The sequence below is a fragment of the Mesoplodon mirus genome (assembly GCF_964341445.2).
Source record: "Mesoplodon mirus genome assembly, chromosome: X".
Lineage (NCBI taxonomy): Eukaryota > Metazoa > Chordata > Mammalia > Artiodactyla > Ziphiidae > Mesoplodon > Mesoplodon mirus.
This window is the reverse complement of record NC_138981.1, coordinates 8,465,892-8,754,249: the sequence shown is the minus strand read 5'-3', so window position 1 is coordinate 8,754,249 and position 288,358 is coordinate 8,465,892. Positions and strand designations below refer to the sequence as shown.

At 40.9% G+C, this 288,358-nt stretch overlaps 3 protein-coding genes across 5 annotated transcripts; 2 read left to right on the top strand and 1 right to left on the bottom strand.

Moving 5' to 3' along the window:
- Window positions 1-61,025: 61,025 nt before the first annotated feature.
- AMELX (amelogenin X-linked) lies at window positions 61,026-137,083 on the bottom strand (the record flags this gene model as incomplete). The annotated part of the gene is made up of 5 exons (XM_082610377.1): window positions 61,026-61,550; window positions 132,007-132,369; window positions 133,094-133,138; window positions 134,515-134,562; window positions 137,030-137,083. The coding sequence occupies 5 exons, from the start codon at window positions 137,081-137,083 to the stop codon at window positions 61,026-61,028; spliced, it is 1,035 nt and encodes a 344-aa protein (XP_082466503.1).
- Window positions 111,268-276,315, top strand: ARHGAP6 (Rho GTPase activating protein 6). Of its 3 annotated transcripts, XM_082609415.1 has the most exons (14): window positions 175,029-175,116; window positions 175,226-175,301; window positions 188,594-188,753; window positions 218,738-218,809; window positions 225,445-225,701; window positions 227,952-228,147; window positions 233,915-233,970; window positions 236,739-236,889; window positions 237,909-238,057; window positions 244,968-245,147; window positions 259,490-259,587; window positions 269,413-269,681; window positions 271,498-271,578; window positions 274,321-276,315. In XM_082609415.1, exons 3-14 carry the CDS (start codon window positions 188,615-188,617, stop codon window positions 275,004-275,006), a joined length of 2,334 nt encoding a protein of 777 aa, XP_082465541.1. In that variant the 5' UTR covers window positions 175,029-175,116; window positions 175,226-175,301; window positions 188,594-188,614; the 3' UTR covers window positions 275,007-276,315. The 3 variants fall into 3 exon arrangements, with proteins under 3 accessions (XP_082465542.1, XP_082465541.1, XP_082465540.1); XM_082609416.1 differs by lacking the exons at window positions 175,029-175,116; window positions 175,226-175,301 and adding an exon at window positions 111,268-111,332; XM_082609414.1 differs by having other exon boundaries at window positions 175,029-175,301.
- On the top strand, window positions 184,588-186,069 carry LOC309796779 (zinc finger CCHC domain-containing protein 17-like). Its single transcript, XM_082610126.1, has 2 exons — window positions 184,588-185,006; window positions 185,235-186,069. Exons 1-2 carry the CDS (start codon window positions 184,669-184,671, stop codon window positions 185,554-185,556), a joined length of 660 nt encoding a protein of 219 aa, XP_082466252.1. The 5' UTR covers window positions 184,588-184,668; the 3' UTR covers window positions 185,557-186,069.
- Window positions 276,316-288,358: the final 12,043 nt, after the last annotated feature.

Sequence of the window (288,358 nt, the reverse complement as noted above, 5' to 3'; positions counted from 1 at the left end):
GAGAATGTAAATTGGTGCAGCCATTATAGAAAGCATTATGGAGGTTCCTCAAAAATTTAGAATTAAAAATAGAACTACCACATGATCCAGCAATCTCATGTCTTGGTATGTATCCAAAAGAGCTGAAATCAGGATCCCCAAGAGACGTCTGCATTCCCATGTTCAGTGCAGCATTATTCACAATAGCCAAGATATGGAAACAACCTAAGTGTCCATCTATGGATGAATGGATAAAGAAGATGTGGTGTATATATGTACAGTGGAACGTTATTCAGCCATAAATACTCCTACCATTTGAGACAACATTAATAGACCTTGAAGGAATTATGCTACGTGAAATAAGTCAGACAGAGAAAGACAAATACTGTATGATCTCACTTACTTGTGGAATCTAAAGAAGCTGAACCCAGAAATAGAGAATAGATTGGTAGTTACCAGGGCCTGGCAGTGGGGTAATGAGATGTTTGTCAAAGGGTAAAAACTTCCAGTTATGAAATAAACAAATTCCGAGAGGTCTCATGTGCAGCATGGTGAGTATAGTTAACATTACAGTATTGTACACTTGATAGTTGCTAAGAGGGTAGATCTTAAATGTTCTCATCACACGCACAAAAATGTTCACTATGTGAAGTGGTGGAGGTATTAACTAATCTTATTACAATACTCATTTCACAATATGTATGTGTATCAAATTATCACACTGTACACCTTAAACTTTTACAATGCTGTATGTCAATTATAGCTCAGTAAAGCTGGGGGCGCGGGGAGAAGAATGATCTGTCCCCAAGTATAAGTAGTGCTGAGATGGAGAAACCCTGTTATAAAAGGGAAGCAAATAAGTGAAGTCTATAAAGACAGGGCAGTGTCTGCCCCTGGGTTGGGGTCGCGGGGGAGGGTGTTATAATGCAGCTGAGGCACACTAGCAATACTCTAGTCCTTGACCTTGGTGATGGTTAGATGGGTGTATGGGTGTATGTTTTGCAGTAATTCATTTAGCTGCACATTGTATGTTATCAAATTTCCTGTTTCAAAAATTTAAAAATACTCTTGGAGGTGGGTTGACAAGGTAATAGGATGGAAGAGTATAGGAGGTGGGTTTGGGGGAAGAGGTTCCCCATCCAAGAGGGTCCCATAGCCACTCTGTCAACAGTGACAGGGCTGGGTGTGCAAGAAGGGCCTCGTGTTCTGATCTCATTGCGTTTTAGTTCTCACATGGGCCTTCAGCTCCTGCTACACCCTGAAGTTGAATTTGCTTCCATGGATTTAGGTAAAGTTTTCCTTAAAAAAAGTCATCACCCTTGGGTTGTCACGAAATGTGGAAAATATTAACTCAGCGTATAGGCAGGCAGAGTAAATACAAACAGGGATTTTAATTTAAACGCCCTGGCAGCAAGGGCAGCCTTCAGTACTGGAATTGCTGTAATATTTGGGGACAGGAAGTCATGGAAATGCCACTGTTAGCGTGACACATTTTCTCTTAAAAGTGATGCTAGTAGAGGAACTCCTAGAGATTATTTTTGAATCCTCTCTGGGGGAAATTATAAACATCAGAGAAATTTATTTTTTAAAAAATGACCAAAAGAGAACATTAGCCAAGCAGGCTCTTAACCTAACCAGTAAATGATGTGAACTTCAACCTTTTCTGAAGTGAGGTTTTATGTGCTCTCTTTATCTCCCTCCATCACCCCAAAAGATCACACCTGAATTGCAAAACCACCTGCCATTTAATGCATAGTTTAAATGACCTAGAACAATACCTGCAAACTGTATGCACTTAAAAATATTTATTGAATAAGTAACCTAGTGAATAGTTAACATGGGAAGGATACTTGGAAGCAGAGATGTACAAAAAAGAAACTGTTATTAGAGTGGTGTTTAAAATATACAATATACTGGGGGCTTCCCTGGTGGTGCAGTGGTTGAGAGTCTGCCTGCCGATGCAGGGGACACGGGTTCATGCCCCGGTCCGGGAAGATCCCACATGCCACGGAGCGGTTGGGCCCGTGAGCCATGGCCGCTGAGCCTGTGCGTCCAGAGCCTGTGCTCCGCAACGGGAGAGGCCACAGCAGTGAGAGGCCCACGTACCGCAAAAAAAAAAATAAATTAAAATAAATAAATAAATAAATAAATAAATAAATAAAATATACCCTGAAATAGATTCAGATAAAAATAATGTGCGGAATTTAAATTGTTTAAGATTTTTTTATTGAAGTATAGTTGATTTACAATGTTTCAGGGGTAAGCAAAGTGATTCAGTTATACACACACACATATATATATATATACACATACGTATTCTTTTTCAGATTCTTTTATATTATAGGTTATTACAAGATACTAAATATAGTTCCCTGTGCTATACAGTAGGACCTTGTTGTTTATCTCTTTTCTATTTAGTAGCGTGTATCTGTCAATCCCCAATTCCTCATTTACACCCCCTTTCTCCTTTGGTAACCATAAGTTTGTCTTCTATGTCTGTGACTCTATTTCTATTTTGTAAATAAGTTCATTTGTATCATTATTTTAAGACTCCACATACAAGCGCTATCATATGACTAAATTGTTTAAGATGTAACAGACCTGTTAGAGTTCTGCACAATCTTCTAGATCCCTTATCAAGTCTTGAACAAATGGACTGAGAACTGAAGAGGTGTGTGACTCACTCGGAGGTGAGCTGAAGAGTCTTGCAGCATGAACTGATGACTTCTTCTCTTAAATGCTTTGTCCTATCTCCTCAAACCTTTCAAACACAGAAAAACGCAACCCTATCGCCCTGGAAAATTTAACTCCAACTTAGCAATGACAATTTAGCAAGAAATCTGCTAGCAGGCAGTAGTCATTCCCAAAGTATAAGTACACAGTTTGGGAGTGATGGATTATTTTTGACTTACAATACTGCCATTTAGTGACTTCATAAAATTTTCAAAGGCAGAATACAAACAAACCAAAATCTAAGATGACCCAATTTTAACATGGAGGTGACATACTCAAGGGTAATGATCAAAGGATTATATATAAGGTTTTTTTAAAATCCACGGACCCGCCTTGTATTGTGTATATGTATTAATAATGAAATAGTTTTTGTAGGAAAAGGGATTTTTAGCTTTGAGGGCTTAATGGCAGGTGTGACAGAGGAACTCTCCTAAGGCTGGAGACTTCCTCTTTCTAAATAGAGCAGCAGGAAGCAGAGGTCCCCAAATGGGGGCATTTGTGTGTGCATGCCCTCCTCTGGCTGCTCCAGCTGCATTCTCTTAAGGATGCTGTGTGGCGAAGCTTGTGCTGGTTCTGTGCCTCATTCTGAGGGTCTTTGAGGACATAGCTCTAAAGGTTGCTTTCGGCAGCAGAGCAGAGTGAAAGTGAAGAGCGGACTTTAGTGTGTTGTTTTTCCAGCTCTGCCTGGACGTGTCGGGGAGCAGGGAGGGCCTCCGAGGTGAAGGGGTTCGCTCCCACTTCGCAGAGGAAAAGGTGATCTGCGCAAGGCAGGCTGCAGGGAGGAGACTTGGGCAAATGGTGAAATTGACTTTCTCTTAAGACAGGTAGCACTCTGGCTGGAAGTTCCTGGTTTTGGCAGAGGGTTGAGTTTAAATTTATTTTTATGTTATTGCAGCGTAAAATACACATAGTGAAGGGTGTAAATTACACAAATCTGAACTGTACCACTCAGTGAACTTTTTACATATGGGTGTACTTGGGTAGCTGTCATACAGATCAGGATTCAGAACATTTCCAGAACCCTAAAAGGTTCCCTTGTATCCCCTTCCCAGTCAGCACCACCTCCCCATCTTGGTAATCATGATTCTGGCTTCTATCACCATAGCTCACACTTGCCTATTTCAGTTCAACATGTGAATTTCAACTCCATAATAAATAAATGGAATCTTACAGTACGTCCTCTTTTGAGTCTGATTTCTTTCTCTGGACACAGCATTTGTGAGAATACTCTATGTTTTTTTGTCTATCAGTAGCATTTTCCTTTCACCACTAAGCAGTATGTATTCCCTTCACGCACCAGTTGATGGACATTTGGATTGTTTCCATTTTGGCCATTCTGCTTAAAGATATTTTGAACATTCTTGTACATGAGAAGGCCATTGGCACCCATTTCTCTATATATCTAGGAGTGGAATTGCTGGGTCAGAGGGTAGGCGTATGATCAGCTTTAGTAGATACAATATTACAGTTTTCCAGGCAGATGAACTGTCATGATATCTAGTAGTAGATTCTTTAGGATACCTGCACTCCTGGCTTCACATTCTCACTGCTGTTTGCAACTATGCTGCCAACTGTTTTAAAGTCTTCTATGCCAGTGGGTGGTTCGCCCAACCAACTTGTAAGGACTCAAACACAGGGGCTGCAGCCTATTTTCCTAGCCCTCCCCCCAGCAGGTGGAGGGCCACCCAGGGAGTCCAGTATAGTGGGACCCTGAAGAATTGACACAAGCCACCCACAAATCCATCTTCCACTTGCTCGCCACCCCTCTTGGGCTTGGATTGATTGATTTCACAGGGTCTGGAGTCTCTACTTCCGGCCCCAGACCCTACCTTTGTCTGGATGCAGCTTGTGAGAGGCTGCAGGTAAATCACAGAATATCAGGTCTGGGGAGGGACCTTGGCACTCTTCACGATGTTTTAAAGTGTAGGCTTCCACGAGGGGATTGTGGAGCAGAGGCCAGTTTTCGGTGGTGTTGTGAATCTCCAGCGTGTGCTAGAATGATTTGGTTTATCTGGCAGAATTTGCAAATAGTGGACGTTTCTTCTATTTCCAAAACTTTGCTGTGTTGTTTCCCGATTTGCTAAGACATAGAAAGGAGGGCTCTGAGCACCCTGCCCCCCACTCAGGTCCAGCCTGGCACCCCTAGTCCTCAGTTCCAGCAGAGTTCGGGCAGATTTTCCAGGGCTCCCCCTTCCAGCCCGGCTCCCTAGACACGCCCAGGTCCTGCAAGCCCTCTGAGACTCAGTTTGCCCAAAGTGGCCCGGCCCCGCAAGCCTCCAGCCCTGCCGCCCCTCCTCAGCAGTTCCCTCGAGCAGCATTACTTGGTCCCTCTCCGCTTGCCCCCTCCTACGGTTCCCGCCCCTGAGACTCTCCCAGAGCAAGGCTTTCCGAAGACCAAAGACTGAAACTGCATCCTCGCCGGGCTGGTTCCGAATCGTCTTTCGGCATCAGACCCACACCTCCTTCAAAGTTAGTCAAAGTCTCTCTTTCTTGGAAACCCAAGCTCGCCCTCTCGCTGGTGTTGAAGGCTTTAGCAGCCCCAGCCCTGGCATCCCGGGCCCCACGGACCTGGGCAGGGGCGGGGTGGCAGGAGTTAGGAGCGCCGGCCGCCCTGACACCTGTCGTGGGCGCGCTCGGTCCCTGTAGCCCCCAACAGCTGGCGGCGGCGGGCGCGACTGGGGCCAGCCAGGAGCGGAAGGAATTAAATGCCCGCCCATCGAATCTGACTCGGCCTCCCCCTCCTCCCCCTCCTCCCCCTCCTCCTCCTTCCCCTTCGCAGTCGCCTCCTGCCTGTCCCCGCCGGCTCCGCGGCGCGACGCTGGTGCCCGGGACGCTTTGCACCGCGCTCCGGGCACAGGCAGCAGGGCTCGAGTCCGGGGGCTGCCCCAGGATGGCGGTAAAATAAGGGGACCCCGGAGAGGCGCCACGACCCCAGGCTGCGCCCGGGAGCCCGCCACTCCTCCCCGGTGGCGACATGGGGGACCCGGTGTACCGCGAGAAACCGCAGCTGCACTACGCGGTGAGTGTCCCGGCGCGCTCAGAGGCGACAGGGGGCGCCACTTGGCCGGCCTGGGAGGTGACAGCGCGGGGTTGAAAGGATCCGTGGCTCCCCAGAGGTCCTCGGTGTGTATGGCGGGTGGGTGGGTGAAGAGTGCCGCGTGCGTCACCCCGAGTGTCATCTGCTCAGAAACTCAGGTGCCTCTTAGAAGGGGAGCCCCCATCCCCGGAGCCCGTGGTCCGTTGCCCCGCACAGTGGTCACTGCGTTTGGGGCCGGGGGCCGTACCCTGCCGCCGCCTCGCTGGCCAGGGCTAAGAAATGGAGCTCCCAGGGCTGGGCCCAGGTTTGCCCACTCAACCTTTGGTCACATACCCTGCAAGAACCGACACAGAACTGGACGGGAGGCAGGGGCCGCTTGGTGATGGCAGCGTGTGGCCAGTGGACCCTCCGGAGAAATGCTGCAGGGCGGGTCGGGATGCCGCGGGTTTGCTCCTTGGAAAGGGAGCAAACTCGCAGGGAGTTTGTAGCGGGACACAGTGTTGCACATTTTCTGATTAATATAAGAAGGTGGCAGGGGGTCTTGTGTCGGTGGCCTCTCTTCTCCCTGTTGACTCAAATATTCCACATTTATTGGGGGCCTACTGTATGCCAGGCACTACGAGCCGCTGGGGACCACAGGACACACCGGACAAAAAGCTCGTGGGATTTGCCTCCTTTAAAGGAGGAGTCAAGATTTCAAGGTTAACGACCGACTGACCAAATCCAGATTTGAGATGGAGTCTATTTTTGAGAAAGAGAAAAGACTTAAGAAAAAAAAGTAGAATGAAAATAAAGATGTTTCTGAGGAATGAGTACTACTTCTGAAGATTCTGAGCGCTGCCTCCAGGAAGCCGCCAGGCGTCCTTGTTAGTTTACTCCAGTCTTTGAACATTTCTAAGATGTGTCGTTTTGACGCGGAGCCTTGTAGTTGTTCTGGCATCTGCTACTTTACTGAGTTTTCCTTGACATGATTTTCACTATTGAGATTGGACATGCTGGGTGCCAACTTTCAAAACTGGGAAGCAGGCAGAAACTTGAGACAAGAATTATGAACATTGATAATATGAATGTTCAATTATGAACATTGATAATAAGGCAGAGACAGTTATCTGTCTGGAATTCGTGTCCTCCAAAATGCACTCGCCACATTAAAAAAAGGAAAGTTTACACGGAAGGAGTCGAGGTGGACAGGGGTGGTAGGTGCAGAGGTCCCCGATCTGCCCCAACTGGTTCCCGGGGCGCAGAGTGAGGTCCGGGATCAGCCGGGGGTGGGCCGTTGTGCTTGCTGCGAACTTCTGCGGTTTCACTTTGCCGCGCTGGAAAAAAAAGAGGGCCTGAGTTAGAAAATCGTTAAGGTTCCTTCTCAGGCACACGTTCTAGGAACGTATGATGGCTCGTTCTCTAGTTTCACCAGGGTTACTTGCCTTGAAACGCCCAGTGAGACACTAGTAAGTTACTAATACTTGTATGTGGGGTTTTTTTTTTTCTTTTTTTTTTTTTTTGAGACACAAATGGCTCAGCGATTTGCCTTTTAAAGCGGTATTCAGGACAACCCGTTTTCGGCAGAGGTCTCTTTGCACTGAAGGATCTAGAGTCTGTGCTCATTATGTCTAATCAGCATTTCACTGCACTACCTTTTTCAGATTTTGAACTGTGTGCTGGTGCCCTTTAATTTGCAATCTGAGGTGTCAATGTCATTTACAAGGTGAGGGAGGAAAGGTGAGACGTGGCTCCTTAAAAAAAAAAGTCTATTCATTCTATGAATGATTATTGCCTCAATTATGCAAATACATCCAATGCATCACAAAACAATTTAAAAATTATTTTCAGTCAGCTGCCTTATTCTCCTAAAAGCATAAACTTAGAGTCAAACTGATGTTAATGTCTCCTCTTGCACTCTGAAGATATGCTGATGAAATAGCCCTTTATCCTAGCACAGATCACCACATACATATTTTCTGATTTAAGACTCTTAAAAGGAAGATTCCAGAGGGAATATGTTGGTTCTCAAGTTGGAAGAAGTCACCTGTGTCCTCTGAAGTTTCCTATGCATACTTTAGAATGATAAAGCAGCAGCATTCAGCAGCATGGTATCAGTCACAAGTCAAAAGAATGTTCTTTATTGTGACCCATTGTTTTTCATATTAACATAACTCTCTGTGGCTTAAGATCTATTCTAACGCTGCACTCTTCTTCAGCTTCCCCTACAGTGGTTTAGGTAATTCCAAGAGCTTGTTTTGCCTTTTAGCATAAATATTTCACTTACTTCGCTCATCTTGGTCTTGCCCCACTGTGTATCGTCCTGGAGTCCTGCGGGCTTTTTGTGTCTGTATCTTCCTCGAAAAGAATTATCCTCCATGTGCCCTCAGTACCTCTTGCCTCCTCTGAAGTATAATCCAGGGGCAAGTATATAATAATACTCTTCCTTCAGTGCTTTTTTCATTTGTCCAAGGTGAGATTGCATAGAAGAAATCAATGGCTCACATTTTATTCGTTCACCAAACATCTGTGGAGTGCCTATTTTGTACCAGCTATTTGGTCACTTTTCCAAAGACGATTAAATAGTGAAAATGTTAAGAGTTGTTATGAACTCTTCACTCATCTTTTTAAATGGTCCTAATGGTCACAAAGAGAGAAATAAAACACTTAAGTAGATAAGAGCATCCTGCATTTATAAAATCACTTAACACTTTCCCAAAGTATAGCACAACTGTCTTGTTTTATCATCATAACAAAAATGCAGCTAATGTTTTCCTCCCAACCTTTCCTCCCCCGGTTTTCCCACGTGGAGTTTATGGTGACTCCGTCCTCCCAGCTGGGTGTCGCCCTTGACGCCTTTTGGTGACTTGGTCAGATTTGTATTTTGAAAATCCTGCGATTTGTATTTTGAAAATCCTGCTCTGGTCCCTGGAAGAAGTCGAGGGTGGGGAGAAGGTAGAGTGCATCCTGGCACTTGGGCCAGGGAGAGATGAGAGGAGGTGACCTACACTCGAGCTCGTCTGGAGGTTGAGAGCAGTCAGCATAGTTGAGAGATGTTTAGGACGCTGAACCAGCCAGCCTGCATTTGGATGGGCTGCAGAGGTGCTAGAGGATGAGGGTCAAGGGTGACATGCACAGATCAATGATTGCCTGGCAGCACTTCTAGAGAAACTGCAGTTTCTCATTATTATTGTCTTCTACAAGTTGCAAAGTGTTCGGACACAGTCCGTGTCATTTTCAGCCTCAAATCCGGCTGGTGGCTTAGACAGGTTTTCTATTTTGTGGCTAAAGAAATCCAAGCTTAGAGCAGTGGAGTTCAAGGTGGCACAGGTGCAGTTGGTGACAGAACGGGGAATTTTATCCAGGTGCCGTGATCCCACAGACCTCATCTGACTCATTTAGAGAACTGAGATAGATGAGGCACATTATCCTCGCCCCTTCCTCTTTTGTCACCATAATAAACCAACAATCAAATATCGTACCTTCAGTGACTTAACGTAACCATCCATGTTGTTGAATTACACGACCAGCTAGCTCTTTAATTGGACTGGTATAGACAAAATGCAAAATTTAAATATCCATTAAGTTCAATGCCATAACTTTGTCTTTCTCAGGGTTTCTCAGCCTCAGCAAAATGCACATTTTGAGCGGGATAGTTCTTTGTTGTGTGGCTGTCCTGTGCACCGTAGGATGTTGAGCAGCATCCTTGATCTCTGCCTACTAGATGCCAGTACCATAGCCCCACGCCACCCCCAGTTATGATAACCAAATGTATCTCCAGACAGTGCCGTATGGCCCTTGGGGGGCAAAGTTGCTCCCGCCTGAGACCCCCTGGTCTATCTGATTTTCATGTATGTTTCTAAGAAGATGTGACATTTACTGTGTAATAAGATCGAGAAAGAGAAGACACAGTAAATGTTCTGAGTATTATATATATATATATATATATATGCTATACAATGAACATGCAAAACCTTAGAAAGAGACCAACACAGAGGTTCAGAGAGAGTCTCAAACACAGCGCAAGTGCTGGGCGTAGAATAATGAGTCACCCCAGTTTCAATGATCACGGCTTTAACAATGTTCTCCCACTTTTGTTGACCCCCAAATGTCAGGTCACTTGGCCTGGGTTAAAGATTACCGTAGCCTACCTTTCCCAGCAGTCCTCGTATACCTTCTTCCATTAACCACAAACAAAATATTACAAACCTTGATTGTCTACCAAGATCAGGTGACAAAAGTCTAATTTCATGACAAGCCGTGCAATTAAGTATGGCGACTTCTTCAGGTGAATTACTGCGCTGAGTATTAGTTTTAATTTAAAAATATTTTTTTATGTTTTGGCCACGCCACATGGCATGTGGTATCTTAGTTCCCCAACCAGGGATTGAACCCACGCCCCCTGCATTGGAAGCACAGAGTCTTAACCGCCGGACCACCAGAGAAGTCCCAAATGAGTGTTAGTTTTAGAACAAATTATCGGGCATCTTTTTTTATCTTTTATTTTATTTTAATTTATTCATTTTTTAATTTTTAATTTTCTTAACATCTTTACTGGAATATAATTGCTTTACAATGGTGTGTTAGTTTCTGCTGTATCACAGAGTGAATCAGCTATACGTATACCTATATCCTCATATCCCCTCCCTCTTGCATCTCCCTCCCACCCTCCCTATCCCACCCCTCTAGGTGGTCACAGAGCACCCAGCTGATCTCCCTGTGCTATGCGGCTGCTTCCCACTAGCTATCTATTTTATATTTGTAGTGTATATATGTCCATGCCACTCTCTCACTTCGTCCCAGCTTACCCTTCCCCCTCCCCGTGTCCTCAAGTCCATTCTCTATATTTGCGTCTTTATTCCTGTCCTGGCTCTAGGTTCTTCTGAACCTTTTTTTTTTTTTTTTTTTTAGATTCCATATATATGTGTTAGCGTATGGTATTTGTTTTTCTCTTCAGAGGCATTTTGGAACAGTTTATGAACACTATTATCCCCAGCATCTCCCTGGAGGCACACACTTATTTTCACCCCCTTTTTTGAAAGGGAAACAAGAAGATTTCCTGTTGCCGCTGGCTAAGATAAATCTATGGATGGTGATGTGTTCTGTGCATGGAGGTGTGACAAAAAGCAGGGGGCCTAGACTCTGACTTGGGATATCTCCCCGTGGAGTCTGGATGTCAGGATGCAGCCATTTTCGTCCCTTGGACCGGTCTACTTCTGAGCTTCTCTGTTGCTGACATCACTTCCTGTTTGGTGCAGTTGCCCCACTATCTGTGCTCTTGACCACAGCCTCATCATTAAATGCTAACTGTTTCCTTGCTCTGCTTAAGTTTCCTCCTCCCTAAGGAACCCACTGGAAGGGCTAAGCTGCTTACCCTGCCAGGGAGCCTTTCTTCACCCAGGTCAGTTGAGACCTTAATATGATAGTTTCTAAGTTTGCTTTCTATGAACATTCGATTTTGAAAGACTTTATAAAGTCATTAAGTCCACTTAATAATTCAGTGGTGTTGATTACAGGATATTCTTTGGTAATTCTGAAGACACCCAGAACTGGGCACTGTTGCAGGGCTGAGATGATACGAATCCATTATCATCCATCAGCTCTGCCAGTGTAGACATCTTAGGAAGTTCAGCGGAACTTGTACTGACCTGCTGCCTAGCTCAGAATTCACTTTTATAACACTGTTTGCTAGTCATTTGTCTCCTCACGAAAGCCAAAATTTTGCAAGTTACAGATAAGTGGGAGATTATTGAATCACCTTAATCAGCACCTCTGCTAATCATGGGTACCTTTCCCACCACCTGCCCCCACCTTCCAATGTGCATTCTTTTCTGCTGCACTCAGTTTTTTCTGTATGTGGCCTCTTTGGTCTGGAACTCTCACCACCTTAGGAAGCTACCTATCCCATCCTTCCAAGCACTTCTTAAGCACCACTGCTAGTTGATAATCGGATTCCTCTTGGATGGTGCATGGAAGAGATATCTATCAATAATAAGAAAACAAATGCTACCCTTTGCCTGGTCCTTTCTGATCATAAACTTCTATTATTTCCTTTTCCTTTTCCCCGCATTGTGATAACCCTGGACCAAATACACCTGAGTCCCAACTTGACTGTGATATTATTGTCCAGTCATATGCACTCTTCACTGGGTTTTTGATTCCGCACTTGTCCCTCACCTGTATCACTCTTGGTCTTTTCCATCACAGTAAATGGTTGGCGACTTGGCGAGCTGCCCGAGCCAGACACGTAGGGGTCATCCTGGAGTCCTCCCTTTCCTGCACCCCCTGACATTGAATCTCTGAGCCAGCCCTGCCAGGTCTGTTGCACAGCACTCCCCAAATTCATCCTCTTCCTTCCGTCTGCACTGCTGTTACCTAAATCCAAACCCGCAGCATCCATTGTCCTCACTAAGACAACATGGTAACCCTGTGCTCCAGTCCTGGGACCAGTTGAGACCTTTTAAAAAGAAAATGAAGTTGTGACATTTCAGTGCTTAAAGCTCTCTGGTTGGTTTCCATTACACTTAGACTAATACCTTCATCCCTGACCTTGGCCTTCCAAGTCATCCTACATAGTTCTCCCTGCTTCCTAACACCCTCCCTCAGCTTACCACTGCCCAGCCACATTAGTGTACTTTCTGTTCCTCAAATGTGACCAGCTCTTTCCTGCCCCAGACCTTTGTTCCTACTGTTTCTTCCGCCTCAGATGTTCTTTGCGTGGCTGTTTTTTATATCCTACAAGTTGCAGGAAAGAAAGTCACCTTCCCCGACCGCTCTCTCCAAAGTGCTTCTGACCCCATCAGTTACCATGGATCATATCACACTAGATGCTGCCTTCATTGTTTGCTCCACTACTTGGTACATTATACATTGTTTGACTCTCCCTACTGGTGTGTAAGCTTATTCAGGGCAGGGACCTAATCATTCTTTTCCCACGATATCCCCACTGCCTAGAATGGGTCCTGGTACAGGATAGGCACAAAATAAATATCTATGAGGAAATGAATCTGGCTGCCTCGGTGTTTTTACCTATAACAGATTATACCAGTGGGTTCAGAACTTCACTCATCATCATCTGATGATTGCAAAACATATTGGCTTCAGGGTTTCACCCAATTTCCATTCAATGAGAATCTCCAAGGCCTAGACTTGGAATCAATGATTCTGATATCAGCCACGTTTGGAAACCACCAATTAATTTACATGGTGGACCACTTACTGTTCAAGAAGCCTCTACAAAGCCTGGGATTTGGCGGCAAAGTGATCCAGAGAGTTCAATCCAGTGCTTCATCTGAGGTGACCCTGAGGTAATGGAGTACAAGTTTTCCGAGAGGTCTTTTGTTTTGTAACCTAGTATTCATTTCAGCTGAACCCACTAAGGATACAAGAGGCATAGGCACAATGCTTCCTTTACATAGCATGGTCTGGCAATACGTCCCTCAGCATCCATTTTCTAGGTAATCTAAGCCAGTGATTCTCAGCCAGGGGACACTGGGAAATGTCTGGAGGCATTGTTGGTTGTCACAACTGGCCAGGGGTGCTACTGGCATCTAGTAGGTAGAGACCAGAGATGCTGCTCAATACCCTAATCAATGCACAGCACAACCTAACAAAGAATCGTCCAGCCCAAATGTCAATAGTGCTGAGATTAAGAAACCTTGCCTTAGCTAGATCTCTGTAGACATCAAAATCTTTACTCTTTTTGAGATTCATTTTGTATAGTGCTCTCTAAAATGAATTATACATATTTTCCTGCTATTTAAGAGTTGGACAAAATGTGAGTTACCTGTTCCAGATGTGAGTCATGGTTATGAACATGATGTTTCACACTGCGGGGGAGAGGGAGATTACTCTGAGAAGGGTGGTGGTGGCCCTTCCAGAAGCCTCATTGCCTTGGACTTTTTACTTCTTCACTCCTCAACTCTGATACCCTTTGTAATCTTGGATCTTGTTTTTTAAACGCTTCCTATCTTCTCTCTTGTGTCAGACTTTAGCTGACTTCTTGATTTATTAATGTCTAATGGTCTTATCTCAATTCACTGCCTCTATTCTGATGTAGCTGGAATACCAGTTTCTTAAATCTGATAGTCCTGGCTCTAATATCAGGAATCATAATCTCCCAGCTAGGATGTGAGGGATTCTCAGAAAGCCCACGTGCTTGGATGTTGGACCTGTGGCTGTATGTGAGTAAGGAGCTAGGGCCCGCTTCTGTCCAGCAGTCAGTCCTTGATGATGTGATGTGGACTGACCTGCTCTGGGGAAATGCAAAAGCACTGAAAGAAAAACAAAAGGAAGGAGGAGGAAGTTAGCTTCTCCCAGCTCTTCTCTCTCAATTCCATCCTGGTTAAAGATCTCCCAGTCAAGACACACCTTATTGGTCCAATGTGGGCCCCTCGCCCACCCAGGAGGACAGAGGGATAAGATCAGTCAGGTTTGAGTCATTGCCCACTGCTATTGCTAAGGAGGCAAACTGGATTCGAAGGCATTGGATTTAAAAGAATAAGTGCTTCATTCGCTTTCAAATTTTAAAGATTAGAGAAATTTGCTATGATCTTCATCGTCTTATCATTTGTACTCAGACTTAAATGGTTTCTAACTATCCTTGCATCTCTGTATTACTTCTTAGAGTGGCAAAGTCTTATATGGGAGCATCTGATTGGCTGGAACAGGTCACATGATTTCATGTTAGTTTTAACGGGGAGAGGGAAGATCTCCCATTAGGGAGTTCATAGTGGGAGACGTGAACTATGGGCCAATAATTCTATATAATGATATATTGCCTTGAAACAGGAGTGGGGTTTGCACGATGAAGGGTAAATAAATGAACAAATGTCAATTGCAAAAAAAAAAAAAAAAAAAAAAAACGAAAACAACTTCCCGATCAGCCCAGGGTGGCAGTTGTGTTAGTGGCCTATCTGCCACTGACAAGGATTGTGGAGCCCTTTCTCAAGTCCTGGCCACATCAGTGAATGTTCATTAGCACGGCCTGTTTTAGGTTGTAAGCTCCAAAATGATGGGGAGTAAATAGATTTAAAGGTCTTAGTTGCTTGCAAAATTTTGGACTAAGATCACCAACATTTACAAACGAATACAGTTAATTTAGTATAATGTACCTTCTCAGATTTTCTGGTTCTAACCTTATTTTCAAAAGATCAACTATTCTGATATATTTTATTCTTAAATACTTTCTGAATACTTAAAAACTTAACGATCGATCACATGAAACAATAAGGACTGCCACCCATCTTTATATGGTACTGCTTTCTCTGTCTTTATGGTGACTGCTTGGCTGTGGCTATGAGATACATCTCTGTTTGGATAAGTTATACACAACGTATAAGACTACTTTATTCACTCAGATATGATCAGTGTTACTAAAGGCTCTTTCCTTGAAAGATGTCATGACCCTTTGAAATGAAAACCAGTCAGGATTTTCTCCCCATTTCTTTGGTTGCTTGACACATTCTTAGAACTCTTCTAAGTTAAATTTTTATAGTAAAATTTGAGTGTTAGGAGTGCCAAATCCATTAGATTTCTGAGATGAAGTTTTCAGAAGAATTTGGAGTTATGGCTTTGGGGAAAAGTTGCCATGGAAACAGCAAAAGATGTTCAGATGAATCAACTTTAAAAATATTTTTTGAATGACCCCTTTCTGTAGCTGACTGAAATCTCTGGTAAAGAAAGGTGTCCATCCAAGTGAAATGAAGAGACTAGAAGCATGTCACCGGTGTGTGGAGTGCCTCAGCTGTGTATTTGCTGAGCTCCCCTGTGCCAGGTGGGTGCCGCCCATCGTGGACAGGTCTCTCGGACATCGTTCTGGATTCTGTACTTGGTGGTGCCATTTTAACTCGATCCACAGAGTAATAATCGTTTAGCAAGAAAATGGAATGTCAGGTTTGCTGGGGGAATTTGAAAATGGTCACACATAGTATTATTTTTGTAAGTCTTTATGCACATGACCTGTAACAGTGCCATTATGATGTCATTTTGATTGTCTAAGCAAAATGTAAAACACAGTCTTAACTTAGGTCTCAAAAGATGAGGTATTCTCCCACCTTAGCTGCTGACTCACAGGCAAGGGCATTGTATCCATCAGGATGTGGCAGGAAACAGATGGGACACTCAAAAGGGCCTAACTTAAGGAACAGACGATTATGGATGTGTCAACAGGTTTACAAGAATCAATAAGGGGTGGTGAGGCACACAGCAATTAGCAGCGGGGACGCTGTTACCACGTGGGCACAGAGAGGGCCCAGTGTTACCAGAACCTGATGACTGCCAACCTCGCTAGAAGGGACCCTGGAAATGTACCCAGCGAGGATTGCAGCAAGGGCAAAATATAAAGAAGCAGGGATGGCGTGGGATGATAGGTAAATACCCTGACCTCTTGGTCTTCCAGCTCATTCATCTCCTTCTAGTACCAAACCCAGCAAATCCACTGAGGTCAGTCTCAGAGGGCACAGACCAACACAGAGAAGGGCAGGAATTTTTGTCTTGTTTTGGCAGAAGTGGGGGAGAGTTGGCAAACAGAAAACTCATCATATGCACGTTCAGTCTTGTTTGGGATTTAATTACTTTACGAAAGACCCTAAATTCCTGAGAATATAGAGGACTCCCAAACTGCTTAGAATGTCTCTTTCCTCTCCCCTGTGGGTTATCTTAATTACCACATTTAAACTAGTAATGTGTCAGACCAACTCCATCTACATATGATGTGCATGTCTTTAAGAATATTCACATCACAAGCCTATTAAAGTACTTACTCTTCACGTATTATACAGTATATATTTACATAGATATTGTAATTAATTTAATATCGAGAAGTTCCATGCTTAATTCAGAAATGGTTTGGTCTAAATGTATTAATGTAAATTCAAACTGTAATACATTTTCCCCCCCTAAGCCCCATAGGATCGTCTAATGTAATTTATTTTCCAAACAATGATAAAGGAAGAATCAGTTTACCTCTTTTTCTGGTTGGTGGGTAAAGAGTTTTGACGCTGAAAGTTATACATCAGCGCCGATGGGTTAACCTGTGCTTTATTCTCATTTATATCTGTTGGTAAAGGAGTTGCAGCTGAGGACTGCAGTTGACCCACCCTGTACTCCAGTGAGCTTAGCAGAGAGAAAAACTCCCTTTTCAACCTTGACTGCAGAAAGTGACTCTCATTCTTAAGTTAGTTCCTCCTCGAGGCCCCTGTGCATCCACTTTCATAACATCCATCTTGCATGTAATTGCACCTCTAAAGACCATATTCATTACAGAACTGAAAAATCCAAAGGGGCGGAGGCCAGAACCAGGGCCCATGTCTAGACGCCATATCCCTGGTCACATGGAGCATGTGCCTGACAGCATGTGCTTGAATGTCAGCAAAATTAATAACTTAGAGCTCTTAGAAATATTTAGGCTGACCTGCAGTCTTAATAATAATAATAGCCAATATTTATTGAATGCTTTCCATGGGCCCTGGACATATTACATATATTATCTCATTTAATCCTTACAAGAACCCTGTGAGCTAGGTCCTACTATCATCCCCATTTACAAGATGAGGAAACCAAGGCACTGAGTTTAGTTAGATCTGTTTCAAGGTCACACAGCTAGTAAGTAGTAGAATTGGGATTCAAATCCTTGTCGGTTTGACTGCCAGGTCTCAGTGCTTGAACCACTGCACAGTGGCTGACTGTTAAAATGGCATTGGCTTGAGATGTTACCTTTGAGATGACACTCTTAAAAGCTTTTCATTTTGTAAATATTCTAGACTCACAGGAAGTTGCCAAAGTAGAACCAAGAGATTCCACGTACCCTTTATCCAGCCTCCTTCAATGATAGCATCTCACATAATTACAGAACAATATCAAGACCAGGAAATTGACATCGGTATAATACTGTTAACTTGAGTACACACCTTGTTCATGTTTCACCGGTTTTTTACATGCATTCCTTTGTGTATGTGTGAGCGAGGGAGGGAAGGACCGAGAGATGGAGAGAGAGAGACAGACACAGAGAGAGATCCAGGCAATTTTATCATGTGTCTAGATTGGCATATCTGCCACCACGTTCAAGATACAGGAGTGTTCCATCACTACCAAAAAGCTCCCTCAGGCTACCACTTTGTAGTCACACCCACACTACATCCTACCTCTGGCGCCTACTCTAATCCGGGCAACCACTGACCTGTTCTGCGTAAAATGACACCTTTTAAATTGCTTCCTCTGTCCTTCCGGCACAATGGGAACATTCCTGTCTCCATTGATCATTTATGTCAAAAACGTCCAGAGACCTAACAGGAGAAAATTAAGGTGAATCGACAATGAGATCAGAGAGGATTTTGGTGTTCTTGTCGTTAGTAACATACACAACCACAAATAAAGACGTCCTGTTTGGTAGTTTTTAGCTGAGCGTTGTGGTAGTTTTGTAATTCCAACTCTTGTGTTTTCTCTAGCAAAGTGCTTTTAGTTGAAACAGCACAGAATTTAGCTCCTGCATGAATGCTCCATGCTCCCTCTTTGCATGGCTGTTCTAATGGAACATCCATTTCAGGAATGACGGCCACATGGTTGAACTTGTAGCCGCCTGGAAAAGGTACATGAGAGCTGGCACTCTGCCGTCCAAAAGTATTTATGAACAAGGATAAACACAAGTCCCACATGTATTTGCGGTAGCCACGACCCAGTCGTGCTCTGGGCAGCGCAAGGGTTATGTAAACCCTGGCGTTGATGGTACACATGCATTTTTATTCATTCATTTTGAAGGGAGTGGCAGTTCATAGACCTCTCTTGGGGAAATGTTTGAACCTTATCAAGATTAGCTGGTTCAAAAAACCCGTAATAGCTGTTTTTATTCAGGATGGCTGCGGAGTGAAACCTTATCATCGGGACACAGTTATAAAGACTTCCTGCATTTATTTGGTTCCCACTGTTTAAAAAAAGGTGTAAAAAGAGCTGATGCTGTCTGATGCTGCAAACATAGGCACACACTTATTGGATACTTAAATTAGTACTCAGTTTTACTATATGATTTGCCTTGATCTTTATTAGAAAGGGAGGATGTTTTTTAACACCTAGACATTCTTAGACCACCTATTGCTTTTAATTAGGTAGGCAAGGAATACCATCATTACCATGTAGGTACTTCATATCACCCATTGTAGGCTGTCTAGGGAGAACCCGGGTGTAAAGAACCATGGGGCCTTCCATGAGAATTCTGCCCTGGGGGACACTTTTAAATTTTGGATATCATTAAAAAGAATGAAATATAGAACACTTGGCATGTGTACACATGTGCACACAGACACACAAAATGGTGCTTTATAGCTGTGTTGTCTAAAATGTAGAATGGTGTTTCTGTCAGTTAGCTGTTGCCACACGAATGCCGCATAAAAAACTACTTTGAAATTCAGTGGCTTAAAACGACCATCATTTATTCTCGTGGATCTGTGGGTCAGCTGGGGTTGGCTTATCGGGCAGAGCTCAGCTGTTTGACCCGAGGTCAAGCTGCCAGTCCTACGGGGCTTGGCTCCTTGGTCATTTCCATCCTACATGTGTTTATTCTAGGGCCTAGGTTGGTGGGGCAGCATTTATCTGGAGAAGTGCAGAGGCACGATATGACAAGTGGAATCGACTACGAATACTTAATGCATAGGCTGGACTCTGGCACACTCTCATCTCCACCTACCTGCCATTGGCCAAGGTAAGTCACGTCCAAGCCTAATGTCATTGGGTAGGGAAGTACACTTCCTCCATGATGGGGCCATGGCAAGGGTGTGAGTGCAGTAAGGGGTGAAGAAATAGGGCAAATCGTTCACTTTACCACAGTATGTGAGCAAATTCGGAAAATACTGACATTTTAAAGAAGGCACAAACCTATCTCAATTTTTTCCCTATTTGGTCAGTGAGTTCTTCCTGTCATGGATATCAATACATATTTCCTTATGACCTAATTAAACAACAAAGGCAGGATGATGGGGCCATCCCGCTGATACCAGTACCCACAAATCCTCATTGATTGGATATAACTGAATAGATATCAAGGAAATATTATAGAAATAGACTGAATATATTAACAGTTAAACAGAATCATCACAGTCTTCTCCTGTTTCCTTGGGCTTAGCAGCTCTGGTTCCTCAATATATCAAGAGGAAAACATTCAAAATCACCTCCCAGGACATTTTTTAATTAGCTTTAATTTACTAGTGCTACTTTAGAAAGATTTATAAATTTAGCTCCTGTTTTAAAACCATCTTCTGAAATTGTGGATGAGGTCATTTATAATCAGAAGAAAAAAAATATATATATATATATTTTTTTTTTTTTCTTGCGGTATGCGGGCCTCTCACTGTTGTGGCCTATCCCGACATGGAGCACAGGCTCTGGACGCGCAGGCTCAGCGGCCATGGCTCACGGGCCCAGCCGCTCCGCGGCATGTGGGATCTTCCCAGACCAGGGCACGAACCCGTGTCCCCTGCATCGGCAGGCGGACTCTCAACCACTGCACCACCAGGGAAGCCCATATAGCATTCTTTTTTTTTTTTGGTACGCGGGCCTCTCACTGTTGTGGCCTCTCCCATTGCGGAGCGCAGGCTCCCGACGCGCAGGCCCAGCGCCCAGCGGCCATGGCTCACAGGTCCAGCAGCTCCACAGCATGTGGGATCTTCCCAGACCGGGGCACGAACCCATGTCCCCTGCATCGACAGGCGGACTCTCAACCACTGCGCCACCAGGGAAGCCCCAGAAAAATATATTAATCCTTTAGTTCAAACAAATCAGAGCCAACATTTGGAAATTAGCTGATGAGTTTGATCAATTTTGACATGTAAATGGATAAGCTAAATTAAAAATAATGCACACATGCAAAAATCTCCTCTCTGAAGTTTGAAACCTTTGCCCTGTCTTCCTCTATCGAATCAACCGATTGGACAGTTGCCAAATCCGGTTTTGTTTTTCAGTTTGTTCTGTAGGTGCTCATTCCTAATAGAGCACCTACCATATCGCAGTCACTCAATTGTCTATATCAGGGGTCAGCAAACTATGGCCCATGGACCAAATCTGGACCACTGCCTGCTTCTTTTTTTTACAGCCTGCAAGCTAAGAATAGATAAATATTACATTGTTAAACAGTGGAAAAAGTCAAAAGAAGACTGGTTCACAACATGTGAACATTATATGCAATAGAGATTTTAGTGTCCATGGAAATAGCTGTGTCCATTCATTTACATATCAATTATGGCTGCTTTCATGTTACAACATCAGAGTTGAGTAGTTGTGACAGACTATATGGCATGCAAACTCTAAAATATTTACTAGCTGGCTCTTTACCCAAAAGGTTTGTGGATTTCTGGTCTAAAGCTATGTCCAGATGACCACAGATGCTGTAGATAGATCTACTGTTATATAAGAATGAGGGCAAAAGAAAGGGGACACACATGGTTAGCATGGAGAAGAAAGTTGAGTATGTTCAGATAAGGGCAAAATATCATTGAACATTCATTTATTCACCAGTATGTGTGGAGAACTGGGTGTGTGTCCAGTGCTAAAGGAAAATTTCAAAAAAGAATAATATCTAGTTTCTACTCTCAGGCTTCCTCTTGAATAAAAAGTAAGATGCATCCACATATGGCTTAGAGTGTCTGAAACCTATCCTCCTTGTCTCCTTCTCTAAGTCACCAGAAAACAAATCCTTGGCAATTTTTAAGTTAAAATTTGTATTTTTTTCAGAGCTTATTTTGTAAATATTCTAGGCGGAATAATTTTCGTGAGCATTGCTATTCTTACCAGTTCAAAGTGGAGAGTTGAACTCTGAAAAACATCATTTACTCATTGGTTTAAAGTGCTGGTTCTTGTTTTGCATTTGAGATTTTTACATTAGTTGTCCAGAACTCCCTCAGAGGAAAGAATGTAAAGGGCCTCCAAGGGCTGACCCTAAAAACATCACTGCCCTTTTCTTTAAACTCTCTATAGCTTGCTGAGCGCTCAGCCACAAGAGCTGGGCCGTGAGAGAGCCGTTGGTCCTGGCAGTGCAGCCCGTGTTTTGCCAAGGGACGTGGCCCCATCTTACACTCTGTGATGTTTCCTTTGGCTGACTCTTCCGCATTCTTGTGACCCTTTGAATGGAGATGTCTTTACAGCTTTAGCCCTACAACCTGGCCTCCCGCTATCATTTCCTGCAGGTCTTGTCTTAGATCTCAGCAACTTCCTGAGTAAATATCACCTTGGTGTCTCCTAAGAGGAGCTTGGGAGGTTCACAAGACCTGGTTCCCACCGTATGTGAAGCGTAATGTCCGTGAGTCTTCTTCTCACTGGACTCTGCAGGAGGTGAGCCTGGAATTCCCTTCAGTTCCAGAGCAAGGGGCAACGCGAGGCGCTGAACAGAGAACCAGGCAAATGCCCCTGAGGGTGGGGATCGCATCACCCCAGAGGAGGAAATTCCAATTGAAAATAGAAACCGGGCCAGCACCCTTGTGCGAGGCAGCGTACTAGACTCAGAAACCGGCAACCTGGAGCCTGTGAGGGCTGCTATCAGAAGTCCGTGAATTGGCCTGAACAAGGGTGTTGTGTTTTAGTGCAGTAAATTGGGTGGTACCAACCCAAATGAAACATGATTTATCTACTTTCACAGTCGTGCTGGGCTGGAGGGTTATGCGGAAATGACTCAATTTCATACATTTGTCATGTTGACCAATGGTCAATTCTTTAATAGAGAAAGGCAATTTGGGAAGAATATTTTCTTGAGAACTATGGTATATGTATATATGGCGGAGGCAACTTCTAACTTACCATGATAAGAATTTTTTCCATTGGTTGTTAAGGAGCAAAGGGTTACTTTGTAGAAGCTATATAATATCCCCTTGTTAATTAAATTAAGAGACCTCAATTAATGATTGTTCCTTAAAATAACAGATCTATAATTAACTGGGGAGCGCTCACAGTATTACTGGGTTGCTAAGGAAGTTAGTGGCTTTTTGACAAGTCTGATGAATTTCCAGAATATCTTTAAAGAGTGTCTAGAAACTTTATCATAACCCTTAAAAAGCTATGGAACAGGATGTCATTTGGGGAAGTTTCATTTGCTTGCTTCAGCTCGTGATCCAAATTTGGAGGAGACTAAACCTCTCCAGGGTTTTGTCTGAAAATAAAGTTGAGAATATGTGCTATAACTCTTTTAACCTGTTAAGAGTTTGATTTGGGGGGCGGGTAGGGGTAGTACTGGAAGAGAGTAAAATGGACACTTTTGACTTTAATGAGGAAAATACTGCACGATGGAAAAATGCTGTCTGTTGGTTGGTTGTCATAAGCTTTAAAATAGTATTTTACAGTGGAAAAAATGTTGTTTGTAGGACTGTTTTTCAGAGGTTTCTTTGCAACATTTAATTTATTTGTTCCTTAAAATTATTAAACATCACAGACACCAAAATCTTGCTGTAGAAGTAGGATTTTGTTAAAGGAGAGATGTATTTTTGATTTATATTTCATATGTATGTGTGAAGATATAATGACTTCCACAGATCTCTAGAGACAGAAAGTCGATTAGTGGTTGCCTGGGGCTGGGAGTGGGAAAGGGGAATGACTGCTAATGGGCACCAGGGATGTTATTAGGGTGATTGAAATGTGCTAAAACTGGATTGTGGTGATGGTTGCACAGTTTGGTAAATTTCTAGGTGAATTTTATGATATGCAAAGCGTATCTCAATAAAGTCGTTTTAAAGAGTAGGCCTTAATAAGAGAATCCAAAAGTATTTATTTGCAAATGAAGGATTGAAATCAATCTTACACAACCAAACTTGAAATACATTAGTAAAATTATCGTATATTTCTTTTCCTTCTCGACCACCCACCTGGAAAAATCAAAATGTAATAAATGAGACAAAACACGATTTTTTACTACTTATTCAGGGTTCACAGAAATCTGACCAAGTGTTCATTTGTGGTTAGCACAGAAACATCCCACCAAACTAGACACCAGACTTCTAAGAAATTCAACTTTCTAAGTAAAGCGCCATCTCAGTTTTGCTATAATTTCGGTTTTAAAGAAAGGCACATTAGAAGGTGATTATTTGCCTTACAACACTATTTTCTGTAGTGCTCTTTTTAAACTCACAAAATCACCTATGTATTTAAAACAGTATCCTTTAGACCTACTGTATAGCACAGGGAACTTGGCTCAATATTCTGTAATAACCTAAATGGGAAAAGAATTTGAAAAAGAGGATACTTGTATGGGGTATAACTGAATCACTTTGCTGTACACCTGTAACAAACACATCATTGTTAATCAACTCTACTCCAATATAAAAGAAAAAAGAAAAACAAACAAACAAAAAACCCCCAAACCAAAAAACCACAGTATCGTTTAAAAAAGAACTCCGCTGCAGTCTGCACATTCCAGCAGTATCCATTACAAAAAGCACAGTGCGCACCAAAGGGTCCCTCCTCCTCTCCTTGCCTAGGACTGTGTGTCTCTGTGAGTATGCAGGCCCAGCGCTACCTTTGCAGTCCTCCTGGGGGGATGTGGCAGGGGTCCTCCAGCTCAACAGCTCTCAGCCCTGCCACTTGACAGTAACACTCTGAGAAGTCCAGAGGGTGTGTGGCTACACGTCCCCGCGTGTGCTCCTGGGTGAACACTTGACATAGATATCCAATGAATCATGGGGTGCAATTCAGAGACACCCCCCCTTCCCCTTTCCTGAGGGCTGTGGAATCAGATCTACCAGGCTGTGGCACTCGTTGCATCTTTTATGCCTACAGAACTAATGTTTATGGCAAGGTACCCAGGTTGAAGAGGCATTAGGTTGGTGAAGAGAGGGAGAAAGCGCTCCAGAAAGAAGGAATAGTTTGTGCAAAGTCCCTGGGGAACAAAGAACAGCAGGTTCGGGCTTCCCTGGTGGCGCAGTGGTTGGGAGTCCGCCTGCCGATGCAGGGGACATGGGTTCGTGCCCCGGTCCAGGAAGATCCCACATGCCGCGGAGCGGCTGGGCCCGTGAGCCATGGCCGCTGAGCCTGCGCGTCTGGAGCCTATGCTCCGCAACGGGAGAGGCCACAACAGTGAGAGGCCTGCATACCGCAAAAAAAAAAAAAAAAAAGAACAGCAGGTTCCAATAACCTAATGAAGAAAGTTCAGAGTGAGTGAGGGGGAGAGGGCATAAGAAACATTTGGAGAAATGGGTGGGGTGGGCAGAAGAATGACAGGGTCTTGAAAGCCACACAGCAAGTATATTGGATTGTAACCTAGGAGCAAGAAGAAGCTATTGAAAAATTTTAAACAGTGTGATGGGGCGTGTCTGTGTGTGTGTTGTGATCAATTTCCTCATCCATAAAAAAAGACATGATGAAATTGTGTTACAGCCTTTTGGTTACTCAAGATAAGAGGTCCTTTATTGCCAGGATACCCATAGGGTCTCCAGCCCTGGATATCTTGTCAACCCTCATAGGAAGAATTCATGGATGACTGCGGTGGGATTCTACTACTTTAAAATCTACTTCTGACTGTTCCTGGCTCCTCTGCTCCAGCACCCACTGAACAGCAATTACTACATCTCTCAGCTAACTAGCAACAGAGAGAATCCCATTAGTTCAGTTTGGGTAGTGGCATCCATGCTGGGAGAACTATCTCAGCATGCCTCCTCATAGGCCCCTACTGATTGGGTGACTGTCGGATCAGTCACCAGCCCTGGGCCAATCAGCTACGGGTAAGGGTGGGTTTATAGTACCTGGATGGAATTTTATGCTCATGGAGTGGCTGTTAACCTCAGCAAGAGGTGAATGTGGGCATGGAAAGAATTTTGTTGCCCTTCTCAGTAGCAAATAAGCAAACCACTGCCAAGAGCAACAACAACAACAAAATCTTGCAGAGTTGTGTCGAGGATAACAGATATTGTAGGTGAAACTTATACAATGCTTGCCTCACTGTTAACAGCAGTGCTTGTCAGATAGTGTGCATTGAGAAGTTGGTTGCTAGTTTTGCTATTAATCATCCCATTCCTCCCACACCCACACACGTACACACATCACTTAAGTAGACTCTGCTTGACAGGTTACCGGTTTGGGGTCTTAATCTTTGACACAAGAACCAGTGATAATACCTTTGACCAATGGATGGATGACTTATAGCTCTATTTTCATAGTTTTTTAAAGTTCTGTTATTGAAGTCATTTGTTTTCTTTAGTTATTAATCTTACTGCTTCCTCTAGCGTTTTGTTGAAAAGCATTTCATCATGTTTTGGTTAAGTGATTTATGGTTAGCTCACAAATTCCAGTCTCAAGATTAAAGTTACTCACAAATTCCTTAGGACATTCATTGTGTTAGCAGAAATTAAAAGAAAAGAACTGTGGGATTCCTTCACAATTCTGTTGAATTCCATCATATACTTCCACCACATTTACCTCCAAATGGCCAATAAACATATGTAACATACATACAGTTGGCCAATAAGGACATGACAACATGTTCTAAATCATTAGCCATCAGAGAAATGCAAATCAAAACCACAGGGATGTACCACCTTACACCGTCTTGGATGGTAATAGTCAAAATGACAGATAGTAACAAGTGTTGGTAAGAAGATGGGAAAATTGGAACCCTCATACACTGCTGGTGGGAATGTAAAATGGTGCAGCCACTTTGGAAAAGAGTCTGGTAGTTCCTCAAAAAGTTAAATATAGAATTATCATATGACTCAGCAATTCCACTTCTAGATATATATGCAAGAGAAATGAAATGTGTGTCCACATACAAATTGTATATGAATGTTCATAGCAACATTATTCATAATGGCCAAAAAGTAGAAACAACCCAAATGTCCATTAACCAATGTATGAGTAAATAAAAGGTGGTATACCCATATAATGGAATATTAGTCAGCAATAAAAAGAGTGAAATACTGATACATGCTATAGCATGGATGAACCTTGAAAACATTATGCTAAGTGAAAGAAGCCAGACACAAAAAGTCACATGTTGTATGATTCCATTTATTTTGAAATGTCCAGAGTAGGCAAATCCATAGAGACAGAAGGTAGATTGGTGGCTCCCTAGGACTGTGTAGAGGACAGTGGGGAGTGGCTGCTAATAGTTATGAGGTTTCTTTTCAAGGTGATAAAAATGTTCTAAAATTGGTTGTAGTGATGGTTACAAAACTCCATGAATATACTAAGAACTATTGAATTAAACATTTTAAATGCGTGAATTATATAGTATGTGAATTTTATCTTAATAAGGTAGTTATAAAAAAATAAAGTCAACCAATGCTAGACTTGAGTGGTGTATTCCACTGTAAGGTAATTGTCTAAGCACATTGACTTATGAAACAAAAGCTCCTCGGTTATCTATTTATGAGTTGGTTTGCCATATATGTACTTAAGAAACTTCTCAGTTTACTTACAATATATATGTGACAGCTAGTTTATTTTATGTCATGGGAAACAGAAACAGAATGAGCAAGGACTGTTTACGTGAGCATAGTCTGGCCTTTCACTGAAGACTCGGGTGTATTTTAATGCCCCAAACCCACATATCCCACACATTAATCAGGGCCAGCATGCTGGGAGCAATCACGACTGCCAACCACAGGAAAGTAAGATGTATTTTATGTGGACATTTGTAGGCAAATGTAGCATAATCTGTTTAACTGGTGTGGTAGTTGTGGTGATGGGGTGTGTGTGTGTGGGGGGGGTTTTGTGTGTGTTTACATTGTGTGTGTGTGTTTACAGTAAGCTCAGTCAGAATGCCCTAAGGCCAAACAGTGCCGTGAACCTCTAAAAAGGAAGGAAGATCAATATCTTGGAAAACGCATTCTTGCTTGCTCTCAATTGTTCAAGGATTGCTCTCCCCTGCTGAGGCCCGGTTTAGTCTCCTGTTGCCAGAAGATCAAAATGGGAAAAAGATGTTTCCCCGCAATACTTACTCTGTATCAAACATTTTACTCTATGCCTTATATGTGTACTTTCTAATCCTAAGAACAACTCTCTAGTGGGGCTTATTTATCCTATTTTATAGATGAGGAAATTGAGGTTTGCAGAGGCTAAGTAACTTTCCCAAAGTCACAAAGGTATTAAATGGTGGAGCTAGGTTTTGAACTTATGTTAACTGATTCCAAAGTTCATATTCAGACTCCTTCATCTTAAGCTGTTTTTCATCTTTCCAAGGGGAAATGATACCCTTTACTCTTTTGCTATTGACTTAATTATAACCATTAATAAAACTGAAGCAGAAATTGATTATTTGACTAGAAATTGATTTTATAGCAATTCGGTATTTAGTGTAGCAACCAAGGATTTCCAATATCTTTGCCAGACCATATCCATTCAAATTCTAAAATTAGTTGGGTTTTTTCCCTGTGATTATACAAAATTGTACAGTAAGCCCTTAGTTTTTAGGATACCAGCCTGCAAAAATGACTAATGGTAAAGAATGAAAGAAAGAAAGAGAGAGAGAAAAAGAAAGAAGGAAAGAGAGAGAGAGAAAGGGAGAAGAGGAAAAGAAGTTCTCCTCAGAAGTAGAGTTAGGATCCAGAGAGCACGTGCTTTTACCCAGTGGTGTCATCCTTCCTGGATTGTGTCTTATAGAAGGAAAGAGACATGCTAACCCATTAGTAATAGGTGCATGAGAAGCTCGTCTTGAGAGCTCTTAAGTGTGAAAAAGCAATTTTAGACAAAGAAGGGGAAGCAAAGAGGAGAAGGGTGGTAGAGATTGCGTGGTGGCAACATTCTGGTCACCTGGGACTCTGGGGTGAGCCTCCATGCCTCTTGGTGGTACAGGTGAATATCAACAGTGGGATAGGAATTTTCCCATACTGCTGACAGTGGAAAAGAGAGAAGGCAATGAAAAGGTAGAACCAAGAACCACTCTAACGTTCACAGGAGAGGCAGCCAGCAGCCCCTCCCACCTGGCCTAAGGACATTGATCACCACATTGAAAAGACATCAGTCACAGTAATTGTCACTGTGGATGGCTGGAGACACGTTCACTTTGTGTGGTTATCCTGTGACAGACTCATTCAGCTCTGTACTTGATCTGCATTTTCACCTATAATTATGCCTATAAGACTAACTGGTTCAATGGTTTAAAAAGATAAGGAAATGACTCCATTAGAAAAATAAAAGCTCTTACAATAAGATGGTTAGAGCATAAACTGTGGGCTATCCAGGATGTATGCTTATCTAGAATGACTCATTCCCAGATGATCCAGGGTCGCTGAGGATTTGCTATACTGAGCCTTCAGAGCTGCGACCTTCTCTTTTTTAAAAATATTTTTGGAGCCATTTTTCCTTCCTGAGGTTACCCACAGCAGTATCCTTTGACCAGATTTTCTTTGAGCTCTAGATTAGAAAAAACCTATAACCACCCACAAATACAAAATTTCTTAAGAAGAGGCTTTCAGGGGCATAAAACTCATGAACTGAAAATTCAGTTCCTGTTGGCAGGCACTGTTACTTTCATTGAGTTCTAACTACATGGAATAGTTTTTAGACAAATTGAACAAATGCAAAGGAAAAGGATTATTTTTATATTTTACTTTATATGTTGCATTAAAAGGACTGAAGATTGACTTGAATAGATTGGAAGTCTTGACTCTTAAGGAGTCTAACATTCATCTTTGGACTCTTCCTCGGGTGGGTTATGTGGAGTTAAATTTTAAGGCTTTGATGCAAGGCTGACCTTGTTTCCAACCTGAATTCCCCTTGTGACTATGGCAGGTTCTGGAGCCAAATGTTAGGATGGTTTCCGTCGGTGGGGTTCAAGACAGCTGAGCAGTGGGAGATGCATAGAGTGGAGAGGCTCATCAGAGAGATGAAGAAGGTGGCTTTGCCTCTGACCCCGTGAATCAGCCAGGTGGTGGTGGTGAAAATGGAGAGGAGATGCTGAAAAGCAAGTAGTACCTGGAGAGCACAGAGTAGTGGGACTCAGATCTCTGTAACATATTTGCATTTATATATTCAACATTTTCTTCTCTCCTGCCTTGTGCAGGTCTGGCCTTTTTCCATCTATGTGTCTTTTTGAAACATTGCAGGATATTCAGCATTAGCACCTAATTATGGGTCTGCTTCGATGTTAGAGCCTGTTTCATCTCTGCTTTAACATGGTTTAAGTATGTCTGTAAAGGAAGAAAATTTACTTACATTGTTAACCATCGCCTTCATGTCTCAAAACAGCAGATTTGTTTATCCAACAGATTTTGCCAAGAAGGCAGTGAATGAAATTTTAGTTTTCAAGGATGTTTGAAGTTAACATTTTGCAATAGATAGACAAGCTCAGTCAAGCAACACTTGCCTACATAAGCGTCTCTGAGCTCAATATAAATCATGCCTCAAAGTAACATTCAGCTTTTGGACCAGCACTGTCAAATAGAAATGTAATTCAAACCACATAGGTAGTTTAAAATTTTCATGTTTAAATAAGTTTTCTAAAAAAGGTAGAAAGAAACAGTAATATATTCTGTTTTACCTAATACATCTGAAATATTACCATTTTGATATGCAGTCAATAAAAAAATTATTGGAGATATGTGTATATATATATATATATATTTCATTTCAAGTCTTTGGAATGTGGCACATATTTTGCACATACACCACATTTTAATTCCAACTGGCCACATTTCAAACACTCAATAGCCACAAAGGCTACTGTGTTTGACACAAGGCTTTCGAGGACTGAATTCGAAGCCAAAAGACAACAGATTCGATTCAGTTCTCTGCTGCGCAAGTTTTCATATCAATTAGTGAGATTCTTCACTCTCCGCCATGCCTGTAGCTCAGCTCTGGGCACCCCAGGACTGCATTTCTGTTCTCCCCCTGAAGTAGTCAGGATCTAGCATCTCGATAGGTAGGATGGGGGCGGAGCCATGTTTTCTTGCTGCGTGGTAAAATCCAGCTGCTCTTCTCTGCTGGTGTTTCACTTGGCTTTGAATTTCAGCCCCCCCCCCCCGCTTTCCCACACTGAGCAGCCCACGCAAACTATTGTTTGCAATGATACCTGTTCCTTTCTAAGAAGATGAAGGAGGTAAATCAGATTTGCACTTAGTACACGGTGTTCAAGTGAAATTACCTACTTGTTTTGGCAGTCCCCCTCCCAAATTGCTGGGGTGTATCTTCATCAGGGATTATATAAATAGGAATTGCCCACCTCCTAAGTAGAGTATGTAATACTGGAGGTAACCTAGGCATCCTCCCACACGCTGCCACCATTGACGCCCAATTATTCCCCAGAACACCTAAACCTTTATGTAATAGGGTCCTGGGAAGAAGGGAAGTGGCAGGCAAAAGTGGGATAGTTCAAACATCGCTCACATGTGAAACATTTAGATCCAGCGTTTAGATGCAAGACTCTTTTTGCTTCCAGTTTCAGGGTTTGTTACATTGCGAGTGTGGCTTGGTTGCCAGGGCAGCATCTTGGAGCTGATGCTCACAGAGAGAGCCAGTGCTTGTTAGACCTCTTGATACAAGCAAAATCATAGACAATGTCATTCTAAAAGAGAGGCGACTCCTGTGTGATAAAGCCCAAGTTGTATGATGCGTTTCCTCATGTAAAATGGAGGGAGAACTCTTCTGTTTTGTTAATTCATCTGCTATATAAAGCTTTGCTTAAATTAGACATGGGCTCGAAGCATGACTCACAGTCTTTAATGTTTGGAAAACATTCAGAGAAGTTGGAATCAAAATGGATGGTAATCTTTTACCATAAAGTTTTAAGAGAAACTGTTTATGGAGTTTCTCAAGAACTGATTGAAAAATTTTTTGAAATTTTGAAATAGACAGGGTTGCCTGTTTATTGTTATCTTATTCGTAATGACTACCCATAGTGTCAACGTTCATGTGTACGGATGACACAAAACCCATGATAATTCCACCACGTGCAGGTAAATGTTGATTACTTTGCCTTTTTGCAGCCAGGGCAGTTTTCTTATAGAAACAGTTGCTGGTTGTGGTCTGAGAGGGCATCAGCATTGCATAGTATGCCAGCTTATAGAGAAATACCCTGAAAAACCACTTAAAAAATGTAGAGTGTCAGAATAATTTGTTGAGTATTAATAATACATGCCTAATCTGCTCCCCCCATGTCATTTACACCCTAGACCACTGGTTCTCACCCGAGCAGTCTTGCCCCCCAGGGGACACTTGGAAATGTCTGGAAACATTTTTGGTTTTCAGTGGTGCAGTTGGGGTGGTGTGCTGCTGGTATGCAGTGGATCAAGACCAGTGATGCTGCTAAATACCTACAATGCGCAGGACAGCTTCCACCACAAAGAATTATCCAGCCCTCAATGGCAGTAGTGTGAGACTGAAGAACCTACTCTAAGCGTTATGTATTTTCCTAGAGTTTATATAGTCTCTCTTCACTCAAGGTTTTGGCTAGGCTATTAGGATCATCTAGGTAAAAACTGTCCAGTCATGAGCTAGCTGGACATAAAACTGTGAGTGTTAAGGTCAAGGTGATACCTCCCTATAAGGGTTGTCAGAGGGAATTTGTGTAATGGGTGGGAGGCTGGATTAGCTTCCCTTAGATGTCCTTCTGATCCCAAGAATCCGATGCTTTCTCTCTTTTGCCCCCACCGAGCTGTGTTTCAGGAAGAATCCCCCGCAAAGTTTGTGGTCATCATGACCAGCCCATTCTCAGATCCTGCCATCAGAGCCAAGCGGAGTATTTTTGGAATGTTGATGAATGTGCTGAGAATGTTATTTTAAAATAGCATTCTGCTATGCAACACCATGATACAGTCTCCTGAATGGAGCTAATCCCAAGTGGAGGCATGACCTCTAATGTCGAATAGTAAACTATTGAAAACTTATCAAAACAAACAGTGCAAGGGGTTTCCAAATCCACTCAGTTGACTAGGAGCTGCCATTGCTGTCCCCCTAGATACATAGACATCCCCCTTCTTGAAGTTCAGACCCTCAGATATTGGGAAAGAAATAGAATACTGCACAGTCATAGGACAAGTATCATTATACAGTGAAAGGTCAAGCTAGGCTAGTGTTAAACATTGAGTCTAATGTAGAAATCTAAAAGTTAGTGTCTTAAAGGGAAAATAGTAAGCCACAGGAGTGAAAATAGAGGCTTATATGGTTTGCATTTTGGCCGCCTGTTCTTTAGCTGTGAATTTCACCTGAAGCAGAGGCAGATATACTTTTTAGCAGGGGAAAGCACAAGCTCACTGACAATCCTATTGCAACATATGTTGGCCTTTCTTTTCATGGTTGGAACAATGACTAGCCTCACTTTGTCTTCTTCCTTTCATCCAAAATGCCTTCCCTCCTCCCACCTAAATCCAATGCATTCCTGAAGATCTAGCTCAGCTCTCACGTTCTCCTGGAAGTCTCTGAAGGTCTTCTAAACGTTATTAGTATTTCTCTCTCTGCTGAATTCCTGTACCCATGTCTCTTTGGCATCTTTAAAAAAAATAGAGATAGAATTCACACACCATTAAATTCACCATCTTAAAGTGTACAATTCAGCGGGTTTTAGTACACTCACAGAGTTGTACATCTATCACCACGTGTTTGAGAACATTTTCTCATCACCTCAGAAAGAACTGCTGCATCCATTTGCGGTCAACTCCCTGCCATTTCCCTTCAACACTCCCACCCCCACCCCTGACAACCACTAACCCACTTTCTGCCTCTATAGATTTGCCTTTTCTAGATATTTCATGTAAATGGCAACCTATAACATGTTTACCTTTTTTTCTCTTAGCGTAATGTTTTCAAGGTTTATCCACGTTGTATCATGTACCAGAACTTCATTTCTATTTATGGCTGAATAACCTTCCGTTGTATGGATAGACCACATTTTGTTTATCCATTGGTCAGTTGATGGACATTTGGGTTTTTCCACTCTTTGGCTATTATGTATAATGCTGCTACAAGCATTTGTGTGCAAGGTTTTGTATAGACCTATGTTTTCAATTCTCTTGAGATGGAATATACCTAGGAGTGGAATTGCTGGGTCATACAGTAACTCTATGCTTCTCCCTTTAAGAAACTGCCAGACTGTTTTCCAAAGTGGTTGTACCATTTTACATTGCCACCAGCAGCATATAAGGGTTCTGATTTCTCCACATCCGCTTTGACATTTTGAGCTGCACAAGTCTGTTGATATCATTATTTGTCTTCAGGATGAATTACGTCACATGTTAGTTAGTCTCACTTCCCAAATTCGACTACAAGCTTCTTAAGACAGTGACCCATTTGTTCAGTCTTTATCCTAGCAAATGTTTCTTAATTTCCTACTGTGTGCCAGGAACTACTAAGTGCCAAGGCTATGAATATGAAAAAGCTCTGTTTAGTGGAGGAGGCACATACAATCACAGTAGCACATTTCTTTCTTTTATTTTTTTATTTTTTTACATCTTTATTGGAGTATACTTGCTTTACACTGTTGTGTTAGTTTCTGCCGTATGACAAACTGAATCAGTTATACGTATACATACATCCCCATATCCCCTCCCTCTTGCGTCTCCCTCCCACCCTCCCTATCCCACCCCTCTAGGGGGGGGTCACAGACAACAGCCCATTTCTGAGTGACAGGTGCGGCAATGACCACCTATTCAAGAAACAGCCATTGCTTTTCAGAATTCATACTGATTGTCTCCCTCCCACAATGTCATACTTACAAACACCACTCAAGCCTACTCTTTAATCCATCATAGTTTCGAGAAAGAACAGATCTCTGTGTGTGTCCTCCTTTTGTCCAAATGTAGAAGGTCTGATTTTTCTCTTGGGCTTTTGTGTTTCAGTACCACTTAGCAAATATGCTTAAGAAAATAAATGCCAGCAATATTTCAAGCAGTAACTTTGGAAGTACAATGTGTGTTATTTTGAAACAGTGAATCATCGAGAACGTTAATCTGTTGACTTGCAAGTATAAAAGCTGATTGAGACTCTAGGCTAAAGAGAGAAAAGGAACCTTCTAAAAGTTTAATTCCTATGGACTCAAAACTAAATTGTCCATATGTTGCTTTCCCCAGCAGTCAGTCTGGTTTCATGTTTGTCTTTCTTCAACTACCGGTCAGTGGTCAAGTGAAATTAAGATATTTGGAATCTCTAAACCAAGTCAAGAAAAATGAAAAGAATCAAACGACGGACTGTTGAAGTGAAAGACTTGTTATGCCATATGAAAGTACAATTATCCAAATTAAGAATATGATCATTAAACTACATCTTATAGTGTGCCTTTTAGTGATTTAACAGTAGTATCGAACTGTTTTCGTTTGATTTCTTAATTACGTAACATAAAAATGTCAACATCAGCAATGACAAAACAGGTACATAAGGAACTTGCTTGCATTTGGGAAGAAGATATTGATCACCTGATGCATTCAAGGCAAGAGAATGGCACTTTTATTCCAGTTTGTAAATCACGTCAATTTTAAAAGTGACTTAATTCTTCTGTAATTTGTTTGGACTCTGAAAAGAGGTTTTTTTATGCTAAAGAAAAACTAAGAAACTAAGAGCAACTTGTGTGTTCATATTAGACATAAATGAGTGAAATTCCTATTGACTCTGTGAACACATGAGAAAAATAAGATTCTCCCATGGGTTAGAGATTTTGTAAGCACTTACAAAGCACTTACTATTTACCAAGCACTGGTTTAGGGTTTTCACAAATACTAACCTCTTTAATCTTGATAAAACCCTAGAGAACACAGTTACCGTCCCCATTTTATAGATGAGAAAACTGAGAGTTTCAGTAACTTGCCTGATGTCACCCAAATAAGTAGTGTAATTCTGTGCAGTTTGTCACTAGAATGCTTACTCTAGTCTGTCTCTCAAAGAACACGATCATTGGGTTGAATAAAGGTGGGGATTCATTTGGGCCTGACATTATTCCAGGTTTCAGAAGGCAACTGGCTGCAGGTTTTTTCATACAGCCTAGGACAGCAATGAAATTAAGTATGTGAGAGAAAATATATTACACATTGTAACGTATTACATTATAGATCTCATATGTTACCTTTTTCTTATTACATTTATTAATATTGTGTGTTATACACATATGCATGTATATGTATATATTCTACACACACATACATGCTTAACCCCTTGCAGACTATCCTTTCCCATGTGCCTCCATGGCCTAGATAATGATGTGGGCTCTCCATCCCTGTCCCTCCCTTCTCAAACTTTCAGTAACTGCAATGTTACTAGTATTCTTGGAAGTTATTATTCTTTCTTCTCGGTGAGGAGTGTGTTGAAAGATCAACAATGTCCATCTTTCTCCAGACACCAAGGTTGGATCATGGAAGAGAGGTCCAAAGACCTCGGACATGTCTACAGTTGGGCAACCTGACACTAACTTTTCTGCTCCGGAGGCAGCTTTTCTTGTCATGCTTCTTACATGCAGGGGACATCTCATGACAGTGGCTTGTAATATCAGCTACTCCCAAGAATGACAAACCTGTACTTATCTACTGGGCAGTGGCTTCCCAAAGATGGGCCCCATTTATGGGCAGCTCTTACTGGCAGTAGCTCCCCCTCATCTAATCATTTAGGGTGTGTGTGTGTGTGTGTGTGTGTGTGTGTGTGTGTGTGTGTGTGTGTGTTAGTGGGCCCAAATAATGAGTATTATCAAATCTTCCATGCCTAAAGGATGTCAAATTAAGTAGGACATCACATGTGCTCATAACAGTAAGTTATAAAGGCAGAGAAGACACTGGATTAAAACTAATAATTTCCATACAGGCTCTCAGATTTTTTTTTTAAATAGAGCTTATGTTAAATAGATATAATGAGTATAATCATAGTTGTATAGGCTTCTTTAATATGTCACTGTTCCTCATCTTGGCATTCATTCCAGAACTTATTTTTAAACAGGCTGCTAGGTACACAGTATATTAACTTGTCTTCCAAGAACTGTCTCTGAATTTGGACCAGTACCTACCAAGAATGACAAAATTATGAGTCCCAGAACAGTGCCCAGTTATAATAAGCACTCAATATATGCTTTTGAAAAAATAAGTGGACTGGCTACAGTTTTATCAGATAACTTAAACCCCTGCTCACTTTGAAGAAGGGAGCAGCTACTATAAGAGGGGCAATCACCCCAGATCTCTCCTTGATGCCTCTAAGTAAAAGAAGGCCAACTGAGAAGGGGTTGGAGAAATGAGGGGCATGCTGGGTGAGCAAGACGGCTGCCACCTTAGATACCATCTGGGAAGTGTCTTGTGTGATGTCATGCCCATAGCCAGAATTTGGTTGGTTCCTTGACTTTTAAGAGGTTCTAAAGTTCTCCTAAGGTGGAAGCAGTAGTGTGGGTTAGTGATTCTCAACATAGCCTATTGTGATTTGAAATGTTTACATTTCAACATCCCATTTACCCTCTTTTCTATTGGAAGCTAAAATTAAACTAACACTAAAACTGATAGTGAAGTCTTATGCTTTTGCTATAAAGAGTAGGAGTTCCATGTCTCTGGTATGATAATACTCCTACAAGGTGATTCATAGGTTAAACCATTAGAATAGAAAAGAGGAAGTATTTTTACTTGGCTATGCCCTATTTTTTAAAAACAAATATTACTATTTTTTTAAAAAAACCATATCACTGCCATAGTTTTCAGCTCTTTTCACAGTTGATTGTCTTTAAGCATACAATCTTTAACTGAAAACATTCAGAGACAATTATTTTGGGAAGAAAAATGACAAAGAAATAATTATGTAGTCAATTTTTGATTATCCATGATGATTTTGCCACTGGAATTAAAGTCCCATTTTAGCGAATAGCAACAGTTACCTTCTGTCTTTGCTAACCCTTAGAGCAAAATGTTTTATTAGAAAACAGAGCTGAATTTTATTTCCCCTCCTGAGCCTTGGTCCTGTCTTATAGTTTCACTTTCTGTAGCACCTGATGTTTCCCCCATTTCAGCAGTGTGCTGCAGGTGGCTTGCACTGGATGGAAAACCAGTTGTGTGCACCTCTTTCCAGCTCCATTTTCTGTTTCCCCACCTTAGTACCTTGAAGTCTGCCACAATGGGAGTATTTACACCGTGGAAGTTGACGAAGGCTGCAAATCAGGGCTTCCCCCCGCCCCCGGAGTCAATTATTAAGCGTTTCACCAGCACACTACTGCCCCATTCAGTCCTCACTTTTTTTTGGATAAATATTCTCTAAAATGTATTATATGTCAACCTTTTTACAAACAGAGGGTGTGATGGAAAAAGTTACTCTTTCTTGGTCTCATTATAATAATTCATATACCTGCGTCTGCTTTTTAGTGTTGCTTTCTTCGTGTTTCCCATCGGAAGGAGACTTCTTCCTTCAGAAAGCCTTCACTCCTCGTTTGTTGACTCTGTTTGCCCACAGCCCATGACTTAGAGAACCAAGTCCACTAGGTATGTATATAGAAGAAAAACAGTGAGAGTTTGTGGAGTTCTATAACAGAATAAAGTTCTTGAATAAAGTGCATAGCCTTGACCCAGAGCTTTTATGACAACTAGTTTGGTTGCCAGGAGTGGCTTTATGGGCATCAGATCTGTGTAGTCACTCAGGGACCCATGCTCAGAAGGGCCTCATGCATGGTTAAATGCTCTGCAGTCACCATCTTGAAATTCTGAATACTTTTTGAGCAAGAGATCCTGCATTTTCATTTTGCTCAGGGCTCCATAAATTATGTAGGCAGTCCTGATAGTTGTGCAGATGTCTCTTCTGCTTCTGATTTTAGAAAGTTGAATTTCTTAGAAGTCTGGTGTCTAGATCAGTGGGATGTTTCTATATTAACCACAGATGAGTGCTTGGTCAGATCACTGTGAATCCTGAGTAAGTAGTAAAAAAAATGGTGGTGTTCTCATTTATTACATTTTGATTTTTCTAAGAAAAGATACAATGTTAAATAATTTAAGTTTGAGTGTATAAGATTGATTTCACTTCCTCCTTTGCAAGTAAGTACTTTTTGATTCTCTTAAAGCATACTTTAAAATAATTTTATTGACATATTAGTTACATATCACAAAATTCACCCAGTTTAAGCATACAATTCACTGACTTTTAACAAATTTACACAGTTGTGCAGATATCCCTGCAATCTGCTTCAAAACATTTCCATCACCCCAACGTGATTGTTCCTGACCATTTGCATTCACTCCCTCTTCCCACCCCCAGCCCCTGGCAACCACTAACCTACTTTCTATCTCAATAGATTTGCCTTTTATGGACATTTCAAATAAATGGACTCATACAATATGTGACCTTTTGTGACTCACTTCATTCACTCAGTTTCATGTTTTTGAGGCTCATCCATGACATGGCACGTAAATGTACACTTGTAGGCAAAGATTCATAAGATGTGTGAGGTTTGTGCAGGAGAAATAATACTCACCTACTATACTTACTTATCTGTGAGTACACATTCATTTTACCTCAAATTTCCATTTAGAATGGAAAGGTAACCCCAATTGCATTGTAAAGGATCCCCATTTTCAGCATCTACCCACATACCATTTGGCACCTCCAGATCCACCATTCACTCCACCTCCTAAGAAAGTTTATACACTATTTCTGAAGGTCTACATGAGCTTGATATTTGAGTTCAATTATTACCAAGTACACTTTCTGGAATTATCACTCAATTGTAAAGTTCTGGCAGTTATAAGGAAGCTTTTTTGAGTTAATGTTCATCAACGTTAAAAATACATTTTTCTTAGCTCAAAGACAAAGTAAAAATACCATGAATTAGAATTCAGACTCCAGACTCCGACAGCCCTCAGCTGAAGTCCTACTTCTGCTACTCAGAGCTGTGACCTTAAATAAGCTACTCAATCTCTCCAGGATTCAATTTTCTAAACTAGACCATGAAATAATATTAGACCCTACCTCATAGAATTGTTGTCAGAACACTTACTAAATGTTGGCTGCCATGATGATGAGGGTGATGATTCTATCTGTCATCTACCACCATTTGGTAGGGTATCACAACAAAATAGAATAGGTCATATAATATGATCAAAGTTTTATAAATAAGCTATAATGTATATGCATATGTTTTAGTATATACATTGAAAATAAAAAAGAATCAGTAACACATTATGTGACCTATATTATACACTCAATAAATATTAGCTGTATTATTTTTTACATGTGTTTTTATTTTTTTCCAGCTTTATTGAGGTATATTTGACATATAATATTGTGTAAGTTTAAGGTGTGCAACATGATGATTTGATGCACATATATATTGTGAAATGATCACCACAACAGGGTTTAAGAGTTGCTCTCTTGGCAACTTTCAGGGATACAATACAGTATTGTTAACTGTAATCACCATGTTGTACATTAGGGCCTCGTAATTTATTTATCTTATAAAGCTATATCATTATTTATATCATTATTATTTACAATGACTTTCTTTAGGGGGTGGAACTATAGTTGATTTCCTCTTTCCACAGTAAATTTCTGGTGTTTTTTGGTTTTTGCTTTTCTTTGCTGCTTTATTTTTTAAAAGAAACATTATTATTTTTTAAGTAGGAAAAAGTCAAGATTTCAAAAACATAAATTGTTCTCTGATAAATTTGTAATCATTATATGATCTCTTAGATTGCTGTTACTCAACTTCTATAAACTTTGGAATAAAAAAATTAAAAATTCCATTTCCTTTAAATAAAAAGATCAGTGGTTGCTTTATAAATCATGGATAATACAAGGGAACTGAATAGTTCCTGAATTTGTCAGTGTCTTCTTCAGAAAATTCTTAGTGCTTTCCGCTCAGGCAATGGGAAAGGCCCCCATCAGCAATCACAGGGGGAAAGTAAGGTGAAGGGTTGAGATGAACACACCAGTGAGACTGGGCTTTTGGCCCTTACTTTCCCATTCTAGATGGTAGTGGGCTCAATTTACTCTCTGAATATTGATTTCAAATGTATGTATAGTCTTAGGATTGCATCCTTGGTTCTTAAGACCATGTTGAAAAAATAAAGAAGGCATCTAGGTGAAGCTGAGGGACCTTACCCTTGGACCTGTCTTTATTCCTATCTCTGTTACTTTTGTGTTCCGTGGCATCTCAAAAACTTAGTTTTCCCACCTTGAGAATAGGAGTAATCCCCACCCTACTTCCTAAGTTTTTCTTAAGCATTGAATGAGATAATTGATGAAAGATTATTATATAAATGTAAAGACTCGCCCCAAATATGAGCCAGTATGATTTCTAAAATCATTTATTACTTTTTATCCCTTTAGGATTTCTCTCCCCAAACACTCCTCTACTGATGAATAGTCAGGATGCCTTCATGTTTCAGCAGGGCTTGGAATGGCTGTGGGTTTCTTTGAGCTCACTAATCACTTATTGTTGTTGATTAGTTAATCAATAATCAATACCTGAAGAAAAAAACCAGGATAAGGAAATGAGAGTGATGGGGGTGGTGTTGAGAGTAATACCTTGGGAGAAGACGTGAATGATGAGAAGGAGCCTGCCAGGCAGACCTCTGCTGAAATCAGAGCATTCCAAAAGGGGGAACAGCAAGTGCTAAGTCTGTGGAAGAATTAAGATCAGCGTGGAATGGGCTGCCCTTCCAAAGGAGTAACCAGGATTGTTTTGGTCCACACTGGAAGCTAAGATAAAGATATGTGGCTTGCATGACAGTGAGAGCTCTGATTTAGGATACAATAATTCCTTATTTGAGGAATGCTGCTTTTTACTTTCTATTTCATTTCTATGCCCACATAGCACCCAACCCAAAGCTAGGAGCTCAGCCATCGATGGTTCTCAATGCTGGCTACAAATTAGCATCATCCAGGAAGCTTTTGGCACTTCCCTCTCCGAAGTGTGGCCCTTAGACCAGCACTGTTGGTATCAAGAAATGCAAAACCCCAGGCACATCCAGACTCACTCAATCAGAATCTACATTTTAGTAAGATCCTTAGATAATCTACATACACACTGAAGTTTGGGATGTACTGTACAATACCATACCAAAGGCCAGGAGAATCTCCACTCCTGGAGATTCTGATTCATTTGGTCTAAGGAGGAGCCTGGGCATCATTAAAAAAAAAAGCACCCCCAATCTTCAATTGATCAGAGTAGACCGTACAGCCAAGTTTGACAACCAATGGCTCGGTCTTTCCCACTCATAGGCCCTTAATAACCGATAACTATCAAGTACTTGGTTTCATCAATTATTTAAATTGCCTGTTTTAGAACTCCCAGTCATGTTTCAATGTTTTCTCACATATTACAAATAATCTTAATAATTTATAAATCTTCCTCTAAAATAGTCTTCTAGTTTGCATTTTAAAATTACTGTTATCACAGATCAGGGACTGGACACGACTGATTACTTTTCGTTGCCTTTAAGCCAGGTAAGACTCTTTCTCCAGCTCTAATACACCCACTTTCCATGTTTGGAGTCATATTATTTCTCACTGTCTACTTGCTTTGCAGTCCTGAAAATCATCTTACCGTCTCACATTTGTTTTGATTTCTATAAAGTGAGTAAATTGGGCTTCCCTGGTGGCGCAGTGGTTGAGAGTCCGCCTGCCGATGCAGGGGACACGGGTTCGTGCCCCAGTTCGGGAAGATCCCACATTTCGTGGAGCGGCTGGGCCCGTGAGCCATATCTGCTGAGCCCGCGCGTCCGGAGCCTGCGCGTCCGGAGCCTGTGCTCCGCAAGGGGAGAGGCCACACCAGTGAGAGGCCCGCGTACCGCAAAACAAACAAACAAACAAACAAAAAACTTTATTTTTTCTACAGATATATGATGTGGGGAGTTTAAGATGTAATATTCAACATGGATATATTATTTCAGGCACCATTTGTTAAATATTGATGATAAAGCGTGCTCTTTAGATGTCTTCATTTAAAGGACTTTCAGTTTGTCTGAACGTAAACTCAACTCCAAAAATCAAATTCAGTTTGAAACCCAGTTTTCATTTCGGCATACTGATTCTCCAGTCTTCCATCTCTCCTTGTGGTAAACCCACAAAATAATGTTATTAGTGTTTTACTTTTCTGTGGGAGGCTTTTTTATTTTTCTTTAAGTTGGCATATAATTTGTGCATGTTGAAACTTGTTTTATTTGTGTTGACATTGGAAGGCAGCGAATATTAGTTATTATTTGTGTTGACATTGGAAGGCAGCGAATATTAGTTATTATTTGTGGAAACATTAACTTTATTGTTTAGAGCAGGGTTTCTCAGCCTTGGCACCATTGATGTTTTGGGCCAGATCGTTCTTTGTTGCTGTTGGCGCTCTCCTGTGCATTTTAGGCTGTTTAGCAGCATCCCTGGACTCTACTCACTAGACGCCAGTAGCATGTCCCCAGTTATAAAAATAAAAAAATGTCTGACACATTGCCAAATGTCCCCTGAGGGGACAAAATTGCCCCTAGTTGAGAACCACTGATGTAGGGCACAGATGAAAGAAAAAGAATCTAAGTTTCTTAAAAAACTAAAAATAGAGTTGCCATATGATCCAGAAATCCTGCTCCTGGGCATATATCCAGAGAAAACCCTAATTCGAAAAGATACATGCCCCCCAGCATTCATTGCAGCACTATTTACAATAGCCAAGACATGGAAGCAACCTAAATGTCTGGCGACAGAGGAATGGATAAAGAAGATGTGGTACATATGGAATATTACTCAGAGGAATGGAATATTACTCAGCCATGAAAAAGAATGAAATAATGCCATTTACAGCAATGTGGATGGACCTAGGGATTATCACACTAAGTGAAGTAGGTCAGAAAGAGAAAGACAGATACCACATGATGTCACTTATATGTGGAATGTAAAATGTGACACAAATGAACTTATTTATGAAACACACTCAGACATAGAAAACAAACTTATGGTTACCAAAGGGGATAGACAGGGGCGAGGGATAAATTGGGAGTTTGGGATTAGCAGATACCCACTACTGTATATAAAATAGCTAAACAACAAGGTCCTATTGTATAGTACAGGGAACTGTATTCAACATTATGTAATAAACTGTAATGGAAAAGAATATGTACATATATGTAAAACTGAATCACTTTGCTGTATACCAGAAGCTAACACAACATTGTAAATCAACTATACTTCATTTAAAAAAAAAGAATCTATAGATATTTTATGATCTAAATAAGACACTTTATTTCTCAGTGTTGCTAGTTTCTATTTTGTGGCTGGGTGAATTGTTAGCAGTGTGAAGAGCATTGGTACATTGGATTTCTATTTAGAGATGGTTACAAATACTTACAATAATTAGGTGAGAAAACTTTCCTCTTTCTGAATTTTAAAGCTCTTTAAGTCAAGTGGAAAATCAAGTCATTTATCTGCCAATTTCAAATAAGGAAATGACTTTGGCCACAATTATTGGAGTGCTTCAGGTGCAAGTGGCTGTTTTGTCATGCTAATCTCAAGACAGAGGACCTCAGGCTTTCACTCTGGATGTGCAAAGCAGTGGGTCTCCACCCTGGCTGCTCACTGGAGTCACAAGGGAGCTGTAGAAATGTCATGCTTGGGCCCCAGCCCCCCGAGATGCCAACTCACTTGTCAAGCGTGGGGCATAGGTGTTTTTTCAAGCTGCCCCGGTGATTCCAGAGCGCAGCCAGGTTTGACACCCGCTGATGTAAGAAGATACAGCTTTGCTGCCTTTAGCCTTCATCCATCACTTCCCCATATTTACCTGTGGCCTGTTTTCTTCCTATCTGCAAAGTGCTGGCCAAACTCTTTTGCCTATCCTTTCTTCTTATTTTTTTAACCAAATGATTTTTTCCCCGGTGTTTTTCCTTTGCTCAGACCTGGACTTGCAAGGAAACTGCTGGCTCAATCTGGTCCACTTAATCCATGACCTTCTTCTGACTGCTGCCTTCGTTTCAACTGTTAACCTCATTCCACCTGAAAAATCTTTATTGTTTTAAAACGGGTATTTCTTCTCTGGCCAGCAGATCATTATCCCTAATTCCCATTTATGTTTCCCATTATTACTTGCCTCTAGTTTTTCTACTTACAGCTTAATTTTCTTTCTTTTCTTTGTGTTCCCTCTTATTCATGTTTCCATCCTTAAAACGACATGCTCACATTTTGGCAATTCTTTAGTGTGTTTCGAGACGCTGGGAGAGTATGTTTCACTTGACGCTGATCCCTTTGCATTTTGCATCCTCACCTGCCTGTTATTTTTAACTTGAGACCCGTGTGTTTTGTTTGTGCATTAGTTATTTAAAATGTATGCTCTTATGTCCCTGTTTACCCCACCTGAGCATTTAAATGTGACACCTCATGTCTGCAGGGCTCCCAGGTTCCTATTATGGCTGGTGGCTCTGGGCCAGAGAAACGAACCCAGGCCTCAGGCATCTCGTCACGTCTGGATTCACCTCTCCCCTTCCCGCAAGACAAGTTCACCTGCCTTATAACCCAGGAGCCAGCCTCTGCCTATCCCTGGTTGTCTCTATAGCACTTTTAAATAAAATCTAAACAGTCTTTATCCTTGACTTGCTTGAAAGCATTTCTGCCAAACCCCACCAGCAGCTTTCATCTTGTTTCTTCAGATAGTTCTTCCAAAATAATTCATAAATTGCCTCGTTGCTAAAACTTATGCCAAATGCTCTTAATTCTAGTATCTGAATCACAGCAAAAAAGGCCCCTTGGATTCATCCCAGTGATTTTGCAGTGGAGGCTCCCACAACACAATAAATGTATGGGCCCCCTTTGCCCTTTTCATTCACTTAAGGATGGATTCATTGTGCCTGCTCTGTCCTTTTCCCTCTTCTGATTTCTAAATCTCTCCAAGTGATTGTCACACATAGCCAGGGTTGAGAACCACTGTTCTGCAGTCTCTACCCAGTTGGAAACACCTTGTGCAACATCTCACTGCTCACTTTGACCTAATGGAATTCAGCAAATCTTGAATTTGATAAGCATGTGTGTGGGTTCATCAATGTATAGCATTTCCAGTAAATATTCCAGGAGGAAATAATGTACAGCTTTCTTGAGCATATCATGTTATTTGTTGTTTTTGAGTATTCATGTGTTCTCATGGCTTTTCACAAAATTATTATTTTTTTGTTTTGATACTTAAACTGTCATACCTTCGTCAGTAAGAACTCCTTTAAGCTGCCTCATTTGCCCATTTAGCACCATCCTTGAAAGCATTCATGTTTCCCAGTGACAGCAAAGTATAGGAGATCCATCCTGATTTTTTCCTGCTTCATGCCATGGATTCAGTTCCTCTCCGAGGATCCCTGGTTCTTTGGAGTGGGAAGAGTTTTCAAGACAAAATCTTGGCTATAGGAGTGCACATCAGGTTGTTTTACGGAAGTACTGATAGCAGCTAGATCTTGGACTCATGACCATCTCTGCGATTGAAATCCTTAGTTCTCTCATGGTTTTTGCGTATCTCATTGGCCATCTTATAATTTTTTTTATCTTTATCTTTTTTTCCTACAAACTGATGTTACAACATTCCTTGCACTTTTTTCAAGCATTAAAATTCCTTTGCTCCTTTATTTACTATCTTTCCAAATTTCATCTCTGTTTGAATCAGAAAAATATGTGAGTAGGCTTCGTGTATTTTCTAATTTATGCTCAGAGGCAAGGGGAAACACCCTGTTCTCTTTTCCAGGCCCAAACTCTATTTCCTTTTATAGTTTGATAATGTCTCTCTTCTCCAGTCCTCATATTTTCTCAAGTTTTGTCCCTCCTCAGCCTATTTCTTCATAAGCCATAGCCAACTGAATTTTATACACAAAGTGGAAAGTGGACCTTCCTCTGAAATGAGAGGAAGTAACTATTTTGTTACCATTTTAAGAGAGGTGGAGTTGAATGAGCAGAACTACCCTTTCAGTCATCATACTGGCTGATCATTTGTGTCTGAAGTTACAGATTCAGGATATGGCTCAGAAACTTGGGATCAGAACAGCACAGCCACTAATGCAAGGACCACAAACAAGAATCAATAGTAGAACCGCATAAACGTTATTTTCAGTGAGTTTCATACTCACCCTGGATTGTTTTGTAGAGATGGTGCAGGAAGAAAGAGGTAATATCCAGGAAAGCCCTTTTGCAGTCTTCTTAACTTGATCTTAGAATAAGTCTTTTTTTTAAATTGAAGTATAGTTGATTTGTAATCTTGTGTTAGTTTCAGGTGTACAGCAAAGTGATTCACTTGTACATATATATATGTATATATATATATTCTTTTTTTGGTTCTTTTCCATTATAGTTTATTATAAGATATTGAACATAATTCCCTGTGCTATACAGTAAATCTAGAATAAGTCTTGATTTTAGAATTCACTCTGAGAAGACAGTAGGCAAACCATCACTATCCAAAGGATTTCCCTCATTTGAGATCCTGAGTTTTGTCAAGTCACTTCAGATCAGCAATAAAATCCCCTTGAGAGTTTCCAGATTTTTCTCCACAAGGAACCATGAAGTAGGCTGTTTACTTGTGGAACTCCCAGTCCTGGTTTTTTAGAACTCCTTCCTTTGCTGACCTAAAGATAGCCTGCAAAAAAAGCCTCTTAAAAATACATGCTTTATTGATTTTGGAATGTTCTGGTAAATGCTAATCTGACTCATGTCTTTTACTTAGGGGTGGCTTTGGCTCAAGCCCCAAAGTGATTTTAGCCAAGAGGAAATAGAAAATCTAATAAATAATGTAGAGTTTACATATCCAGACACAAAATAATAATTACTGTTGCTAATAATATGACTACACATGCCACACCCACCTCTTCATTTAGGTAAATTCCTAACAGATAGATCCAAGTGAAATTTGATATAAGTATAAGCTTCTTTGGACTTACTATTTTTGACTTTTATTACAGGTGTGTTTTCATTAGTATTTTTGGTTAGTTTCATTTGTACTTTGATTTGTTTTGGTAAAAACTCGGTGACTCTTTAGTGACTTAGGAAACAGTTTAATAACTATGCACATCCATGTTTCAGATTCATAAACACAAGTGATTATTCTGAGAATATCCTTGGAAGCTACATCTTTTGTTTGTTCTAAGATGACAAAGCTGTGTTGGCTTTGGTTGTACATATAACACATGCTCATTGTAAAAATGTCACAACGGTAGAAAAAATTAAAAAGACTGCATTGTAGTAAGAAAAAATTCTGTGCAGGATCCATATGATATGTGTATTCCTGCCTTATTGTATATGGACATCAGTGAAAATGCACCAGTAACTCACCAGTGAAGAGCCAGCCTTCACAAGTACAGCTCTATGGAATTTTGTCTGAACATAAAAGCATTCTCTATATAATAATCATTAATTTAGTATTTAGTTAACAAAAACCTTTATATCTATCTGTTTGCTTATTTATCTTTGTGTTTGGGGGCACTGAAAGGTTTTTGAGGATGATCTGCATGTCCCAGCTTTAAAACAAGTAAATGAAGACAGCTCCGTTCTTTCCTCCTCCGGTTGGGAGAAGTTTTAATTAGCTACTGATGTTAATTGCTTAGCCCATTATCTTTCCTCTGGTGGTAGGCTTTCATGAAATGTAGCTAAAATCTCCATCACCTTCACCACCATCATCATCTTCTTCATTATTACCACCGTCGCTACCACAACCAACACGATCACCACCATCGTCATCACCATCATAAGTCTTACTATTTTACCTTCTGCAGGCAGAGACATTCAAAGCCATTTCAAATGATTCTATGAACATAGGGATTATCTGAAAACCTTTGTGGTTCCTCTGCTTAAACGTTTGTTGTTCTGTCTTGGAGAACTTCAATATTCATTGAAAAGCCATACCAATGATTATAACAGGATGGTAAATCACACTATAAAAATAAAAGCCTTAAGAAATTTTGCTCACAGCATTACCAAGATACTGATAACATGTGTCCACTACTTGCTGGTGGAATAGATAAAAATGGAAAGAACTGGGTAGGGATGTGAATGGCGTCGTCTTAATACTTGGTTCAGGGATGCTAAAGGGAGCCATGTGGCCATTTCTGTCTACATTCTTTCAGTGCACCTCTTTCTACCCTCTTCCCCATAATAAGTTATTGGCCACTGGCCATACACTTAATCTCTAAATTGCAGAACTTTCTCTTATGTAACATTATTTTTTACTTGTCTTATTCCTAATTCTTCATCTTAAAGATAAAGAAATAAAGAGCACCAGGAGACAGTTAACTTTGTCATCTCTTGCCTCCCAGGATTAAAAATAACTGTTGCTGCAGAGTTTGGAATAGAAAAGCTTAAAAGAACCTTATATACAGAAGTGGTTCGTACAGCCTTCTCTGCTGAATTCATGCCAGGAGATATTTTTATCCTGTTAGGAAGTAACTAAAAGCATTATTCAACTCCACCAGCCTCTGTAATGCATATCTGACAAATGCTTGTGATTGTGTGAGAAAGTTCTGTACTCCTCCTGGTGGCAAAAGAGAAAAACTAACAATAGAGTTCCTTGTAGGAGAGTGTTGATAGGTTATGAGATACATAAATGTTGCCTTACCCTTTTAGCCAGTTTCTCGTGAAATTTTTGTCTCAACCCCTCAGGTTGTGTTTGCTCTTCGGACAACAAGTGAGTTGTATTTTCTAAGGTCATTGGGATGAAAGAGATTTGACAAACGGGCATAACATTTTGCTTTAGAGACAACTTGAGAAGCACAAGTATGTCTTAAGTCAAGATGATTTCAGGATCACAGCAATATGTTCAGCATATTAGTCACAGAACTAGATTTTAAGCCTCGTGACTATAGAAATAGATGTTGGGCTTATTTTGTTGTTATTGCCTCTGAACACTAATTTCTCTAACTCAGTAGACAGATGTTTACCCTTCTGTGATAAACAGAGTTTGGAGGCTGTTGGCTCATACAAAGACCGTCTTTTTAAAAAGCGTGCTCACTACCCCTTATCGAACCCAGCTTGGGAGCCAGGCCCCATGCTACACGATCACATACATCCTGGTTCAATCAGTCCTTACAACAGCTCTGTGGGGGAAGGACAGTCCCACTCTTGATTTAACAATTTGGTCACTGCTACCGTGAATCACATGGGTAGTAAAATGGTTCAGCCAACTTCAGATTTTTTTTTTAAATTGAAGTATCGTTGATTTATACTGTTGTGTTAATTTCTGCTGTACAGCAAAGTGATTCAGTTATACATATATATGCTCTTTTTCATATTCTTTTCCATTATGGTTTATCACGGGATACTGAATATAGTTCTGTGTGCTCTGCAGTAGGACCTTGTTTATCCATTCCATATATAATAGTTTACACCTGCTAACCCCCAAATCCCACTCCATCCCTCCCCCACCCCCAACTCAGATCTTTTTTTATTCAGGACGCATCCTCTAAGCCATTGGTTCTCAATGGTGGTTCTCAATGGAGAGAGTTTGGCCCCCTGAGGCCACGGGGCAGTGTCTGGAGACAATTTTGGTTGTCACACCTGGGGAGCAGCTACTGGCATCTGGTGGATAGAGACCAGGGATGCTGCTAAGCATCTTACAGGGCACACAACGGCCTGGCAACACAGCGTTATCTGGCTTCAAAAGTCGATAGTGCTGAGGCAGAGGAAACTTGCCTTAAACTAGTGCTACTGAAAGTGTGGTCCATGGACCAGCACCATCTGCATCACTTTGAAGCTTGTTAGAAATGCAGAATCACGGGCCCCATCCCAGAACTAGTGAACAGGAAACTCTGGAGGTAGGGCCCAGGAATATGTGTTTTAAGAAGGCTTCTAGATCCTTCTGGCACACTCAAGTGGGACAAGCTGTGCTCTAAAACACCAGGCCATTCTGTGTCGCGTTGAGCTGGACACAATGGTATGGTTTCCTCATCACTTTCCAGTGTTCCATTGTCAAATAGAAGTTTCTCTTCAGGCATCCAAAAGGGGAAAGCCTGGCATTTACTAGGAACAAGTGTGACTCATGGGGAAATCAGCACAGTTACAAACCCAGGAACCATGCCCAGCTGAAAGTCTAGGGGGCTCTTTTTTTCCTGTTTTCTCAGCCTAAGGAGGGAAGTCTTGGAGACTCAGTCCAGGTTAAAAAAAAATGTCAGCCTAGGCACTAGTTTGGTTTGGGGTTTGATTATCTAAAATTAGACTTATAATTGAATTTAGTAAAACCCTTCTGAAGAGGATAAGAGCCACAAAGTGTTAAATTGCAAATTACTTTGAGTTACTGATTTACTGACAGCCCCCAAACAGATCTTCTACTCTTGTATGTGCGTTTTTTGAATCATGAATTGTTTTTCTGAGAGCCAGTGGAATAATTATTTTGATCTGGGTGTCTCTTCAAACAATTGCTCATTACTTGGTATTTTATGTGATTTTTGTTGAGAATACATTACAGGCAAGAATGTATTGTAAAGAATGAAAATGTCAGAGAAAACGTACATGTTCAGGTAGTTTGTGCCGCACCATTCTCTGCCTCATTCCTTAAACAGCACTGCTGTAACCTAAAAAAATAACATTTACTTAAAATTTGAAAAAAACAATATCCCTTGAGTCATTATATTGATTGACTCCTTTGATCTCAGAAGGTTAAAATGTTTGTAAAATCTAGAGAAGATTTTCTAACTTGTCTATTTTTTTCTTCGCCATCTATATTACGGTTAGAAAAAAATGAGTATTCTCCTAAAGTATTTTGTAAAGGTTGGCTGCATTGAAATCATCCAGGGTGGTAGATGAATTCCCTGATCCTCTTCTACTGGGATCTAGATTGAGTATCTGGGATGCTCAGAAACCACATATTTTTTTTAACATCTTTATTGCAGTATAATTGCTTTACACTGTTATGTTAGTTTCTGCTGCATAACAAAGTGAATCAAAAGTATAAATCATTGAACCCACAGGCTAACATATATGTAGAAGTTCAATAAAGATAAATCCTTATTGAATAAAGGATTTAACAAGTGAATAAAGGATAAAACAATTAATTCACTAAGTCACTTGTATCATCTCTGTGCAAGGTCGCTGTGATTTGCTAAGTGGGGAAAAAAAAAAAAAAAAGGCCAGACCATGTCGCAGCCTGAGGATTTGGGGATAGCAGCATCACTGATGAATTTAATCTAGAATGATTGTTGATCAGGCACTGCTAAGGAAGGCTGGGAAATAGATGCAAAAGTTTTCCAGATAAATGAAGTTTTACCCTGTACGTATTGACTTCCGTTTTCCTCAAAATTGTTAGTGTAGAAACCTAAAAGTGTGTGAAGTGTCGTTTTGAGAAGTAGCACTGCGCATCTACCCTCCAGCCAGAGCTGGGCAGAGCCATGACTAAGCCACCCACGACCGGCCTTCGAGAGGCCCGTGTTCGGGGCATGAGAGTGCTGTGTGAGCCCCTCGTCACAGAGTAGCAGACTGAGGGGTAGAGTTTGCTCTGCCGTTCTGAACACGGAGGCCTCTGAAGATGTGTCTCTATTCCCTAGGCATCTGCTTCTCCACTGTGGCTGTACTGAGCAAATTCTGCTGTAATTGGGAGGTCTTCAGAGAGTCTCGAGGTGTGTAGGAATGTCTGCAGAGTCCCAGATGGCTCTGGACAGTCCAGTTACTCTAACCGGTTTTCCTCTTTGCCCTCATCCCTCGCGGTCCTCCAGCCCATCTCACAGACTCCTCTGCTTCGCTCTGAGGGCAGAGTTAAGGCTGCCACAGGAAACCAGAGAACCGTGCTCGTTAAGTAACCTTAGTTAGAAACACGCTAGGAAGCTCGTCACCTCTGGCCAGAGGGAGTCTCAGAGCTTCCCTATCTTGAGAGGAAAGTTCATTGGAAAGCTCTGGGTTTACTTCTGGAGTTGAGATTCTCTTCTGGATAGTTCAAGCTCCTACATGACAGACAAACAAATACGTGGAGACATTTCAGTCATAGTTTTTTCAAGCGCCCGAAGGAATAAATATTGCTATTTGTTGTTAAAGGATTTTATTTGTTAAGTCGCATGGCACATATTTTTATTTTTGGTGAGAATTCACAGAATTGTGAATTCTTCAAGAACCTAATTTGTTTGCAGATTCCTCCTTGTCATTTTTGAAGAATTCTTGTAGACTCCAGAGTCTGGGATACTTTATCTTTTCCTATGCCATACTTAGCAGTGACTAGGAGACAATGCTGGGGAACCCAAGTGACAGAGTAAGAAAAACAAGGAATATTCTTAAGAGCTCTTGTCTGTTTAGGTCATCACTCCAGTGTAAAAACAGTGCATTGGGTCAGGGGTATCATGGCAATGAAACGGGACTTCCCCACGAGCTTTTCAGTATCTTATGCATTCAAAGGCTCTACAACACATGACATGGAACTTATCATGAACCCTGGGTCAGAGGCCACTTGTACGCAGGTGGGACATGTTTTAAGAGAGTTAATCCGTGGAAAATTTATGAGAAAGATAGATGGATGTTTTGTTGTTTTACTAAAAGGAGTCACTCACTTTTTTTCAAGGACACATTTTCCCCTCAATCCTCAAGTAAGTCACTAGAGTTCAGCAGCTCATCTGTGTAGAGTTTGGAAGGCAGGAAAAAGGAATGCTAAAATGTTCTTCATGCTTATCGATCTATAGTAAAGGTACAGTGTCTCTGAATATTATAATTTAAGGCAAAAGGACAGTGAATGAATGATCTAGAACCAATGACTAGCAGCTAATTTTACTTTTGTACAGGGCTGTAGAGTCAGTCGTAGAAACTATTCCTGCCTTGTGGGGTGAGGAGAGCAAGCAAGCATTATTAGCATCCGTTTACAGAAGAGAGAGATTCAAGGATTTACCAAGATCACCCCATCTAGTAAGTGACAAAACTGAGGTAAGAAGGAAGGCCTTTGATTCCTTTTAATGCTCACTTTCAGGAAATTAAAAACAAAAGGCATGCTTCAACATACTTTTAATTCTCTGATCACCTCTCTGTGTCTTTTTTTTTCTTAAGATTTCTGATATTTGTAATACTTATTTCCTTCTTTTCACTCGTAAATGAAGACGGTCATAATGTGATTTTAGCGCTGGGGGTTGGAGCCTCATATGAAGCAAGGATCAAGGTTGAAGGCAAGGCAGGGAGTGGGAGAAGATAATGTGAATTGGGGATTCACAGTCAGCAAAGTAGCAATGTTGCATCTCTTTGTGCCTTCCTTCCATCGATTCTGGCTTTTAAAGACCCTTTTGGGATTAGATTAGGGCCACCTGGATAATCCAGGGTAATGTCTCCATCTCAAAGTCTGTACACTTAATCACACCTGTGAAGTCCCTTCTACCAGGTTCCAGGGGTTACTGTGTGGACCTCTTTGGAGGGCTGTTACTGTGCCTACTACATCATATTAGTCAACAGATGAGTTTCTGGTACTGCCCTCCCACTACCCTCCACCAGGTTTGTGAGTATGTGCACAGGACCATCTCTTTATTTTCTTCCTTCTATATTTATATATATATACTTTTGTTCTCTCTTTTCATGACATATCACTATTTATCCCTTTTTTATGTTCTCTTTTCCCTTTGCTGTGTATTTTTTTCCTTTATTATTATAATTCTTTTCCCCTTCTCTTTAACATTTTGTTTGTATTTCTTATCCATTTGGCTATTTTGAACTTGTTTTATCTTCCTGTTCTTTTCTCTGTAATTTAATTTTCTTATCACTTTCCTTTAAGCCCTTTTGGTCTCTATTTTTGTACATCATTGACCCAATCTTTTTCTATCCTTCTTCAACTTCCTCTCCTAACCCTTGCTCTCATCCAGAATTCTTATCTCCATGCACACACATTGTTTCACTTTTGTGGCTCCTTCAGCCCTGACTGTGCAGTTTATACTTAGCAGACAGGATAGGTGGGGAAGCAGACATAACACGGAGAAGCCATTGGTGCTGAGAATTACAACCTAGGCTTGTATAGGTCTGCCTTAGAAGGCCCCAAGTTATGCGTCCAAACTTGACCCTCTGGAGCTCCTGCTGAAATCTCTTAGGGAGACCTTGACAGACAAAAAGTACATAGTTATTGATTATACATATGTAAATATATCCACGTGTTCGATAAGAAGGGTCAGAATAGAATTTGGAGTGATCTGAATTATTTAGTATGGATTAAATTATTTTTGGTGTAGATTTTACTATTTTTACGACAACAATGACAAGCTTTTAAAATATAAACAGTCTACATCATTGTTTTCTCAATTTATGTTTGTTTATTTTGTATAATTCTAGTAAAGTGAGCATTCGATCAGCTGCAGAACTTTCATTTATGGATATTGCCGATAATAATGTTACTGATAATGAAATGGCATTATACATGTATAACTGAGGTTCTTAGTCTTTTTAGACCACAGACCTAATCCATACAGAATAATATCTAAGTTATACATTTTCTCTCCATAGAAATGCTCATGCACAAAATTCTATATCCATTTTCAGGAGATTGCATTCATAAATTCATTCTACAAGTATTTACTGAGCATATACAAAATGAACAAAACAGAAGTACTGTTCTAGACATGATGGATACATCAGTGAATAAAATAGTTCAATACGTCCTTTTTAGAGATTACACAGAACGGGGAGATTGACAACAAATCAGTAAATGTGTAATGTGCCAGACGGTAATAAGTAAGAGGACAGAATGATGGAGCGGAGTTGGTAGGATGGTAGGGGAAGCTTCCTCAGAGGTGATATTTCATCAGAGATATGACATAATGGAGGAGCTGATATTTAAAGGATGAGTCAAGCATTGTAACATCTGGCTATCACTTAGATTCCTGTGTGGCAAGTCAGTTTAGACAGTTAGACAAAGCCCTTTTTGTCTGTTAATGTGAAGAGCAGGTTTTAATTTAATTTCTTACACATAGCCACGAGTAACTAGAAATTAGCACATTCGGGGAAGACATACTCTTTCTAAGTTCTTTGGTTTTCCAATTTGACTAAGCAAACATATGATTAGCCATTGAAACCGTAGCTCCAAAGATGGTATTAGATTGCCCAGTTCTGGGGAATCGACAGAAGAAGTCATTGCAGATAAAGTTTGAAAAGGAAGTTTTACAGATCTGACACCTTAAGTTTTTTACAGCATCTAGATACACGGCTTGTCCAGTAGCAATGTTTGTGATGCTGGAAGTGTTTTATGTTTTCTCTGTCCCGCTGAATACTCTTCCTTAGAGGTTTTCCTTTATAGCCACCAAGCCCCTATTGTTTGAAACCCCCCAAGGGCCGGAAACACCGAATCTTTACCCTAGAGACGGACTTTCTTAAGATCTAAATGGTGGCTCCCAAGATCCTGGCCAAGTAAGCTGCAGTCCTCCTGGATCCAGTTTTGGATTTTACAGCTGCTCTGTCTTGGGCTCACTCCATGCCTGGTACCACGAAGGGGGTGACTCTGTGAAGAAGGGCTTCTCTTGAAACCCCAGTCCTTTGCTTCAGCAGGCCAAGCCGTAGAGATGTCTCCTCAGGCTTGTGTTTGTATCTTTGGATAATTTCCATGGGTTATTGGCCTTGATTCTGGTACTTTATGTTATATAGCTGAAAGGCAGATAATTGCTTGGTCTCAATTAATAACAAGAAATTGCTTGGTCATTGGAACATTAATCAGAAGGGCGGGTGCTGCTATTTCTGTCGAATGCCGGTCAACTTAATCCTGGTTGCCCTTCCTAGAGAAAAGAAAAGTTTGGTTACAAACACTGTGTTTTATTTGTCATCATTCAGAGTCCCACTGCAAAGGAAATAAATCACAAATCAGATTTGCCTCACCAACATCCTCAAAGTATGCCCTTCAGAATGTCACTTTTTTTTTTTTTTGGTAGGTAGCTTTTCATTGTAAAAGCACAATTCCTTTATGTTATTTATATGCTTGAAATATAGGCTTTCTGTTTTCCAAATCCAGAGACAAGGATTTAATTTTCAAAATTAAAGTTCTCTGGTCAAATGCTAACCCTTGTGTTTTAGAAATCTGGGTAAACGTTGCCACCATTTTCTTTTCTTTCTCGCTTTATTCTTTCCTTTTCTTTCTTTTTTTTTCAACACTGTCTTTATTATAAACTCAAGAGAGGGCTACTGATGTGGGGTTTTTCCCCCCCAAAGTGGAGAAAACATGATCTCTTGTTTTACATTTTACTTTTTATTTTACTTATCAAGCAGGAATTTGTTGGGCTGGTTTCTCACCTACTAACATTCTAGTATCCTGGGATTGAGGATTGGCTACCACAGCTCTTTAAAAGGTCAATACTGATGGGCAGAGATTTAGCATTCTAATTATAAAAAATAAATGGAAGTAAAAAAATTAGAAAACATTCATATAAAAATTCAGAACATCAGAACCTTTAGTTTCACGTTTAGGAATTTGTATGAATAGTTTTTTTCAGTATCTCCACATGGTAAGCATTTCTTGAGTAATTTTTTTGCACCTGATAAGGAAGAAAGGAATAAAGCAACATGAGCTGTCTTGGCTTTTGAATTTCCAAAGTCTTTCCTTAGCTTTTCAGTACAATTAGAATTGTAAATCATTGCTCTAATTAAGTTATTAATAATTTCCTAACTATTATTTAAGATGCACATGAAATGAGGTATATGAGATTAATACTCTAAACATGGAGATTTTAAAAAATGAAATTCTTTATCACTACCCACTTATATAGTTATATGTAGTGTATAGTTAATCACTGATTCATTAATCAGAAAGTATTTGTAGTAAGAAAAATAATGTCTAGTTGTACATATTGGAAAGAGGTAGTAAAAGTGGTAATAAATACAGATATTAAAATACTTTCTGATTTATGTACTTCATTTACCCAGAAAAATATACTTTTGTTGAATTTCCCATCTGATTTTAATGACGCATCTAGATGTTGAAAATAAAGCTATAGCAGATACTTGAGAGCCTTTGGAAGGAGAGAGAAGCGACATTTCAAAAGTAGCTTGGACGTAAGTTGCAAATTACTTATGGCAGATGGTCTTGTTTCCCTTTTTGTTTTATCAGATGTAAGTATTCATGTCTTAAAATTAAAAGCAGGACACAAAGATAACTCTTTTCTCCATTTAAATACAATTTTTCCTTATTGGCTCTAGGTCCTCAAGTAATTATACGTTTGCATTGTTTAAAAATATATAATGAGGTACATTAAATCTAAATTAAGATGATACAGGGGCATTTCCTATGTTACAGAGGAGTCTTCTGGATGAATTCATCTATTCCAAATTATTATGTAGATACTTAGGATATGAGCATAACCTCAAGTCCTAGTATTTACTTTATGATATACTTGCAGAAATCAAAGATATTGAATATCTATGTTACTACCTGTCTTTTCCCACTTGAATTCCAATATGTAAAACTAGGCATTGTCTTTTTCATAAATAATATTTGATTCATTTGTTAGTGATTAACTATATACCAAAGGGATATCAGTAGAGAAAATTTTAGCAAAAACTTCTTTGTACTAGCTTTTAATGCCTCTATTAAGGATTATAATTATTTTAAATTATTAAAGTCATTTATGAATTCTTCAAATTAAATCAGTTATTTGTCAGGGCAAGTTTAATTTTTTTTTTGTAAAGTACATAATATTTTAATTAGTTAGGGCCAAATAGTAAATATTTTAGGTTTTTCTGGGCTTATGGCCTCTGTTACAACTCTGCCATTTTAGCACAAAAACAGCCCTAGAAAATACATAAATGAATGTGTATGTCTGGTTCCAATAAAACTTTATTTACAATAACAAGCAATGAATGGGCTGGATTTGGTTGATGGGTCCTGGTTTGCCAGCTGCTGGTTTAGAGGATAAACAGCCGTGTGCCTGTAGAACGACTTTGTTGAGAGGAACACCTGAGTGAACACAGAAAGTTTGGTGCTGCCCATGTCCCTGCTGCCCATTCTTTAGGAAACAGCCATCCCTCCAATAAGGTAATGGAAATGTGCTGGAGATTTCTCTCTGTCTACATGGAGACCTTCTTAAGGAATTTTTGAGATTTATGCACCAAATAAGATCTGTCAGTGCCAAGTGAAACCCTGGTGGAAAAAATATGTTAACTCTACTTATCTTAATAAATATGCCCCCTTTTTCAGTCATTCTGATAGTTGGGCCAATCTTTATTACGAGCATATTTTCTATTGTAGATTTCCTTTGAAAATGACCTGTCCTCAAGGTGCCAAGGTGCTCCTCTATCTCAGGATGGAGCATGATTAGCCTGTAGATAATAGTGATGGGCCTCAGGAAACATGCCCAGGTAGTTCTGTGAGCGCTCAGTGGGAGAGCCCTTTTCTTATGTTCTTCATGCCATAGGTACTGTGCTCGTCAGGTGTTAAATAAGTCAATGAATGAATCGATAGAAAAGTATAGTCTACAGTGAGCTTTGAATTGCAGGAGGTAAAAATACAGCACATTGTGACTTCAAACTCAACATCCAGTTTTACAATGACCAAATAGTCAGAGATAAATTTTCTAGTGAGAGAATTATCCAAGTTTCTGATCTCACTTTTCCCCTTCCATTGTTGACTTTACCCAAAGAGAGAACATTGGTCCTACATTAGGACTGACATCAGAGGAAAGGGAAATGTTTATAGCTGGAGACGACCTTAAAGATGAGGAAGAGGATAATGATTTTGATGAGTACAACAATGATTGTGACCCCCATCGATTTAAATAGCAAGTTATTGTTTACAAAATGCTATTTCAATCCTATCACTTTATAATAGTTAAAACAAAGATTCCGGTTCTGTGACTTTTGAAAGGCTAAAGGAAAGAAAGTGAAACTGAAATACTTGGAATTTTGCCTCCTGATACACAATTAGGAAAAAGAGGAGACAAAGTTTAAACCAAGACCTAGTTTGAAGAGTCTGTTTGTTCAACCTCCCTATTTTTCTAATATTCACTGTTTCTTCTGCTGGTAATACTGGGTTTTAGAATAGTATTACAGTCAGATTGCTCATGGCTGCCACTGTTGACACATGCAAACTAGGGGAATCTACCCAGTGCCAACTGAACACCCATGAACTGGAGTTTATCACCAATTTTCAGCTAAATGTTTGCTCCTGCTTTCCTGTGGATCTGTCCAAACTCTGATTGTAACTCCTGCGTGTACTGACAACTTGATAATTTAGCATACCCAAAGGTCCATTTTTAAGGAACCATTCACAGTATGACTGTACTCATTATCCTCTGATGTTTATCTTAACGAGTACCTTCTATTGTTAAGCTTTGAATAAAATGGAGGAAATGGCAGGGAAGTGCTGGATAGAGTGGAAAGGGGAAGAAGTCGAACCGCACTGTGATGATTATGATGACAACAGTTTCAACTACCACCATTTTTTAACATTTACAATGGGTGAGGACAGGATTGTTTTACATTTATTATCTCATTTCATCCTCACACCATTCCCCTGAGATAGATATTATTCTTTCTATCTTACATATAAGAAAATTGAGGCTTAGAGAGATCAAGATCACACAGGTAGTAAGTGACAGAGGCAGGATTTGACTCCAGTGCTGTGGCTTCCAAAGTGCATGCTCATAAGCACGAAGTGACATTGTATCATAATGGCTGGTCTCTACGTTGTGGTTAATTAGGAATACTTGCAGACCCTCGCCACTCAATGTGTGGCCAATCAGACCAACAGTATCAGTTATCACCTGGGAGCCAGTTAAAAATGCAAAATTTCTGTTCCCATCCCAGACTTGCTGAATAGAATCCAAATTTTCAGAACAGCCCCGGGGGATACATTGCACTTTAAAATTTGAAAAGTGCTGGCTTAGACTTTCCTAGACAGTCCCTACTGAATAGTCTGAAGACACATAGAAACACTTTATCATCAGGAAGGGGACTGAGAAAGAAAACAAACGGAAACAACTGCAATGTACACGAAAGGTTTCACCTGCTCCTGAAATCCACATGTAGAATATTACAGAGTGGCTCAAGGGAGCCCAGGGGAATAGTGGATACAGTTTCATTCAAACCAGGACACTTAGGAAAGGGAAAGGGTCACTAGCAATAATGACCCTGGGATATTGGACATAAACTGGAACAGCCCTAAGCAAACTGGGACATATGGTCACCTCAATTATAGCACCTAAGTCTTTATGGTAAGAATCCATGAAAATATTAGGATTCTCTATTCTGTAAAAAAGTGAAAGTAGAGAGATGGGAAGTTTCAAGGCTACAGATTTTAAAAGGGTGACAATTACTTGTTTAGTAAATTATTTTATTCCACAAATATGTATTAAACCCTTTCCTCCTTTGTCATTTTTTTTTTTTAAACGTAGTCAATGTTATTCTCCTTAAACCACAAAACAGAGCCTTCGGTTGTACAAACATCACTAGTTACAGTCTCGCCAGGAGGTCCCGGCTGGGGAGGGGGCAGTTAGCGGCCAGAACTCCTGAGGGGACCTCTTTAAAATGCTAATGGCCGGGTTAAAGGACTCGAGGCAAGGGTGGTGTTGGAGGTGGCAGGGCTCCCACCCCAAGTCGGGGGAGGCAGCCCGACCCTCTAGGAGGGCCCAGGGGCCAGGCCCCTGCGCCCCGGCCGCCCGGCGCGGCGGCTGCTGCGCAGGGCCAACTCCTCGGGGCCCACGGCGCCCGGACAAGGCCTGCCCAGAAGCACCATGGCCACCTCTCCATGCTCCTCTGGCAGACCAGGGCTCGGAGATGGTTCCAAGGACCTCGGCTCCTCAGCTAAATCTGGGGACAAGCGTCCCGGGGAGGTGCGGGTCTGGAGGCCGAGGTCTTCCAGGGGGCTGGGTGACGGGGTGGGCGCGGGCGAGGGCGCCGCGGGCAGGCGCTCCAGGGGCCCCGCTGGCTTCGGCCCTCCTGAGACTCGCCGAGGACCATGTGCGCGCGGAGGGCGTCCCGCTCCGGGGACTCCATCCCGGCCGCCGTCCACGGCGCGCGCCGCTCCGCCGGGGACACGGGCCGCTCGGGCGCGGGCAGCTCGGGCTCTGCACGCGCAGCCGCTCCCGGTGGCGCTGCTCGGCCCTGGCCGTCTCCGTGCGGCGGCGGCGGCGGGGACGCGGGGCTAAGCCCGGCGGCGGGGCCCGGCCGGGCCCGGGCGGCTCCTCCTCGGGCTCCTGTCAGGTACTTTTACAGCCTATGGGGCTCCGGAGGTGGACATGATAACATAGAACTTAACAGAATAGGTAATACTGTACCCTTTCAGCTTGACGACAGCAGTATCAGGAAACATGATGTTAGAATAAGAGCTAACCTTATGGGGGTCATAAATTGAAAGCGTCTTTGTTCTTTTTCAATCCTGTATCTTAAGAAGTGATATAGTCTAACATTTTTTTAACTTAGGAATTTTAAAACAATTTTAAACAAATTAATGGAAGGTGAGTCCAAATGTGATAATTAGGGCAAGTCCGGAAGTTAGTGTTGGAGGAGGGGTAAGAATGCTGTTTTAGATGGTAAGAAAATGAACTTGCCCTCTCTAACGTATCACCTGGATCTTCTGGCACATATGGAACCGTGGGCCAAATGGGCCATGCTGACAATTTGTACACATGTAAGCTTTGGAATTCATTATCTTTTGTGGGTTTCAGAATGGAGTATTTATCCTAAGAGTTTGTCTACCCTGACCTGTACCTCATAAATGAAAAGTACAACGTGTGCATCTTTCGTGCTGAAAAATAAACAGCAACCTCATCTTTTGTAAACAGTAATGTAATATGCTTAGTGAGATTTACAGATGCATCCGTTTAGATAAACCATAAGAATCCTTTTTTTTCTTCTCCAGAAGCACCACTTTTTTTCTACTTATTTTTTTTGAAGTCTGGCTAATTTACAATGTCATGTTAGTTTCAAGTGTACAGCAAAGTGATTAAGATCTATCTATCTATCTATCTATCTCCTTTTTCAGGCTTTTCCATTATAGGTTATTGCAGGATATTGAGTATAGTTCCCTGTGCTATACGAGAATCCTTATTAATAATCAGTCCTTATGCAAGACCCATGGACATGTATACTGCATAGGAAATTTGTTTTATGACCACCATGCTTTTCCAGCACCTAGAACTAATTCCAGCACATAGTAGGAAGTCAGTTAAAATTTGCGGGATGAGTAAATGAATCAAATGGCATTTCAGAGATGCTGAAAGAGGAAAGCAGTATTCATCGTTCCTATTTTAGTTTTTCTCTCAGAGTGCAGAATTGCTCCAAGGCAGCTCACATAGATAGTCCCAGATCAGTACAGGAAACCAGGAAGGAGAGGGCAAAGATTGACCTTGTGGCTTTGCCAACTGTCTCTTCTATTCTTGTTTTGTTTCCTTCATTTGGAGAAGCAGATGTGCCTGCCTGATAGGATGGAAGCCTGAAAGCTTCAAGATCTGGAGGTAACAACATCCTGGTCTCTCAAACTTCCTGGGTGAATCATTGGCCAGCCACAACTATAAGATTTATCACTTCCAGAAACCCAGCCCCATCAGTGCTCTTACGAAATGGGCTTATGATCCAGAACAAGTAACAATAATTGGCAAATTATAGACAGCCATATTGTTTATACATAATACTTCATACGCTTAAAACAAGCTAATTTAAAGCTTGAAATATCCCTTTGTTACAGATAGTTCCATTTGAAAGTACTGGGTCAAATTGTCCTGTGGTAAAAGATCTATCACAAACGAGATTCGAATAAGCAGCACAGGCCCCATTTCAGAGGTAAAGATATATGTCTTCCTATCCAAATCCCATGCAATCATGCTTCCTCAGGGTCCACTCCAAATAGTGCCATCTCACTCTCCTCTAGCTTCAGCTTCTCCTCTACACACTTAATTATCTGCTCATATCAAAACCTTTCCTTGATGAAACCTCTCCTGAAAGCCACCTCTTCTGTTTTTTATAGCTAAACCTTGCAAAAAGGTAGTTTATACTCAAAGCTACCTCACATACTCATCTCTATTCACTCCTCAACCCTCTGCCAGCTGGCTTTCACCCCATCACTCTCCTGAATCTCCTTTTTCCAAGGTTACAGACGACCTCATTACCAATTCAGGAAGATGAGTCCTAATTGCGTTTAAGCTCTGTGGCTCTGTTTGAATCCAGCTCTGTTTCTCCCTGACAGCCTCTTTTCCTCCGTTTTCTGCAACTCCTTTATTTCTCCTCCTACCTCCCGGGGCAGTACGTCTTGATCTCCTTTGCAGGCATCTTTTCCTCAATCTGTTCTTAAACACCTTTCCATCTCAGCCCTCTTCACTTATCACTGTACACACATTCCCTTCACCCTGTTTTTTTTAAATTAATTTTTACTGGGGTATAGTTGATTTAAAGTGTTCTGTTAGTTTCAGGTGTACAGCAAAGTGAATCAGTTATACATATACTTATATCCACTCATTTTTAGATTCTATTCCCATATAGGTCGTTACAGAGCATTGAGTAGAGTTCCCTGTGCTATACAGTACACGCTGTTGTTAATTCCATGGATTCTGCTACCATTTACATTGTTTCAGGATCTCTTCTGTTGCAGAGAACAGATGCATGCTTGGTTATTTCAGATAGCAAAAATTCATTGTAAAGTTACAAGAGAAGGAATGTAAGAGTAGAAAAACATCTTAGCCCTTGGGAGAACTGGAACACCACCCCAGGCAGGACACAGAAGGAACTCATCACTGTGCAAAATTTGAGCCTTTAGTGATGGTGGACATTTACCAGGCTGTAGACTCAACTTCACCCACTCACTCACTATTTCCATCTCTCTCTTTCTCTCCCTCCCTTCGTCCCTCCCTCCCTCAATCCTCTCTCTCTTTTTTTATCCATTTCTTCTCTCTAGGCTCTAATATCTTGACTCTTCTCTTTCCCTCATGGTTTCTGCTCATTTGTGTCATCTGCTGCCTCCTGCTTTCTGCTCTTGACTACTCATAGTTCCTTGGTATATACACATTATTCTATAAATTAAAACATTGCTGTAATTTTTATATTTGCCTTCTGGCTGCTTTCAGTGCCTTCTGGAACTAGGTGGAATATATATGTATGTACATGTGTATAAATGAATGAAAGAAGGAAAGAAGGGAGGAATGCAACTTTGAACCAGATGTACTCATTTTATCTTTGTGTCCTCAGTGGCTGCCGTGATATATAATAGTTGCCAGTTATTGAGCACCTACTGTATATCTGACATTATGTCATTTATGTATATGTCTGACCTTCACGTGCTCCTAAAAAGAGATGATATTTTCTCCTTTATAAAAAACATATAAGGAAACTGGGACTCTCAGAGACTAAATCACTGGCTCTGGATCACCGTGCCAGAAATGGTGAAGCCAAGATTTCAAAACTGTTACTTTTTTTAGGAAACATTTGAATACCTGAGTAAATGAATGCAATATGGTTTTCTGCATTCATTTTTAAATAAAACTAGCAGTAACCAAAGTGTATTTTGGAAATGGTGATTGAAACAATCACTGTTACTTTGGCCTTTTATTTTATATTGGTTGGTCTTTTATATGTCTAGAATTTTTAGCTTGTGAAAATATAGACCAAGAGGGAGAAATAACTATCTTCAAATTTGGAAAGCCTATTGGACAGGTTGTATGAATTAGAAGGGATTCAGCTGCAAGTAACAGAATGCTCCCTCTCCAACAGAATGAAACAGCCATGAAATTGCAACCTAACATGATAAGAAATCCAGAGTGGCGTGGGATCCTTGTATAGAGCATTAGAGTGGTAGGTCTTTCTCCCTGCAGGCTCTGTCCTGCTTTGTGTGTTAGCTTTACTCTTAGGCTAGTAGCAAGATTGCTGCATCAGTTCCTAACATCATATTTAGATACAACAGTGAACCGCAGGAAGAAGTACAGGCCCCCTCTTCCTTGTCTCCTTCTTAGCAGGAGACTTTCCTAGAAGCTTCTGCATATCTCATTGGCTGAAATTGGGTCACATGCTGTGGCAATGACTGCCAGTTGCTGCCCCTTCTCTCTAGTTGTGACCATGTGACTAAGTCCCCGCCAATGAGGGCTTCCTGTTGGCTGAAGTACAGATGTCCTGTCCAGAGCCCAAGCAGCCATGTGGGACCTGAGGTAGCACAGCGAAAAGACAGTCAGGTGAGCTCATGGGAGCCTCGGCCCTGATGCCGTTGCAGGGCCCCAGGCTACCTAACACCTGACTTCTCTTCCCCCAGAGGGAATTATACTTGCGTCTTATTTAAAGCCACTGTTATATTTATTTCTTGCTCTTTTTCTAATTGTTATGCAATGGAACTTAATCTGATATCCATTTCCCTTCTTAAAACAGTCCTGGCAAATGGAATAGTATAACCGCAACTGACTAAAAATATGTAATGAGGATCTGTCATTGGAACCAGGGATAGGTCATCTACCCTTTGTCACAAGGGGGAGGGTCGAATAGCCAAACAACATCAGACCCCTGTTAGGAAGCAGGAGGGAGGGAGGGGGAAATGACTGTTGGGTCGGCAACTAACAGAGGCTGCTAACCAAGTTAAGTAACTTTCCCAAGGTCATGGCTAGTTATTGGTAGAAGAAAAATTCCAACTCGGGTTGTCTAAAAGCAAGTTCAGTGGACTTATCTTTAGCAGCTGAGTTAAGTTCACAATTTGTCACTGATATTATGAAGGAGATTCATACATATCTGGAATTTGTATGTCACTGATATTATAAAGGAAGTTCATACAACATCTATTACTTTATTAATTCCTCTTACTAAGATACAGATGGTTAACAGTTACCTCTGCATTGGTGCAAATTATATACATGTATGTAAATGTTACATGCACATGGAAAAATGGCAGGCAGAGCGGACCACCTCAGAGTTCTGTACTTGGCAAAGCAGTAATGTGAGAAAAATTTGCCTTGCTAATGTTGTTTGCCTGAGGTGAATATTGAAGTAGCATGTATTCCAAGCACGGGAACTGAGCAGAGTGAGGAGGGGGCGAACTGGGATTGTTTTGAGTGGTGGAAGGAAGGCAACCCTAACGTGTGTTTGTGAGCTTTTCAAAGTTTGGAGCCAGTTTGAAAAATAACCCACATTGCACCATGCATGTGGCTTTCCTTGTCAACACCATCCTGCTGCTGACGCTAGAAGTTTCACTTCCCTTAACATACTTAACAGCCACGTGGGGATAAGGCGTAGCACTTGGGTTGTAAGGGCGATAGCCTCGTAAGCAATTTGGGGAACTCAGTCGCCATCTCAAAACATCAAAGCCAGGAGGAATGACACTGCTCGAAAATCTTGTACCTCAACTTTATTTTATATGGTTTTTTCCTCTTGCTTTAAGAGGGCCTTCAAAGTGAAGTATCAGAGGCAATGTATTTGTATATTTCTCTTAGTCAACTAAAAAGGTGGAAAAAACATTTTGTGTTTGTGGATGGTATTTGTGTAAGATTCAAAGGCAAATTTTGTCTGTGTGACTGATTGATAAACTGCTAATGCTCTTCGATCCCATTTTACAAAATGATTTCACCGATGCTGAAGGAGGCAGGAGAAAGAAGGCAAATCTGAAGTCTATAATATCCTTGGAGAGCATCTTCTTAGAAGACAGGGGAAGGAATATTGTTTTAAAGTGTGAAGCAATACAGGGCACACTTACAGTGTTTAATACTGCTTATGCTAAGGCGGTTAGGAATTTTGAATGCACTGAAATATGGTGATAGGAGGTTTGGTACTGATACACATTTTGAACAAGCCTTTTATTAATAAAGGTTAAATGAGATTTGGAGGTTATATTGACAATACTTATGAGCAAGACCGTTTGGTTACCTTTAACCTTCCTTTAAGAGACATTTACAGAATTAATTTGTTAATTATGAAAAGTCCCTCTTACTTTCTACTTGTTTCTTCTTCTTTTATTCTGAGTGATTATGTGTTCCTGAATATTTTAAAGCAAGGTTGCATATAAAAAGTTTTTTCTCACATCACTAATTCAGATTGGTCCATTTGTATTGTTAATCAATGGAGAATTTACCCATTCTGTTATATACAGAATTTTTCTAAATTAAGATGAATTTATTTTTAGGAAGATAAATACCTAGGATTTAATTTTGACTTTCTGCAGGACTTTGCATTAAACTGTTGCTAGACATGAATGGGTGACCTTTATGATGATAAAATAGAATGAAATATCCAAAACTGATTTTTCTCTTATAAAAAGGCAATAGAGTTACTAAATTGTAGGAGAATTTACAGAAGAATTGAGATCATTCATGGCTATCTGAGGAAAACAATTAAGATATAGTTAAGAATAGAGTTATCAAATGACCTAGGAATTCCACTCCTGGATGTCTTCCTAAGAGAAATAAAAACCTATATCCATACAGAAACACGTATATGAATGTTCATAGCAGCATTATTTATAATAGCCAAAAAGAGGAAAGAATCCAAATGTCCATCAACTGATGAATGGATAAGCGAATGTGATATATGCATATAATAGAATATTATTCAGCCACAGAAAGGAATGATAAATGCTAAAACATGGATGAAACTTGAAAACATTATGCTAAGCATAGAACCCAGACACAAAAGCCCCGTACTGTATGATTGCATTTATATGAAATACCTAGAATAGGCAAATCCATAGAGAAAGAAAGCAAATTCATGGTTGCCAGGGACTGGGGGAGATTGGAATGGGGAGTAAGTGTTACTGGGTATGGGTTTCTTTTTGGGGTGATGAAAATATTCTAAACTTGATTGTGGTGATGGTTGCACAAGTCTGCAAATATACTAAAACCCATTAGATTGCACACTTCGGTGAATTTTATGGTATGTGAACTATCTCAATTTTTCAAAAAGTCATAGTAAAGACCCAAGTTTGAGAAAAAGCAGACCTGGTTGGTATTTCTAGCTGTTCTGTCCACATAGCAGATATTTATTAAGAAAATCACTGTGTCCCCTAGGTCACTGCTGGTCATGACTTGTAGGATGCCCAGTGTAATCCCTGGGCTTTAAGTGACTTCTTAGCACAGTGGAGAGATGCTGTGTGTCATTCAGGCAGTCCTGTGCAGCTAGCCAGAGAGACCCCACACCTGAAAATGCTACAACTTTAGGGGAAGAAAGGAGAAAAAATACTACAGCTATTTGAATGCAATGGATAGAATTAGAAGTCTGATCAACTAACCAAAAGACACATCAGATTTGGAAACCATAAAGACATGAGCCAAATCCTGAGAGTGTAGGGTGCAGATTTCTTTAACTCTATCCCTCATCTAACTTGAAAAGAGAATTTCCCACCGACGGAATGGGAGAAAAGCCAGGAATCCTGTGAATCAGAGCCCCTTGGATTTCATCCATCCCCAGTGCTCTGGGAGTGATTACGTCCAATGGTGAACTAATGTCTGTAAAGAATGATGCATTGTGTATGTATTTGTCATTTTGATATTAATTATAAAAGGCGACTAAAAGAAAATGACTTCCCAATTCAGTGCAGTCTGGGGGTGGGTCATAAGCACAACACCATTGAAGTTAAAATCCACAGTGAAATACTCAGAGACAGAAGGAGGGCAAGTGGTGACATTCTCAGTTGACCTGAACTATCATCTACTGGCGGGTAATATAGCTGTGATGAAATTCCCCAGCAAAAAAAGGTGAAAACGAATTCATTAGAGGCACGGTCTCAGTACTAAGTGCATTACCAACATAGCAACAAAGATGCACTGGGGATACTTGAAGATATACTCCCTTGCAATAATGCTTTAAACTTGTTTAATGCTGTAGCATCATTTTCCTCATTTCTGGGTCAAGGCAACGTGAATATTTTATGTTATTTAATTATGTGATAAATTCTCAATTTGTTTTGGTATAATTTAACTATATAGTGATTAGATGGATGTAAATCTTCTGGAAAGTTTTATTAGATATTAAAATGTGCACATATTAAAATATATATGCTATATATCAGAATATTATATCAAATAATTATATTAAATCATTACAGTATTGAAACACAGTCTAGCAAAATTCATTAATGTCCCACCAGACATAGAAAAGTATAACAATGTTTTTCAAAAGACAAAAAACTCATCAGTGATGAAAGTATTTAAGAAAAAAACCCCATATTGACCCTGTGTTATTTTGCCACAAAACAGCCAAAACCATTTTTATCATTCTGACGTCAAAATACTTCCAATCAGGTTAGAGCCATGTACCCTAGTGAAAGCAGTCAAGCAAACAGCTGCTTTGCCAAACTAGAGTTTCCACTGTTAGCTAATTATTCCTCATTCTTTAACCTTAATCCCTTGGAGAAAAAGTGGAAAGTTAACCAAGCGGCAAGTGGTTGGTGAGCACCTGCCATGTACCTAGTACCTAAAGTGTTGTAGGGAACGTGAAAAAACATAAGGGATCGTTCTATTCTTCAGAGGGCATGGATTAGCCCATAGGGTGCTGGCAAAACTGCCTTCCACTCAGTTGTCTTCAGCATAGGACCAGCCTTAAACAAAATTCTAAAGTTTGGTTCAGGCCTTTATTAATTAACATGAATCCATTTATCATGGAGACTACACCACCCTGCTACACACCTCAGCCACCCAAAGCCATCAATAAACCTCTCTCTCATTTCTAAGCCTCCCCTTATCCCTTAATGAACCCCTGCTTCTTCTTCATATATTTCACTGAAACAATGTAGGAGAATTGAATCACAGTGGTGGGACCTCAGAGGTCATGTATTTGGTCTCTCACCCAAAGCAGGAGTCCTTTTTCTCCCTATTGGGAATGGATGACCAAATGGTTATCTGCATGAACCTCTGAGTGTTAATGAGTCCTCTTCCCCCTAAGTCACTTATCCTTGGGTAAATGTTTTCTTTAGAAAGAGTCTCCTTGGGAAAGGCCCAGGCCTACTCCCTGGAATTCCCATTCAGTCATTTCAAATCTGCTCTGTTGAAAGATAGGCCAGATCTACTACCGAATCCACCTGGTGGCCGCTCAGATATTTTAAGTCAGCATTTCTCATACCCCACAGTCTCTGCCACTCCAGACTAAACAGCCTCGATTCCTCTTGTGGACTTCAAAGGTTTATTAAATGATGGATATCCAGAACCTTCCCTTCCCCATCCACACTGCTCCCTTCAGGGCTTGCTGGATGGGTCAATATCTTTCAAAGGTGTGGCCTCCAGAACAGAGTTTGATACTCCAGGGGTGCTTTGACCTGGGTGGAGTCCACTGCTTTATCATTTTTATCAAGTTGGATTCTAAAGTTCTTTTCATGCCGCCCAAGTTTCCATTACCTCGTTTAGCACTTTGGTCAGACTTCATTGGAGCTTAGTGGACAGTCTAAGAGCTCTACCTCTTCCTCACGTTGCTTCTCTATCTCACATTAATTTTGTTACAATTTAAAAGCAAACCTCTCTAATTTTTTGAATCTTTTTATTTAGTCTCATTCTAAACTTTTGATCTAATTAAATTATTATATGTGTTTAAACTATATTTTAAAACTCTAATTCTCTCTCCTATTGTCTATTCTTCCTAGCTTAGTGTCACTCTCAAGTTTGATAAGCATGACTTATACCTTTATGTAAGTTTTTGATGAAGATGTTGAGACAGGTGGGACCAGGTGCCTGCCATTGTAGCTTTGCCCTCTTTGTTAATTAGTACCTGATATTCATAGTTCTTAAGTCTATGTGAATGTATAACCATTTCTGCTACATTTTATATCTGGTAAGTTTCCAGAAAAATTTGTCCATTACTTCACTGAAATTGGTCATTTACCTAAACCTTTTGGGGTCAGGCTCCATGGTAATGGGAGAAAAGTGTGTTGATGGTCTGTGGGGAAAACATATTGAGGCTGATACAGTACTGGGGCATCCCTGTATATAAAAGGACTATATATTACTGTGTTTACCTTTGAGTTTACTCTACCATAGAGCACATTCCTTTCTTAACTAAAATTCTGTAATTAATAGTCATCATTTCACAAGAAACGATGATGATGGTGGTGGTGGTGGAGGTCATGATGATAGTGATGGTAGTGGTGGTGGTGATAATGATGGTGATGATGGTTATAATGATAGTGATGATGATGATAATGCTGATGGTGATGGTGGAGGTAGTGGTGGCTCTTTCTAGATGCCAGGCTCTATCTTAAACACTTTACAGTTATTATCTTATTTAATCATCACAACAATCTTGTGGGCTAGGTGTTGTACACTGACCCTAACCAGTATGGACATTTCACCACTATTAGATTCTCTTTGGTAGATAACGGAAACCACTAAAGAAGTGTGAGATGGTAAAGGTTACCTACCGCTCCAGCATTATCACTATCAGCTTTTATGAAAGACCAAATTCTCCCATACATATAACCATGTATTAGCCGGTTGGCACCACAGATCCAATGTGTTTTGTTACCTTGACAACAACAATAAAAATGGTAGGTGCTCTGTCCTTTCAGGTATTCTGAGCATCTCTTTGCATGAAAAGTTTACCTGATGCAGCCACAAAAGATGATTGTCTCATTAGAAATCCTAGGCACTTCATTGGAGAGGGTGTGCCGCTTTATGGGCACACCCTCCTCGATGATGAGGTCAAGGAGGGTGACCAGAAAGTGCTGAAAGGAAGTGGAACAATTAGGGAAGAGGGGATGGAAATGTGGGGTGAGGGGGCCACTTGCCACATATTCAAACTCATCCTACACTGGGTATGATCAACTATCAAGAAATAGGTGTGGCCCCTGGGACAACTTAGCCCAGGTTGACATATCTGCCATCCATTTTTTTTTTTTTTTTTAGTATAGTGTAAGCATTACTGTTGCCTGAGACAGATTGCTTCTGGTCAAACGAGGACACCCCAGCAAATACATCAGCACTAAAGACTTCTAAGCACTGGTCAAGATGGGTAAATTCCCTGAAAAGAAGGAGTTTAGTTCTCAGAGTGACTTGAAATTAGAACTTTTTTCCCCATTGTTTTTATTTTAAAATACTTTTGCCTGGGAGAAAGCACTGTGTGGAATTAATACCTTTTTCTGTCTCCACTACACCGTGCAGGTTAACCTAACTTGGATGGGGAAATTCTTTCTTGACGTCTTTCCAAGTGCCTTAAGAGAACGCTTTTTTGGGGGGGCTTACCTCTGTGTATTGATCAGACTGAATAGCCCAAGGAGCTGTGGCTACCCTGGAGGGCATATTTTTGTTGAAATCTGTGCAGTGGTGCAAAGGATCATGCTTTTCACAACCAAAGCAGATGTGCATACTTGTAACTTACCTTCAGTTTGGAAACATGTTAGTGAGGCAGTAATTTCTATCAATAATTAGCTACCCACAGGTGGATGTGGAACTGAGTATGCTTGAACTCATTAATACACTTTGAAGGCATTTTTCAAGTGGGTTAAGATCCACATTGTATGAAAAAAAATAGTCTGTATACATATACATATACACAGTATATATACATCAATCTGGGTAAACATAGTATGTATACGTAGTATGAAGTATACATGTGTATTTTTAAAATGAACTTATTTATTTATTTATGGCTGCGTTAGGTCTTTGTTGCTGTGTGTGGGCTTTCTCTAGTTGTGGGGCACGGGCTTAGTTGCTCTGTGGCATGTGGGATCTTCCCGGACCAGGGATCGAACCTGTGTCCCCTGCATTGGCAGGCAGATTCTTAACCACTGCACCACCAGGGAAGTCCCTACATATGTATTGATATGTTGATATTTTATATGCCAACTTGAAATTTTATATGCCAATTCTCAGGCATTTATTTTAAGAAATAAACCTAAATCTGCTTTTACTTCGTTTCAGATTCTCCATGGGTGCTAGAATATTTTATCCTTTGGATGGTTAAGTAAGAAAGATATAACGCCAAAGCTGAAGTGTCATTTATGGCTCTCTACTGGAGAATTAAGGGAGCTTATTCAGGTGTGCTGAAATCTCTCTTGTGGTCCCCTCCCTGGAAGACAAGTCACTATAGTGAGCTTGGTCCTTGTCTGCCCTTGCCCTTTAATTAACGACTCTGATCAAGTGACTTAAGAAGATATCAGATTTGCAAGACCCTCTGCTCTTTCATATACTACTCTGGTCTCCAGTGGTTCCTGTGCCGTCTTTAAGTAAATAATAAAGGCCTTGGCTTCCTTTGCTCCATAAACTGAGGGTATACAGGATGTACCTGCTTCAGCATAACCATTGCTTCATTTGGACTGGTTAACCGTGCGTGTTTCTAAGGCATGTAGGCTGTGAATATCCTTCATTTCCTAGCAGATTACAATACAGTCTGCTAGTGTAATCATCCAACATCTCATCTGTTGTCTTGTTAGCTCAGTGTGTGTGGGGGGAACTATTTGAAATTGTAATTCATCAACTTGTACCAAATTCTCTTTGCCATTGGTGAGAGCAGTATCCTTTGCACGAGTAAGTTTCACTCATTTAAGAGGACTACTGTGCAATAGTGAGTTTCTCAGTTGATTTGAGCATGATATTACTTAGGTCCCAGGTCTAATCTTGATTACGATTCTTTCACTTCCTGTCCCATGGCTGAGCATCTCCATACTTTGACTGTTTGTCCCACAGTTATCTTTTGGGCCTGGGTGAGCCGGTTGAGAATATGGATGAACAAGTACAAATCGATCCCCAGAGCAAAAGAACAACATTTAGAGTACAGAGCTCAAGCCTTGATTATGGTTCATCTTTTCCCCAAGAAAAGACAAAGACATTTCTGTCTAGATGAAAACATATTTGTATGGAGCATTGTATGGTGGAGTGTGTGTATGTGTGCATGTATGTAATGTGTCTATATGGACGTATATGTGTGTGTGTGTGTGTGTGTGTGTGTGTGTGTGTGTGTGTGAGGGAAGGGGTAGATCTGTTGTCATATGAATGATGACAGCAAAAATACCCATTAGTTACCGTGGAGCAGGTCATGTGCTGAGTGTTGGACCTGCCACATGTTTATACGTGCAGGGGTTTACTATAGTGATCACCCAAGCATTTCCAGAAGGAGAAGGTGAGGAGTGATTTGTCAGTGCCTAAGGGTCTCCCAACGTGTGGTCTACAACTGTGTTTGTCAGTGAGTTGTTTGGGCCTCGGCAGGAATTTTCCCACAGAAAGGATGTTCTAACTGGCAGGCTCCCAGGACCGCCTACAAATCCATTTAACCATAACGGAGCTGACGAGCACTGTCAGAGCCGGAGTTGGTTTCCAAATGGGAAGTCAGCCTAGTATTAATAGCACAGCTCCAGCTGCACTTTGGGTCCAGCGGACTTCTGATGGACCGGCCTGGGAACCGAGGCACTCTTTGTAACATTTATAGGAAATGGATTCCTTGGTGAGCACGGTGGGAAGGGAGTACTGTGGTGGCATGAGAATCACGGCTACCCATTTCCCCCTTCTTTGATCACCACCACCGTCGGTGTCCAGCAGGAAGAGACTAAGGTGAATCCGAAGGGAATTCTTCTCCCACCTTCAAGCTGGGGAGAGCCTGCCCTGGTCCTGGTCCGCTCGCTTGGCTTGGCTGTTCCCATGTACAGGATATTTGTAAGTTGGGCGTTTCTAGGTCACCTGTATTTAATTGTGTGATACAGATGTTTATTTGAACATAGTAGCTGTTTATCCAGGTAAAATTACATTAGAATTTAAGGTTTATTTTTACTTTAAAAACTTTGTATTCATTTTGACTAATTTCAGTCCTGATTATGTTCTTGTGCTTCTTTAATGGGTTAAAGGCATTATTTTTATGCAAATGGAAAGGGTGTGTATGGTTGCGGTAAAACGTTCCGTTTTCTGGTTGTTATTAGGAGGAAATGACAGAAGTGGGTGGGGCAGTGTGGCGTGTGGCGTGTGTGTGTGTGTGTGTGTGTGTGTGTGTGTGTGTGATTTGAATTTGACCAAAGTTATGTAATTTGAATATGACCCAGAGGTGTGTTGTTCAAACCAATATATACTTTAAGATATCCAAAATTGTGTTTGTACTCAAGAGAGTTCTTTTTCACTAGTGTATTTGGAAATATTTCAGGCCATTTTTTAAAGCAGAAGTTATAGACCTAAAAGATTTTTCTCCCCTGGGAGCTCTTTGAATATATAAAAAGTTTTTACGGATTTTTAAAGGCTAGATGGCAGCAAGTAAATTATTTTCTGCTCATCCTAAGTAAATATCTCTGTGATGTAGGTGCTTCATCAAAGTTATCTTATGAGGTGCATATGACCCAAAGGGAAAGTAATTTGTTTAGTAACTTGATTTTCTTCCTTTTTTATGATTCACAGGTTGTCAGATTCATCCTGTTTGGGACATTATAAATGTGGGAACTTGCAAATGAGTAACAAATTTACGGTGTAAATCAACTGAAATGTGTATGAAATCCTGCTGGATTCTTAGGAGGTCTCTTGGTGTTTCTGAACCACACTTCTCTTTTCTAGGATTCTGTTTCAAGACACAGTCATAAATGCAAAAGGAAGATTTCAGCACCCAAGTACATTTTTATAATTTTGGGCCCCTTCAGCCCCTCCCAAACATTGGAAAACTATCTGGAGTTGGAATTGCTGAGACAAGGAAAACTTTTCTTCCAGAGGGTTTTTTAAGGAAAAATTATACTTTAAGGTTATGAGTATAGCATTACAACACAGACAACTCATAATACTTAATAAGCCTCTCTAGATCGATCTAGATTATCTCTAAAATGTCTATTTCACCCAGCCCCATAATTACATACTTGGGGAAGTAAAATTGAGTGTACAGAGTTTTCAGAGTGGCAGATCTATTTGGAATCATTCTAACCCAATTGTTCATTTTGTAGGAAAGGGAACTGGAGACCAGAGGGATTTAGGGACTTGAATAAGGCTGCTGCTAGTGAGGGCAGAGCTAGGAGTGTGATGGCAAGCAACAGTGAGAGTGTCTGTCACCTGTTAAAGGCCCTCCATTTCCTGGGTTTACTTACATCTTTTCATTTCACCCTCACAACAATTTTGCAAGACATGGATCATATTCCAGTTTTTAAAATGACAAAACTGAAACGTGGGAGGTTCTCTAACTGCGCAAAGTCAATAGGCATTAGCAGGCAGAGCAAGAATTCAAATGCACCCCCTCTGATTCTGAAGGTCTGGCGTCTCCTGTCTTGAGCTGTTTTCCACTGTACCAGGTTGGCTCCCAGGCCTCAGTATAGCCTAAAATCCAAGCAGCATTCCTTTGTGATACATGTTTACAGGCATAACTCATCTTATTGTGCTTCATTTTAGCACACTTCACAGATAATGCATTTTTTACAAACTGAAGTTGTGGCAACCCTGCGTCAAGCAAGTCTGTCTGCACCATTTTTCCAAAACCATTGGCTCACTTTGTGTCTCTGTGTCACATTTCAGTAATTCTCGCAATATTTCAGATGTTTTCATTATTATTATATTTGTGATGGTGGTCTGTGATCGGTGATCTTTGATGTTAACTACTATGACCTGCTGAAGGCTCAAGTGATGGTTAGCACTTTTTAGCAATATTTTAATAAAGATAGGTACATTTTTAGACATAATGCTATTGCTCACTTAATAGACTGCATTATATAGTGTAAATATAACATTTATATGTACTGGGAAACCAAAAAATTCGTGTGACTCACTTTATTGCAATATTTGTTTCATTGCGGTGGTCTGGAACCACATCCACCATGTCTCTGAGGTATCCCTGTATAGGTGTTATGTCAAGAGCATCTTTATCTAAGCAACCACTCTGGTTGCTGAATTTAATGGGTAGTAGTCTGGGGTACTGGGTCTCCTTATCTTAGTTTTTCTGGCAAAAATGATTATTCCTCTCCTACTAGATTCAATAATATTCCAAAATTTGTCTTCAATTAATACCTCCCTTTCTTCTTTGGAAAATACTTACTTTGAAATGTCTAACTCCTTTATTTAGATTTAAAGAAGAGTACAGTCCTTTCTCATTCAGTGATTCATCCATTTATTCCTTTGTTCATTCAATAACTACGTAGTGAATGTCTACTACGAGCAGACACTATTCTAGGTTTTGGAGATAATGCTCTGAGCAAAACAGATGCATCCCTGCCCTGCTGTTACTTTCATCCTACTGTGTCAGGAGACAGCCAATAAATAGCAGAAAATAAAGTAAGTGAGATGGTGATAAATGTCCTAGAAACAAAAAATAAAGAAATAAAGAAAAAAATCAAGGAAAGGAGACACCCAAAAGATGGGTGGGAGTTATTCAAAAAGGACTTTGCTGCGAGGGTGTATTTGGGGAGTGTTTGTTATTGCATTATTGGTTCAGTAAAAAATGCTGGTAGGTGTCTATTTTTTCAGCAGTTTCCTTTCCAAAACCATGATACTCTAAGCTCCACCTGTGGTAAAATGCTTATCCTAACTCTGTCTCCATCCTTGTGATACATCTTCCCATCTGCCCCTTGTGGAAACCATTGTTATCCCTATAGTACCCCCCCAACACACAAAAAAAACAGGGTTAAAATGAGTTGCCCATGAATCTTAGGGGGATATGAATAGAGAACAAGACAAGCATAGTCCCTGGGCTACCCTTCCCAAACATCTAATTTATAGGGAAGGAAACCAAATCTCAGAAATGCTGAAATGACTAGCCCAGAATCACATGGCAAGGTGCTCATTATTTCATTTATCCAACAAGTTATGGATGGAGTTTTTCTGGTGGGTCAGGCTACTGAGATGGATCCAGGAGAATCCGCAGTACTCACCGGACACGGTTTCTGACCTAGAGGCACATACCGGGACCTCTGTCCCCAACCCAGTGTTCATTCCTGTGTACCATGATGGACAATCTTCTCTCTTTTCCAGGGTCTGAGAAGAATGGTGTTCCCATTTATATTAATATTTCCCACTCTGCATTTCTAGTGTGTTATGGGTTAAATGAGACCATATCAGCTGACCTGGGAACCAAAACAACTACATATATCGTTGTTTCCATGGGAAAATGCATTTAGACTTTAAACATCCAGCCATCTTTACAAACTTTCAGACTGGGGAGTGTCTGAGTTGGAAAATATGAGCAGAGATTGTTTAGGGTCCATCGAGGCAACCTCTGGCTGCCCAACCTCCCAGATATTGACCATCTCCTTGGATAAACAACATCCTCTTCAGTCCTAAAGACAGCATCAAATGAGATACAATGAGTAGTAATAGCTTCCTCAAAATTGTATGGAAAAGATTTTCTTCTCTTCACTATGAAGGCAAACTGATGGTCATAAATATTCACCTTTAGGGAAAAGCTCTTCAAATCGTAATCTGTGGATTGTGCATACCAGCCATTCTGTAGTTTGTCATAGCTCTCTAAGGCTATGGGGATCTACAAGGGGATTGTAGCTCATTTAATCTGTGTTTATTCCATTATCTACGTATGGGACTCACATTTCCATACATGGCAGTAGCTAGCATAGTACCACAAGTGTGTGTTGAATGGAAAGAAATGTTCTCTTGGCCATTGCATAGGCTAGCAAGTGCAGTTTTCCCATCTTTCTTCCATAATGTGAATGCCATGGGCGTTTCAGTTCCTGTTCTACATCCCTGTCATCACCTGCTTGATTAGAATGATACTGCTGTAGATAATAATGACTTTGAATTTATATAAGCTTCCTAAGGAAACACGATCTTATATTGAACTACAGTGGATGCTTCACTAAAGTTCAAAGGAAGTACGATTATGGTTGCCTTGACAACCATAGTTCTGCACTCTGTTTTATTACTTACCATTTTCCTATTTTGAGGTCATTTTGAGGATATCATTAAGGTTTCATTTTCAGTTTATGAGGCTTCTGGGAATGATACACTTTTATGTAAGTACAAAAGTATCCCCTTTTCTTAAAATTTCCCCAAACATTGGAAAGTCCAGGCATGTGAAATAAACTAAAAATAGGCTATTACTTATGTTGACACATAAATGTCATCTTTACTCACCATTAAGGTAATTATTTTTTAAAGGACTGAAAGAAATTGTTACTTTATATTTCTCTTTAGCATACAAATATGACTTTTTTGTTTCTTTCAAAAGGGAAAATTCTTGGTCAATAAATTTCCATAAGTGTTTTTACCAATAATGCAGTTATTAAGCTGAAAATAGCTATATAAGAAAAATAATTTACTCTGGGAAAGGGCCAGTTTGAGAGATGGTCAAACAGTGATATTTTAACAACACGTTAATAATTAATAATCATGGGCCTCCCTGGTGGCGCAGTGGTTGAGAGTCCGCCTGCCGATGCAGGGGATACGGGTTCGTGCCCCGGTCTGGGAGGATCCCATATGCCGCGGAGCGGCTGGGCCCGTGAGCCATGGCCGCTGGGCCTGCGCGTCCGGAGCCTGTGCTCCGCAACGGGAGAGGCCACAACAGTGAGAGGCCCGCATACCGCAAAAAGAAAAAAAAAAAAAAAAATAATAATAATAATTAATAATCAATACATCCTCTGTTAAGTTTTTTGGTAGACCACATCAGTTTTTTGAAAGAGAAAACTTGGTAATTAATACTTTAATCTTTATAATTGGTTTATTGGTATTAAAAGAAAAATATAGTATAAATATACATTATCACATGACTACAATATAAAAAATCATTGTAAAACATTTTATTTTGTCCAATAACTTATTTTTTAACCATTAAAAGTTATCTTTTATTTTTTTAAATTTAATTTTATTTATTTCTTTATACAGCAGGTTCTTATTAGTTATCCATTTTATACATATTAGTGTATATATGTCAATCTCAATCGCCCAATGCATCACAGCACCACCACCCCCCTCCACCTGTTTTCCCCCTTGGTGCCCATGCATTTGTTCTCTACATCTGTGTCTCAGTTTCTGCCCTGCAAACCGGTTCATCTGTACCATTTTTCTAGGTTCCACAATGTGCGTTAATATACGATATTTGTTTTCCTCTTTCTGACTTACTTCACTCTGTATGACAGTCTCTAGATTCATCCACGTCTCTACAAATGACCCAATTTCATTCCTTTCTATGACTGAGTAATATTCCATTGTATATATGTACCACATCTTTATCCGTTCGCCTATCGATGGGCATTTAGGGTGCTTCCAGGACCTGACTATTGTAAAGAGTACTGCAATGAACATTGGGGTACATGTGTCTTTTTGAATTATGGTTTTCTCTGGGTATATGCCCAGTAGTGGGATTGCTGGGTCATATGGTAATTCTATTTTTAGTTGTTTAAGGAACCTCCATACTGTTCTCCATAGTGGCTGTATCAATTTACATTCCCACCAACAGTGCAAGAGGGTTCCCTTTTCTCCACACCCTCTCCAGCATGTGTTGTTTGTAGATTTTCTGATGATGCCCATTCTAACTGGTGTGAGGTGATACCTCTTTGTAGTTTTTTTTTTTTTTTTTTGCGGTACGCTGGCCTCTCACTGTAGTGGCCTTTCCTGTTGCGGAGCACAGGCTCCGGATGCGCAGGCTCAGCGGCCATGGCTCATGGGCCTAGCCGCTCCGCGGCATGTGGGATCTTCCCGGACCGGGGCACGAACCCGTGTCCCCTGCATCGGCAGGCGGACTCTCAACCACTGCACCACCAGGGAAGCCCCTCATTGTAGTTTTGATTTGCATTTCTCTAATAATTAGTGATGTTGGGCACCTTTTCATGTGCCACTTGGCCATCTGTATGTCTTCTTTGGAGAAATGTCTATTTAGGTCTTCTGCCCATTTTTGGATTGGGTTGTTTGTTTCTTTAATATTGAGCTGCATGAGCTGTTTATATATTTTGGAGATTAATCCTTTTTCCGTTGATTCATTTGCAAATATTTTCTCCCATTCTAGGGTTGTCTTTTCGTCTTGTTTGTAGTTTGCTTTGCAAAAGCATTTAAGTTTCAGTAGGTCCCATTTGTTTGTTGTTGTTTTTATTTCCATTACTCTAGGAGGTGGATCAAAAAAGATCTTGCTGTGATTTATGTCAAAGAGTGTTCTTCCTATGTTTTCCTCTAAGAGTTTTATAGTGTCCAGTCTTACATTTAGGTCTCTAATCCATTTTGAGTTTATTTTTGTGTATGGTGTTAGGGAGTGTTCTAATTTCATTCTTTTACATGTCGCTGTCCAGTTTTCCCAGCACCACTTATTGAAGAGACTGTCTTTTCTCAATTGTATATCGTTACCTCCTTTGTCATACATTAGTTAACCGTAGGTGCATGGGTTTATCTCTGGGCTTTCTATCCTGTTCCATTGATCTATATCTCTGTTTTTGTGCCAATACCGTATTGTCTTGATTACTGTAGCTTTGTAGTATAGTCTGAAGTCAGGGAGTCTGATTCCTCCAGCTCCGTTTTCTTCCCTCAAGACTGCTTTGGCTATTCGGGGTCTTTTGTGTCTCCATACATATTTTAAGATTTTTTCTTCTAGTTCTGTAAAAAATGCCATTGGTAATTTGATAGGGATTGCATTGAATCTGTCGATTGCTTTGGGTAGTATAGTCATTTTCACAATATTGATTCTTCCAACCCAAGAACATGGTATATCTCTCCATCTGTTGGTATCATCTTTAATTTCTTTCAGCAGTGTCTTATAGTTTTCTGCATACAGGTCTTTTGTCTCCCTGGGTAGGTTTATTCCTAGGTATTTTATTCTTTTTGTTGCAAGTGGTAAATGGGAGTGTTTCCTTAATTTCTCTTTCAAATTTTTCATCATTAGTGTATAGGAATGCAGGAGATTTCTGTGCATTAATTTTGTGTCCTGCAACTTTACCAAATTCATTGATTAGCTCTAGTAGTTTTCTGGTGGCATCTTTAGGATTCTCTATATATAGTATCATGTCATCTGCATACAGTGACAGTTTTACTTCTTCTTTTCCAATTTGGATTCCTTTTATTTCTTTTTCTTCTCTGATTGCCGTGGCTAGGACTTCCAAAACTATGTTGAATAATAGTGATGAGAGTGGCCATCCTTGTCTTGTTCCTGATCTTAGAGGAAGTGCTTTCACTTTTTCACCATTGAGAATGATGTTTGCTGTGGGTTTTTTGTATATGGCCTTTATTATGTTGAGGTAGTTTCCCTCTGTGCCCACTTTCTGGATAGCTTTTATCATAAATCGGTGTTGAATTTTGTCAAAAGCTTTTTGTGCATCTATTGAGATGATCATATGGTTTTCATTCTTTAATTTGTTAATATGGTGTATCACATTGATTGATTTGCATATATTGAAGAATCCTTGCATCCCTGGGATAAATCCCACTTGATCATGGTGTATGTTCCTTTTAATGTGTTGTTGGATTCTGTTTGCTAGTATTTTGTTGAGGATTTTTGCATCTATATTCATCATTGATATTGGTCTGTAATTTTCTTTTTTTGTAGTATCTTTGTCTGGTTTTGGTATCAGGGTGATGGCGGCCTCATAGAATGAGTTTGGGAGTATTCCTTCCTCCGCAATTTTTTGGAAGAGTTTGAGAAGGATGGGGGTTAGCTCTTCTCTAAATGTTTGAGAGAATTCACCTGTGAAGCCAATTGGTCCTGGACTTCTGTTTGTTGGAAGATTTTAAATCACAGTTTCAATTTCATTACTTGTGATTGGTCTGTTCATATTTTCTGTTTCTTCCTGGTTCAGTCTTGGAAGCTTATACCTTTCTAAGAATGTGTCCATTTCTTCCAGGTTGTCCATTTTATTGGCATAGAGTTGCTTGTAGTAGTCTCTTAGGATGCTTTGTATTTCTGCGGTGTCTGTTGTAACTTCTCCTTTTTCATTTCTAAATTTATTGATTTGAGTCCTCTCCCTCTTTTTCTTGATATGTCTGGCTAATGGTTTATCAATTTTGTTTATCTTCTCAAAGAACCAGCTTTTAGTTTTATTGATCTTTGCTATTGTTTTCTTTGTTTCTATTTCATTTATTTCTGCTCTGATCTTTATGATTTCTTTCCTTCTACTAACTTTGGGTTTTGTTTGTTTTTCTTTCTCTAGTTTCTTTAGGTGTAAGGTTAGATTGCGTATTTGAGATTTTTCTTATTTCATGACGTAGGACTGTATTGCTATAAACTTCCCTCTTAGAACTGCGTTTTCTGCATCCCATAGGTTTTGGACTGTCGTGTTTTCATTGTCATTTGTCTCTAGGTATTTTCTGATTTCCTCTTTGAGTTCTTCAGTGATCTCTTGGTTATTTAGTAATGTATTGTTTAGCCTCCATGTGTTTGTATTTTTTTCCCTGTAATTGATTTCTAATCTCATAGCATTGTGGTCAGGAAAGATGCTTGATATGATTTCAATTTTCTTAAATTTACTGAGGCTTGATTTGTGACCCAAGATGCGATCTATCCTGGAGAATGTTCCATGCGCACTTGAGAAGAAAGTGTAATCTGCTGTTTTTGGTTGGAGTGTCCTATAAATATCAATTAAATCTATCTGGTCTGTTGTGTCATTTAAAGCTTGTGTTTCTTTAGTAACTTTCTGTTTGGATGATCTGTCCATTGGTGTAAGTGGGGTGTTAAAGTCCCCTACTGTGATTGTGTTACTGTCGATTTCCCCTTTTATGGCTGTTAACATTTGCCTTATGTATTGAGGTGCTCCTATGTTGGGTGCATATATATTTATAATTGTTATATCTTCTTCTTGGATTGATCCATTGATCATTATGTAGTGTCCTTCTTTGTCTCTGGTATAGTCTTTATTTTAAAGTCCATTTTGTCTGATATGAGAATTGCTACTCCAGCTTTCTTTTGATTTCCATTTGCATGGAATATCTTTTTCCATCCCCTCACTTTCAGTCTGTATGTGTCCCTAGGTCTGAAGTGGGTCTCTTGTAGACAGCATATATATGGGTCTTGTTTTTGTATCCATTCATCGAGCCTGTGTCTTTTGGTTGGAGCATTAATTCCATTCATTTTTAAGATAATTATCGATATGTATGTTCCTGTTACCATTTTCTTAATTGTTTGGGGTTTGTTTTTGTAGGTCCTTTTCTTCTCTTGTGTTTCCCACTTAGAGAAGTTCCTTTAGCAGTTGTTGTAGAGCTGGTTTGGTGGTGCTGAATTCTCTTAGCTTTTGCTTGTCTGTAAAGCTTTTGATTTCTCCATCAAATCTGAAAGAGATCCTTGCCAGGTAGAGTAATCTTGGTTGTAGGTTCTTTCCTTTCATCACCTTAAATATGTCATGCCACTCCCTTCTGTCTTGTAGAGTTTCTGCTGAGAAATTAGCTGTTAACCTTATGGGAGTTCCCTGTATGTTATTTGTCGGTTTTCCCTTGCTGCTTTCAATAATTTTTCTTTGTCTTTAATTTTTGCCAGTTTGATTACTGTGTGTCTCTGCGTATTTCTCCTTGGGTTTATCCTGTATGGGACTCTCTGTGCTTCCTGGACTTGGGTGGCTACTTCCTTTCCCATGTTAGGGAAGTTTTCAACTATAATCTCTTTGAATATTTTCTCGGGTCCTTTCTCTCTCTCTTCTCCTTCTGGGAGCCCTAGAATGTGAATGTTGTTATATTTAATGTTGTTCCAGAGGTCTCTTAGGCTGTCTTCATTGCTTTTCATTCTTTTTTCTTTATTCTGTTCCGCAGCAGTGAATTCCACCATTCTATCTTCCGGGTCACTTATCTGTTCTTCTGCCTCAGTTATTCTGCTATTGATTCCTTCTAGTGTAGTTTTCATTTCAGTTATTGTATTGTTCATCTCTGTTTGTTTGTTCTTTAATTCTTCTAGGTCTTTGTTAAACATTTCTTGCATCTTCTCCATCTTTGCCTCCATTGTTTTTCCGAGGTCCTGGATCATCATCACTCTCATTATTCTGAATTCTTTTTCTGGAAGGTTGCCTATCTCCACTTCATTTAGTTGTTTTTCTGGGATTTTATCTTCTTCCTTCATCTGGTACATAGGCCTCTGCCTTTTCATCTTGTCTGTCTTTCTGTGAATGTGGTTTTTTTCCACAGGCTGCAGGATTGTAGTTCTTCTTGCTTGTGCTGTCTGCCCTCTCCAATTACTTATTTTTACCTCTAGGAAAATTTTATATGTTTACACTCTAAGACAGGAGGTATGAAAGTTTTTTGCAAAGGGTCAGATGGTAAATACGTTAGACTTTGAGGCCACACAGGTTTTGTTGCAACTACTCAACTCTGAAATTATAACTGAAAGCATCTAGAGACTATATGTAAAGGAACAGACCAGGCTGTTCCAAATTAATACCGTATTTATAGAAACAGATAGCAAACTGGATTTGGACCCGGGCTGCAGTTTCCCAATTCCTACTCCAGGAGAAAAATTGTTTTACTTACTTATCTGATCAAGCCCACACATGTGTACAGTAGGACTTCAAATGAATTGGGGTTTTTTTGTTTTTGTTTTTGTTTTTTTGTTTTGTTTTGGCCATGCCACGCGGCTTGTGGGATCTTAGTTCCCTGACCAGGGATGGAGCCCATGCCCCCTGCAGTGGAAGTGTGGAGTCCTAAGCACTGGACAGCCAGGGAGGTCCCATGAATTGGTTCTTTTAAAAGATGCGCCTAAAAGGCTGTCCTTTCACTGTCTTATGTAAGATGTCACAGTTGCTGCCATACTGGTTTCTAGAAATATAAGAAAGGAGTACAGGAGGGTAGTAGCAGATATTTCATAATAGGTTGCTTAGCTTAAACCCTGGTAGAACATTTGACAAAAGTAAACTAATAAGATTTCCTTACATGTTGGGCAAGTTCAAAACTGATCTTGAATGTCAAAGGCCTGACGTCTCCTACCTACATATGCCAGCAATGTAAACGGAGCCAGGCACTGTGAGATGGAGCCCCTTTGCCTATAGCTGGTTTCACCATCCTTGTGGGGTCTTCTTCGTCCCCTTACAGCAACTAAAACATGTTTTCTCCTTTATTTTCCTTCAGAGTATTCTCTAGTGCTTTGTTCAAACTGATTTTAGCATCCTCTTTTAGTTTTAATCAAATATTTCAAACATTAAGAAAAGTACAGAAAAAAATTAAACAAAAATCTGTCACTCACATTTAATAACTGTTAACATTTGGTATTGTTTGTTTTAGATATTTTAATCTTTCTTTTTAAAAGAAATAATACATATGGACAAAGTTGACTCCTATACCAGACTTTTAATGTGTATGATTTTTCTACATTCTCACAGTTTTTAAAGAGGCAATTTATTTTCAGAGGGATCTGTATTTTTCCTACTTATTAAAATGAGTTCTTGAGAGCCAAGAGGATGGAAAGATTAGTGATTTGATCTTAGATGTGCACATTATCATCGGTACACAGTGTGACCAGTTTGATCTGATATGATACAGTTTTCTGTCCATCCAGGACTAAAGAATGCTACGAGTTTACTTCCAAGAGAGACTTTGTGAATTCCCCATATCTCTTCCCTATTGTAAATGAGATGTGTGTCTAAGAGACAGTGAATATAAATCATCCTAATTCATAACCAAGGGCTGAATACAGCTTTTAATTTCCATAGCAACTTTTTCAAATGCATTATTTTTCTCTGCTGCCCTTAACACAGTTCACGCTTTGTGGAACAAGTGCTTTCACAAGCGTTCTCTCATTCAATCTTTGGAACGTCCTGTGTGGTGGTTAGAACAAATAGTATTGCACTCATCTCCTAGGTAAGGAAATTAAGGCACAGTGATGTCAGTGCAGTGCTTCTAGGTCTTGGCTGCCCCTTAACACCACTGGGTGAGCTTTGAAAAAGTACCTGTGGATCCCTGAGCCTACCCACAGAGATCTGATACAAGCAGGCTGGGATGGACCAAAGGCATTAGTATTTTTATTGATTCTTCTGTGCAGCCAAGGTTGAGAATTTCTGCTGGACTAGTGGAACTGGTCCAAATTATTTAACCCTGTGGTTCTCAAATGGGAGCTATTTATCCCCTCCCCCACCTTGGGGGGACATTTGACAATGAGACATTTTCGATTGACACAACTTGGTTGAAGATGCTACTGGCTTCTAGTGAGTAGAGAGACCAGGGGTGCTGCCAGAACATCCTACAGGCCCGCCTCCCAACATAAAACTCTCCGGCCCCAAGCTGAGGTTGATAAAGCCCTGCTTAACCTGGAAGCGTTAGGCTAAAGTTCCTCGGACTCTAAGCCATTGTTCTTTCTTAAGTCCCAAGCTGCTAGGTTATTCAAATTCGTCATCCTCTTATTTTTGCTCTAATAATGCATTTTTTAAGTAGATTGCTTTTTGAAGCTGAAATGTTTACAATGACTTTTAATTTTTTCAGCAGGTAGGTGGTCTTATGTCATAACCGCAGTAGGATAGGCAGGAATCCTACTTTTCTCAGAATACCAAAAGTAACACAAAACAAGCAAATGGACAAAAAAAGACACAACATCAAAAAGAAGAACAGGGCTATTTCTCAACTTAAGTATATATATGATCCCCCTGAAAAATACGAATTATATAAAGCAGTGGTCCTCAAAATTGAGTATGCGTTGAAATCCAATGGAGGGCTTGTTAAAACACAGCCTGCTGGGCCCCACCCTCAGAGGGTCTGATTTCGTAAGCCTGGGGTTCAAGCACTTGCATTTCTAAATTTCTAACAAGTTTCCAGCTGAGACAGAAGCTTCTGGCCCTGGGAACACACTGAGAATTATGGATGTAAAGTGTGTTTCTGTAATAGCTTTTCAAATGCATATTAACCTCAGGACTATCTATTAAAGCAACAAGTTACTATTCCTAAAAATGCAAACACTATTTATCATAGTATACACATAACTTAAAAGTATAATCCATCAATAAGTACAAGGACCTTCCAGTTCTGTGATTACAATCAGGACAGACTTATGGAATTAAACCTTTTGCGCCCACTTCTAAGAGCAACAGGAGCTAGCTACAGTAAGCTTGGTTCAAGAACAAGTCTAATGTTATGAAGGTACAGATCTCCACCTGATCAGAAATGAAAAGATGAAAATTCCCTGAGACATTTTAAAAAGCATCTGGGCAAAGAGAACGTTGATATTTTCTAAGGTACGTGATGCACATCCTTCAAATGATAAGTAGATGCTTAAATCAAAACTGATGAACAAAAGTTTACTAGTTTTGGACACATTAACATATGATTGTAGAAGGGTGGATGGATATCTAAAATTTCAGTGAAATTTATTGCCTATCCATAAAATAACACATATTAATTCCTTAACGAACTGGAATATTGGCATAGGCGGCTAAATAATCTTAGAGTTAAATATGGAATCTGAAACCTATTTCAAGTGTTTCAGGAACAAGTCAATTATTCTTCCGGTTCATCAGCCAATGACACTTTATTTATTTATTTATTTATTAACATCTTTATTAGAGTATAATTGCTTTACAGTGGTGTGTCATTTTCTGCTTTATAACAAAGTGAATCAGTTATACATATACATATGTCCCCATATCTCTTCCCTCTTGCATCTCCCTCCCACCCTCCCTATCCCACCCCTCTAGGTGGTCATAAAGCACCGAGCTAATCTCCCTGTGCTATGCGGCTGCTTCCCACTAGCTATCTATTTTACATTTGGTAGTGTATATATGTCCATGCCACTCTCTCACTTTGTCCCAGCTCACCCTTCCTCCTCCCTGTATCCTCAAGTCCATTCTCTAGTAGGTCTGCATCTTTATTCCTGTCTTGCCCCTAGGTTCTTCATGACCTTTTTTTTTTCTTAGATTCCATATACATGTGTTAGCATACGGTATTTGTTTTTCTCTTTCTGACTTACTTCACTCTGTATGACAGTCTCTAGGTCCATCCACCTCACTACAGATAACTCAGTTTCGTTCCTTTTTATGGCTGAGTAATATTCCATTGTACATATGTGCCACATCTGCTTTATCCATTCATCTGTTGATGGACACTTAGGTTGCTTCCATGTCCTGGCTATCGTAAGTAGAGCTGCAATGAACATTTTGGTACATATCTCTTTTTGAATTATGGTTTTCTCAGGGTATATGCCCAGTAGTGGGATAGCTGGGTCATATCGTAGTTCTATTTTTAGTTTTTTAAGGAACCTCCATGCTGTTCTCCATAGTGGCTGTATCAATTTACATTCCCACCAACAGTGCAAGAGTGTTCCCTTTTCTCCACACCCTCTCCAGCATTTATTGTTTGTAGATTTTTTGATGATGGCCATTCTGACTGGTGTGAGATGGTATCTCATTGTAGTTTTGATTTGCATTTCTCTAATGATTAATGATGTTGAGCATTCTTTCATGTGTTTGTTGGCAATCTGTAGATCTTCTTTGGAGAAATGTCTATTTAGGTCTTCTGTCCATTTTTGGATTGGGTTGTTTGTTTTTTTTGATATTGAGCTGCATGAGCTGCTTGTATGTTTTGGAGATTAATCCTTTGTCAGTTGCTTCATTTGCAAATATTTTCTCCCATTCTGAGGGTTGTCTTTTTGTCTTGTTTATGGTTTCCTTTGCTTTGCAAAAGCTTTGAAGTTTCATTAGGTCCCATTTGTTTATTTTTGTTTTTATTTCCATTTCTCTAGGAGGTGGGTCAAAAAGGATCTTGCTGTGATTTATGTCATAGAGTGTTTTGCCTATGTTTTCCTCTAAGAGTTTGATGGTATCTGGCCTTACATTTAGGTCTTTAATCCATTTTGAGTTTATATTTGTGTATGGTGTTAGGGAGGGTTCTAATTTCATTCTTTTACATGTAGCTGTCCAGTTTTCCCAGCACCACTCATTGAAGAGGCTGTCTTTTCTCCACTGTATATTCTTGTCTCCTTTATCAAAGATAAGTTGACCATATGTGCGTGGGTTTATCTTTGGGCTTTCTATCCTGTTCTGTTGATCTCTATTTCTGTTTTTGTGCCAGTACCATACTGTCTTGATTACTGTTGCTTTGTAGTATAGTCTGAAGTCAGGGAGCCTGATTCCTCCAGCTCCGTTTTTCTTTCTCAAGATTACTTTAGCTACTCAGGGTCTTTTGTGTCTCCATCCAAATTGTGAAATTTTTTGTTCTAGTTCTGTGAAAAATGCCAGTGGTAGTTTGATAGGGATTGCATTGAATCTGTAGATTGCTTTGGGTAGTATAGTCATTTTCACAATGTTGATTCTTCCAATCCGAGAACATGGTATATCTCTCCATCTATTTGTATCATCTTTCATTTCTTTCATCAGTGTCTTATAATTTTCTGCATACAGGTCTTTTGTCTCCTTAGGTAGGTTTATTGCTAGGTATTTTATTCTTTGTGTTGCAGTGGTAAATGGGAGTGTTTTCTTAATTTCACTTTCAGATTTTTCATCATTCCTGTACACTAATGATGAAAAATCTGGAAGTGAAACCAATGACACTTTAAAGAGAGCAGCAGTTTAGGTGATGTGGCTTGTGATTTTCTTAAACTAGCCTTAAGTTAGATATTACAGCATATTTTGTAGGTGAAAAACCTAAACCCCAAAGTAGCAGAGTACACGTCCCTTATTTTCTACAGCAAGAGCTCATAGAAACTAGAATATGCTCTTATCTCCGCCTCTTAGATGTTTCCTGAATCCCTTGATAGTGAAGATTTTGTTATCTCTTTCTAGAACCTGGCACACTTCCTAGTACATACCAAGGGATAATTAGGCTTTCACTGAATTTACTTAAATGGGTTTGTGAGAAGTTCATGCATTTCTGTATTTCATGAATTTCATGTCATATATTTCAGTCTCATTTAAATTCAGGATCCTCACAAAGAAGATCCTAAGGAGGATCCAGTCTATACTGTCCAAAGTACAAACTTTTAATTATGAACTAGAGATTGAGAAAAATAAAGGGAAACTATGGGAGAATTTTCCAAGAAGTAAGCATTTCTTGTTGTATTGGTATTGATGAGATATATGGCACTCAACAATGACCAATAAAGATGTAAAAAAAAAAAAAAAAAGATAAAACTTCCAAAGGATAACTAAATAACCCTGTACTGTAAAATATAAAAATTAAACTTCTAAGAGAACAAATAAAATCTAAGAATTGAAAAATGTACCCAATAGCATTGTTCTGCTGCAGTGTTTAAGAGCAAACCAAGAAGTTGCTATGACATTGACTTATGCGTGCGTAGCAACAGAGCGAGCTCAGTGATTCAGCTTGATAAAAGAGGAAATTAGCTCACCATTTCCCTTTCCCTAAATCAGTCAGATATCCAAATATTTCATGTTGAAATGGTATATCTATCAACATGTTCTAATGGATAAGAGTCAATAGTGGGGGTGGGGTGGGGGAAGGTCACAAGATGAAATTTGTATGTCATGTGCTTACTTTAGAGAATGCAACTCATGTCTAAAGAATCTATTAATATCTCTGTATCCTGCTTTCCCCCCATTGAATGGGGTTTGTCGGTGGCTTATATTGGGTGAATATACAATGACGAGTAATAATTTGGCAAAAGACAGCAACGTATCAGCCCACATAACTTTGTTCTAATGAAAGTTGACCATGGTATATTTTGCGAAAGAAACATTGTTGGGCTGTGAAACTAATTCCCTGTGTGTAACAGCCCTCCAGGGAAGGGATAGATTATGCCAGCATAATATGTGAAGTTTAGTCATTATCCCTTGCACAAAGCAGAGGTCAGCCGTGGGTGTATACACAGGAGGCACCACTGGAGTGAGCCAGTACAAACAGAGCCAAATGTCACAAATAAATGCTGACATTTTATCACGTGATTATTCTTAATATTATTTTACCACAGTGTCTTTTCTTGTATTGTTTATCCTCCACATCTTTATTTTGTTCCGGGTTTCCTTTCTTTAAACTGGTAAATGAGAATTGGGGAAGTATGGTTTGAGTCACTACTTGACCATGAACACGGGCAGTTAATGGACCCCACAGAAGAGCCCCGAACCTGTGAAGCTTGGATTCTTAGATTTATTCTGGCTTGACTTAGGTTTCAGAAACATACAATTTGATTAATTCATTTTTAATTTATTCAGTACATACAGTAAAATTCATCTTTTGGGGGTACAATTCTGAGTTTTGACAAACACATGAAGTTGTCTAACCGCCACAATAGGGACCCGGAAGAGTTCTGTCACCTCCCCCACCCCACAGATTCCCTCATGCTGTGCCTTCGTAGTCAACCCCTCCCTGTACCCCCAGGACCTGTCATCCACAAATCTGTTGGAGCTGTTCTGTTTTGGCTGTTTTTTTCTTCTCCATTCGTTCATTACAACAACCATTTACTGAGAGTCTACCATGTGCCAGGCTCTGTTTGAGGTGCTGGAAGAGGAAATGGTGAATAAGACTAACATGGAGCTTTCCATGCAGAAACAAGATAAGGAACCAAAGTAAATCAGTAATTCCAAATTGTGGGAAATGCTGTGTAGAAAACAGATTCCTATGATAACAAGTATCAGAAGATGGAACCTAATTGTAGGTAGAGTATTAGAGAAGGTCGCTCTGAGAAGCTGGCATTAAATCTGAGCACTGAAGGCTAAGAAGGAGCCAGCTATGTGAAATGAGCAAGGGGTGGGGACACACGGGCAGTCATTCCAGACAGAAGGAACATTATACGCAAAACGGAGGGTCGGGAGTCGAGTGAGAGAAGGAAGCAATGGCATCAGGTGCTGTGGACAGACAGGCAGGGCCCAGCTAAGGTGTGTCTACTTCATTCCCTTGCAGCAGGACACCATTGGGATAAGTCTGTATCTCGGGATGATTTGATTGACGTTTTTAGTTCTGTGTAGAAAGTTGGTTGTTGCAGAGCGAGAATGCACACGGGGCGGTTACCGGGCCATGGCAGCCATCCAGTTGACCGTTGATGGAGGGTTAGGCTTGGGCAGCAGCTGCGGAGATGAAGAAGGGTTGGATTTGAAATATATTTTAGAGGTAGAAGAAACGGGACTAGGTGTTTCATTGGATATGGCATAAGGGGCTGGTGAAAGAAAAGGAGGAATTAAATTCAGCTTCCAAGTTCTTTCTTGAGCAACTGGGCAGATGATGCCATTTACTGACATGAAGAAAATATTGAGAGAGGAACAAGGTTGTGGGGAGAAAAATAAAACCTTTGGGTTTGGGACAGTTTGAGATAGAGAAACCCATTAGACATCCACATGGAGATGTGAAGCCCCTAGAAGGATACACACACACACACACACACACACACACACACACACACATATATTTAGAATTCAGAGAGCTTGGAGGTGGAGAGAGAAATTTGTGTCATCACTTAAATATTAATTATTTATTATATTGTTAATATATAAGTTAAACATATTTATGTATTTATTATTAATATGATTTTATATGTTAACATTAGTATTATATTAATCCATATAACAAATATGAATTTATTCACTGATATATATTGAGGGCCCACTGTGGGTGAGACTCAGATGAGGAAAAGGGGATATGATGGTAAAGAGGAACCTACATGACTGAGGTAGGCTGGCAGGAGAGACAGGACTTCATTAAGCAGTCTCACATGTACATGTAAAATTAGAGTGACAATAAGTTCCGCAGAGGAGAGGGTCCTGTGAGAGGGCATAATAGGGAGATTTGACTTAGTCTGAGTAGAGATGGGGTTCAGGAAAGGCTTCCCAGAGCACTGGAGAATGAGGAGTGGGGAGAGGGTACTGGGTAGAAGAAAGAGCATGGATGAAAGGTCATGTGACAGAAGACCAGCGATTTAGATTTGGGTTCTCAGATGTCAGATACACTGTGATTTCAATTTAGGAGTCCAAGAGTACATCCCAGGAGCATGCATTTCCACAAGCCCTTCAGGCAATCCATTTCTTCAACAAATATTCATTGAGCACCAAGGTATGCCTGGGACTCTTCCAGGTGCTAGGAATTCAGTAATTAATGTGAAAAGTTTCCTTCCTTTGTGGCGCTTGTTTCTGGTGAATCTGATTCAGGAGGTTCACAGATCCTGGGCACATCTTGAGAAGGTTTGACTTAAGAGATGTTAGCCTAGAACAGAGCCATGAGGCATGCCATCACTTAGAGCTCAAAAGGAGGAAGAGCAGCAGCAAAGAAGCTAGTGATCAAGGGGCTAGTGAAGGAAGAAGTCAGGAAAGTGGGGTACATAAGCAAAAGCCAAGAGAGGAAACAGATTCAAGATGACCGGGTCAGTGGTCCACTAATGGTGCCGAGGGGTCAAGTAGAATGAAGGCAGAACAGTCCCCCTTGAACTTTACAGCATGACATCACTGGTGATCTTGACCAGACCAGTTTTTTTTCTGAATAGTGGGAGTAGAAAACAGACTTGAGTTGTGTTAAAGAGTGACTGGGAAGTGAAAAGTTGAAAGTGAGAGGATATTGGCAATTCAAAAGTTAAAAATTGCCAACAACTCTAGAGAAATATGCCTTCAGCTTGGGACTTCATTATTGTCCTGCAGGTAAGAATCCTGTGGCAGTGGTGAGGTTAATCTACTTCTTTTAGCCTAACCTGTCCATCTGAAAGGAGGAAAGTAATAATTCATTCTAAGAGTGAGATTGTTGAGGGTGAAATGGGGTAGTATATGCATGCAATGAATCCTCATTAAAAGTAACTGCTTACTAAATATTAAGCGAAAGCAAAAATAAGATCACAATTCTTATTATTATTAAGTGATTTTCAAGGGAGGAAGTAGGAGAGGTCAAGCAACTTGCCCCAATCACACAGCTAGTAAGTGGCGGCTGCTAGAATCGGAACCCATGTCTTCTGACCTGGTGCTATGCTGTGCTTGCTCCACTTGGTGTTATAATTGTATTCCTCTCCAGAACTGTAATCTGCTTAAGTAGAGACTGAGAGTCTGTCGACTTTGTATCCCAACCACCACCACTGCATTCACCCCAGTGCCTGGCACAGGTAAAGTTCTCCACCGTGAGTGGCATCAAAGTGAAAATCCCAGACTCTTAGCTCAGCCTTCTTGGGCTGCTCTTGTTTCTGACATTCCAATTTGTATTCAGGAGAAATGCTTTTGACTTCAACCCCCCAAGCTAATTTGGTTACACATATCAGCAGTGGAGGAAGTGGGGGAAAACAGGGGCAAGGGTGGAGAAAGCGCTTGAAAGTGACAGTAGAAATGGCATAGTGTTTGCAGAAAAATAACGTGTCTGTATCTTATTGAAAAATAAGTACACTAATAATAAAACATAAGGAAGCAAATAAAACTAATTGATTATTGTTAGGTGTCTGTATCCATATCTGCCTGTCTATCTTATCTCCATCCTGGTACAGTTTTTTCCTCCAAAAAGAAATACTGCAATCAGATTATCAGAGATTACTGGTAGGAAGATTCCTTGGAGGATCAGACATCAGGAAGCATTCTCAGGACCCATTAAAGAGCCTGGGGACAGTGCGCTCTAGGAGTTCCTGTGGAGGGAGAGCTCGAAAGCTGTCTGTCACCTCTTGAAAGAAAGGACTGTAAGAGGTGAAGTAGACTTACTCTGTGCTGTCTCCCTGGGATCTTACTGACTCAGAGGAATTAAGTAGAACAAGCATGTGGAGAATGTCCAGGGATTGTACTTGGTTCCTTTATTTCCTGTAATGGCAAGAAATGGCTTCCTGCAGAAGCTGTGCGTTCTGGGTCGTTACTAGAGTCAGGGGTGAGCGTTTCCTGGGAACTGGAGAAGGGAAGTGAAACCAGACCATCCCCAGATTCCTTCCCAAATCTCTTGAGTTGAATCATTTGAAATTGCCATTTTTATAGATCCAAAATAGTAAAAAAGCTAACCATTTCATACAGTTCAACCAAAAAGTATAATCCTGATAACTACAATGCAGAGGTATGGATGGTGGGAGACCTTCTTGCTGATTTAAAGATTGATCAGTTGGTAGAAGTCTGGGACCATATATTAAAGCCTCTCAATTTTGTGAGCCAGATGAAAGGCATTCTTCTTCCTGACTCTATTTGTATAGTGTATTTGATGAGAGAGTGCCAGCATCATCTATTTACTACCCTCCTTGCTCAGTGATTATGTGAAAAGAAAGGAAAAAGCTGGGGGTGATTGTCTAGACAGTCTTAAAATAGCTGCTCCCAGGTGCAAAGGAAGCAGTAAAATGCAGACAAAGTATTAGTGTCCTTTGCCAAAAATACAGTGTGTTTGAGCTTTCATAGGTTCCCTGTAAATTCTGAAGGAGAAAATGGCCAGAAGACTAAATCCCAATAATTATGATCACTAGTTACTTTAAGAACTAGTAGAAATGGTATAGTGTTAGCAGAAAAATAACATCTGATTGAAAAATATACTGCCACTTCACACAGAGGCATTCTCTGCATGCTAAATTACATAGACATTTTTGAGATAATTATTTGGATAATTTAGAACTAAAATAGTCCAGGCTAAAATATTTAGCAGTCTGAAACACCTGTGCAAGCTTTAATTTAAATTATACAGAAAATTGGGCTTCCCTGGTGGCGCAGTGGTTGAGAGTCCGCCTGCCGATGCAGGGGACACGGGTTCGTGCCCCGGTCCGGGAGGATTCCACATGCCGTGGAGCGGCTGGGCCCGTGAGCCATGGCCGCTGAGCCTGCGCGTCCGGAGCCTGTGCTCCGCAACGGGAGAGGCGACAACAGTGAGAGGCCCGAGTACCACACACACAAAAAAAAATTATACAGAAAATTGGCTTCATTTTTCACTTCAGTGAGGTCTTGCAATAAAAAAACAAGATAGTTGATGTAAGTCCCCCATCCAGTCATATTACATTCTGTAGCATTGGTGCAGTTAATAAGATTGCATTGAATCAAAAATGCATTTCTGGTTAAACAAACTGTGGTATTGGGTCATACATTAGAATACAATTCCACAGTAAAAACGAATGAGCTATTGATACGCTCAACAACTTGGGTGGATCTCAGGGACGTTCTGCTGAGCGAATAAAGCCCGTCCAAAAAAAAAAGCTACATGCTATATGATCTCATTTATGTAACATGGTTGAAATGGCAAAATTATAGAAATGGAAAACAGATTAGTAGTTGCCAGATTTAAGAAGGTGTTGGGGGCTTCCCTGGTGGCGCAGTGGTTGAGAGTTCGCCTGCCGATGCAGGGGACACGGGTTCGTGCCCCGGTCCGGGAGGATCCCACGTGCCGCGGAGCGGCTGGGCCCGTGAGCCATGGCCGCTGGGCCTGCGCGTCCGGAGCCTGTGCTCCGCAACGGGAGAGGCCACAGCAGTGAGAGGCCCGCGTACCGCAAAAAAAAAAAAAAAAAAAACTAATTTGATTTTGCATGGATTTTGCCTCAATAAAAAACAAAAAAAAAAGCCTATATGGGCCAGGGCCAAGGCAAGGATGTGGGAATGCAGAGGAATGAATAAGGAAGAGGTCAGGGAAGCCACTCAGGAGAATTGGCCAGTTTTGTGGGGTACTAAGGGAGAGCAGGAAGGGGGGATCCTGAACATTCTAGCTTGGGTGCCGAGATGAAGGGTGACGCCCTTTGTCAAGTGACTTGGGTGATTCAGCAAATCTGTTCTCTTCACTGTGATGCTGCCTCTCACTAGCTGTGGCTCTGTGGGCAACTGTGTCCACCTTTCTGCCTGGACAGTGGGGAAACTGCTGTTGTGGTGACGCCTGAATGAGTGGGCATATCTGGAGCCTGGCACACAGGAGGCCCTCCGTGAATATTTGTGGAATGCACGAAGGATGACACTTATTTGTTTTTCAACATTAGGCCAGCCTGTTCAGAGATACCAAAATGGTAGTTGCTACGCTTTCTGGAACTCTAAGACACACATGTATCTTGTTAACCCTTGAGAAATTTGCTGGGTTTCCTTCGGACTTGCAGTCAGCACGGTGGAGCACCCTGGGCTTAGAACCATGCGTAGACAGTAGCTGGCCTGTAGTAAGTGCTAAATAATTGTTACCTTTTCTTGTTGTTGTTATTGTTGTCATTGTGGTGGTGGTGATTATAAAACGATGGCCAGAATCTGCCTGAGAATATACAGTAACACACATGCAGTTCTGGAAGAACTTGCTGGAAAGAGATGAGATAGCGAAAAGAAATCAGGGTTAGCTAGTCAGACTATTGAATTACTAAATTGAAATGTTGAAAAAAAATGACTACTCCAGTGTTGATCCTTAAAACCTTTACCATCACAGAGAGAACAAATGAATCACTCTCCGAGCACCAGCTCCAGGAACTTCCCATAATGAGCTCATGACCCTGGCGTCAACAGTGCCCAGTTTTGTCAGCCTTCGTGAAGTTCATTATTTAAAGTGAGAAATCTGTTCTTGTGTAGGTGTAATGGGATTCATTGAATTACAAAGATGCTAGAGCTGACGTTTAGAGGAAAAGCTCCTTTCTAACGCTTGCCTGTTTTAATGAGTCCCCATCATGCCTCTATGATTATCAAATCAATTGCCTTTCACAGAATTAGCTATTTTATAGCCCTGAGAGAATTTGATTAAAACATTGAGTTATTTGGTCTGAAGAACAATCTAGCTGTGGGTTAATATTCTTTGGATTGAATGGGTTGAAAATTAAATTGACAGTGGAATTTTGGTACACAAAAGCCTCAGGTGCCTTTTGGCAACTTCAGGGCACCAAAATAACGTTAGACTTGGAGATAAGTTGCACTAAAAAGATTTTGTACTGCTCCCCACCCAATCCAGTCTATTAATGCTTGTCCACTAAATCACTGGGTACATGGTGTGTACCGTAGCTATACTACCACACAGAACAATACCAGTCAGATGTTTGGGGCTGAATGTACAAAGTTCAGAAATGACTTTAGACACGTTATTATTCTTCCTTCAGTAAAATAAGAACATCATCACCAATCTAATACCAAACAACAGCATTCACAACACAAAAGTGATTTTCTTGTAACGTCAGGGTTTCAATGTAAACTATCACTGCATGTTTGAATGGGTGCCACGTTAGTGCATGCCCCCAGAAGCGAGCCAGGTGCTGATCAAATCAGCAATGCCTGTTTTCATGCTTTTGCCGTCCCTGTAAAGTGCCTTCTAACGGAGTAGATTAACCAAAGATTTGAGCTAACTTCTGTGGTCACCAAGCCTGTTGTAAATGAAGTCTTTTTGTTTTGATAAACACAGTCTGTTTTCCTTCTTAGCATAAGATATTACCCAGAAGCAGGTTGTGTTCGAGTCAAAATTCCTAGGAAGCAGTGTGAATTAAGGCTCAGTCTCAACTATTCCTATCTTTTTTTTTAAATTGAAGTATAGCTGATTTACAATGTTGTGTTAATTTCTGCTGTACAACAAAGTGACCCAGTTATACACATATATATATTCTTTTTCATATTCTTTTTCCATTATGGTTTATCCCAGGATATGGAATATAGTTCCCTGTGCTGTACAGTAGGACCTGGTTGTTTATCCTATCTTTTTACACCAGCACCTGCATTCCTGGCACCTAGTAGAGGGCTTGGTAAGTCGTCACTATGTTTTGGTGAAGTGATGTTTCTTGCTTTTCTTTTGGTATCCAAATGTCTCTATACTCACCAGTAGTGATAATACCTCTGGATTATGGTGCTTACTTGGTGTGCCCTTCCCAGAGGTGTTGACGTTTCCAGAATTATTTGGTACTTTGCAGAACATCCAGCAAGATCAAGTCTCTCCAAATCTTAAAAGGGCTGAACTCAGTTTGGCTTTAGAACAAAAGAATTTGATTAAAGTAATTCATACTGAAGGGTAAATGACTGTATGTTTTGTCCTGAACTATTTGCAATTCAAGAGGAACTTTTTTTCCCCAAGTCTTTGCAATGGATTGTGGGAGCACGACTTTGTTTCTTTCTTAGTAGGAATGAATGCCAGATTCCCTTCCCTTACCTCAGCTTCTCGTTCCTAACCCGTTCAGAATCTTGACACCTGTCTCCTGAAATGTTGATGACTTATAATCTAAAGAATATCATAGACACCCAGGAAAAGTAAACACACAGGAAATATTTTTTTCCTTCAGAGCATGAAGTTTTCTATTTTTCTTTCCTTTGGGTGGGGTAAAACGTGAGTAATTTACACAGTGCTAGTCCCTAATGTAAAATTATAAAGTAATTTATATTTAGGAACATAGGTTGTTTTGTTTTAACTTAATGTGCATTTATTGTGTAATCAATGGATTATTTGTATCATCTATTCATGACTTAATTAAGGGGTCTACCATGGCATTATTTAGTGAATTAGTTTTTAAAAATGATTTTATTTGGAAAAGACACTATAAGCCACTGAAGAGAAATTTTAGCCAAAGTTTAACAAGTGTTTAGTTCACAATGAGGCATTTGCAGCTGTAAGCAATCATATTACTCTGCCATCACTTAGGTCTTTGGAAAATGAAGATGTTTACTTAGGGCTGTTAAAAGTTTGATTTTAGTAGTGACTCCTAAGCAATACAGAATATCACTTATGGCTGACATCAGGAAGGGGAAAAAGACAGTTATTCAAACTCACTGCTTAAGCTTTAGCCGTATTAATTTTTATGATGTGTTTTTCTTATCATGTCAAGTGATTCCCGTTTTGCAGTGAGGGCATCACATTGACTTGGTATCAAAGCACATACTTTCTGCTCAAATAAGATATCTCCAGTTAGAGAACAGCAGTGCAAGGACTGCTCCTTTGAGGCTGCTTCTACTGTCCCTTCAGTCTTCCCTTTTGTTTCCTGCTCCATAAGATGCCAACAATAACAAGAAAGGATAGTTAAAATTCTGCCTTCCATGGAAGAAACAAAATGTCTTTGGTAATCACATGTTCTCCAAAAAGGAATTCTCATCACAGTTGAATTGGGTGCTTCTTGCTTTGTTGCACAAGTTAAACCAGAAAATACTTTTATCTAGAGCAGGGTTTCTCAGCCTCAGCACTATTAACTTTGGGACCAGATTATTTTTTTTGAAGGTGCCAGTAGTGCCCTCCCCCAGTTGTGACAACCAAAAATGCCTCCATATATCCCCAAATTCCTACGAGCTGGAAAGGCACCCTAGTGGAGAGCTATTAATCTAGCAAGAACTACTTTTTTTAAAAAAAAAGTTTGATCTGCGATGTTTTCCTTTTTCAAATGAGATCTATTTTAGATCCTTATAATTTCAATCTTTATAATTTCAATAATAAATGTCAAATAATTACAGAATCAAAATTTAGGTTTGAGATGTTTGTCTGCATGGGAATGTGAATAACAGTGACAATTTTTTCTGAATGAATAATTTATATATACAGACTAACAAAGATATTTTTTTACATGCATTTAATTATATGAAATGTCTTTTGGTGATATGATAATATGATTACCTTTAGTGATAAATGAATCATCTTCATCAGAAAATTATAAAAAGAAATGAGAAAGAAATAAACAATTTAGAAAAATAGTAATAGCTTTTATATTTCGTCTTTTATTATTGAAGTAAGCATGTTGTCTCTGCTTGACTTGCTCAATAATTATTCTTAAAATTTCCCAACATTTCTTGTCAAATTTGAATAATTCTTCTGCATTGTCAGTGAATATATCATAATTTTAATAGTTGTTGATAAGCATTTCAATCTCTGGATTTATTATCATTAAACGATGTAGTCACATATTTTAAAATAAATTTAGCCAAGAAAATGTGCCTATTTTCCTTATTTGGAAAATTAATTTCTCAGAATAAAAAACTGAAAGTAGAGTCAACCACCTTTGACCTGCATATACTTTTTCTTTGTTCACTTTACTAGCAAGTTCTACCAAGACAAATTTTAAGAGCGAAATCTCACTTAAATGCTTATTGCAGTTGAATATTTCTGAAATAATCTCCCCAGGAAGGGTTTTTTTGCCAGTTGATTCCTGAGTAATTGATGCAAACTATCAATATTTATCTAAGATAAATGTGATAACTAATGTAAAAATCTTTAGAATTTCAGGGTGTACCATCCTCAGTAATATTACTCTGAGATTCTGTTCAAACAGGAGAAACAGATTGTTTTCCTTCATCTAAAGTATAACATAAGCAACATCATTCCCATGCAGTTTCCAATGATAACACAATCTGTGCTTCCATTTTGTAGAGAGCGTTATGCAAAACAGTGATAATGTGTTGGTTTAAGCCTCAAATCACAAATTCTGGATGAGAATCCTTGGAAATTTTCATAAGATCATCAGAAGTATTTTAGTGGATTTTAATAATGTTTATGCCTAAGAAGCAGTCATTCCAGATTTGTCAATGTGTTCTGATTAAATATGAAAATTTGTATACAACACTTTGGCACAATTCACAGAATGAGTTCTGCATGAATATAAATTTTTGGACAGTTTTATAATATTTACTACAATTGATCAAAGACGTTTACGTAAATGTGTGCTATCAGTGCTTTTAACTGGGAGAATTCCCTCACCCCAACCCCAAGACATTTTTGCCAATGTCTGGAGACATTTTTGTCGTCACAGTTGGGAGGGGGTGGTTTGCTCCTGGCATCCAGGGGGTGGAGACCAGGGATGCTGCTAAACATCCTTCAATGCACAGGACGGCCCCCCACGACCAAGAATGACCCAGCCCCAAATGTCAAGAATAGCAAGGTTGCGAAGCTCTGTACTATAGATGATTAATTAAAATATTTTCTTTATTCTCCGACAATTTCTTGAGATGTTCCTCAGACCTGAGACATTTTGCAACTCTAAAGTTGACATCAGTGTTTCAGTCTTACTCATGTATATCTCATCACAGTACAAAGAAAAGATAATCCCTTAGTTGGTCCCTTATCTCATTTTCCAGAGCTGTCACTTTTTTTTTTTTTTTTTTTTTTGCGGTACACGGGCCTCTCACTGTTGTGGCCTCTCCCGTCACGGAGCACAGGCTCCGGACGCGCAGGCTCAGCGGCCATGGCTCACGGGCGCAGCTGCTCCGCGGCATGTGGGATCTTCCCGGACCGGGGCACGAACCCGTGTCCCCTGCATCAGCAGGCGAACTCTCAACCACTGCGCCACCAGGGAAGCCCCAGAGCTGTCATTTTTTTTTTATTAGTTTCTGCTTTATAACAATGTGAATCAGTTATACATATACATCTGTTCCCATATCCCTTCCCTCTTGCGTCTCCCTCCCTCCCACCCTCCCTATCCCACCCCTCCAGGTGGTCACAAAGCACCAAGCTGATCTCCCTGTGCCAGAGCTGTCATTTTTAACTGCAATTCCTTCATAAAGATTTCTCGCTAAGATACCGGCAGCTTTGATATTTATGGTCAGTTTATATTAATGATGGGAGTAAAAAGTTTTACCCTATTCCTGTGACAAATGTTCTTGAATTTCTGATGCAAACTTGTCTTGATAACTGCTTTGTGCGTTATTGTGCTTTTAAGATCGAAATTTGAACAATGTGGAAGCTGCTGTAATGGCTATAGCTAAACTGTGCATCTTTCGGTGTGATGGGCAGTTGTAACTTCTTTTGGCACAATTTTGTTTTTAATAGGATTACGTTCAATTTGAAAATGTGTGTGTGTGTGTGTGTGTGATATCTGTTGAAGTTCTGGGAGCTAAAATCTGAGAACCAACAGATTTCTAAAAATGTATTCTTTTATTCATGCGTTCATGCATTTTATTGAGAAGTTACTCGTGAGTGGCATTTATCTCACTGTTCTTTATATATAATATTGTATTTCTTTAGAAAAGATGTTCATTTTGGAAAATGTTCACTTATCCCATCTTTTATACTAATTTTTACTTCAAAATAACATTTTGCAACTAAATTTGTGCCTAATAGAACAAATTTTTAAACAAATTGGAACTACAGGCCAATTGTTGCATCTGAAAACTCTTACAGTCACCATTTCTCCTATTGTAATGCTTCCAGTAAATTCTCTTCACAATTTGCAATAAATTATCTTTTTATATTGGACATATCTTTAACACAAAAAACCCCAACACCTAACACATATACAGCTGTAGATGTTAAAATGCAGAGTTTTGTATTATTACAGCCTATGAGTTCTTTCTTTTTTGGCATAGTTTTTTTTTTAGTGGCAATTTTATTTCAGTGTTGCTTACTATATCATTTATTCAGTGGCTATTTGCTGAAATGTTTGCAGTTAGGGGCATTTTGAATGCTTAATTGGAACAAGGGGATCTTATATTTAAATTGGAATTATTCTGTAAAGTCTGAATGTGAGTGTGTACATGCACACGCATCTATCCATCTTCAGATATATTAAGGTGGAAAGAGAGACTTTCTCTGAACTCGTCAAAACACACGTTTTCCTTTTCTCCATTAGGGCACACGTTTTTTCCCATTCTTCCATCTCTCCTGTTCTCCCACCATAAAAGACATTCGGGATAGGTTGCAGGTGGCCTGTAATTTATCATCATTTCAGTAGTGAAATCCATCATTCTTGGGATTATTCCCTGTCTTGTCACACATTAACTCCTCCATCCAGACAGCCTCTGCTTTGACCTCATCTGTAAAAATTTGCCTCCTTTTTCAATGTCTGCATTTCGCTTTCTGGAGAAATAACGTTTGTTTCTCAAAGATTTGAACAAATGGAATATGAAGTTTTTCCCAACTGCACCAGCTCAAAGTGACTTTCTTTTTCTCAGTCCTGCAACTGTTTACCCATTAAAATTACCGATTACATCTCCTTGTGTATACGTCTTGTCTCTAATTGGTACCCGCTGAGGTCTGAGACAGCACAGCCCGTATTCTTTAACTTGACCCTGAAGAGATGCAGGCCTAGCTTTTATTTAGGTTAAGGTTGGCATCTGGGGAACTGTGTTCCCATTGCATGCAGCACACATGAGCCAACACAACCCCTAAATCCAGCGCTGTCAAACTAACATGAGGAAGCAGGCAACAGGAGTGTCTCTGAGAAGCTTTGTTCTTTGAACCACATCTTCAGTATGGCTAACATGGCTGACATCCAGCAAAGCCAAAATTTACCTGAAGTAATATGATTGGTTCAGTACTGTAGACAATAATTGTAGACCTAAAAAAAAAGTGAGGAGAATAACATCTGCTTTTCCATGTGATATTTTCCCCCCAACTGTTTAGAGAATTATAAATTGCTCCGTCAAGAGCTTGTTTACAAGAGCTTGGCCAGTTTCAAAATGAAGCTGGCTTTGAGTTGTCCCTGTTTCATCTCACTGTTTGGAAAATAAATCTGAATCACTAAGATGTAAATACATCAAGTTAAAAGCCAAAGGCAGCGAAAACCAAGTAAAAGCAAGAAATGTACCATGATTTAACTATTATCCTGGGTGGAAGAAGGTACATGGTAATAATTTTTATGTAATGTTTTATTAAATTAAGTGGAGAGAATTTGAAAGCACCATGATATCTCTTTTGTATAGTATGTAACACTATGATTTATATTAACAATTGATGATAATGAAAGTTAAAGTACGTACGTGGGGATAGCCGTATGTTTACTAAAATGTAGATTGGTAATGAGATAGAGATAAAGATAGAGGTAGAAGTATAGGCAGCGCTTCTCAAAGTGTAGACTTCACACCACCAGCATTGCATCACCTGGGAACTTATTAGAAATGCAGATTCTTAGACTGTGTCAATGATATCCTGAATCAGAAACTGGGGATGGGTTAGAGGAATCTGTTTTAATAAGAAGCCCTCCAGGGGATTCTGATGCACATTCAAGTCTGAGAACCACTGATATATAGATGGACGGATGGATGGATATATGGGTATAGTTGCAGGTATGTATATAGATATAGGCATAGGTATAGGTATCAATACAGATATTAATACAAATATAGATATAAATACAGATTTGTGGATATATATGTAAATCTAGATATTTGGACTTGGCATCACAGGATTTTTGTAGAGGAGAAAATTATTTATTTTTATTAATTATGTGATTGAGGAAAACCTGTTTTTTTCTAGGCAGTGACTCTATGATTTATAAACTGAGAAACTCTGCTTGGGATTCATTTGTTGAATGTTTCTCCATTAGGTTCATTTAGTGTTTGCCCTATCATGTCTGTCGCAGGGGTAGTTTCCTTTGTTGCAAAGCTGGTTGCTCTTCTCTCCCCTTTGTCCTCTCTTTTTTAAGTTGAATTTTATTTATTTTTTAAATATTTATTGATTTATTTATTTTTGGCTGCGCTGGGTCTTCGTTGCGGCGAGCGGGGGCTACTCTTTGTTGCGGTGCATGGGCTTCTCATTGTGGTGGCTTCTCTTGTTGTGGAGCACGGGCTCTAGGTGCTCGGGCTTCAGTAGTTGTGGCACGTGGGCTCAATAGTTGTGGCTCACAGGCTTCAGAGTGCGGGCTCAGTAGTTGTGGCTCACAGGCTTAGTTGCTCCGCGACATGTGGGATCTTCCTGGACCAGGGCTCAAACCCATGTCCCCTGCATTAGCAGGTGGATTCTTAACCACTGCGCCACCAGGGAAGTCCCCCCTTTGTCCCCTTTGAGGCTGGTTTCTGTGACTGGATGTACAAGTGAATGGTAGCAGAATTCTGAAGCCAATGATATCCTAAGCCTTGGGCAATTTTGCAGAATTTTTTTTCGTTTGTGTTTTGCCCTTACATTTTTGTTTTTGAGCATGTGTGACTTGTTTTCAGCTAGCTATTCATATGAAGCACTGTTTACAGATGGGGATGAATTAGGAACAACTTGAACATCTGATAAAAGGAACTTTTAAAATACATTATAGTAGATTTCAAAATAATATGATACTATTTGGGAAGAAATATCTCAATATGGAAGAAAAATATTTGGGAGAATATTCACTAAGATATAAACAGTGATTGATTCTTAGATTATAGATTATTTAAATATTATTCATTTTGCTTATTTCTATATTTCTGCTTTTTTTTTAGTTTTAAGCTTTCATTGCTTTTATAATAAGGAAAGATAATACAAACTAATATGTGTATGAAAAATAAAAATCATAAGAGGTAGATTATAATTTTTTATCTTCTCCCCCTCCCCTCTATACCCAGAATTTAATAGTCTGCCAATTATGCCACCTCTATTTGTTCATCAGTTTTCAGATTAAAAAAATACTGCTAGGGCTTCCCTGGTGGTGCAGTGGTTGAGAGTCCGCCTGCCAATGCAGGGGACACGGGTTCGTGCCCCGGTCTGGGAGGATCCCACATGCCGCGGAGCGGCTGGGCCCGTGAGCCACGGCCGCTGAGCCTGTGCGTCCGGAGCCTGTGCTCCGCAACGGGAGAGGCCACAACAGTGAGAGGCCCGCGTACCGCAAAAATTAATAAATAAATAAATGTAGAGGAAACAAGTGAAAAAGGATCCTTTGTCTAAAAAAAAAAAAAAAAATACTGCTAGATGGTAAAATTAAATGACAGATCTGCCCACAGAAATGACAGGAAGTCCACTGTAGATGGATAATTGATTTAGTCATTGAAACCACGTAGAATTCCTATTTAGGGAGAAGGGACTATTTAAGTGTATGTAGCCATAAGAACACATCTCCCTTTTCTTTTTACACAAGATGTATGGTGACTCGTCATTCTCAGGAAGTGTTCTGAAGTGGATAATGGCTCTTTTCCTGATATTTGCAGGCACATGGCTTAATCCTCTTTGGAAAGCCTTCCTTTGATGATAAACATAGACGTTGGTTTTAGCTTAATTCTCCTTCCCTAAGATCACTTCCTGCTTTGAAATTATACAATTCCAGAACAAGTGTGGACAAGCAGCAATTAACAAATGGGGAAATGAGCCATTTTATTTCTGTCCTACACATAAAGCTGAACCCATAGAATCGTGCCCCAAGGTGGGACTTGGCTCATTTCTCCAAGCTATAGGATGCCCTGGAATAAAGCAATGTGCTGTGAACTGTGATGGTGGACCCTGGATCACTTTGATGCCCCTGGCTGATAATAATTGCCAAACCCATTTAAACCAGCTTAAATGATTAGGAATTGTAGAGGCTTGTGTCACCAAAAATCTATAGGTATAATGGGTTTCATCCAGTGACTCTGGTCTTTTTCCTGCAATTCTCTTGACTTTGTGTTCCTCTAAGCATCTCTAAGCTGGTATTGAGAGAACCTGTGGCAGTTTGGGGATAAATGTGACAATATTTAGGCCAGTGGTTCCCACCTTGGGGTAATCCACTCCCAGGACATGTCTGGCAATGTCTGGAGACATTGTTGGTTGTCACAACTGAAGAGATGCTCCTGGCATCTAGTGGGTAGAGGCCAGTGTTACTGCTCAACATCCTTCATACACAGGACAGTCCCCACAACAGATGACCCCAAATGTCAATAGTGCTGAGGTTGAGAAACCCTGGCACAGAGGAAGGAAAGGCTTCCTTTTTCCTGTGTCTCTTGCTTACAGTCAAGGGAACATTTTGCAGAAGCCTCCAGACACCTTTCCATCATGTGCCTCTGGCTGTAAGGAAGGCTGATGGCTTTCGGTCTGGGTTCCAGGATCAGTCATGGGCAGGAAGGGTGATACTACCAAGATCAGCTCATTCAGCCCCAAAATGCATGGGAATGCCCACTCTATACATTGTCCACATGAAGAATAAACACACATCATGGAATGGTACTATTTTGTTCTGAGCAAGAAAGGGTAATTCAGGCATCAGTAAGAATCCTGTGAACTGACAAAGCATAAACCACTCTCTGTAGCAATCCAAGTCCCCACTGTGGGATTTGGGAGAGCTTTTCTGCACCTCTCTTTTCTTCTGCGTCATCTGCGTTAATACCTTTCTAGAAAAAGATAAGACTGGAAGTGACTCACTGACAATCCGAAGATTTTCTCAAGGAAAATTATCTTCAGTGAGGAAAAATGAGTATTTTAGGGAGGGTTTGCAGAACCACTTTCTATGCTGACTCATTTAGAAATTTTTATTATTAATCGAGGTGAGAGATGATTTTAGCTTGGCCTGGAGTGGAACAGTGGAAATGATGAGAAAAGGTCAGATTCGGGCATGTTTTGAACGCAGTAATAGTAGGATTCACTAATGGACTGGCTGTGGAGTACCATGTGTAGTCAGAGGTGATAGGGAGTCAAGGTTCTGGCCTGAGTCACTGAAAGGATGAACTTGCCATCGACTTAGATGGGGGAAACCATAGAGGAGTGGGCTGAGAGGAAGTTGAAGAACTCAGGGAATTCAGGCAAAAAGGTCCTGGTTGGAGATATAAATTAGGGGGTGATTAGTGTATAGATGTCATTTAAAGCTTTAAGATTTGTTGAAATCACCAGTAGAGTAACTGCAGATGAAAAATAAAGGAGATCCAAAGAGAACTATGGGAAATGCCAACAGTACGTTACATTCCGGGAGGCGAGGAGGAAATAGGCAGCATAGGAGACAAAATCAGTGGCTAGTGGGCTAGAAGGACACCCAGGAGAGTGTGGCATCTGAAAAGCCAGGAGAAGAAAGTGTTTTAAAGGGAGGGGACAATGGGCTGTGATAGGTAGGTGTGATGCTTCCGATGAGTAGATGACAGTAAGTCTGTTTGCCAGATACAGTCCTAGGTAATGCACAATTATCAATTAGCATACTTGTCAATAGCACCCACTTGGACTCCTAAAAGAGCTCTGGTTTGGATACATTGTGGGGTTTTCTGCTGATGGGTCAAGTAAAATGAAGGCTGAGGATTGATCAGAGGATTGAGCAGTGTCAAGGTTACTGGTAACCTCAATAAGAGCAGTGTTGATGGATGGAGGGGGCAAAAGCCTGACTGAGTGGGTTCAAGAAAGACTGGGAAGAGAGGAAATGGAAGGCAGGGTATATGAACACTTCTCTGAAGGCTTTTTTTTCTGTAAAAAGAAGGAGAGAAATGAGGAGGTGGCTAAAAAGGGAAGTGTGACCAAGAACTTTTGTTTGGTGGGAGTTATATCAGTACGTTTTAATGTTTACTTTTACTTTAATGGGACTCATCCAATTGAGAAGAGAAAATTAATGATGTATAAGAGAATGGCTGGAGTGATGCTCTTGAGTAGGCAAAAGGGGATGGAACCTAGTGCACAGAAGATACAAGCAAGATGTAATAACGGATGGGATATTTAATGTGAAATAAGAGGGTGAGGGGAACTCTGGAGAAAGCAAATGACAAAAGCAAAGACAGAATCTGAAAAGTATGAGAGTGAGCAGTTCTGTTGAGCAGGGTGTGCAGGGTTTGCTGGGAAGAAGGGCAAGAGAAGGATTTGGAGGAATGGATTAGGGTCAGGTCATGGAAAGCCTGGGGTCTTGTGCCGAAAGGTCTCAACTGACTGAAGAACAGTGGAAGGGTTTTGAGCAGGGAAGGGCCACGTGAAGAGAGGAATGTCACAGCAGACCAGGCAGGAAAGCATCTCCAGCATCTGTTAAGCACTAATGCTGAATGCCCTGGAAGTGCCAAGGAAGACTGGGGAAAACCTGTGGGTGAGATAGAGACAAAGCAAGACCTGGTGAGATCCTCACCAAAGCTTGCCTTTGCTTTTTGGACAAGGGCACGGTTTATTACCACATTTATTTATTTGACATCGAAAACAGTGCTGGATGTCTTCTTGTTTTGTTTTTGTTTTTAACTTGAGCTCTTCTGTCATATTCTGGAATTTAGGTATCTTTCCCTAAAAGAGAAAAAACAGCCGCCTTTATCTCTTGAGCAAGCCAAGAAACCTCTTCCGGCTTTCGATTTTTATTTTCTTAACATTATCCACTTATAGCCTAAAACATAGTTGAGTTATGGGCTAAGGCACTTACCTTCCTATTCTTTCCATCTGGCCAAATGGTTCATCCTTCCTCTCCAAGGTGAGAAATGCCTGTCCCTTTCATCCCATGTGTACATAGAGGCTAACAAAAGATATTTAACAAAGATGATTAATTTTACCGAAAAGATTGCTGATAAACTGCATTTCTGGACACTTAGTGAGCTTAACATCAGTTAATAGTGTATGTTCTTCCTTTATGTGAAACATTATCTTGAATTTCTCAGAATTAAACCACAAATTTAAAAAGTGGACACTGATTTCTGTTGTATATTTTTCTAAAACAATACACGTAAGTCTAAATAAAGAGAAAAAAATAGCTTTCAAGTTTTATTTGCACAGGAATTTCCTGGAAAGTTTCTTGAAATGCAGATTCCTGGGCAGGAGTCCTCTTGTGGTTGATTTGGGGCTGGAGTCCAGCTGGTCCATTTTGTTCATTACACACCATTATCTGATTACAGGGCGGGGGAACCACAAGCTTTCCAGGAGCCCACACAAGTGTCTACAAGCTGAAAAGGAAATTATTGGCTCCCAAGGTAATTATGTAAATTCTTAGCTATATATCTTATTATTATTATTTTTTTTTTTTGCGTTACGCGGGCCTCTCACTGTTGTGGCCTCTCCCCTTGCGGAGCACAGGCTCCGGACGCACAGGCTCAGCGGCCATGGCTCACGGGCCAGCCGCTCCGCGGCATGTGGGATCTTCCCAGACAGGGGCACGAACCCATGTCCCCTGCATCGGCAGGCGGACTCTTAACCACTGCGCCACCAGGGAAGCCCTTAGCTATATATCTTAAAACATAGGATGTCAATTGCATTGACAGTGTTTTTAACAATCTTATCACACATGAAAGTGATTTATAATGTACATTTTTCTCTCCTAGCAAGTATTCCTGAAAATACACCATGATTCCTTAAAAGTAACTGCCAGACAAGAATGCTGTGAGTTACTCATTGCCAAATCATGTCAAAATCAAAATTATAAAAATTATTTACAAAATTAGGTGATAGGCCTCAAAAGTAAGCGCTTAAAAAAACAGTGTCCTGGGACTCAACTTTTGATTAAAAGCATCCCCAGGTGATTCCAATCACATTTGGAGAACCAAAGGTCTAAGTGGATGTTTCATACCGCCAAAGCATTCTTGTCTTCATCCAAACAGTTATCAAGTTGTCTCATCACCCACTAAGTGCAAGGCAACATGCTAGATGGTGAAAATACAGTTGTAAACAATATTATTGTTGTGAAGCCTCCAGACCAATGGGAGAGACAGTCGATAGACAAGTGGACAAGCATATGAAAGCAATTACAAACTGAGATAAGTGCTGAGAAGAAAACCAATGGAATGTTGAGATCGAGAAGCCAGGGAACATTGATTTCAGATTGGGAAGGTCGGGGAAGGCTTTACTGAGGGAGCGGGATTACACCGGGAGGGGGAGGGGTAAACTGGGACGAAGTGAGAGAGTGGCATGGACATATATACACTACCAAATGTAAAATAGACAGCTAGTGGGAAGCAGCCGCATAGCACAGGGAGATCAGCTCGGTGCTTTGTGACCGCCTGGAGGGGTGGGATAGGGAGGGTGGGAGGGAGACGCAAGAGGGAGGAGATATGGGGATATTTGTATATGTATACCTGATTCACTTTGTTATAAAGCAGAAACTAACACACCATTGTCAAGCAATTATGCTCCAATAAAGATGTTAAAAATAAATAAAATAAAAACATGGACAAAAACAGAATAAAGAAGGAGGAGCCAGCCCTGTGAAAATTCCTGGGAAGAACAGTTCAGGCACTGGGAACAGCACGGGCAGAAACCTATGCAGCACCCAGCTTGTCTTGTTTATGAGTGTCAGGAGAGCAGGAGGAAAGAGAGAGGCATGATGGGGGAGGCCGAGGAGGTCAGCCCAGACCCTTTTGCACAGGGAAATCCTGTGCAGATGGACTTTATTTTAAGTGAAGTGAATTGACAGTCTTTGCCTGCTTGTTTGTTATTTTTAAAGCTTGGGTATGGCATGGTATTTTGTGTAGCAGTTGACCACTCAGCTCTGGACTCAGGCTTCTTGAGTGTGAATTCTGGCTTTGCCCTGTAGAGGTAGAGTGATCTTGGACATATTCCAGCCTCTCTTTGCTCAAGCCCTTACCTGTAAAATGGAAGTAATAATAGTACCTGCTTCAAAAAGATGTTTAACATATTTAATAAATACATGATAAGCATCATATATGTTTTGATAATGTGTATTTAAGGAGATCATTCTGGTTTCCTCTCTGGACAGTTAGTTGGGCAAGGACAAGAGTGGACATGGTTAGGTTGGTTAGAAGGCTGTTAAATTTGTTCAGGAGAAATGTGATGGAGGCTGGAGGTGGGATGGTGAAAGCAGAGTTGGAGAAGAGAGGTAGGATTCCTGATTTTTTTTGGAGGCAGACTTGACAGAACCTGGGAATGGATTAAATGTGGGACATGAAGTGAAGAAAAGAATTAAGAAAAACCATTTGGTTTCTGGCTCAACTAATTGGGTGCATAAAAATCATCATCTTCTTCATCATCAATCATCATCAATATCATCAACCTTTATTGAGCAGGTCTGCATGCCAGGCACTGAGATAAATGCTTTATAAACACCTCTTAAGATGTAGGAGGCTTAGGTACAAAGACGTTTGCCAGAAAGGAAAGTCAAGAGTTCAGCACTGGATAAATGAAGTTTGAGATGACCCTGAGATACCAGATGGAAGGGTCAAGAAGGCAGTTGGATAGTCGACTCTATAAAACTCAGAGATGACTGGTTTGCAGATAATGTTCACGAGCCATGAACTTTGCAATGGAATTCACCACAGTGTTCTTTTATGTAATGATTTGGGCTGTTACAGTAATGTTTTATTTCTTTTGGCCTACTCCTTTTTTTGAGTTCAGGACCTGCTTCCTAACAACCTTTGTGTCAATTGAATTTTCAGTCAATTTTCTGAAAATTTTCAGAATTTTCAGTGTAAGATAATGCGTTGCATTAACATTTCTGATTCTGAATAGAACTCTACTGAGCTCAACTTGTCTAATCTGAAGTCCATATTCTCCGTGAAACATTTCCTAGTTAAAACTCAAGGAAACTTTAGTTCAAGTTATGCTCTGAAATCAACAGAATGATATTAATTCATATGGGTATAGAAAATCATTTATTTACAGTGTTTAAATTGACAGTTGAACAGTTTTTCCAATCCCACACAGTTAGTGGCATAAGGTCTTGAGAAAGCATGAAACATTTTTTTATCAGCCTCATATTTCGGCAAGCTTGCCAAGCACAGTTCATTTTCCATAGAAATTCACAAACCTGAGCAGTGGCCAAATTTTCGGAGTCGCTGAATATAAGCCAGTGAATAAAATTGTTAAACCCTTTGATTTCCCCCCACATTTTTCCCTTAAAAAGTAACATAGCATGTGCCTCTGAGTTTTATTATTTGACATCTATTACCCACAGCACTCAAGTGTGTTTGAGAAAAAGCCTGTATGAACATTCCAGCACAGAATGAACACAGGCAGGGTCTGTTGGGAGCATTCATTTGCAGCCTTGCTTATCCCTCAGACGGGAAAGCCTCCTCCTTCCACCGACGTCCTTCAGAGGGCAATGGTACCAACTTGTAAAAATGAATAATTTTTAAAAAACTTAACTTTACTGAAGTACAGTTGATTACAGTGTGTTAATTTCTACTGTACAGCAAAGTGATTCAGTTATACATATATATGCATTATTTTTCATATTCTTTTCCATTATGGCTTATCACATGATACTGAATATAGTTCCCTGTGCTATATAGTAGGACCTTGTTGTTTATCCATCCTATGTATAATAGTGTGCATCTGCTAATCCCAAACTCCCAATCTGTCCCTCCCCCTTGGTAACCACAAGTCTGTTCTCTATGTCTATGAGTCTGCTTCTGTTTCAAAGCTAAGTTCATTTGTGTCATATTTTAGATTCCACATATAAGTGATATCATATGATATTTGTCTTTCTCTTTCTGACTTATTTCCCTGAGTATGATCATCTCTAGGTCCATCCCTGTTGCTGCCAATGGCATTATTTCATTCTTTTTTATGGCTGAGTAATATTCCATTGTATATATGTACCACATCTTCTTTATCCATTCGTCTATCAATGGGCATTTAGGTTGCTTCCATGTCTTGGCTATTGTAAATAGCACTGCAGTGAACATTGGGGTGCATGTATCTTTTTGAATTCTGTTTTTTCTCCTGATATATGCCCAGGAGTGGGATTGCTGGATCATATGGTAGTTCTATTGTTAGTTTTTTGAGGAACCTCCATACTGTTCTCCATAGTGGCTGCACCAATTTACACTCCTAGTAACAATGTAATGTAGGAGGGTTCCCTTTTCTCCACATCCTTTCCAGCATTTATTATTTGTGGACTTTTTAATGATGGCCATTCTGACCAGTGTGAGGTGGCACCTCATTGTAGTTTTCATCTGCATAAAAATGAATAACTTTAAGGACTTTTAAAGGTTGAAAAACTTTCAGACAGATCCAGAATAGGCAAAAATTACATGCTGGTCCAAAATGTGATAAATTCCAGACACTATGCATGGTAACTGATTGGGGCCACTAGTGAACCTTTCTCTTAAGACTAGTCCTACTAACAGAATGCACTGACTCAAGCAAAATCTCGAGCATGGGACAGGATGGAACTAGTTATCATCAAGAAAACAATTTTCGTAGGCATTGGTACATTGTGCCCAAGAAGAGTTTGGAAAGATAAAGGATATGGAAAGAAATAATACTAATGAGTATCAATAATTAAAATGTGTCAGTAACTCTAAGGTAGTTCTCTTCGTGAATGATAAAATTATGTAAGAATGTTGGATTTCTTTAACCCAGTGACCACTGTGGTAGTCTCGTCATTGAATTGCTTCCTTCACTGGCATCACCTGCTAATTTCATTTTTACTTATAATTGTAAAAATGCACAATAGCGCCTAGAGGCAATACCCTTATTTTTTAAATGCTCAAAAAAATAGCCCCTTTCCCTTCAAAAAAAAAAAAGGTGAAGGGTAACAAGGTACTACTGAATTTCAGCTATGAGAAAGTTACTTAGCTGTAAGGGGCCACTGTGCTTAAGTCACATGTCATCTATTTGGAGAGGGCAGCTACATGGGATACAGGAGCAACTGTAGGTTCAAAAGCACTCTCACAAATGGGAACCATGGGTGTGCTGGGAATGGAGTCACCACCCGGGAATGAAGGAGTCGGGGCGGAGAGGGGCCAAACCATGAAGCCGGAGCAGAATTCTTGTCAACAGTGGCTGAGGAAAGGAAGCTGAGGAGAAGGGTCCCGGTTTGCCAGGGGCCAGTAGTCACAGTTCCGTGCTTGGGGAAGCCCTCTCTCACCACGCCAAGCCACATAGGTGAATTTACAGGAGTGACCGTGATCTCAGAAGAGCCCAGTGTGATCGGGGAAGGGTTGGGGCAAGGCAGTAAGAGTTAGCATTTCATGTTTTAATGGAACAGCTTTATTGAGGTATAATTCACATACCATACAATTCACTCATTTAAGGGGTGTAATTTAGCGGTATAGTCAGAGTTGTGCAACCATCACCACAGTCAATTTTAAAAGTTTCATCACCCCCGAAAGAAACCTTGTGCCCCTTAGTCATTACTGCCCCCAGTCCTCCCATCTGCCTCAGCCCCTGACAACCACTAATCTTTTGCCACTCTATGGATTTGCCTGTTCTGGACATTTCATGGAAATGGAATCATACAGTATGTAGTCTTTTGTGTCTGGCTTCTTACACTCAGCATAATGTTTTCAAGGTTCATCCACGTTGTAGCATGTATCAGTTCTTCCTTCCTTTTTATAGCTGAATAATTCCATTGTATGGATATGTCACATTTTGTTTCATTATTCATTGATTGATGGACATTTGGGTTGTTTCCACTTTGGGGCTATTATGAGTAATGCTGCTGTGAACAATTTTGCGTACAAGTTTTTGTGTGGACAAATATTTTCAGTTCTCTTGGGCATATAACTAGGAGTGGAATTCTTGGGTCATATGGTAACTATATGTTTAACATTTTGAGAAACTAAGAACTGTTTTCCAAAGCATTTACATTCTAACCAGCATTGTATGAGAGTTCCAATTTCTCCACCTCCCCGCCAGCACTTCCTTTTATCCATCCTAGTGGGTGTAATGTAGTGTCTCATTGTGGTTTTGATTTGTATTCCCCTGAGAGCTAATGATGCTGAGCATATTTTCATGTGCTTCTTGGCCATTTGTATATTTCCTTCAGAGAAATGTCTATTCAGAGCCTTTGCCCATTTAAAAGTTGGGTTATTTGGGTTTTTTATTATTGAGTTGTAAGATTTGTTTATGTATTCTGGGCACAAGCCCCTTATCAGGTATATGAGTTAGCATTTAATTTACATGCATTCCCTCCGGCATTCGTACTGCATCTCTACCATTTACTTTAAACTGGTATACATCCATATAACCATGTACCTCAGTTTTGTAACTTTTAGAATTTTACCCCTAGTAAGTTCTCGGTGCCTCTCCACCTCATGTTGCAAAGGAGGCCTTTCAGAGCTGAGAGTTCCCCAGGGTGTCTGACTCAGAGGGTCACAGTGACCCCAGGCCTTCTCCCTCCCAGGGCCTCTAGCTGCACATTCCAGCCAGGGAGCCTTCCTGCCCTGCCCGGCTCCTCTAGCTCTCTGAGCAGTATCCCTGTCTCCAGGCTCCTTCTCTGTTCCCACACTGGCCAGGGACTCTGTGTGGGGAGGATGGGAAGTCAGTTCTGCCTGGAGCTGCTGCTACTGCTGAGATGTAAGGACCCTGGAGAGGTAAGAAGATACTGTGTGTACATTTCAGTCTCTGTGTGTTTGTGCCTTTTGCTTGAAACAAGGCAGGGCGCAAGCCAATAAGATATGGACGACTCATGGGGTCGTAATCCTGGAGCTGCATCAGGGGAAGGTAGACACAAGCAGGAAAGAATGAGGGAGCAGTTGCTTTGGAGGGGTTCACTCAGCTTGTTCCAGCACCAGAGTCTCTTTCAACTTCAAAGTTCAGATGGTTCAGATGACACTTAAGATGTCTCTGCCTGTTGCTTTAGGAGAAGGTTCAGAGCCTTCGAGCCAGGCTGATTGGAATGTTACATATCATTGCCAAGACACTCATATTTTTATTGAAAGCTTAAAGTGAATCTCAGTAAGGACCTGCCATTTCTTCTGCACCTTTCCTTTTGGCTGTTTTCTCAGTATTTAAAAAACTGATGCAATTTGACTTTAGCAATGCACATTGCCTTATATTGTTGCTGTCGCATGGGTCTTAGTGGCCTTCTACTGCAATATTTTTCTGAGACAGATAAAGAAACTGAGTGTAGGAGTGGATCCCATTGTGGCAGGGTCACCTGGCTAGTCCATGAGAGAACTGAGACTAATCATCATTGCTTTTGAGCTTCTCTTTGGGTCTGGATCATTGGGTACCATGTAATGACAAAAATTTGGGACAAGGGCACATCTTGCCCTTCCCCTCAGTATGATGGAGGATCAAGATCCTATGACATCTACAAGCAATATGGGTACTGGTGTGAAACCACAGAATGTGGTCTGACTCTTCCACGCAGCAAAGACAGATGATTGATGGAGAAAATCAGAAAGCCTTGGTTTTGCTGCTTGCAACCTCTCGTACAAACCTTATTTTTTGTGATTCCAGCTTTTTATGATTTCATAGAAAGACCTCAAAATTCATCTTTTCTTAGTATTAATTTAGAATATTACCAAAGTGTTCACAGAGCTTAGATACTTGCTGGTTTTATATAGCTACAAGTAAAGGTTTCTTTGAATCCTTCCTAAAGGAACAGAGGGTATCATATGAAACATTAGCTTATTTGGTGAATGTTTTTAACACCCAGAAGGTGAAATCACAGGCTTTCCTGCAGGTCGGCCATCTCTTACCTTAAACTATGTGACCATGCTGCTTCAGTTCATTTGCAGATTTCTTCCTCTCTCTCGCTCTCTCTCTCTCTCTCTCTCTCTCTCTCTCTCTCTCTCGTGTGCACATTGCCACTATCCATATAAAGCAGTTTAAATATATATTAATTATTTAATTTGTTAAAAACTAAGTTACTTTTGGAGAAAATTTATTGCTCTTAAATCCCCATCATTTACAGTCTGTTGAATGATTCCATTTTGAAAGAGGGCAAAGACTTAATACAGCGATTCTGATTATTTATAGTTATTAGCGACTATAAGAGAAATCTGCTTCAGGCTGCAGTGATTGCAGGTTCCTGGATACCTATCACTGTTCATCAGGAACATTTGTTTCCTACCTGTGGGAAAATAAGCCACAAAGGCAGTAAATCCCCTTTCATTTTCCAACTCTCTTCAGAAATCTTGCTGATAGGAATTGCACATTTAAACAACGTTCAGTAAATACTTTTTAAAAATCCATCACTGTCTTTTTTTAAAAAAAGGTTTTGAAGTTGCTCCCTTGTGCCTATTTTCAGATTAAGAACAAATTATTTGTGGAAACCAGGTTGAGCCCAAGTTCCTCATCACAGGGTGAAAATTGGATTTTGTAAATCTTCCAAGCCCAGGTTTCTTACTGCATGCAGCTGTGCAAATTCGCAAATGTTTCCTTCTCTAGTCAGGACCCGGTGGAAGGAGCCAGTTTGGACTGCCACCTCGATAGCTAGCATTTGTGGACACTTCAGTGCAGGACGCTATTGAGATACTTGAACCTTTTCATATATTTTAATCTGGACATCAGATGCCGGGTAGAGAAAGTATGCCAGCCAATCAGTTCTGATTCAATGTCATGCTAAGAGTATATCAGCAGCCTTCCTATTCTGACCATTCTCGGCGAACTTCACAATGTCACTTGAAATGGTCTTTCCATATGTGTTGAACATGAGTTCAGTGCTCTTCCTGGGAAGGAAGATAATGTAGGGTCAAGGCTTGAATTTTCTAAGATGTCATTAGTTCCCACTGTAGCTGTCTCTGAACGAGTCAATGAAAGACAGCACCTTGCTGTTCCTATAGTGACTGGACTTGTGTTTGTTTGTTTTCAATCCATCTTTTGGAACCAAGGAAGGAGTGAAGGCTGGTCATGCTCAGGTTCACACCCACAGCTGGAATGGATGGGTTTCTCCTGGTTGCCATGGCAGTGCTGCCCTGGTGTGGTGGTACTTGTCCATATTTGCAGAGCTTTCCTCCTCATCTGTGGTGGTTGACCAAAACTGCAGAGGAGTTACTGGGTTAGGAGTTCTTTAGCTTTCTTTACAATTAGCTCCTTATTACATCCTTGGGAGGTCAAATGGGCAGGAAAAATTAAGTGACAAAAGGCGACGAGCTTTATGACTCGGATCAAGTTGAATTTATATTTGCTGTCAGCAATAGATACAGGTTGTTTTAATTAGGATCCTAGAGGCAGATGACAAATTAGTTTACCTTTTAAATGGCACTCATCAAACATGAGACAGGATGTGCGTGTTTTAAGAAATGCCTCATTTCTTTTTCAAGTTTAAAGTTTAGACAAGTCCTCATCCTGTAAACTGGGGACAGAGACACCTTTTCCTCTATAAGGTTGTGAAAATTAAATGAGCTAATACATGTCATGTGCTTAGAACAGTGCCTAGAATATAACAAGAGCTCAGTAAATGCTCAATGTTATATTATCTTTACTTTTACATGACAGTGTGGTGGCTTTTTAATGCTAATGATGGTTCCTTGAGCAAATATTAACCACAACAACCAGTCTCCAGGTATTTTTCTAAATCTTCCTCAAGGGCTTTACCAGCTAGTGGGGAGACCAAAGTAGAAACAAGTAGTTGCTTGAAGTAGCAGCATGCCCAACATATTCTGGGAAGCCTCGAGGCCTGAGCGCTCCAGCCCGTGTGGGCCAACAAGAAAAAGTCCCTAGATGAGGAGGCATTGAGCTGAAGCTCGTGCGTACAGGGGCAGGGGAAGGGGGTTAATCTCACTTGGAAGTGTCTCGATTTTGGTATTTGAACAGATAGGATGTTCTGTGTCTTGGGTCCATCAAATATTGTAGATTGCCCGAGGTCTGCCCTCAATCAAAGTAGGTCTCCTCTACTTAAAGCACACTGCTTTATATTCTCCATGGTTGTCAGAGGTTTTCTGGTAATAATTTTGTAACAAAAACTTTATTATATTCATCAAATATTTGGAGAGTGATGGTTCTGAAAATCGTGAGAATCAAGGCATCTTAAATCCCTGCCCACTCTATGGACACAACTACTTATTTCTCATTACTCTGCCAAAGTCAAGTAAATCCTGAAACAGGACTCTTTCCAGACAAACTCAATGCGTTCTAATTCAGTAGTTACTCTAATGACTCACGGTCTGGTTATTTTTCTCCTCTTTATTACTCAGGTAATGCAACCACTATTATGTAACTTCAGAAGAAGCAAATAACTATTCTAATTTCTGCAGAATGGCTTTGATTTAGAGACATCAGCTGATTTAACCCTGGAGTGACTATCTCTTCATCTTGCAAATCTTCTTTAATAGCCTGGTCACTCCCCAAGCTCTTTAGATTTTTCTGATGCAATGCGTACAAGAAGTGAAAAGCCCTTTGTATGAGATCCTATATCAAGTTTACTAACTTTAAGATGTGAGCTTTTGGTTTTTCTTTCTCAATGACGTTTTAAAAATGCACACGGACTCATACATTTATTCAGAGTCTCATTCTTTCTGTATGTTAAGTTCTGAACACACAGTATGATTCAACATTGGCATTGTTTCCAGAGTAGGGTTTCTCAGCTTGAGCAGTGTTGACATTCAAGCCTGGATCATTCTTTGTTGTGGGGTCTGTCTTGTGCATTGGAGGATCAGAAGCATCCCTGGTCTCTCCGTACTAGATACCAATGGTACCACTTCAACCCCCATCCACACACAACCCCACTATGACTCCAGACATCGCCAGATGTCCCCTAGAAGGCACAGCCGCCTGGTTGAGAACCACTGCTCTAGTGAAAAACAGTTTGGTAGAGAAATCCCTAAAGTGGAATTAGCTGAGCTGTGACCAATGCCAGAGTGACAAGGGAAGGTTCAGAGTTGGAAGTCAGTATACACGGGGGCCAGGCCTTACCAAGCAGGTGAAAGGAAGACATTCAGAGAGAGGAGGTCTAATGCTTTGGCCTCCAGTGAGACTTGTGCAGTCCATGCCACCCTCCTGGTGGATTTACTCTCCTGCTACCCTTAGAGTGACCTTGGGGGTGGCGAAGAACAGCCTCGGGGGATGTCAGATAGGAGAATGCAGGGATCATGCAGTGTAGCAATCAGTAAGGGAGGTGTTCAGGTGGCTATATGTCAGAGAAGGCACATTGATACCTGACAGATGTGTTCGACTTTGGAGCCTTTGGCGCAGAAAACTTTCATGTTATTTCCAAATCCTGTATCATCCCTGCTTCCAACTGTGTAGTGCTCCCTTTGTGGGTCTACAGAGCCAGGAGAAGGCTCCCTTTCTGAATATAAGAGTGGTAGCCAACATTTAGTGAACTTGGAGGACCCAGAGATGGATGTTAGTATGACTTACAGATGAAGAAATTGAGGCACAGAGAGGCTAAGAGACTTGTCCAAGTTTCCACAGCAGGTAGGCAAAGGTCATGATTGTGAACCCAGACAGCTTGGCTGCTGAGCCTGCCCACCCCACTGGGAAGCCATCCTTGCCCTTGTGTGGACACTTCACTGACCCCAGAGTCCCCGCATTCCACAGACAAATTCGAAGCGTGGAAAATTCTTTGGAAAGGAAAACAAGATTTGGCTGTTCTGAGGAAGATATTTAACATTGTTGTGAATATTTTTGATTAATGAAAAGAAAATAAATGCTGGACCCTGGGCTATTTTTTGTTGACCATAGGGCATGTCATTTGCAAGGGGGCTTCACTGAGCTTGATTTTTTTTTGATGGATGATTCAGGTGTAATTTATCGAGGCAAATATTTTGGGACCTAAATGACCGTTTCTTTCCTCCCACCTCAACCCCTTCTCTCCTCACCACCCCCAGCCCTGTCTTATTTCTCAAGTATTATTTAGCTTCTCAGAAGAGTCAGGTGTTTCAGATGAAGCCAGGATGAATTCTTCCCAGCAGGGAAGTGTTTTTGAATAAGTAAATTTCAGCCAATGACCCCTGCTGATAAGGCTCTAGACCAAATGGGGGCAAAAGGAATTAGAAGCCAAATCACAAAACAGTAAGTAAAAATTCTGATTAACAAAAATTGCACAACAAACATAGACGGATGGCTATTTTATTAAAGCAATATGGAACCCACCTAGAGGCCACTCTGTTCTGGTAATGTGGGAAATTGGTTGAAATCATTTTTCTCTTGTGATTTCCATGTTAAGCCATTCACAGTCGGATCTCTTTTTTAAAAAATTAATACAGTTCCTTGCTATTTTGTATTCTTTTTAAAGTCTTGGCCTTAAACTCGGTATTAGTATTTCTCGCAAGCGTTTACTACTAAGGGGCACACTTCAGATTTAGGGGAAAAGTCAGTGTTTTCATTTTGTGTTGAGTTGGGAGAGGAAGTGGTCAATTTGACATTGCTTGTAAATAAAGTGAGCAACTTGACCTTTTTCTCTTGATAGAATTTCGTATTGAAAGAAGTATAATGTGCCTTGGTGATGATAACGAATACAATAGCCATACAGTCTCTCAGTCTCTAAATGATTAGAGTGGAGAGAAGTTTTATTTAAAATTTCAAGTTGTTCAAATGATATATGTCTCCACATATGTCCTTTTACTGCAGGTAAACTCACTTGGCATGTATGCGTGTATGTGTGTGTGTGTGTGTATGTGTACGCACCCATTTGTCCTATGTTGTGCTGTTGGTTTGAACCACAAAATAGAAAAGAATGTAAATATTTTCCAACGCTTACAGGCAGTCAGCCACCCTCAGGGATGGACAAAAGTTTGTTAGTTTTTTCTTTTATCTTTCCATCAGCTTACACTTTGGCCTGTTTCCAGTGAAGCCCTAGGTCAAGGGCAGCCCCCGCCTCGTACCGCCAGTGTGGACGTGGCTGGTAGCGGTCTGAAAATAAATGACCATTTCTTTGGAACTAAATTAGTGTCTCTTACAAGCAGAAAAATTAATTTAGTGGAACTCTGGATTTGTCTATTTTTTTTTTTTATTTATTTATTTTTTTTTTTCTTTTTGCTGTATGCGGGCCTCTCACTGTTGTGGCCTCTCCCGTTGCGGAGCACAGGCTCCGGATGCGCAGGCCCAGCGGCCATGGCTCACGGGCCCAGCCGCTCCGCGGCATATGGGATCCTCCCAGACCGGGGCACGAACCCGTATCCCCTGCATCGGCAGGCGGACTCTCAACCACTGCGCCACCAGGGAGGCCCAGGATTTGTCTATTTTAAAAGAAAACTAGAGGGGAAACCATTTTGGAGTGTGTGATTCGACCTGGCAAAGAGAAGGGCGCTTCTACAGTTCTTCGAAAATTCCCGTACAAGATCGTGATTCCTGGAATGCTTGGAAAGTGGCTTGAGATGTTCAGTTTTAACCAGCAAATCTGTTCTGTTTCATCTTTTGTTTAAAGTCTTGGAATTCGTGAGAGTTGCTTTTCTACTTCAGGAAGCAGTGTATAGAGCAGCGCTGTCTAGTAAAACTCTCGGTGGTGACAGAAATGTTCTGTATCTGTATCTGTTCTGTATCTGTTCACTAGCCCCATGTGGCCTTTTAGCACTTAAAATGTGTCCAGTGTGACTGAGGAACTGAATTTTAAATTTTATTTCATTTTAATTTTTAAAAATTTGAATAGCCGCGTGAGGATCCATACTGAACGGTGCAAGTGTAGAGCATAATTGCCAGTCGGTGTATGTCTCTGATTTTAAATATTCCATTATATTATCACGCTACATATCTAAATTTTGATTTGGAAAATGTGACAACTATTACTGTCTCTAAGTGAAGATTACCTCCAGGTAATCCTTTGATTCCCATCCTCAATGCATGCTAATTGTACATTTTTTATATTATAGTAACACTTCACACTTTTTTTCTAATTTTACTGCTGCACAGCCTTGTTAAAAGCCTGTTGCCTTCCAAACAGCTCATCATCCGAGAGCCATATATCTGGCAATGAGTAATAAGCATTACTCATTAATTTAAATAAGTAAGATTCCAACCTTGAGTTTTCTTTCAAATTGTTTTCAATTTAATAAAACCAAACTTCACCTAAAAAAAAAAGATAGGTGGTTATGAAAATGCAGCCTGGAAATTAGCTTGTTAGATTGCATTTTCCTTTGCCTTTTCTAATAAGTGAACTGTGTGCATTTTCTGGTTAATTGGAGTTGTTATTGATTGAGGTTGAGCTCTTCAGATGATTCAGACCCAATGTAACTAAGCATAGGAGAGAAAAATGTACATTATAGCTAGTTGAAGCCCAAAAGTAAAATTAGATAATGAACTAATTTTAAGTCAACAATAGTTCAGGTATTATTTGAATCAAAAGAGAACCCATTTAATTTGGAAAGTCACCACAAGCCCCCTCTCTTTAAGGGTTTAGGGCTTAGACATTGAGTTTTCTCTTTGACCTGCCTGCTCTTTGAATGCAGTTAATCTTTGATAGAATTTCAGCAGGAGCTGACTCGATGGTCATTTCTATTTTATTTTATTTTTGTTGTTTCTAATTCTTTTTCCTTAACTTTATAAGGCTCATATCTTCTTTGCTGTTTGACTGTATTGTTCGTTTTTGTTCCTGCTAAAGCCAGTTGCCCCTTTCCCTTCCCCTTTCTTTGGTCCAAATATTCCTCCAAAAAAATCAAGTACATATGAACTGATTTCCGCTTGGAATTTACCTTCAGGGGGCCCACCAAGATCAAAACTCACATCAAAGGGAACTGAAGGAAGGAGGTGTGTCTGGATTAAAGCAGAAGAAAGGGAAAACAAACTTTAAAGAAATTAAATTTTTCCTGATTACAGAAGTAATTTATGTTTTTTGTAGAAAAATTGGACCTTCATACAAACAGATGTATCTTCCTCCTAGTTTCTTTCTATGCACATTTATGTATGTGTGTTTAAATTATTTACATGTTATGGTGATGTGTAATAGTCACATATGATATAGTCTTGGTCTTAAATTTTACTTTATCACATTTTCTCCACTAATAAGTTTTCTTCTAGAGCATCCTTTTTATCACAGAATTCCTTCAGATACATATAGGAAAATTTATGTGAGGTCCAGTTTCTCCCTGTTATACATAATGCTGTAATCAACATCTTTGAACATATCTTTCCGTGCATTTTGATGACTCTCTAGGGGTAGTTCCTAGACATGTATTTGCACCCTGGAAAAAATTATGCATATTGAAGTCTCACTAGCAAGCAGTGAATGAAAGCAGAGCAGATTTCAAATGTGTTAGTGACATGGGAGTGGTTATGGTGAGATGAGGATTTCCTTGAGGTGGTCTCTACTCAACTTCATCTGTGTCTTTTAGCTTCATTTCAAAGTCATAGCACAGCTTGTTAAATAATATACTTTTGCTTTTTTACGGATTTAAGAAGTCTTTATGTATAAGTTTGGGTTTATTAGTGCATTTATGATCAGTATTGCTATTTATTTCAACCAGTACTTTGAGTCTTGGTGTTTAGTATCTAGTGATTTTTCTTCCATATTTGATTCAGAAACGTACAGCATTGGGTGGCTGACTAAGCGTGAGTTTTAATTAATTAGAAATGCTCTTTTTATTCAATTTTTATCAGCTTTGTTCACTATGTAGTGATAGCCACATACATCTACATGTATTTTGTCCGTTGCAGCCATCTGCCACAGTTAGGCAATCAGGAAATAAAATAGTCTCAGAGTGACTGTGGAACTTCCAGAATAACAATCCAAAGGTCAACATACTTTATTTTGTTAGGAAGAATATATATACATAGTAAGCTACATATTAGAAGATGTAAATATACATTAACAAAAAGAAGAAGGGATAGCCAGGAGCAGAAAGGAATGGTTAGAAAGACAAAGCAATATAGGGCGATTTAAAACAGGCATAACAGCATTATTACCTCTGAATTTCCAAGACAACACACTTCACTGATGGGTGTCCATAAGTCTCATTCTGGGCCATCAAACAGATGCTATGTTGTGATTAATATGCCCGTCCATTATAGAAGACTACGATGAAGATGATTATGTTAAAACACGTGTTTGGGCATTTAATACACAAGTTTCAGTTTCTTTTAAAATTAACTTATGCAGTACATCTCCTACCACAGTGAGTAGTCTTCAGAGTCCAAAACCTGACATTTTCCCTGTAATTCAAAAAATGATTTGAATATATATATATGCATATATATAATTTGAAATATTATAAAAGGAGAATTATTTTGTCCATGGCTTAACTAAATAGAGAATCCTCTTAGAGCAGAAAAATTGAAAGCAACTCCAGTCTGACTCCGAAGTTTGTGTTCTTTCCAGTATCACACATAGTCTTCAAGTAACATCATTCCTTACACCCTTAAAATGTTTCTCAGTAGGAGTAAACATAATGGCAACATTTTTGTGAGCTGTGGAAGGCAGAGTATGATGGAGGCATATATTTTGGAGAATACACCAGGATATGTGTTTCTATCTATCTTCCTATCGGATTGTTTTTTTCAGGAAAGTCATTGACAAAATAATTCTCCTTAGTCCTGGCCATAGAATCTTTACATTGTTGGAAGAGAAAGTTTGCTGGCATATCATAAATGATAGGGGTCCTGATATTGATGTCATGACCCACTAATCAATTGTAACCCACAATTGAAAGACACTAGCATAGAAATAGAGTGTATCATTCATCTAGAGATAGATGGTTCCAAGGTTGGTTAATTCAGGGACACGATGATGCCACCAGTGACCTAGGGGCTTTCTGCCTTGCCACTTGCCCCTCCTGGTCACAAGATGGCAGACACAACTCTAGGCATCACATCCTCAAACAAATAGATCCAAAGACGGATAGCACTTTTTCCTAGCATGTATGTATACATTTTAAATTAGAGGGTAATTCTTTTCCCCAGAAGCTCCTCCTCTCCTACTAGACTTCCCTTTTGGCCTCATTCATTGTTTAATTTCCACCACAACCAATCCCTAAAATCAATCACTAGCAAGGGAAATAGATGCCACATTTGGTATGGATATGATATGCTACGGTAACTGGAGGAGTGAACATTCGTTCCGTGGGACAGGGGAGGGGGCTCCTCTCTCCTGAGTTTGTGGAAGGCCCGATGCTCGGATTAATTCCAGCACAGCCAACAAGGAAGGAGTGGTGAGGAAAGCTGTTGGACACCTAGCTAACGATGTCTGCCACATTTGTCAGGGCATTTTGACGATACTTCTGTCATAGTGTTAATATTATTACGCCTTCTCTTATCATTATCTGTGAGCTTATTTATCTCTTTGGTAGATTCTATATTCCTTAAGGATGGGGACTTACCATTTTTATCAGGACATGGAATAGTGCCTTGCCCTAAAAGGTGATTAATAAATATTTACTAAATTGATTAGAATTGGCCTATGCCAATTGATTAAAAGCTTTCCTACTTTTTTATTGACTCTAAATTCTTTAAAATCAAGTTATTTGTTTGAAGATCAACACCCTCCCAGTAAAGTTATGTTTATTCATTCCAGAAAATGACTAAGGGGCCTTAATCATAAAGGTATTGGAATAAAGTTACTGTGGGTACTGTGTAATATAAACCCTAAAAAGACTGTTTACAATTCTGTTTGGGTGTAGGAGGAAAAAAGGATTCAAATATAAATATAAGTGGGAAAGAAAACTTGTATTGAGTCCATTTTATGCATCTGTTAACATTTTGAAGACTATACAGTAGAATTTATCATCTTGAACATTATGAAGTGAAAGAAATGACTTGTATATAAAATCACTGTGATTCTCTATTTAAAGCTCCATTTCATAGAAGTTTTCTTAGGAAAACTACCTCAATAATTTAAAATTCAGTACATTATTATTCGTACCACATAATTTCATCAAAAAATCACTTCCAGTAGAATGAGATCACAAGACCAGAGTTTGGTTACTAATGTGGTGTGAAGTGTAAAGCCAGCGTTCCAAGTTTTAATTTGTTTTGTAATAGAAATATTTCTCAAAATCTTCTTCTTTTTTTTTTTTTTTTTTTGCGGTACGCGGACCTCTCACTGTTGTGGCCTCTCCCGTTGCGGAGCACAGGCTCCGGACGCGCAGGCTCAGTGGCCACGGCTCACGGGCCCAGCCGCTCCGCAGCATGTGGGATCTTCCCGGACCGGGTCACGAACCGGCGTCCCCTGCATTGGCAGGCGGACTCTCAACCACTGTGCCACCAGGGAAGCCCAAAATCTTATCTTTTTTAATGTAAAGAATTCTTCGGATAAACTTCCCTTCTTTTGGTTCAGGTTCAGTGACTATACGTGTTCATAATTTTTCACGTTATCAACTATTACAACTACAGTATAAACTTATGTTTTTTAAAAGATTTGAGATGGTGTAATTTTAATTTTCTCCAAAAAGAAATATAGTCCTCATTTGCCTGCAGAATGGTTAATTTGTAGGTGTAAATGAGCAGTTCCTATCTTATTCAAGAAGAGCCATTTATTATATCTTCTTTCAAGATATATCAAGAAATTTTAAGTTTAATTCAACACAAAGACATGAATGGTTTTTAAAACATTTTATTGTTTGCTAATGGTAATTTTCAGTTACAGAATTTGCTAAGTGATGGTAGGAACAAATCGTTGTGTTCTTGTGTCATTCTGAAAGCAACTGGAATACCTACTTCAGTTCTCTTCTCATTTTCTGATCTTTTAATCCTGGGGGGAAAAAAGCAAAAAGAGCAAGTAAAACAATTTACAAACATTCCTAGTGAGTATCATGTACAGTCACACATATGGCTTCAGTTTTGCCAAAACAATATTACAGCCATTGAAGTTGAACTCTATAATTTTCAAACTTTCTTTGTTATCTCATTGTCTTTAGATAAGAGGTGTCCAGGATGGAGGCCCCTGCCTTCAGAACACTTAAAACTATTATTCAATAATAAAATAACAATTGCTGCCTTTTGTTGAGTACTTTCTGCATGCCTGGCGCTGAACTCATCACTTTATTTTATTTTCCATAAGACAACTCTAAGAAGCTATCACTATTTATATTCTAATTTTATTTTATTATTTTTTAACATCTTTATTGGCGTATAATTGCTTTACAATGGTGTGTTAGTTTCTGCTTTATAACAAAGTGAATCAGCTATACATATACATATATCCCCATATCTCCTCCCTCTTGCGTGTCCCTCCCACCCTCCCTATTGCATCCCTCTAGGTGGTCACAAAGCACCCAGCTGATCTCCCTGTGCTATGTGGCTGCTTCCCACTAGCTATCTATTTTACATTTGGTAGTGTATATATGTGCATACCACTCTCTCAGTTTGTCACAGCTTCCCCTTCCCCCTCCCTGTATCCTCAAGTCCATGCTCTATGTCTGCATCTTTATTCCCATCTTACCCCTAGGTTCTTCAGAACCTTTTTTTTTTTTTAGATTCCATATATATGTGTTAGCATACGGTATTTGTTTTTCTCTTTCTGACTTACTTCACTCTGTATGACAGACTCTAGGTCCATCCACCTCACTACAAATAGCTCAGTTTCGTTTCTTTTTATGGCTGAGTAATATTTCATTGTGTATATGTGCCACATCTTCTTTATCCATTCATCTGTCGATGGACACTTAGGTTGCTTCCATGTCCTGGCTATTGTAAATAGAGCTGCAATGAACATTGTGGTACATGTCTCTTTTTGAATTATGGTTTTCTCAGGGAATATGCCCAGTAATGGGATTGCTGGGTCGTATGGTAGTTCTATTTTTAGCTTTTTAGGGAACCTCCATGCTGTTCTCCATAGTGGCTGTATCAATTTACATTCCCACCAACAGTGCAAGAGGGTTCCCTTTTCTCCACACCCTCTCCAGCATTTATTGTTATACTCTAATTTCACATGGGAGTTTTAAAGAGTTCAAACTACCTACCCAAAGTCACCTTTCCATAAATAGCTGTGGCAAGGTTTATAAAGTTCATGGCCTTAACTATTAATAAAGAGATAAATAAATGCATTTTCTAGACAAAGAGGGAACATGTACCTTAGAGTAGAATAATCAACTATTGGCACCAGCTTATTTGGGATACAATCAATTTTCAAATATGCTCTGTATTCTCCACAAATATGCCCATAATTTTGAAGCCATATATAACATATAATTTTATTGGAAAACTATGGTATTTGTTCTTAGACAGAGGCTTGAAAATTATCTGATTTAGTAGCTTTCTCTCATTTTAAAGAAGGGAAAACACCCATAAATTTGAAGTGACTTGTGCAATACCATCTCCTCTTTGGGTGCAAAGCCAGAACAGCAGCCCAGATATCCTGGCTCCCCATCCAGGTCATTTCTACCTCACTCCTCACTTTCTCAGTAGAAGATCATCGATAGCATTTATAACTTGGAATTACATTTGAATTCATACATGCAGTAGAATTTATAATCTCATATACACAGAAGTAAGGGTTTATATATACGGATAAGGGTCACTTATTTTATTGACTATTTCCCACTCATTTCGAAGAGCTTTCTGTAATGAAAGGATATTTTGTGCTTAATTGTGAAGACTTCTTGCTAAAAGCTTAACCTATAGAATCCCAGCACTGAAAAAGGAATCTAGCAATGTGTCTAGTTTAGCTTCCTCCAGGTTGGTTTAAAAACCACTTTAGACAAGTAATTTTCTTTTAGGTTTTTGAAGAGATTTCCCACCTGCCTGTTCAAATATTTGCATCCCCTCACTGTCAAAAATTACCCTTTTTAAAAATCTTCAGTGCAATTCTAGCCTATTCTTGATGGTCAAACCTTTGAAAGATAAAGAGAACTAATATTCCCTTATAGAGTTGTCCTTAAAATTAACAGATTTCAATAATATATATTATGGTAGGAATTCAAAGTAATTATAGAATTTAAACCCACTGTGAAAGCTACGGTCTTAATTACTAAGCCATGTAGATAAACTCATTTATAATAGAAACTTACAGTACAGTCTTGGACTCATAGAATCATCGAACTGTTGCTACTGAAACTTTAGGCCTTGGATTGTGTGGGAATTGAGAACTCTGGGGGCTAGTCTCGCTTTCCCATTTTAATGGGTGTTGCAGCGACTTCACAGTGTACTCACCACTTCCTCCCGCTTGGTCTTGTCTGTTGCGGGCCAAGCCTCCAGAGGCAGGTCAGGAAGCATGGGGGGCAGGGGCTGCATGGGGAACATCGGAGGCAGAGGCGGCTGGGACAGCAGGGGCGGGTGAGGCTGCGGCTGGATGGGCTGCTGGGCGGGCACAGGGAGGTGTGGCTGGTGGGGTTGGCTTGGAGTCATGGAGTGCTGGCCAGGAAGTGGCATCATGGTATGCTGGGGGACCGCAGGCTGCTGGGCTGGCACCACGGGGAAGTGGTGATGAGGCTGCAGGGCAGCCTGCTGGGCTACCACGGGGACGATTTGGTGGTGCGGCCAGCCAGCCATGGGCTCGTAAGTGTAGGACGGGTACTGGTGGAAACAGAGAGGCGGGTTTACCATCAGCTCCACTGACATCGGTCACCTACAAATTGGCACTTGCCATTGGCACTTGCCATCTACCTCTACAAGGAGTAAATTATGAGCCACTGCAGCTTCTGACCTTCAACACCCCCTGCAAGAAGTTCAGGGCGGAGGTCAGCAATGAGCCGCTCTGTGCTCTGGGAAAAACTGGCAGAACAGGTTTTCAGATGGTGAGCTATTTTCAGGAGACAATTTTATGAGCCCAGTTCTTCAGTCTCCTCACATCTAGTCGTGACTTGCAGCAACCTTCTGCAAAAACTATGTGCTCGATTGCATGTACTCCTCCTTCACCAAAATCACATATATACTGACCTTCCCCCTACCTCTTTGGAGCAGTTTCTCAGAGCCATTTGAAATGTGTCTCCTGGGCTATAGTTCTCACCTTGTTCCAAATAAAAATGAACTCACAACACTCATGTTCTGCATTTTTTTTTTCAGTCAACACTTCCAGCTGGAGAAGTAGCAATGTTTTCTTTGTCATTGTGACAATATTAACGCTTATTCATTTTTTCCTGTGCAAGAACTTCTAACTGTGTATACGGATATGACCCTGTACAAACTAGATTTCCCATTAGTGTCTATATGTGGCATAGTATGTTACCTCACTTAAAAGGGAATTGAAATGCATGCTTGATATTTTCAGGGAATGAAGAACAAAAAAAAATCTACGTACCGGGTGTCTTATTATGTTCTGGTACCACTTCAGAGGGGTAAGCACCTTAGGAGAAAGAGACATTAGAATACATTTGTTTTAATTTAGTTACATGAAACATACACTCACTGATGCAGTCCCGTCAATACGGACAACCTGAAAATATGAGCTCTATCGAAGAAAGGATAAGATAAACATTTGTCAGGTGCTCCCTATGTGTGAGGCTCTACCTTACATCCATGACACACATTTTTCATGTTTTCCCACATACTCTGAGGCAAGTATCATCACCCTCACTTTCACAGACAAGGTCATGGAGAGTTAAAGGGGCTCACTGAGCTTGACAGAGGTTACAAAAGTAGTAAATCTGTTTAATTCCCCGGCTCCTGCTGTTCTTTGCAAGAGAAAAACAAAATGGAAAATTAATGTCCTATAACGTTAATTATATACTTTTTTGATTTGATGTCACACTGAAAAAGATAAAGGAGGCAGAAACACTGTCCCTCATCCTAGAAACACAGGTTTTCAGGTCAAATATGTCAACCTGTTAAGGTTTAACAGAAAATCTTGCCTCAGATTTTTTTTGACACTTCTCCTCAGTTTGTATGAGTAAACAAACTTGTGGATTGTCGTTTGAACCTATGAAAGAAGGAAGAGTTTCCTTCCTTTCTAAACATTATGTATTCAGTTCACGTCAGGCCCGGGGACTCCTTCGTGTAAAACATTTGGTATCAATACAACAAACAATTCTTAACCTTGTTCAAGTTATACTTAACAAAGCACCTTTTATACTGCTTAATTATTTTGCTCCCCAAACAACATTTTGAAGTGTGGGTATTATTCTCATTTCCCTTTTCCAGATGAGGAAGCTAAAGTTCTAGAGAGAGAAAATGATTTGCCCAAGGTCACATGCTTAGTATGGGGCTGAGGAGGGCCTCACACCCGATTTCCAGAAATCTCATATGCTTTCCATTGCTCTACAGAATGTCTCACAGACCGCTTGGTCACTAATATTTCAGTAAAGACAAATGAGGGAGACGCATAGAGTTGAACATCTTAGAAGCAGGAGTTTTCCAGCTGGAAAGGATCTTAAATAACATCTTACCTGATTCCCCATGTTTTACAGGCTGGGATAGAACAAAGCTGTTCAGCCAGAGTTCATTTCTGCCCTACTATGCAGTCCCCCTGAGTGGTAGTTCATGATGGATAAATTTTATAGCCATATAAGAGGAGAAACTGAGTCAGAGAGGCCAGGTAGGAGTGTTCTGGGGCAATGCAGGCTTGAGGTGACCCATCAGGGCTTAAACCAGGAAGCTGGTAGTGAGAACTGAAAAAGTGGGACTGAGAAACATCTTGAATGAAGAATCAACACACTGTTCTTTACAGAGCCCAGGGCATCGTTAACTCAAACAATGGTCAAAAGTAGTAAAGAGAAAAATTACCTCATAGCTGAAGTTGATATAACCAGGGTGCCCAGGATGAGGTGGTAGCTTTTATAGGGAGGGGGAGAGGAGAAGAAAAAGAATGAGGGAGAGGGAGAGAAAGAAGGAGAGAGAGAGAGAGAGAGAGAGAGAGAGAGAGAGAGAGAGAGAGGAAGAGATTAAGTCAATATGCAATTTTCACATTAAGACAGACTGAAGCTACTTTAAAAAAATCTATATAGTGCAGAATATATTTGAGGTCTACTTTTAGTTTGAACATGTACGCTGTGTAGGAGAGGAACCCTCTTATTTTAAAGAGATCCAGAACAACTAAATGACCTGGGAGCAGAAACCAGCACACATTTATCCTCCAGTGATCTCCAGACACCCCTCCAGCCATGTTGTCAATTAATCCTACTCTATCCCACCCATCATTTCTTTTCTTGATGAAACTGCCGACTAAAAATATATTCACAATCTAAAAGTTGAGAGTTCTGTTGTATTCGGCAGAAATGTTTAGGACTTCAAGCCCAGGAGACAGCATCTCAAGTAACCCTGAGAAAACTGCTCCAAGGAGGCGAGGGGGAGCCAGGATATATAGAAGTTTTGTAACAAAGGGCAGGTAGTCTGAACGTCAAAAGATGATTGTTAATTAACGAAAACCAGATATGTCAAGTTAAGGAATGTAGCGCTTTTCTATGTATGGGAAGATGCAGGAGTCTGGGCTCACTGAAATGCTTCCTTTGATGTGCACCTCGGCTATCTGGGGCCAGTATCCTGTGTTTTCATATCCTGAGTTTGCTCAGGGCTCACCGCAGGGAGCGGCTGCAGTCTGATGGCTGCTAGATGGCAGGTATTCTTCCCTTCCTGACTTCCCTCAGGGCTCACCAGCTCACCATGGCGGTGGCTGCAATCCCTGAGGATTGTGACATCCTTTGTTTACTGATATGGCAGGCAGTATTCCATTTCTCAAGACTCACTCCATGTTGGGAAGAATGATATGTTTCTCTTACACAATTACAAAATACCAGCAAGAAGAGAATTGTCTCACAAACCTTCCCTTCTAGATCAGGAGGTGGATAAGTGCTTAAGTACCAACGAAGTTACTCATAATTGGCATGCAAAGTAAATAGCACATCAGCAACAACAAAACAACTAAGTGTGAACTATCGATGAATGTGAAAACAAGATGGGTGTGGTAAAGTGGAAACATTATAAATCCCATGGAAAATGAAAGAGTTGATTTATGAAGTTTTGGCCCATTCTTTTTATTATTCTGTCATCTTTTTATTATTCTGTCAATGTTTCTATGGCAGAAAAATTTTAAAGCTCAAAATAAAGAACAATCTGAATAATTATCTAAACCAGGACTCTCTGTCTTTTCACAAGTGAAGGCCAAGTGATTGATACCTGCATTGTGGAATTCTGGTTGGCCCTGGAGTGTGGGAGAGGGAGAGGAGAGAGAATCATGCAGATCATCCCCCCGCAGGCAGCGAGTTGATTAAGGCTCTATTCTCTTGAAATGCTCATATTTCATAAGAGGATTTATTCCTCTCATCTGAATGTGAATTATTTTAGTTGTACTTAACTGCCTTTCCTCTATCTTCTTGATATAAGCCCTCAGAGAATAGGGGTGTTGAACTGAGGAGTGGAAAAGGGACTGAATTTGTAATGCAGGGGCCCTCCGGGGACTAGGAATTGCCACAATGTAGGATTTCAGGAAGGCAGAGCACAGAATCTTGGTCTTATGGGTGAGAGAGGAAGAGAGGAAGTAGATATTCAAGCTTTGCTGGCTTCTGGTTGTATCAACTGCTCTTTAGGCCACCGAAAAGCAGATGGATCCTGCCTTGCCTGCATGTGACCTAACCTCTTCTGTGTCTGTGTTTAGAGAGAATTGGTCAGACTTCCTGGTCCTTGGTACATTTGAATGTAAAATAGATCCATATGTATTGAGCATAGGTTGGATTCCAGACAACCACACGGAAGTCATGTGCCTAACAGGTGCACCCAAAAAGATGAGGCCTCTCAGAACAGAGAGGTGGGTCAAGAAAGGAATTCCTAACGTAAAATCTTACCCTCTGAAGGACAACGGCAGTGGAGTTTGGAGAGCACGAAAATATTTGGATCTTGTGAGAAATTGGGTTTTAGAGAAAACTGACATTTTTGTAATATTCGCCTTAGGCCGATTAAGTACTTTCTCTGGAGGCCTTTCAAGGGTCGCTTCCAAAAGTTTCCTCCATCTAGAGATGGGTGATGTTATTTACAAGCTGAGTGTTCCATTAGAATCTCCTGGGGTGCTTGTGAAAATGCAGAGTCCTGGTCCCCACCCCAGCTGTACTGAATCGGAATCTTTGGCATCTGGGAATCCATTTTTTTTTCTTACAAGTTCTTCATAGTGTTTCTTAAACACAGAGACATTTGAGGATATCTGATCTTGTACTGTTTTAAACCCTAACGTTTACCAACTGTGGGGCAGACTTTTATTTCCAAGCTTATGAAACTGGACATTGACTTATGAAGTGGGTGTTTTACTCACGGGCATAGAGAAGGCTGCTCCCAGGAGGCAGGCAAACAAAATCCAGGTCCCCATTTCTTGATGGCCCTGAAATATAAGTCAACACCCACTTTTCTTACCTCTTCTCAAATATGGCCATAATTAATGCTTCATAAAACCCACATAACCCATATTAGTCTATTACTAGTAAAAAGGATAGGACCATTCCTTGTGAGGTTACTTCATTCCTATATGATTTCCAGTTCTGAACCCATTTTATTGTTTCTGGAATTACAGTGGTAATAAAGATGCTTTTCATTTAGGTTGAGAGCTGAACAAGTTGTAGGGACATAAATAATCTATCATTACATGACTTTGCATACCATTTTCCTATACCTACATAGCCTGTAGAGTCATAGAAGCTAAATGTAGCTTATAATTAATGATTAAAAGAATAGAGTTGGCTCTAAAAGTTGAGGAGATCACCAAGGTGCACAGTATCTGATACTTTTAGAACCAGGAGGCACAGAAATGTTTTTTGGTACCGTCCACACAAAGACCAATCATCTGAGAAAATAGAATAAGGAAGCAGTGGAATTTAGTTTCAGGTGTTCTGACCCATAGGACTTCAGGCAAGACCCTCAGGTAACATATCCCTGAGCTCCAGATGTGGAGCAAAAGATGTGGTTGAATGGAAGGGAGAGGACGGTGCTAATATTCTGTGATTATTCCATGAATTTTGAATGACTTTTATTTGAAAGATTCCATATTTAGTTAATGACATCTTCCTTTTGTTTGACACTGCACTGTAATTATTCCGCAAATAAGACCCTTGGAACATGAAGCAAAATAAGCCATCCTAAAATACATTGCTTTGTGGTGTAAATTATTGACTAACTTTGAGAACTATCAGAAGAAAGGCCTTAAATTTTGAACAGGAAGTGAATATCAAGTGTAATAATGCTGGCTATGAGAAGTACACTGACATTTTTACTTCCTAAATCTGTTTTTTAAAATTTGAATTAATGAAGAAAATCATTCAGTTGATGGTTCTATTTGATGGAATTAAATGAAATGTTTTTCCAAGAAATGGATCACAGCCTGTGAAAAATTATTTTTACCTTAATTGATAAGTAATTAAAATAAATATTTTGCTGTGAAATTTGGCCCTGAAAAGTGCTTTGGGATTCTGGACCTAAAATTTAAAGAAATATAGACAAACATTTTGTTGCATTACAAAGTAATATAACTCATTTAAGTAATCAGAGTCTAATTGGCATCTTTTGAACATGAAATGCAGAAAAAGAATAAGTATGATAGAATACCAAATTATGAATAAAATCCACATACCTTTGAATACACGTACTCAGAGTAAGCTTCTGTCTGAAACTCAGGGATGCTGCTTGATCCTTTAGATTTCTTCCAACTAAGAGCTCATTATATACCATTCATGGCATCTAGAACAGCCAATCAGGTTTCTGAAAGAAAAATGTGTTGAGTATAACTAAAAATCCCTGCATCATGACTTTTAGAAGCTGTGATCAAATGTAAGGCTGTATGTTGTGATTAGTGCATATAGAGTCTTTCATTATAGGCAATAATAGGTTTAACGGGCAAAAATTTCATCAGGCTGTCTTTAAGTCAGCAAATTAGTTGACTGCACATGCTGATATATTCAAATTTACTGTTAATAAGTGGCTATGTCATTGTCTGTTCCCTGGTTCTAACAAACATAACATTGTTCTTTACCAAAAAAATGTTAGATGGTTGAGTTTCTGAAGTGTAATCAAAGTGTAGCGTTCCCTAGCCCTCAGATCAGGATAAATTGATTCAAATCCCCATTCTGGTAAAATCCCAAAGCTCTTGCCAATAATTCTCTGAGAGATTATAATTTCAGGATCACCACTGCTCTATTCTCTATTTGCATTGAAGGTATTTTCTCATTCCCTGTGATTATTCCTTTATCACCATTCTGGTGTCCACCAAAAGAGGATAAAGTCCCTTCTCCTTGGCCCCATCCTGCAACCCATCTGCCATCCAAGCACCCATGAACTCAAGGTTATCACAGTAACCAAACTTTTACTCATGATCTGAAAGACAAGGCAAGGAACATATCACATACCACACCACACACACACAACAAATGTGTATCACAGGAAGCATTGCCCTGGCTCCCAAACCCCACATAGCAGCTCAGCCTCTGTCAGTATGATGACCCTTCTTAGCCTGCATCCTTCAGGCACAACCCCACATTCTCTAATAAGCAAGTCCGAATTCTACTCTCTTTTTCTTTTTCAGAGTCTCCTTACTGTCCCTTTTGTTGTCTTGTCCCCATGTTCTCAGCAGCCTCTCCTTTGCCTGAACAACAAACCAAAGCCCTGCTCTCTCTGAGAGGACCTCCGATCTAGCTATTAAATTCTTTGACACTTCTACCTTAGTAAAGCATATGGATTTTTTTATTTTATTGTAACATATGATCAACTAAAAAGCAAAATTTGTGACCAGTGATAAGAGGTAGCTGATGAGTAGTCTATCAATATTAGGTCAATAGAATAAATACTCATTACATACCCAGGTACTATTGGCAGTATAGCCAGAACTTTTTGACTATTTAAGTAATACTTTTAAAGTTTGTTCATGTACATATATTCTTTTATTGATGCTCCACATTGGCTGAATTAAATTCAAGGAGAAAATATCCATGAAAGGCAATGTAGTATTATTAAGAGCTGGAGATTAGAATTATGTGGGTCCTGAACCCAGCTTCACTGAGGGTTTAGGGACGATTGACAAGATACTAAGCCTATCTGAGCCTCAGTTTTCTCATCAGTAAAATGAAGGTAATTATAGAACCTACCTAAAAGGATTAGTGTGAAAACTAGATGAGAGACATCTCTGGGGGGAATGGAAAATTATCACCTTCCCCAACTCCATCACTTGGCACACGGTTAATGTTTAAAAAATGCTAACAAATAAGATTCTCAGATGATCTCTGAGGATGAATCAGTAGGGAATGAATAGCCATCGTGAAGAAAGTAAGGTAGACCTTTCAATCAGAGAGAGAGAGAGAAATGACAAAAAAGAACGTGGAAGTTTATGATATGTAAAGTGTATGAATGAAAGGGAACATAGAATATGGTCCTAAAATCCAATTGTGTCCATAGTTTGCATTTATTTATGGGTATATTTATTGTATATCAAAGGCAAGAAGGATTCCTTTTGAATGAACTTGCAAAATGGATTTTAGGAGAATTGCTATCCGCTTACGTGGAGGGAGAAGAGGTTGGGGGGTGCACAGCAAGGAGGTAAGGGCGAGTAGGAGGGAGAGGAAGGAAAATGTAGATCATATTATATGCTTTTGCAATCCTTTCCCCTATTTTATTTAACTACATATATTGAAGTGCTTGAAAAAATTAAGGACAAGTCATTGGTGAACAAATAGTGGTGTTGTGGTTTTACAAAATTCATCTCATTACTTTGCCTTACCTTTCGACAATGAGAGAGAGTCATATATTTGGCCTCAAGGATCAATGAAATGATCCTTTGTTATGGCATTAATTTCTCCGGTCCATTGGATAGTGAGTCATTGCCAATTCACTATGGGCAGTTGTTCAGTGTGACGGCAAATACAATAGAAATGATGGGGTTCTTTCTATTTATTTTCCCCCACTGCATATCCCGAGTCACAAGGTGCTAAAATATGGATCTCTGTGCTTGAAATCTCTTCCACTAATGTAGGTCCCACATATACAATTTAAAAGTTAGTCAATGTTTTGGGGGGAAAAATTCAATTGAAAATTTTTTCCTATAAGCTATTGTTTCATTTATGAGTAAGTTGACTTCATAAAACAGAATTTACTAGATTGACTACTTATTTTGTTGTGTAGAGACTATAACATTTCCAAAGGATTTGTGTTATTGTTTTTCTTACTCTTTGATCTCAAATATTTTCTTTTTTTTTTAATCAGTATTTTAAAAATGGATCACAAGAATAAAATATTTTCCTCTATGGCAGTATCTCTGGAATATCTGTGGCAGAATGACCCCAGAATGTGTCTTTATTCACTTATGCATTCATTTCAAATACATATGTTGAATACTTATGAACCTAAGACCATTTGTGTTACTTAGGAGACAAATACATGCATGGTTTTATTGCTGTTTCTAAAAGCTTTTCTCCAAAATGATGAGTGAAGAAATGCCCTTATGAATTATAGGTTCCCATTCTTGCTTAATGGGAAGAAGGAAGGTCCAAGAAAGGGTTATAAAAATATTACATTCAGGGCTTCCCTGGTGGTGCAGTGGTTGAGAGTCCGCCTACCTATGCAGGGGACACGGGTTCATGCCCCGGTCCGGGGAGATCCCACATGCCGTGGAGCGGCTGGTCCCGTGAGCCATGGCCGCTGAGCCTGCGCGTCCGGAGCCTGTGCTCCGCGACAGGAGAGGCCACAACAGTGAGAGGCCCACGTACCACAAAAAAAAAAAAAAAAGAAAGAAAGAAAAAAAAGAAGAAGAAAATATTACATTCAGACATCTTCTGACCCAGAAACAGCTGCTCTAACTCCCTCCTGATTCCTGTAGGATCAAGCAGGGCTGCAAAACATGCAATTCATATGGAAGGACCTCAGGCTGGGATTTTGGCACAAATCAGGAACCAGATGGTCCCTGCCTGCCAGTGGTCAGAGATGAGGAAAGCATGGGTTAATTCCAGGCAGCTAGAATCTAACCTACTGCTGTGACACCTCTTTGCTGTGTCCCAATCAACTGCTTTTAATAAAGAGAAGCCATGGTAGTCAAGAGCCAAAGCACCCTTGAGCTCTGAGAGGAAGCATATTTTAAATGTCTTCATCTCCTGCGATGCCTGGCCTCAGACAAAGAGGAGGCACTCAACAACAACAAATTTTATACATATAGAAAAATTTTATGTGGTGCTTTATAATTTTTTAATAAGTTCTTTTGCCCATTTTTTTGGTAGTAGTTATTCTTTTTCCTGACTTACAGCCCATCACATTTTGCTGTTCTCACATTGCTTATGCTAGCAGCTTCTCCCCTTCTAATCCGCTGCTTCTGATTTACAGTGTGCTGGAAAATCACGTGCCCAAACTTGTTAGAAGTATGTGTGGACTGTAAGTAAAGGGATGCTCTAAGCAGAGGTAGCCTGGGAGGCTCACTTTTGAGAAAAGCTCAAAATTTTCAGTCTTGTGGCCTTGGTTTTCGAATGCTGAGAGGATATTTTGTTTTGTTTTGGACTTTTCCCCCTTTGCTCAACTTCCTGGTTTTCAGCAGTGGTCGAGATATGTGGGTGATCTTTGAATAAGTGAGGTGTTATGAGTTCCAGGAGCCTTTCTTATCATCTATAGGAAGGAGCTCAACTCTTGAATCTTCTTTTAAAGCAGGTCTACGACTATCTAGTATTCTGGAACAATTTTATGAGTAGGTTTTCTTAAGTAGCTGGAACCAAAGTCAGCTTTTAAATGTTTCTTCTGTAGACATTTACTTAGAAGAAAATATCATTCTCCAAGATGGTTGTTTTGTTTGTTTTGCTGGAGTGGAATTGTACCCTCTTCTGAACTCAGGGACATCACCACCAATTGATTCCGATAAACACACTGACTTCCCTTTGCAACCTTTAGAAGTCAGGTATTGTGTCTTATACTTCCTTGGGAGCTCTTTGGTACCTAGAAAAATCTCTTTTACAAAGTAGGTGCTGGATAAATGTGCCAATTAATTGATGAAAATATAGAGAAGTTATCCATGACATAATGAAAATATTAAAAATGTCCTTGATCTACGTGGAATCTCCCTAGACAAAGAAATCTTGCAGTGATTTAGATGGGCCTTTTAAATAGCTAAGACAGATTACTCAGCATTGCTGTCAATTGCTCCTTTGGACTTTCATACAAATAGCCTCTGATAAGGACCTAAAAAGGGAGATGCTGTAAAAGGTTTAGAATCTATTATCATAACATCGTTACTACATTTGGCTCTGACCTGTTAGTTCAAATTGTAATATATTATAAGCAAATATACTATGATAGATATGATTGATTTTTTCCTTATTTGGGACTGAGTTTATTTGCTTAATATAATAAAGTTGTATTATTATTATTAGCTTCTTAGGCTTCAGCCCAAGGTGTAATTTGAAAAGAATAATAACAAAAAAAAACCCTGTCACCCACATTCACGTACTTTATTGATTGCAAACCATCAGTACATATTCCAGAATATGCTGGAGCTAACTATGTTTTATGGCTGGTCATTTGAAGATATGGGAAAAAAAGAGGAATCTTCTACTGGCTAACAACATTTAATAAGTGAGTAGACTTGGAATAAAAAGCGTAAGAAAAGCAATAATGGAGGTAAGGGACCAGAAAGAAGAAAGGCACATATAAGAAGAGGAAATGCATTGTGATGGTATTCAAGATGGTGATCAAAGCAAGCGGCAAGAGTTCTGAAAAGAAAAAAGGAAACATTATTGAAGCAGTAGGAAATAAAACAGCTATGCAGTAAAGGGAGGTGGTCCTAGGGTCATAAGCTCTGAACATATCCCTTAACGGCCGAAACTGTGATCTAAGTTAAACAGCCATTATCGAGCACTTAGTATGTGCCTAGCACAGTCATTGGTGCTGGAGTACAAAGATGAATGACAGTGACCCGATTCTCAAACTGCTCCCAGATTCTAAAAGAAAGCTCCACTTGGAGTTGGGGTGGAGAATGCTGGGGGTGGGCGTTGGAACAAATCTTCCTTCTCAACTTCAGGAGACTAACACACTCTCTGCCTATGTCTGGGTTTGTGGCAGAGAAAGGGGTGAGGAGGGCGGAGAGGGAGAGCAGTGACACCAAAAGACGTGGGGACTATGGGAAAGGTGGTCCCTCTAGAGTATTCCGATAGTTCTTTGGCTGAACTGGGAAGGGGCATATTAATTGTATATAGGCCCACTTCAGTCTTTCAGCCTAATGTCCTGGACTTTCTGCTTCTTCAGGGACTGTACCTTAAAGGATACGTACACACTGAGTCATCAGGGAAAGATTAGATTATAGGCAGTGCCTGCTGTTTCCAAGGACAGTATAAAGTAGACAGAAGTGTTTATGAACTACATCTAAAGCAAAATGTCTACCAATAGGTGACTGCTTCAAATCAACTATGGCACATATAAAGGGTATCAATCTGTATTTGTTGGCATAGAAAGAGGTTTGGGATACATAGTTAAGTTGGAAAAAATAGATTTTTACAGTCTTCTTGCTCTGAAATGATTCTCCCCCCCCCCACCCTGTCCTCTTCCTCCATCTCCTTCTCCTTGCCCTCTTTCTCGCTCCTGTTTTCCTCCCTCCCTCTCTCCATTTGGGGAGATATTCACCAAAATATTAACAAGAGTTATCTAAGAGACTCATTCCTGAAAGCCTCTGGGAAACCAAGATTTTATTTCTTTTAAATAATTGGTGAATGGAACAAATGCAGGGGAGATAAAAGAAGTTTAGGGTATAATATTTCTCCTTCATGTTCAGTGAAAGTGATGAGTGATAGTGCGGGATCTTCTGTGGGCCTTAGGTTTATTTAATGTTCATTCTCAGGGGGGAAAAAGCTGAACGTAAAAATCGAAGACAAAAAAATGATTTTTAGAAAGTGATAGGATCCCTTTTAGATCGTTAGTAAAAAAATATCTGAATAATATAAGCATTCATAGAGAGAGCTCATACAGCTTGTAATTTGAAAGGTCTGTAAGCATCTGCTAAGTATCTGGTGGAGCAATTTTCAATAAGGGAAATTATATGCAGATGGGTAGTATGTTGTTTGGGTTATAATTAACTGGTAAGTGTCAGGAGTGAAAATGTTACGTCTGTGTTAACAGACATAACACAGTAATGTAAGAACCAGCGTTTTTACTTCTGCTTATTGAGCAAAATATAATACACCAAAGTAAGTTGCACTTTCCTAATGGGATTCAATGAACACATACACAGACTGGTAGTTTTCAAACAAAAGCAATATGCCATGGTGGAGAGAACTTGTCTTTGGCAAAGGACAGCATAGGTCAGAATCGTGGTTGGGCCATTGACCCCTGAGCAAATGTTCTTGACTCTTGTACACTTACCTTACTGCCTGGAAAATGGGGAAACACCATTAAGGGGAAGCTAGTAATGTCTTCAGCATACATTTGACTCTTCCTAGCATGATTTCCAATATTGAGTGACGGTTTTAGTAATTGCTCAAGGAGGAAAGAGAGCAAATTTGAAGAAACAAAGGAAATAGTTCACCACCCAAAAGGTTGGAAATGATCGTTCTCACATATGTGATACGCAGAATTTCTTCTATTGTTCTCGGACAGAAAATTCTTATATTGTTACAGTTTAGTAGGATACCTTTCATCTTCATCTCTTAAGGAATTACCCACAGGGACATGAATGTAAAATGTCAGAATACTATTTTAACATCATCTACTAATTCTACAGGGAACAAGAAATATATGGTAAGACCTAAGTACGGACAATGTCCCCAGTTCTGGCTGTGTTGTCATTCCTGTTATCCATTCCAGTTATTGTTTTAGCTCATGGCCCTTTGAACATGGACAGCTCCCTGAGCAGCTTTTCAGCTAGTATTTTCTTCATCACATCCCTAAATTATATAAAATTCAGTGATAGTAGTTGAGAATTACTTCCAAACCTCTATTTAAAAAGTCACATCATGAATGGTATGTCTGTTTGGAGTATTAACTAGATCTGAAGTTGATATAACTCTGAGGAAATAGATTAGCAGGAATACCAGAATTTAATTCAATTCTACTCACATCCATTTTATCATAGGAATTTTTACTTGAAATGAAATTAAAGAGATGCAGTCACCTGTCACAGAATTCTACGGACTGAGTGCAAGTTTGTTCTAATTATAGATGACATTTTCCCCAGTATAATGCTAAAGTAGCTTGAGAATCATAAAATCTCTCTTTTTTATATTACCTAATGCATCATCTTCATCATCATTGTGCTCTTAGGAGAATCATAGTCATGTGCTAAGTCTCTTCTCAGTAGCATGCCATATATCTACAAAATTTTTAAATCACTGGGATAAAATATTTATTGAGTATCTGTAATATCCAAAGCATAGCACACATATAAATAGATGGCATGTTATCCATACAATGCAGTATTATTCAGCCATAAGAAGGAGTGAAGTACTGGCACACCCTACAATGTGGATGAACCTTGAGAGCATTATGCTAAGTGAAAAAAGCCAGACACAAAAGACCATGTATTGTATGATTCCATTTCAGAAATGCCTAGAATAGGCAAATCCAGAGACAGAAATTAAATTCATGGTTGCCAGGAGGTGGGGCAGAGAGAAATAGGGAGTGACTCCTAATGGGTTTGGGGTTTTTTTGGAGGGGATGATGGAAACGTTCTGGAATTAAATTAGTGGTGATAGTTGCACAACCATGTGACTCTACTAAAAGCCCCTCATTTGTAAATTTTAAAATGGTGAATTTTATGGCAGGTGAGTTATATCTCAATCTAAAAAAAGACATATCAAAAATATATACACGTCATTGGTCTCTAACTGCAGAAGCTTACCAGCTTTATACATTATATAAAATATAGAAACAGGAAAGGTTAAAGACAGTGCAGTGGTGTGGAATAATAGTACAAGAGTTGCCCCATGATCATACAGTTGATGATGATGACAATTATGATGATGAAACTAAAGTTTATTAAGTGCCATCTGATGGTCTAGCATTTTACATGTTTAAATAATTATTGGTTATTTCCACATGCCAGGCATGTTCTTCGTTCATGGAGTGTATCAGTGAGTAAAAGCCAGAGATCCCTGTTCACAGTCTCACAGAGAGCAACTGTGAACAATAGATATGATAAATAAATGATATGTTAAAAGGTGATATGTGGGATCTAAAAAAAAAAAGGTACTGATAAACCTAGTGGCAGGGCAGGAATAAATACGCAGACATAGAGAATGGACTTGAGGATACGGGGAGGGGAGGGGCAAGCTGGGGCGAAGTGAGAGAAGCATCAACATATATACACTACCAAAGGTAAACTAGACAGCTAGTGGGAAGCAGCCACATAGCACAGGGAGATCAGCTCAGTGCTTTGTGACCACCTAGAGAGGTGGGATAGGGAGGGTGGGAGGGAGGCTCAAGAGGGAGGAGATATGGGAATATATGTATATGTATAGCTGATTCACTTTGTTATAAAGCAGAAACTAACACACCATTGTAAAGCAATTATACTCCAATAAAGGTTTATAAAAAATAAAATACTGTTAGAGATTTTTTTTAAAAGGTGAGAAAGGCTAAGGAAAAGGAAAAGATAGAGCTGGCTAAGGGGCATTAGAAGTGCTGAGTTGCAAGTTTCAATAGGGTGGTTGGTTTTAAGCAAAACCTGAGCATCCCTAGGGAAAGGGCCAGCACAAAGGCACCAACATGGAGGCGTACAACGTGGAGGCAGGAAGCCAGTGCTGCTGTCGTGGTATGAGGTCAAGGCTGTAGTACGAGAAGAGGTCCCAGAGGTGACATCTTGTAGTGCTTCCATGCTCTTAGCAACTAAATGTACAATTCGTCACCTAAAATAACTGCTATCGTTTACCATGAACCAGAGGCTTTGGAAAAAAGGTAGAATGATGTCTGGGCTTTAGGGATGCAAAGGATTTGGATAGATGTAGAGGCTATTCCATCATAGGGCTTTGTCACTGGAAAGAACAGAAATGGAAAAATGCAGAGCGTGTCTGGGTGTGCAGAAGGAGACCAGCTGGGCAGGAGTGGAGGTTTTAGATCGAAAAGTAGTGATGCAGGTGGCTGATGGGAAGAGAGAGACCCTGGATACCAGGGCAAGGAATGTGAGTTGGGTACAGTTGGCGGTTGTAAAGCACTGAGCATTTGCTCTCACCATCCTTGCTTTCTTGGGTTTCTAACAAGAAAGTTCGTCAGGAATGAGGAAGTTGAAGCAGGAAGTGGCCAGATGACTTGGCCATCTTTACATCACAATGAGAGCCAGAGCAGAGGCCAGACCCCTGGGTACCCACCCTATCCCAGGCCCTCCTGACCTCTTAGCTCACAGATGAATGCAATATATCTCAGGGCCCCAGACCAAATAATAACATTATGGGAACATCTAGAAATAGATTAATTAAAAAAGGAAAAGTCTTTAATGTCTTTCCTATAAAATATAATGTTGCATTTAAAAAGTGTTGCCACAGAATATTCTCCAGCCAAACCTAGAGCTATTCAAAAATGCTCTTGCTTAGTCAGAAATAAAAACTACTTAATGAAAGGTCTATAAAAAGAATTTTAATAACCTTATTGCTCTATCATTTACATATCATAAAGTTCACCTGTTTAGAGTGTACTATTGAGTGGGTTTTAGCATGTTTTTTTGTATCTTTACAAGGTTTGTAACCATCACCACAATCTAGTTCCAGAACATTTTCATCACCTGAAAAGAAATCCCATACTCATTAGCAGCTGCTCCCTATTTCTCTTTACCTAACCCCTAGACACCCACCAATCTTCTTGCTGACTCGATGGGTTTGTCTATTCTGGACATTTCATAAAAATGGAATCATACAATATGTGGTTGGAAAATGAATCTCTGAGAACCTCTACAGCAGGGTTTCTCAGAGTCAGCATTCTTGGCACTTGGACCAGATAATTCTTTGTTGTGGGAACTGTCCTGTGCACTGTAGGATGTTAGCAGCATCCCTGGCCTCTACCCTCTAGATGCCAGTAACACCTCCTCCCCCAGTTGTGACAACGAAAAATGTCTCCAGACATGGTCATATGTTCCCTGTGGAAGAGGGGGAACAGCATTTCTCCCAGTCGAGAACCACAGATCTATACTTACCTAAGAACTGAGCTGTGTGTAGAGGTGTAGAAGTGGGGGGGGGGTGCCTGGACCCAGCATCTGTGGTGGAAAAACCACTGTTTCAGGGTCCTTGAAGATCTGAATGATGAACCCTGAGTTCTAAAATTCTCATTGCTTTTAGAAAATAGAGAAGAGATAAATAGGGGGAAGGAGGGACTTCCCTGGTGGTGCAGTGGTTAAGAATCTGCCTGCCAATGCAGGGGACACGGGTTTGATCCCTGGTCTGGGAAGATCCCACATGCCGCAGAGCAACTAAGCCCATGAGCCACAACTACTGAGCCTGCATGCTACAACTACTGAGCCTGCATGCCACAACTACTGAAGCCTGTGCACCTAGAGTCCGTGCTCTACAGTGAGAGAAGCCACTACAGTGAGAAGGCCTCACACCACAACCAAGAGTAGCCCGCGCTCGGCACAACTAGAGAAAGCCTGCGCGCAGCAACAAAGATACAACACAGCCCCCCCCCACAAAGAAAAATGCAGCTGGCAAATCTAAAAAAAAAAAATAGGGGAAAGGAACACAATAGTTATTTAGGTTAAATTGATGTTCAAAAAAACATCTGGTGGGAAAAACCATCCACTTTTCAGAGTATTAAAAAAAAATTGAAATTGTTATTTAAAAAATAAAATAAAATTGTATGTGCCAGTGGTCTTCACGTTCATTATGAAGCATTGGAACCATGGTGCCAATAATTCAGAAAGTATATCAGTTTGGATTTGGCATGTTCTCCGCTACAGCCACAAAAGTGTATTAATGGTTCTCAGAGAGTTTTGCTTAACTCAGCTTTAAAATTATACTGCAGCATTTTGCGCCAGAAACTCTGGTCTGAGGTGCCAGGCACCAGGTGTGAGGCCTCTGTATGCGGGCCCCTGTGAGCCAGTGAAACCAGACCAAGCACAAAGGAAAAGAAAAAGACCATGGTTGACCGTGGGTAACCGAAACTGCAGAGAGCTGAACCGCAGATCCTTCATATTGCATGCCTGGATGCTATAACCAGATTTCCCCAGTGAGGAGGCGTGGTTAGCCTGGGGTCTCCATCTTTAGCAGAGATGGTCCAGATAAACTATTCTTTCAAGCAGAGTTTGTGCTACACTGCAGCCGTGTGGCTGACAGGGTCTTGGTGCTCCAGCCTGGTGTGAGGCCTGAGCCTCTGAGGTGGGAGAGCCAAGTTCAGGATATTGGACCAACCAGAGACCTCCCAGCCCCACATAATATAAATCAATGAGAGCTCTCCCAGAGATCTCCATCTCAACGCTAACACCCAGCTCCACCCAACGGCCAGCAAGCTCCAGTGCTGGACACCCCATGCCAAACAACTAGTAAGACAGGAGCACAACCCCACCCATTAGCAGAAAGGCTGCCTAAAGGCATACTAAGTTCACAGACACCCCAAAACACATTACCAGCTGTGGCACTGCCAACCAGAAAGATAAGATCCAGCCCCACCCACCATAACACAGGCACCAGTCCCCTCCACCAGGAAGCCTACACAAGCCACAGAACCAACCTCACCCACTGGAGGCAGACACCAAAAACAATGGGAACTACAAACATGTAGCCTGTGAAAAAGACACCCCAAACACAGTAAGTTAAGCAAAATGAGAAGACAGGGAAATACGCAGCAGATGAAGGAGCAAGGTAAAAACCCACCAGACCAAACAAGTGAAGAGGAAATATGCAGTCTACCTGAAAAAGAATTCAGAGTAATGAGAGTAAAGATGATCCAAAATCTTGGAAATAGAATAGAGAAAATATAAGAAATGTTTAACAAGGACCTAGAAGAACTAAAGAGAAAACAAACAATGATGAACAACACAATAAATGAAATTAAAAGTTCTCTAGAAGGAATCAATAGCAGAATAAATGAGGCAGAAGAACGGATAAGTGACCTGGAAGACAAAATAGTGGAAATAACTACTGCAGAGCAGAATAAAGAAAAAAGAATGAAAAGAATTGAGGACAGTCTCAGAGACCTCTGGGACATCATTAAATGCACCAACATTTGAATTATGGGGGTCCCAGAAGAAGAAGAGAAAAAGAAAGGGCCTGAGAAAATATTTGAAGAGTTTATAGTTGAAAACTTCCCTAACATGGGAAAGGAAATAGTCAATCAAGTCCAGGAAGCACAGAGAGTCCCATACAGGATAAATCCAAGGAGAAACATGCCAAGACACATATTAATCAAACTATCAAAAATTAAATACAAAAAAAATATTAAAAGCAGCAAGGGAAAAGCAATAAACAACATACAAGGGAATCCCCATAAGGTTAACAGCTGATCTTTCAGCAGAAACTGCAAGCCAGAAGGTGTGGCAGGATATATTTGAGGTGATGAAAGGGAAAAACCTACAACCAAGATTACCCAGCAAGGATCTCATTCAGATTTGGTGGAGAAATTAAAACCTTTACAGACAAGCAAAAGCTAAGAGAATTCAGCACCACTAAACCAGCTTTACAACAGATGTTAAAGGAACTTCTCTAGAAGTTCTAGAAACACAAGAGAAGGAAAAGACCTACAATAACAAACCCAAAACAATTAAGAAAATGGTAATAGGAACATACATATCGATAACTACCTTAAATGTAAATGGATTAAATGCTCCAACCAAAAGACATAAACTGGCTGAATGGATACAAAAACAAGACCTGTATATATGCTGTCTACAGGAGACCCACTTCAGGCCTAGGGACACATACAGACTGAAAGTGAGGGAATGGAAAAAGATATTCCATGCAAATGGAAATCAAAAGAAAGCTGGAGTAGCAATTCTCATATCAGACAAAATTGACTTTAAAATAAAGACTCTTACAAGAGACAAAGAACAACACTACAAAATGATCAAGGGATCAATCCAAGAAGAAGATATAACAATTGTAAATATTTATGCACCCAACATAGGAGCACCTCAATACATAAGGCAAATGCTAACAGCCATAAAAGGGGAAATCGACAGTAACACAATCATAGTAGGGGACTTTAACACCCCACTTTCACCAATGGACAGATCGTCCAAAATGAAAATAAATAAGGAAACACAAGCTTTAAATGATACATTAAATAAGATGGACTTAATTGATATTTATAGGACATTCCATCCAAAAACAAAAGAATGCAGTTGCTTCTCAAGTGCTCATGAAACATTTTCCAGGATAGATCATATCTTGGTTCACAAATCAAGCCTTGGTAAATTCAAGAAAATTGAAATCATATCAAGTAACTTTTCCGACCACAACGCTATGAGACTAGATATCAGTTACATGAAAAAATTTGTAAAACGTACAAACACATGTGAGCTAAACAATACACAACTAAATAACCAAGAGATCACTGAAGAAATCAAAGAGGAAATAAAAAACTACCTAGAAACAAATGACAATGAAAACATGACGACCCCAAACCTATGGGATGCAGCAAAAGCAGTTCTAAGAGGGAAGTTTATAGCAATACAATCCTACCTCAAGAAACAAGAAACATCTCAAATAAACAACCTAACCTTACACCTAAAGCAATTAGAGAAAGAAGAACAAAAAACCCTCAAAGTTAGCAGAAGGAAAGAAATCATAAAGATCAGAGCAGAAATAAATGAAAAAAAAATGAAGGAAACAACAGCAAAGATCAATAAAACTAAAAGCTGGTTCTTTGAGAAGATAAACAAAACTGATAAACCATTAGCCGGACTCATCAAGAAAAAAGGGAGAAGACTCAAATCAATAGAATGAGCAATGAAAAAGGAGAAGTAAAAACTGACACTGCAGAAATACAAAGGATCATGAGAGATTACTACAAGCAACTCTATGCCAATAAAATGGACAACCTGGAAGAAATGGACAAATCCTTAGAAAAGCACAACCTTCTGAGACTGAACCAGGAAGAAATAGAAAATATAAACAGACCAATCACAAGCACTGAAATTGAGACTGTGATTAAAAATCTTCCAACAAACAAAAGCCCAGGACCAGATGGCTTCAAAGGCGAATTCCATCAAACATCTAGAGAAGAGCTAACACCTATCCTTCTCAAACTCTTCCAAAATATAGCAGAGGTAGGAACCCTTCCAAACTCATTCTACGAGGCCACCATCCCCCTGATACCAAAGCCAGACAAAGATGTCACAAAGGAAAAAAACTACAGGCCAATATCACTGATGAATATAGATGCAAAAATACTCAACAAAATACTAGCAAACAGAGTCGAACAGCACATTAGAAGGTTCATACACCTTGATCAAGTGGTATTTATCCCAGGAATGCAAGGATTCTTTAATATATGCAAATCAATCAATGTAATAAACCATATTAACAAATTGAAGGAGAAAAACCATATGATCATGTCAATAGATGCAGAAAAAGCTTTGGACAAAATTCAACACCCATTTATGATTAAAAAAAACCCTCCAGAAAGTAGGCATAGAGGGAACCTGCCTCAACCTAATAAAGGCCATATATGACAAACCACAGCCAACATTGTCCTCAATGGTGAGAAACTGAAGCCATTTCCTCTAAGATCAGGAACAAGACAAGGTTGTCCACTCTCACCACTATTATTCAACATAGTTTTGGAAGTTTTAGCCACAGCAATCAGATCAGAGAAGAAAAAGAAATAAAAGGAATCCAAATTGTTAAGAAGTAAAACTGTCACTGTTTGCAGATGACATGATACTATACATAGAGAATCCTAAAGATGCTACCAGAAAACTACTAGAGCTAATCAATGAATTGGTAAAGTAGCAGAATACAAAATTAGTAAACAGAATCTCTTGCATTCCTGTACACTAATGACGAAAAATCTGAAAGAGAAATTAAGGAAACACTCCCATTTACCACTGCAACAAAAAGAATAAAATACCTAGAGATAAACCTGCCTAAGGAGACAAAAGACCTGTATACAGAAAACTATAAGACACTGATGAAAGAAATTAAAGATGATACAAACAGATGGAGAGATACACCATGTTCTTGGATTAGAAGAATCAACATTGTGAAAATGACTGTACTACCCATAGCAATCTACAGATTCAGTGCAATCCCTATCAATCTACCAATGGCATTTTTCACAGAACTAGAACAAAAAATTTCACAATTTGTATGGAAACACCAAAGACCCTGAGTAGCCAATGCAATCTTGAGAAAGAAAAACAAAGCTGGAGGAATCAGGCTCCCTGACTTCAGACTGTACTTCAAAGCTACAGTAATCAAGACAGTATGGTACTGGCACAAAAACAGAAATAGAGATCACTGGAACAGGGTAGAAAGCCCAGAGAGAAACTCACACACATATGGTCACCTTATCTTTGAAAAAGGAGGCAAGACTATACAATGGAGAAAAGACAGCCTCTTCAATAAGTGGTGCTGGGAAAACTGGACAGCTACATGTAAAAGAATGAAATTAGAACACTTCCTAACACCATACACAAAAATAAACTCAAAATGGATTAAAGACCTAAATTTAAGGCCAGACACTATCACACTCTTAGAGGAAAAAATGGGCAGAACACTCTATGACATCAATCACAGCAAGATCCTTTTTGACCCACCTCCTAGAGAAATGGAAATAAAAACAAAGATAAACAAATGGGACCTAATGGAACTTAAAATCTTTAGCACAGCATGGAGACCATAAACAAGACGAAAAGACAACCCTCAGAATGGGAGAAAATATTTGCAGATGAAGCAACTGTCAAAGGATTAATCTCTAAAATATACAAGCAGCTCATGCAGCTCAATATCAAAAAAGCAAACAACCCAGTCCAAAAATGGACAGAAGACTTAAATAGGCATTTCTCCAAAGCAGATATACGGGTTGTCAACAAATACATGAAAGGATGCTCTACATCACTAATCATTAGAGAAATGCATATGAAAACTACAATGAGGTTAACACCTCACACCAGTCAGAATGGCCATCATCAAAACATCTACAAACAATAAATGCTGGAGATGGTGTGGAGGAAAGGGAACCCTCTTGCATTTTTGGTGGGAATGTAAATTGATACAGATGGAGAGTAGTATGGAGGCTCCTTAGAAAACTACAAATAGAACTACCATACGACCCAGCAATCCCACTACTGGGTATATACCCTGAGAAAACCATAATTCAACAAGAGTCATGTACCACAATGTTCACTGCAGCTCTGTTTATTTTACACTAGCTAGGACATGGAAGCAACCTAAGTGTCCATCCACAGATGAATGGATATAGCAGATGTGGCACATATATATAATGGAATATTACTCAGCCATAAAAAGAAACGAAATTGAGTTATTTGTAGTGAGGTGGATGGACCTAGAGTCTGTTATACAGAGTGAAGTAAGTCAGAAAGAGAAAAACAAATACCGTATGCTAACACATATATATGGAATTTTAAAAAAAATGTCATGAAGAACCTAGGGGTAAAACGGGAATAAAGACACAGACCTACTTGAGAATGGACTTGAGGATATGGGGAGGGGGAAGGGTAAGCTGTGACAAAGCAAAAGAGAGGCATGGACATATATACACTACCAAACGTAAGGTAGATAGATAGTGGGAAGCAGCCGCAGAGCACAGGGAGATCAGCTCGGTGCTTTGTGACCGCCTGGAGGGGTGGGATGGGGAGGGTGGGAGGGAGGGAGATGCATGAGGGAAGGGATGTGGGAACAGATGTATATGTGTGACTGATTCACTTTGTTATAAAGCAGAAACTAATAAAAAATATATATAAAAAATAAAAATAAAAAAAATTTTAAAAAAAGAAAGAGAAAAACAAATACCCTATGCTAACACATATATATGGAATTTAAGAAAAAAAAAGTCATGAAGAACCTAGGGGCAAGATGGGAATAAAGATGCAGACCTACTAGAGAATGGACTTGAGGATATGGGGAGGGTGAAGGTAAGCTGGGACAAAGAGAGAGAGCGGCATGGACATATATACACTACCAAACGTAAAATAGATAGCTAGTGGGAAGCAGCTGCATAGCACAGGGAGATCAGCTCGGTGCTTTGTGACCACCTAGAGGGGTGGGATAGGGATGGTGGGAGGGAGACGCAAGAGGGAGGAGATATGGGGATATACGTATACGTATAGCTGATTCACTTCGTTATACAGCAGAAACTAACACAACATTGTTAAGCTACTGTACTCCAATAAAGATGTTAAAAAAAATTATACTGCAGGTTATAAGCACCCCTTGAGCAGCAAAAAGAAGCATAAGATTTGATTTATGCTGTGGCTAATGAAAACAAGCGGGCAATCGCAGTTTTATCATATCCTACTCATGTAAATTAGTCTATGGAATGGGAGAAAGAGAGGAAGCATGTAGGATTCAGAAATATGTACATTTTAGAACGTCCGTTTATAAGTGTGACCTCTTTTCTATTCAGAAATGCGTGAGTGGAGGAGGCCCTCTTCCTCCCTGGTAACGCGTTTATAAATGAATGGGCTGAAGGAAATCGTGTCTGTGGTTTGTTCTTGTTCTCAAGATCTGCCCTGCTCAGAGTGGGAACCTTAAAATTATGGAGGTAATAACTGGCCCATTTCCTGCTCTCAATTTTAAGGAAGTGTTTTCTCATACTGCCTTAGTCTGTGTAACCTTGACTGCCTAGGAGTTGATGCCTTGTGTATGGCAGTGCTGTCAGACTAAAGTTAGTAAACTCGAATTGTGTTTACGAGTACGTTGCTGTTGTACAATGGCTTCTCTGTGAATATAAAATGTGAATTTTCTTATTTCTCATAGACTATAGCAATTCCAGAATGTTGCTTTTAACACTCTTGTTTATATCAGGGATATTGCAGAATGCCTTAAACTCATGCTGACTTAAAATTATTTTAAAAGTTTGTTTAACAAACATCCAAAGATATTTTCAAGACTTTAAGTGTGCATATTTAGATTTTTCCTTAACTTATTCTCCCACCCCGTCCATTAGGAAGTGGAATAGGTAGAGAATCTGAAAGGGTCTGGGTCTCACAGATCAGCTATTAAATTGAGTAAAAGCAAAACTTTTGGAAAAAAAAAACACACCACACCTGTGTGGTGGTTCATCTGGAAAGATCTGTTCCCACTCAGTTCTTCACAGAATTGTTATGGGGATTAGATGAAATTATCTCAGTGAAGTATGTGGAGTAGTGTTTAAGCCTGGTGAGCACTTAAGAAACTGGGAGCTAATATATACACATTAGCTGAAACATCTGAAACCATAACATGGTAGAATATCACCTTGTGATCAATTTTCTCATAAAACTGCACAAGCTGAAACCACGTAATATTGGGTCCCTTTACAAAATGCTTCTTGAAGTGCCACCTCTGACTTCTTTTATAATATAAATTTAGAAGAAATTGGTCCCAATGCAGACTACACTTTAGAGCCACTTGGGTAGCTTTTAAATAATACTCCTGTCTGGGTCCCATTCCATCTAGCTTCTGATTTAATTGGTCTGAGCAATGGCTCCAATTCATTGTGTTTTTGAACACAATGTTTTTGAATACCTGGGGAGCTTTTACAAATATTGACGGCCAGGTACCGCTCCCTAGAAATTCTGTTTCAGTTGAATATAATGTGCAACCACGGTTGAACTCCATGGGACACAATCTCTTCCACTGTATGAATTGTTATATGTGTCTCTTAGACATTTACTGTATAAGAAAAGTTGCAGTTCTATCAACTTTGCCCAAATCAGTGGGTTTTTTTCTTTTAAGCGAAGTTCCATTTAGTGCCATGAGTGGAATTAAGTACACTCAACACAGTAGCATTTGCAATTGATTATAAAATAGGAGTATCGGACCCACTGAGTTTTGTTTCTTTGTTTGTTTGTTTTTAACCTTTTTTAGCAGTAAAGTATTTTTTTACAACTTTATTGGAGTATAATTGCTTCACAATGGTGTATTAGTTTCTGCTTTATAACAAAGTGAATCAGTTACACATATACATCTGTTCCCATATCCCTTCCCTCTTGCATCTCCCTCCCTCCCACCCTCCGTATCCCACCCCTCTAGGTGCTCACAAAGCACTCGGTGTTCTGCCGTTTTGTAGGCACATTCTTTGTGTGGCCAAAAATCCTGTTTGCGGTGGTCACACCACAACTAGATTAGAATGTGGGGCAGCCCAACAAACAAGTGTTAATTTAAATTTATTTATTTATTTATTTTTAGCTGTGTTGGGTCTTCATTTCTGTGCGAGGGCTTTCTCTAGTTGCGGCAAGCGGGGGCCACTCTTCATTGCGGTGCGCAGGCCTCTCACTATCGCGGCCTCTCTTGCTGCGGAGCACAGGCTCCAGACGCGCAGGCTCAGTAGTTGTGGCTCACGGGCCCATTTGCTCCGCGGCATGTGGGATCTTCCCAGACCAGGGCTTGAACCCGTGTCCCCTGCATTGGTAGGCAGATTCTCAACCACTGCACCACCAGGGAAGCCCCAAACAAGTGTTAATTTGAATCGTGTTAAGACTGCTAGCAACAAACCAATGTGACCACCCTCACTGGGTTCAATTAGCAACCCTGCAGGCGAGGCACTAGGTTTATTCCATTATCATTTCCTTCATCCAGCAAAATCCCTCATCTTCCTCAGTGATGAAATAATAATGATCTCAAATGTAAGGCATATTTTGTTCATCTTAATTTTCTCTATGTCCTTTTTCTCTGAGTACAAGCATAATACATGTTGGTAAATAAATTCAAACAATATTGAAATACATTAGGCAGAATGTTAAAACCCCTAAGAATCCCCTCGTAAAGCAATAATTACTATTAACCATTTGAGAATATTTTTTCTGCTCTTTCTGTGCTTAGGCTCACATATATTTCCTGTAAAAATTATAGTAGACATCATGCTGTTCTGCCACTTCCTTGTTTGCCTTTATATATAGTGGACATCTTTCCAAGTTTATACAGAGAGAGCTACTTCATTTTTCTTACTGGCTGCATAGAATTCCATTGAGTAGATATCCCATTTCGTAGTTTATGTAGCTAGTCACCCACCGATAGATACTTAGGTTGTTGATGTTTATATATGCATGTATGTGTGTGTGTGTGTATATATATATATATAGAATAGAATGCACATGTAGAAAAGTGCACCTATCATACAATCGTACATAAGCTTACAACTTAATGTTTCCGCAAAGTGAACACACCTATGCCAGATGAGGAAACAACATGACCAGCACCCTGGGCCCCCCTTGAACGTCCATCCAGTCACTTCTCCCCGACAGTAACTCCTAATCTGTCTTTTCACAGTGCAGATTTGCCTATTTTTACACTTTGCATTGATGGTTTTATACAGTATGTTCTCTTTAGTGTCAAACTTCTTTCATTCAACGTGTCTGTGGAATTCATCCATATTGTTGTAGGTGGGCGGAGTTTGTTTATTCATTCTCATTGCTACACAGTGTTCCACTGTGTTGGTATACCGCAATTCAGCCATTCTACTTTGATGAATGTTTGCGTAGTTTACAGTCTTTGGCTGTTGCAAATAGTGCCACTATGAACATTCTTGGGCACGTTTTGGTGAACATAGGCATGCATTTCTGTTGTTTTTATGTTGATTTTTTTTTTTTTAGCTCTCAGAGGTGGTGTTGAGGTGAATATCTTTGTGAATGTATCTTGCACCTTCTGTATTTCTATAAAATACATTCTTAGAAGTAGAATTGCTGGGTCAGATGGTATGCACAGTTACATTCTGAGTAGATATGCAGACCTGCTTTCCAAAACTATTTTAACTACATCCCGAACAACCCACTGTGACTGCGTCCCTTTGCTATTGCCATTATCTGTGACACAGACACTGCTGTGGTGTCTTCTGGGCTATGAGGCAAGGCTAATGAAAACCAAAATCTTCTTTTTGGCCCTTTTCAGACACTTCCTGGTGGGCTACCGCCTCTCCCATGTGTCCACTGAAGGACAAAAATTTTAATGACCTAGAGTTCCAGGGTGCCAGGGCATAGCGAGAAAATGCCAACTGAAACTATTGAGTAAATGGATGCTATGAGAAGACGCACCAAACGGACCCCATAGCTCTAAGTGCCCTCCACCCCCGGTTGAGATTACCTCATTTCCCAGATAGAGATTCTAACCTGGAAATGAGAAGCACATATCTTACCAACAATTGGCCCATTCAAAATGCCCTCTCCTTGAGAGGCATTCGACTTGGGCACTATTTCCTAATCTTGAAGCTCTTGACACTTAGAGTGGGATCATTCTTTGTTCGAGGGGCTGTCCTGGGCACTGTAGGATGTTGAGCAGCATCCCTACCCTCTGTCCACTAGATGCCAGTAGCACTCCACCCCTCAGTTGTGACAACCAAAAATGTCTCCAAGTATTGACGCATGGCCCCTGGGAGGTAGAGTCACCCCCCAGTTGAGGACCACTGGGCTACTGCTTACAGAGGGCCCTGGCTCTAAATCAAATTATGCTCACATTCTGGCTCCACCACTCCTGTTGTGTGACCTTGGGCAGAGTACCCAAATTCTCTGTGCCTCAGTTGCCTCATCTGTAAAATAAAGATGTTAGTAGTAATACTTACCTTAATCCGTCGTTCTAAAGATTAAATGAGGTTCTTCACGTGAAGCACGTAGCACGGTCTTTGGTACAAAATAAGTATTCCAAGTAGTTAGCTTTATTAGTTGTAATCTTTATTATTATTACTATCCTTATTATTTAAAAACCGAGGTGGTGGAAAAAAGTATCTAGTTTCTGAAAAAGGATGTGGATAATATATATCTGAAAGACATCAAAGGACAGTGTTCTTGGAACAGGCAGTGGGAAATGTGGAGAAACCATTATTTAAATGCTACGAAGGAAAACAGCAGCATTTGGTTGTACCTCTGTTCCTTCTCAAATTAGCATTTATGGAAACCAGAATTTGTGGAAAATGGACTTTGGCAGCAGAATTGGGCGTTTTTAGGAACGTGCTCAATCACCGTGGGAAAGTATATATTTCATCGTGTTCTTCTTGTTAATATGAAATTAGTAAATTTTCAGTAGTTTGGTAAACACTTTTATTTTAAACAATAAAATAAGTTCAGTGCTAAAATAGCCATATTGTTTTTGATATTATTGGGTGGAGAATTTTATGTTGTGAGTTTTGTTGTGGCGATTCTCTCCTCATACATCTTCTCCCACCAGAGGTCTAACTTAGATAAACCTGGGTGCCGGGAAATGTTGTCTTCTTGTCAGTGGGACAGAGTGGCATTCTGGACAGGGTTCTAGATGAGAAGTGTGAGGCCAGGGCTGTGTCTTTGTGTTGCCAAAGTGCCATCTTGGCAAGTCACTTCTTCCCTTTGGGTCTCAGGTTCTCTACTGAGCAGGTAGGATCAGTTCAGCGTTTCCCAACTATGTTCTGAGGAATCTGAGGGGTGTGAAGATATGTTCTGAAAAGAAAAAAAGAAAAGGAGGTGAGATTATAGCAAATGTATTTAGAAGATACTCTGAGTTACAGTGTTCCCTCTGCAGGACTTCTCAAGTTTTCCTTAGTTATAGTTATTGTGATTCTTTAAGATGGGGCTCACATGAACAACTTTCTCAGACTTACTTGATCATGGAACAGTTTGGGAAATCCTGCATTAAATAGTTTATGAGTCCCTTGTAGGCATAGAAATTTTGATTCCCTCTGTGTTCATTTTCTATTGCTGCTGTGTCAAATTACCACAAACTCAATGGCTTAAAACAGTACACACATTATCTTACAGCTCTGTAGGTTAGAAACCTGACACAGGTCTCACTGGACCAAAATCAAAGTGTCAGCAGGGCTGAATTCCTTCTGGGGGCTCTAGGGAAGAATCCATTTCTTTACCTTTTCTAGCTTTTAGGAGCCACCCACATTCCTAGGCTCAGGGCACCCTATCTCCAACTTCAAAGCCAGAAATATTGTGTCTCTCTGACCAATTTTCCATAGACATTTTTGCCTCTCTGAACTTTGCTGAAAAAGGTGCTCCTATTTCAAAGGCCCATATATTTATATTGGGCCCACATGGGTAATCCAAGGAACTCTCCACATCTCAAAGTCATTAATTTAATTACATCTGCAAAGTCCCTTTTGCCATGTAAGGCAACATACAGTTGAACCTTGAACAATACAAGGGGGGGTGTCGTTAGGGGCACCAACACCCCCCCCCCAAACCGCACAGTTGAAATTCAGCATGTAACTTACAGTGGCCCTCAGTAAACAGTGTTCCTCCGCATATACGCTTCCATATCCGCAAACTCAACCAACCGCAGAACGTGTAGTACTGTAGTATTTACTACTGGGGGGCAAAACTGCACATAAGTGGACCCACACAGTTCAAACCCATGTTGTTCAAGGGTCAACTGTACTTCCAGTTTTCAGGGATTAGGGTGTGAACGTCTTTGGGGGTGCCATTACTCTGCCAACCACATTATCTGTCTCAGTGGCTTCTCCATTTTTCTTTTCTTTTTTCTTTTCTTTTTGGCTGTGTTGGATCTTCATTGCTGTGCGCGGACTTTCTCTAGTTGCAGCAAGTGGGAGCTACTCTTCGTTGCAGTGCACGGGCTTCTCATTGCGGTGGCTTCTCTTGTTGCAGAGCACGGGCTCTAGGCATGCGGAATTCAGTAGTTGTGGCACGTGGGCTCAGTAGTTGTGGCTTGAGGGCTCTAGAGCGCAGGCTCAGTAGTTGTGGCACACGGGCTTAGTTGCTCCGCGGCATGTGGGATCTTCCCGGGCCAGGGATTGAACCCGTGTCCCCTGCATTGGCAGGCAGATTCTTAACCACTGCGCCACCAGGGAAGCCCTTCTCCATTTTTCGACAGTGGAGACTGTGAGGGACTATTCTGTAGAGCCAGAAAGAAGCTAGGGTGATGATCTTTCTTGTTTATTTGCTTCTTACCCTATTAAGCATTGCAGTATGGAATGACTATCTTGCAGGAGGTATTAAGCTCTTCTGGCTTTTCCTCACCTGAAGAGCAATAAAATCAAAGAACACAAGAGTAATTAAAACAAGGCTACTGAACTGTTCTGTGCAGCATTTTGTTTTTAGCTTCTCTCCTTATATAGACAAGAATATCTCCTTGAAAGGAACTGGGATCTGAACTGTACTTTATTTTAACATGTAAAATTGCCAGGCTAGATATCAACACTTAGTCATTGGAATTAAAATATGAACATAAAGGGATTAAGAGAGTTTACTTGCTCTTTTTGGTAGAGCCATTACCTGGCTCAGTTTCTTAAAAAAATGAACCCTCCAAATGTTTAAATTTTTCTAAGCCACTCTTGATCATAAGCTTGTGAAGAGAAAAGAACCTGAAGAATTGTATTCTTTCTCACTGCTTGGTAAAAGCTCCAAAAGCCAATCTATATGAAGTGGAAGCATTGTATGGGTTTGGTTGTACTTGATATTTTATCTCACATGAAAGGAATGAAGTGGAAAATGAGTTTTGCACTGAAATTATTTTAAAATCTTGGTGTTCAAACTCACATTACTTAAGTTTTTGTTGTTGGCTTTGTTTGGCTGTTTGTAGAGTTATCGTATGATCCAGCCATTCCACTCCTAGGCATATACTCAAGAGAATTGAAAACATGTTCACATGAAAATTTGTACATGAAAATTCACAGCAGCTTTATTCAGAATGGCCAAAAAGTGGAAACAACCCAAATATCCATCAACTGATGAATGGATAAACAAAAGTTGGTATAGCCATACAGTGAATGTTATTCAGCCATAAGAAGGAATGAAGTACTAATGCATGCTACAATATTGATGAACCCTGAAAACATGCTAAGAGAAAGAAACCAGAAACAAAAGGCCACATTTTATATAATTCCACTTATATTAAAAGTCAAAGATAGGCAAATCTATAGAGACATAGAGTAGATTAGTGGTGGTCAAGGCCGGGGGTGAGAGGGGAATGGAGAGTGATTGCTAGTAGAGTTTCTTCTGGGGGTGATTAAAATATTCTGGAATTAGATAATGGTAATGGTTGCATATATCTGCATATATCTAAAAAACACTGAATCATATACTATAAAATGGTAAATTCTATGGTATGTAAATATTATCTTTAAAAAATTGCATCAGGACTTTGGGTATCTGGTCTGACATGTAAGAAGCTTGGAAGACACCACTCCACCTAACAAGTACAAGTCTGAACAAACTGAAAAAACTCTGCTTAGATCCATTAGAGAAGGGAGGTTACAGCGCATACTGATGCCTCCAAAAATTGGAGAGACCAACAGGTGAATACAGAGAATCACAACTTACTGGAGCAGCAGTCTCCAAGGGAACCAGTGCTGGGGTAGGGAAACCTGAACTGTAATTGATGAATTGCTAGAGAGTCAGCGTGGACCACTCTGCGAGTTAAAATCCCCAGGGAAACCCAGTCATCAGGAGGCCTCCACACTTTTGCAAGTTTTACCTCTTGGATCTCTACCAGGTTCACAGATGTTGTGATCATCTATGCAGAAAATCTAAAATAATCGAAAAGGGCTTCCTTGGTGGTGCAGTGGTTAAGAATCTGCCTGCCAATGCAGGGGACACGGGTTTGAGCCCTGGTCCGGGAAGATCCCACATGCCGCGAAGCAACTAAGCCTGTGCACCATAACTACTGAGCCTGCGCTCTAGAGCCTGCAAGCCACAACTACTGAGCCCACGTGCCACAACTACTGAAGCCCGCATGCATAGAGCCCGTGCTCCACAACAACAGAAGCCACCGCAATGAGAAGGCCACACACCACAACAAAGAGTAGCCCCCACTCACCACAACTAGAGAAAGCCCACAGAAGACCCAATGCAGCCAAATGAATAAATAAAATTAAAAATAAATAAATAAACAAAATAATCGACAAAAACCCTGGAACTAATAAGCAATTATAGCAAGGTTGTAGGACACAAGGTTAATATACAAAATCACTTTCCTATATACCAACAATACACAAGTAGAATTTGAAATTAATAGCACAATACCATTTGTATTAGCACCCCCCAAAAGGAAATACTTAGGTATAAATGTAACCAAATTTGTATACCATCTATGTGAGGGAAACTACAAAACTTTGATAAATAAAATCAAGGAAGAACTAAATAAATGGAGAGATAGCACATGTTCATGGATAGGAAGACTCACTATTGTGAAGATGTCAGTTCTTCTCAACTTGATCTACAGATTCAGGGGAATCCCAATCAAAATCCCAGCAAGTTATTTTGTGGATATTGTCAAACTAATTCTAAGGTTTCTGTGAGAAGGCAAAAGACCCAGAATAGCCAACACAATATTGAAAGAGAAGAACAAAGTTGGAGGACTAACACTACCTGACTTCATGACTTAGTATAAAATGGCAGTCATCAAGAGAGTGTGGTATTGGCAAGATAATAGGCAAATAGATCAATGGAACAGAATAGAGAGCCCAGAAATAGACCCACATAAATACAGGCAACTGATCTTTGCCACAAGAGCAAAGGCCATACAATGGAGCAAAGAGAGTCTCTTCAACAAATGGTGCTGGAACAAGTGGACATCCACAAACAAAAATTTGACTCTAGACATAGACCTTACACTCTTCACAAAAATTAACTCAAGGTGGATCACAGACCTAAATGTAAAATACAAAACTATAAAACTCCTAGAAGGTTAACACAGGAGAAAACCCATATGACCTTGGGTATGGTGATATAACACCAGAGGCATGATCCATGAAATAAATAACTGATAAGCTGGACTTCATTAAAATTAAAAACTCTGTTCAGTGAAAGACAATGTCAAGAGAATGAGAAAACAAATCACAGACTGGGAGAAAATATTTGCAAAAGACACATCTGATAAAAGATTGATGTCTAAAATATACAAAGATCTCTTAAGAGTCAACAATAAGAAAACAAACAACCCTATTAAAAAATAGCCAAAGACCGTAACAGACACTCTACGAAGGAAGATATACAGATGGCATATAAGCACGTGAAAAGGTGCTCCACATGATATGTGACCAGGGAAATAGAAGTTAAAACAACAAAGAGATACCACTACACACCTACTGTAGTAGCCCAAATCCAGAATACTGACAACACCAAGTGCTGATGAGGATGTGGAGCAACAAGAACTCTCGTACATTGTTGGCGAGGACAGCTTGGCAGTTTCTACAAAACTAAGTATACTCTTACTATACAATTCAGCAATCACCTTCCTTGGTATTTACCCAAAGGAGCTGAAAACTTATAGCCACACAAAAACCTGCACATGGATGTTTATTCATAATTGCCAAAGCTTGGAAGCAACCAAGATGTCCTTCAGTCGTTGAATGGATAAATAAACAGTGGTGCATCCAGATAACAGACTATTAGCACTAAAAGAAATGCACTATCAAGCTGTGAAAACACATGAAGGAAACTTCAATGCATAATAAAAGAAGCCAATCTGGAAAGACTATGTACTGCATGATTCCAACTAGATGACATTCTGGAAAAGGCAAAACTATGGAGACAGTGAAAAGATCAGTGGTTGCCAGGGGCTGGGGGAAGAGAGACACGAATAGGTAGAGCACAGAGGATTTTTAGGGCAGTGAGACTACTCTGTACGATACTACAATTGTGAATACATGTCATTACACATTTGTTCAGACCAGTAGAACATACAACGTCAAGTGTAAATCCTAATGTAAACGATGGGCTTAGGATGGTTATCATATGTCAGTGTAGGTTTATCCATTGTAACAAATGTGCCACTCTGGTGGGGATGTTGGTAATGGGAGAGGCTATACATGAGTAGGGGCAGGAGGTATATGGGAGATCTCTGAACCTTCTGCTCAAGTTTTTTAGGAAACTGAAACTGCTCTAAGAAATCAAGTCTATTAAAAATGCACCCATAGGCTTCCCTGGTGGCGCAGTGGTTGAGAGTCTGCCTGCCAGTGCGGGGGACACGGGTTCGAGCCCTGGTCTGGGAGGATCCCACATGCCGCGGAGCGGCTGGGCCCATGAGCCACAGCTACTGAGCCTGCGCGTCTGGAGCCTGTGCTCCGCAACAAGAGAGGCCGCGATGGTGAGAGGCCCGCGCACCACGATGAAAAGTGGCCCCCGCTTGCCACAACTAGAGAAAGCCCTCGCACAGAAACGAAGACCCAACACAGCCAAAAATAATAAATAAATAAATAAATAAAAATGCACCCATTAGTTATAACTCTCCAAGCCTGAGTAATTTACTATAATTTACTTTTTTAAACTTAATTTTCTGTATGTTTCATTGCTCAAAGGAAGCATTATTTTCCTTATATCAAAGCAAAACTATTTAGCCAGGTCTGTGAAACACTTTTTAATTTATCATTTTAAGCATAGTATATTGAAGAGAAAACATTTCTGGGGGAAAAATGTCTGAAAAATGGCAACTAAAACATCAGCTCTGTGCCAGTAAGTGAAGATGGTTTGTTTATGTCATACCTGGCATTTTATGTCATCCTGCAAATTAGCTTCTCTCTGTTCAGTTGCCCCTTTTACACGTTTTGACACTTAATAGTAGAAGCCAGGAAGCAAGATTTTTTTTCATTTTTACTGGAAGTGATTTTAGCTACTTCGGAACAAATGTCCTAAATATAAATATTACCAGCTGGTCTTGTTGTTTCCACGCTAATGGACACAAATGGTTTTCAGTATAAACTCAGAGGTGTACTTTCCCAAAAGCTTTCTTTCAACCAACAAATATGCAAAAGCACAAGTGCTATTTCCTCTACGTACAATCTAGCGAGAGTGAAATGGCGCAAATGTAAAGAATCAAATAGATTTCCAATGTTATTAAATAAGTCAAGAAACTAGCTGAAAGGTGACGGGTGGGGTGGTGAGTGTGACGGTAACAGAGGAGGGAGGGGTCCTATGAAGCTAGAGTTTTCTGGGAAAATATCTGACATCTAAACAGTCCCAATCCTCCTCTTCCCTCCATAGTGAGACATCACAAGTTATTCCCTCCATGTCTAAAGTGTCTAGGTCATTTGGCGCCTCAAAAGAAACATAAAGGAAAAATATGCTATTGAGCAATCTCTATAGACTCATCTGCTCATACATATGTACATGTCGCAATGGTAGCCGTAAAAAGATGTGGTTCCTTTGAAACTCTGTTGTTTCCTGTGCTACATGTCTGGTGATTTGTTTTCGGTGGGTCCAGGACAGGATCAACAGACCTTTTCTGTGAAGAGCCAGGTCGTAAATATTATAGGCGTTAGGAGTCATACGTCTCTAGTGCAACCACTCAACTCTGCCATTGTATCAGGACACAGCCCTAGACAAGGTGGAAATGAATGGGCCTTGGCTGGGCTCTAGTTTACAGAAACAAGCAGGGGCTGGATATGGCCAGGGCTGTAGTCTGTGCACCTGTGCTCTAGATCAACAGTTGCCACCTCAAGGTCAAGTCATGCCTCAATCGATGTTAGAAGTAATTTCTTATTGATAATGGATAATTTAGAGACTTCAGAATTTTATTTTGTAAGAGAACTAAATGAGAGAGGATTTGAGATGAGCCTAGAGACACCTTACACAGTCGTTCTGATGTACTCTTTGAGTCATACCCTGCCATACCTTGAGAGAAAGGCTTGGTACTCATAGCGAGGTAAGGTTAAGACCCCACACTCTGGGGTTAAGGTCCATATGAGTTTGAATCCCAGCTCTGTCACTTACAATCTGTTTTCTTGGACAAGTTATCTCCTAGGGCTTAATTTCTTTCTTTATCTGTGAAATGGGTACATATTAAGATACCTTACCTCACAAAATTGTTTACTGATTAAAGCAGGGAGTACATAATTAGGGCTAGGAATAATGATGGGTACATATTTACATCCACAAGAAATGTTAGTTATTAGTCACCTATCTAAGTCCCCTGGAATGCTGAGTCTAACCATTTTTATGCATAAAGTGTTTATCTACGTTTATTAGCACACACTTCCTTGTCCCATTAATATTAACTGGTGGTATGGAAATCAATCAAAATGAAGACTCATTAGAATAAATAGGTTCAATATTTTTAAAAAATCACAGTATCATATTACTTTTCCTTGTAGCCATTTTCCAAATTGTCTTTATATTGCCACATTAATTAATCATTGTTTGGAACACGTTTTTATGAATTCCATGACTTCCTCGCCAAAGTTTTATCCTGCCATATGCTTTACTCACCACAAAATTGTGTGTATGTTTTGTGGGGGTGGGGGTGTGTGTGTCAAAATCTGGGTCTAGGAGAGTGTGTGTGTAGCACATGTCTCATTCATCATGCATATTACATGCATCGCTCCATCCTCCCCACAGGGCTATTTTTTTAAATTAAAGTATAGTTGCTGTACAATATTATATGTTACAGGTGTACAATATAGTGGTCCACAATTTTAAAGGTTATACTCCATTTATAGTTAATTATAAAATATTGGCTATATTCCTCGTGTTGTATAATACAGCCTTGTAGCTTATTTTATACCTAATAGTTTGTACCTCTTACTCCCCTACCCCTGTATTGCCCCTCCCCCATTCCCTCTCCCCACTGGTAACTGCTAGTTTGTTCTCTACATCTCCCACAGGACTCTTTATCTCCACTTTACAGAGCAGGTAACTGAGGCTTAGAATGGTTAGATACTCACATGGCTAGTTGTGGACTTAGGTGGAATTCAAAGCCAGGTGGTAGGGCCACAGAAACTGCCCTGCAACCACTGTGCTGTAACACCGCATCCCATTTGAAGGAAACAGCTGCAAATGAGCAGATGAGACCCACTTATCACACCATCCCAAAGACTGTGGTCACTTAACTGCGCTACGGTTAGAAATATTCCCCATCACATCCATGGCAGAAATCATAGAAAGTGGCATCTGGATCAAGCCTGTGCAAGTGAAAAACAGTTTCAAATTATGGGCGTACAAATTAGGGGATTTAATTCTTAATAGGTAGAATTATTAGATTTTATTTCTGCTGCTCCTGAAAGAGAAGGGGAAAGGATCAGAATCTACGCTTGGTGTCAGAGAAATCTGGCAGGGTCAGTAAATAGAGGAATAGATAGACAGTGCACCTTTCACGTGGGAGTATGGTGGGATGTGAGAAGGGAGGAATGGAGACAGGAGAGAGAGAGGCAAAGGTGCATGGCACATGCTTAGTGGAATTTGGAGAAAAGTAATGCCTTATGGAAAAAGTGCAAGGAATTTGCCACCCCTGATGATTTCCTTAATTCCAGGTCATTACAGTGGTTCTCATCCTGGACTGCATATTAGAATCCCCTGGAGAGCTTTGTAAAGCTGCCAATGCCTAAGCCCCAACCCTGAAGAGTCTTACTGGTTTGGTCTATATCTGCACTGTCCAGTACAATAGCCAGTAGCCACAGTGGCTGCTTACATTTAAATCAATGAAGATTAAATAAAATTAAAAATTCAGTGACTCTGTTTCGCTAGCCCCATCTCAAGTGCTCATTAGCATGGGTGGCTGGTGGCCAGCATATCAGACTGTACAAAAATTTCCATAATCGCAGAAAGGTCTATTGGACCTCGTTGTTCTGGAGGGGGTCACGGGCATGAGAATTTTTTAAAACCGCACCAAGTAATTCTTTTCTTTTTTTAATTGAGGTATGCACTGAGTAATTCTAATGCACAACCAGGATAGAGAACGGCTGGTCCTTGTAGACTTTGTTCTAAAATTTATCACCACCTGCATCTGAACTGATTTTGCTTTTGAAGCAACTATTCCAAGGATATTATTAAAACTAGACTTTTTTTCTGCAGTCAAGTAATGTAGAGGCATATACTTTTATTTAAAACAGCTTGCTTGCTCATTTGCTATAGGAGTAAAGATTTAGGTGAGTTAACTACCAACCTTCGATTGAAAATGTGTAAGTTGCCTTTTCCCACTTAGGTTGAAGTATTACAACAATTCATGCCGATTTTGAACTACCTGTTGAAGGAGTTTAATAAGATAAATTATCTTAAACTGAAGCTGAAAGTTTTATTGTCAACATCTCACATCTTGGGCAATAGATTAGAGGTGACTGATGTTTATGCATTTGGTGATACTCAAAATTAATTAGTTAAGGTAATAAGCGGATTAAGTCTAATGTAAGTTTGAGGAAGTTGTTTTCCTTTCCTATTAGAGAGGAACCTCAATGAGGGGAGACTTTTGCAAACTGTTAAGTGCAATTGATGAAACAAAACGTTGTCAAACGTAGCATTGAAATGAGAAAGTGGAAAGGAATTCACTTTGGTGTTTTGTGTTATTGTTGCCTATTTTGTTTTGCCTAAGAGTTTTCAGTACAGATTTTTCCGTCTTCTAAATATGATATTCATCTTTCCTTAAGGTTTGCTTTACTTCCTGCTTATTTGTAAATATCTAATTTGGGGTTGAGTTCTCCAATTTGGGGTAACATTTCTTCAGTATCCCTGTATCTTTTAGATAATCTTGTTCTAAAATCCATTTCTTATTTAATGAGCAGTGAATCTGCTCACATCTGAATAAATTACCTGCTCTTCAGAGAGTTTACCTGACATCTTACCCATAATGAGTGTCCTCTCATCTGAGTGTCCTTCTTGGGTGAAACCTGCAGTATCCATCCTTATAGTAGCTTTCCTGGCAATGTGGGTAGAAGGAGCAGCCTACACAAGAAGTGCCATCCTCTGCATCATATTGAAACCAGTGACGTCACACCCATATATCTCTATGAGAATCAGAAGAAAATGATCTTTTCTAGGTCTACCCTCCCCAACACATAAAATGAGATACGAACATCTCACTATACCCCTGAAGGTATTTCTCCAAGTATAATACTGGATCTGACTCTCTGGGCATCCAGATTTATTGGACAAACTGAGGGGCTCTCATAAAGAAAGCATCCCTGTAGGGCTTCCCTGGTGGCGCAGTGGTTGGGAGTCCGTCTGCCGATGCAGGGGACACGGGTTCGTGCCCCGGTCCGGGAGGATCCCACATGCCGCGGAGCGGCTGGGCCCGTGAGCCATGGCCGCTGAGCCTGCGCGTCCGGAGCCTGTGCTCCGCAATGGGAGAGGCCACGACAGTGAGAGGCCCGCGTACCGCAAAAAATAAAAAAATAAAAAAGCATCCCTGTAGACCTCTACGTTTACGTCCTCTTGCGCTCCCCTTCCCATCTGTTCTGCAACACGCTGCATCATTCATCTTTCCTAAAACACCCCTTTCATTGTGTCACACCTCTACCCAAAAACTTAGCATGCATATTCCTACTTGTAAAGGCTATGACACTTGGGAGGTTTCCTAAAGTGACTATTTCTCTTTCTTTCAAACAAACACCAGTGCCCTGACCCTTGCTCCCGGAGGTGATTGCCCATCAGCTTTCTGTTTGTTTCCTCCTGCTTCCCTGCCTCTATTTGTGCACATCTCTGTGCCTCTGCTCCGTAAAGGCTCTGGGGACTCAGCTGCCCTCCATGCATTTACCAGATTTCTCCCAGTTACAGAGAGGCCTTCCAATTCTTGTTGGGTGCTCTGTGTCCTACTTACTTTGCACACGTGTCTTCCAAGGGACTCATTGAAGAAAATGTCATTGGCATGCTGTGATACAGCCTAAGGGTTAAACCTATGGCATTTGGAAACAGTTTACAGTTACCTAATGCTTGGCTTTGATGGTAGATATTTAGATCTAAAGGATCTAAAAGTTACTTTCTCTGCAAGTGGGTTACAGTAGTAGCAGGAGGATACTAGAACTTAGACCAAAGTCAAGTGCTGGAGGCGGGGAGAGGACAGATAGCTATGGTTAGGGAAGCAAATGACAGCCGGGAAGAGAATACAGAATCGTCCTTCTGTGCTTTTACTTGTCACCTCACCTCTGAAAGTTCTGAACGATACAAAAGTAGAGCCTGATAATTAAACTAAAAGATCAGATTTTCACTGCAGTCTGTACAGTATCAGAAGGATTGAAATGTCCTTAACAATTTTTCACTTTTTTTATGTACAATCAGAAAAAATAGCAACACCTCAAGTGCCAATTCTATGGTACCGGTCAAAAGAGGGTAATTGGACCAACAAAAGTTTTATCAGTAATAACTGTGATCTAGATGAAATTTCACTCTGCCATTTTATCAGATTAAGTCATAATTCTGAAAGAGAAAAGCGTCACCTATTTCTAAATATTGACTATATATTATTTAAAACCTGGAGGATGTCATTAAACATATATTTATCCTCTTGTTCATAAAAGAGTTTCTACATGTTCTGCAAAATGACCTATAAAGAATAGTTTTTATTTTATCATCTGGTTGAGCAGCTACTCTCTTTCCACGTGAAAACGTAGAAAGTGAAGGAATGACCTGCCATGTCATTCAGTGGGGAGAAGTACACGAGAGGTCCCAGGGGTAGGACTCCAGATTCAAACCGTTTAGAACTGTGATCTGTGTGCACAAAAGAAGTTAAGGGAGGTGAGGTTGACTGCCATATCATGTACATCCCCAAATCTCACCATACAGTTTGTTACTCACTCATATTTTCATAGTGTCTACGATGGGTGGCACAGCTGTGTTCCAAACCAGGATTCAAGGACCCAGGCTGTTTTATCCTGTGGCTCCACTACCTTCAACACAAGAAGATGTTGATTTGCTTATTCACTGCCTCATAACAAACCACCCCAACCTTGGTGGCTTAAAACAACCACCGTTTTATTTGCCAACGGTTCTGCAATCTGACCTGGGCTCAGCTGGACACTTCTGCTGGCCTTGACAGTGGTCGCTTATAAGGCTTCACTCCACTGGGAAGTTGTCTGGGAGCTGAGACATTGGGACAGCTAAGCTCTTCTCACTCTCCATGTGGCCTCTCCACGTGGTCTGTCCAGTATAGTAGCCACAGTTATGACGCGGTGGTTCAAGGGTCCCAAGAATGGAAAAGCAGAAATTGTCAGGCCTTCTTAAGTCTTAGGTCCAGAATTACCTCACCATCGTTTCTGCCAGATTTGATTGGCTAAAGCAGATCACAGAGCCAGTCAGGAATGAAGAGCAGGGGACACTAGGGCATGAATATTGAGAGGTGTGGTCCATGCTTGGGAGTACCACATGTGGCTCTGAGAGGTGTTGTCTCCAGGTTTTTATCAATTTCATGTGAAATATTATATTAAATAACTTTAATTGAGGGTTTAAATTCCATAAATGAGTATCCAGATTACATGAACCATATTGATTATCTGCTGGAATGATGACTCTTTTCAGCATCTGAGTTGTGGGGATAGCGGAGGCGAAGGTATATGCCGTAACAGGAAAATTTTTACTCTGAATTTCTCTTTAAGTGTAATTGTTCTAGTAAAGAAAACCATCTGACGTATTTTATTGTTTGTAAATTCTTTCCTCTTACTAAATACCAGCAGCAACAGAAGCTATGTGTGGCTTACATCAAGAGATGATTCACCTCACAGAATCCTAGTAAAAAAAATGGACCGAGTCCCTAAATTTTGAGTCAGTAAGGTCTTCCATGAAATCATTTCTCAGTCTGTCAATTATAATCACAGTGGTTCTTTTGTTGGAATTCACTTGAGTCCACAAGAGGACTATAACTTCATATTGACTGGAAAACAAAGATGTCTTTTTGAGTTAGTTTTGGTTCAGCGCCATGTGGAACACATGGAGATCAAGGTAATTAGTGGTCAGGATATGTTTTAAATCTTTCCTTTTCTCTCCGCTCTTCATGACTATCTCCCCGCCACCTCCACCGGCAACCTGCACCCTCTTAAACATGGCCACGTGGTTACACCCACTCTGACCTCTATACCCTCTGTTCAGGAAATGAACAATTTCTCAAGGACTGTTGTTCCACAAAGAGCGTAAGATTCAGAGCATGGGCTGTACTTGAGAATAAAGGAGAATGAAACCGTTTTGTTTTTTAATGTTTTTTTCTAGTGTTAGAAAAAGGAAGAAGGCGGTGTTTTTAAAATGTAATTTTTAAGAATTGAGAATTTATCCTAAACAAAGAAAGCACCCTATGTGCCTTATCATGCTCTCAGGGGTTTTACCCAAGGCTTCCGTCCTTCTTTGGTTGATTCCTAATAAGGACAGTTTACACAGTTACAATCCAATTACCATGTGTAGATCCCTGTGGAAAAGGGGATTTTTTTTTGAAGAGGAATCCTTTGGAACTCCAGAATATCTCTTCAATATAGTCCTATGAAAATAAAAAGCAGGAAATCCAGTTTCAATTTCTCTGCCTTCTTTTTGTCCCTCCCCCTTAGCACTGCCTTTCTCACACACACACACACACTCACATGCTCACTCACTCAGCGGCACAGCCTGCCTCTGTTCTGAAGGGACAGGAACTTCTCAATGGTCCGATGAAAAGATTGCATTTTTTTGGCCCCAAGACTCATGGTAGCGGAGGTCTCTGGCAACAGAAGGTATCGTGGGAGTCACAGCTATGCCAGCTGGGCCATTTCTCAGACACTCGTTGCAATCTGCCATTTCAGGATGCAGTTTTCACCAAAAAAAATAATTTTTTTCAAGCAGACTCAAGTTCCTACTACAAGCTTAGTTCAGTGAAATTAGAGAGGACAGCAAAGACACAGCTGAATATAATTCATGGGTAAGCAATATAAATATCTATACTTCTATTTCTTTTCCAGATTACTGTGATAAAATGTTGTGATTGTTCCACCTTTGTCTTGTGATGTGGGAAGAAAAGTGGATTGATCAGTGTCTGAGATGTGTGACAGCTAAGTACTGTCTGTGCCAATAGAGATTTATGAGAACGTTATTTTTAGACTGAATGACAATGTTGGAGCAGCTTGAAATGAGCAACCTGGACCAGGAAGCAGCATGCCGTGATGAAACGGAACTGGGCTGATTTCTCCAAAGATTCAGTGCAGGCTGTTTTTCAGGTCTGAAAGGGTAAAGTGGCTTATCTTCCCCTCTAGACTTCTTGAACTTGGGGCAACATTTTAGTTGCCGTGGCTCTGATAAATATGGGCTTTGGAGAACAGCTCAGATATTAGATAAGGCTAATCATAAACCGAACGTGCTCTGCTTTAAAAAAGAGGAAAACCTTAAGCTTCTGGATTTTTAAATCATCTGGTTTACCCTATTATAAGGTTATGTCTCAGAATGAAAAGACTCGGTGGTGGGAAAAGGCAGAATGTGACCCTTACCACCCAGATCCCACTCTGCTACTGCAGAGTCACCTAACTTCTTTGGATTTTGCTTTGCTCCTTTGTAAAGGTAGGGGTTGGATTGACTTATCAGGAGAAGTGGTGAAATACCTATGATAGTTACTGTCTAGATTCTGGAACCTGCAGCCATGCTTCAAATTCTAATTCTGCCATTTACTAGGTGTGTGATCTTGACAAGTCACTTAAGATTTCCTCATCTGAAATATGGGGGTAATAATGGTAACATAGTCCTTAGAGTTGCTGCAAGAACTACATGAGTCAATATAAATAAAGGACCTAGAACAGTAGCTAGCAGAGTGGTTAGCAATTATCTCCAAGGTCTAGTCTGTCTCTGGAGGTCTGTCGTTCTCATTTCAGTGAACTAAGTTTAATTATAGAAAGACAAGCAAAACTATCAGCTGCTAGAGCTGTCATTGAGAAGTTTCTAATTCTTGTAAGTGTTTCCCTTTTCCACACTCTTGGGATCTGTGCAGGCTCTTTTACCTCTTCCCCATCCAAGAGTCAAGTGAAGCATAAAACTCAAAATTAAATTGGTGGCTGGTAGACAAGTCCACAATTCAACTAGGGATACACAGAAATGAAATTTGCCTTTTGTTCTGACGTTTTTGCCTTTGGGAGCTTTGAATATGTGGCTCTTTTCCCGTCTATGCCAACCACTGGAAAGGTTCTTTCCACTGGAAACAAGATGTGTGTGACGAGTGATGTCTGGGTTTTTTTGGTGTTGTTTTTTGTTTTTTGAGTGGTGGTAGCACAGCACTGGGTTTGACAATGTTCATTTCTACTTTGGTTTATCAATAATCCAGATAAATAGGCCATTTGCAGATAACCACTTTTATTTCTCCCTAGCTTTTACATACTTTACAACATCCCCAAGCCTTACTGTGTCATGTGATCTCTTTACAGGTTCTTTGGGGTGTTGCCCAGAGAAACAAAATCTTAGGAGAGGAGGAAAATGTTGATCCCAAAGACAAATCCTAATCATAGATGTGCCTTTACTTTTAGTCTAGTACAGGGGTCAGCAAACTTTTTCTATAGAGCCAGATAGTAAATATTTTCACCTTTACAGGCCAGACAGTCTCTGGTACAACCACTCAACTCCTCCACTGTAGCATGAAAGCAGTCATAGACAATACCTAAAGAAATGGTTGTGGCAATATGCCAATAAAACTTTATTTACAAAAACAATCAGTAGATGGGATTTGGCTCACAGGCAGTAGTTTACCAAGCCCTGGCTTGTCATCATCCCCATTTCATAGATTAGGAAAACAAAGCATGGGGAGAGAAAATAAGCTTGCTAAAAGCCACATGGCTGGAAAGTGGCAGAACTGGGATTCAAGCCCAGGAAGCCTAGCTTGCCAACCTTTGCTTTTAGCCACTGCCCCAAGCTGCCCCCGTGTCAACTCACCCCTGCCTGGGATGCTCATCTCCTGAAATCTGCCTGTCTCATTACCTCACCTCCATAAGAGTTTCTTCAAATATCACATTCACAGTAAGGTTGCCCTGGAAACCCTCCCAGCACTCCTGATTCCCCTCACACTCATCTACCTTCTCTTTTTCTCGAGGCCTTATCACCTTGTAACTTGCTGTGTAATTTACTCATTTATTATGTTTGTTTCTTATCAGTTTCCCCTACTGGCCTAGACACTCCTGGAGGGCAGGGCTCTTTGTTTTGTTCACCAATAAATCCACGGTATGTAGAATAGTGCCTGGCTTGTAGAAGGTGCCGATTAAATATTTGTTGAATGAGTGAGGTGCATTTTTCCATCATGTTACTCTAACATATTTTGGTACCCCTTATGTAGCAATCGATAGCAAATATACTAAGGCAAAAGGTTAAAATGGACTGCTATACCAACCAAACATTCAGACTTTTCTAAAATTTCTGCTTTTAAAAAAAAGGACCAGAATAGATAAATAAAACAAAAACTATATACAATATAGAAGTATTAAATTTTCCTAAAGATCTGTTGAGAAGAAGTGCTTGAAGAATCAAGAGAAGAATTAGCAAATGTTATTTTGTTGAGTTCATAAAGGAATAACCTCTTTTAAGAGTCCAAACAGGGGTGTGACAGTTATGCAGATACCCTCGGCTTTGCCCAGAAGCTTATGAGGAAAGGAGTTCCTTGTCATTGGAGATGTGTTTATTTTGGAATTACAAAGAACTAGGCAGCCCTTTTCAGACATGTTGGTTGTGAGCCTGGTATTTAAACTTATGCCATGCTTCAGCAATTATTAATTATTAATAAATGACAGCTGGCCACAGTAGAAAACAAAAGAAATTCAGCCCCTGGCATGGTTTATCTAAATGGCATGCCATTTTTCAGACCTTAACTTACTGATCTGGTCTTTGCTTCTGCTTCTCACCTATATGGAACCACAATCCAGCTGGATGGCTTGTAAACACGTAGAACAGGCATCTTACGCATAGTGGAACCATTTATTCATGAATTCAACACACATTTCTTAAGAGTTTTTGGTGTCACTAAAACTGCCAGGTTTAAAAAGGGGACGCAAATTTAGAGGAATGATGATTAAAATTAATTATAACTTTACCACATATTCAGGGCTTGCTGGGAGCTAATAAGCACTCTGCAAGAAATTCACTTGCATTGTCTCATACCATCACTACAAACCTGGGAGTTAAGTCTTTTTCTTTGCTCCATCTTATTGGTGAGAAAACTGAGGCTTGGAGATAATCTGAATCTTGCCAAAGAGCTCATAGCTATTTGAATCCAAGTCTTTACTACCATACCAGTGGGCCTCAATCTTTATTGTGCAAAGATAAGAATCACCCGAGGATTCCGGTTTATGATGAACGTACTTGGGCCCCGTTCCTTGTGACCCTAGTTCCCTAAATCTGCCTTAGAGCCCAGAAACCTGCACGTTTACAACGATTGTCTGCAGGCCATATTGTGAGCAGCCTTGCATCACTTCTTGTTGGCTCACTGGACCTTGGGAAGTTTATAGTGGTATGAGGTTAAAGAGATGCTGCAATTAGAGATTAGTTTCAAGGACATAATAAAACAATGTGGTGTAGACCAAAACCAAAAGTATTTCAATCAAGTTTATTTCATGGGAAAAATCAAGTCTGTTTGTAAAGATGTAATTTAGCTCAAAAGAATGACCTTTCTGAATAAATCACAGATATTAGATGGTTGGCTTTTCAGTTTGCCTTTTGCTTCTTTTTTTTTTTTCTAAATGTGGAGACATATACTTCTGGTGGGAAGGAAATCTCTTTAGTTAATGCTTTCGGTGAGTTGTTCTCCAGTTAATCAAGATTCTATTGTATTGAGGCTCTTTTTGTGTGCCTCTTTTAAATTGGTTTGTGTTGTTTGTGCTTCTTAATGCTAGTTCTAAATAATTTCTATGATTCTGCTTATTTATTTCCATAATATACAGAATAATACATGTATAATATACATAATCATGCATAGCACGCATAAGAGTATATAGTGCATGGTGCATGCCTTTGATGATAAACAAAACTCATATGAGTGTTAATGTCTTCTGACACCATCATTTTGAGGAGATTGTGTGTAATTTGGGCCTAACAGCAGACCCAACTTACGCTATGCCAGGTTTTCTCGATCTCTGCATTGTGGACATTTGGAGGCAGGTAGTTCTTTATTGCAGGCACAGGGGGCTGTCCTATGTATTGTAGGATGTTGAGCAGATCCCTGATGTCTACTCACTAGTTGCCAGTAGGAAACCCCACCCTAGAGTCATGATAGCCAAAAATGTTTCCAGACATTGCCAATGTCCCCTGAGAGGGCAAAATCACCCCCAAGAACCACTGTGCTATATCCTTTTGTATCATATTGTTACCTTTTATTAATGCTGTCCCATAGTACCCGAAAATAAAAAGGATATTTTTATAACTCTCAAGGGCTTTTGTCTATCCAGAAACATTGGGCCACTTTCAACCTCACATTTATAAAATTGAAACAAATTAGAAATCATCCACTTTCAATCTAAAAAAAAAAAAGTCCTATGACAACCACTCAAAAACTGGATCCAGAGAGCCTTAAAATGAGTCATCCATTTATGAGATAAACAGTCAGCAAAGAAAAATGCTGGACTGGAATGTGCATTTGAGAATTGAGGAACAGCCAGAAACACATCCTAGGCTGCGCTGGTGGGCTTTGGCGCGCTTCTGGGTGCTTGTTTATTACTTCGTGGCCCATGTGGGTCACAGGGCAACATTGACCTTTGTGTTTGTGTCTTCCTGCTCATAAGAGATCTGATATATGAGTGTGATAGATTCATTATTCCTCAGGTCCGATATTTTTACGCATATTTTCTGCCCTCATATACTGGCATTTTGGGGCTCATCAGCAGGCTCTGTTTCAAAACACTGTTTCTTAGCAGTTTATTCAAATCCAGAAGACATTTTCCCTCATAGATACGATATTACCTGAGTTGGTTAGTTTCCAATTTCTTATTGAACTCATGATGTACGTGATTCACGTAGTCCCTAGACTGACAAATATTTATTGCTTGTGAATTATTTATTCTTCAGTGATAATTAATTGCCAGGTACTATCTTGGATACTGGGGACACCCAGGTCAGTAAACCAGACAAGGTTCTTGCCCTCATGAATCTAGCTGATGTATGTAGCTCATGATGCAGAGTGCTAGGGACTGGGTCTCTGCCACATGGTAGTAGATGCTAAATAAATATGTGTAGGGTCCTAAATGATCCCAATCTCTTTATATCAAGGGTTGGCAAACTGCAGCCAGTGGGCCAAATCCAGCCTGCTGCCTGTTTTTGTATGACCTACGTGCCTAGAATGGTTATTACATTCTTAAATGGTTGAAAAAAAAGAATAATATTTTGTGACTTGAAAATTAGATGAGATTAGAATTTTAGTGTCTGTGAGTAAAATTTTATTGGAGCTTTTGTTTACATGTGGTTTATGGCTGCCTCTGTGCTACATTGGCAGAACTGGGTAGCTGTGACAAAGACTATGTGAACCACAAGCCTGAAATATTTACTATGTATAACTTTCTAAAATTCTATTTAGTGGGGAAAGTGCTTTCAAAATTCCAATCTTGGAACCTCTCCAGTTCAAACCATTGGTGGTGGTACCTGTAGTATGAAGCAGCAGTGTAGCACCAGGAAAGAGGGAGATAAAACTCTGATGGGAGGTCAAGACCTACTTTCTTAAGTGTCTGGGTGCTTATCCTCATCTGAACTCAGTCCCCTTGACCTTCCCCAACCTTCTCTTCTAATGCTGTCTCCTACTGCTTCTCTGTTACATTTCCTATTGCTGATGTAACAAATTACCATAAACTTAAAACATCAGAAATTTAATGTGTTACAGTTCTGGAGGTCAGTCTCACTCAGCTAAAATCAAAGGCTGCATTCCTCTGGAGGCTCTGGGGGAGAATGTGTGCCTTGCCTTTTCCAGCTTTTGGAAGCTGCCTGCATTTCTTGGCTTATGGCTCCTCCCTCCGTCTTTAAAGCTGTCAGCCTAGTATCCTCAAATCAATCTCTCTCTCTCTCTCTCTCTCTCTACACACACACACACACACACACACACACACACACACACACACACACAGCCACCTCTGCCTCTCTCTGGTAAGGACTCTTACAATTAGGTTGGACTCGTCTGGATAATCCAGAATAACCTCCCTATCTCAGGATCCTTTAACTTAATCCCATCTGCAAAGTCCCTTTTGCCAGGTAAGGTAACCTATTCACAGGTTCTAGGAATTAAGACGTGGCCATCTTATTGTTCCGTCTACCACACCTTCTATCCAGTATCTCCACACTATACTTCTCTCTACCTCTGCAGAACAACATGCAGGCTGAAGGGCATCTCTCAAGCCTTGTATCCGCCAGCCTGGATATTGTAGTGGCTAAGAGGATAGGCTTTAGACTCTGAGTGTCTGCTTCAAGTCATTTGTTGTTGTTGTTCAATAAAAGAAAGCAGATCATGCTTACTCCTGAGTGTCATAAAGCTCACATTTTGTTTCAAAAAGTAACATCTTGTGGTAAAATTGCATCTTTCTTTGGTGGTGAACTTCTTGAATTTTCTAGGAACGGCAGACTTACTACAACCCAACCTGAATCTGATCAACCCTTGAGTGCAGTGGTTCTCAATCCTGGCTGCATGGGTCAGTCAATCAGGAAACCAAAAAAAAAAAAAAACGGGTGCTCAACTGCAGAGCAGACCCCTGCCTCAAAACCTTTGCGAGGTCATTAGTCTAATCTCTTTCTTTGCTCATATTTGACAATTTTCGTAATATAAAGGCAAACATATTTTACGCACAGAAACACTGTGACCCCTAGGAATTCTAGAAAGAGGCAACTGAGGAGATGTGGAAACCTCATGGATTTGCTCGGTGACTCCTCGCAAGTCTGGTCTGTGTGGTTCCCACGGGTGCCGCATCTGGGGACTCCGTCCTCAGCTGTGGCAACCTGAAGGGAGAGGTGAGAAGGCGGGAGAGAAACAGGCTGATTTTAGATTTTAGACTTCTAGGTACTTCATTGCGAATACTCTGATTTGAACCTTGGGATAATTTGGATAAATCTTGGGTGAATGTTTTGAGAAAGGGCTCTTTAAACAAATTAATTTTAAAAGATGATGTGGACTGAAATTAGGAATGTGGATGCATTCGACCAAGTAACTTATTGGGAGCCAACACTAAATTATCACGCCTTAAAAAGCAATACAACTGTAGTTTTAAGACATGTTTGCAGAGTTTCCCAGACATTGTGTTGTGATATTTCCTTGACTGTATGTACGCTTGGCTCTGAAATTAGGCCTCTTGATTCTCAAAATGTCTATATTGCATTAAGGATAAAAATAAAAATGAAGAACACTGTTCTATGTCATTTAGGGCAGTCACTGATACCTCCTGACTTTATCCCAAGATACTCTGAAGGAATATGGTTTTAACCTGTCAGTTCATTGTGTTGATTTTATAATTTCCCAAAAATGGACCTCACATATTTCCAACTTTAAAAAACATGTTGAAATCGCATGTGCTTAATCTGAAAAAAAATCATTAAAATTCACAAGGGTAGAAATATAGATTGGGAGCGGTGAGAAAATTGGGACATAGGGGAAGATGCAGATTATCTGATGTATTCATGACTGCTGATTGGCAGGTGGCAAAAGACAGTGAGATGGTGGAGGGTGGAGGGTGATGAACTGGAGTGGCCCACACAGACTTTTCCAGGTTTGTATGAACACTTCAGGCTTCAGTTATTCAAGTTTGTGGTATAAAATGGATTATGAAGCAACTTGGTCCATTACCCATAATCAAAAATGTAACTGATATTTTTTAAGATGCCACACATTTGATAATAGGTAGCTTTGGATATATCTTTGAAGTCCCTATGTGTTAATTATTTGATGACCTTCTCTCCCAAGAAAATTGTTTTTTCAGCCATGTGCTAAGGATGGGTTTAAGAACCAATTGGCTCTGGGGACAGTATTACCTCCTTTGTGAAATGACTCTTCCAAAGCCTGATCAATGCAGCTGCCCTGCTTTCAAGAAAGCGCCACACTCTTTTCTCTTTCTGGGATTTGGCTGTAGCCTTCTCCTGAGCCATCAGCTGCTATAAGAACTAAAGTCTTAGGAGACAACAACTCCATAAATTCAAGTCATTACAAATAGACCAAGCCTTTTCTCTCTTTTGGCTGATAATTCCAAATTTCCCAAAGAATTTAAAAAGTCTACGAAGTTAAGAGTCGTGGGCTATGATGTATAACAGAATCAGAGAAATTTAAAGCATCACACTTCACTTTTTTATTATGCTAAGTGTAGTCGTTTGTCAACAGTTTCCAGAACTATGTATTACTTGATTGCGTTGGGAGAAGAAAATGAAGGCTCAGGAAAGATGTATACTGGCCTGATTCTATTTTGCCAGATTTGGTAATGTGTTTTATTTATTTCTTTCTTAGAGATAAAATATCACTTTCAAAATGTCAAATTTGAACATCTTTCTTCTCCCTTCTGCCCTTCCTCATCTTGGTGATTTAGTGTACCATCCTCCCAGTTGCTCAAGCCTGAAATGTTTAAGTCATCCTAGATTACTCCTTTCCCTACCCTCCACTACATACAGTTTGTCCCCAAGCATCTCTGTGGTTCTAAGTATCTCCCTATCTGTTCAAATTTGAATCAGCATCATACCTAGCCCAGTGTCTCTTCTGATCTCTGCATCTTTGGCTTGCGCCCTCCCTCAATTCCCTTAGAAATGTGTTTCCAGTCATCTTTCCCATATGCAAATCTGATCATGTTCCTCTTACTCAAGGTTCCTTAATGACTAGCCATCACCTGCTGAATAAAATCCAATCTACTTTGCAAAGCCTGCTGAGAAAGCCCTCCAGGATATGGCCCTGATTTCTGCGTGGCTTCGCCTCCTGCTCTTTCCTTCCTTCTAGCCTTGTAATTTCCCCCAAACAAGGCCGTTCTGTCAAATTCATTTGCCTTGGCACCAACTGTTTTTTCCAGTGTTGCATTTCTACAGAGCCAACCCTTACCCCTCTTATTCAACTTACGGGTCTCCTGTGAAACACTGCCTTCTTATAAAGCTTTCCTTGATCCCCAGATAGATGTCAAAGCCTTTTCTCCTAGGCATCCCATTGCATTTGGTACTTACTCCTAGTATCATAATCTCTGTATTTCATGAACCGAGTGTGTTCTTCCTACCAAAATTTAACTCCTTAAGAACAAGGACTGGCTGCAGTGTGGAGACCAGACGCTGACACCGAGACACTTGAATTAGCTTTAGCAGAAGAGAAATGGAGGAACCATAGAACATTAAGGATGAATTCAGGAAGACCCGAGACCATGGAGAACTTGCCTGCTCTCTACACTATTTTCCAAGGAGAGGTTGCTATGGTGACAGACTACGGAGCCTTTATCAAAATCCCAGGCTGTCGGAAGCAAGGTCTGGTCCATCGAACTCACATGTCATCCTGTCGCGTGGATAAGCCCTCCGAGATAGTAGATGTCAGAGACAAAGTGTGGGTGAAGCTTATTGGACAAGAGATGAAAAACGAAAGGATAAAAGTATCCCTCTCCATGAAAGTTGTCAACCAAGGGGCTGGGAAGGACCTTGACCCCAACAACGTTATCACTGAAGAAGAAGAGAGGCAGAGGCGGTCCTTCCAGGATTACACTGGGCAGAAGATCACCCTCGAGGCTGTCCTGACCACTACCTGCAAGAAGTGTGGCTGTAAAGGCCACTTTGCAAAGGATTGTTTCATGCAACCAGGTGGGACCACGTACTCTCTGATACCTGATGAGGAAGAGGAGTAGGAAGAGGCAAAGTCAGCAGAGTTTGAAAAGCCTGACCCCACGAGAAATTCTTCTAGAAAAAGAAGGAAAAGAAGAAAAAGAAACATAGAGACAGGAAGTCATCTGACTCTGACAGCTCAGACTCTGAGAGTGATACAGGCAAGAGGGCAAGGCACACGTCAAAAGAGAGCAAGGCAGCAAAGAAGAAGAAAAAGAAGAAACACAAGGAGTGAGAGTGGAAAGAGTGGGGGGGTGGAGAGAAGGAAACAGGAGCCTTGTGCCTTGAAGCGCTGGCTCCTGGAAAGACTCAGTAGTGAGAATATGGCCTTCCACCCCATTGACTTCTCTCCCATGGGAGATGGCTTCCCCTCCTGCCCCAGGCAGGTTTGGGAGATATCAGAAGTATCTGCCTGAATGAGTTGTTTTCTTATCACTCCAGTCCCTCTGCAAGTGACCCCTGCAGCTGACCCATTCATTCACCCAACTTCCTTCATTCAGCAGGAGGTCCTATTACCCTCTTCCAGCTGCCACTGCCAGAGCCAGACTCCTGTACAGGAGTCCAGGCTAGAGCCACAGGTACTGCTGTGGAGGTGAGTCTGGCTGTAGTTGGAGAACAGAGTGATTGGCCCCTCCCTGTTGACCTGCCTTGGGCTGATTGGTGGGTGATCTCTGCTGTATCCAACACAGGGGCAGAGGGAGACTGGCAGTACTAGGGAGAACATGGTAAGAAGTGGTGCCCACTTTTTCCATTCCCCCTAACATGATTCTACTATGTTAGAAGTGACAGCTGGTGGTCACAGCCAGAAAACCATTGTTTGCAGTGACTGAGCTTGTGTGTGACGTTCCACCCGATCACTGAACTAGACAGCTCAAGCCAAGATCATTGCTTTACTTTGTATTTACTACAATGTGAGTCAGTTGGTTACAAAAAAAACAAAAAAGAACAAGGACTGTGTTGTCATTTTGATAATCCCAAGCCTAGTACTGTTTTTAGCATGTAATAGGTGCTCATTGAATTTTGCTTGAATTAATTATGCAGGAGGTCATACTAAATAAAAATAAAATGTGTCTTCTAGGGATTGATTTATTTTATTTCAGTCATGAGCTATTGTTCAAAGGTTGGCAAACTACAGCCCACTGTCCAAATCCAGCCTTCCACCTATTTTTGTAAATGAAGTGTGACTGGCACACAGCCACACCCATTCATTCATAAACTGTCTATGGTTGCTCTTATGCCACAAAGGCAGATCTGAGTAGTTTTGACAGAGACCACATGGCCCACGAGTCCTGAAATATTTACTATCTGGCCTTTTACAGAAAAAGATAGCCAACCCTTGCTACAGATACTAGAGCCCATCAGAGGGCATATTTTTAAATGCATTTAAGAATAGATATGTAATTCCATTTTGACACTTCAAGTAGCAGCGGGCTCCCTTAGATACCTAAACTTCATATTTAAAAATCACCAACTCATCTGGAACTTCCCATTTGGGGTGAGGGGAAAGCAATTCACTGATATTGTACCTGTGGTGCCCTAAGCTTAAAGGGTGTGAGTGAGAGGTACACCCAACACTTAAGTCCCCAGTTCCTGTCTAAACTTGTGGTTAGTCCAGCTATACCAAAAAGAAAAAAGAAAAAAAATCCAAAATACACTGGGCCTGGAAGAATGTTCTTCAGTTCACCAAATGTGACTGCAGCCTACCTGCTTTGCCTAGATTTACGCACTCACTCCTCGGCCCTGACCCATTCCCACACCCTGTTCCCTGTGCCCCTCCTGGGTCCCTGGCAGTCCTCCTCACCCACTGGATGCAGATGCACAGGTGTGAAGGCAAACAAACAAAAATTCATCATCTCCTTTAACCTCTGCTCAATCCTGGACTTCCCTGTGAGGTCTTTCCCAGCACTTCCATCTAATAGTGTAAATCCCTGTCCTCTGCTCACACTGCTGGCCCCTTCCCTGCTTTTTGTTCCCTCCTTAGCAGTTATCATTACTTAACACGCTACATTCTTTACTTACCCTTGTTTATTTTCTGCCCCTACTAGAGTATGATATCTCCATTTGTTAAATGAATGAATAAATAAATCAATGAAATCCCAGATAAAGAGGAAAAAAATAGCAAAGAATTAACATAGTGCCGTTCACTCTTTGGAATGAACCTTCTAGGCAGGAATTTGCTACCAGTAGGGAACACAGGTGTCTTAGCAGTCTCTGGGGCCAGCCTTTCTGTCTCTCTTCTTTAAGGTGAATAATGAGGATGGTGAAGTCTTCTGGGATTCCTTAAATGTTCCCCACATCCACAAGAAATCCCTGGCAGTGTCTATAGGGCCCAGCACTATTCCTTCTCCCAGAATTTTTCTTGATTGTTAAGGAAACAGTAGATACCTCTTCAAAGCTGTTGTGCACTAGTTGATATCTGTGATTCGTAGGAATTCCTCCTCAGTGAGGGGACATTGGGCTTCAGAGGATGGTGAAGTATTGTTTCTTAGGTCATCGCTTTCTCACTGTCTGCATCAAGGGTAGAGATATTCACTCTCATAGGTGTGAAATCTGAGATGTGTACGTGAGCACACAGATAGACTCAGGATTGTGGGAATCTTTGCTTTGATTCTTTGATGTGGAGTATTTTAGCATGAAACGTCTCTATAAATATGTGTAGCTTTTATTGATCATATCTCTATACTTACTGTGATCAAAATAGCTCATTAGACTGCTCTAAATAGAAACTCAGTGGTTACAATTTAGCATAGAATTTAAAAGCCTAAGATGTTTTAGCTCGAGTCCTGGTTCGTTTCAAATCTTGTAAGTTTTACAATTTGGCAAAAATTACTTAACCTTCCTAAGCCTCAATTTCTTCTATATTATATTATATTATATTTATATATACTATACATTGCTATAATATCAACATAATATATCCTAAGTATATATTACAATAATGTATCGTAAGTATGAAGTATATATAATAATAATATATTATGTCATATATAATAAATATACTAGATTGTATTATTATATAAAGGAAGTAACTAAAAAGCCCTTGGCACATTGCTGGTACATGGTAGGCTATCAATATACGTTTACCCTCCTATGTCTAGTGTGCACAATGGCAATTAGCAGTAGTTTTTCCTGTTACTGAGAAATAAAAACCGAAAAGTTCCCATGTGTTCCCATAAAAGAGAGGAGGCAGGACCCCTGAAGCAGCTTTCCACATAGTTTTCTTTGCATCATTTTATGGGATCAGATGACCTAGCAGATACTCCAGATTTTGATGTTTGCAATGGATGGAGTAAATCCACAGTTAGGTAAGAGTGGATTCGATTTTAGAGATTGAGAGCCAGTTTGGGAACATAAAAATGAAGTTTGCTTGACTTTATGACCGATCGAGAGAGAGGCTGAGGCTTGTGCCAAGATTACTGTGTGACCCTTGATGTTCTTCCCCTTGATCTGCAGGGTGACTTCACGTGGAACAGTATGTCGGGTCGCAGCGTGCGGCTGAGGTCAGTCCCCATCCAGAGCCTCTCAGAGCTGGAGCGAGCCCGGCTGCAGGAAGTGGCTTTTTATCAGCTGCAGCAGGACTGTGACCTGAGCTGTCAGATCACCATTCCCAAAGGTAAGGCCCCATCTGCCATCACATGGGGGATGCTGGAAGTCAAACACCTGCTCTGCCAGGGCCCCAAGCTGCAGAGTCCTCTCAACCCCACTATTAACACAGGAAGGAAGCTATAGCTTCTGGGTCACTGGCTGGCACTGGCAACCATTTTGAAAGATGTGTTCAAGTGGGGCAGTTTACATGTCGACTAATATGTGTATTTAAAGGGAAGATCAACTTGAGGCATTAAAGGGGAAAGCCATGTGTATCTCAGCGGTCTACGTGGCTTCAGCACAACCAATTAAAAAGAAGTTTCAGAAAGGTCAACTTAAAGGGTTAGAAGAAAAACCATGTCTATCTCAATATGATTTCAAAATAAGCAGTTGAAAAGAATGTTTTAACAGTCCGTTAAACTTCTCATTTGACCTTATGCAAACTCAGGATCAGTGATTATACCAATGTTAACTCATTTTTATCCAGTCTTTCACCTGGCCTGTCTCTGTTGGGGTTCACCACTATGACACTGGAGCCAGGGCAGGCCTGGTTGTCTGATGTTTTTACAAACACAGATCCTGACTCTGGTAAAGATGAGAAGCATGTATTTGAAATCCTTTGATCTGTAAAGCCTGCTTCTGAATGTTGACTATCTTCTATAAAGGTACTTTTTAATGTGTATTAGTGTGTAGCCGAAAGGTAATTTGAGGTGAAGTGAAAAGTTGTGATGTTATACAAATAGAGTAAACCTGCCATAAAAACGCAACATTGGCTGCTGTGCCTAAAACTTAAAGGGAGGCAGGAGAGCGATAGCAAGCATCTGAACGCTAGAAGATTGCCTTGGAAGATTTCAGTATCTGCAGAACTTCTCCTTTGTTTTCTTTTTTTAGGGAGTTGAGGGGATGCTTCATGAATATTCATAAAATCATTCATATCATATATACACACATACACATAGATATGTAGTTCTCAACCAGGGATGGTTTTCCCCCATTCCCCAGGTAAAATTTAGCAATGTCTGGCTCCACTTTCAGTTTTCACAGCTTGGAGGAAGGATGCAGCTGACATCTACTGGATGGAAGCCAGGGATGCTGTTAGACATCCTGCAATACACTGGACAGTCCCCCACAGCAAGCATTGTCAGGGCCCAAGGGCCCAAGGGCCCAAGGGTAGAGGCTGAGCAACCTTAATATACACATGAACACATGTGCTTGCATTCCGTTAACAGCAGTGTTGGTGCAGTATTTTCTGGGCTCACCTGTGTCTGATGGAAAGGGCACTGGCTTGGGAGTCTGAAGACCAGAATATGAGGACTTGTCCGGTCACCCCCTCCCCCCTCCACATGTGAGCTTGGGCAATTTACCTCTGTAGTAGGAGGCTCAGTTTTGTTGACTAGAAAGAGTAGCACAAAAACAGTGACCACACAGAATTTTGAGTTTATTTTTGTATATGGTGTGAGGAAATGTTCTAATCTCATTCATTTACATGTAGCTGTTAAATTTTCTCAGCACCACTTATTGAAGAGACTGTCTTTTCTCCATTGTATATTCTTGCCTCCTTTGTCAGAGATTAATTGACCAGAGGTGTGTGCGTTTATTTCTTGGCTCTCTCTATGTGTCTGGTTTTGTGTCAGTACCACGCTGTTTTGATTACTGTAGTTTTGTAGTATAGTCTGAAGACTGCGAGAGTGATACCTCCAACTTTGTTCTTTTTTCTCAAGATTCCTTTGGCAACTCCAGGTCTTTTGTGGTTCCATATACATTTTTGGATTATTTGTTCTAGTTCTGTGAAAAATGTCTTGGGTATTTTGATAGGGATCACATTAAATCTGTAGATTGCTTTGGATTGTATGGCCATTTTAACAATATTAATTCTTCCAATCCAAGAGCACAGGCTATTTTTCCATTTCTTTGTATCATCTTCAATTTTCTTCACCAGTGTTTTACAGTTTTCAGAGTAAAGGTCTTTCATCTCCTTGGTTAAGTTTATTCCTAAGTATTTTATTCTTTTTGATGTGATTTTAAATGGGATTGATTTTCACATTCTCTTTCTGATACTTTGTTATTACTGTGTAGAAAAGCAACAGATTTCTGTATATTAATACTGTATCTTGCAGCTTTACTGAATTCATTTATTAGTTTTAATAGTATGTTGGTGGAGACTTTAGGGGTTTCTTTTTTATTTATTTATTTATTTATTTATTTATTTATTTATTTATTTGTGGCTGTATTGGGTCTTCATTGCTGCACACGGGCTTCCTCTAGTTGCAGTGGGCAGGGACTACTCTTCATTGCGGTGTGCGGGCTTCTCATTGTGGTGGCTTCTCTTGTTGCGGAGCACAGGCTCCAGGCCCACGGGCTCAGTAGTTGTGGCTCGTGGGCTCTAGAGCACTGGCTCAGTAGTTGTGGGGCATGGGCTGTGTTACTCCGCGGCATGTGGGATCTTCCCGGACCAGGGCCGGAACCCGTGTCCACTGCATTGGCAGGAGGATTCTTAACCACTGTGCCAGCAGGGAAGTCCCTAGGGTTTTCTATATAAAATATCATGTCCTCTGCAAATAATGACAGTTTTACTTCTTCCCTTCCAATGTGGATGCCTTTTATTTCTTTTCCTTGTCTGATGGCTGTGTTCAGCACTTCCAATATTGTGTTAAATAGAAGTGGCTAGAGGGGCCACTTTCATTCTTTAAGCTGGAATCTCGGACTCTGCTGGAGGTCATGAAAGAGTTCAGGAGAAGGGAGAGGTAGGTTAGGCCAAGAGGCTGGTGGACAGGCACATTTCACTGATGGATGCCTGGCTCCCTTGGCTTTCTCATCATGTGCTACTTGACACCACAACCACAGCCAGTTCCTTCCAGGAGGAAATTCCTACCCCTGTTATATCTTTTCATACTAATGTAACACAGAGATCCTCAGGTAAAGTGAGAAGAAAATCCCTTTGGCAATGGGTGAAAAATGAGTGCTAATCACCATCAGGTCAGGTTGCTGCTTCTCCCTAAGACCTTCTCATTCTGCCTCATCTTGTCTTGGTTTGGTTTTAGGGTGGAGATGAGGCCTGCCCTCGCCTCCCCATTAACTCACAAGGTGGCCCAGGTGGGGCCCAATCGTCCTGTATCCCTTTTACAAGAACAGATGTTCTTTCAGTTCCTAAGAAAAATTTTTAATAGAAATGTTTCTGGCAAACCAAATTTATAGTGAAGGGAATGATGACTCTAAAAAGTTATGTGAAAATCAGATTGGATGCACATCAGATGAGATACCAAGGAAAAAATATTCTTTGTAGCTTTGTTTTTAAATCCAGTTAATTTGATGTTTCTCTTTGTTCTTGCTTTTTATAGAGTCCACTAAATAAATAACCTTTACCAAACAGAGAATTTTATAAAACTTATCTGCTGGAAGCTCTGTCTCCATTGCTTATTTATGAGACTATGTTGGTCCTAGTACATTCAGGGAAAGATTTGTTCTATCAAGATATTCAAAGATGTTTGGGTTACAGGAGTTATTTTGATATTTTCCATCATAGTAGGAGCTAATAGTTTACAAATAATTTCTTACTTATGAAGGAGAGAAGGAACTGTGTGGCTGGGTGGAAAAAAACAGACATCACCAAAGAGTTCTGAAACTATTGTTTTGGGAAGATGATTATAGACATTGAATATTTACCAAGATCTTTCAAATGCATGGCCGGTGCTGAGTGCTATGATGGCAGCTTTGGTCCAAGGGTAGCCACTTGGTTCCATGTAAACCCCTAAGTGGAGGTTCTAAACAGGGTTCATATTCACTGTATGCATAATTTACTCAGGAAAATAAATAGTTGCTGGGGCCTAGAACCTAAAGAAATGATACCAAGCCTAGTGAGATAGTGAGTACAATGAAAATGGAAACATACTCAAGCTCACATTTTTGTTCTTTGACACATTAGGATGACTGTAGGAATTTATTTACAGGTATCTGTTTGGAGGACCCTCTTCCTCTATGAGACTGGTGTTTCCAGGGCTCAGATGAATGATAATATAACATATTCATCAGCTGCTGGTATTCACCATAGAGAGGGAAGAACAGAAGATTGGTGGGTTGGGAAATTACTGGGGTTATTCCCAGTGGTGGGATCCAAGGCACAGATAGAGAGTTTGACCTCCTCCTGAGCTTTAGTAGTAGGTGGATATTGGTTATATGGGTACAGATGTTGGTAGATTAGAAGATGATGGGAGAGCATGTGGAATTTCACTCCAGATTGCCTCTTCACTCACAGCAAAATAGTAAACAATTTCATCTGCTACGAGTGGGGCTGGGAAGGAGGTCCTGGAGGTTTGAGGAAAGAGGAGAGGAATAGAAAAGAGGGAAGCTGATGGACCAGCAATGTTGCAGGATTGCAGAGCAGCCCTAAAGGTCTATTTGAGGTTAGTAGCTGGGAGTTTAAATTGCAAAATAAACATCTGGGCAGCTAAACACTGCTAAAGCAAACACGCCATTTTGTAGTTTGAGTTTCCCAGCCCTGTTTAATCCAAATTTCCTCTCAGTAGAGTTAGGATTTTCTGGTTGAGTTCAATAATGGTAGAGAGGAACATGGCAGTTGAGAGTATATCTGTGGTAGGCAGAATACTGCACCCCTCAAAGATGGCCTGGAACCTTTGAATATTTACCTCACATGCCAAAATGAACTTTGCAGATGTGATCATCTCAGGTCCTTGAGACAGCAAGATTATCCTGGATTATCTGGGAGGGTCCAAACTAATCACATGGGTACTAAAAAGCAGAGAAACTTTCCCATCTGAGAGAGATATGACTTTGGAGGAATGGTCAGAGAGATGTAGTGTTGCTGGCTTTGATGATGGAGGAAGGGGCCATGAGCCAAGGAATGCAGGAGGCCTGTAGAAGCTAAAAAAGGCAAGGAAACAGATTGTCCCTAGAGTCTCTAGAAAGGAATGCAACCCTGCTGACACCTTGATTTTAGCCCAGTGAGACCCATTTCAGACTTCTTGTCTCCAGAAATGTCAGATAATAAATTTGAGTTGTTTAAGCCACTAAGTTTGTGGTCATTTGTTACAGCAGCCATAAGAAACTAATACAGTATCCAAGGGAATTATTATAATCTCAGACCATGGACTCTAAGTTGAATGAGAAGTTAGAAATAAATATAAAAGACTTATATTTTTCTTGAATAAAAAGAATCAATAATATAAAGATGTCAATTATGTCATAAATTATCTATAAACAGAATGTGATTCCAAAAAACATACCGACAGAATTTGTTTTTGTAATATCACTAAATTGATCTAAACATCATCTTGGCGAATAATTATATGAGAGTAAGTAGGCAGGGGAAAATCTGAAAAAGAGGTCAAATGGAAATTATCCTTATCCATTTATTAAAATGTCATAAAACTAAAGCAGTTAAAAGAATATTGTACTGCCTCACAGTAGGTAGATCAATGGGAGACAATAGCGTTCAGAATTGAGCTAAAATAAATGAGAACTTATGACATAAATATTGCATTTCTTGTCGGGGGAAATGATGGCTTAGTATTGTATTTGTGACAGTGAGACAACCACTGAGGAGAAAAATCGGGATTCTGACCTTACTCCTTACATCCAAATAAATTGATGTGGAAGGAAGATTTGAAGATTTAAAAAATGAAACTATAAATGCACCAAAACAAAACATAGCTAGATATTAATATATTTTTACATGGAGGAAGGCACTACCCAGAAATCTTAAAGAGAATGACCTGTTTCATTATGTTAAAAAAAAATAGAATCATCTGTGTGGCAAATAAATAAGTAAATAAATAAAGTAGAAATTTACAACACATTTCACAAACTAAAGGTTAACTTCTCTACGATACAAAGCTTTATTACAAATTAATATGAGAAAGAAGATTATTAAAATGTGGACAAATTATAGGCAGCTCACAGAAAAAGAAATTCAAATGATTTATAAATATTTGTAAAGATGCTCTCACCCTCATATTCATTCAAGAAATGCAAGCTCAATGACAAGGAGATTTTTTTTTCTCTTAGATAGGAATGGCTCCAAAAGTTGGATGGTATACTTTCTGGGAAAACAGACACTCATGTACTGTTGATAGGAATATAATTGTTGCAGCAACTTAGAAGGCGATTTGGCAACATCTAACTCTTAAATGGCCCAATAATACTACTTCTGGGAATGTATCTCACAGATATATACTTGTATTAGTCAAGATAGGCTAACCGCTTAGTACCTTAATACTATAAAAGTTTCTTTCTTGCTCAGGCACCATCCACTGCAGGTTGGCCATGAGGATTGGGAGGGGAGAGTGTTCCACACAGTTATGCAGGAACCTAGGTTTCTCCAATCTTGTGGCTCCTCCCTCCTCTATATCTATTCAACCAGGAGACAAGCAAAATAAAAGCTAATAAGATTTACATAAACCTTCTAAGATGACTGATGAGCTTAATTTGTTACCCCTTCTAAACTTGATATTTCAAAAAGGGAATTTTGAAGATGCTATAGAGAACCTAATGGTAGAAATCAGGAGGCCTTTCGATGGGAGGGATCAGATCTATCAATAGAGTTTTCCCTGTGACCTTGAGTTTGCCCCATGGAGGCGACCATGGAATGTTTCTACCTGTCAAAGGCTGCTCTTGGCATGAGCTCTTTGTGTTTTTTTTAACATCTTTATTGGAGTATAATTGCTTTACAGTGGTGTGTTAGTGTCTGCTGTGTAACAAAGTGGTCAGCAATACATAAACATATATCCCCATATCCTCTCCCTCTTGCGCCTCCCTCCCACCCTCCCTATCCCACCCCTTAAAAAACTAAAAATAGAACTACCATATGACCCAGCAATCCCACTACCAGGTGTATACCCTGAGAAAACCATAATTCAAAAAGAGTCATGTACCACAATGTTCATTGCAGTATTATCTACAATAGCCAGGACATGGAAGCAATCTAAGTGTCCACTGACAGATGAATGGATAAAGAAGATGTGGCACATTTATACATTTGCATAAGCTCTTGGATCAGACTTTTAGTCTGTAAATGGCTCAATCCTTAATGGCAGACCCAGAAAACAAATGCGGAGACCATGGTTGAGAAATTAAGGAACGCCTAATGGCCTTCATGAACTTTTCATTTACTCAGAACACATCAACGGAGTATTGTTTATGTATCAGATTCAATTAATATTGTTTTGATAGCATTTTAATACCAATGGTCTAAGGCAGGGGTTAGTGAACTGGCCCACTGGTCAAACCCAGCTCACCATCTGTTTTTGTAAATAAAATCTTATTGGTACACAGCTATGCTTATTCATTTACGTGTCATCTATGGCTGCTTTTGAGCAACGATGGCAGAGTTGAATAGTCGTGACAGTCCATATGCCTCAGGGAGTCTCAAACATTTCCTATCTGGGCCTTTACAGGAAAAAATGGCTCACCTCTGGTCTAAGGTAAAATAAAAGGAAGTGACTGACTTATGCCCAATCTGTAAAGCAGCTTAGTGTAGCCTTTATCTCACTATAATGGAAACTAAGTATTTAAAGTGGAATGGTTTCATAAGAGAGAAATGCATATTCAAGTTTTCTTTAGTGCTCTTTTTTTCTTCACTTAATTTCTGATATCACAATTGAGAAAGGCTTCGTTTATGTATTTTAAAAACCATCTCATGGAATGAGGAATAGCTGATGGTTTAAGCAAATGTGGGCAATAGTCTAATAAAAGAGTACTCTGATGCCTCAAAATTGCTGTTATATGGCTTCCATATAAAGTGGTCCCTCACCATTGTCCCTCAGGCTGTATAAAACCCAAGTAAACAACTCAATGAAATCAAGAAAATGATATTCTTGGTTGGCTAACACTGCAGCTGTCTTTGGTTTGTGATTCGAATGTTGATTTAAAAAATAAGGGCAACCTGATGGGCAGGGAAATTGAGGTTGGGTGTTTATGCAACAGCCCTAGACAGAAACTATAGCTGTCCAATTTATATGTTATCCCTGCTGGCATTCTCCATTTGAAGAGGTGAAGCGTGAGAACTGTTTATCAAAGCTTTTTGTGTAAGTAAAAATGAAGTTGAAACCTGGGGTAAAATCCACAAACTTCAGTGTAGGTAGAAATGCTGATAGGAAACAAACATCACCAAATAGGGTGATCAAAGAATAATGTTAGACCACTGGGCTCAGAGGCCCTCAACAAATGTCTCTAGTGTGTGAGCTATAGAGCTAGTTGTATCTTTTATTTTACATCTCAGCCCAGCAAACACATGAACCAAATGGTGTTTATTGTTATCTGAGATACACTTTGATATTCTCTATAATGTTCTCTCCTATACACTTTGATATTCTCTATAACGTTCTCTCCTATTGTCTTCTATTTGATTCTATATCATTTTCTAAAATACGCTTGTCATGACACGCTAAATTTTCATGATTCATTAATAAGTTATGACCCACAGTTTGAATAAAGCAATCTTGAAAGGCAGATGGAATGGAAAAGAGGCGATCAAGAAGAAAAGAACAAAAATGGCAGCATGGAAACCTTTCACTTGTTCACTGCTGTGGCTCTTAGGGCCTTGGTAAGGTGGATGGGGCATTGTTTCCCTAGGGCCACAGAAAGGAACCTAGGCTAGACCCTTGGCCTAAGCATCTAGTACCTTCTCTATCTAGAGCCCAACATTGGCGTGCCATCCAGGGGCTTCCCATGCTGCTTCACTGCTCTCATGTCAAAAGCAGTCCACATCCTCAAGGAGTTCTTAGTCCGTCAATAGAGAATGCACAGAGACACATCAATTGTATTAAAACAGAGCAGTGGATATCATCCTGTCCAAGTTACCTTTGGTGACCCTTACAGACAGAAGCTGCCTCATCTACCTATTCCAATAAAACCCAGGAATGACAGAGAGGTTTCCCTGCAGGTTTTTGTTGAAATTTTCTTCTTGGGTGCTCTCCTCTGTACCCCAGGGCTTTTACCATGTCAAGTTCTCAAGTGTGTGCTGCTGTATGATTCTGTTCTGTGCCAAGCAGGCAAGCCAGTACAATAGTCTGTGGTTATTTAAGCCATATGTTTTGTTCCTTCATATTCACAAATGGTTTCCTTTATGTTCTTAGACAACATAGTTTTCTATCTGAGGTCTTGTCCCTACTGATCACATCTACACATACTGATGTATCTTTGTTGGAGTAGCAGCTATTATTGCACAAGGCTTTGGCATCTTGAACAAAACTTTTGTCATTGCAGTTTCTGAAATACTCTGGCACCTTTCAAAGATTTCAAGACTACACTATTCTCTCTGTTGGGATCATGGCCCAAAAGTAAACTTGATAATTACAAAGAATGTCCCATCCTTGAAATATGAATAGGAGCTTCCATTTTTGCTTTTTTCTTTGTTTCTCCATGGGCAAAAACAAAGGCAAACAGTAATAATTGAAATTAAATACCAAGTGTTTTTTAAACCAATCAAGCTTTCTAGATAATTTGAAATTGAGCCCTCAAGATTATTTAAAAATTCAATCAGTGGGTGTTTATAAAGTTTTTTATAAGTGGAAAGCTCTGGAAAAGTAGTTTAAGGTGGTCTTCACTTAAGATAGGAGAGGGCAAACTACAGCCGAAAGGCCAAATCCAGCCCACTGCCTGTTTTTGTAAATAAAGTTTTATTAGAACACAGCCATATGTATTTGTCTCTGTATTGTCTAAGGCTACTTTAGTGCTTCAACAGCAGGGTGGAGTAGTTTTGACCGAGACCATATGGCCCACAAAGCCAAAAATATTTGCTATCTGGACCTTTACAGAAAAAGCTTGCTGACCTCTGATTTAAGAGATTAATATTAATTTGATATAGTAATTTACAGTTATTATCCATGTGGTTGATCAACTATACCATCCTATTCATTTCAATTTCTTCACTATCTTAGTTTTACTCTTCCATAATTGAGTGTTTTTTAATTATCACACTTTCATAACTCTCAGATGTTTTAGTGTTTATATTACATGTAATCAAAATTTTTTTCAAAGTGAGCAATAAATTCCCTTGGTGAAGCTAAACAAGAAAGAAATGTCAATATTTTAATGAGTTGCTTAAACAACTGATGCCACCATGCAGGTTATAGGAATGTCAGTTATGCATCAGATGGGTGACTTTAATAAGTCAGTCTCCAATATGGGTTGATTATTAGCTTTATTATTACTATCTGCTTTAATAACTGAGAATTTAACTGTCTTTCTCCTTAAGGACTTTACTTATTTACAGATTTACAGTTCTTCGTAATCTGATCTTCCTGCTCTTACCCTCCTTCCTTATCTTAGATGCCACCCAACACACACAAATTCAGATCTTCTAGGGATGTCTTTCTTAGAGCTATCTAGCATTATATGACAAAACTGGTGCAAATATAAGTAGGAAAATCACATCCCACAACTGGAGTTTTGGGTTGTCCATCGTTAAGATGCTTTGGCTGCAAATTATGGAAACCAAACCAAAAGTGACTTATATAACAAAGAAATTGATTATATTACTTTACTAGGAGCCCACAGATAGGCTAGTTCCAGGACTCATAAATTCAGTGGCCTTCCACCTTTTTTCTCTGCCATAATCATGGGTCACTTCGTTCTTTGGCTGGCTTCCCTCATTGTCACAAAATGACTGCAGCAGCCACCAGCATCACTGCTTCTATGGCAGCATGAAGAGGCAGAGAAGAGCAGTGGCTCTTCAGCAAGTATCTTTTTAATAGTAGAGAAGGATTTTCACTGCTGCCTCCTAGCAGACTTCCCTCCCTTCTCCATCCCTAGAATCGCAACACTCGCCAGTGCCCAAATCAATACAGCAAGCAGAAAGAGATCACAAGAACTAGCTTGACTTAAGTTTCCTTTGCTGAGCCTGGGGTAAGGACTCATCCCAGGGTGCATGACCACATGGAGGGTGAGCACCTAACAAAATAGGGAAAGAAAAAATTGGGTGGGGGGGTGTAGTAGAATAAAGATGGATTTAGATTAGTAATCATTGGTGTACATAATAGCAGTGTCCTTTTCTGCCATTGCAAACAAGCAACAGGGAGGAAACTGTTTGTATATTGATTTGCATTAATGTCTGACAGAGTGCTTTGCTTTTGTTGCTCAGGAAATTGTTAAGAAATTGAATGGAAAGGATTAAAAATTCAATCATAGCACATTTATTTCTATGGTATTTCTATATCATAAAGAATTGTTTCAAATGGCTCAAAGAATAACCAAACACAAGAATGGGAAAGGATGGGGAGCCTAACAGTTTTCATCCAATTGCACCATCTGTCCAGTTACTGAATCTATGAGAGCTGTTTTCATGGCAGCAACCAGCAGAAATTTTGAGGAGTTTCCAAGGCTTAAAGTCTATTTCTTAAAGATAATTGATTCCTTTCTTACTTATTCATTATAAAACGATATCTGTCAAAAAGAAGGTAGGGGGGCTTCCCTGGTGGCGCAGTGGTTGAGAGTCTGCCTGCCGATGCAGGTGACGCGGGTTCGTGCCCTGGTCTGGGAGGATCCCACGTGCTGCGGAGCGGCTGGGCCCGTGAGCCATGGCCGCTGGGCCTGTGCGTCCGGAGCCTGTGCTCCGCGGCGGGAGAGGCCACAACAGTGAGAGGCCCGCGTACCGTAAAAAAAAAAAAAAAAGAAGGTAGGTAGCATTAGCCCCTTAGGCAGGTCAAAAATCACACCATGTGTCAATACCCTTGTCTGACTCTACCTTTTCAACTAGACCTGCAGGCTTTGGCTTTAAAATGAGTAATGATGAAACTCCTCTAAATTGCAATTAATTTCCCTGAGTTAACAATCCAGGGCATTTCTTTGGGATGAGTGCTTTCTGTCTTTTTGTTCTCCCACCTGCTTTCTTTCCTTCACGCTCCAGGAAATAAATATAACTTAAGGAAGTGGTTTGCCAAAAGCCATTTTTCTTGCTCTGATATTTGGAAACTTCTGTCTCTGCAAATACAAGACCTCCATAGACTAAGTTAAAAATACTGTTTTCAACTTAGGGTATGTACGATAAGAGATGCTTTTTTTTTTAACTCCTAACACTTGAAAGTGGAAAAAATGACAGAAAGGGAAAGATCCTTCTAGGGCATAATTTCTTCACGACCAGTTATTACAGTAAGCAGTGATTACAAAGAATGCCTGGCTAAGGAAAAACCATAGTTGAGCTTTTAAACCCATGGCATCCAAGCCATGCAAACAACTTCCCTACCTCACGTTTTGATAGAATAACGAAACATGCTCAACAAATCAAATATCTCAATGATTTTCTGTAATAGAAACACACTTGTTTAGAGGTTCAAGAATCTACAAGGTCTTTTTTTTTCCTCTGGAGAAAAAGTTTCAGAACTAATTACCTTGCCAAATAATTTACAGAAAACGGGAAAGGTTTCTTAGTGTTTAATTTAGCTGGAAGCATGGTGACCTCCAAGAGCTGACTTTCTTACAACAGTGAGAGACTCACAGAATGTTCTTATTTTCTGACCACAGCTTTGATAATTTCACCACCACTTCAACGTGTAAACTGTGGGGATTACTACATTTCTCAAGTAGTTAGGGGAGCCTCGGCTCTAAGGAGAGGCATCTGCATTGCTTAAGATTACCATAAATATTTCTTTCCCCAAGAAACATAGACACTTTGGAAACAGATTTTGAAAAATCTAATCCACAAGGTGCTAGCAGGATGAAGAAACAGTGTTTGATTCATTGGGATTTAAACCAAGAAGAATGACTCAATCACCCTGTTTCTATTTCAATCAAGGTTAATGGAAAAACTGCTAAGGATGAGGTGATATATAAATGGAAATTTTGACCTATAGATTTGATTAAATAACCAGCAGTCTAGAGCATGGAAGATATATAGTGAGATTCAAAGTTGGCTGAGAGGCAGGACCACTTTGGGCTTGAGTACATTGTTTTCCACTTTTTCCATGTAGATTGTTTTCTTCCAGGATTCTTATTTTTCACTCTCTTAAGCCCTAGTTCCCACTAAAGAAACTATCAATCCACTCCTGAATTTGTGATGTTCTCATCTTTTTTCACCAGTAGAATGCTTGCTTGATAAAAGTTTGGATTGCTAGGAATAAAACATTAAGAGCTTAGGATAGGAAAGGATTTCCTAGACTAAGCAGTCACCATGTCACTTATTGAGAGAAATCCCCAGCAAAATTCAAAGGCCCCTGAGAAGGGTAACTTCATCCTTTAAGAGACTGAACTTGAACATTAGCCTCCTCAAGCAGAGTCAAGGACAGCCTTCTTGCTTCTGATCTACCACCTGGTAACCGTCTCCACTGAAGCATTTCTTCATTTTGTGTTCATGAGGTTTCCATGTATCTGTCTTTAGCGCTAAACTCTGAGTTTCTCAGAAGCAGAGACAATGCTTGTCCATCTGGGTTCATAACTAACGCCTAGCTCTGTCTCATCCTTGATGTTGGATGGAGGGATAGATGGAGCCGTGGATGGGTCAATCTATGGAGGATGAGCCCACTTTCTAGGGGGAAGATGCACTTGACATGGGTAACTATTGTAGTATACATAATATTCCGAAGCCAAGGAATTCATTATGTGCTGTGGCACATCATCCCTTGATAGAGATTACTTGTTTTAGAGTAGAGGAGAGAGCCCTGCTTTGGCTCGTGTCCTAAATCTCTGGGGTTAATCCCAGTTTAACTCGTAGGCCAGAGTAATGCACTGGTCCTATTGGTTCCCCTATCCTGGGATTGTTGCCACATTTCCTGCCAAGAAGCAAATGTAGCCACTTTCCTGGCAACTACTGCTCCTTCCTGTCAGGGCTGCTCTGCTTTCCTTTTCTTGGGATGCACTTTGAATAGGGAGCAGGCAACTCAGAGTAGCAGAGGCAATTTTGAATTCATTCCGCTGAGCATGGGTATGGCATTAACTGGCTCCAATGTCCAGCCCGACTTTTCCTGGGATGTGATTTTTTTTTTTTTTTTTTTTTTTTTTTTTTGCGGTACGAGGGCCTCTCACTGTTGTGGCCTCTCCCGTTGCGGAGCACAGGCTCCGAACGCGCAGGCTCAGCGGCCATGGCTCACGGGCCCAGCTGCTCCGTGGCATGTGGGATCTTCCTGGACCGGGGCACAAACCCGTGTCCCCTGCATTGGCAGGCTCACTCTCAACCACTGCGACACCAGGGAAGCCCTAGGATATGATTTTGACTGGGGTTTTGGTTGCCCAGCTCTCATCAGTCCCTATGTGTTTTCCAATGTTGATTTATTTGGCCAAGTTAACTTACATTGATGAGATTAATTATTAGAAAGCACGAGACTTGGAGTGTGGGCCCAGTGAATGGCCCTCAAGTGCCAGGAGCCATAAATAATATTATTATTTCTTTGACAAATCTGCTCCAAACTAGAAATAAAATATCTGGTTTAGTCTTCTGCTTGTTTTATTTTCGAGAGGTCTGTGGCTTGAGAGCCATCAAAAGGGGAATATAGATGAGACTAAAGAATGAATTTTAGTCTTGGTAAACAATTAAATAGTTTTAGTAAACACTTTTATAAGACATCCACAGATTGTGTGAGTCACCTAATGTACTTTCATATATATAATTTAAAAACTATATTTCGGTTTATTAGGATAGGCATCAGAACATGAAAAATAAACAGATTTCTGTGCTAAGCAGTGTTCTTGGATGCCAGTGATGGGTACAAAGTCTGGATAACTTAAGCAGAAAAGGGATTTAGAGAACCCAAGAAATAGGAGGTATCTGAAGATAATCTAATCAGCCACATACGAAAACATCACCAGAGCCACAAAAACAAATCTGGTCAAGCCTCTCAACTGTCCACTCCCTTTCCAGAAAACATGCTACACAGAATGGCAGATATAATGGATGCTTTATATTGGCCTAGACACATGTTTTCTTTCAGATCCGGGAGATGTGAATAAGAAGATTATTCCAATAGTTTCAGCCAGGTCAGAAACTCTGGCATGTGAGTCACCTTCTTGCCGTAAATTTCAGCTCCCAAATCCGTGTTTCAGAAGTTCTTCAGTGAGCATTGCAAGCCTCCACTTTCTCACATGCTTGACAAATGAGTCTTCAACCTTTGTTTGAATACATTCAGTGCCTGGGACAAAGGGCTTTTTTAAAAATAAATTTTGTATTTTGGAATCATTTTAGATTTACAGAAAAGTTATCAAGATAATACAGAGTTCCCATACGCCCCTCACCCAGTTTCCCCTAATGATAATATCTTTTATAACCTTGGTACACTTATCACACCTAAGAAACCAACATTGGTATGTTACTCTCAACCAAACTACAGCCTTTGTTTAGATTTCACCAGTTTCCCCACTAACATCCTTTTTCTGTTCCAGGGTCCCATCCAGGATACTACATGCATTTAGCTGAGCATCTTTTTTTTTTTTTCTTTTTTAAAAAAAATAACAAACATTTCTTATCTCACACAGTTTCTGGGACTATCTTATCCTGGTTGTTCTGGTTCAGGTTCTGGTTCATGAGGTTGCCGTCAACCTGAGCCCGGGCTGCAATCATCTGAAAACATGACTGGGCCAGAGGATCAGTGTCCAATCTCACTCACGTGGCTGCTGGCTGGAGACTCCAGTTCCTCACCACATAGCCCTTTGCAAAGGGCTTCTCATGCCATGGCTTCCACCAGAGTGAGGGATGCAAGACAGAGAGCATCCAAGATAGAGGCCACAGTGAACAGTGCTTTTTTTGTGAGGCAGCTCATTCCATTGCTGAAGAGTTCCATTTGTTGACAAAACTGTCTTTCTGCAAATTCCTCCTGAATCCTTTTTCTGGCCAATGGAGGGCTGGCCAGTAGGTCTCTTCATCCACCATGTTTAGTCCTCTGTAAAAAAACAGAAAGAAGAAGAAGAAACGGTGTCCACTGAGTCTTCCCTGAATGCTAAAGACACTCCACTCACACAGCTGTTCACCATCAGGTGCCAGATGACTCGATCTGGTGTTGCCCCCCATCATCACCACCATCAAAGTAGAAAAAGAACTCATGTAAAGAAATAGAAGGCTGTTTTCTCAAGGAACTTGCTATATTCCCCTCCCTGTAGTTAGGAATTTGGTATAAAGATAGCTATAGGCAGACTCACATTTCTTTATAAATTGAAGGGAATTGTTACTGTGTCCAAAATTCAACATTATATATAAAGGCTCAACAATTCATAAACATTTTTTATATTGTTCTCTTTAAAACAAACACTGAGCTGGGGTATAAATTGAGTATTGTGACAAGTGGGAAAATGTGAATGTTTTATAGTTCAGATGTCACATGGTTTGAGCCCAGAGCTGTTCTCTAGGTAGAGTTATGCACAGACCAGTGGTTCCCAACCAGAGTGATTTTGTCCCTGCAGGACATTTGGCAGTGTCCAGAGGCATTATTGGTCATCACAACAGGGAAGGGTGCTCTGGCATCTATTCAGTTCAAGGCAGGGATGCTGCTAAATACCCCACCATGCACAGGACAGCCCTTCACAACGAAGAGTCACTCGTGCCAAGGCTGAGAAACTGTGGCATAAGTTATATGTAGTTTCTAAAGGGCCACTTCCCATTCTGCCACCAAGTGTTTCTTTTATATCTTTTTTTCCTCACTTTGTTACTGAGCTCCCCTCACCGCCTATGAATTCCTTTGGTTTGCATTCTCTGAGTCTGTTTTTCTGGTCCAAGTAAATAGCAAGGCAGCTGTGGTTGGGAAAAGCAGGACAGGTGGTGCCAAAAAGCATTCCTTCAAACTTTTCTCAGCAGGAATTTTTTTGAAGATTGGAAACAAGCTAGAACCTTCCTTTTAGGCTAGGATGGAGTTGCAGACTCGAAGGCTTGCCAGGTGTGCAAGTGGCCCAGGGTTAGGTGTCTATGCTGGCCTGGGGTGAGTGTGAGGAATGTGGGAGCCAGTGCTATCAGGTCTCCCACCTTTCTCAAGAGGTTAGAAATCCAGATATGTATGTGAAGTTACCAAGATTTCACATTAGAGCTCAAGTTTTTATAAATCACTGCGTGGCTTAGAGATGATCATACTAAGTGAAATAAGCCAGACAGAAAAAGACAAATATCATATGACATCACTTCTATGTGGAATCTAAAAGTTGATACAAATGAACTTATTTACAAAACAGAAATAGATCCAGAAACATAGAAAACAAACTTATGGTTACCAAAGGGGAAATGGGGGTGGGGGGAGAGGTAAATTAGGAGTTCGGGATTAACATACACACACTACTGTATATAAAATAATCAACAAGGTCCTACTGAATAGCACAAGGAACTATACTCAACATTTTGTAGTAGCCTATAAGAGAAAAGAATCTGAAAAAGAATATATTTATACATATACACACACACACACATATATACGTATAACTGAATGACTTTGCTGTACACTTGAAACTAACACAATATTGTAAATCAACTATACTTCAGTTAAATCAATCAATCAGTCAATCACTGTGTGGGCTAAACACCACCTGAACAGTGGGGGGCTGGATGTGGTCATGTCGTACCCACTGGACTAGCTCTATGGCGGCATCAGAAGAGGGTTTTGTCCCCAGAGTTGTACTTAGTAAGTTCTGTTTGACTTCATTTCGTGTCTCAGCACAGGCAATTTCTTCTTCTTTCCAGTAATGTGATCTTTGCAGAACTCTGCAACCGAAGGGATTTAAAGGGGCTTAAATGTTGATGCCCTGTCCCATATCCAAGTGCACCTGTGAATTTCAGCTGTCTACACCCATTCTCTGTGACTGCTTCACTAAGGAGCCAGGCTTAGCGTATTCTTGTCCATCGCCCAGGCTTCTGGGAGGGAGGAGTCTAAATGACCCTTACGAATGAACATGCACTGTTTTACAAACACCTCCAGAACCATCTCTCGTGATGCAGAGGCAAAGTGACCTTAAACAAAGGATTTTCAGCTCCTCGTCACAGGTATCTGGGTTCTCCTCCTAGCTACCCCTCTCAAGACAGAGCCAAGCTTTTTGGAAAGAGCCACAATTTGGGTTTGAATTCCAGCTCTACCACCTACCAGTCCTGTGATTTGGGGACAATTTGCTTTAGTTTTCTGATTTTATTTTTCTCAACTGTAAAATGAATAAATCAAAAGGCTACCTCGGTGGATTGTATGTTGATGTGTATTAGATAATATCGTATATGCAAAAATGAGTCATGCAAATCCTGGTGAAAATTTAGAGCTCAATATTGTTCGTTTCTCTTTCCTCTCTAACTCTGTATTACCTTGGGCATGTTGGTCCCTATATCTGGTCTTTAATGTCACTTCCCTCAAGTAGACACCACATGTTCTTCCCTACAGCACAGGTAGAGGTTAAGAGCACCAGTTGGATGTTGGCTAGTCCTGGGTGCAAGTTCTAAATTTACCACTTACCAACTTCTGCACTTGGACAAGTTACTTAACCTCTCCTAACCTCATCTATAAAATAGCAAAATACAATAGTGTGGGCTTTGTAGAGCTGCTGTGAGGATGTAATAAGGTCGTAGATACTAAGCTTCTAGTATTGATACATACTCAAAAACCACTAGTGCTTCATTGTTCCTGTATACCGGTGTCACAGGGAAGTTGTGGTAGCTGGATGAGATCATGGGCGTTCAGATATTTAGAAAAGTTAGAGATGGGAGAAGTTTCTTTTGTAGGACTTTCTTGCTGAGTTTTCAGCCCCATTCAGTTAATGCAATTTTTATGTTGGTGCCATTCTGTAAAAATGACAAAGTCTTTTGTTATTTTTACTGAGGAATAACATATATATAGTAATGTAAATAAATATGAATGTCCAGACGTACGACTCAATGGGGGTTTTGTTTGTTTGTTTGTTTGTTTTGCGGTATGCAGGCCTCTCACTGCTGTGGCCTCTCCTGTTGCGGAGCACAGGCTCCGGACGCGCAGGCTCAGTGGCCATGGCTCACGGGCCCAGCCGCTCCGCGGCATGTCGGATCTTCCCGGACTAAGGCACGAACTCGCATCCCCTGCATCGGCAGGTGGACTCTCAACCGCTGCGCCACCAGGGAAGCCCCAACTCAATGGGTTTTTAATATGCGTGGACCATGTACCCGACAACCAGATCAAGAAAGGGAGCATTCCCAGTATTCCAGGAGGCTTCTTCTTGCCCCCTTGCAGGCAAGAGCCATACCCCCAAAGTAACCCTTAGTCTTCCATCTATCACCAAAAATAAGTCTTTTTTTGGACAATATTTTTTATCATTATTATCTCTAGAATCAACTTAATATGGAACATACTTTTTAATAACCTGTATTCTCTGAATCTGATCTGATCTGATCTGATTAAAATTAGGAGTTGTGTACTTCAGTGGTCCTGGGTTCTCTTTGGAACCAGCCCCAAACTTCCATTTGACTTCTGGCCATGGACAGTGCTGACAATTCCTCATGGCGTGCCTTGCCCCGTGCTCTTTACTTGGAGGGAGACAAAAGCCTAGGAGACATGGTGCTACCCTCAGAGAGCTTCTCGTCTAGGTAGAGAAACCAACAAGCCTTAAACTGGAACACTAGCTGACAGCGAGGGAGGCCGTGAAAAGACTTGTCCTAGGGCAGCAAGCTCATGTTTTCTTGTTGTCAGCCCTCCTGGAGACCCTGTTTGGTACTGGCCTCCCCCAAGACGGCTAGATTAACCACACTCCATAACGATGATTCCTTTGCTTTGTGGTCACTCGGATGTGGAAGGCTTCCTGTCTTGCCGTCTGCTATTGTGTCGTGTCTGTCTGTGGGCTTGCCCATCTAGGATGTGGTCTCCCGCAGGCACGTGGAAGGCAATCCTCAAGGGCTTGTTCCAAGATGCCTTTGATCAGGACGTGCGACCCCAGCTTTCTCTCCAGGTCTCTGTAGTCCGTAAGACAGTGGCCACTCTGAGAGCAGTTAGTAAGTACACTCATCACTGTTTGCATTATAAAAACATTGCTGTGCAGTGTGGATAGTTAGGAAGCTTGAATTTCTTTAAAAGATGGAATGGCCCTTAACCCACTTACTGGCATCCGAGGAACTGGCTGAACATAAACCGTTCTGTATGGTTGCAAGCACATAATACGGCAGTCTCTTGAGCAGGTTGTCTACACTCTATGGAAACAAAAGACATTCTTCAAAAACTGGAGACTCACTCAGCAAACCACTGGTCGATCACAGGGGTGAAGAGGAGTGGCCAGTTGTATTGCACAGCTCTGGTCGTTCTTCCTGAGGAGTTTATTTTATTGATTTTCTTTTTTTTTCCCTGAGGATTTCAAATGAGAAAATGGCTAAAGCAATGCCTCCTTACACATGATTGCACATCATCCATCATTTTGTCTAGTTGCCTATTAATAACTTTCACCTCTATCTAATTAAGTGAAAGGTATAGTATCTGTTGTAAATAGCTAAGCATTTTTTATGGTAGACCAATATTCACAAAGATCGTATTTTTCCTATAAGGAAGCTTCAAGATATTGTTTAGAGTTCTGGAGTTTGAAATGCATAGTATCCTTGTGGACCTATGGAAACTCTCATACTGGTGGGAATATAAATTAGGAAAACTACTTGGAAAACAGTTCATTGTTACCTCCTAAAAGCCTAGGATTACATACACTCTGACCTGGATGTGCAGCTTCTACATATGTATCCTAGAACAGTGGTTCTCAGACTTTAGTGTGAACCAGAATCCCCGGGAGGGCTCAATGGGCCCCAACCCCAGAGTTCCTGACTCAGTAGGTGTGGGTGGGGCCGTAGAACCCCGTCCCCAACGAGTTCCCAGGTGACACTGCTGCTACTAGTGCTAGAACCACACTGTAAGAACCGCTCTGTCGGAGAGATGTTTGTACGTAAGAAGACGCGAACAAGAACATTGTTCCTAATGGTCCCAAGCTAGAGACAACTCACATTTCCATCGACAGCTCAGTGGGAAAACTAAATGTGGTATATCCATTCAAGAAAAAACTGAATAGCAATCACCTACAGCTACCTGCCTCAACAGGGTGTATTTTAGGAAGTGTGAATGAATGAAATAAATGAGGCAAGAAACAATACCTACAGTATGATTCCATCTCTACGAATTTGAAAGTGATAAAAACAGAATTATATTCTTTATAAATGCATATATACATGGTAAAACTATAAAGGAAAGCAGATAATTGATACTGCAAAAGTCAGTCCAGAGATTACCAGGGGTACAGGAAGGGAGGCATACAGAGGGCTCCTCGGGTACTAGCTGTAGTCTACATCTGAACTTCGCTGTTGGTTATGTGAGAGTTGACTTCCTCATTAATACTTACACTGTACATTTATATTTATACACATCTACATATATCATACATCCTCTAGTTAAAAAAAAAAGGTGAAAAAAATTGTTCTACTGTATCTTAAAAGAAAATGTCTCCTGGCTTCCCTGGTGACGCAGTGGTTGAGAGTCCACCTGCCGATGCATCCCGGTCCGAGAAGATCCCACATGCCGCAGAGCAGCTAGGCCCGTGAGCCATGGCCACTGAGCCTGCGCATCCCGGAGCCTGTGCTCCACAACGGGAGAGGCCACAGCAGTGAGAGGCCCGCGTACCGCAAAAAAAAAAGAAAAGAAAAGAAAATGTCTCCTATCCTACATGTATTCTGGTTCTTTGACAACTTGTTTGAAATTTAGGATCTGTCCACTGCTTATGAAAAATAAATCCCTTAAGCTTTTTTTTTCTTTCCAGTTTTTATTTTTTAATTAAAAATTTTTTTAACATCTTTATTGGAATATAAGTGCTTTACAATGGTGCATTGGTTTCTGCTGTATAACAAAGTGAATCAGCTCTACATATACATATAGCCCCATATCCCCTCCCTCTTGTGTCTCCCTCCCACCCTCCCTATCGCACCCCTCTAGGTGGTCACGAAGCACCAAGCTGATCTCCCTGTGCTATGCGGCTGCTTCCCACTAGCTATCTATTTTACTTTTGGTAGTGTATATAAGGCCATGCCACTCTCTCACTTTGTCCCAGCTTACCCTTCCCCCTCCCCGTGTCCTCAAGTACATTATCTACATCTGCATCTTTATTCCTGTCCTGCCCCTGGGTTCTTCAGTACCTTTTTTTTTTCTTTTTAGACTCCATATATATGTGTTAGCATACGGTATTTGTTTTTCTCTTTCTGACTTACTTCACTCTGTATGACAGACTCTAGGTCCATCCACCTCACTACAAATAACTCAGTTTCATTTCTTTTTATGGCTGAGAAATATTACATTGTATATATGTGCCACATCTTCTTTATCCCTTCATCTGTCGATGGACACTTAGGTTGCTTCCATGTCCTGGCTATTGTAAATAGTGCTGCAATGAACACTGGGGTGCATGTGTCTTTTTGAATTATGGTTTTCTCAGGGTATATGCCCAGTAGTGGGAATGCTGAGTCATATGGTAATTCTATTTTTAGTTTTCTAAGGAACCTCCATAGTGGCTGTATCAATTTACATTCCCACCAACAGTACAAGAGGGTTCCGTTTTCTCCACAACCTCTCCAGCATTTATTGTTTGTAGATTTTTTGATGGTGGCCATTCTGACTGGTGTGAAGTGATGCCTCATTGTAGTTTTGATTTGCATTTCTCTAATGATTAGTGATGTTGAGCATCCTTTCATGTGTTTGTGGGCAATCTATATATCTTCTTTGGAGAAATGTCTATTTAGGTCTTCTGCCCATTTTGGGATTGGGTTGTTTGTTTTTTTGGTATTGAGCTGCATGAGCTGCTTATAAATTTTGGAGATTAATCCTTTGTCAGTTGCTTCATTTGCAAATATTTTCTCCCATTCTGAGAGTTGTCTTTTCGTCTTGTTTATGGTTTCCTTTGCTGTGCAAAAGCTTTTAAGTTTCATTAGGTCCCATTTGTCTCTTTTTGTTTTTATTTCCATTTCTCTAGGAGGTGGGTCAAAAAGGATCTTGCTGTGATTTATGTCATAGTGTTCTGCTTATGTTTTTCTCTAAGAGTTTTATAGTTAACATTTAGGTCTTTAATCCATTTTGAGTTTATTTTTGTGTATGGTGTTAGGGAGTGTTCTAATTTCATTCTTTTACATGTAGCTGTCCAGTTTTCCCAGCAACACTTATTGAAGAGGCTGTCTTTTCTCCATTGTATATTCTTGCCTCCTTTGTCAAAGATAAGGTGACCGGGGCCTCCCTGGTGGCGCAGTGGTTGAGAGTCCGCCTGCCGATGCAGGGGATACGGGTTCGTGCCCCGGTCTGGGAGGATCCCATATGCCGCGGAGCGGCTGGGCCCGTGAGCCATGGCCGCTGGGCCTGCGCATCCGGAGCCTGTGCTCCGCCAACGGGAGAGGCCACAACAGTGAGAGGCCCGCATACCGCAAAAAAAAATAAAAAAAAAAAAAAAAAAAAAAAAAAAAAAAAAAAAAAAAAAAAAGATAAGGTGACCATATGTGTGTGGGTTTCTCGCTGGGCTTTCTTTCCTGTTCCATTGATCTCTATTTCTGTTTTTGTGCCAGTACCATACTGCCTTGATTACTGTAGCTTTGTAGTATAGTCTGAAGTCAGGGAGGATGAGTCTTCCATATCTGTTTTTCTTTCTCAAGGTTGCTTTGGCTATTCGGGGTCTTTTGTGTTTCCATACAAATTGTGAAATTTTTTGTTCTAGTTCTGTGAAAAATGCCAGTGGTAGTTTAATAGGGATTGCATTGAATCTGTAGATTGCTTTGGGTAGTAGAGTCATTTTCACAATGTTGATTCTTCCAATCCAAGAACATGGTATATCTCTCCATCTGTTTGTATTAACTTTAATTTCTTTCATCAGTGTCTTACAGTTTTCTGCATACAGGTCTTTTGTCTCCTTAGGTAGTTTTCTTCCAAGGTATTTTATTCTTTTTGTTGCAATGGTAAATGGGAGTGTTTCCTTAATTTCTCTTTCAGATTTTTCATCATTAGTGTATAGGAATGCAAGAGATTTCTGTGCATTAATTTTGTATCCTGCTACTTTACCAGATTCATTGATTAGCTCTAGTAGTTTTCTGGTAGCATCTTTAGGATTTTCTACGTATAGTATCATATCATCTGCAAACAGTGACAGTTTTACTTCTTCTTTTCCGATGTGGATTCCTTTTAATTCTTTTTCTTCTCTGATTGCTGTGGCTGAAACTTCCAAAACTATGTTGAATAACAGTGGTGAGAGTGGGCAGCCTGTCTTGTTCCTGATCTTAGAGGAAATGGTTTCAGTTTTTCACCATTGAGAACGATGTTGGGTTCGTCATATATGGCCTTTATTACGTTGAGGTAAGTTCCCTCTGAGCCTACTTTCTGGAGGGTTTTTATCATAAATGGGTGTTGAATTCTGTCGAAAGCTTTTTCTGCATCTATTGACGTGATCATATGGTTTTTCTTCTTCAGTTTGTTTTTTTTTTTTTTTTTTCTTTTTGCGGTATGCGGGCCTCTCACTGTTGTGGCCTCTCCCGTTGCAGAGCACAGGCTCCGGACGCGCAGGCCCAGCGGCCATGGCTCACGGGCCCAGCCGCTCCGCGGCATATGGGATCCTCCCAGACCGGGGCACGAACCCGTATCCCCTGCATCGGCAGGCGGACTCTCAACCACTGCGCCACCAGGGAGGCCCTCTTCTTCAGTTTGTTAATATGGTGTATCACATTGATTGATTTGCATATATTGAAGAATCCTTGCATTCCTGGGATAAACCCCACTTGATCATGGTGTATGATCGTTTTAATGTGCTGTTGGATTCTGTTTGCTAGTATTTTGTTGAGGATTTTTGCATCTATGTTCATCAGTGATATTGGCCTGTAGTTTCTTTCTTTGTGACATCTTTGTCTGGTTTTGGTATCAGGGGGATGGTGGCCTCGTAGAATGAGTTTGGGAGTGTTGCTCCCTCTGCTATATTTTGGAAGAGTTTGAGAAGGATAGGTGTTAGCTCTTCTCTAAATGTTTTATAGAATTTGTCTGTGAAGCCATCTGGTCCTGGGCTTTTGTTTGTTGGAAGATTTTTAATCACAGTTTCAATTTCAGTGCTTGTGATTGGTCTGTTTATATTTTCTATTTCTTCCTGGTTCAGTCTCAGAAAGTTGTGCTTTTCTAAGAATTTGTCCATTTCTTCCAGGTTGTCTATTTTATTGTCATAGAGTTGCTTGTAGTAATCCCTCATGATCCTTTGTATTTCTGCAGTGTCAGTTGTTACTTCTCCTTTTTCATTTCTAATTCTATTGATTTGAGTCTTCTCCCTTTTTTTCTTGATGAGTCTGGCTAATAGTTTATCAATTTTGTTTATCTTCTCAAAGAACCAGCTTTTAGTTTTATTGATCTTTGCTGTTGTTTCCTTCATTTCTTTTTCATTTATTTCTGATCTGATCTTTATGATTTCTTTCCATCTGCTAACTTTGGGGATTTTTTGTTCTTCTTTCTCTAATTGCTTTAGGTGTAAGGTTAGGTTGTTTATTTGAGATGTTTCTTGTTTCTTGAGGTAGGATTGTATTGCTATAAACTTCCCTCTTAGAACTACTTTTGCTGCAACCCATAGGTTTTGGGTCGTCGTGTTTTCATTGTCATTTGTTTCTAGGTATTTTTTGATTTCCTCAGTGATCTCTTGGTTATTTAGTAGTGTATTGTTGAGCTTCCATGTGTTTGTACTTTTTACAGATTTTTTCCTCTAATTGATATCTAGTCTTATAGCTTTGTGGTCGGAAAAGATACTTGATATGATTTCAATTTTCTTGAATTTACCAAGGCTTGATTTGCGACCCAAGATATGATCTATCCTGGAGAATGTTCCATGATTCACTTGAGAAAAAAGTGTATTCTGTTGTTTGGGATGGAATGTCCAATAAATATCAATTAAGTTCATCTTGTTTAATGTATGATTTAAAGCTTGTGTTTCCTTATTTTCATTTTGGATGACCTGTCCATTGGTGAAAGTGGGGTGTTAAAGTCCCGTACTATGATTGTGTTACTGTTGATTTCCCCTTTTATGGCTGTTAGTATATGCCTTATGTATTGAGGTGCTCCTGTGTTGGGTGCATACATTTTTTTTTTTTTTTTTGGCGGTACGCGGGCCTCTCACTGTTGTGGCCTCTCCTGTTGCGCTGGACGCGCAGGCTCAGCGGCCATGGCTCACGGGCCTAGCCGCTCCGCGGCATGTGGGATCCTCCCGGACCGGGGCACGAACCCGTGTCCCCTGCATCGGCAGGCGGACTCTCTACCACTGCGCCACCAGGGAAGCCCGGGTGCATAAATATTTACAATTGTTATATCTTCTTCTTGGATTGATCCCTTGATCATTATGTAGTGTCCTTCTTTGTCTCTTGTAATAGTCTTTATTTTTAAAGTCTATTTTGTCTGTTATGAGAATTGCTACTCCAGCTTTCTTTTGATTTCCATTTGCATGGAATATCTTTTTCCATCCCCTCACTTTCAGTCTGTATGTGTTCCTAGGTCTGAAGTGGGTCTTGTATAGACAGCGTATATACGGGTCTTGTTCGTGTATCCATTCAGCCAGTCTATGTCTTTTGGTTGGAGCATTTAAACCATTTGCATTTAAGGTAGTTATTGATATGTATGTTCCTATTACCATTTTCTTAATTATTTGGGGTTTGTTATTGTAGGTCTTTTCCTTCTCTTTTGTTTCCTGCCTAGAAAAGTTCCTTTAGCATTTCTTGTAAAGGTGGTTTGGTGGTGCTGAATTCTCTTAGCTTTTGCTTGTCTGTAAAGGTTTTAATTTCTCCACCAAATCTGAATGAGATCCTTGCTGGGTAGAGTAGTCTTGGTTGTAGGTTTTTCCCTTTCATCACTTTAAATATGTCCTGCCATTCCCTTCTGGCTTGCAGAGTTTCTGCTGAAAGATCAGCTGTTAACATTATGGGGATTCCCTTGTATGTTATTTGTTGTTATTCCCTTGCTGATTGTGATATTTTTTCTTTGTATTTAGTTTCTGATAGTTTGATTAATATGTGTCTTGGCGTGTTTCTCCTTGGATTTACCTTGTGTTTGACTCTCTGCACTTCCTGGACTTGATTGACTATTTCCTTTTCCATATTAGGGAAGTTTTCAACTATAATCTCTTCACATATTTTCTCAGTCCCTTTCTTTTTCTCTTCTTCTTCTGGGGCCCCTATAATTCGAATGTTGGTATGTTTAATGTTGTCCCAGAGGTCTCTGAGGCTGTCCTCAATTCTTTTCATTCTTTTTTCTTTATTCTGCTGTGGTAGTTATTTCCACTGTTTTATCTTCCAGGTCTCTTATCCGTTCTTCTGCTTCAGTTATTCTGCTATTGATTCCTTCTAGATAATTTTTAATTTCATTTATTGTGTTGTTTGTCATTGTTTGTTTGCTCTTTAGTTCTTCTAGGTCCTTGTTAAATGTTTCTTGTATTTCCTCCATTCTATTTCCAAGATTTTGGATCATCTTTACTATCATTACTCTGAATTCTTTTTCAGGTAGACTGCCTATTTCCTCTTCATTTGTTTGGTCTGATGGGTTTTTACCTTGCTCCTTCATCTGCTGTGTGTTTCTCTGTCTTCTCATTTTGCTTAACTTATTGTGTTTGGGATCTCCTTTTCACAGGCTGCAGGTTCGTAGTTCCCATTGTTTTTGGTGTCTGCCCCCCAGTGGCTAAGGCTGTTTCAGTTGGTTGTGTTGGCTTCCTGGTGCAGGGGACTAGTGCCTGTTTTATGGTTTCTGGTGGGCAGGACCATGTCTGGTGGTGTGTTTTGAGGTGTCTGTGACCTTATTATGATTTTAGGCAGCCTCTCTGCTAATGGGTGGGGTTGTGTTCCTGTCTTGCTAGTTGTTTGGCATAGGGTGTCCAGCACTGGAGCTTGCTGGTCATTGAGTGGAGCTGGGTCTTAGCGTTGAGATGGAGATCTCGGAGAGCTTTCACCATTTGATATTATGTGGACCCGGGAAGTCTCTCGTGGCTGAGACCTGTCCTGGATTCGGCTCTCCCACCTCAGAGGCTCAGGCCTGACACCCGGCTGGAGCCCCAAGACCATGTCAGCCACACAGCCAGGTACGTGGGGGAGTTTCTTGCCTTTTGGGAAGTCTGAGGTCTTCTGCCAGCGTTCAGTCACTGTTCTGTAGGAGTTGTTCCACATGTAGATGTATTTCTGATGTATCTGTGGGGGGGAAACTGATCTCCATGTCTTACTCCTCCACCGTCTTGATGGTCTCCCCTCCCGCACTTAAGCTTTAATATATGGTTTAGTTATTCTTCTGGGTCAACTAAATATTAAAATGAAGGAATGATAGAATTTTTTAAAGAAATATGCTCTTGCTATAGTCAAATATATTTGGTTATATGAACTAGTGATGAACAAAGTATTACAAAGTAAAAGACCTGTCAGTCCAATCTGAAGAACAGATTAGAATCTTGTGCAGTTAGTATGTTTAACGTCTGTCTCTATGTAACAAGCCATGTAAGGCCCTATGGTGAGATCATTGTTTAGACACTGAAGATAAGAACATACACATGATAGAAGAGATTGACGGCTCTTTGCCACATCACAACTGATTTACATAACTTTCATCTATACAAATCTCACGACTGCAAGAGTGAAGACTCTTATGAACTATTTCCATTTCATGGGAGGAGAATCACTTTAAAAATATTTCTTTGGGGCTTCCCTGGTGGCGCAGTGGTTGAGAGTCCGCCTGCCGATGCAGGGGACACGGGTTCGTGCCCCAGTCCAGGAAGATCCCACATGCCGCGGAGCGGCTGGGCCCGTGAGCCGTGGCCGCTGAGCCTGTGCGTCTGGAGCCTGTGCTCCGCAACGGGAGAGGCCACAATGGTGAGAGGTCCGCGTACCGCAAAAAAAAAAAAAATTTCTTTGCTTTTTGAAAGGAAGGAGGGGTTGAGTGTGCCTGGTGATTATGCTGTGATGTCTTTTGCCTCCAAAAATTCAGAGAGGAGGCGTTGGGAACATCTGCAGCCCCATGAGGATCCCAGGAATGCTCATTTCTGTTGAAGAATGCTTAGTCTGTCTTTTCCTGATATCAGAGTCTTGCCTTTAAGTTTTATCGGGCTGAATCTCTTTCTTTACTACACTTTTAAGTATATCTTATGAAAAACGACAATTCTTAATCCCCCTTTTAAGCATAAGTTTCCTTGCAGCATGGGCTGCATTCCTCCTGATTGGTAGCTGTGTGGATTCCCGATTTGCACTTCCCACACATTAAGCTGACAGCTGCATTATTCCAAAACACATTCTTGCAATGATGACTGCCAACATTTTATGATATCCTAGGAATTCATTTGCAGCTGGCTACTGATATGAGAGGTTTCTATATTATTTGGTGAGTTAACCAGTTAAGTACATTTGTTGCCAGTGCAAGATGCTAAGAGGATAAATGCCTTACTTATTCTAGTAAAAAATTAGAAACAACCCAAGTGTCCATCAGTGGGGGGGATGGTTTATTAAATTATGGTATAGGCATACTATGGAATACTATGAAACTTCCCAAAAGAAAGTAGATCTGAATTTATGGAATGTGTCAGGCTCCCCATTAAATACTTTATATGCATCATTTTATTTAATTCTCGCAACAACTCCACAAAATTCCCATTTTACAGATGAGGACCCTGAGACTTGTCCAAAGTCACATAATGAGTAAATGGTGCAGCAATAATTAGGTTTGAGTTCTATGGACCCCGAATTTATTTCCTTATCCAGTTACAGCCTGCTAGCTCATGAATGTCAAAGCCATATGTATTGTTGGCTCCCCTCTCATGGAGATTTTATTTGAGATAACATTGGTTTGCGTGAACATGAAGAATAGGAAGAGACTCATGTAATAGAAAAAGCAAACATATCTGAGTGTCAAAACTAAATGACTTCTGAAGGAGGTAAGTTTCCTGTACTTCCCATGATTAAAACACAATTTAAGGGCATACACCAAGATTCTGGTTGTGTGCAATCCAAGTCAAGGATTTTCATGTATTTTCAGGGCCATTACTCTGTTTAAAATGCCAAATTCTGAGTAAAGTGAGAAGTCATGCTTTTGCTCAAATGTAGTTATTCATAATGTAAAATGTCAGTTATATGCTTGTTTTTACAACTTTTCATTCTTTTAATACTTACAGATGGACAAAAGCGAAAGAAATCTTTGAGAAAGAAACTGGATTCACTAGGGAAGGAGAAAAACAAAGACAGAGGTAAAGGACAGAATGAACTAAAGCAAATGCATCTCCCATGGAGACTAATGGTTGAATTTGGTGGGGTTTTTGAATTGCATTGATTTATGTGGTTCAACTCTATTATGTAAACTGGATTTCTACGATGGAATGTCATTGAAGGCTGTTGGAGTGGCCCTGTACTGAACTGATGAGTTCAACTGGTTTGAGCAAAATGTGATTTCTGCCAAGTGTATGGTTCCAATTATGATGCTAGCCAATCAGCACTGCATAAGGAAAACCAGGTTGAGCAGCCATGGATAGCATCTCTAACGCTAACCAGCTGTCTGGCAAATCCAGATAGTTAGGCAGGGCTAGTTGAATGAGAAAGAGTTTGGATCCCCCCACCATGACTACTGGAAAGAAACAGTCTCGCCCTCGTGGCTACTGAAGATGGGACATTCTCAACATTGTAATGTTAGATCACAGCACGCTTATTTTTTTGCCCTGTGTGTTTTGGGAATTGTTGACTCTCTTCATACTGTCCCCTTCTATATCTATTTAGGAAACCGATAGTTTAGCCACTCTTTCAGAGGTATTTGTGGTCATTTTTAACTAATATTCATTGAGCCTGCATAATGGGCACCTGGGCCTCATTAACCCAGTACATCTTTTTGTGGCTTGTTTCTATGGGTTCATATGAAATGACTGCTGAATGGTGTGGGCATATGAATGTATTTCCATTTTATATGACATAGGGAATGAGTGTAGGAGTCAGGAAAGCCATATATCTCACCTTGGAGTTCTTTTATCTAATGATCGAATTTCTGCTTGAAAAGTAATGAAAGGCAATGAAACTGAAGGTATAAAAATAAATGCATTGTGATAAGTATTAGACAAGACCGAGACACACCGTTGATCCGAGACTCTACACCCATATCTTGAACTGTGCCTAAAGGGTCATGACATCTGGTTCTTGGACTAAAAAGGGATTAAAGAATTCTAAAGAATGGAAAGCCAATGTTTTACTTCCCTTAGAGCATGATTTCTCAACCTTGGGACTATTGACATTTTAGACTGGATAATTATTTTTTGTGGAGGCTGTCCTGTACATTGTCTGAGATGTTTAATAGCATCCCTGCTGTCTACCACTAGATGCCAGTAGCACTGCCCCCAACCAAAATATCTCCAGACATTTCAAATGTTTACCTCAAACTGAAGAAAAGGACATGAAAATGTCAGTGATCCCTACCCCTGACTACATAGCAGAATAATTATTGAAACCTTTAAAAATTCCAGTGCCCAGACCCCCGCCCCAGAAAATCTGATCCCGTTGGTCTGTAGGGGTACTAAGCATGAGTAATGTTATAAACTACTAATGTGCACCTTCTAAGATGAGAACTCTGGTCCATACTAACCAGTATACTCCCCAGGGCACCTTCTACCACAGGAGAATCTACTGCTGGCGTAATGAATGCAAAAGACATTAACTCTTGTCCAGCTACCTATCATTGTCTGATAAATTGTATTGTATTTAATGGGTTCATGTGTTCTTACCCTTATTTTTTAGAGGAACATTAGTAGCCAGCATAGCTTTATTAAACTAGAGTTTTTACTCATTTTATTCCTGCCATGGACCATCTTTATCTTGTGAGCTTAGAGAATTCGTGAGAATTCTCATTGTTTATAGAGTTATTAAAGGGATCATTCAGACTGATATTAGTAATGTGTTATCTTTAAAGCTGTTTATTCTAGGATGAAGATAATGGTACTAGGATCTGAACACTCATGATGTAGACTTGAGGTGATTCTTCGGAAGTGCCCATTCCGGCTAAACTAAGCACAAGGAACATTTTTTGCAGATGTTTGAATTCCCTCAACAGAGGGAGATGTATGTGTGCTTGCTTATGTAAGAAAACAGCAGGAAGTAAGGGTAGGGCAGGAAGGGCCAGGGGAAGTAGTCAACCACTGTGCACTGGACTATTATACATTGTTTAGACCAAATCACATTTATGTATTATATAGGCTCAGTGAAAACTTGGCAGCGTTCTGTAAGGTTGCACAGGGGTGCTGGCTGGGAAAAGGAAGGCAGGTCCTGGTGGTTCCAAAGAAAAAACACATCACCCATCCAACTAAGGAGAAAAATATCAGGATTTGTGGCAAAAGAGGGTTTTTTTAAAAAAATATAGCTTTGATAGTTAAAAAGATAATGTCCTAGGCTTAAGTGAACCTTAATTACATGGCACCTTTTCTGAACATAAAGTCCTGTGTGTGTCCACACATCCAGTACACGGATGTCTTGGGAACCAGGGTGTGATGAGGCAGTGTGCAGGTCTCGCATAATTGTGATCAGTTCACATTGTTTTCTTCCGTTTGAATATTAACATCGGGGTTCATAACAGCTGCACATGTGAAAAATGACAATCATTTGAATCCAAGAGTAAAAGAAGGAAAACAGGAAATTCTAGATGACTTCTTGGGTTAGGTCATCTAAAAATAAATAGGAGCCGCTTTTTAGAATCGACTTGCTCTCCCAATAAAGCGATTCATTAAATGTTTGATATGCTGCTATATTGATTGATTCAATCAGAATGAAGCATGTCCTTTGTTTTATTTAATTGTCTTCACATAATATACAGCAGATCATGTGACACTTCTGTGTCCCGCCTGCCACTTAAGCAGTGCCCATATGACTTTTGATTTCCATACAGAAAGTAATTCAGGATTGATACTGGTTCAGAAAACTTATTTTCGTACAGAATAGTTCCAGGTTCTTCATTTCTCTTAGTTAAATTACTTGGCAACCAAAAAGTATTTTTTAAACTTTCAGAACTTCAGAAAAATCCTTTCTTGTGTCAAAAAGAATCACTCTTGGGGAAAGGTTTTAAAATGGCTACTTTGGGCCATTTATTGTGGTTCCTAATCAGAGCACAAGGGAAATAGGTTTTACTGTGGCCTAAGTCTGAGAGCTAGGTCCCCTCTCTACAGGATATTTTCAGATGATGAAATGTTCATCAGCATAAACTCTGGTGATAGTTCAGGTCTAGCGCCTTTCTTTGTGCTGAAATTATATCATGCCATGTTTTATTGTTCCTCACTGTCTAAATGGGTTAATATATGTGAGTTGTGAAGTAGCACTACATAGGAATAGTTGATACAACTTTATTTTGTGTCATGTTAAATAACAGTAGAAACATCAAGTATCAGTTATCACTCTTTAGAAATTCTCAAAGAAAATGTATTGAGTGCTATTACTGAAGATGGGAGAAACAGGGGGAGTGTGATTCCAGGGAAGAATAGGAGGGGCCGCCTTGCTCAGGACTGGGTGGGCCGCAGCACAGCTTCTGGTCTGCATGCTAAGAACACTGAGACGCCATCAAAGTGAATTAAGGATGGGGTGGCTTAATGGTGTCTTTAAATGGATTACCACACTTCAGTGTAAAACATGAACTTCGGGTGGGGAGGTGAGACCACGGTGGAGGAAGGAAGCCTGATTCCAGGGGCCAAATCACTTCTGGTGAGGATAGGTCCAGGATGGGACCGAGGGAGTTGGTGAAAAAGATAGCTTGCAGGGAAAAGTAAGAGGAGAGGAGAAAGTCAAGGAGATGTGAGGACAGAGAATCAGATGGGTCATTTGGGTAGACATCCGCGTCACTCGGGATGATGGTAGATGGGGGTTCTGACGGTGATGATGGAAGATAGCAGTGAGCAGGGGGGCAGGGGAAGCTTGCAGTGGCACCAGGTTTCTGCCACACAGCAGGAGGGGGACGATCTGGAAGCTGAAGCACGGAACTGAGCGACCAGCACACCACCTCCTGGCCCTGAGGGTCATGGGGAGGGAGCGGAGACAGCCTCTACCAATGAGGACAGCAGGGGACGCAGTCTCCATAGTAAACACATACTATAGATTAGAACATGAGACACACAGTCCCTGGGCCCAGAACACTGAGTCTTGGGTAATATTTTTATGGTTTTAAACACCCATTATCAAGTTTATTAGCTGCTATCAACACAGAGTCTGTAGGTTCCCTTCTCCTCCCCAACAGAAGAGCTTTGAACCCACAGATAAGCATGTGTGCCCAACACTTTATTTACACAGAAAGGAAGGTTTTGCTCAACAGCCTTGGGCTGAGTCCTCAATTTCACAATACCCATATTTTGAGAAGCAATGACATTCAAGGAACCCTGTCTAGAATTTTCCAGGGACTAGACACTGTGACACAAGTTTAGAGCATAGTGAGATCTGTCTCCTTTCTGAAGCTTGTGAGAGAGTTCTCTGGAGAAAGCAATGAGAAACTAAAGAGACTAGATCAAAACACTACCACTGAAAGAATAAATAAACTCAGCCAGGAAAGAAAGCCTATTAGAGAAGAGCAGAAATAAGAAAAGAGAAATAAAAGAGTCATCTGGGGAGAATGACTTCATGTATTCCATCTGTTTAATTTCTATTCATTTATTCCAATTTACAAGTAGAGCGGCAGACGTTTAGATATTAAGAATGACAGATACCAAAGGAAACCATCTTGCTTCTTTTTTCCAAGGATATTAGAGATCTCTAGCCGAGTCTGGTTGGTTTCCTTTATGTGGAAAAAATGTCTAGGAGAGGAATCAATAGTCCTCATGTCACATTAAATCTCTGCTATGAGTATGCCTACTTGAGCAGACACAGGTCACCTGATACATTTATCAATGTCCTTTCTGCTATCATTACCCACCAACAGTTTTTATATATTCCGAGTAGCTATCAGCCTTGCCATACGCATGTTCCTAGATTTTCCCCAAGCTTTTTGAAGGAAGACTATTTGATTATTCCCATAGACAAGATAGCACTGATTTACACAATAAGTCCTGAGATGTCCCCTTTGGTTTCTAATTTTGCTAGTAGTGGAAATGACCTTTTATCAGTAGTGAGTATTGGATCTTGCTACACTGTCCACATTGATCCCTAAAAACAAATGCCTGAATTGTTTTTTGCATTAACGTATGCCGACTAGTTAACAAACTTATAGAGGATGATAAGCATCCTCTGGAAAATCCCGAAATGCTGAAGTTTTGATTTTTCACTTCAAAATGAATTGCATGTTTTGATAGAACAAGAGGTTCAGGCTTTTCAAGTGCCATTTCTTTTTTTTCTTTTTTTTTTTTTTGTGGTATGTGGGCCTCTCACTGTTGTGGCCTCTCCCATTGCAGAGCACAGGCTCTGGACGTGCAGGCTCAGCGGCCATGGCTCACGGGCCCAGCCAATCTGCGGCATGTGGGATCTTCCTGGACCGGGGCACGAACCCGTGTCCCCTGCATCGGCAGGCGGACTCTCAACTGCTGCGCCACCAGGGAAGCCCTCAAGTGCCATTTCTGCTTTAAATGCAGACTTGACTGTTAGCCCAGGGATGTTCAAAATGTTGCCGTGGATCAAAGAGGAAAATCTTTTAGAGCCTCTTCCCACCTGATTTAATGTTAGCTTTTTCAACCTTAGAATTGTTTTCCCTTGCTCATTCTGGTTTTATTCATAAGAGTTATAAAAACAAGGGAGAGGCTAGACTCCAGTTTTCTGCTGCTAGGAGATGTAATTTTGAGTCTCAAAGAAATAATGCATTTAATATAATTATTAATGCTTTTCAGCATGAATTTAAAATATTACCAATAAAATGCATGGCCCTAAGGATCAGCGTGCTTACAATGTACGTGTATACAAGTGGATTTACTATAGAGATCCACAATGCAATTGTGTATACATCTCCAAGTAAAGCCGTAGATTTCTGCATTATGCTCCTTCCCCAAAATTGTCCTTACTAGAGGATTTAATCATTATATTCTGGGCTCTTCACCGGATATTCAGTGGTGAGAATCCACTTCTGCATGTGGCCAGGAGAGTGGCTTGAGTATAGATCATGAGCGTGACAGCCCTAACCCAGCAATTGGAGGAAGCATGTGGGGACAAAGAACACAAAGTAAAAAAGAACAAACTTATTCCCAAGCTGCTTGTCTGTCCCTTGAGTTGTCATTTCACATGTTGGAACCTCTTTGACTGGGAACCTCAGAGTGTAGCCACTTACCTGAATTTCAGTAATTTTGGGCATCTCTCTCTTACACACATGATAGACACAATTACAATTATTTACGTATCTGATTCTCCACTCCCCACCTCACCCCACACTCTGAGCCCTTCAAGAGCGAGGACTGGACCTTCTGTAAGTTTTGTACTCCCCACTGCATACCTTGACACGGCACATAGTAGGTATTAGTAAGTGACAGTTGAATGAATGTATACACACAGAGTCTTCTCAGGCCTTGTAAGCTTTGGGGGCTCTTGAGACATCAATCAAAGACACGTTTTGTAAAACCGTTTACTCATGAGGATGAAGTGTTCTGTTCATCCTATCAAAAAATGTCACCTTTCTCTATAAAGTTATTTCCCTTAAACATACTTGAGATACGTCGAGAAAAACTCGAGGCTTAGATTTTTAAAACCCATGCTCTTTATACATACTAGCTTTCTTTATTGAGACAGAAACTTCAGCCACTCTGACCAACTCAAAAGTCATCTCCATATATTGATGGATGAATCAGTTCTTCAGAAAACAGTCGTTTGAATTTGTCTGCCCTTTGATCTGCAACATGACTGAGAGTCTTCCCTGGTGCAGTCTTTCTGAAAGTGAATGTTTGGTTTTTGATTCCAGAGTTCATCCCACAGGCGTTTGGAATGCCCTTATCCCAAGTCATCGCAAACGACCGGGCCTATAAACTCAAGCAGGACTCACAGAGGGGCGAGCAGAAGGATGCATCCGATTTTGTGGCTTCCCTCCTCCCATTTGGAAATAAAAGACAAAACAAAGAACTCTCAAGCAGTAACTCATCTCTCAGCTCCACCTCGGAAACACCAAATGAGTCAACGTCCCCCAGTACCCCGGAGCCGGCTCCTCGGGCCAGGAGGAGGGTGAGTTGACCAGTGTTTCCTCTGACCCTGATGTCAGGACAACGGAAGAGTTCTAAGGTTATTCTCTGAGTCTTGGCTCATGTGAAAACTGGAAATGCAGTTTGTGTCCAGGTATTTGTCAACAACCCCATTCAGAGAGAATTTGCACTGGCCCCGAGGCACCTGACACACCCCTCACAGCCTTTCCCTGACCCCTTTCAAAGATATTGGGTGCCTCTCCTTGCTTACCCGTGATATCCAGAACATTCTACAACATCACCACTGATCCTACTCTAGTGTAACCTTCTGTCGTGTTACCAGAATTTCCCATGAGACTTTGAGGCTTGAGGGCAGGGCCAGGTGTTTTTGTTAATCTCTTCATCTCATCCAAGAACTATGCCTGGCCCAGTGAATTTGCTGCTGGTCTTCATAAGCACTGAGACTTTTTTTTTTACCAACGGGAACATGGAGTTTTTTCTGAAACATAACTGTAGAAACACACACACACACACACACACACACACACACATATGTCCTCTTTCAAATCAATACTGTAATAATATGGCACCATTTATTAAGTGAGTACTAAGTTCCAGGCACTGTGCTATTATTTGGCATTTCAAATTTCAATCCAGGAAAGCTGAGTTTCCAGGCAAATTGGTTGGTGATTAGCTGAGTCAGGTGATAAGCATCTCTGAAACTTCCTAGGTCACTGGGAGATCTCTCCTTTGCCTTTCACCTGAAGGCCCAAATCTTTGTCACCTCCAGCCATTGACTACTGCCCTAGTTAAAACCTGAGGCACGGGCTTCCCTGGTGGCGCAGTGGTTGAGAGTCTGCCTGCCGATGCAGGGGACGCGGGTTTGTGCCCTGGTCCGGGAAGATCCCACATGCCGTGGAGCAGCTGGACCGGTGAGCCATGGCCACTGAGCCTGCGCATCCGGAGCCTGTGCTCCTCAACGGGAGAGGCCACAAGTGAGAGGCCCGCGTACTGCAAAAAAAAAAAAAAAAAAAAAAAAAATCCTGAGGCACTTCCCAGTTAAAATCCACAGTTCTCAATCAGCCTCCAACATTTAGAACCTCTCCAAGACTCAGGGGCACCTGAGCCACCCACCACTGTTTACAGGGATTCACTGTGTTTAAAGTTGAAGAAATGACAGCATTATGGAATATTTGAATTTGCATGACAGAATTGTTCTTCCAATCCTAGCATAGTCTCTCACACTGTTTATATAAGCCTATATGACAATGACACCAAGATGCCACATATGAGCTTTCTGAGAATCTAGAGCCCAGGCGATGGGCCTCCCAAATGCCCTCCCCTCTGGCCGGGCCTTGCTAGCAGCCAACTTCTTCCTCTATGCTTCATCAAAGGGTGGGTGGCCATACAGGCATGAGTGGTGCCCTGCACCCTTACCCTCAGCCTTTACCATTCCTAGCGTGCCAGCCCTCCTTCCACCTGTCATTACCTCATCTCTTGGCTGGGGGCTTTCTCTGATGGCCAGAGTCACCCACCCATAGAGATGATAGGCTGCAAGTAGCAAAGCGTTAATCTCACCTTCCTACCCCTACCAGAACTTGTCTTTAATCAATGACTCTTGAGACTCGTGGTATAAATACCCCCAACTCCCTTACTCCTTAGCAGGAATAGCTCTGAGGTGCATGATCTACACGGTCTCCCAGGTCCCCATGGCAATTGGGCTCCAGCGGCCCACAGGCTTGTCACAGGCTTGGTGATGCTCCCTTCATTAGCTGCCTTCACTTCCCTTTCTCATTTCCCTACTTCCCTACAGCTGTCTCCTGGGACTATTCCCCTAATAAAGTTCATTGTGTCACGTCTTGGGGAAAACTAAACTAAGACTGTTTATGGAATCCTCCTATTTTAAAATCTACTTTCGAGTTTTGAATTATTATTAATTTTTTTTCACAAGAGTTCTCTGACTTTACCTCATTTGTCAAGTATGTGATTTTTTTTCTTGTTTCAAGGAATGAAGTGGTTGGGTCAAAATATTTTAATTGTATGTTTGCCATCTCTTGTCTTCCATTTGGAAAAAGTTGTCTATTGTTGAAATTGTAACTGTCATTACCTTACCCTATGCTGCGGAGGTTTCCTAACCTTTTTTCCTTTTAAAATACAAACTGCACAATTAAACAGTATTATTTCGAGTGTGATTAGTAGTCGTGGGCAAAAGGATTTATTGGATGGCATTGGGGGAAGCGGTTTTTATTTTCTCCATCTGCACTCTGTGTTCACGTCTGTGTATAATTTGCAGGGTGCAATGTCAGTGGATTCTATCACCGATCTTGATGACAATCAGTCTCGACTGCTAGAAGCATTACAACTCTCCTTGCCTGCCGAAGCTCAGAATAAAAAAGAAAAAGCCAGAGATAAGAAACTCAGTCTGAATCCCATTTACAGACAGGTCCCCAGGCTGGTGGACAGCTGCTGTCAACATCTAGAAAAACATGGTAAGCAAACTTGTTTGTCAGCAGTCAAGTACTAAAGACTTTCACGTATTCAGGCATCAATCATTCAAGCACCCGATTCCAATTCTATGTTCATTTGATCAGGCTCTAGGCTGAAATTTCCTTTGCAAAGAAAATTTACAAATATGAGCGTTTGCTTAACCCCAGTAGGGCTACACAAGATTTGGGGTGGCGGGAATCAACTTGATGGTATTCAGACTCCCCAGCCCTAAATAGTCCTCAGAAGTGACCCTGGAGATCAAGGAATTGAGGGGAGGGCAAGGTCTGTTGGGCTGGGACTATCCTCAGGACCCCCTTCAAACAAAGCAGAGCCACTTTTATCTTTTTTATACATTGAGGTTACACAAGGCTTCCTTTAAAAAATAATAGTCCAGCTTCTTACAGAAAAAAAAAAGATTAGAAAACCATTCCTTAAGTGAATAGAAAATACATAGTTTGGGACAATAGGTTTCTATATTGCTCTTTGCATTTTTCTGGAAAGCTGTCCACTTAAAATTTCTTCATAGCGACCGTTTTGGAAACTCAGTTCCACTTAATATGCCGACTTTAAAACAATGTACAGTTCTTTAAAATTTTTGCTGAACTTTAGACTTTTGGGTCATCAAACAGCCATGTCTAGGATCTGAATTTGTTTGCTATAATGTTAGCATGCATTTTATGGACATGAGAAGAGTTTATAATTGCTTCTTTTTTCCAGTTTTATTGAGAAATAATTGACATACATCACTGTAATTGCTTTTTTACTATAAAAATAATGTACACATCATAATAGAGAAAAAAAGAAACAGAAAAGCAAATTCTGAGGCTATCATATAGACATAACTACTCTTAACATTCTCATCTATTTCTTTCTAATAAAAGTGGGACTTTGTAAAAATTACTAGGATATGTCCAGGTCTCTTAATCAATTCATTATATATGGAAATCACTAGATAACATATGGGTGACTTAATATAATTAATATGTATTGAAACTTTGTTTATACAAAATTTTAATGTGTATATTTATGTGTATGAGTGTACATTCTTATCTGACTCTTCTCCTTGGAAAGTAAACTGGACATCAATAAAAATATCTTAGAGGGCTTCCGTGGTGGCGCAGTGGTTGAGAGTCTGCCTGCCGATGCAGGGGACACGGGTTCGTGCCCCGGTCCAGGAGGATCCCACATGCCGTGGAGCGGCTGGGCCTGTAAGCCACGGCCGCTGAGCCTGCGCGTCCGGAGCCTGTGCTCCGCAATGGGAGAGGCCACAACAGTGAGAGGCCCAAGTACAGAAAAAAAAAAAAAAATCTTAGACATTTTGAATTCCCAATACTTAGTATCATGATAACACAATGTAAATGTTTCAATCAGTATTACTTGAACAGAATTATTTTTCAAAATAGCTTAGCAACTAAAGAGTTCTTTAGTTGCTTTTAACACCTAAAGAATTTACATGAATATTTAAATTCAGCCTAAACTTTACTACGAGGTAGGAAAAGCGACTCATACTTTTATAATTATAATTTTTCCCTATAAAGAATGTAGAGTGAACTGTAGCACTCTAAAGAATTCTAAATGAGAAAATTCTACTCTAACCATGGAAAAATGCAGTGCCAGGTTGAGTAACTGCTTTTGTGAAAGAAAACTTGGCATGTCTTTGTATTTTCTTTTTGAAAACAAATTTTCATGAATTATAATTTGTAAAATAGCATTTCCTTTAAGATTACTAAAAAACAGGGAAGTTCACTTTTTTTGGGGGGGTGTGGGGGAAATAGTTACAATGCAGTTTAGGGCCTAAAGGAAAGAAGATAACCTACATGATCTTTCAAGGCCCTGATTCTGTTCCGAGTTTCCATGATGTTTAGACCAAATGGCTCTGGAAAAATAAGAGATAGGTCCACATTCAAAGAGATATTAATCTTGGTCCCTTTAAACCAATGAAAAAAGAGCAAATTTCAAAGACAATTCTTTTGTAAGACTTTATTTGCCAGTGTTTGAAATGGGTAGCAGAGAGTTTGATTCACTTTAGCTTTATAGACGTTTGTCAAAGACCTTTTCATTCTCTCCCAAATTGGTCTTGGACACACACACACACAAAAACAAAACAAAACAAAACAGAGAGAGAGAGAGAAACAAACAAAAACAATTGGTCTTGGACGGTTATCTTGACTCCATCTATGTATTCGTGTACCCCACCCTTCCTCACTTTTACTTCACCCAAATGCTTTCTCCACTATTAGGCCAAAATTCCTTAAGCATCCTTAATTTCCCCGAAGCACACATTTCAAACAAAAACAACAACAACAACAAAAAAAAACCCAGACAGTATAACAAAGAGCCAAACTCTCTTCTGCTTAAAGGATTTAGGCTAATTTTAGGGTGGGGCCTTCTGCTTATTATGCCTGCCCTCATTACTTGAATTCCCTAAGCCTGAGATTCAGGTGCCCTGGTTCTCGTTTCCATTTCAGCTTCTGACAAAAAGGAGAGAAAGGTGATCATATCCATTTCTGGCACAGGGTACAGCAAAGTCACATTTCTTTGCCAGATCTATGCCTTTTTTGATGGACACCTGTTTTTATCAGTGACTGTCTCAAGTCAAGGTTGCTGAATGCCTAGATTGTATCTTCTCTTTGAGGAAAATGACTCTAAGCCTTATGTCAGAGAATGGCATTGGCTGTCTGAAGGCTGTCATCGGCTCAACCTAAAATTCATTAATTAATTAACTAATTAATTAATTTAAAAAACTTAAAACAGGTTATAATCCATTGATACATAGGAATTATAGCAATCAATCACTAGCTAGTTATTTTTTTTATTTTTATTTTTTTGCAGTACGCGGGCCTCTCATTGTTGTGGCCTCTCCCGCTGCGGAGCACAGGCTCCAGGCGCGAAGGCCCAGCGGCCATGGCTCACGGGCCCAGCCGCTCCGCGGCATGTGGCCTCTTCCCGGACCGGGGCATGAACCCGTGTCCCCTGCATCGACAGGCAGACTCCCACCACTGCACCACCAGGGAAGCCCCACTAGCTAGTTATTTTTGAAATCACAGTCACTTTTACTGAGTGGAAAAATACTATAATTTAGGAAATAATGACACAGAAATGGACATTTCTGAACAGAATGGAGGACTTCAGGCAAAGGAATAGTCCCACCTGGGAAGAAAGTGCCCTTATGTGATATCTCACTTATGTAGAAATTTCAGCCATTTGGAAACCATCGGACCAACAAGAAAATAAATGCAGCCAAAATTAAAATTGCTGAGACCTACTATTATATTACAGTTTTCTGTTTTGCACAAAAAGCCTCATTTCGTTCAGTTAGGACCTATATCTCTATATATAATAGTAGATGCCAGATACAATTCTAAGTATTTTAATATACATTAATTAATTGAATCACTGAACAACTTTTGAGGTGGATAGTTATTATGCTCATTTTGTAGATGAAGAAATATAATTCTGTATTTGATTCTAATACCTTGATTATCCTGTTTTCAAGCTCCCAGAGAGGTAGAAGCAATAAATTAGGCTGGGGGTTGGACTCAGTTATAAGGCAGATGAATTGATGGCAGCAACAAGGAAGGCATACAAGTCTTTTGAGAATAGATGCAAAGCAAAATTCCACCCAAGTGCAAAGCACCAAGACGTACTTATGCAAGTCAGCAATAACTAGCCTCTCAGCATGATTCTCTCAAGTTATTCTGGAAATTCAGGATAACACTCATAAGATATAAAAGTGATAAATGGGATATTTATGGATATTATCATTTCTAACTGAAAAATTCTAGAAAACCAACTTTAAAAGTCTTATACACAATACACAATGTGGCAAGACCATAAAATAAATATACAAAAAGATATCCATGTCTTATATAAGAGCAATAATAGGTTATGTACTATAACAATAAAATAATTCATTTATATTAATATCAAACGTATAGTTACCTAGAATATCTGTAATAAGAAGTAAGAAACTTCTGTGACAAAAACTGCAAAGCTTTACCAAGAAATATTAAGAAATTAAGAAATAAATTAAGATATCTACTTTGTTTCTGGATGGAAAGAAATAATGTTGTAAAGATTTCAGTTCTTTCCAATATAATTAAATATTGGACTAGTCAGAACTCTTTCCGTGGCAAGGGAGAAGAACCCAGATAAAAGCAGATTAAGCAAAGCAGCCCCCCAAATTCCCATTTACATACTGGAAGTATGAATATTATATCTAGATTCAGGAACAGGTAGATTCAGGATGCAAATGATGCCATGAGAGCATGAGTCTGATTGCTGGAGTGTTGACTATGTTTCATGGTCTGTTGACTCCCACTCCAGCTTTCTTCATGTGGCTACAAGCCACCACTAGCAGCTACAATCTGGCATTACCCTTGTAACTGATTATCCCAAATGAAGAGAAAATGAGCCACCAATGAAACACTAAACGTAGACGATGATCATCAATGGCAGTGATTAATGGCTTGCATAAGAAAGGAGAGTCATTCAGACACTCTGTGCCACTTTAAGGAAGTGCATAATACCTCTGGTGAAGTCTTCTTGCCCCCAAATTCAAACCTGAATCAGAGAAAACACTGGCTCTAACTATGTCTTTAGAGGAAATAAAGGGGAGAAAGGGACCCATAAATGACACCACAGAGTGTCTACATCCAGGCAGTGGGAAAATCTCCAGTGGGAAATCAATGCTATTTCTTCATCAAACCAATTACGAGGAAATCATATAAACAGAGAGGGGGAAACAAACACATTAAGAGACTACAAGGCACGCCAGCCTATCACAGTTTGTGAACCTTATGTGAATGTTGACTGGATATTTAATGATATTAAGGAACTATTGTTGAAATTTCTAATTTGTGATCGATTATGTTTAAGAGACCTAATTTTTTAGAGCAAGGTTTCTCAACCTTGGCACTACTGACATTTGGGGCTGGATAACTCTTTTTCATGCATTGGCCCCATAATCCCACTTCTACAACATGATCTTAAGAGAATCAGAAATGTAAACTGACACCTATGTACAAAGTTGTTCCTAATCGGGCTAGTTATGGTATCAAAGCAAGTGCATATATGTTGCGGGGAGCTATATTGTCATTCAGAGGAGGATATGAAGTGAATTGTGGCACATTCATGCAATAGAGTATTTTGCATCCATTTTAAATGACATTGATGCAGAATTTTTACTGGCATAAAAAATTCTTGTGGCATAATATTGAGTAAAAGCAGCAGCATTCTACCCCCCATATTTTTTTTCATGGGGAGAAGACTGGATAGAAATAAACCAAAATATTAAGTCATTACTTCTGCATCAGGTATTTTTTAAAGTATATTATTTTTTGTATTTTTCTGCACCTTATAGATTTTCTTTAATAAGTACCTGTTTTAATTATGATCAGTAAAACAAGAAATATCTATTTTAAAATTGATAAAGGGCTGGAAATTCATAGACAATTCACGTTTATTCTGAATGATGAAGAAAATGTTACATTTTTTTTCATATGGAGAAAGTGTGGAAATACATAATAACACAAGAACATTTTTTCATCAGAAACATTTACCGTACAATGATCCTGGTACTTTCGGGGCTAACCTCTAGGTACCTGGTGAATCTAGCGTGGGATAAATAAGCATTAGTGCACGCTGTCAAGTTACTATATTGCCCTGCATGTTGCAGCATGGTGCTGGCATTCCCTTTTATATCTATTTTGATTTCCTCCAGTTTCAAGCCACAAAACAGGACTGATGATTTTGTTTGCTTATTTGCAGGCCTCCAGACAGTGGGGATATTCCGAGTTGGAAGCTCAAAAAAGAGAGTGAGACAAGTAAGTGAAAAGTGAAGATTATATTGTACGTTTCACCTGACTTTTAGTTGAATTACGTCGTATAAAGTTCAAGCTCATGCAAATTCATTTCTGAATATCTTTTATGTACCCTCCCACCTATTAGAGTATAATTGAGCCCCAAGAAGTAAAAAGCAACAACTCAGAATCTCAGAAAGTTTGTGAAAGAGTTAGGTTCATACAGCTGAAAGCAAAACATCTGGACGTGCCCACAGCATGTACAGCCAAATGAAACTAATTTATAAACATCTTATTGACACTGTAAATGTAGGAGATTCGGAGAGTACCTGATCAGTAAGTGATAATAAATAGAAAACAATTGTACAGCACCCGTTTTTACTAAAATGCGATATGAGTAATGCCATTAATATCTCTTCTTTTAAAATACTATGTTTATAGCTTTACTTTCTCAAAAATAAATAATTCGTATTACTTTTCCATGGTACCATTGATTCCCCAATTCATTTTCCATGTGGGGACTGTACCCCTCAGTTTCCTTCTGCACTTTGCAGCATTCTTGCAAACGAAGTTTGATATGAGAGCTTCAGGAATAGGCTCCTATGATCAGGCAGGTATCTGTGTTCATGACGGCTTCATAAAAGGCAAACCATCCTTTGAGAAAAGAATTCATTTGTTGGCTAAAAGAAAATTAAAATGTTATTTTCCCTCTGTTGGTGCCAACAGAAAGAAGTAAGGAACCCAGCAATTCAAAAATGAAGCCAAATGAAAATAATTTTTAGTTGGATGAAGCTGAAGAAACGATATTTGTTCATATTATTGAAACTAACTGAAATAAATGTCTCCTCATAATGTCTTTCTTTTTTTGTCAAGACAAAAGGGGTTTTCAGAAGAAGTATGTTTTCTGTTTGGTTGGTTGGTTGGTTTTATTTGTAATAGTCGCATAAGATACTATTGAACATTTAACATTTCACAATAGGATTAGCAGGAAGAAAGTTAGCATAGTAATAACATTTCTTAGGCCTCTCACCTGTGCAGAATTGCAGAATATTTTCATCAACGTTATCGCGTTGAATCTGCCCACCGGCTGGGAGACAAGCTCCTTTCACCCACTTCTTCTGAGGCTTAGAGAGATTAAGAAATTTAATTCAAGATCACACAGTTTAGACCAAGCTCTTCCCACAATCCGTTCTTTCTGCATGTGTGTGTGTGCGCGCGTGCATGTGCACTCAGAAGGAAAACATGGTGTCTTTAGATGATCACAATGAGGATTGGTGCTGATGGAAGCCTTCTGCATTCTGGCTGCCCGATGCACGCTAAGGATGAGTTGCCTGGAATTGATGTGCGATTCGGGACAGTAACAGGCATTCTTGTCAGGTGGCGGGGTGGCTAGTGACAGAAATTATTCCTCAGTTATATCTGGATCCACTAAAAGGAAAACCTTTGCATGGAGATTTACGGAAGGATTCTCAAAAATATGTATAGAATTAGTGGTTAGATTTCAATTGTGAAATAGGCCCTAACTCACCATTTGATCTTGTTATATCACTTCTTAGCATCCTACACTTTTTCTTAAGAACAATTGTCACAGTATAAAGAGCTACTTAATCATTGGTGGGATTACTAATTTATCACCTGTCTGTCAGCCTGAGAGCTGGAGGAGGGGGAGGGCTTTGCCTCTTTACTCATCACCGTATTTTGAGGAACTGTAACAAGGCCTGGTATTTAAGTGTGCAGTACATCTTTGTTGAATGAATGGATGAATGAATGACATAGCAAATGAACACTTACAGAAGTTTATTGCCTAGAGTACATTCATGAACTCACAAAATTATTTTAACAGCAGAGAACAAGCAATATCTAAGAGAAGTTGAGCTGTCGGAGATGAAAATAGGGTGTAGAGTTATGACTCCCTTCTTGCTATTGTGTTTTCCTACTGTTATAAACGCTAAAGGACTGAGTATAATGATGAAAGCAGGAAATCTTCTTGGAAAATGTTAATAAGGCTACTTTGGCAAATCTAAGGCAGATTTTACTTAGTTATTGTCATCTTTCAAGGCTTAGTCACAAATGGTTTATCAGGGGTTTTTTTTGTGTGTGTGTGGTACGCGGGCCTCTCACCGTTGTGGCCTCTCACGTTGCGGAGCACAGGCTCCGGACACGCAGGCTCAGCGGCCATGGCTCACGGGCCCAGCCGCTCCGCGGCATGTGGGATCCTCCCGGACGGGGGCACGAACCCGTGTCCCCTGCATCGGCAGGTGGACTCTCAACCACTGCGCCACCAGGGAAGCCCCTATCAGGGTTTTTAATTTCATTGTTTGCAGAAATATCTCTTTGCTTTCTTGTCGAGTATTTCTGGAAAATGTCAAAATTCCAACATGGTAAATTTGCTGACATGCAAAACCACTGTATAATAGATTAATTCCTCCCTCCCACAGTTAGAATTGACCTAACCCCTTAGCTCTTCCTCCCAACCTTCTGGATGTCATTATCAAGCCCTTCTGCTTGCATCATTAACAGTAAACCCACAGATACTTTTATTTAATAATTCATTTCAAATATATATATATATATATATATATATATATATATATATATACACACACATACATATATTCATGGCTGGGTTTGCATAGACTCTGTAGATCAAGGCGACAGGTTGTTTGCTCCTGCTTCTTGGGGTCTTGGTAAACTTAATACCAGATGCTGCATGTCATAGCACTTCTTTTGCTGGGCGCTGAACATTGAGGTATGGTATTCTGAGACTGCCACTTGAACCGTTGTCTTTGCAGTTACGTGAGGAATTTGACCGTGGTGTTGACGTGTCCCTGGAGGAAGAGCACAGCGTTCATGACGTGGCTGCCTTGTTGAAGGAGTTCCTGAGGGACATGCCGGACCCCCTTCTCACCAGGGAGCTGTACACAGCTTTCATCAATACCCTCTGTGCGTAATCCAGTCATTTGCAGGAATGGGTTCCTGGGTGACTGGGATGTCCCACTCATTCATCAGAACCTTATGCATGTGTTTTCTAATAGCTTTTTTTTTTTTGCCCTTATTTATCAGTCTCTAATGAGCGGGCTATTTGGGGAATTTTCTGAGATTTACCCTGGGGAGAATTAGCAAGTAGAAAGTTGCAATAAAACAAATGGAAGTAGCCAAGAAAAATTTGGGATGCCTTCAAAGGACTCTAGGACAGTAGAAATTGCTATAAATTGATGCTTTGGAGGAACAGAGAGAGTTCACATTGAGTCTGTGCCTAAAAATGAGTTTGCATTTCTGGAACCTAGAGTGAGAAAGCGGGGGCAGGAAACGTTCCAGGGAAAGCAGGATGGCATAGCCCAGTGTCAGTACTTTCAATGTGGCTGCTTCAGGGCTAGAGACACAGATCCCACAGTGGAGAAAAGGACGGGGAGAGGGAAGAGGAACAACCAGAAGTGTTTCAGCCTCCATGAAATTTTTCATCCATGCTGCAGTTAAGATAGGATCACAAAAGAGAGAGAAGACACTGACATTGGGCCGTGTCTTGGTTATTGCCAACAAAAAGTCTACCTCTTATACATTGCTCAACAGACAAGGGCCTCAAATGTGTTCTAAACTCAAATTTAAGAACATTCACAGATTCTCAGTCATTGTTAGCAAATAGTTAACAACCATGAAAGACTGTGATCCATAAAGTATGTGATGATTTATACCAGGGGAAGGAGGGAGAAGAAAGTAAGGGACATGAAGTTACCTTTCTAACCTGGATTATAATGATTTCTCTGGATGTTACATTTTCCCAGGTCGAATTTATCTTTCTATCCGTCATAGAACCTTACTGTTAAATTGCTAAAGCAATGGGAGAGTGGGTGAAGGAATGAAATGGGACTTGCCTTGCTAGTCCCTTTCTGAAGGCCGTTGAGCCTGAAGGGCATGACTTCCCCCTTTGACTCACTTGGAGCGCCTCTCTTTGCCTTGCTTAGTGTTGGAGCCTGAGGAACAGCTGGGCACCTTGCAGCTCCTCATCTACCTTCTACCTCCCTGCAATTGCGACACGCTTCACCGGCTGCTGCAGTTTCTCTCCATCGTGGCCAGGCATGCTGAGGACAACGTCAGCAAAGACGGGCAAGAGGTGCGCCCCCCACCGCCACCGCGACAGATGCTCTCATTCTTCCTTTTTCCCGTTTTAGAAGGGAGAGCTCAAAAATAATACAAATGCGTGTCTGTGCAAAACAGAAACAGGCTCACAGACATAGAAAACAAACGTGCGGTTACTGAACGGGAGACGGATGGGGGGAGGGATGAATTAGGGTAGTGGGATTAACAGATACAAACGACTGTACATAAAGTAGATACGCAACAAGGATATAGCGTGTAGCACAGGCAATTATGCCCACTGTCTTGTAATGTCTTGTAATAACCTATAATGGGATATAATCTGTAAAAATACTGAATCACTATGCTATACACCTGAAACTAACGCAGTATTGTAAATCAACTATACTTCAACTTTTTTTTTTTTTTTAAAAAAGAGAGAGCTACCAATTTGGTCAGATGTCTCACCTGGAGAAAATGAAGCTTCCCTTTCCTGGCCTATGTGTCTATGTAGGAAGAGAACTAATGCAGGCTTTTTGTTCCCCCCTCTGGAGGGACCATTCCTAAGAGCGCATTGGCCATTAACTTCCTTGTATGTTTCAAGGACGCTTCCAAATGAGGCTGTCATTTTCCATGATGATGCTTTACTCAAGACCCTGAATTTCCATTTGTGTAAAGGAGACGAACATGAGCTACAGAGGTGCTTACGAGCATGAGAAAAATGGAGTAATGCAGGTGGGGGGAGATGGCTGTCCTTGTAACTCATTTGATCTGCTTCTTTAACTTGAAGCCCAGATATGATGTCACCTCTTCATTCTTCCATTTTATTCTGGAGCACCCATGTGCCCTATGGCTAGAAGTCTAGGATCTTCCTTTTTAGAGGTCCTTTCTCTCCTTCAACCCTCCCCCCCAAAATAGGGACTGGCTCAGTGCAATGGAGGGTGGATCCTGCTTCAAAACCAGGTGGAGAAAGAACTGAAAAGTCAGATCTCTTGACTGTTGCCATGTATCTCAATGCCACATGGTACCAACTGCTAAAGACAGGTTCTGCACAGTCCTCTGGACCCTTTGGGGATGTTCTTGTTGGACCCGGCCCCCCATCTGAGGTCCTGGGCTCTGGTTCTCTTTGGTCATACTCCTGTGCTTCAAGGTGTTTTCCAGTTTCTCCCTTGGACAATTTTAAGTGACCTATTGGCAAGCAACCTATTTAATCTTTACCTTAACAAGAGATCTGTTTCCTTTCTTGAAACCATGCAGTCCTACTTCTCCCTGACCTTGGATTCCCCAGGAGATCTCAGACCCTTTAATATGTTAACATGCCTTGTAAATCAACAAGAAGGAGTCAAAGGCATTCCAAGCTTACTTATCCCAGAAGCTTTTATTTTAAATCCTGTTAAGCAGAGCACAGCTGTGTTGTGGATTCATTTCTGCGTTTGTCAGATTTCTTTCCCAAAGGCCATGGTCATATGTATTTTTTTCCAGAAAGGCAGTTCTCCCTTTCTTATCCTCATCCTCCCTACCAATGTGAGAATGGAACTTTCCTGAGTTATCCATTTATCTCTATAGCAGTTATTAGTGAAACCTCTGCTGGCTTCAGGTTTCACAATATGGCACTGCCACCTTCTTTCAGCAGACACAGCTCTTCAAAGGATATACTGTAATTCTCATAATTGTTAAGTAGTTATATTACCCGTCTGGGTGTCAGCCTTTATTCACTATAGATATAAGAGAAGCTGTAGAATCATCTGCCTAATCATTGGGTCAAGACAGAGCCCTGTCTGGGTTCCTAGGTATGTCAGTTGCCTCTCTGACGTTTCTTAAGTACTATGTGAGAAGAAAGTCAGGTCTTAGGTGATTAAGAAGGCATTGAGGAAAGCAAAATGTCCAGTTGAACTCACTCGTGCCTTTTAAAAATCATTTGCAGACATTCTTTTGGTCCAAATGCTGAACAAGACTGCATTGCCTATGGCAAAGAGGAGAAAACATTCTTGGATAGGTACCAATGGAACTTAGCATGCCGGAACACTAGCTGCCATTTATGTCTCTCCTACCATGTGCCGGCCGTGTGCTTGGGCCTTTATACATATATTACAGCTAATCCTCCATTGAGCAAGAGAGAGATTGTCGTCCCTGTGTTTCCGAGGTGGAAACTGAGGGCTGGAGGGGTTACGTAACTTACCCAGTGTTCCCCAGGGAGCCTCCACTTAACGCTTGTGCAAGTTGTGCATTTGTGCATTCATGACTCTGGGCGAGGTGCCATGTCCCCCATAGTCAGTGCAGATTTGCAGAGATATTAGGACAATATCCCAGCAGATGGCAGTAAAATATCTTGAGGAAGGTTCGGTCCCTTGACTAGCAAAGTCCCAGCTGTGCCTCAAACCCAAACCAGTCTGACTTATGGAGAACAGAAATATAGAATAGCAAGTAGGAAGAAACAACTCTGCTGGGGGTCTAGCTCACAGTTTCCCGGCCTCCATACGATTGACCCTTGGGACCAGGTAATTCTGTGTTGTGTGGGTGCCCTGTGCATTGTGGGATGCTTAGCAGCATGCCTGGCCTCTACTCACTTGATGCCAGTAGCAGCTCCCCCCGGCCCATAATGCTGCCCCAGTTGTGACAGCTGAAAGTGTCTCTAAACATGGCCAGGTTTCCCCGGGAAGGAGGGGAAGCTCAAAGTCACCCCTGGGTGAGAACACTTGTTAGCTTTACAACTCACTGATCATGTGTTCTTGGACAAATCTACTAATCTTCCTAAACCTGGGTTTCCTTATCTGAACTTTGGAGATAAAATTTCTTCAACTGGCACTGCACAGTCATTGAGAAAACTAGTTTATTACAAGGAATATAAAAATATTCTGGTAACAGCAAAGTTGTATGGGAAGCAAGAGATGACAAGGGTTTCTAGACATCCTTGACCTAAACCTTGAATCAAAGCGAAGGACTAGTAACCAAAAATTAAAGCAACAGGGGAAATACGAGGAGAGCACTGCTTCCGTGAAATGGTTAGAGGTTACAGGAAAACAAGTAACTCACACAGCCATCTTGGACTAGAGTTAAGGCTGCAGTGTGGGAAAGTACTGATGAGGTCAGAGGGGAAATTGGACTATGTTCCCAGAGTACTGAATGCCTTTGTCAGGGGAAGGTGGCTGATTCTTTTAAGCCATGAATCTTCGGAAGGATTCAACTAAGGTGATATAATCCGTGTTTTAGATTGGTTAGAGACAGGAGGAGGGTGAGTTAGAAAGGTTTTGTAGGAATAGCAATATGGAAAACAGCAATTCACATTATAAATGTTTCCGTGTAAGAATGGCCTTGGTATTTGAATCACGTATGTTCTGAGCGCCTACTCTCTGTTCCTCTAAGCCAGTGAGCATTGTTCAGGAATTTTCTAATTACCGTTCCCAGGATGCTGTGGCATCTAGGAGGTGGAGGGGGGAAAAACACAAGGCAAATATAGAATTAGAGAACACAACGCAGAGTCACTGCAGAACTTCAGAAAAGTGATGAACGTGGAGCAGAAAAGTTAGGAATGGCTTTGTGCGGGAGATTGAACTTAAACTACATATCAAAGGGTGTGTCGGGATTGAGTAAATGGACCGCATAAGCATGGCATAGGGATGGGAATTAGCTGAAAACCACTTCTGGTAGAAGTGAAAAGGGGAGGGAGAGGAACGAGAGAGAGGTTTTTTGCTCACAATTTTTTAAGTTGGTTTGGCATGAGCAGGTGAAGAATTCAGAGTGGGCAGATTGGAGTGAGACAAAAATTCAATTGTCAAATATAATCAAGAAACAAAGAATTTTTCAAGTTTCTCTCTTACCTATTTGTTAGTTTGTGCTAGATGTGTTACGTATCTGTTGGGTAGTTATTATGGGCTGCAACAGGAAGAAAACTGAATCAGAGTGTTAAGGAGCTTGGAGGCTCACCCAGGCTCTGCCAGCACCTTGCTATGTGACCTTGTTTTTGTAAAATAGAGGAAGAGGACGGAAAACAGAGTTGGGGTAGGGGAAGGTCTGAGCTTCCTCCTCTATAAAATGAATGTAATATTTCTTTTCTAATAAGTGCTTAAACTTCAATGCATCACTAACTAATGGGATCTTAAAGATGTCTAAAAGAAAGACATTGAGAAAAATTGACTAGTCGGTGAATGTCTTTGGAGGGGAAAATAGTGGTATTTTATTGAATATTTTTGCTATCTTGTGTTTGGTTTGTTTTATTCCTTTTTTTTTTTTTTCAGTTTGCTATTTGCTTTGCTCCTTAGGGGAAAAGAGAAATTCCCAAATGTAAGAAAGATTTCATTTCCTCTAGAAAGACTATTGCAGGGACATCATTGAAACCTCTTGAGCAGTGGTTTTTCAGGTTGTCTAAGAACCCCCCAGCATGGCATGGAATATGTGGTGTGAATGTACACTTTTTTGGGAGAGAGAGTCCATAGCTGGCCTCCAGTTCTTCAAAGAGTCTGTGAGGCAAAAAGAAGTTATGAACCACCGACACAAGGCCGGGATTACTGACCTTTGATGAGGTGCGTGCCTCTAGCAAGTGCGAGTTTGGCTTTGGAACTGTAGCAGGACCCGTGCCTCGCTCCCCTCACCCTGGTCCCGGCCCGGCTTTGGAGCCAGTGTTCCCACATCCCCGCTATGCCAGCTCTGCCAGCAAGAGTGCGCGGCGGGGGGCTGCCTGGAGCCCGGCTCTGGGCACCACTTCCCTCGTCTGTAATATGAGGATGACAGCAGCAGCGGCTCCTGAAGCGTATAGTGAGAGGGAATCGAGACAGCCTGTGGGAAGCCTCTAGCCCAGTGAGTCTACACGCTAAACTTAAAAAAAATTTATTTTATTGAAGTATAGCTCACTTACAATGTTGTGTTAATTTCTGCTGTACAGCAAAGTGATCCAGTTATATATGTGTATATATATGTATATATTCTTTTTCATATTCTTTTCCATGATGGTTTATCCTAGGATATTGAATATTGTTCCCTGTGCTCTACAGTAGGACTTTGTTGTTTATCCATTCGCTATATAATAGTTTGCATCTGCTAGTCTCAAATTCCCAATCTATCCCTCCCCCACCTACATGCTAAACTTTTAATATCAGTAAATGTGAGCGCTTCATATTCGGATCAGAAATGATCTAGGATGCTTATTTAGTAGAGATAAATGTTTTCCCGTTAACATTTGGAAACATAACACTGGCTGACAATTAAATAATGAACCAAGCCCAAGTACACATTATATTGTGCACTCTTGGGCAGTCATAGAGATAGATGATAGATAGAGAGATGATAGATAGATAGGTATGCTGAAACTTGAGGGGTAAGGGTAGAAGCCATCTGGGAGCAAGTCTCCTTTCCAGATTAAAAAACAATCAAATAAAACCAAAATGAAACAAAAAGGTGTTAACACACCACAGCAGCGTGGTCTGCAGCTGGAATCTCTGTGCAGTTTTACAGAGGGATTGTATTGCATTCCCAGAATAGCAACAGGAGAAGGAGAGCGGAAACAGAGTTCTGGCTTGTCCTTGTACTAAACATTCTTTTCAAAGAAAACAGAATCTTCCATTTGATCATGTTTTTTTTTAAAAAATGAGAAAACCCTGATATACTCCAAACGCCTCTGAGTTCTAAAGGGATGAATTTGAAAATGGTGCATATTTGATTTTATCCTCAGCCATGAATTTCCAGGAAGAAAAATGAAAAATAACATGAAAACTTGTCAAGTTTTGTATCAGTGAAATGAAACAAAGAAAAAACATAATTGAACAGTCGTACATTAAGGGCACTTTCTTAAAAATTCCCAGTGTTTACCACATGAAATCATTTCACTTGGCAGCAAACCTGAAAACAGCTTCGCCTTCTAAAAATACACCCCATGTGCCATGCTGGGCTTGCAGGCCTGGGTAGCCACCAGCTCAGGTCTCCACGGGACAAGGTCGGGACTCAGGAGGCTTCGTCTCACCTGTGAGTCAGGAATTTTATGCTGTGCATCCAGCTGCCTCTTGAAGGCTGTGCAGATCTTCCCAGGCAAAGGATCCTCACCAAGCAGCCACAGTCCCCATGCTTTTCTGGGCATTCGTAGATTTTCAACTAATTTCAACAAGAGAAATAAAAATTGGTCTAGACCAGTGGCTCTCAACCAGGAGTAGTTTTGCCCCACAGGGGACATGTAGCAATGACTTTCACCTGGCCCTTGCCGGCCTTTCCTGCAGGACCTTCTGCCATGCTGAGTTTCCTGGCGGGCCTTGGCGTATTTTACATGTTTCTGTCTTTGCATATCGTGTTCTCACCACTGTGAAGGTGCCTGCTGCACCATTTCCTCTGCTTTTCAGCCCAGCAAACTCTATTCTCCTTCAAGGTTTTGTGCAAATATTGCCACCCACCTCTTTGGAGTGTCCCGGGGGCCTCCAGAGTTGCTAGTTTCATACTTTGTACTCAATGCTTGTAATTGATCATTTTCTTTATCCTCTAGAATGTGAACCCTTTAAAATAAGGGCTGGTTTGTGATCATTGTGGGAAAAACTTTAGAATAATCAGAATCCATGAAAAATGCCTAGTCTATGGTAGGTGCTGAGTGGATGGATTAATAGAGAGATGATGGATAGATGGATGAAGGATAGAGAGAGGGATGGATAAGATGGTCAGTTGGATGGATGGACATCAATATTTTTAAAGAGCAGACAGGATAGAAATTTTATATAGTACCAGTTTCACAAAAGTAACAGTTATAACTTTTACTCAGTATGCTATTGAGATGACCACTGAGCTATGAGCTTCGATTCAAGACATGAAGCAAAAGGAAAATGATGATGCTCTTCGTGGATTCTGACAGAGATGATGTAGTCCTTGCAGAAAAAAAAAAAGAGAGAAAGTAGAAATATTCTATTGATGATTGAACCACCTGGCATTTTGAAAAGCAAAAATCACAACAGTCCTTGTATTCTCTGCTTCTATAGGTCACTGGGAACAAAATGACGTCTCTAAACTTGGCCACCATATTTGGACCCAACCTGCTGCACAAGCAGAAGTCGTCAGACAAGGAATTCTCGGTCCAGAGTTCAGCCCGGGCTGAAGAGAGCACAGCCATCATTGCTGTGGTGCAGAAAATGATAGAAAATTATGAAGCCCTGTTCATGGTAAGTGGCCCTTCTTTGGCAAGACATCTCAGTCAACTGCCTATTGATTGCCTCTTGGTGGCATAATGAAACTTAGGCACAGCACCTTCTGGTCCATAGTGCTGGTCATTAACTGAATTCGTTGGAAGCCAGGCAGTTAATAGAAATTTACATACCTATGATGTCACTGTAAGTTTGTGATTCCAAGTTTAAACAAACATATCCAAATTGTAAATTTCATTTTGTTGTCCCCTAAACAATGGTCATATCCAAATTGTAAATTTCATTTTGTTGTCCCCTAAACAATGGTCACATTTTGGAATCATTTAATTCTTTATATAGCAGTGTCCTTGCCCCCAAAATTGATAAAACTCTTCTTTTGGGAGCTATACGTGGCCCTCGTGAATTCATGTATTTATAACCATCCTCAGCAATGGCACCTCCTCCAAGGTCAATCGGGACATTTTGCGTCCTGCATGAAGCTTTACCTATCTTTCCTTTGTCCTTCTTGAGTCACTTTGCCATGTCACTTCTCTGTCCCTTGAACCCTATTACTGTTCCTATTGATGTTTACCTCATTCAACACTGTGTTGAAGTCATTTTTGACTATTTCTCCTAGTAGATCACAAACGCATTTAAAACACAGGCTGTGCCCTTGTTGTCTCCTCTCTGTATCCTCTGTACACTTTTGGAAGGCTCTCCATCTGACAGGCACTCAGTAAATACTTTTTTGATTTGTATTGAATTACCAGTTCCTGTTTTCCTTCAAAAAACTGCATTGCTTGCTCCAACTTCCCTTGGATCATTAGAACAAATGCCAAGTCTCTTCCATGTCTATTCACCACTCGTATTGCATGTCAGAATTTACAGGAACTTTCTCCATGATTCTTCTCCCATTTCTCTTTTGAATTTACAAATGCTCACCATAAATCTTACCTATTCCACTAGAGCCTTTTGTGGCTTCTTCAACCAAGTATGCTAGTTCCCTCTTTTGAATTTCCTTAATATTTTGTCTATATTTATCAAATGCCTTGCATTAGATTTATTTCCGTCCTTGTCTTATATCAGTTATTTTTTTGTGCATTTGAGAGCCAGTAGTTTCGAATATTTGCCCTCTCTGTCTCACCTTTGTGATCATGACCAAGTAATTCAATATTCAGTAAGCATCAATTTCAGCGTTTGTGAAATGGGAAAAAATTAAAATATGACCCATTTCCTGGGGTGGTTCCCAGAATCATTTGCTATGCAAAAGCATTCTGCAAACTGCAAAATTCTATGCAAATGTTAATTAATAATTGTATTAGTTGGGCAACACAAGTTGGCTCAAATCGTAGTACTTCAGCACAACAGTCATAAGTACCTTATTCACATAAGGTTTAATCAGATGTTTAGCGGACAGCGTTCCAGGTGGCGATTTAGGGACCCCAGCTCCTTGCATCTTGAGACTCTTCAGTCCCCTAGGACTTTATGGGCCAAACCTAGAAGGGACATCCATCATGCCCCCTCCAGTCCCATTGGACAGAACTCTGCCACAAGCCACATTTAACTGCAAGGGAAGCTGAGAAATGTATTCCTGCTGGATGCCCAGGAGGAAGTGAAAATGGATTTTTCCACAGTGAAAAATTCACGAGGTAGAATGGTGTCTTGCTCCTCTTTGAGTATTTGAGGCACTGCCCATGTGTTGCATGCAGTAAGCTCTCAAAAAAAAGTGGAAATTTTCATGAACTCTATATAAATTTCACCCTTCAGCCACAATCCTCATAATTAATTACATATTTGGATGAATCAGATGTCTGAATTTTTCAACATTTTCATCAAGTTTTAAGTCGTGTATCATCTTGCCAAGTAGTCTTGGCATACTTCATGCTCTCTAGATTTTTTTTTAAGACAAAATAATACCTCTTGTCAATCTTAATTCCATTCTCTCAATTCTGTATTCTAAACAAAGTTCTTTATATGAAACCAAACCATCAGGCATTTCTTTTCACGTCAGATACTAACAAATCTCTTCCTGGCCTCCTTGAAAGTCCAGTTGCTGCCATTTTCACTGTGCCATTCCTCTCCTTCCATTTCCTGCTGCCTGGATTATTAAGAACGGTAGAAGAACATCAATACTCCATCTTGTCCAACATTTTCCAAATCTGATCTTAGTTTGCCATTCCCTGTGGAGCCTGATACCGAGATTCTCTTGGGTAATAGCTCATATTTGTGTTCCCCAGTCGTGATCTATACTTCTCAACGAGGCCTTCCCTGGTCGCCTTGTCTAAAATCCAGCCCCCCTACCACACCACCGCCATACACACACATCCTCACTTCCTATTCCCTTTCCCCGCCTTTTTGTCTTAGCACTTACCATTACCAATAAGGGTTTTACTAATTTCTTTTGTTTGTGTTTCCCTATTAGAATGCGAGCTCCCTGACAGGGTGAATTTTTGCTCATTTCCACCTAACTTTCTTTTTTTTTAAATTAATTAATTAATTTATTTATGGCTGTGTTGGGTCTTTGTTTATGTGCGAGGGCTTTCTCTAGTTGCGGCGAGCGGGGGCCACTCTTCATCGTGGTGCGTGGGCCTCTCACTATCACGGCCTCTGTTGTTGTGGAGCACAGGCTCCAGACGCGCAGGCTCAGTAGTTGTGGCTCCCGGGCCCAGTTGCTCCACGGCATGTGGGATCCTCCCAGACCAGGGCTCAAACCCGTGTCCCCTGCATTGGCAGGCGGATTCTCAACCACTGCGCCACCAGGGAAGCCCCACCTAACTTTCTTTACTGCATTACCCCTATGCCTGGTACATGGTAGAAACACAAGAAATATTGGTTGAATTAATGAAGGACTCAGTGGTAGCTGTGTGACGTATGACTTCCATATTACTAATCCTTACTCCTTATACTTATCAAAAGGTTTGAGCATGGAGGAATTAAGGATACCTTTCTCAGAGTAAGTTAACCATTAACGTAAGCATTCTTGATCTCCTTAGACAGATTATGAGAATTATGTGTTGAGGAAAGGGACAAGGAAGTAGGAGGAGAGTTAGGACAAAGATCCCAAGCCTGTGTCAATAAAAAGAAAACTGGGGCTTCCCTGGTGGTGCAGTGGTTGAGAGTCCGCCTGCCAATGCAGGGGACATGGGTTTGTGCCCCGGTCTGGGAAGATCCCACATGCCGCGGAGCGGCTGGGCCCCTGAGCCATGGCTGCTGAGCCTGCGCGTCCGGAGCCTGTGCTCTGCAACGGGAGAGGTCCCAACAGTGAGAGGGCTGCGTACCGCAAAAAAAAAAAAAAAAGAAAAAAGAAAACTGGCTCTGGAACCAGAAAACTTTGCTATAGTCCTATCTTTACTATACATTAGCTGTGTGACCTCATCTTCTTAGATTTCCATTTCTTTAGTTATCAAAGGACTAGGTTAGAATGAATGATAACCAAGATCCCTTCTAGTTCTAAAATCTGCATGGTTCTATGCCCTAGACCTAGCTTCACCTCTTTTTTTTTTTTTTTGCGGTATGCGGGCCTCTCACTGCTGTGGCCTCTCCCGTTGCGGAGCACAGGCTCCAGACGCGCAGGCCCAGCGGCCATGGCCCACGGGCCCAGCCGCTCCGCGGCATGTGGGATCCTCCTGGACCGGGGCACGAACCCGTGTCCCCTGCATCGGCAGGCAGACTCTCAACCACTGCGCCACCAGGGAAGCCCCACCTCTTTTTTTTAATCAATCACATCATTTTGTAGATTCTTTTGGCATATTTGGCATTTCAGGATCTAGTTTGTTATACCAAAGCTGGTGGCTGGTTGGCAAAGCAGGTCTGTGTGGATGGACAAAAATTCAATCATGTAGATAGCTGTTTCATTTTTTTTTGTATTAAGAAGCTTTCAGAATTAGCACAGTAATTCCCAACAAGGAAGGATGAAGCTAGACAGGACCTGATGGTTAAAGGTGGTTAGCAATTGTGCTGTTTCACAGTCCTTGGAAGGGTTTACAAGCTCAGAGAGGGAGGCATCGCTTCCCATTGGCATCAGAAAGGAAGACTTGTTAGAAAAGGTGGCTGTGAGTTTGTCCTTGAAGGCAGAATGCATCCTAGAAGCAGCGATGCCATTGAAGAACTGATGGAAGGGATATAAAACCCCACAGAGGCCTGGCAGGGACCCAAAGCTTCTTCTGAGTGTTATAATGTCCTTCATTTCCTCATGTTGGACTGCCTGTCCCAAGTGGCCAGTGTCCGAGTTAATGGGAAAGGACAGAAGAGAACCTGGCTTGGTCCCGTAATACAGAAAAGATAACCAGATTTAGAGGCTGCCACACAGTTCGAGAGTGTGGCTAGGACAGTCTTTTTACCAGTTGTTTGCTTTTCAGGCACTGGGTTAGAAATCCTAGGGCTGGAAAGAGGTCATGATAACAGCCATCATGATCACTCTAGCAAGAGACCAAGGCAGCAGATCATAACCGTGGTGCACCAACTTGAACATGCAACAGTTGCAAGAAAAATTCATCAGATATTCAGATTCCTGGGCTGCACTCTAGAGGATCAAACTTAGTAGCGCTGAGATGGGGCCCAGAATTGTGTACTTTCTAATGAATACCTCCAGGGCATTCTGATAGTTTCCTAACCACATCTTGGGAAACTCCCAAGATGGTGGGAAGACCGTGAGCTTTGGAATCAGCTCCCAGAATTCAAATCTCTGCTCAGCTATGTATTTGCTATGTGATCTTGGCCCTATGCTTACCTTCCCTAAGTCTCCATTTTTTCTGTTGAAAAAAAAATGAGATGAAGCTTTACAGGATTATTTTGAGAATTAGAAATGACATCCTAAGGCACTTAGGACAGGAACTGACATATACTAGGGACTCCAAAAAAAAAAAGAGAGAGAGAGAGAGAGAGAGATCACTGCTATTATTATAAGAAATTGATCAGGTGCCTGCCCTATCAAAGCACCTCCAGGTGTCGCCTTCGCAGTAAAACCTACCCTCACCACGCCGTGTAACGCTGCGACCTGCTCCCACACATATATACTCCTAGTCTTTATTCTTCTCTTTCTTTTAGCTCTAGCACTTATCACCTTCAGCTCACTGTATATTTATTTATTATGCTTGTTGAAACCTAATAGAATGCAAACTTTATGAAGGCAGGGATTTTTGTTTGTTTTATTCACTGATATCCACAGCACCTGGAAAGTACTTGGCAGAAAGTGTGCTTTCTGCCAAATGGGTGCTCGGTAAGTATTTGTTACAAAAAACATACTGCGATAATGCATTGCTAGAGAAAAATGCACTTTTGTTGTTTGTTTGTTTTTGGTTTGGTGCCCATACTCCTTAGATTCCCCCAAACTTTAAATCATAACCCTCCATTTCTGATATCAACAACTATCTAAAAATTGGAAAACATAAAATGATGCTCTCCCTGGGAACACCGGAAATAAAAGAGAAGAATCATGCGTATCTAGAAATGGTCCGTGTTATCACTGTGAGGCAGAAAGCATTCACCGACTCAATCATGAACACATTAATTGTTCTGCAAGTTGTGGCTTCTGTAATTGATGTCGGAAATGCCAGAGAAAATTCATCGTGGCTCTTGGAATTACTAAGAGCTTCAGAGCAGAGTGGAGCAAACAGTCAGCTCAGTCTCAGGGCTGATACTACTAGGGCTTCTTTTTTGGAGAGAGGGAAAGAGGAGAAGGCACCACCCTTGTGGGCTGATGGAAAGTGCCGGGTGCTGTGGAGGCGTGGGAACGGCGGTGCGTTCCCACCCTGCTGATTGGTCAGCCTGAGCTGGGGATCAGCATAGCGCACGTGGGAAATTTCGAATGAGAAGTGCTGGGAGCAAGGGTCAGAGGCTGTGTTGAGGGTTCCAAGCTCAGAAGCCAGGCTTTGCTCTGTGTTCTCTTCTTTCCCGGCACAAATTACATTTTCTTAAAGCTTCTCTCACATGCCAAGTCAAAAGGAGTCAAGCAGTAATCCAGGGCATCAAACAAGAGACCACCGCCATCCAGATAATTATATACGATTTCCATTTCCCTTTTTATATAACCACTGTTTTTAAAATAACCACTGTTTGTGTGCCAGGGGTCGGGTTAGTCATTATGTACATCATCAGCTTATTCTCAATTGCACCACCATTTCACCAGGAGCAAGCCAAGATCGTTCACCTAAGTGATGCGGCGACTGAGTGAATTATTTCTACAGTGTGATGCCTTCCCTCACAAAAGACGAGGTGCTTTAACGTGACGTCTCAGATATGGAATTCATTTGGCTGGGGGTGGACGGGGGAGAGTATTTTAACCAGTTTGAAAATGGGGCAGAAAGGGGACCTTCAACAGCATTAATCCCTCTGGACTGATCATAACACCGACCCACTTGATGTCCAGGCCAGCAGATGGCTGTGAAAGCCCGCTCACCTTGTCCCTGTCTGTAGTGACAGAATGCGTGCACTGTTGGTGACACACGCAGGTGGAGAGGGGCAGAAGCTCTTCACCTTCCTCGAGTCATCCCCCCTCACAGCTCCATGAGTCCTGGGCTCTTCGACTATATTTGTTCAATAATGTGCCCCAACTGCCAAAAACGCTGCCTGGCATGTGTCAGGCACGTGAGAAAAATTTCTTGAACTTAACACATTCTGGCCCTTTAAGTGCACTGAGACCTCCTTATATAATATTAAGCCATCCTCCACACCAGAGCTACACAGAAGTTCTAGGCTGGGCCTGTCCAAGTTTGAGCTTTTGCTCCCATAAATAGCCAAAGTGATTTCTCTCGGTGTGTTTGTTAGCTTAAAAAAATATATCATCATGACTTCCAATGACATTTACTTCTGCTGGGGACTGTTAGAGTTTTAAATGCAAAGCATCCTTCTTGGCTCAGTGCCAAGTGGTGGACTGGTGCGAAACACCTACACAAGTACAGTACAGTAGGATTGGGTCCTGGGAAGTGCTCTTTCAGATGCCCTTAGTGGTTTGTTATGGTGACTTAGTAAATGGAGAAAACTCAAACCATTTTTCACTCTCTCTGGTTTATGGAATAAAATACATCATAGCCGTTATACCCTAGGCAATCATTCAAGGTTTCATCTTTAATTTGATAGGGTGGATTTTAATTATGACAGCTTTATTCCTTCATATGTGCAGTGTTTACATTTTTTCTCTGAAGCAGGACAGTCCAAAGTTCTTTTGATTTTTGAAATAGCATTATCCTTTGAAGGAATATATGAAAAGCTAAGGAGTTGAGTCTCCAGATAAAAACAACCATAAATGGTACCGTTAGAAATTATCTGAAGTTACTAAATAGTTGACTAAAACACGGTAGATTTTTTTAACATCTTTATTGGAGTACAGTTGCTTTACAATGGTGTGTTAGTTTATGCTGTATAACAAAGTGAATCAGCTATACGTATACATATATCCCCATTTCTCTTCCCTCTTGTGTCTCCCTCCCACCCTCCCTATCCCACCCCTCTAGGTGGACACAAAGCACCGAGCTGATCTCCCTGTGCCATGAAACACAGTAGAGATTTTGACTTGAAACAATAAATTGTAAGGGAAGAAGCCCTTTGGGATGGGTACTGCTTATAAGTAGAGAGAAGCATCTAGACAAACGCAACATAACCAGTATACACCATGAAGACCAATAATTCTGGGTTATTTTTTATTATTATTTGTAGCCATTCCAACAACATTTATTCAGCCTCCATTGCATAGAAGGCACCACCCTACCCTGTGTTCTGGAAGAGTATAAAATTGAGTGAGTGAGTGAGTGGGTGAAAGGTTGTAGATATGCAGGTAGGAGTTTCAACTGCAAGGTGGAGAACAATCAACTATAGGCAGTGGCAAACATCAGGATTTATTATCTCACATAATAAGAAGTCTGAGGGCACAATTTTAGCGGCTCACTCACACTTATGCTCTCTCTGGTCCGCCATCTTTAGCTGCAAGAGACCACAGTCACTTCCAGCACCTCTTGAAGCCATTATCACATCCAGTCACAAAGAGAGATGTTTTCTCTCCTGCATCTCTTGTCAATATGGAGGAGAACCTTTTCCAGAAGCTTCTATAAGACCCTCCCACTTAGGGTACCTTGGCCAGGATTGGCTCATATGATCTTGGCCTAGCTGTGAAGGAGGCCAGCTGACAGAGAACTGCAACCTTAGGACCCTCTATCAGTTCCAGGTGGTCAAGTCAGATAATCCCTGCCTTCTGATGATGTGACCAGCCCAAAGACTTGAGGTCTGGCACAGGAGAAAAAGCCAAAATGGAGAAGCTACACAGAGTCTGGCTTCAAGACCATTGCAATTGAGGTGCCAAGAGATCATACACTGTAACCCTAGAAATCAAGGGGTGGTCAAGAACGGAGACATATCGAGAGGAAATCCCATAACTTAGTTACCCACCAGAAGTGTTAGGCAAAAGAGAAGAATGATGTTTCTTTGCAAGCTCACAGGATAAAAGGTGGAAATTGATGGCTGTTAGTCAAGAAAGAAATCTCAGAACAAACATTGACCATCTCCAAGTTATCTGCTTTTATTATTTTCTTTTAAGTGTTTAACTTATTATTTTGTCTATTTCCAATAAAATCTTTTATTCTAAAGTTCTTTGCAATTAGTCAGGTACTTTCAAATTTGTTAGCCCTTTTGATCCCCATAACATCTCCATAAAGGCAAAAGGGACAGATAGGATATGCCCAGATTTTCAGATTCAGGAATAGAATCCTAAAGAAGATGGTCGATGTGTCCAAGTTTATATTAATTATAAGCAGCAGAGCCAAAACGGGACCTCGGGAACTATCGATTGTTGGTCAGATATTCTTTCGACAGCATCCTAATTACTGAAAAGGAATGCATATGTGAATAGTCTACGTGGATGTTTCTTCTTACTTACTGTAAGCTGCTGTTTCTATTCAGCTCATTCCCCTGACCTTAGTTTCTCTATTAAGTATCTAAATTAATAGAAAATGAATGCTCATCCAATTGAACTGAGCCAGTAGTTTGAAATTTTTATTAAATAATTGGAAATGAAATGTGCAAATGTGGACAAAGATGACAGGAATTATTGGGAAAACAGCACTGGATGCTGTAGTATGAATATTAAAAGTCAGTTCCAGGCATCGTTTCAAATTCTCTACCTTCATTTTCCCACTGGTTCCAATTTTCTGAACAATTCCTTTATTAAAAAACAAAAACAAATGTGGTTTTATCATATGAATTTTGGAAGCTGCCTTAAATCAAAATGGGCTATAAATAAGCTAATTAAAATAATGGATTATGTACACTGTAGTCAGTCTTGCATAATGCATAGGAAAATATTATCTACTCTTCCTGCAATACATGGATCCACATTTTTAAGCTATATTTTTTCACTTATTTGTAAATAGTGTCTCCAAGCCAAAATGGTATCATGAGTCTTTTGAAAAGAAACTGTTGATAGGTTTATAGCACTGACCCTTTCTATTTGCATTTGTTACCAAGTAAAGGTCACATATGCTACAGAAAATAAGCCTCAGTAATTATAATTGGTTGGGAATAAAGCGTAGCTGAATGAGTAAAAACTCTGAATTGCAGAAATTATGCTATTTCTGCAAAACTTTATGGCAAGTTATTTTCAAATAATGATCCTTCCTGTAACCTATTCTAATAATGTATCTGAGTTGATAATTTATCATTAGACACACCATATACTCTCAGAGAACTAATATTGTGATGTGTGCACCACTCTGAAGGCCATGCACTCCAGTTGTTTATTCTTAGTGGGAATGGATTGGTGCTTGGAGCAAAATTTTTTATTACATGTCTAAACATAGGAAATTTTTTTTACAACTTTATTGGAGTATAATTGCTTCACAATGGTGTGTTAGTTTCTGCTTTATAACAAAGTGAATCAGTTATACATATACATATGTTCCCATATCTCTTCCCTGTTGCGTCTCCCTCCCTCCCACCCTCCCTATCCCACCCCTCCAGGCAGTCACCAAGCACTGATCTGATCTCCCTGTGCTATGCGGCTGCTTCCCACTAGCTATCTACCTTACGTTTGGTAGTGTATATATGTCCATGCCTCTCTCTCGCTTTGTCACAGCTTACCCTTCCCGCTCCCCATATCCTCAAGTCCATTCTCAAGTAGGTCTGTCTCTTTATTCCTGTTTTACCCCTAGGTTCTTCATGACATGTTTTTTTCTTAAATTCCATATATATGTGTTAGCATACGGTATTTGTCTTTCTCTTTCTGACTTACTTCACTCTGTGTGACAGACTCTAAGTCTATCCACCTCATTACAAAAAGTTCAATTTCGTTTCTTTTTATGGCTGAGTAATATTCCATTGTATATATGTGCCACATCTTCTTTATCCATTCATCAGATGATGGACACTTAGGTTGTTTCCATCTCTGGGCTATTGTAAACAGAGCTGCAATGAACATTTTGGTACGTGACTCTTTTTGAATTATGGTTTTCTCAGGGTATGTGCCCAGTAGTGGGATTGCTGGGTCATATGGTAGTTCTATTTGTAGTTTTCTAAGGAACCTCCATACTGTTCTCCATAGTGGCTGTAACAATTCACATTCCCACCAGCAGTGCAAGAGTGTTCCCTTTTCTCCACACCCTCTCCAGCATTTATTGTTTCTAGATTTCTTGATGATGGCCACTCTGACTGGTGTGAGGTGATGCCTCATTGTAGTTTTGACTTGCATTTCTCTAGTGATTAATGATGTTGAGCATCCTTTCATGTGTTTGTTGGCAATCTGTATACCTTCTTTGGAGAAATGTCTATTTAGGTCTTCTGCCCATTTTTGGATTGGGTTGTTTGTTGTTTTGTTATTGAGCTGCATGAGCTGCTTATAAATTTTGGAGATTAATCCTTTGTCAGTTGCTTCATTTAAGCATAGGAAATTTTAAACCAACTGGACAAAAATAGAAATAGTCTTCCTAATTTGCTCATGGAAGATTCTTTTTAAAAAATTCAATATATACATTTTTGACCTATATTATTTTTTGCTTCGCTGTTCTTTTTTTTTTAATGAGTTCTCTCTCTCTCTTCTCATTTGCACCCTTTGAATATTACTTTTGGAAAAACTGATGTAATCAAGTATATCTGTTGGGTCATGTTGTTTGTCAAAATTATCAGTCTTTTTATTTATTTAATGTATTCAATATAGTAAGAGAACAATCTCTCAGCCTGGACCTAAAAGTCCTGCCCCTTCTCTTCTCCTTCCATTCTCATTCCCAGGCCATTGCATTTGGTCACAGAGCTTTAAATACCATCTATATGTGTCCCCCAGATCTCTATGTTCAGCCCAGGACTCCCCTTTAACCCCAGATCCTTATTCCCGATCACCTACTTGATCTTTCCTTCATTTGGATGTCTCACAGGCCTCTCCGTCTTATACCAAAGCCACAGCCCTAATCTTGACCCCCAGCCTCCTCCTCGCCCTGCAGCTTCTCTACATCAGTTAACAGCACCCCCATCCTTCCCGGTGCCTAGGCCCCAAACGTTGAAGTCATCCTCTCTTCTTCTTCCTCTCCCACTCCCTCTCCCTCTTCCTTCTCTCTCTCTCCATCCAGTCAATTAGCTAATGTTATCGTCTCTACCTTCACTGTCTCCAGGATCCAGATATTTCTCATCCGCTCACCATGCTGGTTCGGCCCTGCATCATCTCTCTTCTGGATGTATCGATAGCCCCCATCTGCACTCCTGGCTTTACCCCTTGCTTCCCTACAATCTCCTAGTGACTCAGCAGCCAGAGTGATGACAAGTCACGTTAGTCCTCTGCTCAAAACTTCCAGTGGCTCCCCACCCACTTAGATTGACAGCAGAAGTCATTATCATGGAGTAAGACTCCACAACATCTGGCCTTGGTTACCTGACCTACTTCCTACCACTTGCCTTCTTCCTCTCACTCTGTTCCAACCTCACTGGCCTCCAAACTGCTCCTGATTCAACATCTTGCTAATTCTTTCTTCCTTCTGCTTGGAATGATTTTCTCCAGTTCCTTCATCTGCTAAATTGTCAGTTTCTCTGACAATCCTATTTAAATTGCACCCCCGGCCCAGGATTCTTCATTGCCCTTCTTTGCTTTATATTTCTCCATGTGATCCATGCTATGTTTTCTGTTTATTTGTTTCATGCCAGTCTTCCCATATTCACTGTCAGCTTCAAGGAGACATGGATTCTTGTCTGCTTGGTTTGCCGCTGAATCCCAGCATCCAGTGCCTGGCGCTCAGTAAGCACTCACCAAATATTTATGTAACGAATTAAAGGAATGAGGTGGGGAAAGGTCAGAGTGAGAAGCACAGTGGTACTGAGGTTGTGGGTGTGTGAGGATGACTGCTGGGGGAGAAGATGAGAAATACAGATTGAGGCAAGCAAGCAAGTAAGTGGCTTTGATCAAAAGGGGTTTTGATCAAGTGTCTTGATCAGAGCATTCTGACAACCACATAGAGGAGAAATTTGATGTACAAGTTGAAGGAAATAGTACACAAGTTAGCAAGCTGTTGTATCAAAGCCTCATCAAGGATATATCTTTCTTTTCAACTAAAAGCTCAAACTAGCTTAAGGAATTTGGGGGCTCACACAGCTGAACAATCCAGAGCAAATGTGGCTTCAGGCATAGCTTTACCCAGCACTCAAGTGATGTCAAGAGAGCCCTTTACTTTCTCTCCATTTCTTGGAATTGTTTCTTCAATTGTCAGCACAATCCTCAGGCCCTGTATCCTGTCCCTCTGAAGTCTCTGGGAAATTCTCACAGCTTTTCATTGCTTCTAATGAAGTCACATGCTCATTGCTCAGGCAGCCATGGTAGTCTGGGAGCGGAATGATCATTTTCTTAGGCTAGGTTACACCTCACCCTCCAGCTGGATGTTGGAGAGCAATTAGTTCTCCATAGGGAACTTGGGGTATGACTGTTATAAGAAGAGGGAAATGAAGGCTGGTAATGGCCAACAGACGACCACTTCAAAGGGGTAATGAAGGCTCAAACCTGGATGATTGCAGTTGGAATGGGAAAGAGAGGGAAGAAGTAACAGGCATCATGGAGATGAAATCAAGTGGATCTCCCAGCTCTGAACACGGAGGGGAAAGGACACAGAGAAGCTTGAATCCAACCCAGATTTTGAGCTTGTTTGACTAGGCTTTGGCAATGTCATTAATGACGATTCAGAATGAAGTAGGAAGAATAGATTTATGAAAGGAGGAAAGCATTTTGTTGCTTTTTCATCCCTGTTTTTGTTAATAAAATTGTTTCCAGCTTCTTAGAGCTCAAGAAGAATTGAGTTCTGCCAGAGGCAGAAGGCAATTCTTCCACCAACACTTGTTCTCAGAAGATGTGTCCCCACAGTATTTAAGAGTCTTGTTTCCGAGCCCACATGTGAGAGAATCAGACTGAAAATGTATTTTCCCTCAACAGTTTGAATTTCCTTTGGTTGAGCTACCAGTATCTACAGAGTAGAAAACCACTGGAGCCGAGTTCAATCTTCTCTCCTAGAAAAGACTTCTACATGAGTGATTTAGGATTGTACGGTCATCTTCTAATGCACTGAGGATTAGGCTTAGAGAAACACATGAAGCTCATCTATAACACTCATGTGATGCCTCATCAAATTATGAAGCAAGAAACTTTTAATTGATGATAGACCAGGAGGCAAGAAAGGAGTGAAGGCAGGCACTGGATGACAAAGTGGCATGTGCAGATGAACTAGTCAACATTTTTTTTGAGTGTTTTCTATTTGCCAGGTGCTTTTCTAAGTTCTCAACATGTAGTAAGTCCTTTACTCACCACATCAGCCCTTTGTGGTGAGTACTCTTATTATCTCTAGTTTACAGATGAGGGCACTGAGACCTGGAAAGGTCATATACCTTGCCAGAATTCCCACACCCAGCGAGTGGAACTGGGACTCAAATGCAAGCAGTCTCCGGCTCCAGGGCCTGTCCTCAGTAAACTGATCCTGTGTTCCAGAACTGCCCGAGATGGTCCTAACTTACGCCTGTTGTCTTGGCATAGTGCTAAATATGAACTCTAGAAAGTGTCCCCATTTGGACAATAAATTACAAACACCATTCCGCTTAACCGTGATATTTTGCTTATTCAAAGCCAAGAAAATCGAGTCTGAGCAACAGAGGTACCCAAATGGTTAGGCTGTATCTCCAGTCGCAAGTGGGGTGACAATTCACCCCACTTGAATTGAATTGACTAGTGACTGTGACTATTTGGTAATCATCCAGTTTGTCCTAAGAATGAAACTGGCTGTATGGGTTGGTGTAGGTTTGGTTTTAACCAACAGATCACTCTGTTTTCTTACAACTTTGAAGGCACCCTTTTATACACTATTGTCAAGTTGCCAATGACCGTAGTTCACCTCTTGCTGGAGTGGTTTTATTTATGCCTCAACATTTGGCCCCTGCAGGTTCCCCCGGATCTCCAGAATGAAGTGCTGATGAGCCTGTTAGAGACCGATCCCGATGTGGTGGACTATTTACTCAGAAGAAAGGCCTCCCAATCTTCGTGAGTATGCCAGTTTTTCCATCTTCTAAAGCCGCCTTGGGGATTTCTATTTTCATTTCTAAAGAATTAGAAAAGTTTACATAACTCCACGCAGGGTGACTTGAGTGGAATTTTGGTGACTTCCTGGCAAATCTGATCAATCCACGTAAACAGAAAATGCTTGTCTTACCAATCCACTTATCAAATTAGAAACTGCTTTATGGGATTTTTCTGTTTCATTTTTCTTTTTCTAGCCCCTTGAGGTCCTTTTGACTGTGTTTACTGGAAAAAAAAAAACCTACTAAATCACACTGGCAGGAAGCTCAGGAACTGACAGTGATGTGCATCAGTGATTCCACTTCTAGAATCCGAAAAACTGTGCTTAGGGGCCCCTAAGGCTGCGCCTGGATGCATCTTACGTGTGTAACTTACCAACGGGACAGATGCATTAGCAAACCACAAGACAGGCCTCAGCCAAGGCCTAGGTACCCATGAAATTAGAGATGCTCACCCTCTTAACTCTCCCGCTTTTTGTAGCTAGCATCCTCTTGAGAAAAATGCACGCCGGTCTACACAAGCACCCGTGTTTGCAATGAGGAAAATAAGAAGCCTTGCTGTAGGCTACGGTTAGCCACCATTTTTCCTCCAAAGGAGAAGCACTGAATTTTCCCATTAGTCAGATTTTATGATTTATCTTAACCATTCGCTATAGAGGCAGAGTGTATGGGGGTGAACTTTAACAAAGCTAGTTAAGGGGGTAATACTGCGTCATGAACCAGGAGTGATGTTGCCACCATGACACCAAACCTTAAATTTGTGACAGGAAACGTTGTTTCCTTCGTGAAAGTATCATCTTATGCTGTGCTTGTTAATCTACTGAATTTCAACAGTTCTAAGACACATTTTCCCCCATGTTTTATCATCTCTGAAACTGAGGTTAATCTTATAATCAACGACATGTCTTAAATTAATTCATAGCATTTTTCCCCTCCTAGTCATACATAAAATACTGTAATGGTATGTCTTATTCAATGCTATCTCAGAAACGTGGACACGTGTTAAACTGTTCTTTTGTACTGATGTCGAACCTGATGTACTAATTTTCATTTAAAACTATTTCAGGTATGTAAAAATTACATTCTTTAGAGAAATTTGGTGGAAAGCAGTTGCACATTGTTTTGTTCTATGTTCTGTAGAACAGGGAAGAATTTTTAAGTGGATCGTCCTTTCAAGAGCACTTTAAAAAATCCATTTCTGTGCCAATCATTATCAAGATAAATTCTGCTTCAAGTAAGACATTCTGCCAGGATTCAAACCCTGAGAGCCACGAGGGAATAAAAATGTATTCAGATTGTATACATGGGCTGGTATTTCATGGTCTTGCTTTTCATATCAGAGAATTGGGCTCACTTAAAATGTTCCTAGATTCCTAACTATCATCAAGGTGGAGATTCTAATTTAAACAAACAAAGGGCTTTTCTTCATAGGAGATGTTGTGTTACCAGAATTTAAAGGAACTCACTTATTTCCCTCCCCTGTGCAAGAAAACAGACATGGCAGCCTTTCTCTTTGTGAATCCCCCATTAAGCTGCCTTTAAAACACTTCTCTGTGGGAAAGGTAGAAAACACACACCTAAAAAACCCACTGATTTTTGACTTATCGAATTTCTGCTTTTATATGACATTTTAAAATATATGAATATTATACTTTGAAGAATAGATGTTAGAAGTTATTTTTATGTGGTTTTCAATACGCTCTTTGCATGTAAATGCCAAGAAGTGAGCCTTTCTTTCTCTACTCTTAGGAAAAGGAGGAAGCGTACATATTAAAGCCCATCTCAAACTGTACAATGGTGCAGCCTCTCCTGTTCCCTGTCCCTATAGGAATAAGAATTGTAAGGCCTAGGCAAGCTGACCCTACACCAAGATCTTAGGTGAGTGTCAGGGCTTCAAGAAAAGGAAGGTAAGCTCACAGGAGCACTGAAGATGTCAGAGACTAGCATTATCGAACAGAAAACATTTGGAGAAGACTTTCGCAGTGAGGAGGAGAAGGGAGTGATTGGTTTTTTCCTCTAGGTACACGTCAGGTAGCAGCCCAGAAGGTTGATGATGCTACCATGAAGTGAAAATACATACATTAGTAAATAAATATTTATTTTTAATGGCCTCTTGAGGCTTGAAAAGTCCCAACCCTCGCGCTGTAAGTAGTCTCTTCGTGCTTTAAAGGCGTGCTTCTCAAACTTCACTATGCATCCAGATTACCAGTAGATCTTGTTAAAATGTTCTTTCTGAATCAGTAGGTCTAGGGGAGGGAGTCTGAGAAACTGCATTTCTAACAAGCCCCCAGATGATGCTGTGATGCTGCTGGGCCACGATGCAAACTTTGAGTAGCAAAAGCTTAAAATCTCAAGGCATATTCTTTTCTTTTTTCAATATTTATTTTATTGAAGTATAGTTGATTTACAATGTTTTGTTAATTTCTGCTACACAGCAATGACTCATTTATACATATATATATGTACATTCATTTTTGATATTCTTTCCCATTATGGTTTATCACAGGATACTGAATGTAGTTCCCTGTGCTCTACAGTAGGACTTTGTTGTTTATCCATTCTCTGTATAAATGCTTACATCTTTAAGAACTTGCAGACTTGTTGAAGGAGGCCTACAAGGGTGAAGATGATATGTGCTGAGCCCCTGGTTCTCAGCCTTGCCTCCCATTCGAATCACTTGGGGAGATTGAAGAACAGCTCCGTCTGGGCACCCCCTCTAGAGATTTGGATTCATTTATTCCGGGGTGCAGTCTGGACACTGGGATTTTTTAAAGCTCCCCTGTGTTTCTCACAAGCAGCCAGGCTAAGAACTGCCAGCTGAGAGCTGCCCCGTTAGATACTACATATTTACTGTCATCCGGGGACTTGAGGTAGGTGATTTGTTACACTCCAAAGGGGTCTTTGTGTTGACAAAGAAGGGAACCAGCGCTCCAGACCATAGATCCACGTGGAGTTTCGATATCTTCTGAGAAGAGCAAGGATTTGCAGGGAACTTTTTAGGCTGGAGAGGTTGTCAATAGGCCTGGATGTTTGGGGAGCTTGAATCAGGGCCTGGTCATAAAAGTAAATATGTCAGCTGGCTGGGGACACGATAAAGAGGCCGGCCAGCACAGAGGGCAGAAGCCCTTAAATAGCAAGCTTAGCAGCGGTGCTTAAATCAAGAAGCAGCGGCAAAGAATTACAGTGATGATAGATCATGGTAGTGACAGAATACAGTGGTGACAAGTTATAGTATCCCCAATGCCAGACAGTGCTGGCCACACTGACATGTCAATTATCCATCAATAGCACACCCTTCTATGATATAACGTGCTGGTTATGAGCTTTGGATTCAGAGCCAGATTGCCTGAGTCCAAATTCCAGTTCCACTGCTATTAGCTGTGTGGTCTTGGGTAAATAAATTCATCTCTCTCTGTCTCAGTTTCCTCATCTGTAAACTAGGGATAAAAAGTCACACTAACTTTATGGAGTTGTTCTGCTATTAGAACAGAATCTGGTTTTTAGATAAATGCTTAGTACTTGTTAGTGATTATTATCACATTACTTAGAATTTCACCATTCTGTTCATTTACAGCTACTTACCAAAAACTTACCAAAAACTTGGGTGTCACTAGATTCTACCTTGCTGTCCATGAGCTAGCAACCTATGAAGGCAATATGGCGTGAGCGAACCCATCCACGTTAAGTTGTGGCACTGTCTTGAAAGGCAAAGCTCACCTGATCTAATTGGCATCAGGATGATGGCGTAGTTCTGGAACAGACAGAGGGGTGAGGGTGAAATGCACTGAAGTTGGGAACGTGACCTGCTCGCACCAGGCCAGGTAGATTTCTGAAGGGACTGGAAGCGATTGCATTTGCAGGTCATGAGGTCGAGAACCTGGATAAGCTGTGGCGCAATGGGAATGGACAGAATTCTTGTTCCGAAGAGCTTATTTAGTGAAAACTCAGCTACGAGGGCTATGAAAGGTAAGAATGGAAAGGATTCGCAGGAAGACCACAGAGTGGGAAGCAGCAGTAGCTTCTAAAATGAAGATCATAAGTGCAGTGATATGCACAAGCTGCCTCATTATTTTCTTCCGACCCTTTGATTTTTTTCCTGAAGCTTCTGTTCTTTGCCATCAGTTCACATACCTAAATAAGGTTTTAGATTCCTGTGCCCCACGTGGAAACTGCACAAGATTTTATCTGGAGTGGACAAGTAAGTTTTCAAAAGAGTGTCAAACCAAGAACGAGAACATATTCCTCAAAATTTCTGTTTTGAAAGATGAAACGTTTAGTGATATTTGGGGATTTAATGTTTTGATTTGAATCTTTTCCCTTCTTTATGTGCGACAAGAGAATTGGGGGAGTGAGAGGAGGATTCGTTATTTCTTCTTGTGCTTGTCTACTTACATTTTTGGCCTCAACTAAAATGGAATGCCAAGAGGAGATTAGAAGAGATTTATATTACTAACAATGAAAGACTTCCAGTTTTTTAATTGCTTGTCTGGTATATTTATTAGAATTATGTGCTCTTTTCTTCAAAGATACTTAAAATAGACCCTCCCCCTTGATTTAGGGATGTAAAGTACTAGGGGATGAGAATGGAGTCAAAGAGGGCAAAGTACGTTAAACGCAGGCATTTGCAACAGAACAGAAGTGCAGTGTCACGGCAGGGCAGGGGCTAGGCTGAGGGGAGTGAGGTGCAGATTTTAAGGGTGTGTTAAAACGGTGATCAAAATGAACAATATTGAAGTGTAGTATTTTTTAAAAATCAAAGTTAACACCAAAAATCTCTGATGAGCAGAATATCAAAAAATTTTAAAAGACCTGGGCGAATTCTAATGTCCAGGGTGCTGGCTTTATCTCCTGGTGGGAGTTTGGATCCGTGTCAGCTTCTCTGTGGAGCAGGGTGCATTTGTCCCTAGGATTCTGCATAAGGGATGCTTTGCAGAATTGAGCATGATGAATGTGAAAACCTCCCATAAGTCCAGAGCTACTGTGGCAGTGGATTCCTTTCCTGGTACCGTTAACGGTGTCCGAGATGGTTATGTGCTTTGAGTTCCAACAGACTGAGGTTTATCCGTTCATGGCAAAGCCAAGCACGAAGCCAATGCAAGTTCAAAATCCCCAAAGGTGTTTCTCACTGGGGTTGCTCAGTGACGGGCTGGGCTGGCCACTTCCGGTGATTGAACCGGAGTTTTCCGTTTATCCACAGAACAAGTTCTGTGCTTCCGGCTGCAGTACAGGCCTGCCCACAGTACCCTGCCAGCGTGTTTACACCCTGACCTGAAGGGACCAGCTAAGGGTGAGAAAGTGATTCGCTCTCCGCGTCCATCTCATGCTTGTTTGGTTGGCTGAGACTGGCCATGCATGCTGTGGATGGTCCCGGGGCTTTCAGGTCTCATGGGAAAGCTCTCCATTCATGGAAGCAAACCCATGTCAACTGGCAGTGTATCTGCTCAAACCCATGAAATTCCAAGACATAGAGCGAGGGAACATTTTGTGCTTCTAAACGATTTCTCATCTAGTGAATCACGGGTTAGCATAAATAGTTTAGATAAATGCATGAATATTTTATTGCCTTTACTTGGAGCGTTGAACTTCAAATTGTCTTCCTAGAGTAGAATCGTTTTAGAGGCAAATCTTAGAGAAGATGTTGGTGGCTCCTGTCTCATTTTCCAGAGGGAGGGTCCTGGATTTGTTTCCAATTGATTTAATGATAAAGCGATGGAATGACACTCAAATTTTTTAGAACTCTGAACTGCCAGTGTTATAGTGAGAGTTCTGAGGAGTTTTATTTTGTTTATTTTGTTTATTAATTGGTGGGCTGTCGTGTGGAAAGACAGTTCTTGGGCATGGGTTCTTAGGTACATTTGGCCACCATCTTATTGACCTCTGCCGAGAAAATAAAATGATAAATAGGAAATACTTTAAACATATAAAAGGGCCACCAACTCTAAGCATAAAACAAGCATTTTACTACTGATTTTTAATCATTTTGAATAGTATTTATGAAATGAGTTTAAGGAGTCTCAACCCCTAATGCCGGTACTGCTAGAAAGACGTGTAATTTTGATATCTCCTCATTTCTTTGGCTCGTCTCTAGACCTGTGATCAGAAACAAGGCGAGTTGTTAACAGTAGCTTAGTACAATTTCTGCCACATAATGGACTCTATACAAATAGCAACTTTTGTGCTTCTGTCAGGCCAAGGCGTTACTTCACATGAGTGTCTATACCACAAGCTGTTTGCCATGGGCACTCAATCGGTATCCACTTCCACGGGCAAGTACGCTGGCTGGGAAAAGAGGTGTCACCTGTCATGGGGTTTCCCCACCTGCCCGTGTCCCTGGCTGTGACCCCAGCCACCCTGAGGAGGTTCGTGGTCTGTGTCTGCTTCATTCACCTCTACCTCCAGGGATGAGCTCTAGCCACCTCCTCCAGTTTCTCCCCTGATTGGGGCCACAGCTGTGGTGACTTTGGTGGCTTGACTTAGGAGAATGACACAGAAGAGCAGAGAAAGGCAGGTTGGCCCCTCCTGCCCCCCCCCCTTAACACGTTCTGATCCATCACCAAACAATGTTCAGTTATCCGGATCCTGCAGACCGGAGCTGGCTGGATTGGGCACACTCCCTCTCCTCTACTCAGTTGTGGCACCAGCCACCTCAAGGTCAGGACCACCACATTTACCCCCGCTGCCAGCCAGGGCTGAGGTTTTGGCCACTGTCTGTGGTTTCCCTCCTGATTTGACACTTACTAGATCCATAGCCCACAGTCACATCTGTGGGTTGAGGGAAGGCAGGTAGGTTTGGTATCTGGGGTTCTCAAACTTCCCCAAGCATCAAAATTACCTGGAGGGCTCTTAAAGCCCTGCCCCCAGAGGTTCCCTTTCAATCGGCCAAGCCAGCTTCACGGGCTGAGCCCTGCACTCAGAAGCAGCACCCATTTGGCTTAGTGATCTGCCGTCACCATCTTGAAATTCTAATCATGTTTTTAATCTTAGGGCCCCGCATATTCATTTTGCCCTGGGCCCTGCATATGGTGGCCAGTCTTGTCAGGAGGTCCAGAATGGAGCTTGAGAATTTGCATTTCCAACAAGTAATGCATTTCCCAGGTGACAGCGATGCGGCCACATCAGAACCACTGAGTGAGGTTTTGCAGAGTCAGCCCAAAGGCAGAGGAAGAGGACAGTGGCTCTCCACCTCCCCTCCTCTCTCACCTCTGCTGGATCAGATCCAATCACAGCCATGATCATGGAGGAAAAAACAATATGACAGCTTCAGTTATTTTGGTTATTGCTGTTATTCTCTGTTTTGTTTTAACCAAACTGAATGCTCTCATGAAGCATGCTGCCTTTTTAATACCCCCAGCAGCATGGACTTGATTTCCCTGTCTTTACACCAGTCCAAAACCAATGTGTTGAAGCAGCTCGCAAAAATATGTAAAGTGGAACAGTATCATAGTAAGTAATTTGAAAGACCAGGGAAAGGAAAGCAGTGGAAGAGTGATAAGGTAAAAGATGAAGTTGGGGTGTGAAACACACAAGGGCTTCACACAAGCTCCAATATCACACAAGCTCCAATACGCCAACTCGAGTGGAGCCCCAATTCCTCAGAGCCTTTTAGCGGTGATTGCAAAGAGAGATACGTTCTTTATTTCATGACCCGTGGTTCTATGTGGAAAAATAATTTTTACCTCCAAGTAGGTAAAAATAACCTGCTGGCCTGGGAGAAACCCAAATGTCCCTAGTACTGAGATGTTCAAGAAATTTCTTTCATGAGGTGTTTTTCTTTATGCACATAACTGTTGGCTGAATCTGCAACTTATAATACTTTGCTCAGTATATGCTCTTCTGTATGTTTTGTAAGACAGAAGAGCAAGCTATGAGACCGAACTATTGTGGTCTCCGTGAGCTACACTACGACCTTTCCAAAACTTTCCTCCTATTGTAAAGGGGCCAAAAAGCATTCGAAGCCCTGATAGTTAATTTTGTTTTGGCAAGTGAATTGACTTGACTCTCTTTAAAACAGCCCATAAAATAAGGCTTTATGTGCCCACTCTTATCGATATAACACTGTGACTTATTCTTGCTGAGTAGACATAAGACATGTTCATTAATGAATGGAAAAATGTCAACTAAACAGGGAAAACAACTGAAAGTAGCCCAGCAATTTGATATCTAGCCCTGGTCAGAAAGTAGGACCCTGATTGTGAGCTGAGCTCTGTGTTGCTACCAATTCAACACGTTCGTGTTTTCTCATTTTCATAGTAGAGCATCCTCAAGGAGAGTCGAACCCCACAACGACAGACAAGTGTCCGTTTGTTTTGTTTTGTGTTCCCTCCACTAGAATTAGGGAGGCTTCCCCCTTTAATTAAATAGTGGAGGTTAAATCGTTTCCTTCCCCCACTTTCCAGCAGAAGTAGTAAGTTCCTTTTATTTTTCCTTCATTCACTGGAGGCCTAAAGTTTCTGGAAAACCATCCTCGTGGTTGTCCTCTGGCTCTTTCCCATGAGGTTATCAGTCATCGGTTTAAACGGAGGCAAGGAAAGGACTGTTTATTCCATGTGGGTAAGAAATTCCCTCAACAAAAAGTGTCTGGGCCTCTGGCTGCCTCGGTGACGGTGACGGGGAAAGCATGTCCCAGCTGCTGAGATGCTTCCCCCTGGCACTAACCCCTGCTAGAGACCACTGTGAAGCCAGACCCCCTGAGAGCGTCCTTCCTCCGTGTTGCATGCACAGAACGCTTTGGTTAGGAAAGGCTTGCTCAGGCATGGGTTTTACCTTCTTTAAGATCACAAAGGATTTGTTCTGAAAAATTAAACCAAAAGAAAGCAAAGACAAGTAAAGAGAAGTGAAGTGGGGGAGCGTGGGGGGAACAGAAGCAGGTTTGGGAACTTTTCATCAATCTCTGATCATTTCCCTTTAAGATGTCAGGGCCACTGTTTTGAGGAAGGTAGAAAATACAGATGTTCCCAGGTAAGACTTCCAACACTCTTGTCATGTTCCTGATGTTCTCATCTTCCTGTTCCGCTCACTGTTTTCACTGTTATTTCTGTTGCTGTGACAACTCATGCACATATCAACCTTAATGGATATGCTAATTAGTACATTTTATATCAACGTGTAAAAGCACTAGTGCCTGGTGGAATCTTTTTAGGTGTATTTAAATACAATGGACTCTAGTGATGGTCATATATTTATCCTTTTAGCCACCGTTTTAACCATGAAACAGTTATTCCCACCAGCATCATCATCGTCATCATCATCATCATCGTTGTTGTCCTCAGGAAGGATGGATTCACTCACACTAAGTATTTGAGCGCGGGGAGAAAAGGTGTCCGTAAAGCCATAATGAATTACGCGTAAAGTTTTAATCATAGTTTTATCTGAATTATTTTTAATTCAGGATATTGAGGAAAGTAAAAGAGTTATCTACAGTTTTCCCCTACTTAACAGATAGTGAGCAGCAGACTTTAATTTTTAAATGGAAACAGGGATTGATCCGATAGGCATTTCAGTGATGCACCTTGGAGAAGACAGGGATCCATGTGTTTCACCCTCCCCCGCCCCACTTCGCCTTGCTGTTTCCTGTAACATCTGTTGGGTTTTACTGCCATCTGCTGGCCATTTCATAGAACCGCTTTCACCTTATTGACCCAGGAGTCTTGGAACCTCGCTCAGCAGCTCTCTTTGTTTCAGCCCGTGTCCATGCGTTCTCCTCCTGTCCCGTGTGAAACCGTCGGATTGTTTAAATCTGGTCAGTCACTGTTAACACACTTACGCACCTGTCATTATCTCCTTGTGCCAGAAGCCCTGACATGCTGAGGTCGGAAGTTTCCTTTCCCGTGGGAGGAAGGCATTCGTCCACAGATTCCAACAAGGCCTCCAGCGGAGACCTCTCCCCTTATGACAACAACTCCCCAGTGCTGTCCGAGCGCTCCCTGCTGGCTATGCAAGAGGACGTGGCCCCGGGGGGCTCAGAGAAGCTTTACAAAGGGCCAGAGCAGTATGTGCGGGTGGGCCACTTGCCATCTTCGAAGTCGAGGGAGAGTTCTCCTGGACCAAGGCTTGGGAAAGGTAACTCCACCAGTGACTTTGATTTGCATGTGGCCTGATGTGGGTGCTTGGGACCTTCTCTCCATCCCTTCACCATTTCACGTTTCTCTAATTCAATGAGCATTTACTGAGGACCTGCCAAACACCGACTCTGAGTCTGAGTCCCTGCAGACCCAGCTAGCTGGGAAGCAGTCTCAAGCTCTGACAGCCCCTGACGTTCCCAGCTGACTTTTCTGCTCCAGCATCCGAGGAACTTTATGTGTCCTGGCCTGTGGGTTTGGGTGCCTATTTGTTAGGCTAAGATGTCACCGAACCATTGCTGTTAACTTTTATAAAGGGAACAAGCTGAACTTACTATATAACAAGCTGGCATGTTCCAAAGAGGTCTCCATGGGAGGTGACGTTTTAAGGCAGAATAAGGTTTCCATGGTCAAATACATTTGGGAAATATTGGGTTAACCGAGCTAACGGTCTCTCTACTGTACAAGTTCTCAAACTCTTTAAAGTGCTAGGGGGCACCATGAATTTCCACAATGGGAGCGAGGGTACGGGTTGTAGCTTTTCTCAAATTCATTTGACCACCGAATGTTTGGTTCTGTTCTCTCCCTCCACAGAGTAATTCCTCAGGGTCAGGACTCAACAGGACACTTTTAAAGTAATAATTGGAAGACACAGTGCAAATTCTTACTATTTTATCTCAAATTTATAGTTTAATCTGAAGAGCCACTCTGAAAGGGCTTGTTTTGTTTTTTGGTGTTTTTAATCAGAGCAGTTTTTTTTTAATTTTACAAATATTCGTGTCAAAATTTTTTTTTAATTTACAATGAAAACAGTAGCCCATGTTTCCATCAGGCATAAAATTTATTTTTAAAATGCGAAAGTACTTGCCTCATCTGTAAAATGGACTCAGAGTCATCTCTTCAGGATTAAATGAGAGAATGCATATGAACTGTGGAACACAGGGAAGCATCCAGTAGACGTTTGCTTCTAGAAATAGTCATTATTATCTCGTGGCAGGATTGTAGTGAGGATTAAATGAGATGGTGAAAACACCTAAGGTAGGTGTAAATATTTACAGACAGACTAAGGGGATGTATGAATAAATACATGCAGGACTGACTCTGCTGCCGCCAGATAAAGAAACTATAACTATTCTTCTGTCTCTATGTTAATGCGGTCAGAGCTGTTGCCACCCATCACAATTGTACTCGTTTCCTATGGCTGCCGTAACAAAAGACCACAAACGTAGTGGTTTAAAACAACACACAAATTTATTATCATACAGTTCTGGACATCAGAAATCTAAAATGGGTCCACAGGGCTGTGTTCCTTCCGGAGACTCTAGGGAACAATGTTTCCTTGCCTTTTCCAGCTTCCAGAGGCTGCCTGCATTCTTTGCTTCCTGGCCCCTTCCTCCATCTTTAAACGTGGCATCTTCTATCTTGCCTCTCTCTTGTAAAGACCCTTGTGATTACATCGGGCTCGCACGGATAATCCAGGATCATCTCCTCATCTTAAAATCCATAACTTAAGCACACCTGCAGAGTCCCTTTTGAATGTAACATCTTTACAGGTTCTGGGGATCATGCCACGGACATCTTTGTGGGAGTCCTTATTCTGTCTACCACAGCCATCCTAGAGAAAGAGCCTTTTTGTAAATCTCAAATGGAATAAGCATCTTAAAAGGCAGGTCTGCATTGTATTCTGTCTTGTATCCATCACAGTCTCGAATATAGTACTTTGAGCAAAAGAGATGTTATAAACATATTTGTTTATTGAGTTTTTGCTCTTCAGTTTGATTGTGAGTTACATACCTTTTTTATACACTTCTTCCTAGATATGGCAGAGGAGGCTTTCAATATCTGGGGAACTTGGCATTCAACATTGAAAAGTGGATCCAAAGACCCAGGAATGACAGGTAAAGGATAATTTTTTTAAACTGATATTTCATTTACTTTTTAAGTTAATTTCCTTTCATTTTCACCTTACTATCATCATATTACATGCTTGTCAAATATTATTTGGAAAATGCTGGAAACAGAAAAAGGGGATAAAGCTATACTTATCCTTTCCACCAAAGTACATCAGTCTTTGACTTTATTTCATTTCGTTTGCAAGCGTTTTTAAAGATAGTTACAATCATTCTCTCTGTGTACCTTTATATGATTCGTTTACCGTCCATTCTCCAGTTATTTTCCAGTATTATTGTTAAGAGCCATGTAGTATTCCAGATGCATATTCGTAGTTTATAGCCCAGTGCTGGGACAATGAGTTGTTTCCATTTTTTATTGATGTTGTAATAAGTTATGATGTCAGGGACCTCTTCTATGTAACTTTTTTTTTTTGGTATTTTAAGTTATTAAAAAATTCACAAAATTTCAGAAAGCCAGTTACAAATCCAGAATAGTAAAGTGGGGGACTTCCCTGGTGGTCCAGTGGTTAGGACTCCAAGCTTCCACTGCTGAGGGCCTGGGTTCAATCCCTGGTTGGGGAACTAAGATCCTGCAAGCCGCGTGGTGCAGCAAAAACAAAAACAAAAACAAACAAAAGAACAGAATAGGAAAGTGGGTCAAAAATGATGAACGTTTTCCAGAGTTCAGAGGTACAGTCACTTCACATTCCACAGAAGATGCGTTGGCTCATACTCCATAAGCTGTAGATGGCAGTGCCATTTCACTGTACTGTCTGTGTCACTTTAACCTCATTGGTATTGCAAATCACTGCGTTTGCATTTTGGCTTCTTTAAAGAACAAAACTGTATTATTTTCATTTGCCTTTCTTTCTCACCAGTATTTTTCCATTTTTCTATTTAATCAGCTGAATTTCCCCCACTGATTATCAGTTATGTCATTGGCTATTTGTGTATGCTAGTGTTTTTAAAATTGATTCTTACAAACTCTTCCTATCATAAAGACGTTAACCCTTTGTCCACTTTGTTTGCCCCTGATATTATTATCCCTTGCAGTTTTTTCCCCTTTTTGGATATCTGAAATTTTTTAAAATGTTTTACATAAGTAGGTCTATCACTCTCTCTTGTTGTGAATTATTTCACAAAATTAATCTTTACTTTTACTTAAGCATTGGAGAGTCAGTCATCTATGCACTTTTCCCTTTCATAGTATTCCATTATTTTAACCCTTAATTCTTTAATCCATCTGGAATATATGTTAATATATTGCATGAAGTGTGTAAATTGTTTTGTTTTATTGTTTCTCCCAAATGTGTGTGTATGTATGTATATGTGTGTGTACATGTGTGTATATGTTCCCTTTCTCACTGTTTTGTAATACCTCCCATATTACATTTTTAAAGCATGGTACGTTTTTAATTTAATGGCCTCTAATCCAGTTTGAGTACCTGAGTACTGATCCATTATCTAACTACATCTCATTGTATCCCATGAAGTGCTTTGCTGCCTTTCCCCCCAAGGATAAACTATTCCACGATATTCTGCTCTGTTTTCCTTCGCTGTTTCAACTCTGATCTGTCCCTATATAAATGCTCATATGCCCCTCTCTCCCCAAAATGATCTGCTCTCTTTTCCTGCCTACTAGAAAGAAATGAGAGGACAGGGCAAATCCATAGGAAAAAGGCAGCCTGAGGACATAGGCTCCTCATTCGCTTGTGAAATGCACAATGTTTTGCTCTCCTTTCAATTTCCTGAGGAAAGTTGTATCAGTTAGGGAAGGCTAACTGCTGTAAGAAACACCCCCTAAATGTCAGTGGCTTAATCTCTCCCAGGTTGATTTCTCCCTCGCCGCCCAGTCCACTGTGGATTGTGCAGGGCGGTGACGGGTGGGAGTGCTCCGTTCCACAGAGTCATTCAGGGGCTCAAGTTCCATCTAGCCAGTGGCTCCCCCATCCTCAGAGGCTTTGGAGTCTTCCATGGTTTTTCCATCCTGGGCTAGAAGTTAAAGGAAGGAAGCAAGCAGGAAAGACTAGGAGTGCATTTGGGTTTTTTTTGGTTTTGTTTGTTTGTTTGTTTGTTTGTTAACTAGACCAGGCCTAGAAATGGCTCACATCACACCTCTGCACATGTGTTAGCCAGACCTCATTTATGTGGCCCTCCTAACTGCAAGGGAGGCTGGGAAATGTCATCCAGTAAGGAAAGGGGACGATTTGGTGAACAACGAGCCAGTCTCTCCCACAGTGGTGGTGGTGGAATATACACAGCGACTGCTGTCTTCATTATCTTCTGGCACCAAATGAGGCATTTTTGATTCATTTCATTTATTCCTACAGCTTTAATTGACACAATAGAAACATGGAAACATTATTTGTGTCTCCTCTGGATTGCAAGTTGCACTGAACAGGAAGGGAATGTTCCTTTCACCTTCTAGGTTCAGAAAAGTTTTCATAACCACGCAGAAGGGGGCTTTCCTACAACATAAATTAGGGCCAAGGACTATTCAGTTGCATTTGACAGCTCACCTGTCAGAGTCCAGGCATCTGTCTTTGGAGCTGCTTCACGAATTGTGCCAGTAACCAAAAAGCACTGCTCATGTCTTTTACTAGGAAGTCTTTTACTTTAGGCAACAACGACTAAGCGTGTCCGCACTTCTTCAGTTTTTGAAGTTGGCGGTAGGAAGGAAATAACAGGGCATCCCGACGGGGGTTCTACAAACCAGTTCCATCTCTCCTCCTTCTCTCCGGCTCCCAGGTTCCTACGGAGACATTTTTGAAAGCAGCTCCCTCCGACCGGGGCCGTGTTCTCTTTCTCAAGGGAACCTGTCCCCAAATTGGCCCCGGTGGCAGGGGAGCCCCATGGAACTGGACAGCAGTGCGCAGGTCATTGCCAGGACTCAGACCACGAGCACCATCGCCGAGTGCAGGGTGCACGCCCCCGTGGCCCGCGTCTGCAGCACGCCCCCCGTCAAGGGCGGCGGGGACGGGAGGCGCGCGCCAAGGCCAAGGCCGGAGCCGTGCTGGACCGAAGACCTCGCGGAGCGCGAGCCGGAGGCGGCCTGGCTGCAGAGGAGAGCCAAGCCTCTGCACCAGAGACCTGCAGAGGGTGCCAGGCACGACAAGAGGCCTCCTCCTCCGTATCCTGGTCCAGGGAAGCAGGCCCTAGCATCTGCCCAGCAGCCCGCGGAGCCGCCGCTGTGGAGGCCTCAGAGGCCAGAAGGAGGCTCCGGAACAGCTTTGGAAGAGGGAAGCCAAAGAGCCGAGCGAGATCATCAGGCCGCCCAGCAAAAAGCGAGCAGCGCGTACCCCAGTCCCGCCAGCGATCGGAACAGTAAGGCCTTGGGGGAGCCCAACTGGCTCGACTGGCAGAGGGAACGGTGGCAGATCTGGGAGCTCTTATCCACCGACAACCCCGATGCCCTCCCGGAGACGCTGGTATGAGATGAGCCCTCCACGCTCAGCCCTCACGTCCCAAACAGCCTTCTTCCACTCGGTAGGGGAAAAAGTGGGTGTTGGACAATTGGGCACTTACTTGTTTTTCTTCTTTTACACTTAAAAAAAAAAATAACACGAGAAAAGTCAGTTCACTTAAAGACATAGAGCACCAGGACCCTGGCCATTTATAATAAGATTCTGTTGCACAGCCAGCCTTCAGAGAAAAGAAAAACAGAGATGGATGCTAATATCCAATCTAAAAGCTATTCACATTGGCTCTGTATAAGATAAAACTCTTGCTTTGGTATAGCTTAATTGTATTTATGTGTCTTCAGTTTTGACTCTTGTATATTCTGTAACAGATTATGTATGATAATCCTATATGTTATATTCACAGAAAACAGAAGGAACACATTTTTAAATCACTTATTCTAAGTAATGAGATTCTATAGAGTGTTCTAGAATACGCACAAGCGGGTTTCTGTGCTTTGGCCATAGCTTTTTAACTGCGAACAGCCCTTCCTTCAATGCCTAAGGAAAACACTAACAAAACAAAATAAAACAGAATATGAGAAGCCATATTTTTCTATAGTAGTGAGATACAAAAAAATATAGTCACTGAATGCTTTTTCATATTGAATATGTTTTAAGGAAAATATTAAATTTGGTACATTATGGAATATATTTTTAGAATCTCTTTAGAAAGAATTCAGAGAGAAAGGCCGTGCCTGACAAAGAAAGAATAATTAAGAAGTTGTCCTTCCCATTTTAGGTCAAATTCAATTTTATATAGACCATATATAATATATATTTATAATGTACGATTTTTATGTATTTTTCAAAACTGCAAACTGGAATCCAACTATAAAGTGTTTGAGGGTCAAAAGAGAGTATTCAAATTACAGAACATGGTTTTTCCTTTTGCCCCATAATCAGTATTAACCAAACTATATGCAGGGCTTTGTAAACTAAATCGTATTTGGAAAAAGATTAAGCTCTGTATTTACATTGTGCCAAAGGCTGAGGAAATGTTTTCTTCGGTAATTTTATGTGTCATGTAAAGTGTTCCTACCATAGTGCAGTAGTACATTTGAAGTGTTTCAACTGCAAAACCATTTTTGACCAGCAGGTGGCAATTTGCTTCAGTATTTTATGAAAAATTTTTTTCACTTCATAAGGGAATGTGTATTATAGAAAAAGATGGGTTTTTTTTTTATAAAACATGCTACTCTTAATTTTCATATTGGCGATGACATTTTCAGTGGTGTTTCCTAAAGTTCTTACTTGTGCCATAATGAATAAAAAGTTAAGCAAAGCCTTCGTTCCCTGGCATTAAATCTAGTGAATGAACTCGCACCCCATTGCAAACATATACTTCCCTATCCCCAAGACCAAGTGTAATAAATAATGGCAGTACTATACATACACAGCTAAAGAGCTAGTAAGAACTATCAGGTGGCTTGGGGACGTAACCCGGTGACACTGAAGCAAGTGAAGGCTGATTGTCACTCATTTGAAACTCAGTTGTCGATGAGGAACTGGTTTGCTCCAGGATGGGAACTCAGGTTTCCCACCTGCTGGACAGGTGTTGTCCAACACAATGCTTGTAAATTACATCTGCACTATAGGCCTTAGATGCTCCGTTTGCTTCAGGGCTGAAATAATGAAGTCTAAAAATGCTGTCTGATGCCTCTTATCGGGGGCATGATAAGGGTATCTTCAAGCTCTGTCATTGGGTCCAGCACTTCTGCCACTCTCAGGTTCGCCTGCCGGCCTCTGGTTCCTCTGGCTGCCCACACACAGCCCAAAGTTGCCAACAAGACCCAGAGCAAACGCTGTCTGACTGTGGGCCACAGGTTGCTTTCCTGTGCCACCTCTTCTCTTTCTCCTCCCGCTGACTCTGTTTTCTTGGCTTTGAATTTGACACCAGTCTGGCCAGTTCTCTGTCTCCTTTCTGGACTCAACTGCCTGATATATGGGACCCCCCCCCACCAGGTTCTTGCCCTAATCGTCCTATTTTTTAAGCTGCCAGATCAAATGGCCCTGAGGTTGACGTCTGTGTCACAAAAGGTAAAGTATGTCTATCTATTAATAGATCTAGAATAGTCCAGAAAACTTGGCTCAGAATATTTTTTATATAATTAAATTGTGGTGTGTGTGTGTGTGTGCTGTGCCTGTTTATGCCCATGTACGTACATGCAATGAACAGTATTCACTCTCCCTTTCTCTTTAGATGGTTTAAGCCCAGTGGCCCTATCTTTAGCTTAGTGAGTGAAAGCTTGTTTCTCAGATGCCTTTATCACATTGAAAACAAGCTGTTTCTTTAAATTAGTTTTTATTGGAGTATAATTGCTTTACAATGTTGTTAGTTTCTACTGTACAGCAAAGTGAATCAGCTATACATATACGTATATCCCCTCTTTTTTTGGATTTCCTTCCCATTTAGGTCACCACAGAGCATTGAGTAGAATTCCCTGAGCTGTACAGTAGGTTCTCCTTAGTTATCTATTTTATACATAGTATCAATAGTGTATATATGTTGATCCCAATCTCCCAATTCATCCCACCCCCCCTTTCCCCCCTTGGTGTCCATATGTTTGTTTTCTATGCCTGAAAATAAGCTGTTTTAAAGCACACACACAAGCTCCAAAGACCTGAGTCGAAATTGGAGTCATTTCTAACACCTTGTAAATGTTATAATACCTGACAAGAAAAAAAAAAGCAAACTCTTTCAATTTGGACAAAACCATTTAACAGGCTGTTGAAGTTACTCATTCCTGGGAGCAAAGAGATCCTACAATCAAGAAAAAAGCTCCAGGGGCTTCCCTGGTGGCACAGTGGTTGGGAGTCCGCCTGCTGATGCAGGGGACACGGGTTCGTGCCCCGACATGCCGCGGAGCGGCTGGGCCCGTGAGCCATGGCCGGTGAGCCTGTGCGTCCGGAGCCTGTGCTCTGCAACAGGAGAGGCCACAACGGTGAGAGGTCCGTGTACCACAAAAAAAAAAAATAGAAAAGAAAAAAGCTCCAACGTGCCACAGATGTCTCTGCATCTTTGATACTCAGTCACCGTCTTTGTGTCTCTGCCAATGGGGCAGAATGATGGCAGGAATGGGCAAACAGGAACCTGTCTTGATCTAAGAAGCTATTAACATACGTTTGTTGTGGGTTTTCATAGAAAAAAAAATCTCTTCTACCAATGGAGTTTGTGCAAATTGAAGAAATTTCTAAATAAGCCCAGCTTGCTTCTTTTCTTATGCACATTTTAATACACATCTGCTTGACAGAGAAACAGCATTGGGATTAAATCTAAGGAGATGTCAGGACCGAGTCCAGGCCTGTGGTGTATGTCGCTCTGATAAGCAAACTGCAGGAGGTGGACTCAAGTGAACTGAGAAGAAAGGAAATGACTGAGGAAGAGTCACACAGAGATGAAAACAGGACAACATCTCGACCGGACAGAATTTTAAAACAGGACTAAATCAGTAGCAAATATTCTTCTCGAGAAAAAAATCCAAACCACAGGAAAATTCCAATAAAGTTGGAATTCATTGGCACCGTCAAGGCAGCGGATGACGTCGTGAAGATGTGGAGCTGCAGACAGTGGTCTCTGGGGTGTGGACCCCTGGCCTGGCGTGGTCTGCGGTTCGTCACGGTGCACAGAGCACCAGCCCCAACCAAAGGCCCCCAGAGGTTTCAGAAGGGTCAGAAACTTCTCTCAATTCAATTTGACCAACATCTGTTCAGCCTTGAGTGAGCAACTCAGACTCATCCCAGTCTGCCTGGGCCATCCCAGGTTTAGTAATAAAAGCTCCACATCCTGGCATGGTAGGGAAAGGGGCCAGGATCCAGAGCGCGCCACCTCGGTACCTCTCAGGTAGGGGCGCCAGATAAGATACAGGAAGCCCAGTTCAACTGGAATGTCAGGTAAATGACTAATCTTAATTTAGTGTATCTCAGGTACCATTTGGGATATACTTACACTTTTAAAAGATTCGTTGTCCCAGATATTGCATGGGACACACAAATATTGCAAAAGGATTTGCTGTTTATCTGACATTCCAGTTGAACTGAGCATCTATTTGCTAAGTGTGGCCACCCTGATCTGCAGCCTTGCTAGCCACTAGGTCCCCAACAGCCTGCTTGACATCTACATCGAATGCCCCACGGTGCCTCAACAGCCCTGAACGACCAACTGCAGCCTCGACTTCCACGTGGAGCCACGTGGTCTCCAGCCCCTACCCACCTCTCCATCCAGGGAGTCTCACCTGCAGCCTCCCTGGGATCCCAGGTTTGTTGACTCATTTTGTCGTAGGCGCGTCCCTGCTTAAAAAACATCAGGGCCAGCTTTTCCCTCTGGCCTATAGGACAAGGTCCACATCCTTCATGATGACGTCAAAACGCTCCACCATCTGGTCTCGATCTGCCGTCTGCATCTCGTCTCTCCCCATCCTCTGGCCACGTGCAGAAAACTCCCATTCCCACGGACAGGACACGCTTTCCTGCCTCTGTCCCAGGGGCCTCCAATGCTCTTCCTTGTTTTTCCTATTCAGTCAAATGCTAATTTTCTTGTAAAGTCAGCCTGACTCCTCCCCTCCCGCAAACACGCTGAATCGCCGCTTAATCTGGCATTTGGCGCAGGTGACCGTGTTAACAAGCCTCGCTGTGCATTATGGGTACGGCCGTACATTTTTATCTGTAGGTCGTGCCCACTCCGACCCTGACGCCGGGGACGCTCGGGCGGAGACCGGACATAGAGTTGGCGTTTGATAAATGTTGGCTGAACGTATATGCGTATAAATACGATCGAGCAGTTTACCACGCAGTGGAGAAAACGTACAAGGCCGTCCACCTTCTGGCAAGTACAAAGGTAGGACTTTATTTTCCAGATAAAGAGGTTTTTAAAGAAAGGAGGAGGGCTTCCCTGGTGGCGCAGTGGTTGAGAGTCCTCCTGCCGATGCAGGGGACACGGGTTCGGCCCCGGTCCGGGAGGATCCCATGAGCCGCGGAGCGGCTGGGCCCGTGAGCCATGGCCGCTGAGCCTGCGCGTCCGGAGCCTGTGCTCCGCAACGGGAGAGGCCACGGCAGTGAGAGGGCCGTGTACCGCAAAAAAAAAAAAAAAAAAGAAAAAAGAAAAAAAAGAAAGGAGGAGACAGTCTGGGGAGAAGCTGATGGAGACACTGTCTCCTAACCAGCTTTGCCCCACAGAGACACATAGCTGCAGCTCTGTACTGCAGGGGACAAAGAGGGCGGGCGGGCGCCCTGTGATGCATCACCTTTTCACTCCTATGATTTAAACTTTAATAGTAAACGTGAGAAGCACATGTGTATTTCCATGGTTCCTGGTTGGTGCTCAATAAGTATTGAATGACTGAAGAAACAGTGACGTTTCAAAGTGTGGGCTTCAGGGTCAGAGAGAACACAGCTTGACTCCCGGCTTTATCATTCATTAGCTGGGTACCAGTTACTTTAAGTGGCTAATTCTCCATTTCCTCAGAGTAGTCGAAGCATAATAACACCCAACTCCCAGGATTGTTCTGAGGGTTAAGTGAGAAAATACCTAGAGTTGCGGCAGCCATACAACACGTATTCAACAACTGGCAGTATAATTGGTGTCCCATGTGAGATCACTTTAGAAAAATAAATTGGGGCCCTCTGCTGCGAAATGCAGGTACGATGAGCTAACGTTTATTAACGACACCTGCTCTGGTCTAAGTTTCACTCATATTAACTCATTTCATCCCCCACAAGCGGTAGACGGGAACCATGACTATCCTCATTTTCCAGGGGGCACAAAAGACTCAAATGGGTTGCCCAAGGTCGCATAGCTGGAAGGTAGCAGAACCAGGATTTGGTGGCGGGCCATCCAAGTGTGCGGACCTGCTGTTTGGACCGACCCTTCCGCTGTCCACTAGGGGGAGCAAAGCTGTTTCTTGTTTCCTTACAAAGAAGATGCCTACGGTTGAATCACCAATTAAACAAAAGACACGTTAACAGGAGCAAAGGGTTTATTTCATATGCATACAGGAACCAACAGAAGAATCATCTGGCTCCTTAAATAGTTAAACGTTTACAGACCTAACCTAGCAGGGAAAAGGGAGTGGGGAGAAACAGCTTCTAAGGGAAAAACAAATAGGTTTATTTAAGAAAAACAAACAGGTTTTTAGGAGACCAGACTTTTGATAATGGTTGTCTATACAGGTATGATCAGTCTGTCTCCATGAGGACCATAAAACTCCCCCAGAGAGGGGATTTATGGTAGCTTCATTTCCCAGAAGTTGCTTTTAGTCGGATAAGGGAAGCTCAGGAAGGCTTTTTTCTGCATCTGTTGAATCTCAAATGTCTTCAGCTTAAAACCATCTTTATGCCAAGTCTGGGATTCTGAGTGGTCTCCTCCACAAGGGTAAAATGAATTAGAGAAGGAATTAGAAACACGCTTATTCATGCAGGAAAGAAACATGGCAACTCAGTGGTCAGAGTCTTCTTAAAGTAAAATCACTTTACTTGGTCAAAGACCAAGGATCTGGGTCCAGAATCTGCTTGGGAAGCTCAGTCATGAGGGGCACCTGAGGGCAGATGAGTCGCCTGGTTGGTTTTCCTTCCTGTTGCTTCGCAGGAGGTGAGCTGGCCGCCACCAGCCGCTTATCCCATCTGGAAGGGCGGATACCATTGTGGCCATGAGCACAGCTGAGCTTGGCAGAAGGCAAAGACTTGCTAGGGACCAAGGCAGTGCTGGTTTGCAATGTCGCTGCCGAGCAAAATGTGCAAACAAAGAAGCAATTCAGCAGTGACAGAGCTCAGACGCCGGAGGGACAAGCTGGCCTGACCCCGGTGAGGTTTTTCACAGCCATTCTGCAAACATGAATGTTACGGGTTGAATTGTGTCCACCACCGCAAAGATATTGAAGTCCTAACCCCCTGTACCTGTGAGTGACCTTATTTGGAAAGAGGGTCTTTGCAGACGATCAACTTAAGATGAGGTCATTAGGGTGGGCCCTAATCTAGCATGACTGTTGCCCTAATAAAAAGGGGGAAGTTTGGACGCAGAGACAGACACATACCCAGGGAGAACGCCTTGTGAAGACTGGAGTTCTGCTGTCACAAGCCAAGAACTGCCAGAACCTGGGAGAGAGGCCCGGAACAGACCTTCTAGCACCTTCAGAGGGGGCACAGCTCTGTCAACATTTTGATCTTACTTGTAGCTTCCAGAACTGGGAGGGAATACATTGCTGGTGTTTAAACCACTCTGTTTGTGGCATTTTGTTACGCCCTTGCAAGCGAATATGGTGAACAAAGCTCAAGGAGCAGAGACAACCCAGAACACCTCTGCAGCTCAGGGGAGCGGCCACCAGGAAAGCGTTTGCCTTTTGAGACCACGATTCACGTAGAAGAAGTACCCAGTATCAGAGGGGTTTTCTGTGTCCCCGTTGGGTGGGCACTGTCTTCACCCCATTGTCACCTTCCCCCGCCCCCATCATCACCTACCAAAGCGATGTGAGATGAACTTTCAAAGGAAAGGGTTTCGTTATTCAAACAAGACAGGGCTTCCCTGGTGGCGCAGTGGTTGAGAGTCTGCCTGCCGAGGCAGGGGGACACGGGTTCGTGCCCTGGTCCGGGAAGATCCCACATGCCGCGGAGTGGCTGGGCCCGTGAGCCATGGCCGCTGAGCCTGCGCGTCCGGAGGCTGTGCTCCGCAACGGGAGAGGCCACAACAGTGAGGGGCCCGCGTACCGAAAAAAAAAAAAAGAGAGAGAGAGAAAGGTGGAATTCTGCAACATTTAGAACTGAGGGGAGCGGGAGGACTTCAAGGACGATTTGGGAATAAGCCACATTGGACAAGTGACATTTGCATGTGACATTTGCTTTCACATTTCCTACTTGGAACTTTGACCCACGGCTGTGTAAATACATGGCAGTTGTAAATGCATCGCAAAGATGGGGCGTGTGGAAGTGCAGAGGATTTGAAGGATGCAGGAGGAACGGGAAGCTCGAACCCTGGCCCCGGGGTCAGCAACAGCAGCATCTCCTGGGCTTGTTAAAATGCAGATTGCTGGGCCCTAGCGGTAGGGCATCTAGCTGGGGAAACCACAGAATGGGGAGAGGTGGAGTGGGGAAAGGCAGCAAGATCCAAAATGCTGCCCTAATGCAAAACTTTGTCTGAACAGTATCGAATCATATTTTTTAAACATCTTTATTGGAGTATAATTGCTTTACAATGGTGTGTTCGTTTCTGCTTTATAACAAAGTGACTCAGTTATACATATACATATGTTCCCATATCTCTTCCCTCTTGCGTCTCCCTCCCTCCCACCCTCCCTATCCCACCCCTCTAGGTGGTCACATATTTTTTTAAGTCAGATGAAACAGGAAATCATAAAATGAGTTTGCCTTACGTTTTAACTGAAAGCACGTAAACGGACACCATTTGCTAAGCTTCCAACGTGGAGCCGAGGCTGTTTCTTTCTCTGGGTGCAGGAGGGCCAGCAGCCTGCCTCCCCCTTCTTAGCTCATCCACAGCCATCGTCTAACATCCCACTTCCAGTTTCCTTGCAGCAAAGTGTAGAAACCACTGCGAAGCAGTGAGCAAAGAATTCTTCTGGATGTTTACAGTATTTCCCCAAAGCTTTCCAGTTTCATGGCAGTAGTTTTAGTGATTCTCCTTTAAACCATTCTTAATCACGCCTTAGTATGTACAGACTTGGTTTATGCATTGTCTTTTGTTTTGCTTAATTAAAATAATTAAGTTACTGACTCTTGGTAGACTGACTGCTCAGTTACTAGGAACAGAGCGGCATCTGTTAGCTGTAGGAATCAGCCAGCACATTGTTTTCCTTTCTTTCAAGTGCATTTATTGAGCTATAAGGATATACCAGACACTTCACACATTGAAAGTGTACAATTCAGTGGTTTCCAATCTAGTCACAGAGCTGTGCAACCATCAATTTTAGAACATTTCCATCACCCCTGAGAGAAAACCCTACACCCGTTCCTCTCTCACCCTAACTGTGGCAACCACTAATCTACTTTCTGCCTCTATAGATTTACCTATTCTGGACATTTCTATAAATGGAATCATACCATATTTGGCCCTTTGTATTGCTTAGCATAATGTTTTCAAGATTCATCCACATGGTAGCATATATCAGTGTTTCATTCCTTTTTATGGCTGAATAAGATTCCATTGTATGGATGGACGACAATTTGTCCAGTCATCAGTTGATGGACTTTTGGGTTGTTTCTAAGCCAGCACATTTTATAGAGGAAAAGGAAAGCACTGGTTAACCAGGAATTATCTGAAATGTAGTCTTTTAAGAGTGCCTCCACTCAGGGAGATCAGCTCGGTGCTTTGTGACCACCTAGAGGGGTGGGATAGGGAGGTGTGGGATAGGGAGGTGTGGGATAGGGAGGTGTGGGATAGGGAGGTGTGGGATAGGGAGGGAGACGCAAGAGGGAAGAGATATGGGAACATATGTATATGTATAACTGATTCACTTTGTTATAAAGCAGAAACGAACACACCATTGTAAAGCAATTATACTGCAATAAAGATGTTAAAAAAGAAGAGTGCATCCATTGATGTACTTTATGTAAAAACTAGTTTGAAGTAGGTTTTCAAACCACATTATTTTCCCTGAGCTTAAAATTTTTCAGCATAAAACATGGCATAACCCAGTCCATCGAACGTGAGAGAAATAGGCCACATAAAACCTAGAATTCTGGTCAGAAAGGAACCTTCAAGAAAATCTATGGAAAGTGAGGCTTATAGACCTAAAGTGATTGTTCAAATCCCCTAGCCAGGGCTTCCCTGGTGGCGCAGTGGTTGAGAGTCCGCCTGCCGATGCAGGGGACACGGGTTCGTGCCCCAGTCCGGGAAGATCCCACATGCAGCGGAGCGGCTAGGCCCGTGAGCCATGGCCACTGAGCCTGCACGTCCGGAGCCTGTGCCCTGCAACGGGAGAGCCCACAACAGTGAGAGGCCCGAGTACCACCAAAAAAAAAAAAAAAAAAAAATCCCCTAGCCAATGCAGAGAATCAGTCTAGAAATGAAGACCCCCAGTACCATCTTCTTCCATTCCACTAGCCACCATCTCCAGATTTGAAATGCCAACCTAAGAGAGTGAAGGAAAAAATACTTCAATGAAATGACAACTAAGGATGGGATTTTAAAATTCATTAGTGATATAGTTCTCTAGTGGGCACTGCAGTTCTCTCCAAATGATTCGTCTGGGTTAATCTAAGCACGAGGCACTCTCCTGGGAATGTAAAAGGTGAGGGGTATGAGGACACGGGCCTAATGCCAAACTGGCCCACATTGATTAAAGAGAAAACTTATTTTCCATTGGCTGTGGGAGACTTCCCCCTCCCACCCCGCCTCATATCCACTGGCCATAAATAAGGATCGGAAAGCTCAGACAGCAACTAGAAGCCATCTGATGATGATGAAAGAAATCAGCCAATTGAGATGAGGTTGAAATTGAGCTTGCAAGGAAGTCATCGGGAGAGATGAAATCGACCAGGCACATGCCCAATCTTGCACTTATGGTGGTGAGTCCCAGCAGAGATTCTCTTCCTTGCAGCCAAAAGCATCCTGATAACATTCCATACCCAGCCACTGAAGAGCCACAGGAACTCATCACACTAGCTGATCCTAAATGTGGAAGGAATAGCAATGTGTATAAAAGACGATTCTGCACAGAGCTCCAAAATAATAACCTTTAATCATCCATCAGGACTCCACTCCACTGTTACTGTGAAATGGTCTCTCTTCTCACAATTCCTAGGTTATACCACTCAACATGAATAGTTTCTGCAGCCCCTGTCACATGTGACAATGTATATGTTAAAGCATTAAGTAAAAGCTAATTATAAATGTAAGCCTCATCCCCCAAATAGATATAGGCTCCCCAAGAAGAAACTTGTCTTAGAAACTTTAATTTCCAGTACCTGCTATGATTTCACAAAACAGTGGAATGCTTGCCATATGATGTGTGTTAAAAACCTGGCAGAAAGTGCTGTCAGCTTTCTCTTCAAAGCAAGAGGTAGAGTACAGAAGCATGAAGTTAGATGTTTTCCACATATACAAATGGCAGAGAATTTTATTTAAGATACTATGGCTTCTCCTCCATTGCAGCAATAAAATGTGTTATTTCTGTTATTGGGGTGGTGGGTGGATAACTGAGATACGTTGCTTTAATATACTATATATCTAAGAAATTAGGTAATTTTGAAAATTTTACCTTAAGGAGGAATGCGTTGCTTTTGAAATGATCTTTGGTACATTTTACTTGCAGTAAACATAACGCTGTAAATCCATTTTGAATCTGGATACATATTGTTTCCATGGAGGGGATACCTTTGTGATCCTGAGGACACAATGAGCTAGATTTCAAATTACGAAGCACAAGGGCCTAATTATAATCTTTATTTTTGTCGAGTGGATCTGGCATATTAAGTAAACCAAATGTCACCCTGTTGTGTTTATATTCTTTAGAAGGTCAAAGACTGCTACCTGTCTTTTCCCTTTAGCGATTTTAAATAACATGAGCTCGCTTAGAGCAAGGACCTGAGTACCTGCTAATCCTCCAAATCAGGAGGAGGCCCTGCCGTCCGCCCTCTAGACAGATTCTTCCTGGGAGAAGTCAGAGGGTGGGTATTATTTCTCAGTCCTTCTTTTCTTCCTATCCATGCCTTTTCCTCCTTGGTGATGATGAGGCGATGGCTGACATTCATTAAGCCTTTCCCCGCTGCAGGCTCTAAGCACTTTCAGGTGGTTTGGGAGGTGATTAGGTCGTGAGGGAGGGGCCCGCAGGAACGGGATTAATGCCCTATAAAGGAGACTTCAGCCATCTCTCTCGCCCTTCCATCACGTGAACAAAACAAGAAGACGCTGTCCCTGACCCAGGAAGCCGGCCCTCCTTACCGGACACCGAATCTGCCAGTGCCTTGATCTTGGACTTTCCAGCCTCCAGAACGGTAAGAAATGAATTTCTATTGTTTATAAGCCACCCAGCTGATGGTATTTGTAATAGCCATGTGAACAAACAAAAACAGTCAGTTCGGGCTTCCCTGGTGGCGCAGTGGTTGAGAGTCCGCCTGCCGATGCAGGGGACGCGGGTTCGTGCCCGGTCCGGGAAGATCCCACGTGCCGCGGAGCGGCTGGGCCCGTGAGCCATGGCCGCTGAGCCTGCGCGTCCGGAGCCTGTGCTCCGCAACGGGAGAGGCCACAGCAGTGAGAGGCCCGCGTACCGCAAAACGAAAACAGAAAAGTCAGTTCTATTAATTCTTTTTATGGCCAAGAAAGCTGAGGCCCAGAGATACTGAGATGAGTGAAGGGCTCTAAGCCAGCCGTCTGCCTCCAGGACACTCATTCTTTTTTTCTTTTTCTAAAATTGTGGTATAATTGCCGTATACTGCCATATAATTTCAGGCGTACAACATGATGGTTCGATATTTGTATACGTTGTAAAATGATCATCACAAGGCGTTAACACCTGTCACCTTAGAAATTTTCTTTTCCTTTCTTGTGGTGACTTTAATATCTACTCTCTTAGCAACTTGCAAACATGCACTACGGTTTTATTAACTATAGTCACCACGCTGCACTTTGTACTTATTTGCTTTATAACTGGAGGTTTGCCCCGCACTCGGGCAAGCACCAACATCACTGTCAACGTCCTATCTACGAGCGCTGGTTTTTGGGTGCTGGTGGCTGTTTTGGATTCCGCGTGTAAGGTAGATCATATGGTATTTGTCTTTCTGGGTCTGACTTATTCCACGTGGCATAGCGCTCTCCAGGCCCTGCCATGCTGTTGCAAATGGCAAGATTTTATTCCTTATTATGGCGGAATAACAGTCATCTCCCTCTCTCTCCCTCACGTTTTCTTTATCCACTAGGCATACTGCTGCAATTTAATCTGCAGCCCCAGTTTAAACCCTCACCTCCTTTGCTAATCCTTAGCCTTAGATGCAGTAGTTTGTTCTGATTCTGAAGAGTCTACGACTAAAGACTTAGTTTAAAACCCTGGAGAATATCCAAACTGATTTCAAGTTATTAATGAAATCTCCCATCAGAGCAGAGAAGTATTGATCCCTGGATACAATCAAGTATAATTTGGACACCAAGCAGCTCTTATATCCAGGGTTCTAGTCTTCTCTCGGAGTGGAGGAATGGTGTACAAACGTGATCTTGTCATCGGGTCCACCTGACAGTTTACTTTAGAGGTGGTTTTTCTCAAGAAATACTAGAACCCTATAGAAGGGGTGATTCCCTGCCCGCGGCTCAATTTTCAGTTTCTAGTTACAACACGTGGTTTCTCATAATAATGCCTTAACCTATACTTACTCAATGACACTTAGGACCT

Bases quoted from the DNA above. Each gene is read 5' to 3' on its own strand.
- ARHGAP6 (XM_082609416.1), top strand. From the start codon at position 188,615: ATGTCGGGTCGCAGCGTGCGGCTGAGGTCAGTCCCCATCCAGAGCCTC. The intron at 188,754-218,737 runs GTAAGGCCCCAT...TAATACTTACAG, and splicing joins TCAGATCACCATTCCCAAAG to ATGGACAAAAGCGAAAGAAA. The intron at 236,890-237,908 runs GTGCGTAATCCA...TGCCTTGCTTAG, and splicing joins AGCTTTCATCAATACCCTCT to TGTTGGAGCCTGAGGAACAG.
- LOC309796779 (XM_082610126.1), top strand. From the start codon at position 184,669: ATGAATTCAGGAAGACCCGAGACCATGGAGAACTTGCCTGCTCTCTAC. The intron at 185,007-185,234 runs GTCCTTCCAGGA...AAGAAGGAAAAG, and splicing joins GAAGAAGAGAGGCAGAGGCG to AAGAAAAAGAAACATAGAGA.